This window comes from Lepidochelys kempii, chromosome 13, assembly GCF_965140285.1.
Source record: "Lepidochelys kempii isolate rLepKem1 chromosome 13, rLepKem1.hap1, whole genome shotgun sequence".
In the NCBI taxonomy this organism is placed as follows: domain Eukaryota; kingdom Metazoa; phylum Chordata; order Testudines; family Cheloniidae; genus Lepidochelys; species Lepidochelys kempii.
Genome location: NC_136392.1, coordinates 26,506,043 through 26,794,400, shown reverse-complemented (window position 1 = coordinate 26,794,400; position 288,358 = coordinate 26,506,043). Strand labels below are relative to the sequence as shown.

Genomic DNA, 288,358 nt, shown 5'->3' with positions numbered 1-288,358 from the left:
CAGTTTTCACCAAGAAGGTTGGTGGTGATTGGACGTCTAACATAATGAATGCCAGTGAAAATGAGGTAGGATTAGAGTCTAAAATAGGGAAAGAACAGGTCAAAAATTACTTAGACAAGTTAAGGAGTACTTGTGGCACCTTAGAGACTAACAAATTTATTTGAGCATAAGCTTTCATGAGCTACAGCTCACTTCATCGGATGCTCACAAAAGCTTATGCTCAAATAAATTTGTTAGTCTCTAAGGTGCCACAAGTACTCCTTTTCTTTTTGCGGATACAGACTAACATGGCTGCTACTCTGAAACCTATCATTAGACAAGTTTGATGTCTTCAAATCACCAGGGCTTGATTAAATGCATCTTAGAATACTCAAGGAGCTGACTGAGGAGCTCTGAGCCATTAGCAATTATCTTTGAAAAGTCATGGAAGGCGGGAGACGTTCCAGAAGACTGGAAAAGGACAAATATAGTGCCCATCTATAAAAAGGGAAATAGGGACAACCCGGGAAATTACAGACCAGTCAGCTTAACTTCTGTACCCAGAAAGATAATGGAGCAAATAATTAAGCAATCAATTTGCAATCACAAAGATAATAAGGTAATAAATAACAGTCAGCATGGATTTGTCAAGAACAAATCGTGTCAAACCAACCTGATAGTTTTCTTTGACAGGGTAACAAGCCTTGTAGATGGGGGGAAGCAGTAAATGTGGTATATCTTGACTTTAGCAAGGCTTTTGATACTGTCTTGCATGACCTTCTCAAACAAAATAGGGAAATACAACCTAGATGGAGCTACTATAAGGTGGGATTATAACTAGTTGGAAAATAGTTCCCAGAGAGTAGCTATGAGTGGTTCACAGTCATGCTGGAAAGGCATAATAAGTGGGGTCCCGCAGGGACCGGTTCTGTTCAATATCTTCATCAATGATTTAGATAATGGCATAGAGAGTACACTTACAAAGTTTGTGGATGATACCAAGCTGGGAGGGGTTGCAAGTGCTTTGGAGGACAGGATTAAAATTCAAAATGATCTGGACAAACTGGAGAAATGGTCTGAAGTAAACAGGATGAAATTCAATAAGGACAAATGCAAAGTACTCCACTTAGGAAGGAACAATCAGTTGCACACATACAAAATGGGAAATGACTGTCTAGGAAGGAGTACTGCAGAAAGGGATCGGGTGGTCATAGTGGATCACAAGCTAAATATGAGTCAGTGTAGTGCTGTTGCAAAAAAAGCAAACATCATTCTGGGATGTATTAGCAGGAGTATTGTAAGCAAGACATCAGAAGCAATTCTTCCACTCTACTCCATGCTAATTAGGCCTCAACTGAAGTATTGTGTCCAGTTCTGGGCGCCACATTTCAGGAAAGATGTGGACAAATTGGAGAAAGTCCAGAGAAGAGCAACAAAAATGATTAAAGTTCTAGAAAACATGACCTATGAGGGATGATTGAAAAAATTGGGTTTGTTTAGTCTGGAGAAGAGAAGGCTGAGAGGGGACGTGATAACAGTTTTCAAGTACATAAAAGGTTGTTACAAGGAGGAGAGAGAAAACTTGTTCTTCTTAACTTCTGAGGATAGGACAAGAAGCAATGGGCTTAAATTGCAGCAAGGGTGGTTTAGGTTGGACATTAGGAAAAACTTCCTAACTGTCAGAGTGGTTAAGCACTGGAATAAATTGCCTAGGGAGGTTGTAGAATCTCCATCATTGGGTATTTTTAAGAGCAGGTTGGACAAACACTTGTCAGGGATGGTCTAGATCAGTGGTTCCCAAACTCGTTCTGCTGCTTGTGCAAGGAAAGCCCCTGGTGGGCCAGGCCAGTTTGTTTACCTGCCAAGTCCGCAGGTTCGGCCGATTGCGGCTCCCAGTGGCCGCGGTTCGCTGCTCCAGGCCAATGGGAGCTGCTGGAAGCGGCGTGGGCCGAGGGACATACTGGATTGGCCAAACCTGCGAACGCAGCAGGTAAACAAACCGGCCTGGCCCACCAGGGGCTTTCCTTGCACAAGCGGTGGAACAAGTTTGGGAACCACTGGTCTAGATAATACTTAGTCCTGCCTTGAGTGCAGGGGACTGGACTAGATGACCTCTCGAGTTCCCTTCCAGTTTTATGATTCTGTGATATGGGTACACCATGGATTTATATCATGTCATTATGACATTTTCTGTTTTATTATCTATCCATTTCCTAATGGTCCCTAACATTCTGTTAGCTTTTTTTGACCGTTGCTGCACATTGAGCAGATGTTTTCACAGAACTATCCACAATGACTCCAAGATCTCTTTCTTGATTGGTAACAGCTAATTTAGACTCCATCATTTTGTATGTGGGGATTGAATTATGTTTTCCATTCTGCATTACCTTGCATTGAATTTAATTTGCCATTTTGTTGCATAGACACCCAATTCTGTGAGATCTTTCTGAAACTCTTTGAAGTCAGTTTTGGACTTAGCTGTCTTGAGTAATTGCCATCTCACCGTTCACCCCTTTTTCCATATCATTTTTGAATATGTTGAACAGCATTGGTCCCAGTACAGATCCTTGGGGGACCCTGCGGATTTCAAAATACAGCCACCATTATGAGTAAATGATGGTCAAAATACTGCATAGCTTTCTGTGGTAAATCTTCATTAGTACTTACTCCTTTTCCATGATAGAAGAAGTTCCAGAAGTGATTGTGTGGATTTCTGGGGATTCTTGGACCAGGTGGGTATATGAGTATTATCTAAAATTCCAATGCAATTCAAATTTAGAACTAAAGAAATGTCATTATCTGGGAGGTACATCAGGAAAAGGTGGCAATAGTTAATTCCAACAATGAAGACCTCTTATCCTTTCCGAAACTTAAAAAGGATTTATTGCAGAGGAAGTCATATTGGCATATTAAATGTGGTATAGTTAATTCCAGCAATAAAGGCCTTTTATCCTTCCCCAAACCTTGTAGTGATCCTTTACAAAGGAAATTTTGTCATATCAAAAGCACTACACTTACTACACTTAATTCACTGTCTCAAAGAGGCTATATCAGGGGTCGGCAATCTTTCAGAAGTGGTGTGCTGAGGCTTCATTTATTCACTCTAATTTAAGGTTTCACGTGCCAGTAATACATTTTAACATTTTTAGAAGGTCTCTTTCTATAAGTCTTTAATGTATAACTAAATTATTGTTGTATGTAAAGTAAATAAGGTTTTTAAAATGTTTAAGAAGCTTCATTTAAACCTTCCCTGTTACCTTACCCAGGGAAAAGGGACCTACTTAACCTGGGGCTAATATATCTGCCTTCTATTACTCTCCTTTAGCCAACTGGCCTGACCCTGTCACACTTAGACACATTAATAATTTTCAAAGTCACTACAACTGACTTTGCCAGAAGGATGGTGCATTTCTCAGAGATATGCTGTAAGAATCTCTATTTTTCACTAGCCTTTTTGAAATAACTAGGGATCTTTTAAGAACCCCCCTTCCCACTTAAAATTTAACACATTCAAAATACAACATCATAAAACACTTAAATGTATCTACTTTCCTAGATTTTATTAGAGGTTGCTAATTGCAATGCAAGAATTTCATTAAAACATATTACTATCTGGGTATCATTTGAAATATCCTTAAAATTCACTTATTAAAAAGTATATGATTACAAGCTAAGGTTACATAGCCGGTTTTGACATGACACTTAACATTCAGTTCACCCACAGAGAACATTAAATAGAAATGTTCTCAATGAGCCACAGTCAACCTTAATTCTGTCCCTGCATCAAAACACACACAATAACTACATACTCAAAATTACTATGTTGATAAATGCAATTTAATGTCGATAACAATTCAAGAGTACCTGGAATGTCTGTCTGTTTCTCTCTTTGTTATATTTCTCCATAACACCCATCATAGACATATATAGGCACATCTAATTAGCAATATTTTCCTACTGAGTTAAATAATTCCCCCAACTGGAAAAACATAATTAGAGACAAAGCTACTGTATAAACAGAGTAATTATAACTGTTAACCTGGATCATAACATTGTGACCATTAAATTAAACCAGAAACTATTCATGTCATAACAAACTATCAAATTTGCTAGCACAGAATAAATAGTAGACATACATACACCATCATCCAGATTTATGTTATAAAGATAAATAAGGGACCAGCCCAAACTCCCATTAAAATCAAAGGAAATGCTACCATTTATTTCAATGGCATTTGGATTGGGTCACAAAATGCTAAAGCAAATCCAAGGGCAGATTTAACGTTGTTTGGGTGCTGATCATTTAAAGTTTTTCTGTTTAATGGTCTATGTATGTGACCTGAATGAGTATTAGGTTGGTGACAAACTTATATATGTAATCATTTCCTGTGATTTCCATATTTTTTTATGCATGGGATTTTTAAGGATGTATTTGAGGATACCTCTTATCTTCAATTAAACTTAGCAACTTTTGGCCTGATTTTGAACTCACCCCAGTTTTAAATTCAGTCTGGTTAAACCCTAAATATAGATGCACTTAAACTGGTTTAGCCACAATGTTGCCAACTCTTGCCATTTTATCGTGAGTCTTGCAATAATTTGGTTTTCCTTAAATCCCCAAGTCTTGGACATGTGTGAATACCTGAGCATCTCAGCTTTCATTTACAAAAAAAATTAAATCCCTAGTCTTCATGATCAGAGAGTGCTTAAAAATGTGATCCCAATGTGGCGTAAACACTCAAAAACCTGAAGGCAAATAAAAATAAACCAAAATGTATTACTATTTTTAATCTAATGATTTCTAAGCCATTCTGATGATTCTGGATGCCTGACTCCATATCTTTGAATATTTGGGGCTGACAATATTGAAATCCATTTCACTAGTATCCAAATTAAACTAAACTGGTTTTAGCAAGGATTAAGTGTGTCTACATTAGGGTTTTGATCCGATTTAACTAGAGCAATTTAAAATTTAAATTTAAAATTGCTTTAGTTGAACTAGTGCAACTTTTCTTGTATCTTTTCTCTTTGCTCAATATTGAGGACAAAAGGACTAGTATGAATTGAGGTTGGTGTGCAGTTTTCTGCTAGAAGGAGATGGTGTCCCCAGGCTAGAGTGCAAGGATAGGTTTACAAAGTGAAAGAGAACCTGCTGGTAAAAGGAACACAGGTGCTTAGCTCTATCTCTGAAGGTGGAATGTTCCCTATGAAATTTTCCCAGCAAGTCACAAAAGTAGAGTTAAATTCTGGTAGCACCAAATATTACAATATACATGTTCCTTAAAAACACATAGGCAGATGGGAAGCATTAAGACAGTACAGCACATTAAGATAGTCCAGCATCTCTGCATAAGGTTTCTCTTTTGAGGCAGGTTATTGCACTTCTAGTGGTATTTTACATCATCATAGCAACCATAAATATGACAAACGGAGTATCTCTCATGAAAAGCATCGTGTGTCTAATAACTGAAAACTCTTCCCAGTTTTTTTCTACAGACATTTTCTTGAAGCAAAAAGCCATCAGCCCAGACACTGGTTCCAGTATAAACTCAAATGACAAAATGAAATGTAAAGTAGTAAGATACTATAACAATTATACAACAAAAACTATATAAGTGTCCCACTCTAAAGTCCAAACAATATGCATTTTTTCCAGGTCTGAGACTGTTCTGTGAATTTATTGAGTTTCAGTAGAAAATCTTTTTGCAACCCCAAAACTTTCACCATAGTTAGAGCAAGAAATTGTGTGTGTGTTCTGACATGTGCCTCATTCTGCAGCAATTTGATTGCCAACTTACTGCAGAATATTCTGTTATGATTTAACTTAACACTTCCAAACATTTTACTCTATGAAAGCATTGAACACAGTAATATTGTCACAAATTTTCCTTAAATGCATAGTAGCACAAGGCAACCAATTAGCATTTATGAACTACACAGAAACTACTGTTGTTTACTCCTTTACTGGAATAGCAGGTGATCATCCCTGGCAACTTTTTGCAACTCACAGCCTGTCAGCAAAAGCAGAGGGAAACATGAATTGTAAGGGAGTGCCTGAACTGGCAGAGTGAAGGGAGTATTGATGGTAATCATGGCTAGAGCTGATTGGAATATTTTATTATTTGGTCAATTTTATTTTGATTGGTTATTTTCTGTCTTGGGGGGAAGGAGCAGCTGCTGCTTTGCTTTTGATTTGGTTTGTTGTTTTAATTTTTGACAAAGCTCAGTGGGCAAGTGTTTAGGGGTTTTCTGTTCAGTTGGTTGGTTGGTTGCCCTATATTTATTATCAGTTGTTCAAATAAACTGGGTTTGAGGAAACTAATTCTCCTTGGTGGTGCCCACAAACTCCTGCTGCTGACCATTCCTTTGGTTAACCCAACATTCTTCATACAAATGAAGTAATCTTCGATAGTATTGACTTCCTTGAAGACTGTTGCATGGTCCCTTTCCCTTTCTTTGGGGAAACACCACCGTTTCTTCCTTTGACAGCTGTTCACTTGCAGTCCACTCCATCGCTACAACAAGCAGTCAGTGAGGGCCTGTCTACACTTAAAATGCTACAGAGGGGCTGCACCTACATGGACAGCAGGGAGGAAATCCAGTTCCCCAAGAGGCAATAGCTACGTAGACAGAAGAATTCTTCCATTGTCCTAACGCTATCTACACAGCGACGTCGGTCGGCTTAACTACACTGCTCAGAGCTGTGGACTTTTCATACCCCTGACCAATGTAGTTAAACTAACCTAATTTTCTAGTGTAGACCAGGCCTGAGTCTGACCTTCTCCAGTCTCCCATGCAAATGCTCCAAAGAAGTCATTTTCCTTTTTTATTCTTATTCCATTGCCAGGAGCCAAGAGTGGAGCCTCAATAATGCTGCACAGTTAGGGTTAATAGTTCTTGCTGACAGAGTAGAGGGAAATTAAGGTACAAAAATATGTTAAAAACTTCAGGAGCCAGATCATCAATCCCTTGTATTCAGCTCTAAGTTTAACAGTCTTTATCTTTTCACTCTCTCCTCAGCTGGAAGCCTTTTGAGGCTTCTAGTAATTTTTGCCGCCTTTAGCGGAACCCCCTCCATTTCTGCTCTATCCCTTTTGAGATAGGGTGCCCAGAAATGGACACAGTGCTCCAGGTGAGGACATGGCATGCCATTTATTTATAACATTTTCAGCATTATTCTCTATCTCTTTCTTCGTAAAGCGTAACATTTTGTTTGTCTTTTTTATTTCATTCTTCTTAGTGTATGCACAATGTGCCTCAGGTGGCACGTGACCAGGATTCATCACCGACTTTGGTCCGCTGGTTGGATCATTAGCTTCCTTGGCCCAGGCCAGGTATTGGCCGGGAATGCGTTGATCAATGCCCCCCACTGCACATTGAGATGTTTTCATTGAGCTATGCGTGGTGATACACATTTTCCCTAAGTGAGTTAATTTTGTCCTTGTCAATCTGTTTGAAGAGTTCAAATGGAGAATTGTTCCTTCCAATTTCCATTACCAAGATAAACCATGAGCGTGCCAATTTGTTTCACAGTGTTGCTCTACGCACGTGACAATTCTAGTTAGAGTAAATTGGTCTTCGGAGAAAATAACCTCCTTCGAAGAATGTTTCATCATCAAATCCTTTTCAGAGGAAATCAAAACTTTCAGTTTTTTACTAGATATTAAATACCATGAAAATCAGCCGAGTTTCTCATTTTTAAAGTAGTATTTTATACTACTTGTCACGTATTCCAAATTTTGACATATGAAACATTGAACAGGAAATTGATATGTAATAAATTGAATTAAAGGGAATGGCGTACACAGGCTATTTCTTTAGGGCAAAATCTTTCAAGGCACTGAGCACTCCAGTACCCATCTACAAAGCACTTACGTACCTGCTTATTTTTTAGTTGCCCCTTTGACGTCAACAGTTGGATTGTGGTTAGAGTGCTTAGCACCTTGCAGGCTGAGCCTATACAAACAAAAACAAAAGTTGAAGCGAAAGTACACCTATTTTTACTAGGAATCAAAGCTTCCTGGTTTAGAGGCATATATTAACCTCAGTAAAAACAATGAATGGTCACTAAGATAGAAAAATAATAAGGATGTTTCCCTTCTTTAGGGCAATAAATTTCTCCATCGTTAGAACATCCCCTGCTTTATTGAGCTAGCTGCTTATATAGGCCCCGATGTAAAGCCCATTAAAGCCAATGGGAATCCTTCTAACAGGCTTTGGATCAGATCTAAAAAGAACATGAGGACTGCACCATTAAGCAACAATAGAAAGTCTTGCAGTTTTACAAAGGAGGTGAGAATCTGAGCAAGGACTTCAGGCTAGGACACAATTGTAGTGGTGTGGGTGCTCAGAACCTCTCAGGATCACATCCTTCTTTCATCTCACCTTCTACCTCTGATCAACTATAACGGCCTCCTGCCTCCGCCATGCCTCCTCCTCTCATTGTTTATACTGTACACATCCCATTTACATTGTAAGCGCCGTAAGCAGCATTCTGTTTACACAGTGGGTACATTTTTCAATTAGGCCCCCCCATCCCACTTGGGTGCATGCACAAATACTTGCAACCAGCATTTTGGCAGTGGAAATAGTTGCATGCATACTGCAAAATTTCTAACACCTTGTGTGTACATTTTACAGAGTCTAAAATCTGTGCAACACACAAGTGCTAGTATTTACATCTGCAAATCCATTGGAAGTACTGGGTTTTCCTGATATAAAATTCTAAACACTTGAGTATGCTCAGGTGTCACATGTTTAAAGTGCACCCATGCAAGGTTTAGACATTTTAAAATGTGCACACGTGTGTTTGCACTTGCAAAATGCAGGCACGAGTATCCATATGCAATTCTGCAGATATAAAAGTGAGGCGCTCCTCTGCAAATGTAAGCTAGTTTGTTTTGGACAGTGCTATGCACACCTTTTCTACTCTATTACTCAGACCCTGCTAGCACATGTGCTTAATTTTAAGCACACACATAGTCTCACTAACTTCAATGGGATTACTCGTACTCAAAGTTAATCATATATATAAAAATTTTAAGGATTGGCCTAATTAATTCATTATTAATTATTATTATATTATATTTGTGTAATATTACTATTTATACTATGGCAGAAGCCAGAAACACCAATCAGGTTCAAGGACCTTTTGTGCTTGCTGATAAACAAACACATAATAAGACAAGGTCTCTTAACTCCAAAGAGTTTACCATCTAATTTCAGAGTTCAACATCTAACTTTGAACTGCTTGATTTTACACATGTCCATGTCAATTGCATAAAGTTACATATGTGTGTGTTTGCTAGATCAGGGCCTGTGCAATAAATAATGAGGCAGAATATACCATTTTCAACCTGTACTAAATAAATAGCATCATAATAATAATAATAATAAAGCAATGCCAGGAGATCAAGTACCACAAAGCCCTCTATACACATGTGTTTATAATTTGTGTTTTTTGATGGACAAAATGTATTCTGATTTATAATGAATGATTTGCGGTGAAATTAAGGGCTCTACAAAGGCACCTGTTGCATGAACCTTTTTCAGATCTTTTAATGCTGTTGCTAAATGACTTGGCACTGCACAACAGAATGTTTTAAAGACAGGCCACGGTAGATTATGTCAGCTGAGTCGATAAATGACAGTGCAGTGCACGCTTGGTACTTTTATCTACAATTGACATACTGAGCAAACCTTTTTTTCTCCTTTCGTCCACAGCTTCTGCCTCCTTTGTCCCCCCATTGATGTGATCGACTGTGCTTACTGCAACCAACTCAAGAGAAAAGATTGGCCTCACTGGTTTTGTTCCTTTGAATTTTGTGCTGGCACACACAGCCATCAAGGAATTCACAGGTTGGCAGTGCCTCCAACGTGGGACTCCAATTACTCTGATTACAGCTCAAAGCTAATACACAGTAAAAGTAAAACCTCACTCGGGCCAGCTGCCCAAACAAACGAATGTCAGAACTGCTGGAGGAACTACTGGGATGTGGGATGTCAAAACATGAATCCGGTCTATTGTGAAATTAGGGAGGGTGGTGTATGCCTTTCAGATAAGACATGAAGCTGAAGTCTTGAATACTTGTAGTTGATTAATATCATAATGAGCTTTTTGCAATAGTATGAGGTGCTAAACTAGACTTAGTTCTGGCCAAATTCCAGTGGGTTATAACCATTCATGGCATGAAGTTCCCCTTGCATTTCCAATTGGCTAAACTATTCTTCATTTCCTGTCCACAACGGTTCAGCAGCTACATCACTTCACCCCAGAGGTGGCAGCATTTCAGGAATGGATTAAGTGATTCCTATTTGGCTGTTGGAGCGGTTGGAGATGAAAGTGCTATGTAGAACCATAGAAATGGAGGACTAGAAGGGACTTGGGTAGGTCATCTAGTCCAGTCCCCTGCAGGAAGGCAGGACTAATCCCCAACAGGTGTTAGATATTATCTCATTTCCAGATGTACTGTCAACAGACCACAGTCATTGGTGGCCGGGATCAAACCCGGGACCTCTGGAGCTTAATGCATAAGCCTCTACTCCCTTTTTAAGAAAGGAAAAAAGTGATCCAGGAAACTACAGGCCTGTTACTTTAACCTCAGTTGTATGCAAGGTCTTGGAACCAATTTTGAAAGAGGAAGCAGTTAAGAACAGAGATTAACAATAATTGGAATAAAATACAACTTGGTTTTACAAAAAGGTAGACCATGCCAGACCAATCTGATCTCCTTCTTCGAGAAGATAAGTGATTTTTTAAACAAAGGAAATGCAGTAAATCTAATCTACCTGGATTTCAGTCAGGCATTTATAACACTATTTGGGAAATTATTAAATTGGAGATGATGGGGATTAATATGAGAATTGAAAGGTTGGTAAAGAATTGGTTAAAAGGGAGACTACAATGGATCATACTGAAAGGTGAACTGTCAGGCTGGAGGGAAGTTATTAATGGAATTCCTCAGGGATCCATCTTAGGACCAATCTTATTTAACATTATTATTACTGATCTTGGCACAAAAAGTTGGAGTGTGCTAATAAAATTTGTGGATTACACAAAGTTGGGAGGTATTGCCAATACCGAGGAGGGCCGGAATATCATACAAGACGACCTGGATGACCTTGTAAACTGGAGTAACAGAAATGGGATGAAATGTAATAGTGCAAAGTCTACGGTCATGCATTTAGGGACTAAAAATAAGAATTGTTGCTGTAAACTGGGGACGTATCAGTTGGAAGTGACAGAGGGGGAGAAAGACCTGGGTGTATGGGTTGATCACAGGGCAACTATGAGCCACCAATGTGATGCGGCCATTAAAAAGATTAATGCAGTCCTCGGATGCATCAAGCAAGGTATTTCCAGCAGACACACGGAAGTGTTAGTACCATTATACCAGGCACAGGTTAGACCTCATATGGAACAGTCTGATAATAGGAAATGTTCAAAAACAAGGTGGGGGGGGCAATTAATTTTGAATGAATCCCACCATGTGACTAATGTCAACCAGCCAAAATCATCAACAAAACCCTCCCCTGCCCAAAAAAACCCAAATTCATACACAAACCAACAGCCTAACCTACTTCTTTGCAAGTTTCTGCTGCAATGTTTTGAAAAAGTGAACATTTGGGGGGAAAATGATTTTTAGAAAATGGTGGTTTTCAGCCACATTTTTTTTTATATGAACACTTCCCACCAGCTCTAACAACAACCCCTTCTGGAGCGGATGTACAGCAGAACTTCAGAATTTCAAACACCTCAGGAATGGAGGTTGTTTGTCACTCTGAAATGTTTGTAACTGAACAAAACGTTATGGTGGTTCTTTCAAAAGTTTGCAACTGAACACTGACTTACTACCGCTTTGAAACTTTACTAGGCAGAAGAAAAATGCTGCTTTCCCTTTATTTTTTTTTAGTACTTTACATTTAACTTTGCTTGTTTATTGTTGTTGTTGGTCTCTGCTGCTGCCTGACTGCGTACTTCTGATTCCAAATGAGGGGTGTGGTTGACTGGTCAGTTCATAACTCTGGTGTTCATAACTTTGAGGTTCTTTTGTAACTTGCATCCTATCCTAGGTGTTCCTCTACTAGCAGCAAAATGCTACAAATATATGAAGCAATCCATTCTAAAGACCAAACAATAAGCATGTTTTCCAAGTCTGAGATTCTTCTATTGCATTTCCCTAGAAAATCTTTTGCAATCCCAAAACTTTCACCACAGTTAGAGCAAGAAATTTCATTTGTGTTCTGACATGTGCCTAATTCAGCAACAGTTATGTGATTGCAAACTCATTGCAGAACATACGGTATGATTTAACTTAACACTTCCAAACATTTTATTCTATGAAGGTATTAAACACAGCAATAGTGTGAAATTGAAGGCTATTTTGTCTGTGAACCTGTATCACTTCATAGTAAACCATTTCTAAGCTCTTTTCCCCACTCTTCCCTTGCACCCTCCATAATTTGTGACCGATTTTGGTGTTCATAAAAGCACAATTTCTTTTCTTCCCAGGATGGAAGATAAGAACCTCTTCCTTGCTTTATTTCTCTGCTCCGTTTTGCTTTCAACTGCCTATTCACACATGATCTTTGAGGAGAACAGAGACACCAATCTGGCAACCAACATCAGAATGAAACTCCCAGATCTCCCACCCATCTCTATAGCAGGTTAGTAAAATGCCATTTGGTGGCAAACTGAAGTGCTTTGCAGAAAACAAAGTGTGGTTATAAATTAAGAGGGTGCATGTTGACATCTGACTGCAATGTAGTGTTCTCATCTTGTTGCGACGTACTGCTCCATGCACAGGGTTTCTGGGAATAAGGAAATGCTATAAAGTGCTACAGCACATACCAGCCATGATGTCACAGCACAGGCAGGTCTCTCAGCTTACAAAAGGAATGGGATAAATCAGACATCCCCATCATCCCACAGGCACTTCTACTGCAGCTTCCTATCACAGGGGAATTTTATTTTGATTATTTTAATTTTTTAAACCAAACTTCCTTTCTACTGATATGGAAATTTTTTTCTCTTTATTTTTATTAGCCTTTTTGAAATAAAGATGCACAAGAATGCATGCTTTTAGGGCCTGATCCTGCCCCATGGAAGGCAATGGGAGTTTGGCTATTCTACATACTGTGACAAAGCTCTGTCCTTGCCTCCATGGGTCCCATGTTTCCTGGCAGATTTCCCTAGCCTCAGAGGCTCACTGTGACCCTCCATGTAACCCTTCTCTCTCTAGAGACAAGGGTCACAGTCTACCGAGCCATTCTCATCATAAGCCAGCAAGGGAGGTGAGGAGAAGTTATCCTTCCTTGCACAGTCTCTGTTGTCTCCCAGTCTCAGTGATTAATCAGGGGGCAAAGGGCAGGGTGGAGCCCAGGCCCACCCTCTACGCTGGGCTCCAGCCCAGGGACCCTAATAGTATCAGCTATGGTAGCTGACCTTTTAGAAACATGACATGTACAATTCCCTGGGCTACTTCCCCCACAGCAGCCCTCACTTCCTCAAGCTCCACTTCAGCCTTACCTCAGGGCCGCCTTCCTTGTACCCAATATGGTCTGTACTACTCAGTCTCTCCAACAGCACAAGTTCCTCCCATGGCTCCTGACATGCACACCCACCTGACTGACTGGGAGGCTTTTAACTAGTTTCAGCCAGCCCCTGATTGGCTTCAGGTGTCCCAATCAACCTAGCCTTCTCCCTGCCTTCTGGAAAGTTCTTAATTGGCCTCAGGTGTCTTAATTGACCTGGAGCAGCTGCCATTTCACTTATCCTGGTACCAGGGATTTGTTTAGCCTGGTGCTAATATATCTATCTCCCACTACTTTTCTATAGCCATCTGGCCTTGCCCCGTCACAGCAGGTACTAATATGATGCTCATTACCATAGTAACGGACAGCCCCACAATCCTGCATGGATGTATATCCTCACAACACTCGTGAGAGGTTGGAAGGTACCACTATCCTATTTTCCACATGGGAAACTGGCACAGAGAGGCTAAGTGATTAGCCTAAGGTGGCTGTCTGACAGAACCCAGATCTCCTTATTCTAGCACCATAACCACTGGATCATCCTTCTGCTCTTCCCTGATCCTTCCTCAGGTGATTGCAATGGGGACAGAAGTGGGGCTTTTAATGAGAAAATAGAAGAAGCAGAAAACAAATCACTCAGGAGAAAACAAAGATTTTTTTAAAAGTACATTAAGTCTTGCCAGAAAAAGGGCTTGTCTACACTTAAAACAGTTCTGTGGCACAGCTGCACCGTTGTAGTGCTTCAGTGTAGATGCTACCTGCGCCGATCGGAAGGGTTCTACAATCAGCATAGGTAATACACCTTGCAAGAGGTGGTAGCCACGTCAACTGAAGAACTCTTCTGTCAACCTAGAGCTATCTACTCAGGGACTTAGGTCAGCTTAACGACACTGCTCAGGGGGGTGGAGTTTCATACCCCTCACTGATGTAGTTAAACCAACTTAATTTTCTAGCGTAGACCAGACCAAAGTCCACAAAAATGAGCACTGTGGAGACAGCTAAGTGGGTATCTTTCTGCTAGCATTTTCCGCACAAAGAAAATGTGGATGTGTAATCTACTTTAAATGTCTCCATTAACCAGCATTTCTACTAACAACAGACCCTTAAAGAGCTATTCTCAGGTGGCTATGCCTCTCAAAAGGTCTTCTGTGGCCACATGGATATCTGCCCCTTCTCTATAACCATAGCCATTCAAAGACAAGGGGTCATATTCTCTATTGCCCTGCACCTGGAACAATTTACCAAGGGTTATAGTGGATTCTCCATCACTGACCATTTTTAAATCCAGATGGGATGTTTTGCTAAAAGACCTGCTCTGGGAAATATTTGGGGGGAGTTCTCTGGCCTGTGGGATCCAGGGGGTCAGGCTAGATGGTCACAATGGCCCTTCGGGCATTGCAATCTATGAATTATTATTCTGTTGTAGCCATAAAACCAAAATGAGTGCAAAAGGGGTGTGACTCATGCTCATTATTGTTTAATAGCACTTGTCACTCACTTTGCACCGGTGTAAATTACTACAGAGGGTGCTGGGCAGTGGGGTCCTCTCAAGTCAGGATTGAGGCATATTGGCAGGGAAGGATCTGGGGGGCTCATCCTGTTGCTGCTGTGCTATACAGAGGAGCAAGCATGTGCTGATTGACATAGCAAAGGGCTGGGAGTCTGGAGCTCAGAATTCTCTTCTGGCTCTGCCACTGACTCCCTCTGTGGCCATTAGCAAGTTACCTCACCACTTCCCTGTCTGGAAAATGGGTCTAATAATGCCTGCCTCATGAGGTATGTTGTGAACCCTAAAGATGATACTTAGAGGGCTGCACATTTCATTGCTCATGTGTTCTGAGCTCTGTGTTATCCCAACTTTTTAAGCACAAATGGAGGCCTGGCTGAGCAGGGAGGCTGGCTGGAACTGGAATCGAAAGATCCAGTTCGGGGATCCTAAAGTGGGAGCAAGGAGGAGAATGGCTGGAGTCGGGGAGACAAGGGTGCCAGCTGTAGGGGCTGGCTAGAGAGCAAAGGAAAGGGGCCTGTCTTGGAGGATCAGGCTAGAGTGGGGACAAGGGGCCCACCTGAGTTACCTCCTAGCCTATTTAAGCAAAGAAGTGTGTGATCAAGCCATTGCCTGTGATATGCGTAAGCAATGGCAGAGGATGCCAGAGTTTCATCTGCCTGCAGCACCTATAAAATGAGCTGCCCAATGAAAGGTACTAAAATGTATAAGCTGATATTAATCATTAGTATTATTTATACAAAGTCACTAGTCAAATAGAATGCAGTGTTCCCAGGGTTCTCAAACTGGCCCCTTTCCATATCACAGCATTTACATACAAAATATCAATTGTAAAGAAATCTGAAGGGAAGGTAATCAAGTGATCATGAATAGTTGCTCCCCCTGCTTCTCTCACTTTGCAGGATAGTCAGCTACACAGCTGTATTAGCTTGTGAGATGTGATGAGATGCCAGTGCAAGGTGGCTACATGTATGTATTGTTCCTGTATTTGGGGTACTAGTCACCCTCCCAATTGGAATACCCACATCATCAGTCCGACTGAGAAATACACTGTTGCATGTTTTTCTCTGGGGAGAGCTTGGGTCATTGTCTGTTATTTGGGGAATTTCTCTCAATCATCAGCTGGTCCTAATACCCAATTTCAATGTTTATGATGAAGCTTCTGCCTTCATTAACTCAGTCCCACTTTCCTGATACAAGCCATGTAACTTCTGGTTGGATACACACTAAGCAGAATGGTACAAATTTGTTACCTATTATTTATGCTCTCCCCTCTATACAGCACAACTCTTCAGTCCTTAGCTCTGTGCTTGTATCACCTTACATTTAAAGACACACAGAAAATATGGAACAACATTCCCCAGGCACTTAAATTCAGTGGATAGCAGATGACATCACAATAGGAGGTTGTTGAAACATCAAGGCAAATTGTTTAAAAGTATTCCATGGCTATATTGTATTAAGAAAAATATTTTAACTGGCCTACTGTTCCCAAATCCAAATTCAATTACAGTAGGAAAATTACAAAATAGATTTGATTATGGATGGTCCCCATCAACAAGCAATATCGGGTTTTCATAATTGGCTTGCAATGATTCTACTTTCGGGATCAAATCACGTCTCTCAAGCTAAGCAGGGTTGGACTTGGTTAGTGCTTATAAGATGAATGTGCAATTACTCATCTTATTTGCATGTGCAATTACTGGGACTGCACACAAATTGAAACAATGTGCTCACAAGTGATCACCATTTGCATGCAGATTTTGGAATATGTGGATGGCATTCTTGATCCCCTATATTTTCAATGGAAGGGTTACCTCTCATACACATTATACATCCTGACTTTACTAGGACCGTCATGTTTTTTCATATGATTTATTTTTCAGGGTGCCTGACATGTCCCAGATTTTCATTTCATCAGCCAAAACATTCATTATTATTTTCTTATAATTGCAAGATGTAAGTTCCAGACACCCTACAAAACTGAATAGAATTTGCTCTGATCTTACGAGGAGTAGACATTCCAGCTGAACACTGATTCGAATGTAGAGAAAAGTCAAACAGGCATATACGGAATCAGAACTGTTCATTTTCTCAGAATAAATGTTAATGACACTTGTTCGGTGTTTCATGATAACCTTATTCAGACACTGGAAAAAATCCTCCACTCGGATAAATATGTCCACATTTGTCATATTTGCTGTTAAATCAGAAAGGGCAGTAGCAACACCAGCACATATTGAAAGCAAAACCATGCACTTTTGCCTGTTGTAGAACCCTTTCATAACCCTTAAATATGTTGTTAAATATGTTGTAAAAGTAACCAGTATTTTATTTTGAAAATTTAGCCACTTTAATTAATCTTTGTATCTGTACAAAGCCACAATCTTGATTGGGGTCTTTGGGCACTACAGTGATAGATGTAATAATTAATAATAATTCATTGTAATGCCAAAACAGTTTCACTTTCCTCCCTGTGCAATGGTAGCTTATAGTATGACTTCTGGAGCATGGGGTGACTTTAGACGTTAGCTTTTTCTGTTATTCAGGCTTGTATCCCCTAGGTGGCTCTCATTTTCAAAAGGAGCTCAGAAAGCCTGTTAAATCATGCATGAATTGTGAATGTCAACTCCCAAACAAGCTTCCCATGCTATGGGAACATGAATTACAGAAGAGATAACCAGAGCAGAAGTTAGTATCAGCAAGAGCTCCAGCTTAAGAGGTTGGAATGGTTGAAGGCAGCAAGTGTGTATTAGGCAACATTTGTATATTACATCTAAGAAAACTACATTATAAGAACATTGAGGTTGCAAAGCCAGGCACTCATAAGTTAGAAAATGCCAGACATAAGATTGCCCATCCAACCTTAATTTCCCACACACACACCCCCACCCACCCCCTTGGGCACATTACAGTGTTTGCTTACATGATCACATGCTATTTTTTCCACAGGCCCCTGGCCTCATTCAGTGAATGACGATTTAGTCAATATATTTTTTTATCATCCCCATTCAATGTGTGGGCTCACAGCTTATTTAATGCACACAATCCAATCCACGACCTGAATATAAAATGATTAATTTCCTCCTGGGTGTCTCTGCAGTTCTTATCATAGTATCTGAGTGCTTCATGGACATCGATGAAATTCTCTTCACAGCACCCCTGTGAGGTAAGATGGTATTATTATGCCTCTGATAGGAAATTGAGGCACAGAGCGATTGAAGACAAAATTGTCAGAAGTGCCCACTAATTTAGGTGCCCAGCTTGAGGCCCTTAGCTTGAATTTCAGATTGCCAAGCATTTTGATAGTACTTTTTTATGTTCAAAGCACAACTCCAGTCAACATCAGTTGCAGTTGGGAGTGCTCAGCCCTGGTGCAAATCTGGCCCTCGCTGTCTCAAGATGGGCATGTAGAAAATGAGGAACTCACAATGAGTGCCCATCTGGCAAAAGGTTGGGTTAAAAGACTTGCCACATCACACAGAGGCAGGGATAGAATCCAGTTCTCAAGGGCAGCATTTGACAGCCTGAACCACAAGACCATCCTTTCTGTCTGCAGCTGTCTGCCTCACTCACTACATGCCTTCCAACTTCCGAAAAACAAAAGGATACAGGAGTCCTGCACACAACAGTCTCCTTCACTACAGAGCTCTCATTCATTCCTAGGGCAGGTCAGTTCTGGGTACTGAATAAGGAACACAGCCAGGGGGAAATTAGTGTATGAGCACATAATTAACAACTATCACAATGCATATGCAGAGGGGGACAAGTTAATGTTGCATGGGCAAGTCTGGCAATTCCTAACTTCTGAGTGTTTGACTTTGCTACTTTAACATACTTTGGGGGGTGTAATTGCCTAATAAATCAATTAATTATTTCTTTAAAAATTGAAAAAAAAATGCTATCATGTGGAACCATATTGACCATTGACTTTGGTCATCAGAAGGGTTTGGATCTTTAGCTCCACAGCATAAACATCTACCACTTGAGCTAATGGAGTAGCTGTTAACAGTAGTAAGCTGTTTTCCTCTATGTGGACCATGCCATTAGTGGGAGATGAGACACACACTTTGCCAGTGAGTTCCACAGCTATGCGCTGGCGGTAGAGGACAGTAGAGAGTCAGGACTCCTGGATTCAATTCCAGGTTCTGGAGGCGAGTGTGCTGTAATGGTTATAGACTATTTTGCCCCTGTGCACTCTCCCTGTCTCTGTCTCCCTCGGCTCCTGTTTATCTCCCATCCCCGGCTCCTGCCCCTTGCTGGCTGATCCTATACATCCCCAAACTCCAGCTCCTCCTCCACTCCCCTTCTTCTATCCACTCCCCACCCTTCAGGTCCTACCCTATTTCCACACCCCTGCTCCTGCCCCACTTTCCCCATTCTCCTGTGCACCCTCCCTCTCAACACCTGCAAAATTAGGTTGATGTAAGTCACCTTGTGCCCACCTCGCCATGCATGTCTACACTCAAATTTTTGTCCCACCAATGCAAGCACTCTGGTATGGCGATGCAGTAACACCACCTCCCAGGTGGTGTTGAACCAGGGTCAATATACTGTGGTGGATGCAGTGTGAGTGTAGACACTGCATGATCTGTGTTGACCTAACAGTCCTCCAGCAGCTTTCCCATAATGCCTGACACTGACTGCTTTGGTCACAATTGTGAACTGCCCAAGGGTCACAGAGACCAGGAGCCCCATCCCCATGGGTGGCGGGAGGAGCCCCTTACCCCCCCCCCAGTTCCATCCCTTCCATCTGAGGCCCACTTGTGACCAGAGTCCCCTCCTCCCAGAGAAGCCCTAAACCTCCCCTCCCCGCCATGACTGGAGCTCCGAGCCCCCAGTGACCGGAGGACCCCCAGGCCAGGTGGAGCTCTGAGCCCCACCCGTGGCCAGAGGAGCCCTGGGCTGGCTGGAGCCACACCACACTTTCCGTCCTGAGTCCCCAAGCCACCCCGCGGGAAAAGGTCGTCTCTTCCTGAAGAACCGGAGCTTTTGATATGTGCCATGCAGGTTCCAGGGTGGCTGAGAAGGCAGTATGTGCTACTCAGCTTCCTGGTTTTATCAGCAATTGCCCTGGAGTCCAGGGAAATGGCTGATGAACCCAGGAAGCTGAGTAGCACATACATCCTCCTCAGCCACCCCAGACACTGCATGGGGCATAATAATAAACAAAAACTTCTGTGAAAACCCCACAACCAGCGTCCAGCGACCGACACAACGCTAGGGGAGGCTTAGCTGTCCCTGACCTATTATACCCCCAGCCTATGCTCATCCACCCTTTGAAAACCTCACGCATTTTTGAAATGCCTTTTCCTGATGTCCTAGCCTGGTGAGCACAACTAGCAGAGCAGTTCTGCTTTGTAGGATGCAACTGCCCCGTTGATCATGTTAGTCACAAGCTCCAGCCATGCTCCTGCCTGGAGCAGACAGGAGGTATCGGGTCTCCTGGGCCCGTGGGGAGAAGAGGCTATGCAGGCAAAGCTGTAGAAATGTGGACACCTACGCGCAGAAATGCATGGAGGATGCAGGCAAAGGTGTATGACAGGAATCAGCAGCAGTGCTGTAGGAAAGGGAAGGAACGGTGGTAGGCATACCAGAAGGTCAGGGAGGCCAACAGCTGATGTGGTGCCAAACCACAGATCTGCTGCTTTTACAACGAGCTGAATGTCACACCTGACGGAGACACCACAACCCCCCACAGAGCACCGCCAAGAAGCCCAAGACACAGACCCCTGCTGTGGATAGTGAGGAGGAAAAGGAGGGTGGTGGACATGTGATGGGGGATCCAGCTATGCCATGAGCCAGGACCTGTTCGAGGCTCCACCACAGACTAGCCAGTCCTGGCAGCCAAGCATGGGCATGTCCAATGAAGGGGCAGGAACCTCGGGGAAATGTGCAAATGCATTTCCTGCTACAATGTTTAAATGTACAGATGGCACCCAACTCCAGCTTACCAGGACACAGGTATCAACTTTTCATTAATTTACTTGTACTAGAAGAGGTAGCGGTAAAACAAGCAGAAGTAGAGTTGATATCTGCTTTTCATTCCCCTGTAGGAGTAGACGGGGGGTAGGAGGGGGACGCGGAGCAATTTGTTTGTGAACACAGGGATGTCCCTTGAATCCTCCTAAGAGACCTCAATGAAACTTTCAAGGAGATATTCTGCAATCCTCTCCTAAAGGCTTCTAGTAGGGAAGCCTTATTTCTTCCTTGGCAGTAGGACACTTTCCCATGCCAGCCCATGGTTATTTCAGCAGGCACCACTGCAGAACACAGGCTAGTGGTGTATGGGCCCCGGAGGGAGATACCCGCTAAAATCATCGCTGCCTGTGGGAAATGGTGCCAGTGCTCAGTGCCAGTGCCATGCACTTGTACCTACAGAAACTGGGGTTTCATGCAGGCAAACAATTCCTTCCTCATTCCCCGCATGGCCCTCCTGGGCCATACTTACCATGGCTGGGCTTTGCAGAGGTGCTCCAAGGCTGAAGGGTCAATAAGCAAGCCTTGTTTAAAACTTTAGGGGAGCAAGGGATGGGAGTTCTGAAACTTAACTTTCATTTTCCGTTGTGACTATAAACACAATGGTACCTCTATGTGTTTTATTGGCAGCTGCTGCCATTGCGGCCTCAGGGAGTTCCCCCCTCCCCGCCAATGGAATGCCTGACCATGATACAGAGGAGTAAGAAGAGGACCCAGGCAAGATATGTTCTCAGAGATCCTGCAAGCCAATGCTGCATCAGACCATGAACAAAGGGCCTGGAGGATGAATATTTCAGACACTATGGAGAAGGAAAGAGCAGAGAGGAGAAAGGCCCAGGAGTCCCAGCAGGAAAAGGAGAAGGAGATGCACCAGGACATAATGGGGCTTCTCCAGCAGCAAACACAGATATTACAAACTTCTGTTGACCTGCAAGTTCTGTAAGCACAGGCTCTCCTCCCTTTGCAGTCAATCAATAACTCTGCCATCGCATCTCCCTACACCCCCCAATATTCTTCATGGCTGCATCCTTACCCCTACTACTGCACTCCGGGCAACAGTAAGGACAATCACAATTTCACATACATGGCCTGTGAGAGCCACGGTTGCTGTGCCTGTAGCATAAATGGACTGAAATTGACATGAATGTTCTTTATCTTGTTAAGTTCTGTTCTTATTTATTAATAAATAAATAATTTATTTGAGAAGTTTTTATTACATTTTCTTTTAAATTGCACATATTTTTGCACTGGTTTTGGTACTCAATAAAATTCTATTTTTTGGAAATTAATTCATCATCATTACTACACCACATATGCTGCACAATGCCTAACGGTACTGAAAGCATCTACTATTAGTTATTGTACAGGGCAACAGAACTCATAGGGCCAGTGACAGTGTAATAATTATAAATGTGCAGCAAGCGTCACAACACAAATAGCTGCATTAACAGGCAGTGTTATATTCATCAATGTACACCAAGCACCACACAATATAGCTATACCCATTGGGATATTTTTCTCACTGAGATCCAATCTTGTCAGTAAACACCACCAGCGGCCCTTCAAGCTACTGAAAGCACATTCAACTTTCATTGAATGTTTCCTTGGTGCTGCCAAGCTGGCCCCTGTATGACTTCATGAGTTTGGGGAGCAAGAGATAGGCTAGATCCCCCCAGAATCATTTCAACATCACCAATGGTACTCCACCAGTCTGGAAGAAATGTCCTGGCTTGCATCTTTCTAAACAGTCCTGTGTTCTTAAAAATGCAAGTGACGTGCTTCCATGACCAGCTCATGCTGATATCAGGGAAGCATCCCAGTGACCCAACAATGGTCACATAACCATAAAAAAGTAGCACTTTCTGTTGACAGGCAAGGTGAACTGGGGCCAAAATAGGGATGTGTATCTATCACCCTGCTGCTGTTTGGGAACCCCATTGCTGCAAATCCATGCTCTGTCCCCTGCACATTACTAGGAGTCACAATCCTGCATAGGAGGAGATGATTAATGGCCCTGCACACATGCATGACAACGGCCCCCACTGTGGATTTTCTAACTCCAAAATGATTTCCCTTTGACCAATAGCAATCCAGTGTTGCCATTCCATTCTTTGCAGTCAGAGTAGCTCTCATCTTCGTGTCCTTGTGCTGAAGGGCTGAGGTGAGCTTGACACACAGATCCAAGAATGTGATCCTTCTCATCCAAAAATTCTTGCAGCCACTGCTCATCATCAAAAACTTGCACTACAATGCGATCCCACCAGGCAGTTCTCATTTCTCAGGCCCAGGCATGGCACTCTACCATCTGCAGCTGCTCCATGACCACCACTGACAACCTTGAATTGGTTTGCGCTATGTCCCACAGCAATCTGTCCTCCATAATGGTCATGTTCCCCATCGCTGTGGTTCTCTTCTTGCGGCTCTGCACATACTGGAGGTTCATTCATCCTGTGTTTGCAATGCTTATGACAATAGCGCAGAGCTGTGTGGGATCCAAGTTTCAGTCAGAAATGGTTGCCAGCAAAAATGTCATGCAGGTTTGTGGGGCTTTTTAAAAAGGTGCAAAAATTATGGGCTATGGATGGCATTATGGGATGGAGAAAGTGCATGATGGGAACTTGACCCCTAGCTCTTAATCACCCTTGTATGCCTAATTTCTGTCCCACCATGCACTGCAAAAATTTCCCAAAAGACAGTGCACTAAACGATGGCGAGTTGCATACTGGGATATATAGCTATGGTGCACCGCACTATTAATTGACAAACACTCCTGGTGAGTACATGCTGCGCTGACATAAGCGGCCAGATATGCATGCACACATGCGATATACTAATTGACACCGTATGCTGATATAACTTGCATCGATCAAAGTTTGTTGTATAGACATGACCTCCGACCCACTATGTTTATATAAGAACGGCTCCTTCAGAAGGACTTCCTGAATTTACAAAACCTGTGCTCCAAGAAGATAAGTTAGTGAAGCTACTTTATTTCTTATCAGTAAAGACATCGGCACAAAAACAGTGTTGTATATCTAAATTAAACAATCACATATGCCTCACAGTAAATACACACTTAACTCCATGCTATGTTTTATTTTCTCTTTGAAGAATTAACCAAAACATCCCGGAAAGTAAGCAGGAAAGAGGCAGAGAAGAAGAAAGAATCCAAGGTGCGTGACTATTCTCTTAACACTGTAAGGTTATTATGAAAGAAGTAATAACTCTATACCTTTCCTCATTGTATGTTTTTGACAGATTTCCAGGGCTTCTGCCAGTACTAAATAAAGTCAATTCAATAATTGTACAAAACCACTAGTACAATTCTAAGTAAAATTAAATAAATGCAAAAAGACTTAACACAGAATAAAGGAGAGGTGTTAATATATTAATTCATAACTTTTCAGTGTTTTTAGAGGAAAATATTGTGCAGTTAGCACAAGTCTAGAGAAATTAGATCATGGCATAAAAGCTACAAAATATTAACAGAGAGAGAAAATGTAAACTTATAGTTAGTTACATGTATGTGGCGCATGGTTGTTCTGCAGCTCCCTTTCCGAGATGTCCAAGAAAGCTTAAAAAGATATATATATAGATATATAGATATATCTATATATAAAAGAAAAAAGGCAGAGAAAAGAAAAAAGCAGCTTACCAGACCAATCATCACAAGCCAAAAGGCAGAAAGCCTGTTCGTGGGAGCTTTTAAACAGAACTCATAGGGCCAGTGCTGGTTGAGCCAACCATATGGCCTTTTGTGGAGTCATATGAATCTTAAACTAGATTATGTTTTCCTGAGCCAGTCTGAAGGGTTTTCTAACCCCATTTTATGGAATTATACATTGCAGCATATTACTGTATAATACTGGTATTGTTAAAGCACCAATCTGAAGAAGCATGCATGTAGATTTTTTTAATCAAAATTTTTACAAAACCTATGTAAATTTAGCAGTTAGCCTTATTTATTTATTTTATTTCTGGACCAGGAGTCAAACTTCTTTTTTCTACACAATTCCTTGAGCATTTATCTTTAAAAACTGGCAGACACACCCAGGCCTGACAACAAGGGCAAGGGGGGCAATTGCCCAGGGGTCCGGATGATTTAAAAGGGCCCAGGGGTCCCTGGCCCCCTTAGCATGCTCCACACCTCATCTCTCTCACATTTTGGAAGGTACTTCAGATTCTTAAACTTTGGGCGGAGTACTGTAGCTATCTTGAGAAATCTCACATTGGTACCTTCTTTGCGTTTTGTCAGATCAGCTGTGAACGTGTTCTTAAAACAAACATGTGCTGGGTCATCCGAGACTGCTATAACATGAAATATGTGGCAGAATGCAGGTAAAACTGAACAGGGGACATACAATTCTCCCCCAAGGAGTTCAGTCACAAATTTAATTAATTCATTATTTTTTTAACAAGCATCATCATGGAAGCATGTCCTCTGGAATGGTGGCCAAAGCATGAATGGGCACACGAATGTTTGGCATATCTGACACGTAAATACCTTCCAATGCTGGCTACAAATGTTCCATGCAAACGCCTCTTTCACTTTCAGGTGACATTGTAAATAAGAAGCAAGCAGCAGTATCTCCCGTAAATGTAAACAAACTTGTTTGTCTTAGCAATTGGCTGAACAAGAAGTAGGACTAAGTGGACTTGTAGGCTCTGAAGTTTTACATTGCTTTGTTTTTGAGTGCAGTTATGTAACCAAAAAAAATCTACATTTGTAAGTTACACCTTCACAATAAAGAGATTGCACTACAGTACTTGTATGAGTGAATTGAAAAATACTATTTCTTTTGTTTATCATTTTTACAGTGCAAATATTTGAAATAAAAAATCATGTAAAGTGAGCACTGTATACTTTGTATTCTGTGTTGTAATAGAAATCAGTATATTTGAAAATGTAGAAATACATCCAAAAATATGTAATACATTTCAATTGGTATTCTATTGTCTAACAGTGTGATTAATCGCGATTAATTTTTTAAATCGCGATTCATTTTTTTGAGTCAATCACATGAGTTAACTGTGATTAATTGACAGCCCTACCTCAGATCCTAAACTAAACCCTAACTCTGATAAACTCACCAACTGTGAACCATAACCTAACCCTAATCCAGATCAGAATAGCTCCTCCTTGACCTATCTCTGCCAACAGCCAGTTAGCATGCGTGAACTTAGTTCTGTGCATGCACTGACGTGCCCAAAGGTTTTCAGCGAGGTAAAAAATTCACATTCAAAATTAGAGCCATATCCTGAGACAAGCTGAGCCACTGCCACTTAGTCCGGGACATGTGCTCAGCATCTCTCAAGATCAGGCCCTTACAAAGGATTATTTTTCATGAAAAATGAGCACTTTTATAAACTTTGAGGCATGGGAGAAGATGTTAGCTCTTAGGATATTAACAATAAGCAGGCTAGTGAACCATTGGCTCTCCTCTGGAAGGAATCAGAAATGCTCAGCTGTGTATGATAGCCCCTATACTGCTAACCGTTCAAGGGAATTTATCTTTCACTTAGGGCTCAAGGAATTTTTTTACTTTCATAACTGATGTGGCAAGCCCATTAAGCACGGGCTCAAACCACTCACAGGTTAAAGCTAATATTGAGACTACAGCTCTGTTGCCAATTAAGGCAGCCTGCCCAAATGACAGGTGATTAGAAATTAAGCTCTGCCCCACAACATAAGGTTTCACAAAGCATTCAGTAAAATTTAGGACATCAAAACTTGTTCATTTCAACTAGCAAACAAGAATGTAGATAAAAATAGCCTGGTTTCAATATACAACTCCTAATCCATAAAATACATAGGGATGTATTCTTTCAGACAGCGAGGTTGTTTAACCAAGGGCTGGTTTAGATATTTATGGAACTATTCTAGAGGTGTCGTTCTCAGATAAATTCTGTTTATTCATTGCACACATGCTCTCGCACATGCACGTGTACATACACTCACCACCTGGAGTGAAAAAAGCAAGTGCGAGAATGCCAAGGGAGCGGTGCCTCAGGCAGCTCATAGGTGGTTGAAAAGATTAGCCTGTGGTTTTCTCATCGCAGCTGATTAACGCTGATTGACTTGCTGCTTGGCTAGAGGTTCCTTGCTTGTAAATGTCAAGGCTTAAATGTTGGAAATTGCTGGATTAACGCTGATTGACTTGCTGCTTGGCTAGAGGTTCCTTGCTTGTAAATGTCAAGGCTTAAATGTTGGAAATTGCTGGATACCTACATCTCAGTGGAAGCCAGGAGGAGGGTAGAGAAAGGACAGGCGTCTTTAACAAGCATGATTGCTTTTCATGGCATAGGGGCCCTCAGCCAGAATGAAACTAGGGTATTTGCTTTTCCTTCTCTTTTTGTGGGTAGTGGCCTGCCTGGTCCCTCCCCATTGAAACTTCTCCTCAGGAGCTTGTTGGTGAATTCTTGTGATTTAACTCTGTCAGTTAAGTCTTTTTCCTCCTAAAAATCACAATTTTGGGGGTTCCATTTTCGTATGCAGCTCCATTTGCCTCCCAAAGTCAGAGCCATCCCTTGGGTACAGTGAATTGGGGAGACCGCCCCAGGCCCCATGCTTCAGGGGCCCTGTGCTTCAATAAAATCGTGAGGAAGTGGGCGGGGAGGTGAGGTGGGTGGGTGAGCAGGGTGAGGACGCGAACAGGGAGGTGAGCGGTAGGCAGGCTGGCAGGGGAAGGCGAAGAGGAGCCCCCCTACCAGTCCTCCCCCTCCATCCCCCCAGCACCTCCTGCCCACCGGCGGGCCCTGCCAATCAGCACCTCCCCGTCTCTCTCAGCACCTACCGCCTGCTGCGGATAAGATGTTTTGTGGCGTCAGGAGGCGCTGGGGGGGAGGGGAGAGGAGCGAGGGCGCAGCACGCTTGGGGGAGGGGGCGGAACTGGGTGGAGAAGAGGCGGGGCAGGGGCGGGGTGGGGGCAGGTGTGGAGCAGGGGTGGGAAGAAGCAGGGTGGGGGTTGGACCTTGAGGGAAGGGGTGGAGTGAGGTGGGGCCTAGGTGGAGCCAGGGGGGAGCACCCTCCTGGCAGTATAGAAACTCGGTGCTTATGTCCTGGGCCCCGCATCCCCCTAGGGACAGCCTTGCCCAGAGTCAATAGGATTTAAGCTCCTAAATAACTTAGGCACTTTTGAAAATTTTACCCTCAGTCTTAGCCCTCTGAAAAAAATTGAGGTTAATAATGGAAATCCCACTTGTTATGTACCTGGAGCTTTGGGGTCCCAGGTACCACCCCCTTTTGCATGCTGGGACAGAAAGATTCTGCTTGTAATGACTCATAGACAAAAGGAGCTGCATTTGCAAAATATCTCCACAAGTGGGCCAGAACAGTGGTTCTCAAACTAGGGGCGCCACTTGTTCAGGGAAAGCCCCTGGCAGGCCGGGCCGGGCCGGTTTGTTTACCTGCCACATCCACAGATTCGGCTGATCGCGGCTCCCACTGGCCGCAGTTCACCGCTCCAGGTCAATGGGGGCTGCAGGAAGCGGCGCGGGCTGAGGGATGTGCTGGCCACCCTTCCTGCAGCCCCCATTGGCCTGGAGCGGTGAACCGCGGCCAGTGGGAGCTATGATCAGCCAAACCTACAGATGTGGCAGGTAAACAAATCGGCCCGACCCACCAGGGGCTTTCCCTGAACAAGCGGTACCCCTAGTTTGAGAACCACTGGGCTAGAAGATTTGCAAGAGATTTTGTTTGCTCACCTAAAAACTTGCATTTGTTCTTGCAAATAGGGGTTTCCATGCAGGAATTGGGTGCATACTTGACTAGCAGTTTGCACATGCCTACATGCAGGGTGGTGGCTGTTTTTTTACCCTGCTATTATGGAATAATTTTAAAAGGCTCTAAAAATATGGCCCTAAAAATTGACAAACTCTCTTAAGGGGGCTGTTAGACTTGTGTTTAAAGCACCGGTGTGTGGGCCAGGAAACCTGAGTTCCATTCCCAGGTTTCACTTCACCTCTCTGTGACTCAGTTTCCTTGTTTATAAAACAGGGCTGATATCAACTCTGCAGAGGTGTTGTGAGCTTTGAAACATGTTCTGAGATCTTCACATAAAAAGACATAGATGGGCAAAGTATTATGAGCGACCCTCAGATCATCTGGTCCATCACTTTGCTAATGCAGGATAGCAGTGTATTCTCCAGGGCCCTGTCCAGTGCTGTTTTAAATAACTCAGGCTATTGGGCTTGGGGCTTCCACTAATTCTTCTGAGAGGCTATTCTAATGTCCAATATTGGCCACATTATTAGGTATTTGCTCCTGATCTCAAACCAACATTTCTCTTGGTCAAGTCATGTATTGATGCTTTATTCATGATCTGGGATTGCTGTAGAGTTAATAAAAGTTTTCATTTCTGTCTTGCAGAGAAAAACCGAGACAAGAAAATCCCGCAGGCCCAGGCCCACACACCCACCTAATTGTGTGGCTACTTGGAAAAACTGCAAGCCACCCTCTCCCCCATGCTGTGACTTCTGCACCTTCTGCCACTGCCGGCTTTTTCAGACTGTCTGCTACTGCCGAGTAGGAAACCGAAACTGCTAAACCCACACCAGGAAGGAAGGTAGTGCTGGAACTCTGTCATTAACTGCTCCAGAGTTTGTTTCAACCTGTTTTTCTCGTGTGTATTGCAAGCAAAGTATAGAGTCTTTGAAGCTTTCTGGCTGGCTTTGTGTTCCCCAGACCTGCATGAATGCTTACCTTATGGAGCAAACACTATGATCCACAAGTCAATCATTACAGAGAGTGTGAGGGAGGGGGGATGGAAGCTGATGGGCTGACAGAGTAGTTAAAACAGAACTGAAGGGGTAGGGGCAGTGAGTTGTATGGGCCCGAGGTGCCCATGCTCCACCAATATGAGGGCCCGGGGGCCCGGCTCCACCAAAGTTCGGGGCTGAGTCTCTCCCCTGGCCCCGCCTGCCACCCCCACACACCTCCCATGGAGTGTCCCCCCCAGCCCCACATGCTGCCCTCAGGCAATTTAAAAGGGCCCGAGGCCCCTGCCACCACCACCAGCAGCGCAATGAGGCTAAGGCAGCTTCCTGCTCACCTGCTCCACTTCCGAAAGTGGCCGACATGTCCATGCAACCCCAGGACGGGGGGTGGTGTCTCCGCATGCTGCCCCCCCCACATGCACCGACTCTGTTAACTGTGGCCAATGGGAGCTGTGGGGGTGGTGTCTGCAGGCAGCGGTGCATGGAGACCCCTCTGGCCCCTGCCTAGGAGTCGCTGCCAGAGGGGTGTGTGGGTCACTTTCGGAAGCCACCCAAGGTAAGCGCTGCACCCCTCACCCTCTCCCATACCCCAACCCCCTACCCCAGTCCAGACCCTGCACCCAAACTCCCCCTCAGAGCCCAACCCCTCACCCCTCCTGCACCCAAGTTAAAAGAGAGAAAAACCTAGGTTAAACAGAGACAGACCAACCCCCAATGTGCATTCCTTTTCCTACTGGCTGCCATAAATCTTGCAAGGTTGGAGTCTATTAAAATGTTCATAGTTGTTTCCTTTAATCAGATGTACAGATTCAGGCGTCTATACATAATTTGGGCATGGAAAAAAAGGAGTCCAGAAAAAAACTAGATGCAGGCACATAGGGCCAAATCCTGACACCCTTACTCAGGTTGAGGAGTACCTTACTCTGCCATAGATCCACTCAGCATAAGATTGGCAGAATCTGACCTATAATGTCCCTAAATGGTATTCCCACAGACCAGAAGAAAATGTCCTACGTGGCCATTTACAACCAAAGTAATGGTCAGATGACATTTTGGAATGTGGAGTGCAAAGAAAATGCTTTTCTTGAGTGCAGTGCTCAGATACAATGAGAACCTGACAGAGCCTTCACCCAGAACCTTTACTAAAGCCATATCTACACAGTGCAGCACGCCAGGATGTGAATGTACAGCACACCACCTTGCCACACAGTAACATCTTGTGTGGACACTGCTCGAGTGCAGTGGAAGTCCTGCAGTGCAGCTTGGCTTACCATGCTTTCAAGGAGTAGTTAGCCAAGCCACACTCCAGGACTTCCATTGCACTGCAGCAGGGTGCAAATGGGATGTCACGGCGTACCAGCTTGTATCTTCATAGCACAGCATAGATACCAGTTTGATAAAGAAATGCACATGCATGCACCCTTTGATAGGTATTATAGCTTTAATTTACACTTGAATGCTCTTCAATGTAGATTTCCACAAAGGCCAGTGTTAGAAACTAACTGGAAAATAATGCATATTTTCCTCTAAAAATGAGGAATGGCATGAAATTTATTCACTTATTTTTAATGATTCCCAAAAGGTACATTAAATAAAATGGTTTAAAGAAAAACAGTTGAAAAATTTTACCGCCTCTAGCAAAACCCAAACATGGAATTCTAACTTTGTAATCTATAGCTGCTTATCTGTGATTAGTGGGAAGGTAAAGGCTCATCTCATGCATAGTTGTTTGTGTGTGTGTCTATGCATACTTTATAACAGTATTTACAGTCATTAAGACAAAATAAATAGTGGCTTGTTTGTTTTTATTAATGGCACAAATGAACTTACAATCAATACTATGAAATTGTCATCAACCTTAATTACGTTACTCTTTCAGCAACTGCTCACATTGAATGAACATTTATAGAGTATGGAAAACAATAAAACACATACCTAGCAATTACTTCCCATGTTCCATCTGAAGAGTTTTTTTTTTTAACAGGGAGGAGGGAAATTAATGCCACTTTCTCTGGGGTGGAGGAGCCTCACTCGTAAAATGAAGAGACTGGAATGGGATGTTTTGAAAAGACACGTCAATTATAATGTTTGTGGACTGACAGAGAGTTAGAGCTGTAAATCAGCCTATCTCCTTTGATTTACACCTGCTGAGAATCTTTTCTCCACCGCAGGGGTCAGGCAGAGAAGTTGTGCTTGAACATTCTTCTGGAGGTCTTTCAAGATCTCTGCCATGCCAAGTAGAAGAAGTGAAGTATGGATTTTCAAAGGGTTTTTGGCCAGTATTGGGGAAGAGTTCAATGAGGGGGCTTAATGGAAAACTAGTGGGGAACCACATATGGAATATTTTCAAGGTGCGGGGGCAGTTACTCCAGGACACCATTTTAGGTGGATTGTGAAGACATGCAATTTGGAAGAGGGTATTGAGCACAAAGTAGCCAAGTTTGAAGCTGATACAGAAGCTAAGCAAAATATGAGGAACAATGCTTGTATACTCCAGAGAAATGGTTCTCAATCTTTCCAGACTATTGTACCCCTTTCTGGAGTCTGATTTGTCTTGCATACCCCAAATTTCACATCACTTAAAAGCTACTTGCTTACAAAATCAGACATAAAAATACAAACGTGTCACAGCACACTGTTACTGAAAAATTGCTGACTGTCTCATTTTGTCTGTATGAAATTTTAGTTTCTACTGACTTCGAGAGTGATTTTTATGTAACCTTCTGTAAAACTAGACACATATCTAGATGAGTTGATGTGCCCCCTTGAAGACCTCTGTGTACCCTCAGGGATATGCATACCCCTGGTTGAGAACCACTGCTCCAGAGAATATGAATTTGGGAGATGACTGAGCTTTTCTTTCCAGCATTTTCCTCTTCCCTTTGGTATGCTCTCCCATGCTGCACCCAGCTGCATGGCTTTGAAAAAGTCTCCACTTTTCTGTTCTATGTTGCTGCTAATTCTTTGGCTGGGGAAACTGGGAGGCGACAAATTTGTGTCACCTCTCATCAATCTAGGCAGATATATTGCCAGATTGGTTTATACAGAACCAGTTAGACACCAGGGTGCCCGATGCACCACCGCCGACCACTGTGTGTTATCATTTAAACCAGTGCAAAGTGTGCGCAAAGTGCCACCCTTCTGACTTCGTAGCATTTGACATCCACTTTACATTCTATAATATTGCCAACCTCAGGAGACAAGTTTTCATGAGGCAGGTAGAATAGGACCCCAAAATCACTAGTCAGCCATACTGCATTCACTTTGCACTGGTGTAAACAACCGCTTAAGGTGCATGGCAGTGGAAGATGTTCATTCCCTGTCTGGGCTGGTCCCCATTATGTCTACTTTGCAATCAGGCGTGTGAGTGCAGCAGGTGTAGGGAAACCTGAGCTAGCTTTGCTATAGCTGATCAAACCTAGCTCAAATAATAATACCAGTGGAGATGTAGCAGCAAGCTGGTGGCCACACAAGTATGTACCCAAAGCTCTGAGGAGGCAGGGCTAGCCCATGCTGCTGCATTACTGGAGTTAACTTGGATCTAGCTAAATCAAAGCAATCTTGGTTATGTCTACATGTGCTGCAATCACACCTCCCGACTGTGGTGTAGCCATTCCCACAGTTACTAGGGCTTTCTGGGCAGTACCGGGTTTACAATGGCACCACTGGCACCAGGCCCACGCTCAAAAGGGGCCCGGCCCAGCCCGGTCCACTTAGAATCATGTCATAGAATCTCAGGGTTGGAAGGGACCTCAGGAGGTCATCTAGTCCAATCCCGACCAACCCCCAATTTTTGCCCCAGATCCCTAAATGGCCCCCTCAAGGATTGAGCTCACAACCCTACGTTTAGCAGGCCAATGCTCAAACCACTGCTACCCCTCCCACACTTGCGCTGTGCCCGGAGCAGCTGGCTCCTCTCTACCCCCCGGCTCCTCCCTAGGGTGACCAGATGTCCTGATTATATAGGGACAGTCCCGATTTTTGGGTGTTTTTCTTATATAGGCTCCTATTACCCCCCACCCCCATCCGGTTTTTTCACTTTTGCTGTCTGGTCACCCTACTCCTCCCTCACCCCCTGCTTGCTCCTCTCGGCCAGCCAGCAGGGCTTCTCTCTCTGCCCTGATCCCGCCAACTGGCTCCTCCCCACTCCCTGACCTCTTCTCCCCCCCCCGACCTCTTCTCCCACCCCCACACCCCCGCCCACTGCTTGCTCCTTTTGGCTGGTGGCTGGCTGAGGGCTCCTCTCTGCCCTCGTCACTGGCAGGCAGCCGCCAGGAGAGCTGGGGCAGAGAGGAGCCCTCAGCTGCTGCCGCTCCAGGCCGGTGACCGTCTGATTCGGACTACCCAGGGGTGGGGCCCACCTCTCCCTGCTGCTCTGTGGAAGTGGCGGGCTGGTGAAGTTGGAGGCTGCACCTCCCCCTCCCCCCCGGCAAGGAAACTCCTCCTCCACCATGAGTCCCATCAGCACCAGGTGGGTAGGGCTGGGTGGGGCCCTGGGGCCACTCTCTGCTCCTGAGCTTCAGCTGTCCTGCCCCCTAGCACTGTGCTGGGAGGGGGCATCCCTGCTTTGCGCTAGCTCAGCAGAGCCTGGGAGCAGGGCATGGGGGAGTGGGTCTGTGGGGGGAATGCTGGGATGTGAGAGGGTGGGAGGCGCTGGGCAGTGGGGGAGATTTGTGTATTTTGGGGTGCTAGGCAGTGGGGGGTCTCTTGGGGGGCACTGTGTAGTAGTGGTGAGGCTGTGGGGAAGGGTACTGGGCAGTGGGATGGGGAGATGCATGTTGGGGTGCTGGGCAGTGGGGTGTCTGTGTGGGGTACTGGGCAACTGTGGTGTGGGAGAGTAGTGGTGTTGGGCAGGGGTGGTAATGTTCAGGGCACTGTGCATTTGTGGAGGGGGGGCGTGCTGGGCATAGTGGGTCCAGGAGGTGCTGGGTGGGGGGCCTGTGCAGCAGGGCTTGGACCCACCCCACAGGGAAGGGGCATGCTGGCAGCACAGGGCTGGGTGAGCCAGTGTGCATCTGGCAACTGCCGGCTTGTAAACTGTGCCCTCACCGCGGGAGGAGCAGGGCCATGCCATTGCCCCTGGCTGGCCCCTCGGTCCAAGGACCGACCTCCCCACACCATGTTCCATTGCCCTCATAGGGGCACACAACTATGTTTGGAACCGAGCCCACAAAAAGTTAATCCAGGCCTGTTGCTGGGTGAGAGGCAATAGCTGTGGTACATTTCCTATCTCACAGTAGTAGTCGGAAATCCATTGGGTGCACTACGTTCATCAGAGCATTGACAAGGACATGATCTAATAAGTTATTTGAGAGAGCACAGAAATGGTATGACACAAATAAAGTGGAGATAAAAGAGGTCTAGAGCAAGGCAAGGACAAAGATTAGAGAGCTGGAAAGACTTCCTTATGAGGAAAGAAAGAGTGAAGAGATGTTTGCTTTCAGGAGGAAACGAATAAGAGAGAATATGACAGAGAAGTACAAAATAACCAATGGGATGAAGGGAGAGTGCACTCCTGATCACACCTTCGTTTGTTGCAAGAACAAGGATACAATCAATCAGTGAAATCAAAAGGCACCTATAAAAACACATTGCCTGTGGAACTCATTGACACAAGACACCAACGAGGTCAGTAAATTAGTAGGATTTGAAAAAAGGTTCGATAGATAGATAGATAGATAGATAGATAGATAGATAGATAGATAGATAGATAGATAGATAGATAGATAGATAGATAGATAAGCACACCTGTACTTACACTGGACAGGATAAACATGTAGATAGGTTATAAACTCTCAGCTTGCAGGGCACAAGCCAACCACTACCTGCCTAGAGGTAGAAGAAAAATCCCCTATTGTTTGGTTATTCCATAACGGTCCATTTATGCGGGTTTTCACCTTCCTCTAAAGTACCTGGTCCTGGTCCCTGTCACAGACAGGATACTGACTAAATGGACCATTGGTCTCATCCAGTCTGGCAGTTCCTATGTTTCTACGGCAAATTATGTCTCCATGAGATGAGTAGAGAGGTGAAATATAATATTCCTAAGCAGTTGCTGACTATTGCCCACAGCTGTTGCATTTGCTCTGTTGAGTAAAAATATACTACTTCCCTTCTTATTTTTAAAGACACTTTGGGCTTCCTTTCATACACTGTCTCAACAATTTACAAAAAATTAAGTTCTTTTCTTGCTTGAGGCCATGATTCTGGAAAGCATCCCTGTTCAGGGCAGTAGGTAAGTGCACGGTAAATCCCACTGAAGTTAATCAGACTTCAGCATGAGTCTTGCGCATATTTACTGCCCTGAATAAGGATGGATCTAAACACATGCTTAAGTGCTTTTTCCTAGCCTCTGTGTGTGTGTGTGAGAGAGAGAGAGACAGAGTCATCTGCCACTGGATAAAGGAATCTGCCAGGAGAGCTAGTCAAAGGTCAGTGAAAGGCATTCTAAGTACAATAAATACCTGTCCTTGAAATTGTGTTGCCCCTTTTTGACCCAAGCAGCTAGCCAAAGTTCAGGGCCCTAAGGATCATAGAATCATAGAATATCAGGATTGGAAGGGACCTCAGGAGGTCATCTAGTCCAACCCCCTGCTCAAAGCAGGACCAATCTCCAACTAAATCATCCCAGCCAGGGCTTTGTCAAGCCTGACCTTAAAAATATCTAAGGAAGGAGATTCCACCACCTCCCTAGGTAATGCATTCCAGTGTTTCACCACCCTCTTAGTGAAAAAGTTTTTCCTAATATCCAATCTAAACCTCCCCCACTGCAACTTGAGACCATTACTCCTTGTTCTGTCATCAGCTACCACTGAGAACAGTCTAGATCCATCCTCTTTGGAACCCCCTTTCAGGTAGTTGAAAGCAGCTATCAAATCCCCCTTCATTCTTCTCTTCCGCATACTAAACAATCCCAGTTCCCTCAGCCTCTCCTCATAAGTCATGTGTTCCAGTCCCCTAATCATTTTTGTTGCCCTCCGCTGGACGTTTTCCAATTTTTCCACATCCTTCTTGTAGCGTGGGGCCCAAAACTGGACACAGTACTCCAGATGAGGCCACACCAATGTTGAATAGAGGGGAATGATCACATCCCTCGATCTGCTGGCAATGCCCCTATGTATACATCCCAAAATGCCATTGGCCTTCTTGGCAACAAGGGCACACTGTTGACTCATATCCAGCTTCTCGTCCACTGTTACCCCTAGGTCCTTTTATGCAGAACTGCTGCCGAGCCATTCGGTCCCTAGTCTGTAGCGGTGCATGGGGTTCTTCCGTCCTAAGTGCAGGACTCTGCACTTGTCCTTGTTGAACCTCATCAGATTTCTTTTGGCCCAATCCTCTAATTTGTCTAGGTCCCTCTGTATCCTATCCCTACTCTCCAGCGTATCTACCTCTCCTCCCAGTTTAGTGTCATCTGCAAACTTGCTGAGGGTGCAATCCACACCATCCTCCAGATCATTTATGAAGATATTGAACAAAACCGGCCCCAGGACCGACCCTTGGGGCACTCCACTTGATACCGGCTGCCAACTAGACATGGAGCCATTGATCACTACCCGTTGAGCCCGACAATCTAGCCAACTTTCTAACCACCTTATAGTCCATTCATCCAGCCCATACTTCTTTAACTTGCTGGCAAGAATACTGTGGGAGACCGTGTCAAAAGCTTTGCTAAAGTCAAGGAACAAAACATCCACCGTTTTCCCCTCATCCACAGAGCCAGTTATCTCATCATAGAAGGCAATTAGATTAGTCAGGCATGACTTGCCCTTGGTGAATCCATGCTGACTGTTCTTGATCACTTTCCTCTCCTCTAAGTGTTCCAGCTGGAAGTAGAAATTGATGGAGGCTGGTATTTTCTTTGATGCAGTCTTGATTATTAACAAAGGAATGTACAAGGTCCGGCTCCTCCAAATGCAGGAGGAATCAAGAATAAAAAGGAGCAGTTTCTTAGCTTACAGACCCAAGCTTCTTTATCCAATGCCAGACCCAAAAGCTCACTGACTTTTTCCAGGGTAACGCTGAGTTCACAAGTTGCTGCTTGGCTTTTTGCCTCTTGGTCCCCCTGTGTGTTCTGCCGCTCACAAACACATGTATAACACAAACAGTACTCAGCCAAACAACCTCTCCCCCAAATTCCTGGGGGGTTCACAACCCCCCTTTTGTCTTGGGGGGAGGGGACTTCTGATTAACTCATCCTGACAGTTGAGTGCAAATACTTCCAGTGTCAAAGAGATTTGTGATCCAAGCAGTCACCAGCATTTCTCAGCATAACAATATCAAAAGTAAAGCTAGAAGGAGACTATCTGCAGGCTGCACATTGCAGAGATGATTTCTTCATTCCTTTTACCTTCGTTTGTATTTGTGTCTGCAGCGAGAGGGGACTGTTATGCAATTGTGTGTTGGAGGGTATGGGTAGTTTATCAGTAGAAAGGGAGATTGGCAATGGTAGTTGGAGCTGTGGTGGTGGATCAGAGCACCTAGAGATAGTGTGCACAGGGGACAAGGAAGACCCCACTCAAAAGCAGGCATGGCCACATTTGGCACTAGGTGCAGCTTCTGCCAAAGGTGACTCTAAGCAGGGCAAAAGCACCTTCCTGGAGGTGACAAAGGCATGGATAATTCTGGCAAAGTCTGTATCATAGAGCAAAGGTAACAATCTCAGGGCAGTAAAGCACACTTCAGGCCTTCAGTCGTCTCTGGGAATCCAGACACAGAGATGAACCCAGTAAAACACCAAGACAAAGCCTTATTCTGCTCCCATTGAAGTGAGTGAGTTTTGCCATTGATTGACTACAGGTGGAGCTGGGTAAGGCCCAAAAAGTGGGAATGCCCTTTCAGTGGAGGGAATGCTTATACCTATGAGCTATTAGTCTCCATCTCTACCAGATGTGCTCGTCTGAATTTAAACCAGATGCTGTAGCATCTAATTTAGCTTGGCACTGGGAAATCACGAGACCAGGAAATCTAGACTCAGGGCTTGGCTACACTTGCGAGTTAGAGCGCATTAAAGGAGCCCCGGGTGCACTAGCTCACTACCCATCCACACTGGCAAGGCACGTACAGCACTCTGACTCGGGGGCTAGAGCGCTCCTGGTACTCCATCTTGGCAAGTGGAATAACGTTTTGTGTGCCCCCGCTGGAGCACCACGGTGCCAGTGTGGATGCCCTGGTCTGTTAGTGCGCTCTGAATGGCCTCCGGAAATGTCCCACAATGCCTGTACTAACCATTCTGGTCATCACTTTGAACTCTACTGCCCGGCCCTCAGGTGACCAACCGTCCGACCTGTCCTTTAAATTCTTTGAGAATTTTGTCAATCCCCTTCCTGTTTGCTCAGCCAGGCATGGAGTGTTCTCAGTGAATCTTTCCAGGTGACCATGCCTGTACACGCCAGGCAATCCCCAGTATGGAGCAATGGTGAGTTGCTGGACCTCATCAGTGTTTGGGGGGAGGAAGCTGTCCAGTCCCAGCTGCGCTCCAGCCGTAGGAATTATGATACCTTCAGGCAGATATCAAGGGACAGGATGGAAAGGGGCCATGACCGGGACGCACTGCAGTGCAGGGTTAAAGTGAAGGAGCTGCGGAATGCCTACCGCAAAGCCCGCAAGGCAAACAGCCACTCTGGTGCTGCTCCTGCAACCTGCTGTTTCTACAAAGAGCTGGACGTGATACTTGGGGCCGACCCCACCTCCACTCTGAGTACCACAATGGACACTTCAGAGCCCAGTTCAACAAGGCAGGAGGAGGAGGAGGAGCAGCAAAGCGGGAGCAAGGGTGCTGAGGCGGAGGAAGACATCCCAGAATCCCTAGATGCATGCAGTCAGGAGCTGTTCTCAAGCCAGGAGGAAGGTGGCCAGTCGCAGCAGCCGGTGCTTGGGGAAGGAGAAACACCAGAGGAGGTTCCTGGTAAGCGGCTTTTATTTTGGGAAGGAAGTTATTCAGTGTGGGCTCTTGGGGCAAGGAGGGTTAGGGCTGCATGCATGCCTGAATGCGGAATAGGGCGTTGATGCGCTCTCTCACATTGTGGTAATCAGCCTCAGTGATCTCTTCAAAGGTCTCATCCAGAACTTGGGCAATGCGTTTGCACAGGTTTCTTGGGATAGCCACTCTGGTCCTTGTCACAGTAAGGCTAACTTGTCCACACCACTGTGCCGTGAGGGGCCGGGGGGACCATTGCTGCATACAGGCAAGCTGCATATGGGCCATGGTGGAAGCCGCATTGCAGTAGAATACCCTCCCTTGCTTCCCAGGTCACCCTCAGCAGTGAAATATCTTCCAGGACTAACTCCTGTGGAAAATGTGGGGACAGTGTTCAGTATAGGGGCCCCCTGCCTCTGTTGGCTCTCCCCAAGGCACAGAAATCCAGAGGACAGTACAGCCGTGAAACAATCAGTCACGCTTGACTCTGTGCTTACTCACCATTTTGGGGCTCCCATGGGTTATGTGTGCTTGCTTTGGCACGGGCAAATTGTGCTATTGTGTAGACTGTGCTTGCCCTTAAGTACAGGGGAATCATTGCGCTGTCTGGTGTGAACAGTGCTGCCTCTGTTAAGTGTTGCATTTTGCCTTTACAGATGCAACCTTGAGATCTCAGTCATCCATGTTATCACTGGCCAAAAGACTCCAAAGAATCAGAAAGAGGCAACGTAGTATCCAAGGTCTTGGAAAAAAATGTTGAAGGAGAAAGTAGCTAAGGACATTGAGGTCAGTGGTAATTGGGACAAAATACAACATGGTTTTACAAAAGGTAGATCGTGTCAAACCAACCTGATCTCCTTCTTTGAGAAGGTAACAGATTTTTTAGGCAAAGGAAATGCAGTGGATCTAATTTACCTCAATTTCAGTAAGGTATTTGATACTGTTCCACATGGATCTGCTTTGAGACCTTTAACAACGCAAAACAGCACAAGAGTGCAGATGAAGCATCAGGCCAGTCCAAACCTCATATACGTCAAACCCAAGGACAAAACAAAACACTCTGGTAAAAAACATCCATGCAAACACAACTCCAGTTCTTTGGTGGTTCTCGGGGAGGTATACTTGTAGCTCCCACTGCAGCCTTGTCAGAAGGGCTGCACATGCCTGATTGGGGCAGGGGGGAAAAAAAGCATTTTACAAAAATGTAACTTTGCCAGCTTTCTCACCCACACCTAAGTATTTACTAAAATAAAAAACCTCATAAATTAACCAGACTAATAAGCAAAATATATTTACCCAGCTTCATCCATCCATCCGTCACTGATACTGGTGAATTTTTCTTTTCAGTTGTCTCTTTCCTTTTCTTTTGAGCATTTTTACCCCCTCATGTTTTGACCGTACTGTAAAGCAAACAACATTCTAATAAAACACATGAAACTGTCTAGTAAATTTTAAAATAAAAAAATATATATTCATTAGGGTGTTTTTTCTATTTAAAAAAGTCATAGCTTTAAAACAAAATAATCCATTTCAGGCTGTACAACAAACACAGGTTTTGAGTTTATTTCTACCACTTTAAAAACAACCCCCACAAATATTTTTTTAAAAAATACATCTCATTTTGCAAAGTAAAACCAAAAGAAACAAACCATTACCATCAGTTTGTAGACATATACTTTTTAAAAACCACCTATGTTTTACACACACACACACACCCCCCAGCAGTTTAAAACACTGTTTGCACCAAAATACTTTTCAATAAACCCACATGCTTTTAAAAAGACCCCCGGTTGTTCTGTCCCCCGCCCCGCCCCAGCCATTTGTGCTTGGGGCCTTTGGGTTAAAAAAACAAGCCAAAATGTTAGTTAGTATTACCCCCTAAATCCTATTCAACCTATGTAATACCTGAAGTTATTAAGCACAACTACAGTTAAAAATGTTTTTTTCCTTGGCCTGGTGATGAACTGCAACTTAAAGTTACTGGTTCCATGCTAAACAGATCACACTGCAATAAAGATAGGCACCATTATTTACTAAGACAGCATGGCCAAAGAATGGCATTATATAATATATACATTTTTTTTCTTTCAGAGTTAACCCCTCCCCCCCCCCCCCCCGTAGTGCCTTCTTACAGTAACTATTTCAAGTGAAGGGCTCTTTGCAGATATCAATGAATGTCTAGGGGCTTGGGGTTTTTTTGTTTGTTTTTTTGTTTGTTTGTTTTTAAAAACATGCTTCTTTCATGCTTAAAGTTTGGTGGGGTGGGGGTGCTTTCTAGAAAAAGTGCCCCATGGCCTTCAACCAACTCCTGGGTCATATTTAAACTGGCCTATAGTGTTCCACCAACTCCTGGCATCATATTTAAACTGTCCAATAGAGTTCTGCCAACTCCAGGGGTTATATTTAAACTGTCCAATAGCATCTGCAAACTCCTGAGGTTTTATTTCATTTCATATTAATCAGAACTCACCATCCTCAGCCACCCACCTCCCTTACTATGGGTGCACTCCCATCAAAATTAACCCTGTGGCAACAAGGGTGAGTAATCACAGTCACCCTGGCTATTCAGTGAGGGGGGTGGTTAAACCCATTCAGTTCAACAGAGTAAGTCAGCTCTATTGTACTCAACCACATGTCTGAACCATCCCTGTTTGTTTTATTGTAAACACATTTTTAGGATATTTTTTCCCCTCCCACAACATACATTTCAGCTTTTTTTTGCTGTAAATGGGTCTCTCTTACACAAAAGACACAAGAACTAGGTTCTCACAAACAAATTTTTTTATTTAAAAGACATACAGCTCCTTGAAAACAAACCAAGATGCTCCATTAAAAAAAAAAAGAAAAAAAAACAAACTTTAAGCTCCCTTAAGGACCTTTTAACAGAAATACAGACAATCACAAAACCCTTTTCAATAGATTTTTTTTTTAATTTACAGCTACCAAGTTTTATATCGCATGTTCGGCCCCTCACCATTTTATAACTTAATCCTTTTAGATTTCTTACAAATAGGCTTTTTCTTAAGCAGGGTTCTGTAACTTTTCGTGCGGACCAGGTGGTCAATATAACGCTCTAAGCGGGCATCTTCCGGTTTGGTCATTTTCTTTAAAACATGGTCAGGGTCTCCACTGAATTGCACAGCATTTATCAAGGTCACCCCTTGCGCTAAATGTTCTTGGGTTAGACACAGACATTGCATAGCATAACCTATGGCAATAATAGTGTTTAATAAGCTTTCCAAACACAGCTCAGCACACAGGCCCCAGAGCTTGCAGTTTATATCCACTGAAGTCCAAGTCACACAGTCATGGTGCAGCTGGCCTGGTGCATCTATGACACAGCCCTCACAATCTTCAAAAAACTTTTCCCTAAGACAGTGATTAAGAACAGCATAAACAGCAACGCATACAATAGTCCGCCTGACTTTTTTACGCTCACGACGTGGCACTGGCTCAGTCAGTTCCATGCCAGCCTCCTCCTAAACTCCTCATTGCCGTCATCCTCGGAGTCCTCTTCAACATTTTGTATCGGCGTTGAGCAAAAACAAGGTGGGCCCGGTTCATCTTCGCTGCTTGATGCAACGCTGTCCAGGGTCTCCGGGTCCTCTAGAAAGGCATCGTCGAGCTGTCGAGAGGTTTTTTTTTTTCAGAAAAGAAACAGTGTAATCACCCCACTGCTTGGTTTTTGATTTACACAATCCCTGGTTCCTAGCCCCATTACACCTCCAACCCTCGACCGTCACTTCTTAAACATTCATTTACCTGAGTGTTGTCTTTTCCGTTCAGCTTGTCCACTAGTGACTCCCCTGAGCTGCGATTGCCTTCTTCCTCCAGGGGGATGGACAAGAGGCCATCATGCTCATCGCGGTGCCTCACAAGCAGCTGGGTTTCGGGTTCCAGTGTATCCATCAATGGCTGAGCCAAAGGCTCCCCTCAGTCGCCCGCTCCTCCTCCTCGGAACTCTCGCTGATGTAGCGCTTTCTCTGCGGTTTGTCAAAGACCCTTGGGGCTAAAACAAAGTCCGAAGTTCTCACGGGGGTGGTGAAGAAGTCCATGTTTCCGCGATTTCTAAAACACACGCTCTTGGTAAAAGATGGCCTCTTCTGCCCGATGCTGGGACTCATGGGGTGATGGTGCTCTGATTGGCAGAGGGATCACACGTCCCTCTTCTGGACGGTTCACCCCATCCCAGAACCTGCCCGATTTTGGTCAGATCTGCTCTCAGTGTGGCTTGATTGGTAGAGGTTGGTGAAAGGAGTTGTTAGAGGGGTCACACGAATCACTTCCGGACGGGTCACCCCGCCCCAGAACTCATCCTGATTGGTCAAATCTCCTCTCTGGGCGGTCCTACAGGGGCGAAACCCATCCTGATTGGTAGAGGGTGGGGGAGGAGTTGTTAGAGGGGTCACATGACCCACTTCTGGAGAGGACACCCCGCCCCAGAACTTGCCCTGATTGGTCAAATCTCCTCTCGGGGCAGTCCTAGAGGGGTGAAACCCCTCCTGATTGGTAGAGGGAAGTGGGAGGAGTTGTTAGAGGGGTCACATGACACACCTTGCTTCCGGTTATGTGGCAGCCTTGACCCCAGAAGTAATACCCCATGGGGTGGGACTTCCGGTGAAGGGGCAGGGGTCAAGGGGTGGGGTTAGGGTTTGATTGACAGTCGGGCCCTTATACTACCTAGCAAAGAAGCAAAGCTAGTATAAGTTAGGCTCTGCCTGCTTGCAAGCTCACAGAATCTGGTAAGAACAGGGCTGATATTGCAAAAACACATATTCCTAGGAAGTACTAGGCAGAGGACACTCATGCAAACACATTCCTGAAAGATGGTACTGGAACACCCCAATAGCAAGTGGGTACAAACACATTCCTTGGAGATAACAGGACCATGTTGACCCTTATTAAAGATAAAGTCAGGATGACAGTGTGATGGATAGAGATGTTTAATGGAACCAACACGTACAAGGTAGAGGGTGGTAAATGACCATGTCAGAGAGGCAATACGTAACTTGTTTGTACTGCTATATAAAATGGAGTCTCATAGGAAGTGTCCTTGGCCAGCCTAGGGAGCAGAGGAATGTCCTGCCACTGACTGAGCTGGTCCATTGTGACGAGCATACATGTGTTAATGGTCCTGTAGAGTCTATGGGATACTAGGACCATGCTTCGTTAACAATAAACCTGACAAAGTTCCTTCACTACAACTGAGTCTGTGGTTATTGGGCAGTTCGAGCAAGATCTGCGCAGAGCTGGGACAGCACAAAGAGAGAACACACACACGCAGACCATCTGATGGCACATGGCACTTTGGAGGTCGCATGGCCGGTCTCATTGGGAGGTGGCAGTCAGATGCCAGTGAGGCTATATACGTTCACAGCACAATAACTCCATAGTTAAATTAGTGGAGTCTCTGCAGAAGCATAAGATTCTTTGGCTGCTCTAACTGTGCATTTCGTTACATGTACTTCTAATAAATTCAGCCTTAACTCTGAATTCCCTGAGTTTGTACCATTTGTCTTGGGCATAATTACAACACCCTTGTAATATATTCTACCCTAAATTACTGATATGGCTCTCAGCCTTAAATCCATTTTAATTTAGCAGTCAGACTGGAAATAGAAACAAAAATAAAGTGTCAACCAAGAAATGTGTCATTGTGGCCTTATTTCTTGCAGCAGTGGTGGCAGAAGCAGCTCTTCCAGAGAGATATGAAATGAGATGAGTTCAGTGGCCCTGGGACCCTGAGCCTACAAAAGGCATCCCACCCAGAGACGGCGGTGTGGCAATCTCTGCATCCACCATTGCATGGACCAATGAGCTCCACAAAGCAAAGGAGAGATTCCAGGAAACCACAGGTGCCACCAGGGTAATCTACTGCACAGGAAGGGATGTGAAAGAGAACAGAGGCAGGAACTGATTCAGGGAATTCCTATGGCTTGTGTTATGCAGGAGGCTAGACTATATTATCACAAGGTGGGTCCCTTCTGGCTTTAATATCTAGGAATCTCTCTGTTAGAGTCTGAGCCACATGATTATGCTAGAGCGACAGGAGGATGGATCCAGCAAAGGGAGAATGTGGGGGGTTACAATTTATTTCCTGCTAGATAACGTGTTACCTCAAAGCAGAATGAAGAGGTTCAAGGTGATTTAGGAATTACTGAAAACTCAGATGACACTTAAGAGCATTAAGGGACAATGCCAGATCTGTTAGCTCTGATGATTCTCTCTCTGGCCAATCTGCAAAGGCTGGTTGTGACTAGGAACAACCAAGGACTCACCAATCACAGAAGAATAAAATGAAGCCAGATTCTTCCCTTGTCATCCAAGGCCAGCTATATTAAGTAGATGGCAGTTATTTTTGGCACGACGCACCACCTCTTCATTGGCATGGGTATGAGAAAACACAACTGTTTGATCATAACATTATTTGCAGCCCAATCCTCTAAACTAAGATGAAGGCTTTATTCAAAAAGCACAGAGGCTGCCTTCTACTCCCTAAAGCCCCTGGCCAGTGCTGCTTCCCATCAGCACCACTGGCTGATAGCTTTTTTTCCTTCCGTTTCATTTCAGTTTGACTCTTTATTCTGGAGCCGTCACTTCAATGCAACTATTTTAGTGCCATGGGTAGATGAGAAGTCGCCTCATTGCAGATCTAGATATACGGGTAAATTAACATTCCTCTGTCTGGGAAAAACTTGTTTATCAACCGTGCTTAGTTACATGGTTTAAACATATTTTTAATACATACTTACAACTTCTTGCCTGACGCGCATGTATACATCTCACAAGGCTTATGATGAGGAGTGTGATATCTTTTATTTGATACCTTACATGACATTCTTTGTAGATAATGTGTTAGGTGTAGTGAGTTTGTCTGGCCTCATAGGAGTTGCCATGTGGCACAAGGCCCAGAGCACCTTAAAGTAGATGGGTTTTGCGGCATTCCCTGTGGGTGAATGGATTTGGCTATTCTGAACCAAGGGGAGATTGGGGGCAGGGGTTGGAATTACAGAGACCAGGGTCCCCCCCAGGAAACATTCTGCAAGCAGACCCCTTCCGTTCTGAACTGAGGGATCTCCAGCTAAAGTGTTTCCACTGATCACAAACTGTGGCAGAGGTCCTGCCCCAAGAATGGCTCTCCCTCCCCCGCCCTGCCCCAATCACCCCCCACCCACGAAGTGCAGCTCTCCCTCCCCCATCTTGCCCCAGTTACTCACCCTTGGAGCATGGCTCTCTCTCCAACATCCTGCTCCAGTCACCGCTCCACCCCTAGAGCCCTGCTTGGCTGGCAGGGTGAGGGTGGTGGAGAGAGCAGCAAGTGACAGTGGGGGGAAAAGAGGAGCAGGGACAGGGACCCAAGGGAAAGTGGTGGAGCAAGGGGCAGGGCCTTGGAGGGAAGAGGTGGAGCAGGGGGTGGGGGAGGTTCCGGCACTCAGTGTCCGGTTTTCACAAATTAGAAAGTTGCCACCCTAGGTAGCGCCCTAGCTATAATGTGCTGAGAATGTGGTCAGTGCTTTACAGCACATGCAACAAAGTCACTCCCTGCCCCAAAGAGCTTCCAACCTAAGATCCTGAGGTCTTCAGAACCTCTCTGTTGAGCACCCCGTGACACACCGAGGACCCCCAATGCCCATTGATTTCAAGGGGAGTTTAGGGTACTGCGCACCCTGAAGTTAGTAGGAATGAAAATTGCTCAGCCTGTTGGCTCCTAACCAGTATTTCCAGTACAATAAAGGGGCAGGACAGGTAACTTTCAGTCATGCACTGGGGCGGGTTTAAGTTCTCCCTGCAGAAAGCATACAGGGAGTGGAAGATGGGAGGGATCAGCAAGGAAAGCTACCTTATTGAGGTCAGAACTGTAGGGATAAAGTGAGACAGGCTAAAGGTCAAGTAGAGTTGGACCTTACAAAGGGAATTAAAACCAATAGTAAAAGGTTCTATAGCCATATAAATAAGAAGAAAACAAACAAAGAAGAAGTGGGACCACTAAACACTGAGGATGGAGTGGAGGTCAAGGATAATCTAGGCATGGCACAATATCTAAACAAATACTTTGCCTCAGTCTTTAATGAGGCTAATGAGGATCTTAGGGATAACGGTAGCATGACAAATGGGAATGAGGATATGGAGGTAGATATTACCATATCTGAGGTAGAAGCAAAACTCAAACAGCTTAATGGGACTAAATCAGGGGCCCAGATAACCTTCATCCAAGAATATTAAAGGAATTGGCACATGAAATTGCAAGCCCATTAGCAAGAATTTTTAATGAATCTGTAAATTCAGGGGTTGTACCGTATGACTGGAGAATTGCTAACATAGTTCCTATCTTTAAGAAAGGGGGGAAAAAGTGATCCGGGTAACTACAGGCCTGTTAGTTTGACATCTGTAGTAGGCAAGGTCTTGGAAAAAATTTTGAAGGAGAAAGTAGTTAAGGCCATTGAGGTCAATGGTAAATGGGACAAAATACAACATAGTTTTACAAAAAGTAGATCATGCCAAACCAACCTGATCTCCTTCTTTGAGAAAGTAACAGATTTTTTAGACAAAGGACACACAGTAAATCTAATTTACCTAGATTTCAGTAAGGCGTTTGATACTGTGCCACATGGGGAATTATTAGTTAAATTGGAAAAGATGGGGATCAATATGAAAATTGAAAGGTGGATAAGGAATTGGTTAACAGGCAGACTACAGCAGGTCATACAGAAAGGTGAACTGTCAGGCTGGAGGGAGGTTACCAGTGGAGTTCCTCAGGGATCAGTTTTGGAACCAATCTTATTTAATCTTTTTATTACTAACCTCGGCACAAAAAGTCAGAGTGGGCAAATAAAGTTTGCAGATGATACAAAGCTGGGAGGTATTGCCAATTTAGAGAGAGATGGGGATATCATACAGGAAGATCTGGATGACCTTGTAAACTGGAGTAATAATAATAGGATAAAATTTAATAGTGAGAAGTGTAAGGTCATGCATTTAGGGATTAATAACAAGAATTTTAGTTATAAGCTGGGGACGCATCAATTAGAAGTAAAGGAGGAGGAGAAGGACCTTGGAGTATTGATTGATCACAGGATGACTGTGAGCCACCAATGTGATATGGCCATGGAAAAAGCTAATGCGGTCTTGGAAATACCTTGCCTAATGCATCCCAGTAGAGATAAGGAGGTGTTAGTACCGTTATACAAGGCACTGGTGAGACCTCACCTGGAATACTGTGTGCAGTTCTGGTCTCCCATGTTTAAGAAGGATGAATTCAAACAGGAACAGGTACAGAGAAGGGCTACTAGGATGATCCGAGGAACGGAAAACCTGTCTTATGAAAGGAGACTCAAGGAGCTTGGCTTGTTTAGCCTAACCAAAAGAAAGTTGAGGGGAGATATGATTGCTCTCTATAAATATATCAGAGGGATAAATACCGGAGAGGGAGAGGAATTATTTAAGCTCAGTACCAATGTGGACACAAGAACAAATGGATATAAATGGGTCATCAGGAAGTTTAGACTTGAAATTAGACGAAGGTTTCTAACCATCAGAGGAGTGAAGTTTTGGAATAGCCTTCCAAGGGAAGCAGTGGGGGCAAAAGACCTATCTGGCTTTAAGATTAAACTCAATAAGTTTATGGAGGAGATGGTATGATGGGATATCATGATTTTGGTAATTAATTGATCTTTAAATATTCATGGTAAATAGGCCCAATGGCCTGTGATGGGATGTTAGATGGGGTGGGATCTGAGTTACTACAGAGAATTCTTTCCTGGGTATCTGGCTGGTGAATCTTGCCCATATGCTCAGGGTTCAGCTGATCGCTATATTTGGGGTCAGGAAGGAATTTTCCTCCAGGGCAGATTGGAAGAGGCCCTGGAGGTTTTTTGCCTTCCTCTGTAGCATGGGGCACGGGTCACTTGCTGGAGGATCTTCTGCTCCTTGAAGTCTTTAAACCATGATTTGAGGACTTCAATAGCTCAGACATCAGTGAGAGGCTTTTCGCAGGAGTAGGTGGGTGAGATTCTGTGGCCTGCATTGTGCAGGAGGTCAGACTAGATGATCATAATGGTCCCTTCTGACTTTAGTATCTATGAATCTATGACTCCCCAGAGCCAGAAATGGGATCTTTCTGCCTCTTCTGCTAAGGCTTGTGCAGCTGCATTCCAGGTGCTGACCAAACCTGGCTTTCTAAGATCAGGGATATGAAAACCAATCATATATTTTGTAACTAAAATGTTCACAAAAAGATGTCATATACAGATTACACAACATGGTGGTATAAAGGCCTTTTTGGCATTCTGCATAATGGGGCCACACCACCATGAATTATTCATTTAATGTACATAAAGACAGAGAAAAACAAATATGTGTTCACTAATGGCTCAATTCAACTCCCCCTGAAGACAATGGAAAAACTTCCATTGATTTAATGAGCATTGGATCAGAGCCTAACGGACAGCTGTATTGGATGGACTTAGCCAACAACGTTGGCTCCTGGACAGCACTCGCTTATCTTTAACAATGTTCATGGTAAAATCTGATCAAAAGCATTGGTGATCTCAGACCTTAATTTCTCCAAACTGACAGTGCAGTTTGCCATCCTCTGGGAATTTCACAAGTAAACAATCAGTTGTGGGAATCCGGATTTGAGGGTGCTAGGGATCTTGCACACATGAATTCTCCATCTCCTCCTACATCCAACTTAAGGCAGCTCCACAATTCTCAACCACAGAGGAGGAAATACACTGTTTGCTTTAACCGCAAAACATTCCAATGGTGACAACGCAAGATACTTACAGGCTATTTTAAAACCAAGAGAGAAAGACAATAAAATCAACTCATTTTGGTCTATTAAAAAAAAAAAAAGCGTGGCACAGAAAACAATGGTGCCTGTAATGTAGCGTATGACATTCACATTTGACAAAACTTCATGCAGTCACAGAATTTGCACTGACTCACACATGGCTTGTAAGGGTTTACTATTTAGTCCACTATACATAATAGTAACTATGGGCTAAATTTTGCCTTGACTTGCACTCAGAGACTAAGTCTACACTGCAATATGGCTACACTGTGGCTGGCCCAGGTCAGCTGACTCAGACTTGTAGGACTTTGGCTGCAGGGCTAAAAATTGCGATGTAGATATTTGGGCTCGGGCTGGAACCTGGGCTCTGAAACCCCACAAGGGGGCTAGGTCTCAGAGCCTGGGCTCCAGCCTGACCCCCAGCCCAAGCATCTACACTGATATTTTTAGCCCTGCAGCCTGAGTTCCACAAGCCTGAGTTGATTGACCTGAGCTTGGAGAGATTGTTTTGTATTGCAATGTAGACGTACCTTCAGCAGCCACACTGATGTCAGCGCACTGTGTGTACGTCCTTTGACACCCAACATGAGCCGTATATAAATCTGGTCATGATACAGACATGTTTAGTCATTGTTTCAGCAGCAAAACGACATTGCCTTCAGAATGCGAGCCCCAAATTTATTAAGACTCACTCTGTGCTGTATGCTTTGGCAGAGGTTTTGGGGGTCTGGGAACAAAATCGGAAATGGACCCCTCACCCCCCAAACTCTTCCAAACAAAAATACAGGGCAGACAGGGCATGGAGAGCAAACTCCCACAGCACTCACCACCTGGTGGTGACTCCTGTCCCATGGTTCTGGGCCCAGGTCCCCACTTCAGGTATTGCATGAGGTCACAGCGTCACTCAGGTTTGGCCTGGTTGCCTCTCTGTCGTGATGGAGGGCTGCCAGCCAAATTTCAGAGAGTGACATTGTGACCCAGCACACAACAGGTTGCAGGGCTCCTCAGGTGTGTGGGCCGTCTCCCCTGGGCAGCCACGGCAAACTGCTTGTCACCAGCTGACTAGCTCTTGGAGGCAAGCTGGGTTCAGCCCTGCTCAGATGTTAGCAGCTGTCCCTCCGCCTCACTGATGAGCTGACAATAGAAGGGCTAATTAGTTACTCCAGCTGGGCATAATGGATTTTAATTAGAAAGACTGACCCAGCTGTGGTGGTGAAGCAAGGTAAGCACTGCTTAAATAGAGCTGGGAACTCAGAGATGGGGAAGGACCTGGAGGGAGGAACAAGGGGAGTTCCCCTCTGGGGACAGAACTGCAGGGTTGCCAACTCCACATTGTGGGCAGTTACCAGACAAACCTTGAGAAGTTGCTAAATGTAGCTGTTCAAGCAGCCAAAAGGAGTCAAAAAATATCACTAAACAAAATGTCCAGAGAATTCAACAGGGAATTCTGGGGAGTTGCTTAATTTCAGCTGAGCCTCCCTTCCTTGACAGCCTGGATTTGAGCCAACAGGTTAGTGAAAGGGAGAGCCCAGAGCCAGGGGGAAGAGGGCATTCACCTGACCTGAGCTTGGTGCTGCAGGGAACCAAGAAAGTAGATTTAAAAACAATAATCCGTCAGCTGGACCCCTTTCCGATCTCCCCGCAGCTGGGCAGTTAACCCCAGGCCAGCCAGGGGAAGGAGTAAAGGGGAGCCAAAACCAAGCTAGCTCCACCTTTGATCCTGTAGTAAGGGCTTCATCCCAGGAGATACGGTGCCCACTGCCCCATTGAGGCACATGGCCCTGTCTTATCCCACCTCACTTTCCATCCGTGCGGCTTGCCTCACCAACTAACCTACCGCCCCTGCCCTGCCCACTTCATTAGCTATCTTTCCCTGCATGACAGGGTGTGCTACCTACTACTACATTTAGCTAAAAACAAGCTCTGGCTAATGCGCTGCTCTCTCCAAAGTGCGCCTGGCTTTAGCAAAGTTTTTAATTAGCCTCCACAGACTTCTTTTCCTTGATAGGAGATTATAGTGAGCGCAGCCCAAGACGCAATAGAATGCGGTTCCTTCCAAGTATATGCTCAATTGGGACATAACTTGGCATTCAACTAAGGGTATGTCTACACTACGAAATTAGGTCGAATTTATAGAAGTCGTTTTTTTAGAAATTGGTTTTATATATTCGAGTGTTTGTGTGTCCCCACAGAAAATGCTCTAAGTGCATTAAGTGCATTAACTTGGCAGAGTGCTTCCACAGTACTGAGTCAAGCGTCAACTTCCGGAGTGTTGCACTGTGGGTAGCTACCCCACAGTTCCCACAGTCTCCGCTGCCCATTGGAATTCTGGGTTGAGATCCCAATGCCTGATGGGGCTAAAACATTGTCGTGGGTGGTTCTGGGTACATATCGTCAGGCCCCCTTCCCTCCCTTCCCTCCCTCTGTGAAAGAAAGGGCAGACAATTGTTTTGTGCCTTTTTTCCTGAGTTACCCGTGCAGACGCCATACCACGGCAAACATGGAGCCCGCTCAGCTCACTGTCACCGTATGTCTCCTGGGTGCTGGCAGACGTGGTACTGCATTGCTACACAGTAGCAGCAATCCATTGCCTTCTGGCAGCAGATGGTGCAATACGACTGGTAGCCGTCATCATCGTGTCCGAGGTGCTCCTGGCCACGTCGGCCAGGAGCGCCTGGGCAGACATGGGCACAGGGACTAAATTTGGAGTGACTTGACCAGGTCATTCTCTTTAGTCCTGCAGTCAGTCCTATTGAACCGTCTTATGGTGAGCAAGCAGGCGATACGGATTGCTAGCAGTCATACTGTACCATCTTCTGCCGAGCAGCCATGAGATGTGGATGGCATGCAGACCTTCTGCACCGTCTGCTGCCAGCCAAAGATGTAAAAGATAGATGGAGTGGATCAAAACAAGAAATCGACCAGATTTGTTTTGTACTCATTTGCAACCTCCCCGCCCCTGCCCAGGGGCTCATTCCTCTAGGTCACACTGCAGTCACTCACAGAGAAGGTGCAGCGAGGTAAATCTAGCCATGTATCAATCACAGGCCAGACCAACCTGCTTGTTCCAATAAGAACAATAACTTAGGTGCACCATTTCTTATTGGAACCCTCCGTGAAGTCCTGCTTGAAATACTCCTTGATGTAAAGCCACCCCCTTTGTTGATTTTAACTCCCTGTAAGCCAACCCTGTAAGCCATGTCGTCAGTCGCCCCTCCCTGCGTCAGAGCAATGGCAGACGATCATGCATCTGAGTTGAGAGTGCTGTCCAGAGCGGTCACAGTGGAGCACTCTGGGATAGCTCCCGGAGGCCAATACCGTCAAATTGTGTCTACAGTACCCCAAATTCGACCCGGCAAGGCCAATTTAAGCGGTAATCCACTTGTCAGGGGTGGAGTAAGGAAATTGATTTTAAGAGCCCTTTAAGTCAAAATAAAGGGCTTCATTGTGTGGACGGGTGCAGGTTTACATTGATTTAACGCTGCTAAATTCGACCTAAAGTCCTAGTGTAGACCAGGGCTAAATGTAGTAAGAAGAGAACGGAATGGATTTTATTAACACTATTGGTGACTTCTTTTTCTGAATATCACTGTAAGTGGCAGTGAAAGTCACTAGATTTGTCACTGGTCACTTTGACACTTATTTTCTCGCTAGGGAAACCAAAAAGTCCCTAAATCGAGTGACAAAGTAGCTAAGTTGAAATGGGCCACATTTCAGAAAGCATTACACATAGTTCAACCTCAGGGCTATTGTATATAGAACCTTGATAAGTAGGTGTTAGTAGTTCCCAGGGAACTTCAAAGAGAGAGTACCTACAGGTTTCTTTAGTAAAGCAAATGTTTCCTGCCTACAGAAAACATTTTAAATAGTATTCAGAATACTGTGAACAACTTTTAAACAAAAAGTATTAGATAGTAAATCTTCTGGTGTTCCTCATACATCCTCCCCCGCCCCTCTTTGTTGCTGTCACACACTTCAATTTTCATTGGAAGGGTTCCATGTAACATTGACACTTCTGTGCTTTAGCATACACAAACACATTCCCCTCAGATCTTCCCTGCCAGATGAGTTCTCAGGCTTCAGAGTGACCATAAGGCTTAGTAAAAAGAAAAGGAGTACTTGTGGCACCTTAGAGACTAACCAATTTATTTGAGCATGAGCTTTCGTGAGCTACAGCTCACTTCATCAGATGCATCCAATGAAGTGAGCTGTAGCTCACGAAAGCTTATGCTCAAATAAATTGGTTAGTCTCTAAGGTGCCACAAGTACTCCTTTTCTTTTTGCAAACACAGACTAACACGGCTGCTACTCTGAAACCTGTCATAAGACTTAGTGTGTGTCACCTGGACGCTTCAGAGCTTGAGGAAAAAAAACGGCATCTCAGGGCAGCCTTTCAGAACCCTGTCAGCAAACAAATGCTACAGTGAGTAGCATTCCAGCCTCTGGGTGAATAGCTGACTGGTCACTCAGTTGCTCGTGAAACAGGAACCTGTAGCCTGTATCCAAAGTGGTACAGGGATTGGGCTCAGCATATAAAATACTTGTTCCCTGGATCTCTATAAGACTCTTGCTCTATAGGATGTTATCTTCATCCCATAAGGGTATTTTTATCCAGCATGGGTAGATAACACAAGCCAGCTGGGCTCAAGCTAGTGTGCTAAAGATAGCAGTGTGGCTATGGAGGCCTGATACCCTGGGTAGGCATTCAGGCCTTCGCCATGCTGCTATTTTAAGCATGCTAGCTCAAGCAGAGGTAGCACATGTACATCTACCTGAGCTGGGAATCACTCAGGTAGATGTACATAGACATCTACTTCTGAGTAGACATATCCTGAGACCAGGTAAGGATGTACCAGCCCTTCCTTGTTCAGCTCTGCCTGGTCGCTTTAAGACCGAATCCTAGTTTAAAGCTGTTGGCAAAGAGCTAAATGTATGTTCCACAAACTCTGTAGCTCCCAGAGCTACATTTACACCACAGCTGGGAGGTGTCATTCCCAGCGTGGGGAGACATACACTCACTAGCTCTGCATTAGTTAGCACCTCATAACTGCCCTGTGCCCATGGTAGCACAGGCTAGCTTGCCCGAGTACATATCCAGGGAGTGAGGCAGGATTATGCTTGTGCGGCAAGCCCGGGGCTGCTGCTTGAGTTGCTGTGGCCATGCGGTTATTGTAGCATACTCGCTTGAGGAGAACTAGTGTGTTTGTCTTCCCCACTGGGAATTATACCTCCCCTCACTGCTGTGTAGACGTAACCTAGGGTTGACATACGCTCCCCTCCCAACTCTCCCTCTAGGTCCACAAAATAAAAGTGGACCAAACATTATCCTAAAGGAGTGCTTCCCTAAGGAAAGCTGGAATGACACTCACCTGTACTCAGAGAAGTACGGGCACTGGGAGCCACCCCTCACAGCAGACTCATTTCTTGGTCCTGGGTGGACCAGTCACTGAACCCACAGAATGGTCTGTAATGCCTATATTTATAACCTTTCCCTCATCCACCACTAGCCCTGTGCTCTCTGACTGGCTCAGCTCTGGGAGAGTGGTTGGGTGTGACCTGCCACATGGATTGTCCACAATGCAAACTTTCTATAGTGCTTCAGAAACCACTACTGAACACATCCAGTAACTGTCATGCCCGACTTCTAGATGTTTCTGGGACCTTCTAGCTTTGTTGTTCTGTCCTCTGCACATGTGCCGAGATGCAAGGATTTTAGCTTGGAAAACTCTGTCTCCTCCCCACTGCTTCTTTCCCTTTCCTTGAGGGGGAAAAGAATGAATCAAATGCTGCAGTACAAGACATGTGGGTTACATGTGGAACTTCAAGCACTGAGGGCGTTTACTGCACTTTTAAGATCTCAAACATCCTGGATGCTGAGCTCAAAAGAACCCTTGTCAGTTGGAAGCAGTAACAGCTGAAGCTGGTTGAAGACTGAACCCATAAATTAAGTGAGACTGGATGTAGTGTGTAAATGACCGAGTCTCTCAGACGATAACCATCTATTTTTGTAGCGTGGCTTTATTTTATTATTGTTGTTATCCTGATCCAATTAAAGTCACTGTAGTTCAATTAAAAGGCACAATTCGATTTTTTGGAGCAACCCTTGACTATAATTTTCAGGATTTATGCACTTCCCCACTCTCAGCCCGAGGTGGCTTCCTAAAGATATATTTCCTGTGGCTCCTTGTATACCTGGCTCATCCCCAGGTCATAAACCAATATCAGTGTGTCTTCAGCATCTGGGTTTAAAATGAAGCCATATTCCTTATGCTTCCCCTCTGAACTACCTTTCTGTTTCTGACTTGGTCCTCATTTCTCTGGTTCCATGGGGAGTCATGTTCCTCATTTCCTCCTTTTGAAATGAACCTACATGGTCTCAGCACTTGCATGAAAGAACATTTTCACAAGCCTGTCTCCAGTGGCTGGTTTTACTATATGTACTCGCAGTTGGCTGCTCTGTTTCTCCACAGCATAAATCTGGCACTCTCAGGGACTGTTTCCTTCCCCCGGCTATATTTTGAATCAGTGCTGCCCGCTCTTCCCAGTGAGGTGCAATCACTTTTGCATCCCTGTAAATTTTGGTAGTCAACTGCTGTGTCTCTGCTTCTTAGTGACTTTAGTTTCCATCTCATTTTCATCCTGGCCATAGAGGGTGTAACAAAGTTCCTGCTCTACCTTGGTGGGTCTTGCGCTTATTGGCGGATTTGCTCGCCTTGGAGCTTCACGGCAGCCCTCAGCTTGGCCGTTTTTCTGAACCCACAGTCCAGGTCGACTCCTCCTGTGTCTGACCAGGAGTTGGGGGGAGAATTTGGGGGGAACCTGGGCCCGCCCTCTACTCCAGGTTCCAGCCCCGGACCCTGTGGAATGCAGCTGTCTAGAGTGCCTCCTGGAACAGCTGTGTGACAGCTACAACTCCCTGGGCTACTTCCCCATGGCCTCCTCCCAACACCTTCTTTATCCTCACCATAGGACCTTCCTCCTGGTGTCTGATAACGTTTGTACTCCTCAGTCCTCCAACAGTCCGCGTTCTCACTCTCAGCTCCTAGTGCCTCTTGCTCCCAGCTCCTCACACGCACGCTACAAACTGAAGTGAGCTCCTTTTTAAAACCCAGGTGCCCTGATTAGCCTGCCTTAACTAATTCTAGCAGCTTCTTGATTGGCTTCAGGTGTTCTAATTAGCCTGTCTTAATTGTCTCCAGAAGGTTCCCGATTGTTCTGGAACCTTCCCTGTTAGGAAACGGAACGTCTTTTGCTTGCTCCTCAGCTATCTGCTTTCTGTTCTTTCCTAAAGCCCCCTGGCCCGGATTTTTCTTACTTTTTGCACCTGCCTTAGTCCCCCCCGACCGGGTCAGACGCTTTTTTGTTTTTCTTTTCATTTTTTGTGTTTTTTTTTTTTGTCTACGTCCTTCGCCGGCCATCCCCCCCACGCCTGCTTTCAGGCGCAGCTATTTGCCTCAGCTGAGCCCCCGGAGGAGGGGGGGGAAGATTGCCGATTTTGCTGTCCGGAGGGGGGAGTGGAAACCCCCAGACCCAGCCGTTTCGCCAGTAGCTCGGACCTTATAGCATTCTTAACATACCGGAGGACTTGGAACACAGCCAACACAGCCGGAGACGGAGATTCCATCGGACAGAAGAAATAATATAAATCATCGTGACGGAGGCCGTGAGATTGAGTAACTTTCTGAATTATGCTCTCGTGGGGGGGAGTTTGACTGTGATTACTTGCGTTTGTGGCGGCACAGGGGGTGTGGCGTGGAGACCCCCACCCCCGATCCATCGGTGCCCCTACCCCCCCATCGTTATTACAACTGTCACGGCCCCCCCGCAGTCTGTCCCTGCTGGCAATCTGCCATCTCCCTTCGGATCCAGCTGTTTGCTTTGAACTTTGCCTTCCGGACCGGACCTAACAACCGACCAACCGAGACTCTTTGGACAAACGTGTGTGGGTCTGCACCCCCCCCCGGACTGCTTATCCTACAACTTGCCCCTTTTACTGGACCCCGATTTTGTTCCCCCCTTCCTCCCAGCCCCCCTCCCTCAGCATTTTTTCCCTTCCCGTCCGCAGCCAGCGGAGGGAGGGGCTATTCTGCCTTCTCCCCTCCCCCCTCCTCCTTCCGGTGTCTCCCTGTCTCTCCCTGCTCACAATGGCGGGGAACGAGAGGGGCGAGACTGCTTTAATAAAATTAGTTGTCCCTTCCCCACCACCACCCCTGCCCAACCCCCAAGGTCCCCCCCCTACTACTATTGTTAAGGTACTTGCCACCCCCCCTGCTGGGGCACCGGTAGCAGGAGGCACCAGGGTGATTGCTGCTGCTGCTGCACCCACCACCCCCCCAGATACTAGGAAACCCCCCCCGGTTCGCAAGAAGGGCCAGGGCGGGTGGAAGGGAAAGGGCCCCGCTAAAACCACTGAGCCCTCCATGGCGGGAGCTGCCCCCACCGCTGCAGCCTCGTCATCAACCGTGGCGCCCCTCCCAGCGTTTCCCTCCACCAGCTCTGCGATTGTCCCTCCCCCGGCCCCCAGGACGTATGCCCGGGCGGCAGCGGGCTCCCCGCTGCCTGCCGCCTCGTCATCTCGCCCCCCCCCTGCCTCTGCCACCATCACCAGCGGCCGAGGCCCTTTCCCCGCCTTGACCAGGAAGCACGGCGTCCGTTGCCTCCTGGTGCCCGCCTCGCCCCACGTGGAGACATACGTGCAGGCGTTGGCGAAGGTGGTGGGACCCACGGCTATTGTGGCGGCCTCCAAGATGTATGGGAAGGTCGTTTTCTTCTTAGCCTCGGAGGATGCCGCCCAGGAGGCGGTGGAGAGGGGCCTGACGGTAGGGGGGGTGTTTGTCCCCCTAGAACCGTTGGAAGACCTGGGCGTTCGCCTCGTCCTTACCTCCGTTCCTCCCTTCTTACCCAATGCTGCCCTGTTACCCGCTCTTTCCACCCTGGGGAAATTTGTTTCTGTCATCAGCCCTCTCCCGTTGGGCTGCAAGGACCCCACCCTCCGTCACATTTTTTCGTTCCGCCGGCAAGTGCAGCTCCTACCACCGGCAGGGGCGCGTGACGGAGAGGCGCTTGAGGGGTCCTTTCTAGTCCCCTACGAGGGAGCCCGCTATTGGGTCTTTTATTCTACCGGAGAGGCCCGGTGCTACCTCTGCCGCTCAGCGGGGCATGTCCGCAGAGACTGCCCTTTGGCTCGAGGGGGAGGGGCACCCGAAACCCCCGAGACCCGGCAGGACATCGGCCCCATCGCTGCCGACGCCCCTGGCTGCCCAGTACCAGAAACCAACCCTCCTCCTACTCGACCCATCGCTGCTCCCGTCCGGGCCCAAGAGATACCTTCCCTACAATGCCCGGGCGAGCAAGGGGTTTCCACCCTTGCTAGTACCACCCCAATAGAGCCCATGGAGGAGGGTGTGGCAAGGATATTATCGGGTATAAGAGAGGGCCCTCCCCAAGGAGAAGCCCCCGCCCCTCATGTTGCCCCACCGCTACCTCCCCGAACCCCTAAACCATCGCCTCCGCCCCCCGACACGACCCCTGCTAACCAGCCCCCAGATGATGCTATGGAGGGATGGACCCTAGTCCAGGGGAAGCGAGGCAAGCGGAAGGCTCGAGCTCCGCTGCATCCACCCGACGCGGAAGCCCCCCGGAAGACCAGGAAAGGAGGCACTGCTATCGAGCCTCCCGCCACGGCCGCAAGCGAGATCCATCCGCCGGTGTCGGGAGGGGAAGACGGACTGGCATTGGAGGGCAGAATCCCCCCTCCACGGGAAACCCTCCCCTCCGAGACTCCTGAGGACACCCCTTCTGCCTGGATGCTACCCGAACCCCACGCGGACCCCGAGGCGGCCGTTGAGGCTGGCCCTAGAGGAGAGGCCCCCGGGGTGGCAGGAGTTGGCCTCTCCTCCGTGTATGCGGAGATTGAGGCCCTAGATTTGACCCCGGTCACCCAGGGAGGGGATGATTTGCTGCCGGCCGGCCTCGAGCTGGGCAGCCTTACCCCAGCCTCCCTTTCCCCATGCTCCCTCCCCGTTTTTGCCTTCCCGGGTGAGCACCCTGCAGAAGGCGGTCCACCACCTGATGCCGTGACCGCTAAAACCACCATGGAGCCAGCACCTAGCATTATTGGGAGCCCCTCCCCTTCCCTCTTAACCCTTGATTCTGCTCAGGAGGCACTTTCCTTTAGCTGCTCGCCTCCTGCACCCCAGAGCCTTACCCCTGCCCCTGCCCCCACCCCTGCCCCTGCCCAAGGTCCCTCCTTCTGCAATGTTAATGCCGCCCCTGGGGTTATTTCCTTTCCGCCTTTTGCAGACTCCCCGCAGGGAGCAGTCTTTGCACTTTCTAGTCGCGACCCGTTAGGAGTGGCAATTTTTCCCCTGCCATCCCCCTCCACCCCAAGGCGTGAAATGAATTTAATAACCCCAGCCTGTCAGACGCCCCGTCGGTGGTCCGCACCCTGTCTACCTGCCTTAGCGGACCACGAGGCTGTATTAAGAGGCTCATCAGGGAATACCTCGGGAATTGTAACCCCACCCCCCCATGAGCTGCGGCATGCGCTACGGAAGTTCCTAGAGCACTCCCGTGGCGCCCGCAATAGGGCACAGCTGGCTCTTCGGCTATGGGGGGACTTTGATCAACTCCTCCAGGCCACAAAGGCCCTTATAAAGGAGGGCAGGGGGCAAGGAAAGCGCGCCCGCAAGCTTCCGAAGCGATCTACTCACCCACGGGATGGGTCATGGGTTGCTGCGCAACCCGCCGGGGGCCCTGAACCCCCCCGCCAATACAAGACCCCCACCCTCCCAGCCCTCCGTATGATGCCTCTTATTATTGCGACCCTGAATACCAGGGGCTGTAGGATGGCTCTCCGCAGGTCCCAGGTGCTCTCTTACCTTCGGGAGGGGAGGTACTCTGTAGTTTTCCTGCAGGAGACCCATACGGACCCAGCCGCCGAGGACAGGTGGCGGCTGGAGTGGGGGGACGGGGTATACTTTAGCCACTTTGCGACCTGGCAGGCTGGAGTAGCAACCCTATTCTCCCCCAACCTACGGCCTGAGGTGCTAGGGGTCAACGAGGCCGTGCCGGGCCACGTGCTGCACCTTCGAGTCCGTATGGAGGGGCTCGTGGTTAATTTTGTTAATATCTATGCCCCGCAAATGAGCTCCAGGCGGCCACAATTTTATCAGCAGGTGTCCGACTTTCTCGGCACCCTGGATTCGCATGAGTGCCTGGTCCTGGGAGGGGACTTTAACACCACCCTCGAGGAACGGGACCGCTCAGGGGCCGAACCGAGTCCGGCCGCCGTGAATATTCTCCAAGGGATAGTTGACCATCACTCCCTAGTGGACGTCTGGCGCGACCATCACCCAGATGACACCTCCACGTTTACCTTTGTCCGGGTGGAGGCCCATCGGTCACACCACTCTCGGTTGGACCGTATTTATTTATCCCGTTTCCATCTTTCACAGGCCCACTCCTCCGCCATTCGGCCGGCCCCATTCTCCGACCATCATTTAGTCGCTGTAACGGTTTCCCTCCGTGCAGAGAGACCGGGGCCGGCCTATTGGCACTTTAATAACAGCCTGTTGGAGGACGAGAGCTTTGTGATGTCCTTCCGGGAGTTCTGGTTGGCCTGGCGAGAGCAGTGGCGTGCCTTTCCCTCGGTGCGGCGATGGTGGGATCTCGGGAAGGTGCGCGCCAAGCTCTTCTGCCGTGACTACACTCGGGGCACCAGCCGACGGCGAAATGCGGCGATAGAGCAGCTGGAACGGGAGGTCTTAGAGATGGAGAGGCGCCTGGCCGCCGATCCCGAGGACCCGTCCCTCTGCGGAGCGTGCCGGGAGAAGCGGGAGGAGCTCCGGGCCCTTGAGGACCACAGGGCCCGAGGTGCCTTCGTTCGATCCCGCATCCGCGTCCTTCGGGAGATGGACCGCGGCTCCCGCTTCTTCTATGCCCTGGAGAAAACGAGGGGGGCCAAGAAACACGTCACCTGCCTTCTTGCGGAAGATGGCACCCCCCTCACGGGTCCGGAGGAGATGTGTGGGAGGGCCCGTGACTTCTACACAAGCCTTTTCTCCCCGGACCCGACCGATCCTGACGCTTGCGAGGTGCTCTGGGAGGAACTCCCCACGGTCAGCGTGGGCGACCGAGACCGACTAGAGCTGCCTCTCACCCTGGCCGAGTTCCCGGAAGCCCTCCGTCGCATGCCCACCAATAAATCTCCGGGCATGGACGGGCTGACCGTGGAGTTTTACCGCGCGTTCTGGGACATTCTCGGCCCAGACCTAGTCACCGTCTGGGCTGAGTCCTTGCAGAGCGGGGTCCTCCCTCTGTCATGCAGGCGAGCGGTGCTCGCTTTGCTGCCGAAGAAGGGGGACCTCCGCGATTTACGAAACTGGCGTCCCGTCTCACTCCTTAGCACGGATTACAAAATCGTAGCGAAAGCAATCTCGCTGCGGCTAGGGTCCGTGATGGCGGACGTGGTCCACCCAGACCAGACCTATACTGTCCCGGGTCGCAGCATTTTTGACAACCTCTTTCTCGTCCGAGACCTTTTGGAACTCGGGCGGAGAGATGGTCTATCGTTCGCCCTCCTGTCTCTTGATCAGGAGAAGGCGTTTGATAGAGTAGACCATGGGTACCTCCTGAGCACTCTGCAGGCGTTTGGATTTGGACCTCAGTTTGTGAGTTTTCTCCGGGTGCTGTATGCCTCCGCGGAGTGTTTGGTTAGGCTCAACTGGACCCTGACTGAACCGGTCAGCTTCGGGCGAGGAGTGCGGCAGGGGTGCCCCCTCTCGGGCCAGTTGTATGCTCTGGCGATCGAGCCTTTCCTCTGTCTTCTCCGCAGGAGGATGACAGGGTTGGTGCTGCGGGAGCCGGAGCTGCGGCTGGTCCTGTCGGCGTACGCCGATGACGTACTTCTCGTGGTCCAGGACCCGGGCGACTTGGCGCGAGTGGAGGCATGCCAAGCCATCTATTCGGCAGCCTCCTCCGCCCGAGTCAACTGGGTCAAGAGCTCTGGCTTGGCGGTGGGGGACTGGCGGCAGGTGAGCTCCCTCCCACCCGCACTTCAGACCATCCGGTGGAGTGCGGGTCCACTGCTCTATCTCGGCGTTTACCTTTCCGCCACGCATCCTTCCCTGCCGGAGAACTGGCAAAATTTAGAGGGCGGGGTGATAGAGCGGATCCGGAGATGGACGAGGCTTCTTCGATGTCTCTCCCTCCGAGGGAGAGCACTGGTGCTTAACCAACTAGTCCTGTCCACGCTCTGGTACCGGCTCAACACCCTGGCCCCGGCCCCGGGTTTCCTGACCCATCTCCGGAGATTGATTCTAGAGTTCTTTTGGTCAGGAATGCACTGGGCCCCTGTTGGAGTTCTTCATCTACCCCTGAAGGAAGGAGGGCAGGGCCTGAAGTGTCTGTACACTCAGGTCCGCGTCTTCCGCCTCCAGGCCCTGCAGAGGCTCTTTTATAGTGCAAGTAGTTCGGCGTGGAGCATACTGGCGCACGCCTTCCTGCGCCGTTTCCAAGGGTTTCGATATGACCGGCAGCTCTTTTATCTTTCTCCGAGGGGTTTTCCGCGAGACCTCTCCGGGCTGCCGGTCTTCTACCAGGACCTCCTCCGGACCTGGAAATTGTTTCTAACAACCAGGTCCGTGGCGGCCACCGTGGGGGCAGATCTCCTCACGGAGCCCCTGCTACACAACCCCCAGCTCCGTGTGCAGGTGGCGGAGTCCCGCTCGGTGCGCCAGAGGTTGGTTCTGGTGGAAGTCACGAGGGTCGGAGACCTCCTGAACTACGGCCGGAGAGACTGGCTGGATCCCCTGATGCTCGCTCGGCGCATGGGGCTCTCCAGCCTTCGTACCCCCGGCGCGTGCTTCAGGAGGTGAAGGCCGCCTTGACCCCCGCTGCTCGGGCTTATGTTAGCCGAGCCTTGTGCGAGGGCGCACCCCGCCCATCCCTTACCCCGGGCCCGCCGGACCTTTCCATCGGGCCCCCACCCCGTAGATCCCAACAAACCCCTCACCCTTTCACTGCAAGCCGGCTGCACAAACTGCAGCCGGTTAGCTTTCAAATTGCTCCACGGAAATACTTATATACACTTACGCTTCACACCCTTCACGCCCACACCCTGGTGTCCCGCCCCGATACAAAGTGGCGGGATCTCCTGCCACCTTTGGAGGGTGAGCAACCTCGGTGGGCCAGCCTGTATTCCACCCTGGTCCCAAGGCCCGTCGGGGACATCAGTTGGCGGCTCCTTCACGGAGCTGTGAGCACGGGCGTGTTTTTGACACGGTTTACCCCCATTCCGGACACTTGTCCTTTTTGTAATGTGAGGGAAACCCTGCCGCACGTGTATTTAGAGTGTGCCAGATTGCAGCCCCTTTTTCGGCTCCTCACAAATATTTTATTACGCTTCTGGCTTCATTTTTCCCCCCACCTTTTTATCTATACACTTCCCATTCGTGGCCCCACAAAGTCGCGGGATCTTCTGGTCAACCTCCTCCTAGCTTTGGCTAAAACAGCCATTTATAAAACCAGAGAGAGGAGGTTGGCCCATGAAGCGTCCTGCGATTGTGGGGCCGTTTTTCGATCCTCAGTACACTCACGTATCCGGGCGGAGTTCCTCTGGGCGGCGTCCACCGACTCCCTTGAAGCCTTCGAGGAGCGGTGGGCGCTGTCTGGGGTTCTCTGCTCGGTGACCCCGTCCGGTTCCCTCCGCCTGACCCTTTGACTGAGGGGCAGAGCGAGAGACGCCAGCCCCAGCCATTGCCGCTGTGGATACCATCATCCCTGTCGTCTAGGAGGGGTCCTATGATACATGGGTGTCTACCCCCCCCTCCCTAAACCGCCCACCCCGCAGCCGTGCCCATCTTACCGGGCACTCTCAGGAGAGGGAGGATCGGTGACACTGGGCGCGGCACTGGGTAACTCGAGGGGGTGGAAGACCACGAGTGTCGAGGAAGCCCCCCCGCTCTAGGCCACCAGGTAACTCAGGAGGGTGGAAGACCACGAGTGTCGAGGAAGCCCCCCCGCTCTGGGCCCAGGCTAGCCTGAATACTTCTCCCTCCTGAAAGCTGCTGTGTTATACCTTCTGATTGCGTTGTTTTGTTGCATAGTTGTTTTGTTTTCTTTGGTAATTCTGTAAGCGTTACCAATAAATTTTCCTTCTGTTTTCAAAAAAAAACCTTCCCTGCTCCCTTACGCAGGGAAAAGGGACCTCCTTCGCTTGCTGCTCAGCTATCTGCTTTCTATTCTCTCCTAAAGCCCCCTGGCCTGGATTTTTCTTACTTTTTGACCCTGCTTCAGTTCCTCCCCAGACGCTTTTTCTTCGTTTTGTTGGGGGTTTTTTGCTGGTTTTTTTGCTGCCATTCGAGTGCTGGTCGGTTGCCAGCTTGCTGCCAGCTCCCCGCCCGCCCCCCGCCCGCTCTCGGACGCCGCTTTTGCTCCAGCTGAAACCCCCGGAGGAGGGGGGGAGGACTGCCGACCCGCTACCCGGAGGAGGGGAGTGGAAGCCCCCAGACCCAGCTGTTTTGCTGTTATCTCTAAACCCGTACCGAGCTAGGAAGATTCTTCTTATCTCTGCAACATTCTTGGCCTGCTGAAAGCCTCATTACAAAGCCGGAAGAGAAGATAGCCGACAGAAAAAATCACCCAGGGAAGCTACGAACCATCATCGTGGAGGGGGCCGTAAGACTGAGTAACTTTTGAATTGTACTCTCATGTGGGGGGAGTTTGACTGTGTTTTAATTGCGTTTGTGGGGGCACAGGGGGTGTGGCACGGAGCTGCCCCCCGATCCATCGGTTCCCCCCCCCCAACACTATTACAACCGTCACAGCCCCCCCGCCATCCGTCCCTGCTGGTAACTTTCCATCTGTCTTTGGATTCAGCTGTTTGCTTTGAATTTTGCCGTTTTGGACCAGACATAACAGCCGACCAAACGAGACTCTTTGGACAAACGTGCATGGGTCCACTACCCCCCCGGACTGTTTACCCCACAGTTTGCCCCTATTACCGGACCCCAACTCCTGTTTTCCTCCCCCGTCCAGTCTGACCCATTTGGCACCCCCCCCCCGCCTGCAGCCCAGCAGGGAGGAGTGGTTAATCTGCTTCCCCCATCCCCCTCCTACCTCTGGTGTCTCCCCGTCTCTCCCTGCTCACAATGGCGGGGAATGAGAGGGGTGAGGCCCCTCTAACAATATCAGTTGCCCCTCCCCCAACTACCCCCCTGCCCAACCCCCCAGCCCTCCCCCCCACCACTGCTGTCAAAACATCTGCCACCACCCCCGCTGGGGCATCGGCAGCAGGAGGCACCCGGGCGATTACTGCCGCTGCAACGCCCACCGCCCCCCCAGATTCTAGGAACCCCCCCCCGCCAGTTGGCCAGAAAGGCCAGGGTGTGAAGAAAGGAAAGGGCCCCGCTAAAACCACCAGGCCCTCCATGGCAGGGGCTGCCCCCACCACTGTGGCCTCATCATCGACCATGGCGTCCCTCCCCGCTGTTCCCTCCACCAGCTCTGCGAGCATCCCTCCCCCGGCCCCCAGGACGTATGCCCGGGCAGTGGCACCCCCCCCCGCCTGCCGCCTCGTCATCTCGCCCATCCACCGCCTCCGCTACCATCAATAGCGACCGGGGCCCCTTTCCCACCATGACCAGGAAGCACGGCGTCCGTTGCCTCCTGGTCCCCGCCTCGCCCCACGTGGAGACATACATGCAGGTGTTGGCGAGGGTGGTAGGACCCACGGCTATCATGGTAGCCTCCAAAATGTACAGGAAGGTCGTCTTTTTCTTAGCATCGGAGGCTGCCACCCAGGAGGCGGTGGAGAAGGGCCTGGGGGGGGGTGTTTGTCCCCCTGGAGCCGCTAGAGGACCTGGGCATTCGCCTAGTCCTCACCTCCGTCCCTCCCTTTCTACCCAATGCCGCCCTGTTACTCGTTCTCACCACCCTGGGGAAACTTGTTTCTGTCATCAGCCCTCTCCCGTTGGGCTGCAAGGACCCCACCCTCCATCACATCCTCTCGTTCCGCCGGCAAGTGCAGCTTCTACTGCCACGGCCGGCGTGTGACGGAGAGGCGCTCGAGGGGTCCTTCCTAGTCCCCTACCAGGGAGCCCGCTATTGGGTCTTTTACTCCACGGGAGAAGCCTGGTGCTACCTCTGCTGCTCAGCGGGGCATGTCCGAAGAGACTGCCCTTTGACCCAGCAGGGAAGGGCACCCAAGACCCCCGAGACCCGGCAGGACGTCGGCTCAGTCGTTGCCGATGCCCCTGGCCGCCCGGCCCCTGAAACCACCTCTCTTCCTGCTTGATCCACCACTGCTCCCGTCCGGGCCCAAGAGACACCTCCCCGACAACGCCCAGACAAGCAAGGAAGTCCCACCCTTGCTATCAACAATCCAGCAGAGCCTATGCAGGAGGGTGCAGCAAAGATATTACCAGGTATAGGAGAAGGCCCGCCCCAAGGAGAACCCCCCGCCCCTCATGCTGCCTCACCGTTACCCCCCCCCCGAACTCCTGAACCATCGCCTCTGCCCCCTGACACGACCCCTGCTAACCAACCCCCAGACCCTAGTCCAGGGGAAGCGAGGCAAGCGGAAGGCTCGAGCTCCGCTGCACCCATCCGATGCGGAGGCCCCCCGGAAGACCAGGAAGGGAGGCACTGATACTGAGCCTTCCGCTATGCCCACGAGTCAGATCCAGCCGCCAGGGTCGGGAGGGGAAGATAGAATGGCATTGGAAGGTAGAATCTCCCCTCCACAGGAGGCCCTCCCCTCCGAGACCCCTGAGAAAGCCCTTTCTACCCAGATACCACCCGAACCCCCCCGCGAATCCTGAAGAGACCGTTGAGGCGGGCTCCAGAGGAGGAGGCCCCGGGGTAGCAGAAGATGACCTCTCCTCCATGTATGAGGAGACTGAGGCCCTAGGCTTGACCCCGATCACCCAGGGAGAGGATGATCTACTGCCAGCTGGCCTCGATCTGGGCAACCTCACCCCAGTCCCCCTTTCCCCATGCTCCCTCCCCCTAACCACCTTCCCAGGCGGGCACCCTACAGAAGGTGGTCTACCACCTGATGCCATGGCCGCCAAATCCACCACAGAGCCTGCGCCTAGCATCACTGAGAGCCCCCTCTCCCACCCCTCCACCCTCGAATCTGCTCAGGAGGCACCACTTTTCACCTGCTTGCCTCCCGAAGCCCAGAGCCTTGCCTCTGCCTCTGCCCCTGCCCCCACCCCTGTCCCTGCCCAATCCACCTCCTCCTGCAATGCTATTGCCACCCCTGGGGTTATTTCTTTCCCGTTTTTTGCGGATTCCCCCCAGGGAGCAGCCTTTGCATTTTCCTGCTGCGACCCATTAGGAGCTGCAATTTTCCCTCCACCATCCTCTTCTACCCCAAGGCTTGAGACAGACCTAATCACTTTAGCCTGTCAGATGCCCTGTCGGTAGTCCGCACCCTGCCTGCCCGCCTCAGCGGACCACGAGGCTGCACCAAGAGCCCCACCAGGGAATAACCCGGAAATCGCAACCCCACCCCCCCAATGAGCTGCGAAACACATTGCGGGAGTTTTTAGAAAACATCCGTGGCTCTCGCAACAGGGTACAGCTGCGGGGGACTTTGATCAACTCCTCCAGGCCACAAGGGCCCTTATAAAGGAGGGTAGAGCGGAAAGGAAGGCACAGTGCTGCAGCCTACAGGTGGGCCCATGGCTTCCATGATGATTTACTCACTTACGGGATGGGTCACGGATTGCTGTGCGACCCGCTGGGGGCCATGAACACCCCCGCCAATAAGGAACCCCCATCCCCCCAGCCTTCCGCATGACACCTCTCATTATCGCAACTTTGAACACCAGGGGCTGTAGGCTGGCTCTCCGCAGGTCCCAGGTGCTCTCTTACCTTCGGGAAGGGGGGTACTCTGTGGTTTTCCTGCAGGAGACCCATACGGATCCGACTGCCGAGGACAGCTGGCGGGTGGAGTGGGGAGACGGGGTCTACTTTAGCCACTTCACGATCCGACAAGCTGGAGTGGCAACCCTGTTCTTCCCCAACCTACGGCCCAAGGTGCTAGGGGTCACTGAGGCCATGCTGGGCCACCTACTGCATCTCCGAGTCCGTATGGAGGGGCTCGTGGTCAACCTTGTTAATATCTATGCCCCGATAACGAGCCCGAAGCCGCCGCAATTCTATCAGCGGGTGTCCGACTTCCTCGGCACCCTTGATTCTCACGAGTGCCTAGTCTTGGGAGGGGACTTTAACACCACCCTCGAGGAACAGGACCGCTCAGGGGCCGAGCTGAGCCCGGCCGCCACGAACATTCTCCGAGGAATAGTCGAACATCACTCCCTCGTAGACGTCTGGAGTGACCACCACCCCGATGACATTTCCACGTTCACCTTTGTCCGGGTGGAGGCCCATCGGTCACACCGCTCTCAGTTGGACCGTATTTATTTATCCCGTTTCCATCTTTCACAAGCCCACTCCAACATTCGGCCGGCCCCATTCGCCGACCATCATCTAGCCACCATAACAGCCTCCCTCCATGCAGAGAGGCCGGGGCCGGCCTATTGGCATTTTAACAACAGCCTGTTGGAGGATGAGGGCTTTGAGACGTCCTTCCGGGAGTTTTGGCTGGCCTGGCGAGAGCAGCGGCGTGCCTTTCCCTCGGCACGACGATGGTGGGATCTCGGGAAGGTGCGCGCCAAGCTCTTCTGCCGTGACTACACTCGGGACACCAGCCGACGGAGAAATGCAGCGATAGAGCAGTTGGAATGGGAGATCTTAGAGATGGAGAGGCGTCTGGCCGCCAGCCCCGAGGACCCGTTCCTCTGCGGAGCGTGCCGGGAGAAGCGGGAGGAGCTCCGGGCCCTCGAGGACCATCGGGCCCGAGGTGCCTTTGTTTGATTCCGCATCCGCCTCCTTCGGGAGATGGACCGTGGCTCCCATTTCTTCTATGCCCTGGAGAAAACGAGGGGGGCCAAGAAACACGTCACCTGCCTTCTAACAGAAGACGGCACCCCCCTCACGGATCCGGTGGAGATGTGTGGGAGGGCCCGTGACTTCTACACAAGCCTTTTCTCCCCGGATCCAACTGATCCTGGTGCTTGCGGGGTGCTCTGGGAGGAACTCCCCACGGTCAGCGTGAGCAACTGAAACCGACTAGAGCTGCCTCTCACCCTGGCAGAGTTCTCGGAAGCCCTCCATCGCATGGCCACCAATAAATCTCCGGGCATGGACGGGCTGACCGTGGAGTTCTATCGTGCGTTCTGGGACATCCTTGGCCCAGACCTAGCCCCTGTCTGGGCCGAGTCTTTGCAGGGCGTGGTCCTCCCTCTTTCGTGCAGGCGAGCGGTGCTCGCCTTTTTGCCGAAAAAGGGGGACCTCCGCAATTTACGAAACTGGCGTCCCGTCTCGCTCCTTAGCACGGACTATAAAATCGTAGCGAAAGCAATCTCGCTGCGGCTAGGGTTCGTGATGGCAGACATGATCCACCCAGACCAGACCTATACTGTCCCAGGTCACAGCATTTTTGACAACCTATTTCTAGTCCGAGACCCTTTGGAACTCGGGCATAGACACGGTCCGTCGTTCGCCCTCCTGTCTCTTGATCAGGGGAAGGCGTTCAATAGAGTAGACCATGGGTACCTCCTGAGCACTCTGCAGGCATTTGGATTCGGACTTCAGTTTGTGAGTTTTCTCCAGGTGCTGTACGCCTCCGCGGAGTGTCTGGTTAGGCTCAACTGGACCCTGACCAAACCGGTCAGCTTCGGGCGAGAAGTGCAGCAGGGGTGCCCCCTCTGGCGATCGAGCCTTTCCTCTGTCTCCTCTGCAGGAGGTTGACAGGGTTGGTGCTGCAGGAGCCGGAGCTGCAGCTGGTCCTGTCAGTGTACGCCGATGATGTGCTCCTCGTGGTCCAGGACCTGGGCGACTTGGCGCGGGTGGAGGCTTGCCAGGCCATCTATTCGGCAGCCTCCTCCGCCCGAGTCAACTGGGTCAAGAGCTCTGGCTTGGCGGTGGGGGACTGGCGGCAGATGAGCTCCCTCCCACCCGCGCTTCAGACCATCCGGTGGAGTGCGAGTCCACTGCTCTACCTAGGCGTTTACCTTTCTGCCATGCACCCTTCTCCGCCAGAGAACTGGCAAAATTTAGAAGGCGGGGTGATAGAGCGGCTCCGGAAATGGACGAGGCTACTCCGATGTCTCTCCCTCCGAGGGAGAGCACTGGTGCTTAACCAATTAGTCCTGTCCACGCTCTGGTACCGGCCGCGGGTTTCCTGACCAACCTCCGGACATCGATTCTAGAGTTCTTTTGGTCAGGAATGCACTGGGCCCCTGTTGCGGTTCTTCATCTACCCCTGAAGGAAGGAGGGCAGGGCCTGAAGTGTCTGCACACTCAGGTCCATGTCTTCTGCCTCCAGGCCCTGCAGAGGCTCCTTTATAGTGCAGGTAGTTCGACATGGAGCATACTGGCGCATGCCTTCCTGCGCCGCTTCCAAGGGCTCCGATACGACCAGCAGCTCTTTTATCTCTGTCCTAGAGGCTTTCCGCGAGACCTCTCCGGGCTGCTGGTCTTCTACCAGGACCTCCTCCGGACCTGGAAACTGTTTTCAACAACCAGGTCCGTGGCGGCCACCTTGGGAGCAGATCTCCTCGTGGAGCCCCCGCTACACAACCCCCAGCTTCGTCTGCAGGTGGCGGAGTTCCGCTCCGAAACTGGCGAAAGTCACAAGAGTTGGAGACCTCCTGGATTACGACCGGGGAGACTGGCTGGATCCCCTGACGCTCGCTTGGTGCATGGGGCTCTCCAGACCTCGTACCCCCCGGTGCGTACTTCAGGAGGTGAAGTCTCCCTTGACGCCCACTGCTCGGGCTTATCTCAACCGAGCCCTGCGCGAGGGCGCACCCCGCCTACCCTCTACCCCAGGCCCGCCAGACCTTTCAGTTGGGCCCCTACCCCGTAGATACCAACAAACCCCTCACCCTTTCACTGCGAGCCGGCTGCTTCCAAATCGTGCCACGGAAACATCTATACACACTCACGCTTCACCCCCTTCATGCACACACCCTGGTGTCCCGCCCCGATACAGAGGACCTCCTGCCACCTTTGGAGGGTGAGCAGCCCCGGTGGGCCAGCCTGTATTCCACCTTGGTCCCGAGGCCCGTCGGGGACATCAGTTGGCGGCTCCTTCACGGAGCTGTGAGCACGGGCATGTTTTTGACGCGGTTCACCCCCATCGCGGATACTTGCCCTTTTTGCAATGTGAGGGAAACCCTGGCACACATATATTTAGAGTGTGCCAGGCTGCAGCCCCTTTTCCGGCTCCTCGCAAATATTTTATTACGCTTTTGGCTACATTTTTCCCCTCCCCCTTTTTATCTATACACTCCCCATCTGTGGCCCCACAAAGTCGTGGGATCTCCTGGTTAACCTCCTCCTAGCCCTAGCTAAAACAGCCATCTATAAAACCAGAGAGGGAAGGTTGGCCAATGAAGCATCCTGCGACTGTAGGGCCGTTTTCCGTTCCTTGGTACATTCACGTATACGGGCGGAGTTCCTCTGGGCGGCATCCACCGACTTCCTTGACACCTTCGAGGAGCGGTGGGCGCTGTCCGAGGTTCTCTGCTCGGTGACCCCATCCAGTTCCCTCCATCTGACCCTTTGATTGAGGGGAAGAGCGAGAGACCCCAGCTCCAGCCGTTGCTGCTGTGGATACCATCATCACTGTCACCTAGGAGGGGTCCTATCACACGTGGGTGTATGTCCCCCCACCTCCAAACTACCCACCCCGCAACCTTGCCCATCTTGTCAGGCACTCTCAGGAGAGGAATAATCGGTGACACTGGGCATGGCACTAGGTAACTCGAGGGGGTGGAAGACCACGAGTATCGAGGAAGCCCCCCGGCTCTAGGCCCAGGCTAGCCTGAACACTTCTCCCTCCTGAAGGCTGCTGTGTTATACCTTGCATTTGCTTTTGTTTTGTTGCATAGTTTTGCTTTATCATCCTTTTTGGTGATTCCTTGTAAGTGTTATGCAATAAAATTCTTCCTGCTTAAAAAAAAAAAAAATTACTCTCCTATAGCCATCTGGCACGACCCTGTCACAAGGGTTATTGCTGAAGTACAGGATTGTAATTTTTCGTCCTTCATGTGGGCTCTTCAGTGCTCTGGCACATCTTCCTTTGACACAGTCCCTGGTGGCAGGCCAGCTGCACCACAACTGAGGCAAATGCTGTAAATCCCAACATTCATCCCACCAACTGCCTTCCACACCACACTCCTCCTAGGGTCCCAGACACTCTGCCTCACCCCACATGACCCCCTAACTGGTGCAGAACATTCCCCTGCTGATGACCATCATCTTCCTGAGCAGGAGGGAAAGAGCAGCGGATTCACCACACTGGCCTCTGCTGGCCCCTCACCATTTAATGGCTTCATCATAGGATGATAAGGAGTCAGCTCTGATCCAAGCTTCATTTTCATCTGGCTTCTAGCCCTGGGATTTCCAACTTTAAGGCAGTCTGTCTAGTGGGCTACTGAGGAGCCAGGCAGGCATGCTGGCAGGAAACCAGGCAGGTTTCCCATGGAATCCTAGCAGGCAGGGCTTTGTCAGAACTTTGGCAAAATCAAACCCTTCTAAAAAATGACAGGTTTCAGAGTAACAGCCGTGTTAGTCTGTATTTGCAAAAAGAAAAGGAGTACTTGTGGCACCTTAGAGACTAACCAATTTATTTGAGCATAAGCTTTCGTGAGCGACAGCTCACTTCATCGGATGCATACTGTGGAAAGTAAAGACGATGTTTTTATACACACAAACCATGAAAAAATGGGTGTTTATCACTACAAAAGGTTCTCTCTCCCCCACCCCACTCTCCTGCTGGTAATAGCTATGTAAAGTGATCACTCGCCTTACAATGTGTATGATAATCAAGGTGGGCCATTTCCAGCACAAATCCAGGGTTTAACAAGAATGTCGGGGGGGGGGGGGGTAGGAAAAAACAAGGGGAAATAGGCTTGAATAGAGACTGGGAGTGGCTAAGTCATTATGCAAGGTAATCTAAGTTAATTGTATCCAATTTGCAAATGAATTCCAATTCAGCAGTCTCTCGCTGGAGTCTGGATTTGAAGTTTTTCTGTTGTAATATCGCAACTTTCATGGCTATAATCGCGTGACCAGAGAGATTGAAGTGTTCTCCGACTGGTTTATGAATGTTATAATTCTTGACATCTGATTTGTGTCCATTTATTCTTTTACGTAGAGACTGTCCAGTTTGACCAATGTACATGGCAGAGGGGCATTGCTGGCACATGATGGCATAGATCACATTGGTAGATGTGCAGGTGAACGAGCCTCTGATAGTGTGGCTGATGTTATTAGGCCCTGTGATGGTGTCCCCTGAATAGATATGTAGGCACAGTTGGCAACGGGCTTTGTTGCAAGGATAGGTTCCTGGGTTAGTGGTTCTGTTGTGTGGTATGTGGTTGCTGGTGAGTATTCGCTTCAGGTTGAGGGGCTGTCTGTAGGCAAGGACTGGCCTGTCTCCCAAGATTTGTGAGAGTGTTGGGTTATCCTTCAGGATAGGTTGTAGATAATGCGTTGGAGGGGTTTTAGTTGGGGGCTGAAGGTGACGGCTAGTGGCATTCTGTTATTTTCTTTGTTAGGCCTGTCCTGTAGTAGGTGACTTCTGGGAACTCTTCTGGCTCTATCAATCTGTTTCTTCACTTCCGCAGGTGGGTATTGTAGTTGTAAGAATGCTTGATAGAGATCTTGTAGGTGTTTGTCTCTGTCTGAGGGGTTGGAGCAAATGCGGTTGTATCGTAGAGCTTGGCTGTAGACAATGGATCGTGTGGTGTGGTCAGGGTGAAAGCTGGAGGCATGTAGGTAGGAATAGCGGTCAGTAGGTTTCTGGTATAGGGTGGTGTTTATGTGACTATCGTTTATTAGCACTGTAATGTCCAGGAAGTGGATCTCTTGTGTGGACTGGACCAGGCTGAGGTTGATGGTGGGATGGAAATTGTTGAAATCATGGTGGAATTCCTCAAGGGCTTCTTTTCCATGGGTCCAGATGAGGAAGATGTCATCAATATAGCGCAAGTAGAGTAGGGGCGTTAGAACAACGCTTCCTCAGCTCTCATCCCCTAAGTCAGTCATAAAAATGTTGGCATACTGTGGGGCCATGCGGGTACCCAGAGCAGTGCCGCTGATCTGAAGGTATACATTGTCCCCAAATGTAAAATAGTTATGGATAAGGACAAAGTCACAAAGTTCAGCCACCACGTTAGCCGTGACATTATCGGGGATAGTGTTCTTGATGGCTTGTAGTCCATCTTTGGGTGGAATGTTGGTGTAGAGGGCTTCTACATCCATAGTGGCCCAAGATGGTGTTATCAGGAAGATCACCGATGGATTGTAGTTTCCTCAGGAAGTCAGTGGTGTCTCGAAGTTAGCTGGGAGTGCTTGTAGCGTAGGGCCTGAGGAGGGAGTCTACATAGCCAGACAATCCTGCTGTCAGGGTGCCAATGCCTGAGATGATGGGGTGTCCAGGATTTCCAGGTTTATGGATCTTGGGTAGTAGATAGAATACCCCAGGTCGGGGTTCCAGGGGTGTGTCTGTGCGGATTTGATCTTGTGCTTTTTCAGGGAGTTTCTTGAGCAAATGCTGTAGTTTCTTTTGGTAGCTCTCAGTGGGATCAGAGGGTAATGGCTTGTAGAAAGTGGTGTTGGAGAGCTGCTGAACAGCCTCTTGTTCATATTCCGACCTATTCATGATGACAACAGCACCTCCTTTGTCAGCCTTTTTGATTATGATGTCAGAGTTGTTTCTGAGGCTGTGGATGGCATTGTGTTCTGCAAGGCTGAGAATATGGGGCAAGTGATGCTGTTTTTCCACAATTTCAGCCCATGCACATCAGCGAAAGCACTCTATGTAGAAGTCCAGTCTGTTGTTTTGACCTTCAGGAGGAGTCCACCTAGAATCCTTCTTTTTGTCGTGTTGGTATGGAGGTCTCTGTGGATTAGTATGTTGTTCAGAGGTGTGTTGGAAATATTCCTTGAGTCGGAGATGTCGAAAATAGGATTCTAGGTCACCACAGAACTGTATCATGTTCGTGGGGGTGGAGGGGCAGAAGGAGAGGCCCTGAGATAGGACAGCTGCTTCTGCTGGGCTAAGAGTATAGTCGGATAGGTTAATAATATTGCTGGGTGGGTTGAGGGAACCATTGCTGTGGCCCCTTGTGGCATGTAGTAGTTTAGAAAGTTTAGTGTCCTTTTTCTTTTGTAGAGAAGCAAAGTAAATATATTGTAAACCATTGTGAAAACCATTGTAAATGGCTTGTCTAGTTTTAGTAAAGTCCAGCCACGAGGAAGTTTGTGTGGAAGGTTGGTTTTTTATGAGAGTATCCAGTTTTGAGAGCTCATTCTTTATCTTTCCCTGTTTGCTGTAGAGGATGTTGATCAGGTGGTTCCGCAGTTTCTTTGAGAGTGTGTGGCACAAGCTGTCAGCATAGTCTGTGTGGTATGTAGATTGTAATGGATTTTTTACCTTCAGTCCTTTTGGTACGATGTCCATCTGTTTGCAAACCTGGATTTGTGCTGGAAATGGCCCACCTTGATCATCATACACATTGTAAGGAGAGTGACCACTTTACATAAGCTATTACCAGCAGGAGAGTGGGGTGGGGGGAGAGAAAACCTTTTGTAGTGATAATCACCCATTTTTTCATGGTTTGTGTGTATAAAAATGTCTTCTGTACTTTCCACAGTATGCATCCGATGAAGTGAGCTGTAGCTCACAAAAGCTTATGCTCAAATAAATTGGTTAGTCTCTAAGGTGCCACAAGTCCTCCTTTTCTTTTTTCTAAAAAATGGTTTCAATTTCAATGAATCTGAAAAATCTGATGAAAAAAACTTGTTGGAAGTTTTCTGACCAGCTTTGGTTTACTGCCTAATTGTTTTGATTAAGAAGTCATTTGAAAGTATTCCAAATAGTGTTTGTCAAGGTTTGTGTATGTATTAAATGTTTGTTCACTAAGGAATTGTATGGAACTCTCTCCTTGAGGCTGACTGGCCATTGTTATTAACACGTACATTCAGGGTTTGGCATCCCATGGCTTTCAGATTTAACTCCATGTAATACTGTTCTCAAAAGACAGAACTCTAAGCTGGGCTTCAGCAGAGAGAGGTGAGCTGAAGGGGAAGAAAAAGGGGAGTGACAGAGGTATCGGAATCCCTCTTGTCTGTTACATCCTTGCAAGCTCGGTTGCCATCCCATTGGAAGGGCAGGCCAAATGGTTCCCGTTAGATCTGAGAAGGGATGACAAATGCACAGAGCAGAAGCAGAAAGGTTTTGGTTGGAGCAATGGGTATAAGTTTGACCAAACTTCAATATAAGCCTGTAATCAATTTGCTAGTGAAAAACATGTTCAAGGAAAACAGAGAATGGGTGTTAGTCTCCAGATATCTACAAGAATTTTTAGCAGGTCTTTAAACCAGCAGATTCTCTTTAGTGGCCTTGGAGTGCACAAGTTTCCTGCAGATTTTCCTACCCATCTGGACTGAGATAAAACATTGTCAAGCTGGTTAGCCACACCCCAAAATCTGACTCCCTGAAATGCAACCAACAAAACCTCCCCCAAAAATTGAGAGAATTTTGCAGAGTTATTGCCTGTGGTATATAGCAACAAAATCAGAACTAGCCTGGGCCGTAGACAACTGGGCATTTGCCTGGTCCCTAGAATGGCCAGTGCTGATCCCTGCTGAATAAATGTGATTCTGGGCCTTCCACACCAAAAGCACAGACCTGTGCCATTTTTGCTAAAGACAAACTCCTTTATCTCTACAAAGGATAGCAAGCTGCACAGCTGCTGGGGTCAGCCCCTAGACTAGGAAGCCAGCCTCACACACACACTAGGCCAATGCATTATTACTACAAATATGACTTTACTACCAGTAAGTCCCTATATATTAGTTGCTCTAGTTAGTATAGTTAAAAATACAAACTTACGTCTATGTATACTTACACAACACAGTTATACCCAACACCAAACACACCAATTCAATTCATAAAAATATTCTTCTCCACCACGAGAAACCCTACAGAACTCAGGTGTAACCTAATACACGCTGCAGCTCCCCTGCTTGTAAAATCTACATACTGAATAAACAAAATATAAACTCAACGGTATCTGGCTTCCTGTATTTATTACTGATGGAAAAATCGACTCAGGGAAAAGAATGCTCCTCCACACAAACACACATTTGCCAAAAGCTTAAAACAAACCAGAAACTGTTTTTCTTTGTCAAACCACTGAGTTACACAACCATTGAGTTAATTCTTTTCTAACTCCCCTTATTTTTAAATTCTTGTGCCTCTGTGCTTCTAGATTCCAGGTGGGAGAGGAAGCAGAAGTGTTAGAAGATGAAGATTTCTATCTAATCCACTGGTTTTAAACCCCAGGGGTCCACAGACTATGTCTAAGATTTCCAAAGGGGTCCACACCTCCCTTTGAAATGTTTTAGGGGTCCGCAAATGAAAAAAGGTTGAAAACTATTGATCTAATCAATTTCTACCACACCCTCACTATAGCAACCAAGCACTGAACAGATACATTACATCGGCATAGTGAAAACCCCTGTTCTCGTAGACACTCCAACTCAGTATTGATGACCCCACAAAGGCTCAGATAGGTAGTCATAATTTTTTGTTTTGGCCCATCCTGTTCTTTTGATGTTCCCTAATCGCTAATATTTAATTGCTAAAATGATTTAAGGCTCAGTTTTCAACCAATAATCAAAAGTCTTTAAAACCTCTAATTTCCAGATGTTATTCATAGGGGTCAGGTATTTTTTCTTGCCATGTAAATATGCACTCACCATGAGCAATGATTTTTTCTGCCTGTATTGTTCAGCTGGCCCTGGCTACATTGTATTCGCCTCACAATAGTGCTCACTTCTCAGTGTGAAACTAGCTGGGAGCAGCATAAACCTGACAGAAAAGCTGTGGGGATCATTGGATTGTGACATTTTCTGTGAACTGCACCTTTAAAATGTGGAAAAATCTGCGAGAGGCAATTGCCATTTTGAGGTCAGTTCAAATACAGCTTCTTACAGAGGAGATACACATACTGTGCTCTCTCCTGGAGACTTTGCTTTTGTTCTTTTACCTTAAGCTATTTTAAAAGTCACAAATACTGACTGGTTTCTCTTTGTGTATGGGAACACACTACAGTTCACACCATTTGTTTGCAGGATGGGGAAGGGAAGTATTTGACTTAAATTAGGACTGAACAGTGAATCTATGGGGGAAGGATGGTGAAAGCTGGTAAGGATTTGCCATTGAATGTTGGTTACAAATTAATAATGGAACTCTTAATGAGGACAGGTACACTTGACTTGCATTTATTGTCACAAGTGCCAATTAAGATGTTAGCTGGGATTCAGGACATGGTGAGAGAGAACAATTGTCTTTTCAACAGGATAAACAGCTGCTGTTCCAAAGACTGTATTTCAAAGTTCTCTCTGCTCTGTAAAGCTTCTGGAACTCAACTGGGGTCAGCGAGGTGGTGTCAGTGTGAAAATAATTCAAAATAACCCAGGAAGAGATAGCAAGCAGCACGTAACAGTCGAGTTAAGAAACTGAACCGTGCTGCTTCTGATTTATGGTGGCATGATACTGGCCAGAGCGCAGAGCATGCCTGCATTAATTCATACAGGCAACAATGAGTGGGAGGGAGGGAATCAGCTCTCAGGGGGAGAGGTGACTGGACCTGAAACACAGCAGGAAGCTGGCGTGTGTGAGAGGACAATTTAGCCTAAAGACTTTGTTAGGCAACACAGGCTTTAGCTCAAGGGACTTCAGTGATGGCAACTGCTGTAGTATGACCTGAGGAGAGAGGCATCTCCTAAATAAGCAAGTCCCCTAAGCCATTTAGGGTTTTATGGGTCAAACCCAACCATTTACATGAACAAAATTTGAAGATGTAGGATAAAATTACGAAAAAGGCAAATTTAGGCTAAATAAATCCCGAGTCAGATCCAGTGGCTAGATACTGTAATTAGGGCCCTAGACTAGACTGTTAAACTCTGAGATGGTTTGCCAAGAGAAGAGGTAGAAATTTCATCCTCAAGACATTTGTAACTAGACAAAGCACTAGAAAAAAAACCTAGATAAACCACTGAATATTCTACAGGCTGATCAAATATACACCATACTAGGTTACTACAATAGTTACTCCAGAGACAGTACATTAGCTGGTCTTTCCCTCTTTAACTAGTATGATTCTTAAATTCTGTGATACTTTAAATAATTGTTTCTATGCAGGCTAAGGAGCAGGGTTTGACAGAAGTGAGGGATGAGGAGTTCCCTCACTATATTTCCAGACTCTGCCAAGGACTTGGTAGAAAGAGGTTTAGACTGATGAAAGGAGACTTCTCCTGTGGTAAGAAGGACAGTGATTTTTCCTGCGCAGCTCTGGTGGGAGGAATTAAACAGACTGGGATAATGCAAAGAAATATCTTGATGCTAATTAATTACTTATGAAAAGAAGCTGTTTATGTTTGGCTCCATACTTGACCCTCCTGGCCTTTAGTGTTTAGCCATTGGCTGTTTGGGAGCACTATCCCGAAAGCCCTCAAGGTATGAAAGAGACCATCTTGTTCAAGAGCATATGTTCAGAAATCAGGGCAATGTGGAGAGGAAACATGGATTCTTTCACCCCATGAGAACTGCAAGATTAGTTTTAGCGCTAATGGTGCATGGGCACCTGCAAAGGAAGAACAACCTTGGCAACAATTCTGAGGTGGAGAAGTGGGAGGTCAAGGGGAGTCCTCTGGTCCAGCTGCTACTGGAGACTCCAGATCCTGATCTGGAGACACAAGCAATCGTGAGGCTATCTGGCAAATGTGATGCCCACCCTTTATCTGATCCCATAAAGCGGGAGACCTCATATGAGGTTGGGGGCTCTCCATGGAATAATTTGAACTGTGGAGCCAAGCTTTGGGTAAATAGGGTATAAAATACCAAGAGGACGAAAATGTTGGCATTAGAAACCTGGATGTTTTCTAAAACTGTGCTTACTGGTGTTTCTTTTCTGAAAATCTCTCAATAGCTGGATGATGCCTTTCTGGACACCCCAGAGAACCAGGACGGCATTAGATCAATAGACACTAATGAAAAAGGACCAAGTTGTTTTTGCCCATTGCCTAGATAGGGTGTTACAGAGGTCACTGAGAGCAAAGGGGAGGCGGGGAAATCTCTCTCTCTCTAAGGAGGGCGCTAGCCATAGAGCTATCTGAATCTGAATCATGCAATAAGCATAAGAGTTAGGCAGTCTATCATGTGTGTTTCTTACCCTTTGTAAGGATATCCATGGTATTCTTAAGCATTCGGTCTTACAGAGAAGCTTTTTGACGACTGTGAGGGGTGTATTAGACATGGCAGGACAGCAGCATCATGACTGCAGTTTATATTCTCTGAAGTGCAGTTCACACAAACGCCAGTGTCTTTGTGCTGAACTGTGCCTGAAAAGCTTATTAAATGCTTGTGCCCCTCAGAGCCCCTCCCCCCATACTATAGCTCACTACCCCAACAGGCTGTCATAGTCCATATCAAATGGTAAAGGTCATGTAAGGTACACTGGTGTCATGCAGGTCCTGAAAATCATTGTATGATGCATGTACGGGTGGTTTACAAAGAGTTACATATGTGGGCTGGAAATATGTTCTTAAAATGCGTTTGGGAGGCAGTGCATAAACCCAACCTGCCCGAGACAAAGGAATGTGGGTTCACCTGTGTGACTGGCTTGATTACAGGTGGAGGACAACGAAAGTACAGTTACATAGAAGGTAAACAAAGCAGTTACCACAAATGTAGGTCTTGATGCTGAGCTCACTAGTAGAATTGGCAAAGCAGCCAGGAACTATGGTCCTTTGCAAGACAGAGTACGGAACAATAACAAATTGCCAACTAAATTGAAAATCCGTATTTATGAGATGTGTTATCCACTTTTCTACATGGCTCAGAAACATAGGCAGCTTACATCAAACATATCAAAAGACTAAACAGCTTTCACATTACAGATATAGGCATCAATATATATTGGCACATGAAGAGAAGGGAGTTACCTTACAAGTAGAGAACCAGGTGTTGAAGGTCAGTTCAGTCAGGGTAGATGTGGTCCACTCCCAATAAATCCAATAAGTGTGTCTACAGGTGTGGACCTGTGCAAGGAATGCAGCGGATGATGCCTGCACTCTTGTGGAGTGTGCCATTAACAGCGGGGCTGGAATTTTAGCTAGGTTGTAGCAGGTTCTGATGCAGGATGTGATCCATGTCGAAATACACTGGGTCAAGATGGGGAGCCCTTTAATCCTCTTGGCGATTACAAAAAAGAGCTGTGGTGACATACAAAACGGCCTAGTGCATTCAATATAGAAGGCTAGGGCATGCCTGATGTCAAGGGAATGGAGTGCTCGCTCTTTGTTGCTGGCATGAGGCTTAGGAAAGAATACCGGTAGAAATATGTCCTGATTCACATGAAAATGCAAGATTAGTTTAGGTAGGAACATTGGCTGTGGGCGTAGCTGTACCTTGTCTTTGTAAAAGACCATGTAGGGGGGCTCGGAAGTAAGTGCTCTGAGCTCGGAGACCCTTCTGGCCAAGCTTATGGCCTGCAGAAAAGCCATTTTCCAGGAGAGGTAGGATAAGGGGCAGGTCACCGGTAGCTCGAAAGGGGGGCCCATAAATCTGTAAAGAACCGGGTTAAGGTCCCACTGGGGAACAGGCTGCCTCACCTGGAGATAAAGCCTATCTAAACCCTTAAGGAACCGGTCCACCATGGGATTGCCAAAGACTGACCTGCCCCCCATGCCCAGGTGGAAGGTAAAGATGGCCGCCAGGTGCACCTTATTAGAAGATATAGCCAGCCCCGGTAGCTTCGGGTACAAGAGGTCGTCTAGCACAAGGGGAATAGAGACTTGTTGCTGTAGAAGCGGGGTGTTACCTTTCTGTCGGGACCAAATACAGAAACGCTTCCACTTTGCCAGGTACGGGGTGTGAGTTGAGGGTTTCCTGCTTCCCAACAGAACTTCCCTAACAGAGTCTGAACACTGGAGTTCAGTTGGGGCCGAAGAGCAGACTCCATTAAGAGGAGCTTGAGACAATAGTGTCTCTCTCTCTCTCAATTCTGGGCTTGAATCCTCTGCAAATGGTGCACTTAGGGTGACCAGATAGAAAGAGTGAAAAGGACAGGATGGGCTGGTAATAGGTGTCAATATAAGAAAAAGCCCCGAATATCAGGACTCTCCCTATAAAATCAGGACATCTGGTCACCCTAGATGCACTTGTCTTGCAAATGGCCCTCTCCTAAGCACTTCAGACAAGCAGCATGCGGATCCCCTTTGAGTATAGGTTTACTGCACCTCTCGCACGGCTTGAATCCCTGGGGGGGTGGCATGCCCCGGTGCCTGGGGAAAATATTGAGGGGGAACCCCCCCAACTTAAACATACTAACTAATAAAACTGACTAACAATCTAGTGAAAAGTAACTATATACACGGAAAAATGCTAGAAAACACTTGCAAAGCAAGAGACCAGTTGCTCCGATGACCGTCACTGGTGGTAAGGAGGAAATGGGCAGGCAGCGGGTTGGCAGGGACCTATATACACCGCCATAAAGGTGCCAGTCCCGGGGGCTCCACAGCCGACGTGAGGGGTACTGCTAGGGTAAAACCTTCTGATGATCATGCACGCAATGCACGCATACACCTATCATGAAGGTTTAGGGCCACTTTGTATTATTTAGAAGTTTTGCTTTGTTAACTTGGACCAGACTGAGTCGTTTATGCAGGCTCTGAAGGCTATTCATAGGAGGTACAACCAGTGCTTGGCGGTGTAAAAGCCTGGGTAGAACCAGATGATTTTATACAGCTGTGTTTGAACAGGGGCAGATCAAGCAGTCTTTTATTTTCAGTGGTTGTCTATACAGCATGCGACAGTGAGCCTCTCTACCCCGGTCAACAGACTTGGGCTTCTGCTAGGACTCTAAAAATAAGGGTGTAGCTTGAATCCTGGTTTCTTACTCCAGTTTCTGGCCCTGACTCTGGCTCCAACATCTAGGCCTGGCTGTCCACATCCCAGACATGACATTTTCACCATGGCCTACATGTGTCTACAGCTGCATGACCTGTGAGACAAGTTGCAGAAGCTCTGCCTGTAGCATGCCACAGGCTCTGTGATAGCGGAGAGGCATGAGCGGGAGCAGAACCTGCCTCCAGGTTATTAGTTAGGGGAGCTCACAAAGGAGGTTCCACCAGATCGGCGCACCGTGGTGTTTGTGTCAGCAGGGCTAAAGACCTCTAGGTAAAAGTTGCCAGGGAGAAAAGCCTCTATGAAAATTAAAGGGGATGAACTGAACGTGTGGACCCATGAAAAGATTAACTTTGTATGTTTGAAAGATCTAGTCCAGGGGCAGGCAAACTTTTTGGCCCAAGGGCCACATCTGGGTATGGAAATTGTATGGTGGGCCATGAATGTTTACAAAATTCGGGTTGGGGGGCAGGAGGGGATGAGGGCTCTGGCTGGGGGTGCGGGCTCTGGGGTGGGACTAGAATGAGGAGTTCAGGGTGTGGGGTGCAGGGGTTGGGGTAGGGGGGCGGGAGAGGGATCAGGACTGGAGGTCAGGGGTGCAGGCTCCGGGTGGTGCTTACCTCAAGCAACTCCTGGAACATCCCCCCTCTGGCTCCTATGTGGAGGTTCGGCTAGGCGGCTCTGCGTGCTGCCCCATCCTCAGTCGCCACTCCTGCAGCTCCCATTAGACGCAGTTCCCAACCAATGGGAGCTCTGGGGGTGGTGCTTGGGGCGGGGGCAGTGCACGGAGCCCCCTCTCTGCCCCTAAACATAGGAGCCAGAGGAGGGACATGCTGCTGCTGCTGCTTCTTCTGGGAGCCTCAGCATACGCGTGTAGAGCAGCCTCCGACCCCGGTCCCCAGCTGGAGCAGGGCAAGCCCCAGACCCTGCTCCCCAGCAGGAGCTCAAGGGCTGGGTTAAACCAGCGGGAGGGCTGTAGTTTGCCCACCCCTGATCTAGTCCCTCTTGCTTGGACCCCACACAGGCCACTCCTAGAGAGATAGTAATGCAACAACAATCTATTGTCTAGAACAAAAGGCAGTGGTTGATACAAATAAAAACACTTTAAAAAAATCCCAGAAAAAGTCAATTACGACAAGAGAGTCACCACTGAGGGTTGTACTCTACAGGATTTTAAAAGGGACAGCTGTTGGAAACACCCTTTTCCAGTTATTCTTATGGGGCCCAGTAACCATGGGAGGAAAGTTTTTTTTATAAAGACTTACTGAAAAATTCCAGTTGAATGTATTCAGTTGGGCCTGAGAAGGACAGCTATCAGCTGCCTTTGTATAAAGAATTTCTTTGTAAGTATTCTTTTACCAACTGTGTGGAGGGTTTACCTGGTACTTTAATGATGATCAGCTGTTTCACTGTGAGCTGGGAAGTTAACAGGTGAGCCAGCCTTCTGATCACTTAGGCACCAATTATATTCCCTGGAGAAGACTGACTAGGGACTGTGTAGCTAATTAGCTGATCATTCTGGGGGTGGATGAACGAATTAGCCATCAGCTAATGGCTATAAAAGAAGAAACTAGGTGATCGTGGCTTAGACTAGATCAGCAGTTCTCCAACTGTGGGTCGGGACCTCAGAGTAGGTCATGACCCCATTTTAATGGGGTTGCCAGGGCTGGCCTTAGTCTTGCTGGGGCTCAGGGCTGAAACCTGAGTCCCACTGCCCAGGGCCAAAGCCCTAGGGCATCAGCTCTGAGTGGCAGGGCTCAGGTTACAGGCCCTCTGTTTGGCACTGAACCCCTTGGGCTTCAGCTTCCCCGCCCAGGCTGGTATGGCTTTGGCTTTGCTGCCCTGCCTGCCCAGTGTGGCAGGACTCAAGCTTTGGACCTCCCCTCCTGGGGTCATGTAGTAATTTTTGTTGTCAGAAGGGGGACATGGTGCAATGTAGTTTGAGAACCCCTGTACTAGATGATCGTGATAGACTTCAAAGTCAGAAGAGGCCATGAGGTGCAGGTGGAGAGGAGTGGGTTAGCTGAGCCCAGTATACTTTGAGATCCCAAGGGAGAAAGAGCTCTGTTCCTCTGTGGCCCTGTGGGAAAGGGCAAGAAACCACTGAAATACTTTGCTGTACAGGACTGTACTGGGGTTCATGAAAATAATGTAAATAAATGATGTGGAGGTAATGTGGCCTCCCTAGGGATATTTCTTGGCCCCAGAGCATGGGGACAGTCCATTACACTGACCAGCAAAGTCAAGAAGATTATTGTGGTTGATCTGATGGACTTTGCTTGTGACAGTAATGAAGTTGAGGAAAGCCTCCACTAAGTATGTGTCACAGTTTACGGCTCCTGCACCTCTACTTCCCTTCTATACTTACCTATACTTTCTAAGCAAGCAGAATTTATTCTTAAGGTGAAAGCATTACAGAGAAAACAGCAAAAAAAAGTACAAGAACTGGAACACAATAAACTTGCTAGAGAACACCCCCTCTAACAGGCAGGAGCAGTCCCTCACAGGGTTTTCCTTGGGTTTCGAGTTCATCATACCCTTTGCTCAGAATGAGAAAACAGTCTTATAGGGCTTCCGCAGGCTGAAGTCCTTCCAACCCTTCTCTAAGCTTGGGGCCCGCTGTGAACTGGAGGTCTGATCCATTTGCTGGACCAGAAAAAAAGCCAGGAGTCAGTTTAAACTCAGGTTATTTATCCCAGCATCCTCTCTTTGCTCGTCTGCTCATCTCTGGAAACGCCAGTTTCAACTTTTGAAGGGAGCATGAGTAGGTAATCAGCCAGACGGAGGGTTTCCTCCCCAGGGCTGAGCATCAAACAGCTGATAACCAGAGGAGAGACATTAGCATACCCTCTCCGCCTAGCAAATTTACATACAATCACACAGTAACACAAACAATTGCATTTTTAATACAATGGACCCTAAAAGTATTAAAGTGAATTCAATATGGTTTAACTTAATTCAGTAAGGTTTATTCTGGATATTGCATACCTGTCAAAATCTGCACCACCAGAGCTGGAGTTGAATGTATATCGTTCAGACTGTATTCTGTCAGGGAAAAACAAGCCACACAATTGACCTAAAAACAAAAGTACACGGTTCTTTTAAAAAACCCTAGAGGTAAGTTACAGATCACAACCCTGGCACAGTAAATGTATCCTGGTAAGGCCCAAGTCCTTCTAAAAGCTCAGGGTGCCAGCAAAAAATACAGATACCTTGTGGTAGATTTAAATGCTTCTATGCAAGAGGTTTACAGATGACGAACAGGGCTTTTCCCTCCAGCATTCTACAGTTGGGGGAGAGGGGGAAACAACAGGGTATAAAAAAAAAAAGAGAGAGAGATGATTTAATCGGCAAGCCTCCTTTTAATAGCCAACCAAAAATATGTCTAGCTGTGTGAAAAGAAACCTGAGCCTTCTAATTCTACTTATGAAATCATCCTCACAGCAGAAGAAGGCTATCCTGTATTCAGCCTTTGAAGATTTACTACCAGTCATCTCAGAAACAGTACCGACTACTTTAAAAGGAAACATCCCTTTGACACAGAACTACGGGCAAATACTGAAAAAAAAGAAAGAAATTTATAAAAACCCTCTGTAATAAAATGGTCTCTCAAAAGAAAGAGACATCTGGTGAAACAGTCTGGGGCGGGGAGGGTTATCAGTCAGTCCTCTTAAGTTTTGTTATCCAATAATGGGGCTTTTAGACTAATTGATAATGGAGTATGCAGGAAAAAAAAAGTGTACCAGATGTCTGACCACCAGCTGGAGCAGTAAATGGCTCCCCCTCCAATGGAGAAAAATATCAGAACTATAGCAACTTACTTACTGGATGCTGAAAAGAAGAATATTCTCCAAAGGACTGATTTAATCAACAGTGAAAAGGCTAAATTTTACACTGCTGTGCTTGAAAGGTATTTAACGTATGTAATCCAGTGTGATGTGAATAAAGGGAAAATAAGTCTGTTTCTTCCAGAACAGGAACAGAGTACGACTACCAAACCCCAAGAAACACTCAAATTCTGACACTGTTGCTCAGGAGGTGTTGAACCCTGTAAATGGATGTTATAAGAAAAATGCTGAAGTATGGTTAAATATACTGGGCCATTATAAAAGCATTACTCAGAATGAGAAAGGAACTTTTGTGTACAAAGGATCCGTTGTTCTTAATGGTTCTAACATGCTAGATTTAATCAGGGGTGTCACACAGGCTCATTCCCTTCCTAACAAGAGCATACCTAAAAGGCTGGGATATTTTTATGAAAGCCATGGCTGAACTGAACACATTATCTTCTCTCATGGGCAGCACTACTAACAGAGATCCTTTGGGACGCCTGCAATCTTCTACCGCAGGGCTGGATCAAGAAACACCACTGTCATCGCCTCTTTTACCTCCTAAAAAGGGGAAATTAGCTAAAAACAGCCGAGGGTGTAATCTTCTTCATGTTTGAAGAACATAATTTTAACAGATGTTACTGGTTTTGCTTTAAACATTTTTGAAAAGTACAGAAAACAATGTTCCAGTGTTTGGTTTCTTTGAGCTGCTCCATGTAAAAACCAAAAACCACCAGTCACTTGTCTGTAAACTCAGTAGGAGCTACTTTATTGAGAAAAGCGGTCATGAAAATCATTGCAAGAAACACTTGTCTGGGCTTGCTGAAACATTTTGAGGGGATTTAGACATGCCTGAGATTTTATGGGTTTTTATTTTATTATTTGCATTGTATTTATTTTTACAAGACTCACCACCCCTTCTGGTCATTTCGTACTAAATCTCTGGAATACATTTTTTTCAATCTGTTCAAAAGCTAAACCCTTGCTATGATGGGGTAAGAACCACACAGTGATTGCTGCCATCAACAGAGAGAGGGGCTTGAAATTGTCCGGTGTGAACTCCTGCTGAGATAGCGCTTTCTTTGTCAGCATCCAAACAACATCTGAGCTAAATTATTGTGTAGTTCTTACCGGGGTGGTGAAGGAATCTGTGTTTCCCTTCCATGTTTGCCTGATTTCTAAAGATGTGCTCTTTAACAAGATGGTCTCTTTCTTACCTCAAGGGCTTGAGGGCTTCCGGGGTGATGCTATCAAACAGCCAATGACTAAGCACTGGAAGCCAGATTTCTGGCCCAGATACATTCTCTGGGGTTTGAAGGTCCTAGTCACACAAGGCCACCTTGATTGGCTCATGCTTTTGATCGGGCCTATGAGGAGACCTAGACTGAGAACAGCTGGTGTAGGGAAGCATAAGCAGGTCTCCGAAGGGACCCAGGGGTTGTCTAACCCCCACAAGTAAAAAAAAACACACCTGTGTTGCATACCCTCTGTGGCAGGGTCTCAGGATACAGCCCTGGGTGTGATCTCCAGTCCAGCATTTTCTTTCCTGGGAGAATTGTGAAAACTGGCTGACAGCTTTACAGCAAGCAGTAAATAAAGCAGCAACAAACTGAATCCACTTTAGGCCAGTGTAAAGATTCTGGTTATCAACCCCAACCCATAAATCCACACAAGAAACCTCCAGCCCTTTCACTAGGGATGGGGCAAACCTCAACCCTTTGGAATGCTTCTCTGAATCAGTCTGGACTGGGCGCTGCCTACGAACTGACTCCCTGTGGGATTTCCCACACTGGCTTGAAACCCCAGCAACAGTAAAGCGAATGATTATGTTGGCACTCTCTCTAGGTTATTTTGGGGCTAGAAGGTTTCATTTGGAGGGTGGTCCAAACATTTTAGTTTTTGAAAGCTAAAATGACTGGTAGAAGTCAAAGAAAAAAAGCTTTGAAAACACCCTACAAAAAAAACCACCCGGCAGTAAACAAAACTCTTATGGGACTTTGTTTGCCGTGTTGGTCCCAGGACGCTAGAGACAAAGTGGATGAAGTGGTATCTTTTATTGGACCACCTTTTGTGGAGCTCAAAAGCGTGTTTATTTCACGAACAGAAGCTGGTCCAATAAAAGAGATTCCCTCACCCACCTTGTCTCGATATTTTGAAACAGGCAATTAACACCCTAACACTAAGTAAACCACAAAACCGCGGCATTTTGTTCCCAAATGGCTGCCTCATTAATCCAGGGCGGCCTGTTTGAATAGTAGTGGTATTGCTTTTTATGCGGACGTTGGGGGTTCCCAGAAGGAGCACAGGATTGCAGAAGGGATCCTTCAAACTTTCCTGTTCCTGGAAGTTTGAGAGGCTGCTCCATGGGAAAGTGCTGTGGAGGGCCACTTATCAGAAAGCGCGGACATCCATTTCCTGGGGGTTGCTTAGTGGTTCTCCATCCTCATATTCAAACACGGGCAAGGAAGCCAGGCCAAAGCATCGGTTAATGATTTAACAACAACAAAAAGACCACCTGCTTCTTCCATGATTCAGTTACATTTGAGAGGCTTTCCCCAATGGGCTCAAACTATCCCAGCTGCCAAACCCCATGACTCTCCGAGTCCTCTGTGGTTGATGTAATGAAGTAGTTCTAGCATGAAAGGTCTTTCCTCACCCTGCACTGCTGATGCTCCAGCTCTCCTGCAAAGGAGAAGTCAGGCTGCAGTGCAAGGGCTCTGTGTTGTGAGCCTCTTGGAGGCAGCCTGCAGGAAGGGAGGATGGCCACCTTTGCATCTTCCCCATTCTGGGATGTGCCAGGGGCTGAAACAGTGCTCTGCTAGCATAACTCAGAGCAGCTTCCTAAGTTACAGCAGCCCACCAGGAGTATGGCAGCACTATAGTGCCTTCCCTGGGCCCAGCCCCTGCACTAGTGACCGTGAGGGGGCTTGCATAGGGCCCCTGATACGGACGTGTGTGTGTTTGTAGAGCCATTGAAACCGCTTCAAGCCAGCTTCCCTCGTTCTAGCACCTATGCCTACTTCAGAAGCATACAGGGCTGTGCCAATCTGTTCTGGATTCAAACCAGAGGTTCCTTTGCCATGTCCAGATATTTCCCACCTGATGCTTGCTTTACTACTTCAAAAGATTCCAGTTATTAGCCCTAGAGGTGGAAGGGAGAGTGGGAAGAGGGGATCAGATTGCTCTCCCCACCTGCAGAGGCCCAGACTCTGCCTTCTGCTCAGTAAGCCTGAAATGAACCACCACAGAACGGTCAGGAATGCCAAGTGCAGCCCCAGGCAGAGACAGCCGTGGTGCAGAAGAGGATAGCGGCCACCTTGTTGCAGGGCAGGTATACCCTGTCACCCCTATGGGCATTATGGCCCTGTGGCCAAGTCCAGCAAACTGCTCTTCCTTTCAGGCCAGTATAGCCTAATGGTCCGAGTCAGACAGACTGTCCTTAGATTCAGGGCAGCGCAGCCTAGCAGCCTAAATCTATAAGGTGGCCCATGGCAGCATGGCACGACTAGAGGCTGGGGGGCTGTCCTAAGAATCAGGGCGGGTAGGACCACCCTTGCATGCTGGACAGTATGGCCTAGTGACCAAAGGAGGGTGGGCTGCCACCCAGGGGTGGGTTGGCAGCTGGGATAGGGGACCCAGGCCCTCCCTACACCACTGGGTCCCAACCCAGGACCCTATCAGCAGCAATCGTATCTGCCGCTGAGTCAGTGGAGATATCTCGGAAACACACTGAGACTGTTTCTGGTACCACAACCAGATCAATATCTGGTCTCCCTGGGCTATTTCCTACCTGGTTTTCCTCCCCCATAGCCCACAGGTTCTCCAAGGTAGTTGGAAGGCAAAGCTCCCAACAACTCTTTCCCCTCGTGGGCTTCTGTGGACAGCTGGATATTTACCTGGGTCTCGGTGTGCCTGGCCTCTGAGGTCTGGGATTCCAACAGCTTCCAGACAGGAGCCTACACCACACATCTTCTCTCCGCCCCAATCAGGGCAGGGCGAGCTGCTCCCTTTTATACTGTGGTTTCATTTGGAGCATGCCCAGGATGGGAGAGAGGGCATGGCTTCCTCCCCTCATAGTATGGGGTTAACCCCTTCCAGCCCAGTGCAGGGCGGGTGTACCCCATCGCACACCTCTATCAGGACTTTGCCACCTTATGAGGCAACATCAGTGCCAAAAGTATCAGCACCAGCCCTGAGGTACCTACATCCAGGCATTCATGCTTTGATCAGTTTCAGGTGATATGTTAATTAATTTAAGATGGATCCAGCCTGCCTCCCTCCCTGGATCAATGTGCTTTTGCCTTCTCTCAGACATTTCAAGCAGCGCATTTCTTAGAATAGGGGCCCTGGGCACTGTCCTTGTATGTAACAATGCATGAATACCAGAGAATTTCCTATTTCATCACCTTTCCAGTGCAATTTCCTCTCTGCAGGTTTTCAGCCTGGCTATCAGCAGGGGCCAACACAGCATTTTTTATTGAGAGGCCTGAAAACCATTGTACTACCCTCATCTTCCAAAAAAATATCACTGACCTGCAGGAAAAAGGGCTAGAAACAATGTAAAAAATAAAGGACAGTTGATTTCTCCTTCACCCTTCTATGTTCCTTGAATACGCAGAGGCAAAGGCAAGTTCCAAGTAGCAGGGATAGCTCAGTGGTTTGAGCATTGGCGCGCTAAACCCAGGGTTGCAAGTTCAATCCTTGAGGGGGCCATTTAGGGATCTGGGGCAAAAATTGGGGATTGGTCCTGCTTTGAGCAGGGGGTTGGACTAGATGACCTCCTGAGGTCCCTTCCAACTCGGATATTCTATGTGCACATCAGCCTGTGATCTCATTAGCTCTCCTAACCGAAGGGACAGGCCTGGCCAGTGCTTGGGACAGAGCCTGCAGAGTGAAGTGGTATTGACAGCTCAGTGTTCAGTATTTCACACTGTACTGACACAGCTGGAGTTGCCTTCTTCTAGCAGAGAGAAGACTTGGACCACTTCTGCTACAATCAGCGCCAGCTGGACTCAGCCCTTTATGGCTGCAAGCAGTAGGAATTCAGAAAAAAGGAGCGCTGATTTGTTTAGGCATGGTGATGATCAGGACTTGTTTCTCGCCCATTACACATACACAATGACCCCTTTAGAAGCCATGAGTTAGTAGCTATCATGCTGGGAAATTAAACCCAGACAATCGAGACATGAACAACAGGGAACACCTCTATCAGGTTTTTTGTTATTGCCTTCTGAAGCCCTAATACACCAGAACAATAAGTTTGAGTCTCTACCGGTGAGTTTCCAGCTGCAAAATAGGGGTACATGATGTAACCAAGGTCACAGAGAAACCTCCAAGCTAAGAGTAAAACTCAGCAGGCCCTGGATGCTGCAACAGACAGTCCAGACCGCTAAATCATACCACTCATCTGGAAGTTAAGGCCCTGGACCAGCAAAGCACTTGAGCAAGGTAGTACTCCTGCGCTTTAAGTTAAGCCTCTACTTAAGGGCTTTGTTGAACAAAGGTCTATGTTTTTAAGTGGGAGTAATTAAGACCCTACTCATTTGACATTTGTCAAACTCGCACAGGCACAGGCTTCCTCCAGGCCCTGGGGATGCTCAACCCACTGTTCTACCCCCACACAACCCTTCCCACCCAGTTCTGCCCCCTCCCCCAAGCATGCACCAACCCTGTTCCTCCCCCTCCTGCCCAGTACCTCCTGTATGCTGTGGATCAGCTGACTGTGGTGGGCGGGAGGCAGTGGGAGGGGTAGGAGTTGATTGGCAGGGCTGGCAGCAGGTGGAAGGTGCAAGGAGGGAGGGAGCTAGCTGCCAGTGGATGCTAAGCACCCGCAAATTTTTTTCTGTGGGTGCTCCAGCCCTATTCTATTCCATACAAGCCTTCTGGTCTTGTTTCCTACTACTGTAACTTGCAGATTCACAAAGTTGCAGAACTTCATGCAAGAAATGAATCCTGCCCATGGCGATCTTGGTTTTGAGGCTCTGTTCCACATTTAGCCCCGAAATGGAGGAGTTGAGATTACACATAGGAATCCAACCTTACCACGTTTGTTTGGTGGATATTCCTTCCCCAGGAAGGCACTGTGCTCTAGGGCTGATGTAGGTTTCTCTCTCCAGCACCTTCGTGAGCTAGGAGTTAGTGATTTTAAGAGTAGATAACCCTAGCATTTTGAGCTTGGTTTGTTAGTTTATTTAGGCTCTACCTTCCTTTCCTTGGATTTAGGGAAGGAATGTGTTATATATACACTGTATAGGAATATAAATGTGGAACAATCACAATGAAGCACTCGTAATGAGAAGATTAAAAGTTATTTGTTATCCTCTCAGCTCCAGCTGCCCTTCTAGCAAGCAGCTTTGCCCCTGTGAATCAGCAGAGCCAGCTGCAGGAGCAGACAGCCTTTCCTACAACAGGACGAGGCGTCAGCTCCTGGAGCCAAACCGCGAGTGTTCTACAGAAAGAGTGCTTTGTGAGGGCTGTGAGAGGCAGTGCAAACAGACGCAGCCATGGCCCAGAAACAGAGACCTCTCCCTCCCGCGACACATGGACCAGAACGATATCAGACCACAGTTGTGGGTTTTTAATAAAAGCGCTTTAAGACATCATGAGCGGCACAAGATGCAGCAGACCTCACCACTTAACAAAACCAAATCAGGGCAGGAGCACACTGCTGGGGGTTTCAGAGAACCAAATATCCTTCCCTCCACCCACCCCTTCAACAGCCAATCACATCAGAAATGAACAGGCTGCTGAGTTACCCATGCCCCTCTAGAATTATGAGGAAGGCTGAATGTAGAGGGATGGAGGCAGCTGGACTAGACCCAGGAAATCAACTGCCAGACTAACATCTTTGATTAAGTAGGTAGGCTGCTCCTAGGGTAAGCGAACCAAGAAGCGTCATGCTAACCTCAGTGGACACAGTGTGCTGTGGAATGCCCCAGGACCCACAGGATATTCGTCTCCTCCATCCAACTTTCATGAACTACTGCACAGAACCAGTGGACTGTCTCTGGTATAAGTCACCGCTTAACCCTCACTATTATTGGTTAAGCCTGTTCCCATATCCAGACTGCAGGCTACTAGCAGGGCACATTTGAAGGACCAGGAGCCTTGTTTTAGAACTCCCGACCCAGCCCCCCTCACATTACAAGGCAATAAGGGTGTGTATGGGATCTGCTAGACAAATGCATTAGCTAAACAGCTGGTTCAAAGAGAGAGAGGATGATGCCTGTACTAGAGAGTCTCCATGTCTGTTTAAGAGCATGGGTGTGTGGTGAGAGGGGGAAGGGGAACGGCTTGTTCTCAGAATCCCAGCACACAGGCGAGAGCTTTGGAAGATTTTTATCCCTGCACATTGTTCTTTGGGTAGCGCCGGCGGCTCAGTATCTGTAGTGGTCTGGCTTGAAGGGCCCTTCTTTCGGCAATCCCAGGTACTTGGCCTGCTTGTCACTCAGTTTTGTCAGCTTCACGCACAGTTTATCCAGATGAGCGGCCGCCACGGCTTCATCCAGCTGAAAGACAACAAGAAAACGTTAAGCTCGGAGGTTCAGTCCAGTGCTGAAGGCTGGTGGAGTCCATGAAGTGGTGCCCACTGGTGGCCATCACACCAGGGAGGCCCAACCGCCAACCCCAAGTGTTAAATGTAACAGGATCTACAGGAGTGAGAATGAGATAGTCCTGCTCTTCCCAGGTCCCCCCCTTTGTCCTGAGTACAGTGATCTCTTTACACCTGAGCAGTCAGTAACGAAATCATTCAGCTGCAGCTTCCCCACATCACCTGGCTCAGTCAATCTAAAGTCCAATCACAAGGCAAGAGATTAACTTGTGGCAGCCTTTCCTGGACTGTACATTTTTGTACCCAATGTAATCTCCATGCATTAGCTCAAGAGCAGGGAGCAAGCTAGTCAGCTAAAAGCAAAAACAAAAAAAGTATCCGGCCTCGTTGTGGTGGACAGAAGAAAAGTTAGGCTGGTAAAGTCAACCATGCTGCCAGCCTCTCTTCCCCAGGCCCTAACAGTATCTCAACAGGGTACTATATTGTCCAACGGGGAGATTTTAGATAAGCCATAAGACTTACAGAAGAGTTCCCCAAAGAAAAGACTATTACCTACCTTTCGTAACAGTTGTTCTTAGAGATGCGTTGCTCATGTCCAATCCAATAGGTGCGTGCGTGCCGCATGCATGATCGTGGGAAGGTTTTACCCTAGCAGTACCCGTTGGATCAGCTGTGGAGCCCCCTGGAGTGGCGCCTTTATGGTGGTGTATATAGGTCCCTTCTGACCTGCAGCCTGCTCAGTTCCTTCTTACCCGAATACTCCAACAGAGGGGAGGTGGGTGGGATTTGGACTAGATATGTGCAGCACATCTCGAAGAACAGCAGTTACGAAAGGTAGGTAACTGTTTTTTCTTCGAGTGATTGCTCATGTCCATTCCAATAGGTGACTCCCAAGCAATTTCAACGGAGAAGGGGTCGGAGTTCACAGAGTTGCTGATTGCAATACTGCCCTGCCAAAGGCCGCATTGTCCCTCGCCTGTTGGGTGATGGCGTAGTGCAACGTAAAGGTATGGATGGAAGACCACGTTGCTGCCTTGCATATGTCTTGGATAGGGACCTGTGCAAGGAATGCAGCAGATGACGTCTGGGCTCTTGTGGAGTGCGCTGTTAACGGCGGGGCTGGAATTTTAGCTCGGTTGTAGCAGGTTCTGATGCAGGACATGATCCATGACGAAATACACTGGGTCAAGATGGGAAGCCCTTTAATCCTCTCGGCAATTACAAAAAAGAGCTGTGGTGACATACAAAACAGCTTAGTGCATTCAATATAGAAGGCTAGGGCATGCCTGACGTCAAGGGAATGGAGTGTTTGCTCTTTGTTGCTGGCATGAGGCTTAGGAAAGAATACCGGTAGAAATATGTCCTGATTCACATGAAAATGCGAAACTAGCGTAGGTAGGAATCCTGGGTGTGGGCGTAGCTGCACCATGTCTTTATAAAAGACCACGTAGGGGGGCTCGGAAGTAAGTGCTCTGAGCTAGGAGACCCTTTTGGCCAAGGTTATGGCCACCAGAAAAGCCATCTTCCAGGAGAGGTAGGATAAGGGGCAGGTCACCAGTGACTCAAAAGGAGGGGCCCATAAATCTGTAAAGAACCAGGTTAAGATCCCACTGGGGAACAGACTGTCTTACCTGGGGATAAAGCCTATCTAAACCCTTAAGGAACCAGCCCACCATGGGATTGCCAAAGACTGACCTGCCCCCACACCCGGGTTGAAGGCCAAGATTGCCGCCAGGTGCACCTTAATAGAAGATATAGCCGGCCCTGGTTGCTTCAGGTAAAAGAGGTTGTCTAGCACAAGGGAAAAAGAAACTTGCTGCTGGGGGTGGGGGGTGTACCTTTCTGTGGGGACCAAAAGGAGAAGCACTTCCACTTCGCCGGGTACGTTGTGCAAGTGGAGGGTTTCCTGCTTCCCAAGAGAACTTTCCTAACAGAGTCCGAACACTGCAGTTCAAGCAGGTTTAGCCATGGAGTTTCCATGCCATGAGGTGGAGACACTCCAGGTTGGGGTGCTGTAGTCTGCCGTGATCCTACGTGATGAGGTCCGGGAGCGTGGGGAGGGCCACGTGGGATGCACCACGCTGGAGTCCTGCCTACTATTCTTGGCAGGGAAGCAGCCCTGCTCTGCCTTCTTCTTTTTGTGCCACACTGGGGATTGTGAACAGTACTGCACCGATGAGCCGGCCTTCCGCGCAGGGGAGCCGTGTCGATGCTCCTTATGCAAGTCCTTCCTTGGTGCCAAAGCGTCCCGCACCGAGGCCGGTGCGTTATGCACTGAGGCTGCCGGTGCAGACTCTTGAGCCGGTTGGGGTCGAAGCACAGACTCCATTAAAAGGAGCTTGAGGCGATAGTTCTGGGCTTGAATCCTCAGCAAGTGATGCACTTGTCTTGCAAATGGCCTCTCCTAAGCACTCCAGACAAGCAACATGCGGCTCCCATTTGGGCATAGGCTTACCGCACCTCTCGCATGGCTTAAATCCCTGGGGCTGCGGCATGCCCCAGTGACGGGGAAAAATATTGCAGGGGGAACCCCCCAACTTAAACGTACTAACTAATAAAACTGTCTAACGATCTAGTGAAAAGTAGTAACTATATACACAGAAAAATGCTAGAAAACACTTGCAAAGCAAGAGACCAGTTGCTCCGATGACCGTCACTGGCAGGAAGAAGGAAACGAACAGGCAGCGGGTCGGCAAGGACCTATACACACCGCCATAAAGGTGCCAGTCCCGGGGGCTCCACAGCTGACCCAACAGGTACTGCTAGAGTAAAACCGTCTGACGACTGCGCACGCGGTGCATGTGCACACCTATTGGAGTGGACATCACTTGAAGATGAACGGAGACTTAACAGGCATTCCAGTTTGGGTACGTGTAGACTAGGAATATACATGAAGGTGAGCTAACTTGATGTAGACCCTGGAAGGTATAAAACTGTGCCGTCACTAGGGAAAAGAGAGCTAAGCTACAGCAAGGAAGCTAAGCTCAATATGCGTTCCTAGTGAAGTAAGCCCTTGGTGCGTTTTATTCCAGAGGTGGTTCCAATGCAGGGTGTCAAACACACCCAAGTGGTTCAGTATTAATCCCCAAATCTCCAGCACAAAAAGGGCTACAGTAATGAGCCGCCCTTTTAGAACAATGCTATTTTCATAAAGCATTTGAAAAAAAAAAAAAAGAAAATGAAGAAGCCCACTCCACAAAAAAAAAAGTCTTTTGCAATCTATTTGGGCTATATATTTGTGCTTTGGGGTTCCTTCGACTGGTTAGGCCATATATCGTCTCCTGTAATGAATGCTACTAACAATATCTGTTCAAGGAAGATTTAAAATACCTGCATTCCTGTTAGAAAAATGGAGGAGAAAAATATATAGGAAGTGGAAGAGGGCTTGAAAAGTAGAGATGAGCAAATCACCAAAGAATGTAAGGGAGCCAAGGGCGTGAAGTGACAATGCTGTGTAAGAGGGTCGCAGGAAAGAAAGATCTAAAAACCTGCAAAAGGGAAGTTAGTGAAGAAGACAGGAATGCTAAAAGATTTAGAAAGTGAGGAGGTAATGGCACCAGTGCTCCAGATGGCTTCAGAATTTGCACTGAAGAAAAAACGTTCTGTAGAGATGCTTGTGGCTGTAATCGGGGAGATGAGGAACAAATGGCAATACCAAAGATGAAAGAAAAAAAAAAAATCTATAGCAAGTTACAGTCTGGATAAAATGCACCTGAATATCAGAGGAACACACAGACTGAAAATAAATCATGGGCGACGAGAGCTATTCGATCAATGTAAAAAGAAGCCCTGTTTTGAAGGAAGAACAAGGAATCATCGTGCTAATCAGCCAGATGTATAACCTGTGCAAAGCACCAAGCCATAAAGTAAGGGGTTTATCAGAACATTTGGAAGAAATGCATCTGAGCACCAACTGTTAGTTTTGAAAAACAGATTTGCTTGGCATGTTCCTGGAAGCAATTACCCTATTTTAGTCTAAAAAGGAACAGAGTGATACAGACTAACACACTTCCTGAACTCAGCCACAGTGAAACTGGATGTGACATCAACATTGTTTCATGCACTGCCATGTGCAAACTGCAATACCAACCACTGGGAGCCCCAGCTGATGAAGAAAGTGTCCATTGTAAGATAACCATGTTTCCATTTCCATGAGACGGTTAATATCACATAACAAAGGAATTCTGAATTCAGGAATAATAGAGGAAAACTATGTGGCGACTATCGAAGTAGTGAACAAACAAGGAACAGAGTGATCAATAAAAGCAGGGATAGGCAATGGAGAAAAAGATCAAGCGGTACATTTTATGGATCTACATTCAGATCTAGATTTTCCCCAGAGAAAGGAGTCCGTAAACACACCCACCCCTTCCACCCACAGAACCAAGATGAAGCACGATCTTTGAGTGAGGAGCACAGTAGGCTATAGGTAATCAAATAAAAATCAATACCAATTAAAGGAGAAGTAAGCAGCCCAGACACAAAACAGAGACCTCTGCTTGATAAGCAGCAGATTTAGAAGAAACTAGTTTGCAGCATGAATCTATTACAAAAAGCAAATGCTGCTATCAGTGTTCACATGCATAGCTGGAGAGGTAGCGATGCCATTGTGCATAGCTCTGGTGCGATTACTCATGGAACCGTGTTCTGGTCCCTGCAGTTAGGAAGAATTCAGCAAAGCTGGAGCAAACCCAAATAATGATAAGAACTGGCAGATAAAGCATCCGGAGAGACTGAAGTAGATAACTTCGTAGCTAGGGCAGCATTAAATCATAAGCACAGGCCCACGCCTCGGGCCCCAGCTCCTGGAAGAGTCCTGCAATGAGGCCTGACTCTAAGCTTCCACTATAAAAAGGAAGTTTCTATCTTACAGGCTGCGGAGAACAGCATGAAAACATGACCTGCCTGGGCCTGCAAAGAGCCTGAAACAATAGCTCTGAAAGGGGTGAAACGTCCTGTGCCTCTCAGTGGGGTGTTAGCTCCATGACCCACTGTTCTAAGGACCTCACCCACCCTATCACAGCAAAGGGCTGTGTGTATGGCAGAAGGTAAAACAGTGCAGAGGACCCAGCCTGCCCTACACACCAAATACACCCCCCTAGAGACTCTCTCTTTCCCTCTTGCTGCCACCACCCCAGCTTGTCCACAGAGGGAAAGGGAAATCCTTCTGCCACCCTTGCTATTCACCAGGGGAGGGTGCCCCTTCTGCTGCTCCTGTGGGGCATCAAAAGGCCCCACGTCACCACCCCTGCCTCTCTGGGAGGGAAAGGAGACCTGGACAGAAGGGGTCCTTTCTGCTGCGGCTATTCCAGGTAGGTGCAAAGCCAAGGCATGAGGGTGGGGCCACAGAGTGGAGTCCTAGGGGACCCCCTGTTGTGGCACGCCTGGGGCCCTGAATTGCCTGGATCCTGCCATGCATATAATGTAGAAGAGTAAGGCAGCAGTTTGTAAGTCCCTACGTTCCCATCTGAAGATGAGAGAACCAGAAGCAAATCACTTGGATTATACTTAGCTCTTCTTTCAGAGACCAGTATCCTCTCCCCATTTTACAAATGGGGAAATGGGGAGGTGAAGTGACTTGCCCTCAGCTGTCACCCCACAGGTCAGTTGCAGAGCCAGGAATAGGACCCCAGTCTCTGGCGCCCTACCCACCAGACCATGCTGCCCTCCTCCTCTAATCAAGAGTTCAGCTAGGGTATTCAGGAAGCATTTTTCCACAGTAAGAGCACCTGGGCAGTAGAAGGAGACAGTCACTGCAGAGACACAGGAACAGGTTCGATAAGCAGTGAACAGGCTTGGAAGTGACAGCAGGCGAGGGGGCCGTTGCATCAGCTGAGTGGCTTTCCCTGGCCCACTTGAAAACAATTTTCAGTTTATTTATTAGAAGCATTTGCTGAAACAGAAAAACTGGCCAAATCTATGCAGAAGAACGCTTCAGTTTACATTTTCAAAAATGCTAAAAAAGAATAAAAAATGTAAACCCCCCCCCCCACTTTCTCTCCAGTGGTGAATAAACAACACGCCCTGTGCACCAAGGGGGTCAGGAGTCACAGGTTTCTCAGGGTAAAAGACGAATCACTGCCACAAAACCCAGAGAGAAGGTGATCCACTTGCAGAGGAGGCGGAACAGAGCCAAGTTTGCTTCCCATGTCCCCAGTGCTATAAACAAAACTCAACAGAAAAGGCCGCTTTCCTCAGGGCTCGGGAAGATGCCCAGAGGAGGCAGCATTCGTGCTGGGGAGGGAGAACTGCTCAGTGCCGCAGACTCCAGCTTCCTGGCCAAGAGGTTCGGCTGGCGGCCCTGTCGGGGAGAGACAGCCCTGTTCAATTTGCACCCCAGCCAGAAAGATGCGAATTGCTGACCGGAAGAGCCACCCCTGACAGGAGCTGCCTTTAGGCTAGTTCACAGCTGCTCCGGTTGCTGGTGCAACAGGCTGTAAAAACAGAAAAGCAATTTATCCACTGAGTTCTCACTTTAAACACAAACCGCCTTTGGCTGAGTGAAGGCTGCTGTCAGAGCCATTCCAGTCGCTCCTCTGGCTGGACCCTCTCTCAATGGTCTTGTCACAGCACCAACAGACGTGCCAAAACTTCAGGTGACAACAGGGGAACGAAGAGTGTTCACACGGGCAGAGTGAGAACGCACGGGGTTTCCTTTACTATATACAGTATCCCAACTGGCTGCTTGACCTAGGCACTCTCCCTCCTCTCCTGGCACCTGGGAGAAAGGAGGTGGTTACTCACCGTGTGCAGTAATGGAGGTTCTTTGAGATGGTTGTCCCTGTGGGTGCTCCACTGTAGGTGTTTTGCACCCCTGCACTTCTAGTCAGAGATCTGCATTAGCAGTGCCCCGGTTGGCTGCTCCAGGCAGCTACCCAGCACATGCAGCCCCCCCCAGTTTCTCTTCAATCCTCTGGGGTAGAGAAGGAACTCTGAAGCAGAGGGGAGGTAGTGGAGCACCCACAGGGACAACCATCTCAAAGAACCTCAGTTACTGCACAAGGTGAGTAACCTTCTCTTCTTCTTCGAGGAGTATCCCTGTGGGTGCTCCACTTTAGGTGACTGTGGAGCAGTGCTCTTTGGAGGGGAGGGGCTTCTGAGTTACTGAATGCATGGTGGATAGCACCGAACATCCAAACTCTCCTTACAATGTGTATGGATAATCAAGGTGGGCCATTTCCAGCACAAATCCAGGTTCTCAACCCCTGCCCTCCCTGCACAAACCCAGTGTGTGTGGGGGGGGGGGGGGAGGGGGGAGTTGAGAAAACCTGGATTTGTGCTGGAAATGGCCCACCTTGATTATCCATACACATTGTAAGGAGAGTGATCACTTTAGATAAGCTATTACCAGCAGGAGAGTGGGGTGGGGGGAGGTATTTTTTCATGCTTTGTGTGTATAAAAAGATCTTCTGCACTTTCCACAGTATGCATCCGATGAAGTGAGCTGTAGCTCACGAAAGCTTATATTCAGGCCCTAGTTTTGTAAACAGGGTTGTAGTGATGTAAAGGGCATCGACTGCAGCCTGGTACGTGGAAGCTTTTAGGAGGCAGTCGTCTAGGTAGGGAAATATTATCACACCCTGTCTGCGAAGGCATGCTGAGATGACGGCAAGGACCTTTGAGAATACCCATGGGGCTGTGGATAATCTGAATGGGAGCACTCAGTACTAGTAGTGGAGGTTCCAGAGTGTGAAACAGAGGATCCTTCTGTGCACCAGATGAATAGTGATATGGAAATCGGTGTCTTGTATGTTGAGGGCCGAGAGCCAATCTCCTTTCTCCAATGCTGGGATTATGGTTGCTAGGGTTATCATCTTGAAGCGCTGTGTTCTGACGAACTTGTTTAGCTTGCGCAAGTCCAAGACGGGCCTCCATCCGCCTGTTTTCTTCTGGGTGAGAAAGTGTGAATAAAATCTGCTCCCCCTGTGCTTGGCAGGTACAGGTTCTACAGCACCTAGTTGCAGGAGGTGGTTTACTTCCTGTTGTAACAGACGGTTGTGAGATGGGTCCTTGAAGAGGGATGGGGAAGGGGGGTGGGTAGGCAGGATAGAGGTAAAAGGGATAGAATAGCCCTTGCCTATAAATTTCCAGAACCCACTTGTCTGATGTAATCATTGCCCAGAATGGATAGAAGGGTGTTGGGTGGTCCCTAAATGGGCAGGAGGTTATGAGGGACTGTAGCAGTGGTGGGGCTCTCGTGCCCTCGACCAGCACTTCAAAATGCTTGTCTGGAAGTGGATGGTTGAGACGTCGCTGACTGCTCTGGGGCTTGTCGGCATCTTGTCTGATGATGTTTGTGGCGCTGGTTATAATGGCTCTGAGGTTGGGTATACAGAGTAGTGCGGAAGCATTGGGTATAAAATCTGCCCTGTTTCTCTTTGTTCCCAGGGGCATATATTCCGAGGGTTTTCAATGTGGCACGGGAATCCTTGAGAGTGTGTAAGGTTGCATTTCTGCCTTTCGCGAACAGGTTTTGACCTTCAAAAGGTAAGTCCCCCGACTGTCGCCTGAAGTTCCTTGGGGAAGCCTGAAAGGTGGAGCCAGGACACCCTTCGCATGACTACACATGTGGCAATGGAGCAGGCTGCCATGTCAGCGGAGTCCAGGGAAGGAGGGAGCCCTTCTGTTAGGTTAGCTTTATACTGTTCTTTATTTGTTGGAAGATGTTCAGTAAAAGTGGTCATTTGTGCAAAAATGTTGTGTGTTCTTGGACAGTAATGCAAAATAGTTTGCTATGTGAAACTGGAGGGTTGCCAAGGAACAGGCCTTCCTGCCAAAGAGGGCTAGGTGCTTCCAATCTTTATCATTAGGGGTGGTCTTAGCCAGCTGTTGCTTTCCCCTTTGATTAACTGCCTCCACCACCAATGAATTAGGGGTGGGGTGAGTGAACAAAACTTGGCTCCCTTAGCTAGGACATAGCCAGTGGTGAGCTGGAGCCAGTTCGCACGAACCAGTTAAATGTTGAAGCTGGTTTAGAACCGCTTGTTAAAGGGGTGGGCAAACTTCGGCCTGCCTGAGCTCTCAGCTGGGGAGGCTCCCCTGAGAATCCCTTTTTAATTTTTACTCACCCGGCAGTGCCCTGGGTCTTCGGTGGCACTGAAAGGCCCACCGCCAAAGTGCCACCGAAGACCCGGAGCAAGTGAAGGAACCGGTTCTTCAGCTTTTGGCAGCTCATCACTGGACATAGTACTTCTTGTCTAATCTTTTAGAAGAAGCTGCAGCTGGCATCTGCCAGACAGTTTTTGCTGGGTCCATGATGGCTGCATCGATGGACAGTGCAATCTTGGCAGCAGATGCATGGAGAATATCCATCAGCATATGTAAGTCTCCAGCAGCTCTGCCAAGGAAACGTCGAGGGAGTCAGCCACTCGTTTAAATAATTCCTGGAAGGATTTGAAGTCATCGCCTGATGTGGGAGGAGGCATTGTTTCATCAGGAGACAAAGAGGAGATGTGGGTTGGTGGGGAATGGTGCCACCGTGGTGGCTCTTCAATTGCTTCTGCTTCCTCTACGAGAGCTTCTGGGGAGGTTACGGCAGAAGGGGAAGAAGACTGTTGTGATCTGGGTGTTCTGGACCTGGATGGGTTGGAGGGTTGTTGCATGTTCTGGGTTCTGTATAATGCCCATGAGTCCCAATATGGCCAGTTTGGTGGGAGGACTATAGGAGGGGGCATCCATTGCAGAGGTTGCCACGCTATTGGCTGCTGTCGTGAGGGTCTAGGTTTGGGCGAGGAATGGCAAGGGGTGCACATTCCTGCTCCCACTTCCTCCTCGTAGTTGAAGAGTGGAGGGGCTGAGGCAGCAGACGTATCAGTCATGCTTGGCCCTGATCTGGCTGGGGTACTGTCAATACCAAAGAGAAGCATTCCTGGAGTGGACGTGAGGAAGAGGTCTGCTTGGCTAACAAACTGCTGCGGCACAGGGAAGCTCAGTGCCGACGGAGGAGGCAGGCTCTGATTAGAAATCGTTGTGATTGCTGCCGGTGCCATAGACCTGCTGCAATGTATTGGTCCAGCAGATGACGCCACTGCACTGCTCGGTGCCGAGGTAGCCTGCCTTCGAGCTAGACCACAGGGGGTCTTTTCCTCCTCGGGCGATCCCGGTGCGGGACGGTCCCCATGCCTCTCGGTCCATGGCTCGAAGTGCCGATGGTACCCGGGCAGATTTGGCAGTCGTACATTGCCTTTTCTGAGGCTATTCTCGCTGAGGCAAGGAGTGAGACCACTTTTTTGTGGTTTTCTATGGGACTGGGTCCTTTGCAGTGGTTTTTGAAGAGGATCCCATGTCTGATGCAGCTGCGGCTCAGCTGCGGGGAGAGGTCCTGCGATCAGGATCAGAAGCAGGTCAAAGGGATTTCTCCAGCATCGTAAAAGTTTCAATTGCAGATCCCTAGCTTTTCTAGTCCTTGCTGTCGGCTCTTTGCAGTGGTGGCACTTTTGTGCCATGTGTCTCTCTCCCCCAAACAATGGACACACTGCAAGTGACCATCTGAGACTGGGATTCACGGTCTACAGGTCAGACAGTGTTTAAAACCTGGAGAATCAGGAATGCCAGAGAGGCTGTTCACAAAGAAGGAATGAGAACAGTCCCTTCCGAGTGCCTCTGGGCTGTGAGGTGGATAGCCACCTCAGGAGGGAAAAAAGAAAAAAGGTTGTGGTTTTTTTTGGTTGGTTTCAATAGAGCAAAAACAAAGGACAAAGTAAATGAAGGATAAAACTAGGAGGGTTGAACTAAAAGAATAGCAAGGTTTTGATGGCACTGCTGTTGTTCTGACCAAAGCCAATGGCAGTAGAGAAGGAACTGGGGGGCGGTTGGCTGTGTGCACTGGTTGGCCATTCGGAGCGGCATGAGATGGCTGCCATGCGTGCGTGGCCAACCAGGGCACTGCTACTGCAAATCTCCAACTAGAAGCGCAGAGCTGCACAATCAGTTAAAGTGGAGCACCCACAGGGACACTCCTCGAAGAACAACAATTGGTACACAGCCCTTGTTAGAGCAGGCTCCTTGCCCAATTGCAAGCAGACAGTTTAAGGTTCACATTCAAGGTTAGCTTTGAAAGTGTTGATTTCAAGTTATTCTAGGGGAACTGATGCACCCCCACTAGATAAGTACACACACTTGCAAAAAATCATCACGCTACCAACCAAGATCTAAAAAGTCTGTCTTCTCTTGCCATGATCACAAAAGGGATTTTTTAAATGCCTGAACAAGCTAACAGAAAAGTTCTTTCTGGATGGGAGAGTAGTTTTCTTGATTACACACAGAAATTCAAAACCATGCACTAGATCATCTGTACAAATCTATCCAATGTTTCTATTGGTAATACTTTAATTTTACCTACATCTTTCTTTTGTTCCGGCACATTAATGCCAACTCCCATTAACCTCCTTGAAAACCTTCCCCTACCGAGTGCCACATTTTTTAACTGGGGTTTCTGGTACTAGGCACTTCCCTAAATCAAACATTGATGCAAATTAGTCCTATCTGAGATACTAAGCCCCACACACTTCATTTTATGTAAGTGGTTAGATCGCAGATCCTCTCCCTTATTCAGTTGGTTTTACTGGGTTTTGTTACTAGGAACAGCATTACAGGGGGCTTGAAGCTGTGTGTTGAGGGGCGGCATTAAAGTAGCATAGCCACTGAATGACTTCATATAAAGGTTTTTTCCTCCCAGGAGAAAGGCAGAGGTGCATTCCCCCACTCTTTGTGGGGGTCAATCACGCCCAATCTCCTCCGAGAACACCTTTCTGGCTCATTATTTTAAATAGGTGGCAGTGGGAGCTTAGAAGTCCTTCAGCAAACCCTTCGTAAGCCATTCCACATCTGTCTAATCTATTGACCAAAGGAAAACCCTTTTTGCATTATCACTTCTGGATCTGGCCATATTTCAAAGGTCCGGGGACTTAACAGCAGAACCTTTCTCAAACAACGACCATCTCGTCCAATTTGCAGGCTTGTTTTCGAAAATTGCAACCAGATGACAGTTTCTTTTGTAAACTTATGACAATTGTGAAACGATCCAGATTCCTCCCCCCATCAAGAACAAAGAATCCACTGATCATTTTAAGCTGAAAAGAGAAAACCCAGGAGAATTTGTAGCAAATCCAAGTCAGACAGAGATTTTGCAGAGACGTGGTGGACATTTAGGCAATTAAGACCAGATTGTGGCTAGCTCTGCTCAGGTGCGCAAGGGGGATGGGAGGGTTGGAAGCTTTCCCTCTCCCTTCTCCATCCTGCTCCTCACAGGAGCCAGCTGCAATTAGAGACTCGCACCACTAGCCATCAAAGGGATAGGGGAGAGCTGGGATGAAGCCAGAGACCTACCCCTGATCCACTAGCCACCAAAGCTGGGCAGGCACAGAAAGAACATGCTACAAACACCTTGACGTGTACAGCATGAACAATTCTACATGAGCCAAAATACAGGTCATGGATTTAAACCACAGTGTGACCCGCAGCGTTCCTGTCACAAGTTCCAGTCCAACTCTGTTGTGAGCAACATTCTGGCTACAAGAGCAGCCCTACTTCAAAGACTGTCAGTGGTGTATGTTTAGCACCCTTAAAACCAACCACACCCTCATGCAATGAAGCTCCTTTAAGCAAATACCTGATAAAAGAATTAGCTTGTTCACAGGTAAGATGCCATATGTAAATGAGATGTCTGCCTCCTGATGGATCCATTTTATCAGATTGTTCACTGCTTCAGGTAATAGAAACACTGACCTCACAAGGCAACTTGTTTCTAAGGATCCCAATCAACATTAACCTAGCCTCAATACCTGTGAGAGAGGGTTGCATTGCTCCCATTTAACTGCTGGGGAAATGGAGGCAGAGGATACCCAAGGACACATGGCAAAGCTAGGTCAGAGCAGAGAGTTCAAATTTTTTCTTTTCTTTGCAAAAATGTCACAATATATATAAAAAAATGTTTTCAAGTTTCCAAAACTGTACAAATCAGAAGGACACAGCTAGAGTGAGCATATCCTACCCAACAGTCAGAATACCACATGACAACGTCACAGCCTGCTCCCAATCAAAAGTTAAATTGAAAAATTATTTGCCGCTGTGTTTTCAAAAAAATCCAAAACCCACCATTGTGAAAGCGTTTGCAAAAAGCAAAGCACCAGAAATGTAGAAACACTGCAACTAAAGTTTCATACAACTGAAAAATTTGTGAAAATTTTCGTTTTCAAATGTGTGTTTTTGGTGCCAAAAGGTTTGAAAAATGTCAACTAGCTCTAGTTGTAGTTAGGGCTAACTGGATAATATTAGAGAGAGAAAAAGGAGGCAAACTTTAGGGAGGGGAAATTTCCCTAACAGTGAGCTGGTAGATTGTGCAATGGCCTCTCAAGGAAAGTGTGCAAATCCTACAGGTTTGGTGATTTCACTGAAAATTACCCAAGACTGGAAGATGTACTATGGAACAACCTTGCACTAGCCAGCCCTGGGGTAGGTCTCATCCACCTTCTGCTTTGTACGGCCATTTTGTCAGCTTCTGAATGAACGCATGCCGAAGTTGGACTTTAGCTCTCTAAACTTAGGTTACTTACAAGTCTATTTGAAGGATTGGGTTGGGTTCACCTGTGCAAGTATATGGAAATAATATTAAAACACTGCACCCTAACCCACCTTCTTTGGCAGGATATGGACTCCCACGGGATACTTGTCAGGATTGGTCCACAGCTCAATCTGCGCCAACACCTGATTGGTGAAGGAGTTGCTCATCACAAAGCTGGGGTGACCCATGGCACAGCCCAAGTTGACAAGTCGGCCTTCTGCTAGAAGTATGATGTGGTGGCCATTCTTCAGTGTATACCGGTCCACCTCCACAGGAAACAAAACAAACACCAATGAGACAAGAGCACGGAGGCAGTGTATTCCACCCAAAGTCTGGCAGTCCCCATCCATCCTGCACAGATGACCAGCAGTTAATATACAACTTAGACTTTGACTGTAATTGAGCTTGATACCACACACCGTCCAAGTCAAAAACATTTGTCTACCCTCTGTAGTCTGGTCTCACCCAGCATGGAACTTAGCAGCTGCTGCTTATTAAGATGGACTTTGAGTCGATCGTTTATCCAGGCCTAGGGTTTCTGCATGTCTACTGCCATTGGAGGGCTACCTAACTCTGGGCTACCTAACAGCACACATCTGACATATGCAGAGCCAGAGTGGTTCTCTGCATACAGCCGAACAGGTGCATCTATGCAGTGTGTCAAGACCACCTGCATACACCTACAGTCTGCCCTCCCTCCCCATCACAATCGTCTCACTACATAGACAAGAAGGCAGTTCCACTTTAGATTGCAAACGCAACTAGTTTTGCTTTCTGGCCCCCCCACACCCCACCCAGGGACAGCTTTCAACTAGATGATGTGCTCTGCCACAAGTCTCTCTCCAGAAACAAGTGATCTTGCAAGTTCATCTGCCGAGAGGAGTGGACAGCAATATAAGATTGACTGAGATGACGAACAGGGTCTCTTTGCCTGTCCCCAAAAGAATGGGCAAAATCCAGGACTTGTGGTATATTTGTCACATGCTTCTCAATGCAAGAGGTTTACTGGGTGCCGCATGACCGTTTATTCAGGCATCGAGGGCACAGGCTAGTCCTGCTATTCATTTCTGCGTTAACACTTTGGCTCCCTCTTTCCTATTGCTTTACCACCTCTGGGAACTTACTTCATTAAAGCCAACAGTGCAATCCTGACCAATTCTGGATCTCAAAGTTATATTGGTGTCATCTCTGGTCACTGCTCAGGCCTTCTGCTGAGTTAGTATGGAATAGATTGGATCTTTGGTATTTATTTGTGTCATTGTTTGGAGGGACGCTGTCACGTTATAGGTCTTTGCCTATGCTATTGATATCTTAAGTTTTTGAAAAGTGAAAGACAAAAACAGTTTCTTGATATTTACACTTTTTAAAATCTTAGCATTTCACTCAGTTTGCACATAAAACACTTTCCGTTTTGATCCGAGTGCTACCATATTTAAGTTTCAAGTCTTCTAAGGCGAAGAGTTAATTTAAATACCACTGTTCTCAGGGGGATTTTTAAAGTTTGAAGAAATATTTCTATTGAGATTTTAAAAAAGCTTGTTCGTACAAAATATAAACTTTTGCACCAAATTTAAACTAACGTGGTCTCTCCCTTTTCATACAAAGGAATTCCATAGGTCGCACTAAAAACCTTACTGGAGAATAGTGATGTAGCTAGGGCATTCTCTCCCTGTGCTTAAATACTAGAGATAGTCTCACTTCAATGCTTTTGTGTAATTTATTTTTAGCACAGTTTGTGTGCAAAGTAAATGTAACTCCCTCAAACAGAAGCCCTAAACAGACTGGCCATAAATCTACCTTCCTACTCCAGTTAGGCTGGGTGGAATTAGCAAGACAGTTCTTTAATGCAGAGGTTCTCAAACTCCGGGTCAGAACCCCGAAGTGGGTCACGCCCCATTTTAATGGGGTCACCAGGGCTGTCATTAAATTTGCTGGGGCCCAGGGCTGAAGCCCTCAAGCTTGGGCACCTCCCAGGGGAGGGTAGAGAGAGTGGGGCTCAGGCTTCGGCCCCCCTTCCTGGAGTCTTGTAGTAATTTTTATTGTTGGAAGGGGGTCATGGTGCAATGTTTGAGAAACCCTGATATAATGCGTAGTTGCAATGTTCCTTCTGGGACAGTAGTTCTCCAGGTGTAATTTGTGGACCATCACTGGTCTGCAGAGCCCTCCCTGGAGCGAAATATTGAAGTGAGAAGGGAGAAGAGGTCATCTATGAAGCACTCATTTGGAGTGGCCAACAGAAGGGAACCGTTTACAAACTGCTATAATGCAGGGAAAAGGATCTCTCTTGGCACTTCCCATCCTGGTGCCAGGCAGAAGCTACAGGAAACTGGTAAGTACAAAGATGGATGTAGCCCCGTGGCTGTACATTCCTCTGGCTTTAACAGGGCCAGCATGTCAGAGGAACCTGGCAAAGAGGCAAAGTGATTGATCTCAGGCACTAAAGGTCACGTTTTCAGAGGAGCTGAGCATTTGTAAAGATCTTGCCCTAAAGCATTCCAAGTTAGCTAATTGAAAACAGATTTGTCACACTCTTAACCACCCTCTCCTAGCGGCCAGTCTACTCTCCAATGGCACTGCGGCAAGAATGGTCAGCCAAGCAATCAGTCACTGGCCTGCAGGCTCCTATAGTGCCTAGCACAGGGTTCAGACCACAGCCTTGGGGAACTGCAGCAACAATAGGGTGGAGCCTGCAACAGTTACTGCCATATTGCTACTGGGGTCCGTTCATGAGTCTTCAGCGCTGGCTGTTTGAGCCCCTTTCCTTAGAGGCCTAGCCAAGCTCTCCTAAACAAAACATTCCGTGAAGGAGCTTCACTCTGGATTTTCTGGATTTTAAATTGCTTTTCTCCATCTGAAAATAGATTGGACACATGACAACTTCTCTCCTCTGTATGTCCCTCCCAATCCCTCTGGATTTTCTTTCTCAACACTGAAAAGGTTTCAGTTACTTTTGTGGAACAGGCTTTCACTCCTAGTTGCTCTGCTCAATCTCCAGGATATCAGCCAGAGTCTGCCCACACCTGAGTGCTCTGCCAGGGCGCTCAGCCACGGCAGGGATGGAACATGGGCAGCATATGACTCGGAGGTTTCGACACAGGAAGGGGATATGGAAGTGGCAAAGACAGCTCAATCGGCTAGGGAGCCAGAGCTCTGGGACCAATAGGGGGCTTCTAGAATCACTGGCACTCTCCAGCTGAATTTTCCTCACTGGTCTGGATGGAAAAGGAAAGACACTGAGGAGACCGGTTGGCTGTGACTGACAGGAAGCTCAAGCCTCCCTCTTCTTGATCCCAGTGCCTTGGGAAAGAGGCAACTCTGTATTTGGCTTGTTGGCAAAGAGGCCCCCTGCTGGTTCCAGTCTATCTGGAGAATCCACCCGGGTGCACTGACACCATGTTCCTTTTAGCCTTCCATTTTGCCAATTCACTCTCTATTCGGGGGTTACTGGGGACCCTGATAGATGCTGAATCACGTTTTCCTTTTTCCTCCATTCTCCTGCCTCCTCTTAGCACCGAGCTCAGTCATTACCGAGTCCAACCACAAAGGGCTGGTCCCTGCCAGGTGCTGCTGACCCCTGGCTGCTTACTCTGGAGACGGCCCTCCGAAGAATCAGAACGGATGCTCCCAGTATGTCTCAGGCTCTGTATATCAGCTGGGCAGGCAATGACCTGGCTGGATCTTCCCAAGCAAACCGTTATATTAGCCTCAAGACAACCTCAGAGGCCTCATCCACAGGAGCCCAGAGGAAGGTTAAATGCCATTTGTCCTAGCCTCTGAACAGCCAGCTCTATTGGAGGACCCCTTCCTGCTTCTCCACGTGGGCACCAATGATACTGCCAAGAATGACCTTGAGCGGATCACTGCGGACTATGTGGCTCTAGGAAGAAGAATAAAGGAGTTGGAGGCGCAAGTGGTGTTCTCGTCCATCCTCCCCGTGGAAGGAAAAGGCCTAGGTAGGGAGCATCGAATCGTGGAAGTCAACGAATGGCTACGCAGATGGTGTCGGAGAGAAGGCTTTGGTTTCTTTGACCATGGGATGGTGTTCCATGAAGGAGGAGTGCTGGGTAGAGACGGGCTCCATCTTACGAAGAGAGGGAAGAGCATCTTTGCCAGCAGGCTGGCTAACCTAGTGAGGAGGGCTTTAAACTAGGTTCACCGGGGGAAGGAGACCAAAGCCCTGAGGTAAGTGGGAAAGCGGGATACCGGGAGGAAGCACAGGCAGGAATGTCTGTGAGGGGAGGGCTCCTGCCTCATACTGGCAATGAGGGGCGATCAACAGGTTATCTCAAGTGCTTATATACAAATGCACAAAGCCTTGGAAACAAGCAGGGAGAACTGGAGGTCCTGGTGATGTCAAGGAACTATGACGTGATCGGAATAACAGAGACTTGGTGGGATAACTCATATGACTGGAGTACTGTCATGGATGGTTATAAACTGTTCAGGAAGGACAGGCAGGGCAGAAAAGGTGGGGGAGTAGCACTGTATGTAAGGGAGCAGTATGACTGCTCAGAGCTCCGGTACGAAACTGCAGAAAAACCTGAGTGTCTCTGGATTAAGTTTAGAAGTGTGTGCAACAAGAGTGATGTAGTGGTGGGAGTCTGCTATAGACCACCGGACCAGGGGGATGAGGTGGATGAGGCTTTCTTCCGGCAGCTCACGGAAGCTACTAGATCGCATGCCCTGATTCTCATGGGTGACTTTAATTTTCCTGATATCTGCTGGGAGAGCAATACAGCGGTGCATAGACAATCCAGGAAGTTTTTGGAAAGCGTAGGGGACAATTTCCTGGCGCAAGTGCTAGAGGAGCCAACTAGGGGGGGTGCTTTTCTTGACCTGCTGCTCACAAACCGGGTAGAATTAGTGGGGGAAGCAAAAGTGGATGGGAATCTGGGAGGCAGTGACCATGAGTTGGTTGAGTTCAGGATCCTGACGCAGGGAACAAAGGTAAGCAGCAGGATACGGACCCTGGACTTCAGGAAAGCAGACTTCGACTCCCTCAGGGAACGGATGGCCAGGATCCCCTGGGGGACTAACTTGAAGGGGAAAGGAGTCCAGGAGAGCTGGCTGTATTTCAAGGAATCCCTGTTGAGGTTACAGGGACAAACCATCCCGATGAGTCGAAAGAATAGTAAATATGGCAGGCGACCAACTTGGCTTAATGGTGAAATCCTAGCGGATCTTAAACATAAAAAAGAAGCTTACAAGAAGTGGAAGGTTGGACATATGACCAGGGAAGAGTATAAAAATATTGCTCGGGCATGTAGGAATGTTATCAGGAGGGCCAAATCGCACCTGGAGCTGCAGCTAGCCAGAGATGTCAAGAGTAACAAGAAGGGTTTCTTCAGGTATGTTGGCAACAAGAAGAAAGCCAAGGAATGTGTGGGCCCCTTACTGAATGAGGGAGGCAACCTAGTGACAGAGGATGTGGAAAAAGCTAATGTACTCAATGCTTTTTTTGCCTCTGTTTTCACTAACAAGGTCAGCTCCCAGACTGCTGCGCTGGGCATCACAAAATGCGGAAGAGATGGCCAGCCCTCTGTGGAGATAGAGGCGGTTAGGGACTATTTAGAAAAGCTGGACGTGCACAAGTCCCTGGGGCCGGACGAGTTGCATCCGAGAGTGCTGAAGGAATTGGCGGCTGTGATTGCAGAGCCACTGGCCATTATCTTTGAAAACTCGTGGCGAACCGGGGAAGTCCCGGATGACTGGAAAAAGGCTAATGTAGTGCCAATCTTTAAAAAAGGGAAGAAGGAAGATCCTGGGAACTACAGGCCAGTCAGCCTCACCTCAGTCCCTGGAAAAATCATGGAGCAGGTCCTCAAAGAATCAATCCTGAAGCACTTGCATGAGAGGAAAGTGATCAGGAACAGCCAGCATGGATTCACCAAGGGAAGGTCATGCCTGACTAATCTAATCGCCTTTTATGATGAGATTACTGGTTCTGTGGATGAAGGGAAAGCAGTGGATGTATTGTTTCTTGACTTTAGCAAAGCTTTTGACACGGTCTCCCATAGTATTCTTGTCAGCAAGTTAAGGAAGTATGGGCTGGATGAATGCACTATAAGGTGGGTAGAAAGCTGGCTAAATTGTCGGGCTCAACGGGTAGTGATCAATGGCTCCATGTCTAGTTGGCAGCCGGTATCAAGTGGAGTGCCCCAAGGGTCGGTCCTGGGGCCGGTTTTATTCAATATCTTCATAAATGATCTGGAGGATGGTGTGGATTGCACTCTCAGCAAATTTGCGGATGATACTAAACTGGGAGGAGTGGTAGATACGCTGGAGGGGAGGGATAGGATACAGAAGGACCTAGACCAATTGGAAGATTGGGCCAAAAGGAATCTGATGAGGTTCAATAAGGATAAGTGCAGGGTCCTGCACTTAGGACGGAAGAACCCAATGCACAGCTACAGACTAGGGACCGAATGGCTAGGCAGCAGTTCTGCAGAAAAGGACCTAGGGGTGACAGTGGACGAGAAGCTGGATATGAGTCAGCAGTGTGCCCTTGTTGCCAAGAAGGCCAATGGCATTTTGGGATGTATAAGTAGGGGCATAGCGAGCAGATCGAGGGACGTGATCGTTCCCCTCTATTCGACATTGGTGAGGCCTCATCTGGAGTACTGTGTGCAGTTTTGGGCCCCACACTTCAAGAAGGATGTGGATAAATTGGAGAGAGTCCAGCGAAGGGCAACAAAAATGATTAGGGGTCTGGAACACATGAGTTATGAGGAGAGGCTGAGGGAGCTGGGATTGTTTAGCCTGCAGAAGAGAAGAATGAGGGGGGATTTGATAGCTGCTTTCAACTACCTGAAAGGGGGTTCCAAAGAGGATGGCTCTAGACTGTTCTCAATGGTAGCAGATGACAGAACGAGGAGTAATGGTCTCAAGTTGCAGTGGGGGAGGTTTAGATTGGATATTAGGAAAAACTTTTTCACTAAGAGGGTGGTGAAACACTGGAATGCGTTACCTAGGGAGGTGGTAGAATCTCCTTCCTTAGAGGTTTTTAAGGTCAGGCTTGACAAAGCCCTGGCTGGGATGATTTAACTGGGAATTGGTCCTGCTTCGAGCAGGGGGTTGGACTAGATGACCTTCTGGGGTCCCTTCCAACCCTGATATTCTATGATTCTATGATTCTAAGTGAGCCAGGCCAGAAGCCAGAGACCATGCTCCATGATGGCACTGCAAACAAACACCCTTCCAAGCTCATCTCCTCCAGACATTATTGAAACTGTCTCCTGTAACGAATGGTCTTTATCCAGTTCACAGCCTAAACTAGCACCATTGTAAGTTCTGGGTCTCTCTTTCCCAAAGTGGTCACAATACAAAGAACAAGCCAAACCATGGCTTCCTAGCCAAAGATCATAGAATCATAGAATATCAGGGTTGGAAGGGACCCCAGAAGGTCATCTAGTCCAACCCCCTGCTCAAAGCAGGACCAATTCCCAGTTAAATCATCCCAGCCAGGGCTTTGTCAAGCCTGACCTTAAAAACCTCTAAGGAAGGAGATTCTACCACCTCCCTAGGTAACGCATTCCAGTGTTTCACCACCCTCTTAGTGAAAAAGTTTTTCCTAATATCCAATCTAAACCTCCCCCACTGCAACTTGAGACCATTACTCCTCGTTCTGTCATCTGCTACCATTGAGAACAGTCTAGAGCCATCCTCTTTGGAACCCCCTTTCAGGTAGTTGAAAGCAGCTATCAAATCCCCCCTCATTCTTCTCTTCTGCAGGCTAAACAATCCCAGCTCCCTCAGCCTCTCCTCATAACTCATGTGTTCCAGACCCCTAATCATTTTTGTTGCCCTTCGCTGGACTCTCTCCAATTTATCCACATCCTTCTTGAAGTGTGGGGCCCAAAACTGCACACAGTACTCCAGATGAGGCCTCACCAATGTCGAATAGAGGGGAACGATCACGTCCCTCGATCTGCTCGCTATGCCCCTACTTATACATCCCAAAATGCCATTGGCCTTCTTGGCAACAAGGGCACACTGCTGACTCATATCCAGCTTCTCGTCCACTGTCACCCCTAGGTCCTTTTCTGCAGAACTGCTGCCTAGCCATTCGGTCCCTAGTCTGTAGCTGTGCATTGGGTTCTTCCGTCCTAAGTGCAGGACCCTGCACTTATCCTTATTGAACCTCATCAGATTCCTTTTGGCCCAATCTTATAATTGGTCTAGGTCCTTCTGTATCCTATCCCTCCCCTCCAGCGTATCTACCACTCCTCCCAGTTTAGTATCATCCGCAAATTTGCTGAGAGTGCAATCCACACCATCTTCCAGATCATTTATGAAGATATTGAATAAAACCGGCCCCAGGACCGACCCTTGGGGCACTCCACTTGATACCGGCTGCCAACTAGACATGGAGCCATTGATCACTACCCGTTGAGCCCGACAATTTAGCCAGCTTTCTACCCACCTTATAGTGCATTCATCCAGCCCATACTTCCTTAACTTGCTGACAAGAATACTATGGGAGACCGTGTCAAAAGCTTTGCTAAAGTCAAGAAACAATACATCCACTGCTTTCCCTTCATCCACAGAACCAGTAATCTCATCATAAAAGGCGATTAGATTAGTCAGGCATGACCTTCCCTTGGTGAATCCATGCTGGCTGTTCCTGATCACTTTCCTCTCATGCAAGTGCTTCAGGATTGATTCTTTGAGGACCTGCTCCATGATTTTTCCAGGGACTGAGGTGAGGCTGACTGGCCTGTAGTTCCCAGGATCTTCCTTCTTCCCTTTTTTAAAGATTGGCACTACATTAGCCTTTTTCCAGTCATCCGGGACTTCCCCGGTTCGCCACGAGTTTTCAAAGATAATGGCCAGTGGCTCTGCAATCACAGCCGCCAATTCCTTCAGCACTCTCGGATGCAACTCGTCCGGCCCCAGGGACTTGTGCACGTCCAGCTTTTCTAAATAGTCCCTAACCGCCTCTATCTCCACAGAGGGCTGGCCATCTCTTCCGCATTTTGTGATGCCCAGCGCAGCAGTCTGGGAGCTGACCTTGTTAGTGAAAACAGAGGCAAAAAAAGCATTGAGTACATTAGCTTTTTCCACATCCTCTGTCACTAGGTTGCCTCCCTCATTCAGTAAGGGGCCCACACATTCCTTGGCTTTCTTCTTGTTGCCAACATACCTGAAGAAACCCTTCTTGTTACTCTTGACATCTCTGGCTAGCTGCAGCTCCAGGTGCGATTTGGCCCTCCTGATAACATTCCTACATGCCCGAGCAATATTTTTATACTCTTCCCTGGTCATATGTCCAACCTTCCACTTCTTGTAAGCTTCTTTTTTATGTTTAAGATCCGCTAGGATTTCACCATTAAGCCAAGTTGGTCGCCTGCCATATTTACTATTCTTTCGACTCATCGGGATGGTTTGTCCCTGTAACCTCAACAGGGATTCCTTGAAATACAGCCAGCTCTCCTGGACTCCTTTCCCCTTCAAGTTAGTCCCCCAGGGGATCCTGGCCATCCGTTCCCTGAGGGAGTCGAAGTCTGCTTTCCTGAAGTCCAGGGTCCGTATCCTGCTGCTTACCTTTGTTCCCTGCGTCAGGATCCTGAACTCAACCAACTCATGGTCACTGCCTCCCAGATTCCCATCCACTTTTGCTTCCCCCACTAATTCTACCCGGTTTGTGAGCAGCAGGTCAAGAAAAGCACCCCCCCTAGTTGGCTCCTCTAGCACTTGCGCCAGGAAATTGTCCCCTACGCTTTCCAAAAACTTCCTGGATTGTCTATGCACCGCTGTATTGCTCTCCCAGCAGATATCAGGAAAATTAAAGTCACCCATGAGAATCAGGGCATGCGATCTAGTAGCTTCCGTGAGCTGCCGGAAGAAAGCCTCATCCACCTCATCCCCCTGGTCCGGTGGTCTATAGCAGACTCCCACCACTACATCACTCTTGTTGCACACACTTCTAAACTTAATCCAGAGACACTCAGGTTTTTCTGCAGTTTCGTACCGGAGCTCTGAGCAGTCATACTGCTCCCTTACATACAGTGCTACTCCCCCACCTTTTCTGCCCTGCCTGTCCTTCCTGAACAGTTTATAACCATCCATGACAGTACTCCAGTCATATGAGTTATCCCACCAAGTCTCTGTTATTCCGATCACGTCATAGTTCCTTGACATCACCAGGACCTCCAGTTCTCCCTGCTTGTTTCCAAGGCTTTGTGCATTTGTATATAAGCACTTGAGATAACCTGTTGATCGCCCCTCATTGCCAGTATGAGGCAGGAGCCCTCCCCTCACAGACATTCCTGCCTGTGCTTCCTCCCGGTATCCCGCTTTCCCACTTACCTCAGGGCTTTGGTCTCCTTCCCCCGGTGAACCTAGTTTAAAGCCCTCCTCACTAGGTTAGCCAGCCTGCTGGCAAAGATGCTCTTCCCTGGATGGCCCTGGTCTAACTCGTAGCCATGGTTCCAAATGCCAGGCAATACAACTGTGCATCATTTCTTCTGCCCATTGATCCGATACAGAAGAAAGGAGAACCTGTTCATGTTTTCAACAGCCAGGAGGAAGGCTGGGGGTCTCCAGTTATGGAAAAGATAGTGTCTGAGGGAGAATCAGCCCTCCTATGCATGGGGAAGACACTGATTCTGATTAGTTGCCTCTTCCTCATGCTAGATCCTACTGAGGGCCGACTCACCTGGGGCTTAACATTCACCGTCTCCACTGCGTTATCATTTAGCCACTTCGCATCAACTTCCACGTCAAAGTGGCCGATGTTACATACAATGGAATCGTCCTTCATCTGCTCGAAGTGTCTGCAACGAGAAACCAGGCGCTGTCACAGAGCAGGGCATCGGAGGGTGATGTTCCACTCCACCCGTGCTGGCTGGCAGCACAGCATCATGCAGGGAGAAAGAGGGAACACAAGGTGAATCCTGAGAAAATGGGCTGGCGGCATCCTGTGGGGACCCAGAGTGTAACCTTGAAAGAGGTTTGGGTGGGGGAGTCACCTCATCAACCACCCCTCGTTAATTTCACCTTACGATGTCAATATTCACAGGCACAAGAGCAGCAAGAGGGCAGTGGGACTGCTCCGGATGGAGAGACTTCAAGCTGGGCCTTGTGGGAGGGGCCAACAGGGTATTTGTCAGGCACGACAGGGGCGATGAGCTTGTTTCATTCCTGCCCCATTAGCTCACAAATGGAATCTCTCTCCCGAGAGCCATGGCAAGATCCTGCAACAGGCAGAACGTTCCCCATGGCCATCACTATAGCAACATCTTCGAATCGCAAACCTTCAACAGAATCAGTCATGTCTCTCCTAATGTTGGGGGCAAGAGTAGCAGCAAGAGTAAGACGCAAGCCAGAGATTCTGGCCCAGCTTCCTCCCGCAGCTCTGCCTGTGTGCCTCAGTCTTGACGTACATACCCCCCCACATTACTCTGGTCCTGGATTCCCCCTCCGCCCAACATCTCTGCCAGTGTCCCTCACCACCAACCCCAGCACGCCCTGCTATTCCATTCCAGTGTTCCCTACGGCTCCACCAATGCCCCTCACCCCAGATCACAGCACCCCTCTACTCCTCTTGCCTTGCGCCCCCAAACAAACCATGACTGGGATGTACAAAAATCTCCACTGGAGACTGAAATCCTGACCACCTGTGAACAACACCCAACCCCGCAGAGCTGAACAGCCAGCCACTGTGCTGCCGAGCAGAGTCATGTCCATATCTGAACACCAGTCAGTTTCCATTCAGCCAGGGAATGGACAGTACCTGCCCTGCACGATATCACTGCATCCAGTGGTGGTGACAAAAATGTTCCCTTCTTTGCAAGCCTCTTCCATGGTCGTAACCTCATAACCTGAAGGTCAAAAGAAAATGGTCACTCTCTGTCCTGGCAAGAGCCTCCTCTCCCAGCCAACGCCGGCACATGAAGGTAAGAAGCCCAGTTCTGATACTAAACAGGAACTCCAGCACAAGAGGTTATCATCCCCCACCTGTTACTTCTTCATCCTGAGTGTCCATGCAATGCAATTATTGACATAATACCACATTCTCAAAGGAAGATGCATCTGCAATATTTGCAGGCTCCACGTCTGAGGGAGCACAAAGCCCTACGTGTGTGTGCGTGGACTCATGCACAGAAGTGGGGTGAATGTGGAACAGCCAGGGGGTCCAGGGATCATTGAGTCTGATTTGCTTCCTTGTCACTCTATGAAGCAGGGGCTTCACCTTCCTTAAACAGCCTAGAGCATAATGGAGGTGAATGCTTGGTATTCTCAAGCAGAGAGAGTCCCTTAAAGTCTTAACCCAGGATGGAGGTTAGAGCTGTCTGAGCAGAAGGAGCCCACTCAACACCTGTTCAGAAACTGGGCTACAGCACCATGAAACACAGAGGGCCTAACCCAAATGTTTCAACTATGGTGCAACCTCAAATCCAGGTAGCTATTTGGAGAGGAGAACATCAAGCATCCCAACAGGAGCATGTAGTTTAACTCATTAATGACTCCTCTCCCAACAATCAGAAGGGAACAGACCATTATGGACACCATCACACTAGAGGAGTTGCCTCTGTCAGAGGACTAGGGCTATTCATCCTCCTAGTGACTATTGGCCAAACATCACTTAGTACTCTACAACAGACTACAGAACCCAGAAATGGGTGCACCAAGTTCCGAATCCCCTACCCCAACAATCCGCAGTTGCTCACCTTCCATGGCTGCCTGCAGCGCGTTGATTGGATCAATTTCCGTGATGATGACTCTGGCTCCAAAGTTTCTCAAGGCTTGAGCACAACCTTTGCCAACATCACCGTAGCCTGCCACAACGGCCACTTTCCCAGCAATCATGACATCCGTGGCACGTTTAATGCCATCTATAAGGGACTCTCGGCAACCATAAAGATTATCAAATTTACTCTGGGGAGGAAAGCAGCTGTTTCAGAAGAGCTGAAGCAAACGCTAGGAGACACACATGCTTCCTATTTACAGAGAAGCTAGACAAACTTAGCAAATACCATGAGGCTGATAGTCAGCTAACTGCCTTTAACCACATCAGTGCAACTGAATATGGGTTTGCTTGAATTCCTTTCGCTGGCTTTTGAACCCGGCCCAGATGGCTATAGCAGACATCTGCTGTCAGAACCCTCCTCATCCAGGAGTACTCTAATAAGAGGCATTTCATGTGTGTATTGCGCCTGTTGGCTAGTTCTTGGGCTCCTGAGAACAGCCTCCCTGGGATTACTAAAAGTGACGACAACAGAATAAAGCATGGGAGCTTGTCGCATACAGGGGCATGGATAGCAAGAGGCGTCTCTCATATGTATACAGCAGGGAGCTGTTGTTCACTCAGATTCCATGTTAAACATTTGCTACAGAAGCCTACAGGCTGTTCCAAATGTCAAGGTGGGACACTGAACAGGTAGCTGTAACAAGACAGTTAGCATCAGGGGTGCTGGAACAATTTTTATAGTGGAGGTGCTGAGAGCCCTTGAACCAAACTGTAAAGCCTGTACTATAATGGAAACCACTTCAAGCCAGGGGGTGCTGCAGCCCGCCACCTGTAGTTCCAGCACCTATGGTTAACATGCATGCAGATACTTATAACTCTGCTATCTTTGCAGCAGCATCTTTAAGGAACGCGCGTGTTTGCTCTAGAAGTGACAAGCAGCCAACTGCCTGCGTGCATAACTCCAGGATTCCAAGCCACCAGGTCCCAAAGCACATTCCAGACGCTGCTCCCACACCATCTGCAATGAGCTGAAGTTCCACAGAGTCACCTCAGAGGATACTCAGCCAAGGACAATCAGAGTAAAACTGCTACAAGGTACCATGCAGTCAAAGCAAGGAACCCTGGATTTCATTTATCTCACTCCTGCCTTACAAATCAGTGACACGGGTATCTTGGCTGTGAGCAGCCCAACCCTTAATTTAAAACTCAGCTTAGAAACAGAAGCCAAACATAGTGTCATTTCATGTTTTTATCCTCCTGAGCCTAGTGGGCATTTCTTGCTGAAGTGTCTTTCCCTCTTTATGCTCTTTACCTTTTCCTCCCCACTCTGTGGTTCTGTTTTGACAGGGAAGATGTGAAACTCAATCTGGGCCCTAGATCTCAGTTTGAGAAATTACAGGATGCCAGGAAAGACTCTGGCTGCCCAAGTTTTGCTTTTCTTTACAGGACATGAATAACAAGATCACAGACGAGAAGACAGAGCCAATGAAAACAAGATGACTCCAGTCTCCAAGCCTGTCCTCAAAATGCAGTGGTAAGGTTGAATGGCTAGAACCACCCAAAAGAGGAGATGCATTTTTTTACAACTGAATACACACCTCTAGCCTGGCCCCTTCACGTGTGCACATCACTTGAGGGATCACGAACTGTGTACCAAATACTGCACTATTATAGTGCCTTCTGTCACCTTAGATCTCAACTTACCTTCAACATACAAACTCTGATCTCAATTTAACGTATAGGGATTATAAACCACAGGGAACAGACCTGACATTGTACATTTGGGAGCACAGAACAGATGGCTGTTAGTGGAATAAAATCAAGAGATAAATCTAAAGAAGCGTAGCATTTTAGGATGGGAACTATCTTGCTGCCCTAGATATGGCCGACACTACCAGCTACTCACTACATAAGAGGAACATTATGCTGAAAGGCAAATGCCACGTTTCAGTCCTATTCCAGACAAAAATAAAACTAAGTGAAAGTTAAGGACTGTCTGCAACTTACTGCTGCAAGATGTTCCTACTCAGAATGTTACAGTTAATAGCTGTGAACAAAAGGCGTGGAACTGAGCAATTCAGATGACTAACCCACTATGGCAGAGTGTGGCTCTCTGTCTCCCTCTCGTAGCTTCTCACAGCGAGCTAGGGATGTAAATATTGTTTAAAAATGTTAACCGGTTAAAAGATTAACGTTATATCGTTTATCCGGTTAACCGCTGGGGCTGGAGTCGCTCCGGCCAATCCTTCGTGGTCACCAAGCTGATGGAGGCTGTTCTTCAGTTGGGAGAGTGAAGAGAAAGTGGGCCAAGTAATAGTTAAGGGAAGAGGGAACTAATGCCCCATAAGACAGCAAGTTAAGGTCCCAGTTCAGCCACCTTAGAGGGCAGCAATACAGTCTGGACAATGGGACAATAAACTCCCTAGGGGAACCAAATCTATGTAGCTAGTACAAAAGCCTGTTCTTCAAACTCTCCTGTGCCCAATGAGAAGCTTCTCCCTTCCCAAGGGCAGAGGCACAGATGGGGACCCAGCGACACAACCCAACGGGTAGAGCAGTGCTGACATGCAGCGTGGCACTGGGCAGCGCCATTTCTCATGGACAAGCTACAAGTCAAAGATTCTCTGCCCTGCAAACACCCACATTGGGACAGAAAATCAGTAAGGGCAAGATTTTCAAAGGTATTCAGGTGCCTAATCCACATCACTCCTGATTTCAGTGGGAGTTCGACACCTAGGCGTTTTTGAAAGATGCCTACCTGCATCTTTAGGCACTTAAATACCTTTTGAAAAACTGGTCCCAAGTTCCCCGCCTCCCTCTAGAGCAGGGGCAGGCAAACTTTTTGGCCTGAGAGCCACATCAGGTTTCCAAAATTGTAGGGAGGGCGAGTTAGGGGAGGCTGTCCTCCCCATACAGCCAGGTGTGGCCCAGCCCCCACGGCTTCTTGCCCCCTGACGGCCCCCGCAAGACTCCTGCCCCATCCAGCACCCCCTGTCCCCTGACTGCCCCTGGACCCCCCACCGCCCCATCCCACCCCTCCTCTCATTCCTGACTGCCCCCCCGGGAACCCCTGCCCCATCCAACCACCCCTTCTCCCTGTCCCCTGACTGCCCCCAGAACCCCTGCCCCTGACTGCCCCCTGCCGCCCCATCCAACTCCCACTCCTTCCTGACTGCCCCCGGGACCCCTGCCCCCACTCAACCCCCGTTTCCCGCCCTCTGACCGCCCCGACCCCTATCCACAACCCCCGCCCCCTGACCACCCCCTCGAACTCTCCTACCCTCTCTCCAGCCCTCCCTGCCCCGTTACCGCACTGCCTGGAGCACCGGTGGCTGGCAACGCTACAACCACACCCCGCGTGGCACAGGGCACCGGGTCAGGCCGAGCTCTGCAGCTGCGCTGCCGCCCAGGGCATCGCGCCGGCGGTGCAGTGAGCTGAGGCTGCGGGGGAGAGGAGACAGCAGGGGAGGGCCCGGGGGCTAGCCTCCCGGGCCAGGAGCTCAGGGGCCGGGCAGGAGGGTCCCGCGGGCCATAGTTTAGAGCGGAGGCGGGCAGAGTCACCGCCACAATTCAGCAAGAAGCAAAGCAACACGCACTCACCCCCTGCCCCCCAACCCAACGTCACTTCCAGGAATGGCAGGACAGCTCAACTCCCTTGCCCAACCCTGAGCTTGGGCAAGGGACTCTCCTTTGAGAGGCCTGTGGCAGTAGGCAGGAGAGAGACAGCAAGGTGGTCTAGTGGAGCTGGCACTGGACTGGGAGTAGGAAGACCTGGGTTTTAACCTGAGCTCCTCCACTGTCCTACGGTGACACCTTAGGTAAGTCTCTTGACTTCCACGTCTCTGTTTTCCCTCCCGCCCTTTATCCGTCCTGTCTGTTTAGACCAGTGGTTCTCAACCTGTTTACGACTGTGGGCCGCATATGTAGCTCTGTGTTACGTGAGCCACATCCACAATATATATATATACACACACTACCTGTATGGCCCTAAGGATGTCACATGGGCCGCAAGCAGCCCGCGGGCTAAGAACCACTGGTTTAGACTGTAAGCTCTTCAGGGCAAGGATGGTCTCTCACTGTGGGTTGGCACAAGGACTAGCATAATGGAGCCCTGATCGCCACTGACAACTTTGCGTGCTGCTGTAACACAAATAAATAAGGGGGAATGTGAATGCTTGGACACAGGCAAGACACTGGTGATTTATTCTACATCGCAATTCTTTTGAAGTTGCAAAAAAACACAGAAAAGTTCATTAAGATGCCACACTGCATTAACTCCTTCCACAGCCTCAGCCCACCCACTCCGTGTCAAGATTAATGAGCCACCAGGCCTGAGAACAATCAGCCCCATTCCGCAAGCAGTCTAGCGTAGCACACACACGCCCGGATGCAGTGCAAAGCAGCAGCCTGCGTGGCACTAGCAGATTGCATATCAATGGAACAGGGGGGGGGGAGAAGAGCAGCAGAGCGCTGGCTGCGTTACCTTGGTGACAGAATCATTGACGTTGATGGCTGGCACTTTCAGGCTCCCACTGGCTTTCATCTTATACAGGTTGTGAACCCCGGTAGTCGTCTCCTCCGAGATGCCTTTAATTCCTGCAGGTGAGACCAGAAAAGACATGTTGCAAACGGAAATGTCCAGACTCTGTGGTGGGGCCCAGAGTAGCCTCTGGAAGAATTGTGCTAGTGGGGAGGGGTAAGAGACAAGAACCCCTCTCATATGGGACTGTTTGGGTCTTTAAAGTACAGATTTACATCCCTGTGTTTACCAGATCCTCTCCCAGTGTAAACAGACTAAGTACGGTCTTCAGGGGGCAGCAGTACTTTCAGCACATAAAGAAGTTACCAAGAAAATAGCTTGAGAAAGTCACAGCTCCCCCAAAATAACTTTGCAGATGGCAGCCAGGGATCTTAAGCAGCTGCAGAAGCATTAATGACTTCAGTCTCAACCCCCCTCTGAAGGCATTATCCCCTGTTTACAGATACAGAAACGGAGACGCAGCAATTACATGACTTACCCAAGGCATCAGAGAGGTTGCGGCAGAGCAAAGAATAGAACCCAGTTTTCCAGCCTCCCAGTCCTGTGCTTCAACCACCAGACCAGGCTCCCCATTGCCAATATCATACATTTCATATAATTCATCCCACAGTATATTACAAACTCTGCACGCACAAATCCCTTTACCCACCACTGAAACGGAACCACCTCTGGGTTGGAACATGGCAGCTGTTTAACTTATCACAGCAACACTGGACCCTTTAAGACAGAAAGCGAAGAAGAGTACCATACCCAACTAAAACAGCAGACAGGAGTTTAGGGGAAAAGAAAAGGATTTCACATATTGGAGAGCCCTACGTTGTGAAAAAGGACTAACACATACATGAAGTATCAGGAGGAGCAAGTTAACTAGAAGCTGGTGGAAAATTTTCTATGGAAACTTTTTTCCAGCCAACAGATAAGTTTACAAGAAAAGAAACCAACCAACGACACCACCTTGCATTTAGCTATCTGAAACATTTTGAAACCTTTTTGCAAAGTTTCATTTATAAGGTGTCATAAAAACAGTTTCACAAAAACATTTCAAGTGAAAACTTTTTTGTTTCTTTAAAAGTTGCTTTGCAAAATAGTCTTTCCTGTTTTGGCCAGATCTACATTAACCTGACTGTCAGTATCCCAGGTGAGCTCCTAAGTACCTGGAATAATCGATAGCCTGCACTAAGAAAGCTGCTCAAGACACCTCCCCCTTTACAGTTGCCCCTGCCATCTCTCCAAACACAATTACCTCCATGTCTCTGGAGCCTCATCTTCCTGCAGTGGAGTTGGGGCAGATCAGTGGTGTAACGGAGACAGGCACTATGTACTGAAGGTACTTCTACACCATCACCATGGTATCTGAGCACCCTACAGGCTTCGTGTATTTATCCTCACAACACCCACGTGAGGTAGGGAAGTGCTATGATCCCCATTTGACAGACTGGGAACTGAGGACCAGAAAGACTAAGACTATGTCCACACTATGCAGCTTTTAGTGACATCGCTGTGCCACTAAAGGTGCGCAGGGTAGCCGTTGTCCGTCAGCAGGAGAGAGCTCTCCTGCCAGCAAAGTGCCATTCACACCGGCACTTCTCGTTGGCAAAACATGTGTCTTTCGGGGGGGTGGTGGTGGTGTTTTTTTTTTAAAAAACACTTCTGAATGACAAAAGTTTTGTCTTTCACTTGCCAGTGTAGACAAAGCCTAAGTGACTTGGCCAAGGTCACACAAGAAGTCTGGGGCAGAAAAGGGAACTGAACCCAGGTCTCGGGAGTCCCAGACTAGCTCCCAAACCACCCTTCCTTTTGGCCACCGAGTGGCCAATAATCTGATTCAGGACATGAGTGGCACTGTCAGCAGGCCCAGGTGATGAAAATGTAATATGGGTAGGTCTCCATGTTTGTCATGCAGGTCACAGAAGTCACGGATTCCGCAACTTGCCACGACCTCCGTGATTTCTGTGGAGGCCAGTGTGGCTGAGCCCAGGGCTACCCAAACAGCTGGTTCCGGGACAACTGCTCAGGTGGCCCTGGGGCCAGCCCCACCGGCCACTGTTGGAACAGCCCCGCAGCCAGCCGCTGCTGGAGTGACCCCAGGGCCAGTCACACTGTCCGCTGCTCAGGCAGCCCTGGGCACAGCTAGCCCCTTGGACCGTCAGAGCAGCAGTTCCTGGGCAGCCAGTGCAGCCACTTCCCCAGGCAGCCCCCAGCTGGTGCTACGGCTGCCCCCCCCACAGCAGCCCCTCCAGATGCCCTCCATCCCCAGCAGCAGCCCCCTTAAGATTTAGTCATGGGTATTTTTAGTATAAGTCATGGACAGGTCATGGGCCCGTGAATTTATTGTATCGCCCATGACCTGTCCATGACTTATACTAAAAATACCCATGACTATATCGTAGCCTTAACTGTGGGACAATAAGCAACAGCTTTATTTTGCTCCTTTACGTTTTCCATATGGGAGGGGACCAAAAACTGAAGTCTACAGGGCAACTGACACCTCATGCCCCCAAAAGACAGATTCTCCAGGTAACCTGTAACAGAGAAATACAGCAGTCAGGCCTTATGATTCCATCAGGATGGGCCTTGCATTGCTAGGTGGTAGCTCTCCATTCAGAGACCAGAGCAAAACTAGGCGGATTTCAGACTGGTGCTCTCTGAAGCTCAGGAAGCCATGCAGAGATGCTAATCCCACAAGCTCACCAGCCACCTGCACCTCCAGCCAAGAGAACGTTCACATGTAGCATTCACAGAAACGGCTTTAAAGAGCACAATTCTTGAGGGAATGAAGCCTGGAGTCAGATTGAGTTATTTTGAAAGGCTGAAGGATGGGACCTGTTTTCCTAGCTGAAGGTCACTCTGGGACAGAAATCTGGATTCACTTAACTCACTGGGATTAAATTTCAACACCTTGATCTCAAATTGCTCCCCGGGGCAGCAAACACCACATGTTTGCCTGCTGTGGGACCATGCTCAGGCTTTAGCAGTAAGAGGGTCATGCTGGCAAGGGCAGTCCAGAAAACATCTCAATTATATAGGAAAATAACCTGGCCCCTCTTAAGCAATTAAACAAACCATTGGCTGGCTGGCAAGAGGGATAGTCTCACGGTGCAACGCTCCTTTCCCAGGCAGCATTCTGACGGAGGTCGTATGGTCTTTGAGGTTTTTGTTGTCCCTCCTCCCCCATTTAGTGATTCATGGCCTATGTGCATCCCCGTTCCATGTGAATGTGACAAAGTCCTTCTGGGGGTGGGGAGGGTAACAATTGAACAGCAAGTCCACCCAAGCCTGCTGAGGAGAGGTCCTGGAGGGTAGTGGGAGCTGGAGAATGACCCCACCCTGTACTCACTCTCAGACAACAGCTCCCGTGTCCTAGGGGCTGGCCTTGGCTTCCCACTCCAGTCATACAGGGGCACAGCACAGCTCAGATTTGGCCTGGCTACCCCACCATCATGACGACGGAGGGGCAGCCAGTCCAAACCCAAGAAGCACCGTGACCCGGCAGATCAGGGATTTGTTGTTTTATTTTGGTGGGTTTTTTTAGCACAGGGATCTACCCAGCACCAGTCAGGTCCTTGTGCCCCTCAGATACCCTCCTCATAGACCACTGTTTGAAAACTCTGCTCAACTTGACTGAGCAGGGGCCTGGGAATCAGGAACACCCAGGTTCAAACTTGTTTCGTCACCAATTCAGTGGCCATGCTCTAAACACCTAACCTCAGTTTTCACCTGTGCAAAGAAGAAGACATGCCTCATAGTGATGTTTCTAAGGACTGGTGCAAAGTCTTGGATGGTGATTTGAAGGGATAAAGTGCTATGCAAATGCTAAATATTCCAACACATCCTTAACACATGATTCAAATCAATGAATAGGTCACTACTCAGGTTTCCTCAGTAGAAATAACAGTTCACATGTGCCAGAACCAGAGTGGCCTTTTCTTTCCCTACAGACTTTAGCTATTTCACTAAACATCAGATCCATGGGAATTATACCCAAAGGCACAAGGCCAGATGAAAGATCAACATCAGCAGGCTCTATGAGCCACACAGGGGAACATTTTCAAATGCACCGAAGTCACTTAGGAGCCTAAATTTCATTGAAAGTCAATAAGACTTGGGCTCTTAAGACACAGAGGCACTTTTGAAAGTTTTACCCACAAGGCTTAGGTTTTAATTCGAAATTTCAAGACCGTGGAATTTTTATTTTTATTTTTTTAATTGTGATGTTCTAAAACCCTGGGGAAAAGGAATTGTGAAGTGAGACTGACAAGCCACTAGTGCCTGGGAAAAGGACAGTGACTTGGTTAGGTTTGGCACATTTATTCCATCTAAATGACTGCACTGCTCAAGCAGAGCATGGAGCTGGAGACAGTCAATAGGACTGCTGCTGACCCAGGAAAGAAGCTGTGCTTTGACCATTGCTTAATCCTGAGGCCCAGGGACCAGCCGTGGCAGATTTCAAAGGTAAGTGTCTGTGCTGCTCTGTCAAAGACAGCTTCTTCCATCCCCTCGGATGGCAAGTAGAGCAAGGTCCTGGCAATCAGGAGCAGTGGTGTAAATGCAACACCAGGAGTGGGGATAAAGCTAATGAGCTGCCAGGCCGCCCAGGATGGAGCAATGGGCTTTGCTCACTCTCAGCTGCCCACAGAAGCTGTGAGTGTGGGAGGTTCACGGGGTTAGTGACAGCACAGAGTATTCCAGGCAGAGATCACACTGTGAGGGAGGAACTGGTAGGAGGAGCAGAAGTGGTGAGATAGGCCAGGGACACTTCTCCGGCTCCTGGAAAAAACAGCCTGGAGTGGCTCTAACAGCATCAGCTTCAGCCAGCCTGCCAGGCTCCTGGAAGGAAGGTCGTAGCCTGGGGTCAGACTTGGGGGAAAAGAGGAAGTGGTACTCTTCCCAGTTTCGCCCACATGGAACTCCATAGACGCTCACAATACGGCCACATATGTTCTCAGGGCTCCCCCTCACTGGGGTCCAAATACATCCATGGGCTTTGCTGGGCTCCTCAGGCGAAGCCCTGTTGGGCTTTCAGGGCATGGCTCCCCTGTGAAGGGGCTCAGATATCCCACCGGCATGAGCGGCGGGTGAATGCGCTCTTGGGGGAGGCTAGCCCTTGACCCCACCCTCTCTGCCCAAGGCCCCACCCCTTCTGTTCCCCCACTGGAGCTCGGAGCACACCGCTCTCCCCTGTGGCTGCTGGCCCCCCTGCACGCCCCCAGTGGCCGGAGCACTCCCAGCCCCGGGGCAGGTGGGTGGCACGGCCGGAGCATCCCCGGCCCTAGCATGGTCTTGCATACCATGGCCCCCAGCCTGCCTGCCCCAGCCTCTCAGCCACAGAAAGGAGCAGCAGGCAGAAGGGGGCCTGGTGGAGCATGGGCGGGGCTATGCTAGGCTGTTTGGGGAGGCATGGCCTCCCCCTGCCTATGATACCCAGTGCCCATGCCCACTGGGCTCTGCTAGGATCCTTGAGCTTGGCTGTTTCTTCACTCAGGCTGAAAACAACTGTCCCACCAAGTCCACTCCCTGGCAGTGCCACAGTGAGCATTCACTCTCAGAAGATCATGCAGATCTGCACAAGAGCATCTTCCTTTGCCACTCAGACATGCTCTGATGAAAAGAGGGGCCAGTCACTCATGACCAGCTGAACCAGAGAGGGGATGAGAGAGCAGGGATGTGGCAGGAAAAGGAAGTAAAGAAGAATCCTAGAGAATTCCCAACAGAATTGAGTTAAATGAGGCACCCTTCATGTAGAAGAACCCAGTGTTCATATGCAAGATCTCCCTGAGGTTCTCTTTAAGGGGGAGATGAAGTCAATGATACATAGACCAATTGCCAGCACTGTAGTTTAGACCAGAAGCAATAGGTCTTCTCCTTGCCCCAACATCTGTGGAACACCTGTTACAAAAACAGAGGTCAGCTATTGCCTGGAGTATTCCCTCACTTCAAAAGAAGGAAAGCCAGCAGCTTAATATGCATGTATCTTATGAAGTGGAAAATTCTGCCAACAAATCAAATTTTTCACAGCCCTTGTTTCTGCCTCACATGGAAGTGAAATTGCATAAAATCAAAATGCACTGCAGATTTCCCTCTCACTGCAATCACAAGGGATTCATAAATCAAGACTTGGAGCAGCCCTACCTGAACCTTAGTCTGAGCCATAGCTCGGCAGACACAGCAATGGGCAGTGCAATGCTGCCTTCTAGGGATCCTTTGCAGAGGGACTTTTCTCTTTTTTTTTCCTTTTCTTTTCTTTTTTTCCTTTGGGCGGGGGGTGGGTTCCACTCCCAAAAACACACAAAAGTTTGTGCAAAAAAGTTCAAGACTTTGCCAAACGGCTTCAGGACTTGCACATATGATGGAACAAGAGCTCTAACACCCAAGTGCCTCCAGGGATGCAACCTTGCATTTATGATTTTGGAGACGCTAATGCAAAGACACATCTGTCATAACTTCACTGGAAGATCATGGAAAGAAAACATGCAAATATGGGGAACTCTTGCTTAAACTCAGATTTGGGTAAGAAAGAACGAGCAGGAAAGAAGGAAGTGAGAAAAAAGAATTCATGATGCAGAGATGGGTTTCAATGCTTTCCCCAGTGAGAAAGGGCCAAACTCGGAGGAGTCCAAACAAGTCTAAATCAAGGAAGAACCTAAAACAGTATCCACTAAACACTGATGGGACCAGAAGAAAGTAAATTTATACCACTGTGGGGCTCATTTACGTCAGCAAGTTTCAACAGTTTAACTTCAGGTGTTCTTTCCAACCCATTTAGTTGAACCGGAGCAAAGGGCTGCATGGACACTTGTTTTGGTTTAAACTAGACTTATTTCTAGTAAGTTGAAACAGATCAGGAATCACGATAAGCTAAACCAAAATAAACCACTCTAACCACAATCAGAGCATCTGCACAGCAATTCGCACCAATTTCACTAAACCAGTTTGGAAAACGACACAAGTTAAACTGGTGTATGCAGAGGATGCCTTGGATTCTCCCAGAGTCAAATTCAGAGATGATGAGCAAGTTAGATCCCCTGGCATTAAACCAGACCCAACTAAAGCTGAAGAGGAATGAGTAACTCCCACTCTTTCTATGGACTTCTAGGCTCCCCCTCAGATGTACACCTCATCTGAAAGAGGCCATCTCACTTCATATCTACACCTGCACCAACGCCAGTTATGATGTCCTTACACCTTAATCCTAGCATTTCTGTTCCCGCACTAGCAAGGCGATCAGAATCCTGGCTTCTTTCTGTGCTACCCTTATCCTTTCATGTTCCCAGAGGGCACTTTGATTTAATTGTGGTGTCAGGGAGTTGAAGCATCTGGTGCAGCCTGGAGAGGAAATGGATGGGGAGCCACCTCGTGGCTGAGCTTCTGTAGAAGCACTCTACATCAGTGTTTTTCAAAGTACAGGTCGCAGCCCAGTACTGGGTCACAGAATGTCAGGCACTGGGTCGCCTTGCTGATTCAAATTACTGTATAATGATCGTTGCCACGGAACAGGCCTAAAGGGCCACGCAGCAGGGACCTGGAGAGGAGAGAGGTAGGTAGGGGGTGGGCGGGAACTGGGGAGGGGAGCAAGTTAGGGCTTGCAGGGCTGCTGCGGGCCTCTCCCCTGGCCCCGGGCTTGTTGCTGCCAACAGGGAGAGAGGGACCCTTCCCCCAGAGCTAGCTGCTTCTGGCGGGGAGAGGGTTGGGTGGAGTCCTCTGGCCCCAGCCCTGAGGCAGCCTGCCTGCACCCCTAACTCCTCATCCCTGGCCCCACCCCAGAGCCCACACCCAAACCTGCCCCGCATCCCAACCCTCTGCCCCAGCCCTGAGTACCCTCCTGCACCCTGAACCCCTCATCCCCAGCTCCACCCTAGAGCCCTCACCCGTGCACCCCATGCTCTGCCCTACCTTAACTACACTGCCTTTTTAAGTAGATCAGCAAGGTGAGACAGCAGCTGCTGCCAGCAAGCTCCCTCTGTCCTGAACCCTGTCGTGTCCCCCCAGCTCTATGGAGATGGGGTAAGCGGGGGGCAGGGGCAGGGAGGATGGGGACATCCGGACATTAGCACCCCTCTTCCCGCCACCTACACACACAGCAAGCAGGAGGCTCCCAGGAGCAGCTCCAAGGCAGAGGGCAGGAGCAGCACACAGCAGTGGGGGGAGGGACAGCTGAAGTGCCCAGCAATTGGTAGCCTGCTGGACAGCACAAGGAACTTAGGGGAGCTGATGGGGGGGCTGCTGGCCCTCCCTGGTTCCAAGCCCCCCCAGCTCGCTCCAACGGGCTGCTCTTTCCGCAAACAGTGGACAAAGCAGGCGCCTGCCAAACAATGTTATAAGGAAGCATTGCGCAACTTGAAACGAGCATGTGCCCTAATAGATCAGCGATGTAACAATGAACCAACGTTAACCGGGACGACTTTAAGTGAGGAGTTACTGTACCAATGCATGACCTGTACAGGCAGTGCCTTGCTCTTTCTTGTGGTGACCTCAGAACCGCAGCCTAAGCCTCTGTTTTCACGATGGGGGGAAAAAAATAAAAGGAACGTTTCACGCAGCTCCCACTGAATGTCCTACAGCAGTAAAGCGGTTAAGTGCAGGGTTCTGTTACAGAAAGCGAATTCAAGGCACCTCACACTGATTCAATGTACGCCTTCCAGGAAAGCTCTCCTACTGTTTAGTCCAATGCTCCCTGGAAGCACAACGGCCACAGACCAACCCCATTAGAGTTTCCACAGAGACCAATCTTTGATTAGTGAGCACTGACGCGCTACAAGGAGCGGAGCTGGTGCAGCGGGTTACTGCAGAAGTCTCACCTCTGAGGCCCATGACAAAGGGCAACGAGTTGAATGGTCTCAGTTTAGCCCCCAAGGAACTCTTCTCCACAACCCAATGACATCCGAGCATTTGGCACAATGGGCAGGTTTCTAAGAGGCAGAGGATGGAATGGCAGGGGTGCTTCAGCTCAGGATGTGGTGCATTAGCAGAACTGTCTGAGGGGCTCTCTGGATGGAGCTAGCACTGGGTGTTGCAGGTAAAGAGGAGGTGTGTTTGCATAACTGCAGAGAAGCAGCTGACATTCTTCTTCCCTGGTGCAGTGCTGCCAGTCTGTCACTTCGATGAGCGCTAAATTCACTTGTGAGATAAGCCTCGTTCGGTGGTTGTGTGTCATTAGCTACCCCCCACATTAACGCCACCCATGCTAATCTATCGTTTCTATGGTATAAACACAATGACCTGCTCTGTCAGTTTCACTCTTCACTACATGATCCCGATCACTACTGATTTCACCAGTCCTTTCTACTGCTGACATTAATAGAGTAAGAGCGTGTCCCCTGTATGTTACATCCTGCAGAAAACTGATCTCAGCTCCTTTCTCTGAAGGAAAGCTGCAGGTGGTCACGGCTTCATCCAGTGACCCCAAACAGAGGCAGCAAAGACAATGTATTAAGGTGAAAAAAGCCCGCAACTGCTAGATTGGGGGGGGGGGGGTAGAAAAACCTGAACAGCGACCTATGCGATGGGGGGTACTGCCCACACTGGTTCGAAGAGGGCAGAATTGGGCCAGGTGGGCCAAGTCAGCTGATTAAGCAGCAAACAAGGGCAATATAAGCTGTGTGGAGGGAGTTTATTGGGAGGTAGCTCACCTGTGAAGGAAGAGGAGGGGCCTGTATAAAGCCCAGGAGCTCAGAACAGAAAGGGGCTGGAAAAGTCTGCAGTCACTCCCTGGGAGAAGAGAGGAGTGTCTAGAGGCTGTAGAGACAGCCACTCCCAAGAAGGAGGGAGTTGAGAGGCTGGCAACCCTGGGCAGGGAGTGCTAGATGGTAAGGAAAGGTCTCAGGGAAAAGCAGTAAGGTCTAGAAGGGAACAGACCTCAGCTGCCAACTAGAGGGTCCCTGAGCCGGAACCTGTAGTAGAGGGTGGGCCCAGGCTCCCCTGCCAGTCACTGAGGACATGGCACCATGGGGCAGTGTGTGGGAAGACTGCCTAGGACAGAGGAAGTGGCAATGAGGCAGTGAACGGGAACACTGCTCAAGATTGCTGAAGAATGACTGATAACCCAGAAGGGGAAAACACATAGTGACCTGGCCAGAGGGCCAAGTCACAAAGAAGCAGCAGCAGCTCATGGAGCGAGAGAGGGGCTGGAGCCAGAGTGAGAAGGACTCAGAGATGGTGTGCAACCATGAGAAGGGGCGTCAACCTCACAAAGCTAATCCCCAGAACAGCTAGAAGGGGGCACCATCCTACCAGTGAGTTGAGCAACCTGTCACAAGCTAGATGTCAGCACCACCAAAAGCTCCTATGACAGGTACCCAGGTCATTTCCCACTCCCAGTGTAGGGGCACAGGGAAGGGGGGACAATACAGAGCTGAGCTGAAAACAGAAGTTTGTGTCAATAAGAGGCTAAGTCCTGAATAACCTTTAACAATGTAACAGGCTCGATCAGAGCCTATTGGCACATATCTGTCCTGCCCAACTTGGAGGGAAAGATTCCCACTAAAATGGAAACAGTCTTATTGTCTGGGTGGGGCAGAGTCAAATGTGAACGTCTTTCTCCTTTACAACATCTAATCATAACACAGAGCAGAGTTACCTTTCAGGAGCTGTGGGTGTTTGGTATGAACCAGGTTGGTGAGGTCCCCACCGTCATCTAAAATCATGTTCAATGGCTGCCCATCCTTGAAATAGAGGGTCTGCTCAATGCACCACAAGTACTCCTCGTCCGTCTCCCCTTTCCAGGCAAACACTACACCACAATAAACAGAAGGCATAATTAGTTGGGTCGCTTTCACAAGCATGTGTGTCCATACAAGAGTATAAATCAGAGCTCCATCAGTAGCACTCAGTACCAGAACCAAATGGTACGGGCTGCCCTAGTAGTCAGGAGTAATCCAGCCTGGAGGCAGTGATAAGAAATTACTCTGCCTTTGCAGCTGAAAATTGAAGGATCTCTTAGAGCGAGCAGGATAGAACTAGCTTTGCCTCAGGTTCCAGGCCACAAAATTATGCAACCTTGGTCAGAGCTTGCCAGACACTACTTCCCTCAAAAGCAAATAAGATGACAGAAAAACAAACCTGTACAGACACACTACCATTCCCCACTTTCTCCCAATTTCAGAGCCACTAACAGCTCTCTCTCCTCCCCAGGCATTTGTGCATTTGGCCTCATGCCTTACGAGGCACCCCAGGCATTCAGCTACTGCAGAGGCGCATTCAGTAATGTTTACGTCTCCTGCCACAGGACACATAATACATTGCAAACTCATGCACTCTTCTTTGTTCAGTACAGGCAAGCAGTCCATCTTGCTACTGCTCCTTCCGCAGATGCACTCAGCGAAGCCACAAGTGAGTTGCCATGTATCTATACACCTTGGGGTCTAGTAGGTTCAATACGCAAAGCAAAAGCTAGAAAACCAAAAGAAGGACTTGAACCCAAAAAGAAAGGAAATTCAAGGCAGAGACTGAGCAGCAAGGCCAACACCCCATCTTTAACGTGCTCTCTGGCAATAGGATTCAACTTCCTGAGCTGGAACCGGAGGAGGAGGGGCCATTCCAACCTTGGAGACTCTGACCACAGCATGAGTGACATCATATGCCAGAAAACCAGACCTTGCCTCCCGATTGGTGCACCACCTGTCCGAGTTCCTTGGCATACAAGGACAGGACAAATTAATGAGAAGGACTAGACAGTTTTAAATTACCACAAACAAAAAAAAAATCCTATCTGGGGAGCCTGACCCCTAATGGCCCATGGGAGTTTAATGGTAACAAGCATTACAGCAGGAATGAAAGAGAATCCCTTCACAAAGGGAGGTAGAAAATGAATTTGGCCATTAATACAGCCTGGTCTCATGCCATGGAATTACTGGCATGCACAGCCATGAGTTTGTACAATTTTTGGCTAACAACGAACTCCAGATTTCTGTAACTTCCCTGTCACACACGAGAATGCCAGCATTATGAAAAACACAGACGTTTGAGATGGACAGTCAAACTGCTTTCGTTTAGTTCATTTCTCAGGTCCAGTCTCTACTACAGACCTGTATTGGCATAACTATGTCACTCGGGGGTGTGAAAAATCCACATTCCTGAGCAGCGACGTTATACCAACCTAACCCGCCGTGTAGACAGCGCTGTGTCAGCGGGAGAGCGTCTCAGGGAGGTGGATTAACTACACCAATGGAAGAGCTCTCTACTGTCAGCTTAGAGAGTCTTCATTAAAAGCAGTTCAGTGGCGGTGCAGCTGTGCCGACGCAATGTTTTAAGCGTAGATGCCCTCATTCTCAGTTTGGGGATTTAAATCTGGCCCTTAAACATCATTTCCCCTGGGGACAAAGCAACCATAAAGGCAGATGATCAAACGTCCTCTGCACGTTTTCAGCAAGCCTTTGCGGCAAGGTGCCAACATATTCAGAGGATCCAAAAGACTTTACAAAGGTGAATATCACCCCTGCTTTAGAGGTAGGGAACAGGCACAGGGCACTTACATGACTTGTCTTACATGCTAGAGCAAGTCATTGGTGGAGCTGGGACGAGAGCCCAGTAACCCTGCTTCTCACTGCTCTGCTCTAGCCACTAGAAAATGCTGCTCTGTTTGATCAACAGCATTGGCTGCATTGCCCTTTTCATCACCATCACAGTCTGTGTGAAGAGCTGCTGATAAATCACATTTCTGAAAAACACTGAACTGAAACTATTCTGCTTATATGGCATTTTCTCTTCTCAAATTTTACTACTAGAGGCAGGTGCCTGAGCATAGGAGCCATGTTCCTCAAGAGCTCACGACCTGTTGCTTCTCCTCCTTAGCAAAGCCTTAATCAGATGTCTGTGAGCCACAGTCACTTCAGCAAGAACCTACTGTGATCTCAATGGATTAGGTTCACAGGCAGGAAATAAGCATCAGGAGTGGATGAATGTTTAATGAGCAGCTTTCTTGTGCCATTGTCTCTGGTAGTACAAGAGAAGGAGAAGAAACGGAGGCAGCCACTCCCAACAGATCACTCAGTTTCCCACTGGACATCTGCACTAGGGTGGAGGACAATCCAAGAGGCCAGGGGTGGGCAATAATTTTTGCAGGGGAGCCACTCCACGAATTTTGGTAAGTCGTTATGGGCTGCACATTTCTAATATATTAATGGAGGGGGTGTGGGGTCTGGGAGAGAGTTTGGGTGCAGGAGGGGGTTCTGACCTGGAGCAGGGGTGCAAGGGAGGGTGAGAGGTCTGGGAGGGCGTTTGCACCAGCCCAGAGCTCCCTCCAGCACCCAGCGTTGGGGTGCGGGCTTTCGGACGGAGTTTGGTGCAGGAGGGGGCTCTGGGCTGGGGTAGGGGTGTGGGAGGTCCAGGTTTTGGCCGGGAGGTACTTACCACAGGCAGTTCCTGGCCAGCAGCGCAGCAGGGCTCAGGCAGGCTGCTTGCATGCCATGGCCCCACGCTGCTCCAGAAGCGGCTGTGGCCAGCTGGTGCTGGCACATTTCTGTGTGCCCCTTGGGGAAGGGGGGCAGCAGATCTCTGTGCGCTGCCCGCACCCACAAGCACTGCCCCTGCTGCTCCCATTGGCTGGTTTCTGGCCAATGGGAGCTGGGAGGACAGTGCTGGGGGCGGGGGCAGAGCGCAGACACATCCCAGCAGCAGCCAGCTGCTTCCAGGAGCGGCATCAGGCCACAGCAGGCAGGCAGCCTGCGAGTGCCACGGGACTTTTAGCAGCCCATAGATTGTGAGGGGGCAGCCAAAGAGCCTGGCAGGCGGGACAGAAATGTTAGATGGGCCGGATCCAGCCCGCGTTTTGCCCACCCCGGCAACAGGCCCTACAAATCTGCAAATATCTGCGGACCATATTTACAGACCGTCAATTGGAAAAGGATACACATTTTGCATCCCTGCAGGGCTCTAAGTATCACTCTACATGGTTCTTCACCAGCCATTATTTGGTTCTTACCCTTAGAGGGGACTGGGACCCTCAAGTGTCACTCAGTTCTGAGTTGAAAGGAACCCGGATACTTTGAGGGAAATATGGCTGAAACGGTCAACTTTGGGGGTTGATACCCCAAAGAAATTGCCCAGTTTCACATGACTTCCAAATTAAACCATAACGTGGCCACAGGCCCTGCCTGAAACAGAGCCTCAGACTTGCTCTCACCTGGGTCAGGTTTCAAATTTGTAACAAAACTCACCTGAAGTGGGTTGCATTGAGCGATTTGCCAACAGGGCTTTAAACATAGAACTGCATGATCCCCGAAACCTACATTTCAATGCAAAGTGCCAACTGTGCTAGCTGGAAAATGCAACACTGGGAAACCCCTAACTACTCAGAGCAAATGGCAGCCACACCAAAAGGGACAGAAATATACAACAGAAAACCCCAATCTTCACATCAGTCAGCAGCAAGACCAGGCAAAAATGTAGAAAGTACAAAAAGCAACCAGGAAACTGGGACTGGCCTTCCTTGCCTCCTCTTTTTGTTATGCAAATGATCCCTCACAAGGTTAGTGAGGTTCTGATGGAGCTTTAGTGCAGTGGATTCAAGCATTTGGAGTTACTGCATGCAAAATGCCTGGGATCGTCAACTGCTGCTCTTCCACTAAAGAAGAAAAGTTACTTAAAGCAGGGACTACTCCCAAGCCTGATAAGCCTTGGTCACACTAAGGTATCTTCAGAGCACGTGTTTACATTAAGAAAAGGAGTACTTGTGGCACCTTAGAGACTAACCAATTTATTTGAGCATGAGCTTTCGTGAGCTTGAAGTGAGCTGTAGCTCACGAAAGCTCATGCTCAAATAAATTGGTTAGTCTCTAAGGTGCCACAAGTCCTCCTTTTCTTTTTGCAAAATACAGACTAACACGGCTGTTACTCTGAAACCCGTGTTTACATTGATACCATGGCTTTCAGCTTCTATCACCTTCCAACCTACAGCAGCAGCAAAAGAGCAGAGTTTAGCTGCTAAAGAGTTTCAGGGATGGTAGTCTACACAGCAGGCATAGCTTTGGCCTCAACACATCTCAAATGCTTCCATTGTAGCCAACCAGAAAGGCCACTTCATTGAATATTTTGGGGCCAGCATGTTCTCTTTAGCCAGTTAGCCCTGAGTCTGCTGAAAAGCCCCAGGCACCCCACTCCATAAACACCATATGCAGCTGTCATTTTTATCATCTCTGCCAGTTTAATCACCTTAGGGTTTGTCTACACTGCAGATGGGAATGAGCCTCCAGCCCGGACAGACAGGCTCACCCGAGCTCCGCTTCAGCTAGCACTAGCGGTATGGATGTTGCAGCTCTGGGTGGGCTTCAGAGCCCAACCTGCTGTCTGAGCCACAACGTCCGTGGCTACTATTTTTAGTGCACCAGTTTCAGCTGAGCTACCGGAGGTTGTCTACCCAAGCTGGCTCTCAGCTGTGGTACAGACAACCTCAGTGAACAGAATTAAGAAAGCGGCTAACCTAGCTCCCTTAGCTTGTATTGCAGCACCAGTCATTCTCAAGGTAGCTGGATTGCTGTTGGACACAACCCAGCTTGGATTAAACTCCCTGTGGTGTAACAGACACTACTTCAGAAGGTAATTTCTATCCTGGAGTTTATTCTCAGAGCTTGAGTTGCACATACTTTGATTAGCTAAAACAGGCAGCCTAAACCACTTAGGGCATGGCTACGCTTGCAGATGTAGAGTGCTTTGAGTTAAACCAACGAAGTGGGCTGTAGCTCCCGAAAGCTTATGCTCAAATAAATTTGTTAGTCTCTAAGGTGCCACAAGTCCTCCTTTTCTTTTTGAGTTAAACCAACCTTCGTAGAGCACAGTAGGGAAAGTGCTGCAGTCTGTCCACACTGACAGCTTCAAGCACACTGGCATGGCCACATTTGCGGCCCTTGCAGCAGCATTGGGAGCGGTGCATTATGGGCAGCTATCCCAGCATGCAAGTGGCTGCAACGTGCTTTTCAAATCCGGGGGGGGGGGGAGGGAGGGGGGAGTGTGACAGGGAGTGTGTTGTGTATATGTCGTGGGAGAGAGAGGGTGTTTTTGGGGGGCTGAGAGCATGTCAGCGTGCTGTCTTGTAAGTTCAGACAGCAGCAGACCCTCCCCCCTGCCCCCTCACCTCTCTCTCTCTCACACACACACACAGCATTCCACACTAATGGCTTGCTTTGTCTCGGACAGATAAGCTGCCAGCTGTCAGAAATGGAGCTTTCAAGGGGCATTTCCGCATTCCTGCAGCCGATTCCAAACAATGAGAAGAGTGGCCACTTGACTTAAGGGGATTACGGGGTGTTTCCGGAGGCTGATCAGAGCACAGTAAAGCAACACCTCGTTCGCACTGGCGCTGTGGTGCTCCAGCAAGGGCACAGGAAACGTTATTCCACTCGCCGAGGTGCAGTACCAGCAGCCCTGTAGCTGCAGAGTCAGAGCGCTCTACGTGCCTTGCCAGTGTGGATGGGCAGTGAGCTAGTGTGCCCAGGGCTCCTTTATTGCACTGAAGCTTGCAAGTGTAGCCAAGCCCTTAGTCAGAGTCAAATGAGACCACAGAGGACTTACCAGGAACGCCGGCTTTAGCAACGGCAGCAGCAGCATGGTCCTGAGTGGAGAAAATGTTGCAGCTTGACCATTGTACCTGGAACATAACCCAAGAGTAGTTTTACTTGTTGAGCAAACTCCCTAAACAACAGGCAAAATAAAAGTGGTCTTTGTTCTAGTTTTAGCAGCTAAATGAAGAGGAGCTGGGAGCAGGGAGGAGAGTAAGTCAGCCCAAATTCCTGCCTCATTCACAACGTCTGCAGAGGTTACTGGAGAGACTAGGCACTGAACTAGGACCACTAGAAAAATCACTCAGGGTAGGAGAGCCAGGCTGTTTTAACATAGGTTCCTTTTCTCAGTGATCAAAACCCACAGTGCATCACATGATCAAACCTCCCAACATGTGAGAGATTCCGCTGTACACACATTCCACTGCAGATACTAAGTTTAGATAGGGCCCTACCAAATTCACAGAGGTGAAAAATGCGTCACGGACAGTGAAATCTGGCCTCCCCCGTGAAATCTGAACTTTTGTTTACTTTTACCCTATACTATGCTCTAGGGTAAAAGTATACAGAAGTACACTGTTTCTCAAACTGGGGGTCCTGACCCAAAAGGGACTGCAAGGCTATTATGAGGGGGGTCATGGTATTGCCACCCTTACTTCTGCACTGCCTTCAGAGCTGGGCGGCTGGGGAGTGGCAGCTGCTGGCTAGACGCCCAGCTCTCTGAAGGCTGTGCCACCATCAACAGCAATGCAGAAGTAAGGGTGGCCTGGTATGGTGTATTGCTACCCTTACTTCTGTGTTGCGGCTGGTGCTGGCACTGCCTTCAGAGAGCTGGGCGTCCGGACAGCTGCTCTCCAGCCACCCAGCTCTGAAGGCAGCGCAGAAGGAAAGGTGACAATACCGTGACACCCTCTTTGGGCGGGACTCCCAGTTTGAGAAATGCTGATGTAAGGGCTTTACATGTTTATATTTTGCTGTTTTTAAATACATATTCACGCTTTGTTACAACACCGTGAAATTTAAGATTTAAATACCTGAAACCATGAAATTCAACATTTTTAAAAAATTCTATAACCATGAAATTTCCAAAAATGGACCGTGAGTTTGGTAGGGACCTAGTTATAGATGTTCACAGAATGCAGAATATGGCAGGGTATTAAAAGTTTAGGTAAAGTATGAAGTGGATACATCTGGAATAGATTTTCAAGGAGCGCCTGTTGTGTTGAGCACAAAACAAGGCACATGCAGAAACTTGGAAAAGCCAGAAATACAGCTGAAATGCCACGTGCAGTTGAAGAGTTTAAGATTTTGCTCACCCAGCTCTTCTCTGCTTTTCCTGCTGGCCTAATTGCTTTCCACAAACAAATCTCATTATAACTAGGTTCAGGCACCTAGAAGAGTACCATAACGTAGCTGGGCTGCACTGAACAGAGTGTTTGTGTGCTTATGTTCATGCACCAACCTATTCTAGAATCTCCTATGCATAATGGAGACACACAAGTCATTGCTGAACAGACTGTTTGCTTTTATTCTTACTGCCCTCTCTAAGGAGCACAGTGGTGAGTTTCTGCATGCTTACTCAAACTAATTAGCTCACTAAGGGAGGCAATCCTTCAATTCTTATACAGGTAGTCCCATTAAAGTCACTGGAATGACCCACGCAAGTATAGGCTGCAGTATCAACCCTTAAGTGTCTCCGTATTTGTGCCTACACAGCAGCTATCTGCCCTTGAAAACAAGCACTCAGATGCACATGTATAGGTGGTATGTATGCACCACTTTTATGTGCATAATTGGAAGCATCTTGGAAAATCTGACTCGTTTTCTTTCATCAAAGAGTCAGTTCACTCAGCCTCCTCCTCAATGCTTTTCTCTGAACTCATTCCAATTTGTCACCACGTTCCTGATAATGAGGGACCCACAACCCAAGAATGATATTCCAGGTGTCTCCAACGGGTATGTTAACACTTGGAGGAAAACTCTTACAAACAGTCTACAGGTCACTTTCCAATTATGCACCCTTTGCGACCTGAAAAAAAAAAAAAAAAAAAATCACAACACACTTCTCTGTTGGAGGTTCTTGTATGGTCCCTGTTACCATGGCATCAGCTGCTCAGAATCAAGAATGTATCTTCAGCACCGCATTGATGGAAGGGGAAGTGCTCTTATCTCCATTGTACAGATGGGAAACGGAGGCATACAGAAACCAAGTGACCTGCTCAAGGTCAAACACAGAATTCAACCTAGGCTTCCAGAATCCCAGCCTAGCACTGTATTCACTGGACTCTCCTTTCCTCCCTAACACTGTCATGCCCAGTTTGAAAGCCAGATGCTACACTCAGATGGATTCAGAAACTTGTTTGCTGATCTTCAGGTTCCATGGATTAGTTTTAATGCAGATTCATCTGCTTTGGAGGCAGCCACTTGAGGTTCGGCAGCCTGATAATAGTGCTGGATGTCATGGCTCAGAACCCTGATCTGACAGCGGCCTTTAGCCATGGTGAGGACATGATGGCTCTCATGCTAGAACAGGTTACGGAGATCACGAGCACCCCTTCCTGGCTGAAATGGGCACTGGCATTAGGATTCTAGAGGAGAAAGGCAATGCTTCTGAAGGGAAACAGAAGATGCACCTCATCTGTTTGCAAACAGTCTCTTCAGAAGGGACTGCAGCTGTTTGCTAAGATTTCCTGGTGTAATGACATAAAACAAAACCCATATTCATGCCACCGTGAAGAGGAAACCCGAGATAATACTTTACCTCAGCACCCAGAGCCACCAGAGTATCTATCAGAACTGCGGTCTGCACAGTCATGTGAAGGCAGCCTGCGATACGCGCTCCCTTCAGTGGCTTCGATGCTGCGTACATCTCCCGCATCTTCATCAGCCCTGGCATCTCATTCTCCGCGATCTCGATGGCCTTGCGACCCCATTCTGCTAGGCTGATGTCAGCTGCAACAGAGGGATGACATGTGGTTGGATTGGGGCTCAAATGCATAAAACCACAGTATCCACTCACGTGCAGGTTGGCATTGGCTGCAACTGCTATGGATCCATGAAGAGACATCCTAGCGGGACATGAAGAAGCAGCTGAGAAAGAGGAGGCCCAGCCCCCCCTTCAGCTCCTAAAGTCTTTGCATAGCGTTGTGTAGGTCTTTAGGCAAGGAAGCCTCTTCAGCAAAGTTTTAGAACCCGTGCTTTCAAATGTACCTAAAGCCAAGCATTTAAGGCCCTTCTCTATGTATGTAAATTAGAAGTGACACAATTTTCAATATTACCAACACTTTTCACTTACAAGCTTTTCTGTAAGCATTTGCATTCACAAATTTTTGCCCAAGGGTCTAAAACTGAGTGCGCGGATTTATTTTCAGAGTATACAGATGTGTGTGTGTAAGAATACCTCATGCAAGAGGCCTAATGAGTTGAAAAGGGCCCAGTTCCGCATCCCTTGTGGCTGTTATGACCAACTTAACCACCCAAGAAAAAAAATAACAAGATCAAGCCTAGGTAGGATTACTAGACCCTGTGATTCAAAAGGGTCATTTTCCAAGTCCTACAACTAAAAAAAATTAGTAATTTACTCAACTGTGCAAATAAATTTTACACTAGAGAGAGAACTCATAGAAGTTGTCAGGAGTTCTTCTACCCTAAATCCATGGGGTAGAGAACAGGGCTCAAAAAATCAGAGCTCTGGTGCCAATCTTGCCTATGGAGGCAATTCTCTCCATAACAAATCACGTCAACAGGTTATTCCTAAGTACCTCGCACTGTTGGCCTATGCCGAGCGTCGCCTGCCGCCTTGTTATCCAGTTACCTGGCTTAGTCAGGCTCTTAAGGAACCCTTCACAACACTCTTTAGGTCTGGTCTACACCAGGGTGGAGGGGGGATCGATCTAAGTTACACAACTTCAGCTACGTGAAAATAACGTAGCTGAAGTCAACGTACTTAGATCTACTTACTGCGGTGAGTCAACTGCTGACACTCCCCCGTCGACTCCGCCTCTCGCTCTGGTGGAGTACCGGAGATGATGGGAGAGCGCTCGGCGGTCGATTTATTGTTTCTAGACTAGACACGATAAATGGACCCCTGCTGGATCGATCGCTGCCCGTAGATCTAGCGGGTAACGTAGACAAGCCCTTAGTCTCAAATCTTGATTAACTTAAAGAATTTTGTGTCCTCAGCAACTTGTCACTTCTCTTCCTCCTTCGGTTAGTAAAATATACACAGATTCCTAGATTAAGGTCAGAAGGTACCGTTGTGATCATTAATCCAGAGGTTCTCTCAACAGGTTTTTTGATGGCCTCAGAATTCAGCCACCAACTCTTGCTGGTGGCCGCACTGTCACTTTTTCCTAAAATACTTAACTTTAGGAAAAACAAACAAATATGCACATATACACATCCAAATATCTGTAATTTATTTATGTAGGGTGGGTTTTTTGTGTGTGCAGATTCAATAATAAAAATAATGCTGTGAAAACTTATATTTGTATGTTTGTTAATGACACTTTTCACAGCACACTTAGTAGGGAGCGGAGAGGCTGCGATACATGATACAGTACTTGTATGTTTGTTAATATCACTTATCACAGCCTCCCAGCTAGCTAAGTGTACTGTGAAAAGGGATACTTTCACGTTCGTTAATATCACTTTTCTTAGCAAGCTCCAAGACAAATTAAGCCCTGGATGGGGGGAGGGTTTGAAGGGGAAGGCTGCAGGGGCCAAGGGTGATGGGGGGATGGAGGTGGGGCCAGCATGCTCAGAGCCCAGGGCCGGAGCCGGGCTGCTGAGGCCAGGGGTCAGCACCAGAGGCCAGCTCCTGCCGCTGTGCTGCTGGAGCCCGGTACTGGAGCTGGGGGCCAGCGCCTGCTGCCACACAGCTGGAGCCAGGAGTCTGCACCCAAACCCCCTCAACCAGGCTCCTGAATTCCTGTCGCTGGAACCTGCCGCCCAACTACCCCAGGGCTGAAGCCCGAGCCGCACTGCCCACTTCACCCAAGGTGGGTCACGAACGAACCTTTCTCCAGAGGCGGTACAGGGCGGCACACCGAGGAGCAACAGGGAGGGAGGGGGAGAGGTCGATGTTCTCCCCCCGTTCCCCAATCTCAGCCCAGGAAGTTGTCATGGCCACATCTGAGAAATGCTAACTACTCTGAGTTCTTGTATTAACACAGGCCAGAGAGAATTTTACCCAATAATTCCTGAATTAAGTCCGTAACTTCTGTTTGTGCTAAAGCCTATATTGTATGTTGTGGACCTCTGACCGTGGCCATTACTGACTGCTTGGGAGTGGGGAAACGCCAGGGGAACTGAGCCCAGGCGATTAATGCCAGTTGAGGTCCTGTTTCATGAAAAGAAAAGGAGTACTTGTGGCACCTTAGAGACTAACCAATTTATTTGAGCATGAGCTTTCGTGAGCCCCCCTGTTTCATGGGGACTCTGACCAGACAGTAAGAGCTCAAGAGAGATTTCTGAACAAGCGTGGCAGATAATGAGAGATTGGCAGCTTGGCGGTCAGTCACCATCTTTTGGTTCTGTTTGTACAGGGTCTAGCACAATGGGGTCCTTGTCCATGATTAGGGCTTGCAGGTGCTATGATAACACAAGTAACAGTGGATTTCAATCGGGCTGAGATGCAAAACTGCTGACAGAAACAGCACTTCGGTTGGCTTCCACTAAACCACCACAGCAGGTTGGAAGGGCTCTTTTTGTAATCGTAGATCCCAAAGCTAGAAGCAACCATTGTGATCATCTGACATCCTATATCACACAGGCCAGAGAATTTACCCACATCATTCCTAGAGACTATCTTTGAGAAAAACATCCAAACCTGATTTTAAAATTGCGAGTGATGGAAAATTTGCCACATCCCTTGGTAAATTGTTCCAATGGTTAATTACTCTTACTGTTAAAAATTTACACCTTATTTCCAGTCTCAATCTAACTAGCTTGAAATTCCACCCATTGGATTGTGTTATACCAGTGGCTTTCAACCTGTGGTCCATTGACCCCTGGGGGTCCACAAAAGGTTGTCATTACCACAGAACTGTGGTTTTCAACCTGTGCTCCGTGGACCCTGAGGACTATTTATAAGATTTACAAAAGGGTCCGCACCTCCATTCGAAATTTTTTAGGGGTCTGCAAATGAAAAATTTTAAAACTACTGTGTTATACCTTTCTTGTCTACGATGAAGAGCCCATTATTAAATATTTGCTCCCCGTGTAGCTACTTACAGACTGTAATCAAGTCACTCATTAATCTTCTATTTGTTAAGCTAAATAGAATCCTCGTACAAGAAGGGATCTCGCAAGGTCATCTAGTCCAGTCCCCTGCACTTAAGAGAGGACTAAATATTATCTAGATCAGTGGTCTCCCACCTTTTTATGCCCAAGATCACTTTTTGAACCTAAGGGCAACCCAGGATCTACCCTGCCCCTTCCCCAAGGCCCCGCCGCTTCCCCGAAGTCCCACCCCACTCACTCCATCCCCCCATCTCTCCATCACTCGCTCTCCCCCACCCTCACTCACTTTCGCCAGGCTGAAGTAGGGCGTTGGGGTTCAGGAGGGGGTGCAGGCTCTGGGCTAGGGCTGAGGGGTTCGCAGTGTGGGAGGGGGCTCTGGGCTGAGCATGGGGAAGAGGGTTGGGATGCAGGAGGGGGTGAGGGGTGCAAGCTGTAGGAGGGAGTTTGGGTGCAGGAGGGGGCTCCGGGCTGGGGCAGTGTTGGAGTGCAGAGTGCAGACTCTGGAAGGGAGTTTGGGTGCAGGAGGGGGTACAGGGTGCTGGCTCTGGGAGGTGGGTCAGGGCTGGGGCTTCGGGTGCGGATTCACGGTGCAGAAGGGGGCATGTGGCTCCGCGCGCTGCTCCTGCCTGCAAGCACCAGCCCCACCAATGGGAGCTGCGGGGGCGATGCTTGCAGGCAGGAGCAGCACACAGAGGGAAACCCCTGCCCTCCTGCCCTTGGGGCCACGCTGGCTGCTTCTGAGAGTGGCATGGGGCTGGGATTCTCCATTAGCGTCAGCCACACAGCACCACCGGAGATTGCAATCAACTGGGAGATCCTCTAGGATCGACCAGTCGATCACTATCAACTGGTTGGTGACCACTGATCTAGATCATCCGTGACAGGTGTTTGTCTAACCCACTCTTAAAAATCTCCAATGATGGAGATTCCACAACCTCCCTGGGGCACTTTATTGCAGTGCTTAACCACCCTGACAGTTACAAAGTTTTTCCTAACTTCCAACGTAAACCTCCCTTGCTGCAATTTAAGCCCATTGCTTCTTGTCCTGTCCTCAGAGGTTAAGGAAAACAATTTTTCTCCCTCTTCGTTGTAACTATCTTTTATGTACCTGAAAACAGTTATGTCCCCTCTCTGTCTTCTCTTTTCCAGACAAAACAAACCCAATTTTTTCGATCTTCCCTCACAGGTCATGTTTTCTAGATCTTTAATCATTTTTGTTGCTCTTCTCTGGACTTTCTCCAAGTTGTCCACAGAACTGGACACAATATTCCAGTTGAGGCCCTATCAGCCTGGATTAGGGTAGAAGAATTACTTCTTGTGTTTTGACAGGTTTCAGAGTGGTAGCCGTGTTAGTCTGTATCAGCAAAAACAAGGAGGAGTCCTTGTGAATTTCATCCTATTTACTTCAGACCATTTCTCCAGTTTGTCCAGATCATTTTGGGTTTTAATTGTATCCTCTAGAGCACGGGTGGGCAAACTTTTTGGCCTGAGGGCCACATCGGAGTATAGAAACTGTATGGTGGGCCATGAATGCTCCCGAAATTGGGGTTTGGGTGTGGGAGGGGGTGAGGGCTCTGGCTGGGGGTGAGGGCTCTGTGGTGGGGCCAGAAGTGAGGTGTTCAGGGTGCAGGAGCGGGCTCCAGGCTGGGGTAAGAGGGTTGGGGTGAGGGCTTTGGCTGGGAGTGCAGGCTCTGGGGTGGGGCTGGGGATGAGAGGTTGGAGGTGCAGCAGGGTACTCCGGGCTGGGACCGAGGGGTTCGGAGGGCGGGAGAAGGATCAGGGCTGGGGCAAGGGGTTGGGGTACAGGGGGAGACTCAGGGATGCAGTCTCTGGGTGGCGTTTACCTCAAGCGGCTCCCAGAAGCAGCAGCACGTCCCCCCTCTGGCTCCTACACGGATGCATGGCCAGGCGGCTCTGCTGCGTGCTGCCCCATCCGCAGGCACCACCATTGCAGCTCCCACTGGCCTTGGTTCCTGGCCAATAGGAATTGCAAGGGGCAGCGCTTGGGGTGGGGGCAGTGTGCAGAGCAGAGCCACTTGACTGTCCCTACACATAGGAGCCAGAGAGGGGCCATGCTGTTGCTTCCGGGAGCCGTGTGGAGCGACCCCCAACGCTGCTTCCCGGCTGGAGCAGGGCAAGCCCCAGACCACACTCCCCAACAGGCGCTTGAGGGCCGGATTAAGACTGCAGGAGGGCCATAGTTTGCCCACCCCTGCTCTAGAGCATTTGTAATCTCTCCCAAATAGATTGAGCTCCTTGAGTCTATCATAGTAAGGTATGTGTTCGAGTCCTTTAATCACTCTTGTGGCTCTTCTCCGATTCCTCTGATTTATCAACATCCTTCTTGAATTGTGGACACCCGAATTGGTCACAGTATTTCAGCAGCGGTCGCACCAGTGCCAAATAATTTACCTCAAGGTACTTAATTATTTTCTCACTCTTCCTGGTATTTATATCATTTCTACCCCTTTGCCCATTTCTAAAAGATGCAAAAGTTAGCACACGTCTCTCCTGTGGCGTAGCAACAATTTAAAAACAAAAAAAACAAAAAAAACCTTCAATTCCAGTTCAGAACATTACGTTCTGTCTTGTTAAAACTGCCCCTTCACTTTCAACTGTGGATGCTTTACTTCAGGTCCCATCCTAAACTGCTGCTGTCTTCCACCCCAGAGTGACTGCTGTGCAAAGCCGATACAACAGTATGCTGGGTTTATAAAGCCATCTGGCCTCCTTCAGGATGAAAGGCACTTGGGACTTGCAGAGAATCTCATTCTTCACAGAGGAATCCCAAAGCCATATCATTTACCTAACGTTTGGATCCAAGGCTGGGAGGTCAGGCATAGCTCTAACTGTACATGTTGGGAGCACAGCTGCTGCCATTCTTCAGTTCCTTCTGAGCTACCACACAACCCCCTTCCTCTCCTGCTGATTTCATGCAATCCGCAGCGCCGGAACAATTTGTGTAGTGGGGCGCTGAGCGCCACTGAACCGACGTGTAAACCCTGTATATGACGGAAACCACTTTCAGGCAGGGGGTGCACCCCTAGTTCCAGCACCTATGCATGCAACTCAGCAAGTTATGGGCCAATCTCCTATCCCCGATTTTTTTTTTTTTTTACCCTCCCTAGCTGTCCTGTCCCAGCCTCTCCAGGAAGCGAGCAAGACACTCACGCAAAAAGAAACCCGCCAACGCGCCGAGCAAGTCAGTCGCCCGTGTGTCCCGCGCGCGCGGCCAGGGGCACGCCGGGAAGTGTAGTCTTTTCGGGGCCAGCCGGACACCAGGCAGCGCGGGGTAGAACTGCAAATCCCAGGAGCCGCCCGGCCCGACAGGAGGCACGTGGAGCCTGCTCAGCAGCTCCACGCGGATCGCTCTGAAGTCCAGCCACTGCCAGCCCAGGCAGCGCGCGCTCCGAGACGGCAGGCGGGCCGGGGGCTGGCCGGGGAGCGCTGTGATGTACGCGAAACGGCCCCACCCCACAGCTACAGGGGGTCCGGTGGCGTGTGTGTGCAAAGCGAGGGGCCTCCCCTTGCTGCAGGGGGCCAATGGGGGGGTGCAAAGCGGGAGCCAGTGGAGGGAAGGGTGCAAAGCGAGGGGCCTCCGCTGCAGGGGGCTAATGGGGGGGGGGTTACAAAGCGAGGGGCCTCCCCTATCTGCAAGGGGCCAATGCGGGATGCAAAGCGGGAGCCAGGGAAGGGGAGGGTGCAAAGGGAGGGGCCTCCCCTATCTGCAAGGGGCGAAGGGTGCAAAGCGAGGGGCTTCTCCAAGCTGCAAGGGCGGTCGGTGCAAAGCGCGGCGCCCTTTGCAGAGTGAGCGCCACGTTTCCCCCGGGTGCAAGGAACCGACACGGGAGAAGTTGCTCTGTCCTGTCCCTTGCCACTGAACCGCCCCTATGCAGCGCGGGGCTCTGCCCACAGCGGCACCGGTTTTCACGGCCCCGCGGGGCGCGGATCGGGCCTAGCACAGGCTCACGGAAACCCCCACTTACCGACTTTGTAAGGAAGCTTGTCGGACATGCTGGGGCTCCGGCTTTGCAGACAGCGAGTGCAGGGCAAGGCCTGGGGGAAGGAGCAGGACAGGAGGAGGCGGTGGCGCCGGCGCCGCCAACACTGGCTTTAAATAGACTCGCCTCCTGCTGCATATGCATGAGGCTGCCGATGCCCATGTAGGGAAGGGGGTGCCCGCCCCGCGCCCTGCCCGCTCAGGTTGTGTAACGGAGGGGAAGACGTACAGGCGCCAGGTGTCTCGTGTAGCGGGGGGCTGAAAGTCCCTGACCCCGCAACTGAGCGCCGTGTGGCCGGACCGTGAAATCACTGGGTCTCCGCCCAGCTGTACGGGCCGTGCTCCAATTATCGGGGGCCCTTACTACGTGTAGGGGCCGCCTCTCTTGCCTCTGGTGGCCCCCTTACTTCTCACGACTGTTTATATTAAAGCAACCCACTTGATATTCAGGACATCGCCCCTCTGCTCCCCCCCACACACACACACACAATTTTCCCCCATAAGTTGAGCATTGTTGCCAAATTTGGCTCCCCTTGCAGGAGCGGGGCCCTATGGGAGATAGGAATAAATTAAGCACCTGCGAGCAGGGCCCTACAGCCAGATTTTTAGTTCTAGCTAGACATCTAGGGATGCAAAGAGGGGCCAGGGAGTTAGGTTAGGTGCCTAACTCCTATTGAAATTTTAAAAAAACAAAAACAAAAAAACCTGCAAAAACTTAGGCACTGAATGAATGTAGGTAGTTACAGGGTTAGGCAGCAACCAAGCAGGAGTTATGCATCCAATGAAGTGAGCTGTAGCTCACGAAAGCTTATGCTCAAATAAATTGGTTAGTCTCTAAGGTGCCACAAGTCCTCCTTTTCTTTTTGTCTCACAATGATGCCTAAAAACAGGATTTAGGTGCCTAAAATCCTTTGTGGATTAACACTCAAGGTACCTATCCTGAATAGGTGCTTTTGAAAACCCCTAGGTGCCTATCTGCATCTTTGTGCACCAAAATACCTTTGCAAATCTGGCCCTTAGACTGTAAGTTTTTCAGGGCAGGGAACATGTCTGCTTCTATGTGCAGCACCTCGCAAAACAGAGCCAGGATCCTGATAGGGGCCAATGTAATACAAATAATAATATTTAAAACAATTACAGATGATTAAGGCCGCAAAGTCAACCACCCAAAAGTTGTGAAATGATAGACTATGAAAACAACCTGGACAACTTTTGGTCTTTCATTGTAGGATCACATGCTGTTTTTTTCCCAACAAGATCCTGTCTCCTTAACCACAAGATCACCTACTTTTAAGGGCAAGGAATGATTATAAATTAAAAAACAGAGGGGTAAAAGGAAACACAAAATAACCATAAAACAAAGAGAAAAAGCCCATGCATCATACACACAAAACCAGAAATATTATTAATAATAGAGTAGGCAAAGGTTAAAGGCTTAAAGTACAAAATGCCTCCTCCAGATGAAACAGAGTTTAAGTTAAAATATTTTAAACAAAACAAACAGTCCAGAAGAGGCCATTTGATTAGTTCCCGGTTCTGCAAAGTTTAGGTAACAAACTTTATGCACTGTGAGCCATCCCATTTAACAGCACTATTACACATATGCTGAACTTTACGCACTGTGAAGGCTTTACAGTCCGAGGGCCTTCATTTACATTCCAATGTCCACTCAATATTTAAAAATAGTAAAAAAACAAACAAACAAACAAAAACCACAAATAAAACATTCAATCAAAATTGTGGGGCCAACAAGATGTATGCCAGACTGTGTCACTTTTAGGTTTTGCGTTTATATTGCATCTGTTCCCCCACCATTCAGCTGTTTATATTGTCTAATTTTGGGTATGGTTACACAGCAAAAGCTGTGCACAGGTTAGTCTACCTGAGCTAGCTTCAATCCAGCAAACACGGGTAACAGCACAACATGGACTCAGAGCAGCCTAGGGAGCCAAACACATACCTAGGGCCTGTTCCAGGCTTGGGCTACTGAAACCCCTGCTGTGCTGTCTTCACTGCTATTGTTACCCAACCTAGCTAAATCAAAGCTTGCTCGTACATAGCTTTTGCTCTGCAGACATTTAGGGACTGATCCTGCAGCTTTTACCAGAGTGGTCCCAATGAAGTCAGTTGAACCACTGCCATGAGCAGAGGCTATACGATTGAGTCTTTGAGCTCTGATCTTCAGAGAGATTCATAGATTTTTAAGGCAGCGGGGGCCATTATAATCATCTAGTCTGACCTCCTGCAGAACACAGGCAAAATCTTGCAAAGACCTTTGCAATGCTTCACGTTTTTTACATTCTGAGCAGTCCCACTGAAATCAACAGGAATACTCACATACGTAAAGCAGCACTGTAGCCAGCATGGGATATTTGGGTGGGCCCCCGACTCAGGGTGGGTGGGCAATTATGGGGGTGGCAATTATGGGGTAGGGCTGGGAGTACAGGAGGGATTGGGGGGGCCGCCTCCTACCACGCCCTGCAGCTGGCCTTGCGGGGGGCGATGGATGGACCCTCTGGCCATGGGCTCCCTGGAGCCCCAGGTGTGCACCCAGCTCTTGGAGGAGATGCTGCTCTCTAGTGCTCATGGCTCCCTTCCAGGTCCCACTGCCCCATGCTGGGCCTGGCTCCCCCCGGCGGTGGGCCTGACTTTTTTGAAGATCTCCTCTGCCGCCACCGGCCGCCCACTCACCCTCCTCCCAGTAGCGGATTAGCCACTGGGCCAACCCAGGGCCCCAGGAAAATGGGCGCTCCCGTGTCCCCACCCGCTCCACCCACCTGGCGGGGAGTGGGTTTTGAGCGAGGAGGTTTGCTCCACTCCACTCGCCCCACCAGCTTACATAAAGTTAAACAAATGCAAAAATATTTGCAGGATCAGGACATTAGATTGTAAGCTCTTGAGAACAGAGGCTTTGCATGTCTACAAAGTACCTAGCATGCTATCAGTACTATATAAGGTCTTGTCTGCACCAGGAGGTGTTTTGCTGGTATAATTATACCAGTATAGTTAACTGGCAAACCCTGCCTAGTGTGACACAGTTACACCAGTAAAACTGTGCTTATACCGATATACCTTACAGTGGTTCCCCGAGCAGGCATAAGATATGTTAATATAATAAGCACAGTTATGCTAGTATAACTATATCCACAGTAGGGCTTCTATCCCTATATCTATGTCAGTTAAAAAACTAACACACCTAACAAACATAACTATACCAGATGAAGTGAGCTGTAGCTCACGAAAGCTTATGCTCAAATAAATTTGTTAGTCTCTAAGGTGCCACAAGTCCTCCTTTTCTTTTTGCGAATACAGACTAACACGGCTGCTACTCTTATACCAGTATAATATTTAAGTGTATGCTAGGCCTAAGTAATACATAATATTATTATATAATTCCTACAGATCCAATGGGGTCAAGTGGTTCAAACAAAACAAATCTGATTTGCTTTTTTCAGCAACTCCTGCCCCTGAGGAGAAAGAACAGCTACCTTCCCCATCTCTTGATTTTATTAGTCTGTCTAACTAGCTCATCTATCATACATTTATACCATACTGGTCACCGTGACGGATCACCCATGAATCAAAGTGGTCAATAATTAAAAAGCCAGAGACCCTAAGAATGCCATTCCGGCAAGTGGTGAAATTGCAGATTCAACAATTGCTAATGGCTGATCTGAAGGCATGCAGATTAAGTCAGTGGTCTGTTTTGAACTTTAGACTTGGTCGTTATGTATTTTAATTGGCTAACCTGTTATGAGTGAGTGTGTTTGCAGCAGAGGTTCAGGAGACAGTCAGACCAGATCAGATCATTGGTCCTCCTAGCCTAGGTTCCTACATTCATTAACAGCCAATGCCTGCAGCTCTACGGGGGACAAAATGCCCTGTAATGAACCAGGCCAATTAGGCAATACTGTGCACGTTTACATTGGCTTTGCTTTTGTTCCCCTTACCTTGCTCTGTGAAATGCGCTTTTCACAAACATCAGAGGTAAAGCTAAGAGAATAGATTGCAACTAATATTTTATCTGATAGATTTAGCCTCTTTTTCTGTTTGTGAAATAGCTGCAAGCAGAAGATATTTCCTCAGATGTGTTCATTTTTCAAAAGCTTTTGCTACATTATGTTGCTATTTTTTTTAATTCTGTTAATGGATCACAGTCAGATCCCTATGAGAATTTTGGATTCAGTATTTGCTCTCAGAGCTGCAGAGGATACTCCATGACTGGTCGTTTAAGTCACAGGGTTCAGTTTCAGTTCCCTGATTGGGTGAGCATGCCAGTATCTCTAGCACAAATCCTCTGAGACACAAATCCCAGCCCTTGCTCCCTGCTGCCTCAATGGAGAATAAACTGGTCTGTATCTGTAGCAAATTAGAACATCCCTATGCTGGTTCAGCTATACACAGGGGTGCTGGAACAATTTTTATAGTGGGGGTGCTGAGAGCCATTAAACCACACTGTAAACCCCATATATAATGGAAACCACTTCAAGCCAGGGGGTGCTGCGGCACCCCCCACATCCCAAGTTCCAGCACCTATGGCTATATAGGCTAGCACAAAGGGAGCAGAGCCAAGGCTGTGACAATTCCCCATCCACTCCCTGCCTACCTACTCTGGGAGTGGGACAAATAGCAGCATACAGCATCTACTTCTGTATGCCTGGATGCAAGGTCTGGTAGTCTGTGCAGGGGCATAAGAAACTCCCTTATGTGTGGGCACATAATCTGTAAACTTCATAGTCCACATAGGTCTAGGATTTGCCTTGCAAGTCTTCTAGCCCACAGCCTCCCCAGCAAATATGCAGTCAGTCAATTATTGTTTAACAAGTGTCTTTGTGAATTCTCCCACGGTGACCCTTATGCATGGAATGCTCTCCATGAACTAATTAGCAAGGCCAGCAAACTGACCTGATTTAATACATCTTTGTTCCTTCAAATTCCAGCACAAGACTCATTTCTTCCATGAGGACTATGAGAGATTACCCAACTGATTAAGGGTAGGCTGAGGAGCAGACAGGTACATCTGATGAAGCTACCAGCTCCATCTATTAGAAAGGTTATCTAACACATTCCATTACAAGACCCTGTTTTCAGTAGCTTAAAGTTGCTTATAAGGGGCAGAAGTTGGGGGTGGGAATTGGAACAGAGGGGGACAAGAACAGGTTCCAGGTGGGTTTGATAAGGGTGGGGGGGAGGGATAACCATCATGGAGAGATTGACAGAAGCAGAGAAGGTCTGGGGCAGGAGCCATTGTACTGTAAATAGGAGCAGATAGGGATTCGGACAAGAGTCCAAGGGACAGGAGCAGAAAGGTCTATAACCACTCTAGAGCATACTCCTCTCCAGAACCTGAAACCAAACTCAGGATTTCTATGCCTCAATATTCTTGTGCTCTGTGGCAAATAGTTGTGACACTCATTGGCAGAGTGTGTCTCATTCTGCTCTAGTGGCTGAGCCACATATAGGATAACAGCCTGCTACTCTTATCAGTTACTCCATTGGCTCAAATGGCAGAGGCCTGTACTGTGAATCTAAAAATCCCAACCCTACTAATGACTGTGAAGATCAATAGAGTTCCACATGATGAACTTTCTGGGTTTTTTAGTTTGCTTTTTTAACAATTTAGGAAATTATGTTTTTTAAAAACCTATGTTAAAAGAACATGATGGTTGCAAAGTCAAGCACTCAACACTTAGAAAATGCTAAAATTAAATCAACCCTAATTTGGCTTCCTTGTAATTCATTCATACCTAACTAGATTTTAAAGCCAGAAGGGACCATTAGATCATATAGCCTGACCTCCTGTATACCACAGGCCAGAGAATTTCACCCAGTTACCCCTGTGCTGAGTGCAACGACTTATTTGACAAAAGCATATGGTGCATGATGTGCATTATAAGAAACATATTGTGCATTATGATAGTCTTTAATTCCATAACCATATACTATTTTTTTCACAGAGCCCCTGCCACATTCAGTGCACAGGATTGGACTGTGCTCTGGGAGCAAATCAGGGTTGTGCGGTGAATGAAGCAGGGGCTACTGCAGTAATATAGACAGGATGTTCTCATGACTAAGGCAATTAAATGCCCCCCATGAGAGCTACCATAGAGTTCCTGTGTGATGCTGGGGAAGTCACTTAAACCAGAATCTGCACTAGGGGTCACTAATTGGGTGTTCCTCGTTTTCTGGGTGCTTGTGTTGAGACATCTGAGGCACCCAATGTTAGTGGACACATTTGACCTTACACTCTGTGCCTCAGTTCCCCCTCAATAAAATGGTGATATTAATACCCCCTCATCTCATGAAGATAAATTCATTTATTTGTGTGGTACTCAGATATTACAGTGAGAGCAGTACAGAAACACACATGAGAAAATTAACAGTTCTGTACCCAGTGCAGGGTTTGGATGAGATGCAGTAAACAAGGTACCTATGTGTAAGCAGTGTCAGGATGAGCTCCACCCTGACATCTGGTGGTGAGGTGTGGCAAGTTGTGGAAAAGAACTTCAGGGGCCGATCTCATTTGCATAGGCACACCCACCCCGCCTAGAATGAGGCCATAGCTGCCCAAATGGTCACTTTGGCTGCTGTGGGATCCCCAGTGTCTCTGTTATTGGGGCAGGAAGAATAAATTGTTATTACCCTGATTACGGGAACTGTGCTTGGAACTGTACGTGGCCTTTTGTTATGATGGAGGGACTCACCATCAACTAAGTAGCACTCGCTAGGCAAGGGTCATGGGTTCCAAAACTGTGTGAATAGAGAGAGGCTGGGGACAAGTAGTAATACTTGGTGGTATGGGCCCCTTGGTGAGGGCCTTACATGCTAATTGTGCTTCCTCCTCTCTCCACTGTAGAGTATCAGAGCTAATTTTGATTTCATTAGAAGTCTAGTTATAGGCTGCTGAGCTCACTTTGGGCTGATAGTACACCAGCACTGGGGCTTGCCCTACTACAAGCTGAATTCACCTAAGAGCTGAAATCATTGAGTGTTGTGTTAAGTAGTGGGGGAGCCTGAAGATATATTGTGGAGCAGTTGGCGGGTTGGCTGGTGGAGCAGTTTGTGGATGGCAGGAGCTGCTTGTGGTCCGTGGAGCTGAGCGAAGGAGTTCGTGAGGCGGCTGGCGGAGCGGAGCGCAGCTGAGCGAAGGAGTTCGTGGGGTGGCTGGCGGAGCGGAGCGCTGCTATGGAGCTATGGGGCGGTCAGCTTCAGATCATGTAAGGTGCCTCTTACCCCCGTCCCATTTCCACCCAGGTTGGGAAGTAAAGCTCCGCAGATAAACTTTCGAACTCTGGGGCTGCCCTGACCAGGGACAGAGACTTTTGGGGCATTGGACTTTTGGGACTTTGGGTGATTTGGGGTTGCTGGACTCAAGAACCAAAGGGAAAGGGGCATGCCCCAATTTGCTTGGGGTGGGTTTTTTGCTCATGAGTTGTCTCATAAATATAAAGGGAAGGGTAAACCCCTTTGAAATCCCTCCTGGCCAGGGGAAAGCTCCTCTCACCTGTAAAGGGTTAAGAAGCTAAAGGTAACCTCGCTGGCACCTGACCAAAATGACCAATGAGGAGACAAGATACTTTCAAAAGCTGGGAGGAGGGAGAGAAACAAAGGGTCTGTGTCTGTCTATATGCTGGTCTTTACCGGGGATAGACCAGGAATGGAGTCTTAGAACTTTTAGTAAGTAATCTAGCTAGGTATGTGTTAGATTATGATTTCTTTAAATGGCTGAGAAAAGAATTGTGCTGAATAGAATAACTATTTCTGTCTGTGTATCTTTTTTGTAACTTAAGGTTTTGCCTAGAGGGGTTCTCTATGTTTTTGAATCTAATTACCCTGTAAGATATCTACCATCCTGATTTTACAGGGGGGATTTCTTTATTTCTATTTACTTCTATTTTTTATTAAAAGTCTTCTTGTAAAAAACTGAATGCTTTTTCATTGTTCTCAGATCCAAGGGTTTGGGTCTGTGGTCACCTATGCAAATTGGTGAGGCTTTTTATCCAACATTTCCCAGGAAAGGGGGGGGGGTGCAAGTGTTGGGAGGATTGTTCATTGTTCTTAAGATCCAAGGGTCTGGGTCTGTAGTCACCTAGGCAAATTGGTGAGGCTTTTTACCAAACCTTGTCCAGGAAGTGGGGTGCAAGGTTTTGGGAAGTATTTTGGGGGGGAAGGACGCGTCCAAACAGCTCTTCCCCAGTAACCAGTATTAATTTGGTGGTGGTAGCGGCCAGTCCAAGGACAATGGGTGGAATATTTTGTACCTTGGGGAAGTTTTGACCTAAGCTGGTAAAGATAAGCTTAGGAGGTTTTTCATGCAGGTCCCCACATCTGTACCCTAGAGTTCAGAGTGGAGGAGGAACCTTGACAGGTTGTGTTATGAATCCTGTTGGTGGTGTTTCCCAAACATAATGCCACATTGTTTCTCTCTGTTATTAAAAGGCTTTTGCTACACTCAGACTATGTGCTTGCGAGAGGGGAAGTATTGCCTCTTGGAGGCGCCCAGCGGGGGTGGTATATATTTGTCCCAGGTCACTGGGTGGGGGCTCGAGCCGGTTTGCATTGTGTTATTGGAATGGATCCCCTAGATATTGAACCCGGCCCTTGTTGCTGCCAACTCTGACGGGCAGAAGGGTTACATATGCAACATTTCCTTTTATCCAGTGGACACACACTAAATAATGAGGATAAAAGGAAATATTGAATAGCTACCCATTCAGTGACAACTGTCCATCCTTTGCACTGAATGAGGCAGGGGTTCTCTGGGAATACTAGTGTCTGATCAGCTGATTAAAGACTATTATAATGCATACACACAAAGGAGCCGAATTTGTGTTGCACAAGCACCTTAGTTCTGGCATTTCCTAACTTATAAGTACTTGACTTTGCAATCTTAATGTTCTTTTAACACAGTGCTTTGGTATGTAATGTATTATGTGCACATGATACTGTATTCACAAAAGTATTTAATGTAACAGTTCATATTTTGAATATAACCATCTCCAATATCCTTCATATGTTGCTTATCTTCCAGGAACTGGAGCTTGTATGAGTTTGCACAGCATCCTCACAATGGGGCTCCAGTCCTGACTGGGTCTTTTAGGTTTTTCAATATAAATAACATAAGTAACCAAACTCTGCTCCCAGTTACACTGACGCTAATCTGCAGCACTTTCATCAGTTTCATTGGTGTTAGTCTACATTTACAATGGTGTAACTAAAAGTAACAGTTGTCCCTCGATGTTAAATTAGGTACAAACCTGTTGCCAAACGTAATTGAAGCTGGATTTCACCACAGCCCATCTAATCAGGACTTCTCTATACCACAGATCCCCATTCCACCGGATTCTGATTGTGTGTGTGTGTGTTTCTGAGTAGCTGCTGCTTCCTATTAGTAACTCCCCAACAGAGGGCAGAGGTAACCTTTGTTTCAAAGACCTTGTAAGAGAGGAACTGTCTCCAATTTAGATAAGAGCCTCTATGCTCAAAACACTTGTCACTTTCTCTTTTATGCCACTGCCTGATACAAGTAGCAGAGGTGATCCAAGGATTAAAAAATGGCTGGCTTTTTGTTGCATATCCTCAAGTGATTCATTCTCATGTCTAGGGACTTCCAGCTAGTGAAACAAGCATCCGATGAAGTGAGCTGTAGCTCACGAAAGCTTATGCTCAAATAAATTGGTTAGTCTCTAAGGTGCCACAAGTCCTCCTTTTCTTTTTGCGGATACAGACTTACACGGCTGCTACTCTGAAAAAAGAACCAGAAGAGAATTCTCTGCTGGAGTCAATGGAACTAGTATAAGGGCTCATTCAAACCAATGTGGGATCCTCAGCAAAGGCATTCAACTAGGCTCTGGTCTAACCTCTGTAAATTAGAGCAGCCCTCTTGCACCAGGGGTTGGTTTGGTTCCTAGCCAGCCCCAGGTTCTGTGGAGGTTTAAAGGTTGCTTAGAACCATCTCTGCTCACAGCTGTGCCAAGCATGAGCTCAATGAAGATGAGGATTGAACCTGGGGTCGCAAGTTTAGCTCAATATGGGTTTTTCCCTAATCCAATCTGGTAAACTGTGAGCACCGCATCTGGTATGTTAAGGGCAGGTGCTGGGACAAATATAACAGCTCACTGTTTCCTGGCATCAGTACTGTCTTAACTCTGTGATTCGGTATCCAACGTATTTGCTGTAGAACCAATTGCTGCCCCAGAATGAAGTTAAGGTTGGATACGGAGAGCAAATTGTGCAGGGTTTTAAGGCTTTCGGAATGGTTGGATCCCTGAAGTGTTCATTTCCAGACAGTCTAATACTTCAGGTTTTTAAAAGGTGAAGAATATTTGTTCAGAATTTGAAATTATTATTTATTAATTGTGTTACCGTAGCTCATGGGTGGGCAAACTACGGCCCGAAGGATTGCCAGGGAACTGCAGCCAATGGGAGCTTCAGGGGAGGTATCCACAGGCAAGGGCAGCGCGCGGAGCCCTCTGCCGCCTCCCCCCAACCCCCAAGGGCCGCAGGGATGTGGTGCCGGCCACTTCCAGGAGCGGCACGGGGCCAGGGCAGGCAGGCAGGGAGCCTGGCCTGGTCCCGGTGCACACCACTGCGCACCCCGGAGCCACTGCAGGTAAGCGGCACCAGGCCGGAGCCCGCACCCCAACTCCCTGCCCTGAGCCCCCTGCCTGCACCCCAACCCCCTACCACACCCCACAACCTTGCTGGACCCCAGCCCCCTGCCCCGAGCTCCCTGCCACACCCCAACCCCTTGCCCTGAGCCCCCTCATACACCCTGCACCCCTCCTCTGCCCCAACCCCATGCCCTGAGCCCCTTCCTGCATTCCACACCCCAGCCCCCTGCCCCAGCCCTACAGTCATGGCCCTGCATGCAATTTCCCCACCCAGATGTAGCCCTCGGACCAAAAAGTTTGCCCACCTCTGCCGTAGCTCATAGGAGCCTGATCTATATTGAGAGTTTAGGTGTTAACTGGACTCCAGTGAAACACACTTTCAATCTTAATTTTTTTTTTTTTAAATCAAAGTTGATATATTTTGCATCGTTTCCCGGAACTTAACTGGATGATTTAGCCTTTTGGATGTAGATCATTTACAGCAAAACAAACCAGGGAACTGCAGGCTTGCCTAGGGCAGAAATCAATAGAGGTCTAAAATGAGAGAGGTTTCAGAGTAGCAGCTGTGTTAGTCTGTATTCGCAAAAAGAAAAGGAGGACTTGTGCCACCTTAGAGATTAACAAATTTATTTGAACATAAGCTTTTGTGAGCTACAGCTGCATCCAATGAAGTGAGCTGTAGCTCACGAAAGCTTATACTCAAATAAATTGGTTAGTCTCTAAGGTGCCAGAAGTACTCCTTTTCTTTTTTTAAAATGAGATAAAGTCTCCCTCCTTCCACACCATCTGCATTTCTAAAGCACGTCTCACTGTCTGCTGAAATTTTCAAAGGGGCCTAATGGAGATAGGCAAATGATCCTGAATTGAAGTTCAAGGGGATTTGGGTGCTCCAGTCCCTTAGGCTTCTTTGACAGTCCCAACTCGTCTGTCTATGTCCTTTTAAGCAATATAAAGAGTAAATGTATTGGTGGATAAAGGTGCTGGATTCACAGCCTTGTAGTGTGAAGCCCTCTGACCACACAGACAGACTGGAAGCTCCTTCACACCAACTTGCCTCCAGTTTGACCAGAAAGAAGCATCTCCAAAGTGGGAACGAGTTGTTTCATCTCCTTTGCTCATTCAGCCCTCAATTTCTTTGCTCAGGATACCAGCAACCTTATCAATTAGCCAGAGATGCTGATGGTTTCCATGCTATGACCATGTCTTCTGGCCTGAGACTCATCTCCCGTAAGCCTCCACAGTTATCAGGCAGCAAAGCTTTCACAGATTTAGTTTGTGTAACATTTGTGATCGCTGTGCTGTGAGGTTCAATAACTTACCATTCTTCAGCAATGCCCCATCACCCTGGCTTTCCATTTGCCTTGCAAGTCAGTGATTCTCAAACTTCTTGAGCCTAGAGCTCATTTGTCATCTGCTCCCTCCTCCTTACCAAATTCAGGCAGAGCAGGTTGAAAATAAAAAAAAAAATTATTTTTTAAATCAGTTATTTTCATTCGACAAATTTAGAAAAGGAAAAGTTTTCCATTTTGCAAAGTTTTTATAAACATTTTTATCAAACATGTTGAGTTTTTTCTCCTGCCCTTCCCTTATTTCTCCCCTGAAAAGGGGGTCAGAAGAGGGGACAGAGGGAGAAAGTGAGAGGGAAAGAAACCAAAAAACTGACAATTTTTTATTTGCCACTTTTGTCAACAAAATTGAAAAAATTTGGAAATTTTTTTTTGGCAAAAATTTCTAATTCCAGAAAAGGTCATTTTTCTGCCAAAAAAACCCAACAATAACAACAACAACAAAAACCCTGAAAAATGTGAACTAGCTCTATGCACAGCCTGATGCTTTCATAAATGTCAGTAAAGGTACCCTCTTCCCCTTCTAGCTAGCTGGTGCTGCTGCAGTTGCTCAGGCTCTGGCTTGACATCTCTCCATGCTCCTGACCCTACAATTACTACCTCCCTAAGGTTAAAATGCATATATTTAGACATGCAGGTTTGAGAATTCTGGCCATGCTGTACTGCTAAGGTTCCTAAGAGAATCTACTGTACAAATGCTCAGCTACAGAACAGAGAACATGTCTCAGCAGATCACTGTAACTGCATGCACTCTCTTTCTGACCTAATTTGTCTCTAAAGAGGCCTCAGCAGAGCAGTGATGATGTTTTTAGGTCCCATTTCATATGGAGAAAAATAATGCTCAACTTCCTGTGCAGGGAGGTGAGAAACAATATTCCCAAAATACACAGTGTCTTTCTGTTTAAAATACATACCTTTCTTGGTGGTGTCATTTCCTTCCCCACATTCTGATTATGCATTGGGGAGCAGTTCAACAACACAGTAGTGCTCAATTGCCATACAAAATAACAACTCGTGTTAGGTTTCAGAGTAGCAGCCGTGTTAGTCTGTATTTTTTAGTCTCTAAGGTGCCACAAGTACTCCTTTTCTTTTTACTCATGTGTTAGTTTCGCCCCCATTGATTCTCCTGGAAATGATAGTCTCTTATGTCCCTTGAAGTCTTTGTTAGTACTTTCCAACCATTCGGAAGCCAAGTATCTGTGCCTACTGATATCTAGATCCTGAGTAGCCAAACAGGATTTCAAATGATAATTAACAATTAGCATTCACCCACTTCCTTGTGGGATAGCATTATTCCATCTTCAGGGACAAATTGAGTGTGTTCGGACACAGAAAGAATGGCACATAAGAAATTCTGTTATTACAAATACAAAATTCAAAATCACAAGGGCAATAGTAAAATGTTAATCAGTTGCCATAATAATTATCTACCTAACAGAGAAGCTGTAAGACTTACTTAATAAATGTTAATAAAGTGCTTTGAAATCCTCAGATGAAAAATGTAGTGGAAATACAAATATTACTATTCCTATTCATCAGCAACTTTCCAAAGTCTGAAAGCACGTGAAAGTGCTAAGTTGCTATTTCATATTTAGACTAAATCAGCAGTAACTGAAAATAGGTAAGATCTGATGACTACTCAGGAGCTTATGTGATATTTGGTTGGGGTTCCTAGTCCAATGCCCAAGTAGACAACTGTCCCTATTAGGAAAACTGCTTCCATAACCAGACGTCTGCAGTGGTCTCTTTGGAGCAGGGACCATCTTTTTGTTCTATGTTTGTACAGCAGCTAGCACAATAGGGTCTTGGTTCATGATTGGCCCTCTCAGGGCTGGTCTACACTACCATGGTAAATCAATCTAATTTATGCAACTTCAGTTATGTGAATAACATAACTGAAGTTGACATAGTTAGATCCACTTACTGCAGTGGCTACGCTCTCCCATCTACTTCCCTTATGCTTCTCGGGGAGGTGGAGTACACAAATCGATGAGAGAGTACTCTCCCATCGATTTAGCATGTCTTCACCAGACCTACTAAATCGACACTCTCTGCATTGATTGCAGCAGTGCCAATCTGCCCGTAAGCGTAGACAAGCCCTTACGACCTACGCTAGTACACATAACAAACAACAAAAATACCTTAACAAAGGTCAAGGAGTCAGGAGACCAGGATGCTGTTTCCAACTCTGCCAATGACTTGCTGTGTGATCTTGAATATGTTATTCAACCTCTCCATGCATCGGTTAAAATGGGGATGATCCTTACCCACTTTTGTGAAGTGCTTGGAGATCAGTGGATGAACATGCAATATATTACAGCAGAACCTCAATTTTAAAAAACACCGATATTATGAATGACCAGTTATACAAACCATTTTTCCTTATGGGGGGGTAGGAAGGGGGAGGAAATCACATAATGAAAGTGATGTTGATGAAGAAAAAGTCAACATCCCTTCATGTTCTGATACCGTCAGTGCATTGGAAATTGCTTTGTAGTGGTCTGAAGGACAAGAAAAAAGCAATGTCGTCACCATACTGCAACTTATGCACAGTACTTACTGTAATTTTGAGATGTTCAGTTTTATGAACTGTTTGATTTTATGAATTCCTCACTCTCCAATTAGTTCATAAAAAAGGATTCTACTGTACTTTTAATTGACAGTCTTGTTGGTGCTCTTAGCAGAAGTCCAGGATTGATCATACCATTTTGGAGACTGAACTATTCTCTCACTCTTCTGCCTTGTTTACACTCTCAGCTGTCTTAAAATTTTCCATGATTGCACTACCAATGGTGCACCTCCATGGGCAGCAGTAATGCAGTCAGTCCATCAGTGTTTTAACTACTGTGCTCCAAACAGAATTAGACAACACAGTCTAAACGTCAGCAATGCTCCCGCTGGATCTAACACAGTGCGGGGAATGTGAGTGTAGGCATAGCCATAGAGACAACTCACTTCTCCAGGGGAAGGTTGTGGTACAGTAGGCAGTGTTTGGGAAGGCTGCCCTGCTTCCCTCCTTCTGTAACAGATCTGTGGATGAAAAGGACTTCAGTCTTCAGGGCTCTAAATGCATTTTATTAATTCTTTCTAATGAGGTACACAGATCTATGCAGAACAGAAATCTCTTTTTGAAACTGTATCATTATGTTTCTAGCTCCAATCTAAGGTCCCCAGTTCTGCTATATTTTTATACTGGAGCTGGCTGGAGCAGCACACTTGAAATCTCTAATGCAATCTTACTATTTTTATTATTGTTTACAGCAGCATCTAGAAGCCCCAATTCAAGCTAGATTCTGCACATATATTGTTATAGAGACCACCTTAAGCACCTTGCCAAAAATCGAACCAGATGGCACTTGATTTGCAAGAAGGCCACGTTCCTTTGAGATTTGCCATTATGAAGACGGATTGCGCCTTCAGAGATAAAAAATGGAATCCTTCAATTCCACTTTTCACAGAATAACCATACTCTAGCTTCTCCGTATGAAAAGTGTTCAAAGCACTTCTAAACATGCCCATAGCCCCCTCCCACCAGATTCCTATCTCTGAAGACCCCACTGCCCACACAGAGCCCCCCCAGGATCGCTGTCCGGGAGTCCCCACAGCCCACACAGAGCCCCCCCCCCACAATCGCTGCCCGGGGGTCCCCACTGCCCACACAGAGCCCCCACACAATCGCTGCCCGGGGGTCCCCACTGCCCACACAGAGCCCCCCATAATCGCTGCCCGGGGGTCCCCACTGCCCACACAGAGCCCCCCCCAGGATCGCTGTCCGGGAGTCCCCACAGCCCACACAGAGCCCCCCCCCACAATCGCTGTCCGGGGGTCCCCACTGCCCACACAGAGCCCCCCCACAATCGCTGCCCGGGGGTCCCCACTGCCCACACAGAGCCCCCCCACAATCGCTGCCCGGGGGTCCCCACTGCCCACACAGAGCCCCCCACAATCGCTGCCCGGGGGTCCCCACTGCCCACACAGAGCCCCCCATAATCGCTGCCCGGGGGTCCCCACTGCCCACACAGAGCCCCCCCCAGGATCGCTGTCCGGGAGTCCCCACAGCCCACACAGAGCCCCCCCCCCACAATCGCTGTCCGGGGGTCCCCACTGCCCACACAGAGCCCCCCCACAATCGCTGCCCGGGGGTCCCCACTACCCACACAGAGCCCCCCACAATCGCTGCCCGGGGGTCCCCACTGCCCACACAGAGCCCCTCCTCCAGGATCCCTCACTGCCCAAATAGAGGCCCCCAGGATCTCTGTCTGGGGGTGCCCACGGCTCAGCCCCTTCCCGCCCCCTGAGGGAGCCAAGTCAACGCCCAAATCCCCATAGAGGCGAAACACCCCCGCCCCTACAACGGGCCTGGGCCCAGGCCCAGGCCGCGGCCTAGGAGCCGCCCCGTCCCCTCCACGCGCATGCGTAGGGCCCGCGGGGCACGCTGGGAGTTATAGTTTTCGCCCGCCTCCACCTCCCCCCGCCGTCGCTGACTCTGCGCATGCGGATTGTCCGCCCGACTTTGCGAAGTCGCTGCCTGAGGTTGGGCTCGGACGGGCTGCCATCTTGGCGGAAGGCTTGGGGAGCTGGCACCGCCGCCCTGACCGGTAAGGAGCCCACCGCGGCGGGAGGTGGCAGCGGAGAAGAGACTGTATCCCTCCCGGTCTCCCCTCGAAGTGGCGCGTCGGCTCCGCCGTCGGAGAGGGGCTCGGGGGTGGGGCAGGCCTGGCCCGGCGCGGGGGAGCCGCCGCCCCCTCTCCGGGGGTCACAACATGTGCAGTCGGGGAGGGGGGAGGCATTTCGCTCCTTGCCCCCGTGGGGGCAGCCCCCAGACCGGCTTCCCGCAGGACGTCTGGTCACAACCCCTCCCCCGTCCTGACCAGTCCCCTCTGGCTGCTAGAGCCCTGATCGCTGGCCACAGGCCCGCCCCCAACCAGCCCCCTCTGGCTACCAGAGAGCCCTGATCGCTGGCCACAGCCCCCTCTGGCTACCAGAGAGCCCTGATCGCTGGCCACAGCCCCCTCTGGCTACCAGAGCCAGTGCTCTGACCACCGTCCTCTCCCTGTCCACCCACCAGCCCCCTCTGGCTGCCAGAGCCCTGATCGCTGGCCACAACGCCCTCTGGCTACCAGATCCAGTGCTCTGACCACCGCCCTCTCCCTGTCCACCCACCAGCCCCCTCTGGCTGCCAGAGAGCCCTGATCGCTGGCCACAGCCCCCTCTGGCTACCAGAGCCAGCGCTCTGACCGCCGCCCTCTCCCTGTCCACCCACCAGCCCCCTCTGGCTACCAGAGCCCTGATCGCTGGCCACAACGCCCTCTGGCTACCAGAGCCAGTGCTCTGACCACCGTCCTCTCCCTGTCCACCCACCAGCCCCCTCTGGCTGCCAGAGAGCCCTGATCGCTGGCCACAGCCCCCTCTGGCTACCAGAGCCAGCGCTCTGACCGCCGCCCTCTCCCTGTCCACCCACCAGCCCCCTCTGGCTACCAGAGCCCTGATCGCTGGCCACAACGCCCTCTGGCTACCAGAGCCAGTGCTCTGACCACCGTCCTCTCCCTGTCCACCCACCAGCCCCCTCTGGCTGCCAGAGAGCCCTGATCGCTGGCCACAGCCCCCTCTGGCTACCAGAGCCAGCGCTCTGACCGCCGCCCTCTCCCTGTCCACCCACCAGCCCCCTCTGGCTGCCAGAGAGCCCTGATCGCTGGCCACAGCCCCCTCTGGCTACCAGAGCCAGCGCTCTGACCACCGTCCTCTCCCTGTCCACCCACCAGCCCCCTCTGGCTGCCAGACCCCAGAGCCCTGATCGCTGGCCACAGGCCCACCCCCAACCAGCCCCCTCTGGCTGCCAGACCCCAGAGCCCTGATCGCTGGCCACAGGCCCGCCCCCAACCAGCCCCCTCTGGTTGCCAGATCCAGTGCTTTGACTACAGCCCTCTCCCTGTCTTGCCACCCCTGTGACCAGCCCCCTCTGGGTGCTAGACCGCAGTGCTCTGATCTCTGGCCACAGCCCCGTCTCCAACCAGCCACTCCAGCTGCTAAACCCTAGTGCCCTGACCTCTGGCGACAGCCCCAACCACAACCAGCCTCCTCTGGCTCTGACCAGTGCTCTGACCACAGACCTCTCCCTGTTCACCCACCAGCCCCCTCTGGCTGCTAGACGCCAGTGCCCTGACCTGTGGCCACATAGCACAGTCCTGTCCTGGGGGTGTTCGTAGACTGCTGAGTGGTTCTTCATGATTTGCCAGCCCTGGGGGGTTTCCCTCCTCTTCTAGGTTCCTCTCTCCCACAGGATGCCCATTTTATTGAGACCCTCCAGGTGTTTGGCTTGCGTGAACTGATAATTTATTCCCTCCAACTCATTCCTCTCAATTCAGTAATCCTCTAGCTCAGCCCCTTCCCCAGATCTTTGACTACTAGTGCCTCCACTCTATCCTGGTAAGTCTTGCTAGAGCCTCTTTTGCTGCAGCAATCTAACCCGCGTTTACTTGCTTTGTCCTATAAAAAAAATGTAGTGTTGTAAAGTAATGGTCCAAAACATTAAAGCATAAGTGAGTGTAACTGCAATGTGTGTGGTTATTACTATACAGTAATGTAGTATCTTTAATAAGTAAAGTCATTCTAGAATGGCGGCATCGGTGCCTTCACTTTTAGTCTGGAAACATGGATGGGTCTTTGTTACTTAACCCTCCAGTATCTAAATGTGCACCACTGATCTTGTGTGACAACAAAACATAGGGAGAGGAAGGTTGAAATGATGTGGGAGTCATTATTTAACTGGGTCTGAAATTTTCTGCCACCTGCTTTTCAGGATTTAGCTTGTTTTGATAGCTATAATTTAAAATAGGAAAGACAACACCAGATTGTGAGAGGCAGAAGTAGCATAGGTGTAGAATAAGGGGCCTACCTTGTAATTTGGTATAGTTAGAGACATCCGTTACTCTTTGAATTGGCAAAAGCCTCTCAGCAGAAACAAACTTTTATTGAATCCAAGAAATTAGAGATGGGAAAGGTCTTTTAGGTCATCTTTTCCATTCCTTTGGCTAATACTGGATTGTTTCTTAGAGTGTTTCCCATTATTTTGTCCAGTCTTTATTACTCCGTATCTTCCTCCATTTCCCTTTTACTGGGGGTAATCTTGCCTAATAAATGTAAAGGGCAGACTAGAAGTAATGAAGGAATTAAGGCAGATTGAACCACTGCTGGTTTGCACTACTTGAAAAACAGGCTTAGAAATTTAGGAATAAAGTCCCACCTTGGCTCCGTCTTCCTGTTCAGATCTCATGAGGGTGAGACTAAAAAATTGCTTGAAGGCAGTCAATCAAGTTATGCTCTCTCTTCCAGCTGTGAAAGTTGAGAGCTGTTCTACTGACTTAATTGTGGTTACATTGGTTTGTGCTGCTGTAAAAGAGCCAAACACATTCTAGTTTGTGTTCTTAGTTGCAGTTTGACAGTTTTAACCGTCTCTGTGAATAAGTTCACTTCCAAGTTATCATCAGAATAATATCTGCATTATGATTCAAAGTGAATTTTTTCTTACATCTTTTAAACAAAGATATGGTATAGTAGGTATGAAAGAAGTTGAACTGATGGAGTGGAAAATAACTGAGGCTTCTGAATACTAAGTTTGAAAGCTCCTTACAGATTAAACAGTTATCACAGTGTTTAAAGGTGGAGGGAGAGTGGGGGGAGATTATTTATATGAATAAAACTGTTAAGCAATATAGTTTCTGTTTTCTTCTCTCCTGTTTAGGTATTTATATTCTAATTGTTCATGGTTAAGCAGCCATGGGAATTGAGATTTATTTCCTTGTTTTAGAGATTAGACATCTTTCCCAACGTTTTAAAAGAAGAGATGGGATAACAGGCATTACTGAATGTAGTTTAAGAATTACATGCTTTAAAATATGTCAGGAGTCTGCTTTCGGTTTTAAATCTACCATTCCATTTTCTAGGAAAGTTTAAACTAAAATAATTCCAAAAATAAATGATCCATTTCTCATGAGGCCTACAAAATCCATTTGTTTTTTTTTCCATCTTCTGACTCATCCAATGGTTAATCGACAAACGCTTCACAGAGATGTGTTGATATCAATTAGCAATGTTAGTGCCCAGACAAATATATTTTATATGAATGGATTATAATGCAGTTAATTTGTTAAATAACACTATTCATGTTAACTTAAACCATCTGTTAAAATGTCTCACATGCTGGTAGTATACAAACAATAAATAATTCCACTTTCATTCAAAACAAATGAGGAAAACAATGTGTATAAAAGAAACTGAAAACGATAATCTAGCGTATATATGTGCTATAAACTACACTATGGACATTGTGCTTCTAAGTTTGCTTCTCCAGTTCTGTGCTTTTTTCATGCTAGATTTGTCAGTCTGCTGGTCTGATTATCTTTGTGATAGATGATTGTAGTTTGTGTGCCCTCAAACTTCAAAAGGGAGTGACATTTAGCACAGCACATGTACGTGTAGCTGGGAGAAGAACATTTACAGCTGCTTACTGTAAATGAGCGTTGCCCACATACAGAAGGATTATGATGTGCATGCTTGCTCCAGAAGGCAAAATAGGATGTAATCACAGTTTGCTTATCTATCTTGGAAGTGTTTTTTCTGTTTTTCCAATGTCTGCCACAGAATCAAGCAAATGTGTTGGGGTTGTTTTGTTTTTTTAAAGGTTCCAGACAGTCCATCTGTTTGGCATCATTCATTTGGCTGTGTTTCAGGCATCTGAACTAATTTGGTGCCCACTTTTGGGAAAAGAAAGGGTAGTCTGCATCCTACTTTTCTTCCTTCTAGAGAAGAAAGTAAATAATCTTGCTTCTTTGTGTAGTGTTTAGAACTTGGGTTGCAGAGGAGAGTTCTTGCCATGTCAAAGGCCTCCAAAGGGATTGTTTTATTTCCTTTAAATCTATATTGAACAATCCGTGATTTTTTTCAGAAAGACTCACTGTAAACTGGAAAAGAAACCTTTGAAAACCTGCAAATGAGGTTCCCATTCTTGGAAAATTTCTTATTACCAAGCTCTATACAAACTTTTAAAAACCTCTGACATTTTTCCATTAAACTCTTAAATTATAAATGGAATTTCTACACTAACAGTAGTTAGTTCACAGAACACACTAATAAAAATATTGAGGACATAGATTTTCTCTGAGGAAACATGATATGGGGACATTGACATTGGTTATTCTAACTGTTTAAACAAGCATACAATGCTAATATGGAATTTTGGAATGTTCACAAGTAGGGTATTTTCTTCCAGTTCTTTTGTCTAGAAACACTACTAGCTTCTTCCTCACACCTATTTGAGCTGTTCCAAAATGTATAACTAGGATGTGTCTGTTGCCTTGTACATGAATAGAGTTGCTAATGTTTGCATTTAAATAGTTGGTCCTGAAACAAGCATCTTTAATACATGTGCTCCAGTCAAGCAGAGGTAGGGCTTGAAAAATTCACCCACCATTTACCATCGTGAAATGGGGGAAAAGAGTAAATGTGCCTTTTCTTTTCCATTGGTTGAGCAGAACTAGGAAGTGAGGCATCAAATTTGAAGCCTGACCCATTAGCCAGAACATTATATGAAAGCAGACACTTCTGAGCAGGATCCATTGACACCATCCTGTTAAATTTTTTTTACTGCTTTCCTCTTTGTCAGCGGTTAGAAGTTGAAGGGAAGTCTGAGCATCTCACCAAGAGGTTCCACTTGCATCTCACTGTTTTTCATTTCTCATTTGTATTGGTTTCTGGCTAATGGATGTCTAGTAAATTTTTAAGCCCTGGACTAAGGAAAGATAGCCTGCCCTGTGTTTCAAAAGGCCTTGAATGTGGAGGGCATGGGAAAAAGGAGCACTCCCACTCAAATTCCTTAATCTGGTTATCATCTATTCTATGAATTTGATTAAATTGATAGCCATACAAAATGAACCTTTATCATCAAGAATATTTAGAATTTGTGAATATCTCAGAGAATTAGCAATTTATTTTAAATAAACTGAAGTATTGAGATAGGAGCAATCACAAGCAGCCTGGGTCAAAAGTCTGTCACAGGACTTGTATCCTGGCTATTATGATTACTGAGTGATTTTGGGGCAAGTCACTTATAGCTTCTGCATGGTTGTATCTCAGAACTGAGAATCTGGCTTTGAGCTGCTAACGGAGCAACTAAGGTTTGAGCTTTCTTCCTTCAGCTTCTTTCACTTTATTAGATAGAAAGTGAGCTGCAGACTGGTAAATCGGCATAAACAGCACACATGAGATGTTGGTGAACTTCCTTTGAGAGAGTTCATTTCATTAAAACCCTTGGACATATTTGTGTCTGTGTCCAGCCCTTGTGGCAGTTCTTGTTCTCAGTTTTTTCAAAGAAAAACTTCTTAAGTATGTTCTGGTAACCATTTCTCCTGGTTGGCAGTTGGGGTAACTGAGAATCCAAAAATTGGGCATGCTGGTTTGGTCATTTTTAAACATGTAAAGCTTTAAACCAGCTAGACCATGGTGCCTCAGACTCTGCTTCTCTGCCTTGGTAATATTACTGCAACAGTTGAGATCTGAGGAACATGAGCTAGCAATCCCCTGGTTTATTTACAAGGGGCCTTGACAGATTTTTCTTGGTGAGGAGTCCTCAACTGTGAAATCTGTTTCTCACCTTGGTTAGTCAGGGCCTTAATCTGTTGACCTCAGGTCCCATTGGAAGTTTCTCTCTTTCTCACAGGGCTTTTCTGTACAGTCTGTACTGCTATAACTATATTGGTTTGGAAACTGACATAGTTGAAGTGGTATAACCCCCTCATGTGGACACAGTTATTCTGGTATAAAGGTGCTTATATTGATCTAGTTTAGTTATACCAATATAGCTTTGCCCACAAAAGGGGAGTGTACTGCTTTAATGTTTTAGAAACCAGCATAGTTAAAGTGGTACAAAAACTATGTGTAAACAAGTCTTCAGGTTTATCTTTGGGCTGGATAGTATGAATAAGTGGCTGGCTTGGGGGTGTGAGCCTTGTGAGGGGAATCAGATCGGATTGGAAGAGATGTTTTTTTCCATAGGTCCAAATTGTTTGTTTTGTGTATGCATACAGGTTACTGGATGACACATTTTTAAACAACCAAAATAAAATAACATTATTTATTTGTATTCATTGGAATGTACATAGGGTATGCCTTGTATATATATCCTGTAACCATTATCTCTCTGATCATTGTCCACTTCCTCCTACTTAGTACTCAGGCACTGTGCATGTTGCTGAGCATTTTTCACACACACTTCTCCGTGGTATACAGAACCCTTTCTGAACAGGTGCTTAGTAAACCCTGTGTGCTGAGCATTTTGGCCCTCTGCACTTTCCCTGAACCCTCTCTGTCTATTTCCACACCTAAGAGTGTTGCAAATTTCTTAGTTAATCTGTGCTTTGAAGATAGAAAATGCTAAATAGTATTAATATGTACAATTGGCTGTTAGCTGACTTTTAAATGTAATAAAACTTTGACTTACTATTTTAAAGTTGTACTTATTGCATTTTATTTTTTAAAAGTTCCATTGGTGTATCTTGCCTTTGAATTTAAAAAAAAAGTGTAAAAGGGGTTAACCAGACCCTTTTTATATCCCCCAAAAGCATATTCCATAAATGTGTCACTCAAAACACAAGCTTTTTATCTAGATAATCTTCCCTCAATATGTTTTCAAGTCTACCTTCTGTTTAGGGAAGGAGGAAGCAAATATTCTTATCTATAGATATGTGTATTCCAGATATTAAGAGCATAGTGTTTAGTGTAACCTGTATGTGGTTAGCTAATCCATACTATGTGCTAACCTCACTTTTTAAGCCAGTAAGATGGAGTGTTTATTTTTCTGTTTTTATATATCATACCACACAGCATCAAATTCATATATAAGTGAATTCCTTAGAGAGAAATCATTCTAAATAGTTAAGGAAGTGTAAGCATTTAAAACTGTTGCTTCATACACTATTTAGAATGATTTCTCTCGAAGATATTTTTATTTGTACCTCTGTCTGTATTCTGAGATGCAGTAACACAAGGAACGCAATCTGAAAATACTCATCTTAACGTCTTAATTTTAAAAATTGTCCCATTTTTACTTGATGTTTATTATGATTAAATGGAGTTTTTTGAATATTTGACCAAATGTAATGACCGCTATTTATGAAGTTTTTCTTCGTAAGTCTATGAAAGGCCGAGCAGAACAGCTTCACAAAATTAGTTTAAAAACAAGTTTTTTCTCTTTATATGTCGAGATTTATGTTTAGATTTACTAGCACTTGTTAGCTGGGAATCCATGTAGATCATTTAATCAAGTATAATGTTAAATTCTTATATAGGTATTTTTGTTTTAAGGTAGTTTCAAAAGAAGTCTTCAGTGCAAAAACACTACTTTATTTTTTTTTTTAGAAGCATTTTTTGATTTAGAGGATTTTTACAAATTCTCACAGAACGAAATGAGTATCTTATAAACTGGAAAACCCAGAGGAATGGACAAACTTACTCTTGTCTCATGAAAATAATAGAGTGGCGTCTCCAAATAAGTCTTTAAGAAGTGATAAGTCTAATCTTTTTCTAATTTTGACTTTTCCCTATTTTATGAGTGTGGGGCTTAGATTTATTTGCTGTCAGTAAGTGTTCATATTAAAAATCTTGATTGTAAATTTTAGTGCTCTTGAAATGTGTTGGATTTGTAACAATGAAGACTGAAGGCGACTATTCATAGAGCAGGTCCAGCTTGGCAGGAGTGGCACAAGTTTTCACACAGTACCCTGCCAGTATTCTTCAACTCTGGTTTGGAGGGAACACCCTTAGAGATTAGGGGCTTTGTCTCCATGTTTGCTCAATCCTTTCTCCTCTTCTGAGACTACAAAAGGATGCCAGTTGCGGTGAAGGGATTTGTAAACACGTGTCCACTGGGTGCTTAACTGAGATTGTCAAATCATAGCTAAGGCTGTATTATTATGGTTGTTGAATTGAACAGAAAGTATGCATCTTACTTTGATTTCTATCTACAAAATGTACCTGTCCATAACAGCAATAGGTGCCTACATTTGCTGTGGAAAAATATGCAATTTAAAAAATGAGATTCAACTTTCTGCCACATTTTCACTTACTGTACGCAAAGAGTACCTTTAGGTGCATATGTGATTAGATGACCAATTTCACTGAAGCAGGAGTGCAGGTGTCTGTAGCTGGAGACAGCTGACTTGCTCTTGGACTCTTTGGCTCTGTCTTCATTAGGAAAAAAGATGTGGTAGCTAACTCAAGGTAAAAGTTCTTATGCAGACAAGGCAGTTCATAGTTTTTCTCCGAGTTAGCAGATTGATTTAGACTTTAACTGGCCCTGCAAACTTGTGTGAAAACTGCAAGCTATTTTCACTAGGATTTTAGCTTGTATTCAGAACACACTTTTTCCACCCTAGTGAAGGTGTGTCTTAGGCTATATCTACACTAGCACTTTTGTCAATAAAAATTTTGTTGGTCAGGGGGTGTGAAAAAACACACACCTGACCGACATAAGCTTCACCAACAAGTGCTGGTGTGGACAGTGCTATGTCTGTGGGAAACATTCACCTGTCGTCATAGCTACCGCTGCTTGGTGGTGGTGGTTTAATTATGCTGATAGAAAAGCTCTCCCCCATTGGAATAGAGTGGCTATATGGGAGACCTTACAGTGGTACAGCAGCAGCCCTACACTACAGATCTTGTGCCACTGTAAGATCTGTAGTGTAGCCATAGCCTTAGGCTGCTCTTGCAGACCAGATCATTCAGAGCAGTAGGGAGAGAAGGCACAAGAAAATAAAGGAGTTTGGGAGATAGAAGGCCAACAAAACTGGGCTGTGTTTTGGGAGGAGGGCCAGTCTGCGTTCCTCTTGTGTACATCTCCCTTCCCCATGTATTACTCTTAGTAGTTTAGTCTTTAGTGCAGGTTCCTTATTTCAGCTGTCTGAATGGGGCTAAAGCACTCACTAATAGGAAAAAGGGGAGAAAACATCAAATTGAGGAAGATGATCTGGCCCTCCAATTCACTAGTGAAAACAGTGCCATTAAGACAAAAAACTCCCAATATGCTAAAAAGTGAATGGAAACTCTCTGGGTTTTCGTCTACTAATTTACAATGCATGGTTTAGTCAATATGGACCATTTATCATCTTTCTCCTCTACTCAAAAATGGATGAAGTTTTCATAATCTAAATATGTAGAAAAACTTATCCTGGTAGACAGACAGTTGGTGCATTCTTTTAATTAATTGCCAAATAGAATTGTTAGCAAGAAGTTAATATTCATTTTTTCTGAACCTGTTATGGATCTTTATTTCTGCAGTAATTAAAATTTGAACAGTTAATATCCCATTTTCTAATTTCCTGCTAGTACAAAAAATGGAGTATATACAAATTAAAACATATTTGGAATTAAACAAATCTGTTAATTAATGAAAAACTTCAAATGCTTCCTACCTTCATGAAATAAGTGAGACTGTTTTCTTTGGCAATAAGTGCCATTTTTATGGATCAGAATGGCAAACTTCCAGAGCAACATTACATCTAACATTTTAAAGTATCGGTTCTCAACCCTAGGATGCTTGTGGCCCAATCAGCACACAGCTAAGGTGGCCACAAACTGTCTACGTATCATTGTATAGGCAAAAAATATTTATAAATATATCCCCAAGTTGGTGGGTTTTGCATAGGTGGAGAGAGATGCTCCAATTTAACGGAATTTCTTTGCTTTTTTGACATTTCACATCCTATCCTTAACATAATTTATTCTGTACTTCCTCTTCTATAACTCTAATCCTCCTGCCCTGCAATCAGAGCAAATTCCTGGTTATTTACAAGTTAAATTAAAAACAGCAGAAGCAAATAAAGTTTACAGCTAACATTTTCAAAAGTCCCCAAGTGATTTAGCAGACTCAAGGTTTGTCTACACAGGAAAGTTTTACAAATTGTAGTGATATGGTTATGGCCATATAACCTCCTGGGTAGCCATGTATTATGGTATGAACACCATTTTTCAGTTTAGTGTATGTAAAAAGACACTCATACTGGAATAAGACTGTCAACAAAGGGAGTTACACCGGTATAACTGGTAAAACTTTCCCATGTAGACAAGGCTCAAGACAGGTGCTTTTGTAAACTTTACCCTAGGACTTGTTTTGAAATGGTCAAGGATCTGTGAGTGCCTAATATACCATAGAAAGAACTTTGCAAAGTTGTCAAAATAAATCATCACTACATTTTGGAAAGTTCCTCCAATAGGACCCAGTCCTGAAGATAGCTTTGTCCTATGTTGGTACTGGCTTTGTAGACCAATAGTGCAAATCCTGTGGCAATTAGTGGACTTAAGCAAAAATGAGCTGATGATTTAATCTTTTAAAGCTAATTTAATATATTTAATTTGTCTCATTTTAGCCAAGTGATGCAATTATTTTATTAAATAAAAAATAGATGGAATAGCAAAAATGCAAAGGGAAGATTGGTCATTCTTCAAAGCAATTAAAGATACTGTACTTAGTGATGAGTGACTGAAAATCATGGCTGACTGGTGGGCAGGATGTAGCTATGGCCTTGTGTGGGTGAGGCTGGGTTTCTTTTGAGAGCTCTGTGTAGAGCTGGGTGAACAGAGGTGTGTATGAACAATTAGTGATGATGAAAGGGTAGAGCAGAGGCAAGTATAAAGGCATGTGTCTAACCAAAGTTTGAGCAGTAAATAGGAAGAGAAGATAATAGTGCTTTGGAGGGATAACAGAATCAAACACGCATACCGTACTACACTTACCATAATTAATGAAGGAATATGTTTCTTGTTTCAAGGCTTTTTGTTTGAAAGCTGTGTCTGAAGGGTGTGTGAAAGCAGAGGTGGTTGACCTGTGTATTTTTCTGGGTGTGTGTGTGTGTGTGTGTGTATTAACATTCTCTAAATTGGTAAATATTTTTGCAGTAAATTAAACGGTCACACAAAATACAAACCCAGCAGCTTTTCCTCACCCAAATACACAAATTAACAAGTCAGATTTATTCAAACTCAAGCAGTACCCCCCATCTCATGTGCAAGTGCCAACCTTTATTATGCTCCTCCCTCACCAAAAGGCTGGGTAAACAAAGAGGCCTTACAGTGTCATGCAAGTTAATGGACTCAAGCTGTTTGAAGTAGAAAACTCAATGCAACCTTAATTATGGAGCCATTCGTGCACCTCCATAATAACTGATTGGTTGAGCTGAAGCATGCATCAAGACCTGTGAATGAGTGCACTCTGAGTATGTTTTCAGTGTAGAGTTAACATGGGTGATCAGCACCTGGGTCTGAGCATCCAGGTTAACCTAGCCTGGGTGTGAGTAGCTATACTGAAAAAGCCATGTTTGAATTACTGCGTCCTCACTGGTGCTGCATTCACCTGTGTGGACTGCTAGGATTTTTGGGGGCATATCTCTTGCTTCTTCATGCTGCAGTAAATTGAGCTACTCTGCTTATTTCTCAGTGACTTGTAGGAGAGCTTGTCTGTCCTTATGAGCACATGGGAGAAATTTTGTGAAGCCATTGGATGATGGTTATCGGCACTCAAATGGTCTAGCCTGTGCCCTCACTGCAAAGTGGGCGGGGATTTACAAGCCTGAACCCCAGAATGGGCCAACTAGCTCAGACTGAAAGCACCACTAAACTCTCAATGGAGGCTTTTGGGGGTAGGAGAGAGCTGGATTAGGGGCAACACGCAAGTAAGAGATTGGGTTGACTATACAGTGGAGACCTACCCTGTGTGTGAGAAACAATTGGAGCAGTTCCACAAGGTAGAAGCACCTAGACACTGACAAGTAATAAAAAGTGAAGACATCTTTTTGAGTAAAAAAACGTCAACCATGACACCAAAGGACTCTTCAGAGAACAGATTGTGCAGCTTGTCTGTAATCTTAAGGAGTATTATATAAAAGTTGTATATGGTTCCTTTTTAAGGACAGGCGTGCTACATGTGCATGGTGACTTTTTTTAGAGGGACTTGCAGCTGTTGAAGTCACTGGGCTTGTCCAGTGGGGACAGTATGTATAATGATACTGATCTCCTATGTTAAAGCACTTTGAGATCTGTGGATGAAAACCACTATATAAGAACTAGATGCTATTAGTGTGTTCTAGAGATTTTTACTTCAGGTTAATTGATAGTTAACTTGAGATTGTAAACACTTCTGGGAAGGCTAGTTTGGACACTACACATTTGATTGAAGCTACAAATGTTTGCTGATCCTTATGGTAAAAAAACAATCCATTAACTTGGGATAAAAAAGCATAGTGTAGATGTGCCCATTGGAATTGAATGCAAGCCCTGGGACAAACCGAAGAAGCAGAAGAGAAGACACCATCTGGGACCTATTGAGATAACACCTGACATAATTAAGGAGCAGGAAGAAATATAGTGGAAGAATAAATAAAATGAGCAGAGAGATCTCTGGAACCTTTTAACCTTTATCTTGTTGTATTCTGCTGCTGTGAAGGAGCAGACTGAAGCAACCAAACTCTAATAGTAGCTCAGTTGTGAAAATTAAATTGGAGTCGCTACTTTCCTCCTCCTGTTATTTTGATTAGTAACTTCATAGAAGAAATGTGACACAAGATATAGTGACCCAGATAGACAGCAGGATGCCTGAATAATTGTGACAAGAAGGGTAGATTGTTTCTTAAGAAGTCTCACTAACTGTAGTGGACATGGAAGCAAACGACACTACAGGGGATTCAGTGATCTCAAGGATGACTTCAAGAATCTGTTGAGAAATAGATATTAGTGTGACACAATCTTAGCCAGTGTTGTTCTAGTGTCTAGTATGAGCAAAGAAAGAAGCCTGATCTCAATGGATGCACCAGGCTGCTGCTGAGAGGATTGGTTTATTAATGAAGCAACTGTTTGGATTAAGTGATATCCCAGCCAGTTAAGAGATAAGTGGTACTTGGGCTACTGTGCTTCTTTTCTTCCTACTCTTTCCATACAGAACCAATGGTTCTCTGGTCCCATTCAGCCCACTTGCTCAGTTTAGATGTGTATAAAATGGGAACATGTTAAGGGGTGGCACAGTATGTCAGGTTGGGGGCGGGGGGAATACAATCTGAAAATTCGCAAGTGTGGAACGGGGCTCGGGGAAGGATTCCAAAACACACATAATGAAGGCACAACAGATTCACGCAAGTAGTAAGACGTGCTCATTGTGGTTTGTGTGGTTTCTAAGAGATCTGAATGTAAAAAGAATCCTGTTCTGGAAATGAAAAATGGTGAGGTAGCTAAACAAGAATATCCAGTTAGGCAAGGCTTCCCATGAAAGAGGAGGGCAGCAAGAAAACAAAATGAGTTAATGCAAGCTGAAGGGCTTTCACAAGTATATTTTTGGGAAAATTTCTAATAGTAGAAACTAAGCTTGTTAGTTCCTGTTTAAAAATCTGCCCAACATGAAAAATGGGGGCAATTTGAAAATAATGGACAAAGTCTTTGTAACAATAGCTATTGTAAAGCAGGTAAAGAAATACTTGAACAATCTGAATATATACAGATAAAAGGTCTGGAGGACAGTATATCCTGCTGTGCCAAAAGAATTGGCCAATACATTTACTAAACCTCAAGTTAATTTTGAAAAAGCATAATGAGCTGGAGAAGTGCCAGAAAGAGTAATCTTGGCAATTACACTCTAATTTTAACTTCAAAACCTGATATAAATATTCATACCATATTAAAAAAATCACTAAACATATAAAGAATAATGGAACAGTGAGTAACAAGGAGCAGGGGATTGCAAATTTTGTCAAAGTGCTTTCTTAGATAGAACTATAGAATTAGTGGAAGGAGACTTGGTAGATGATATTTGGAATTTCAGTAAAGCTTTTGTTTGTGTTGCATGAAATCGTATTCACAGAATTCATTCTGATTGGCTTGGATATATGAGCACTGTCCTGTAGATTAAAAAATGACCAAGTCTCTACAAAAAAGGTGGTAATAAACCGCAGTGGAGCTAGTTTTGGATGAGGGCTTGTCTACACTTAAAATGTTACACTTCAGCATAGACACTGTCTACGCCAATCGGAGGGATTTTCCCCATGGCATAGGCAATCCATCTCCCCAAGAGGCAGTAGCTAGGTATCTACCTAGCGCTGTCTACATGAGGACTTAGGTTGACTTAATTATGCCACTCTGAGATATGGATTTTTCACACCTCTGAGCGGTGTAGTTATCCTTCAAGTGCAGAACAGGCCTAAATGTATGAGGTGTCACAAGGGAGAATCTTATCTATGTGGGAAAAGTGACCGGAATAGCTGTCATTGACCTAATGCTGTAGTGTAGACCATGCCTCAGAGCTATTGTTTTAGGCTGTATTAATCTCCATTGGGTATTCTCTTTGAGCTGAGAACACCTCATTGAGATGAATGGAGACCGCTTAATACCTCTCTGAATCTGCAACTTTGATGTTTGAAGCCCGCCTTGGGCAGCAATCTGAGAATGAATTGTAAGCCTTCGGGGAAAATGTCTATCAAAGTTGTGTTTGTTCTGCTGTACTCTGATTACATTTCTCCAAACTAAGAACAGTCAGAAGGTCTTAAAAACTATTTTTGAAAAGAGAATAAATTACCCCAGGAATTCCCAGTGAGAGGGGAGGGATGATTGGGGCGCAAGAGTAGGTGGTAATAGGGGAAGAGGGGCTTGGGCCTGCAGAAAGGGATGAAGATGTTATGGGGAGGGGATAAATGGGAATGGATAGTAGGGGCTCAGGTAAGGTGGGAGAGGGTGCAGAGGAGAGGAAGGGTTGGAGAATACGAGGGGCAGCCGAGGAAGTGTGATGTCCTGTCAGCCCTGAATTCTGCCTTCTGTGTGTGTGCTAGGATCTAGAAGTGCTTTATCTCTCTCTGCAGGAGTATGAGCCCCTTTCCTCGTCTGCTCCATGTTCTGGGATTTGAATGACCCCGCTCTTCTTGAGATTCTGAGTCCCCCTTCCTGCCCCTCCATGTACACAGGAATCTGTGGTGGGAGGGACTGAAGGTAATGCAAACTTAAACATCTGAAACCCAGAAAACAAGTAGTATTCACGTAACTCCTCTTTGAGGTGGGGGGCCTGGCCAGAGTGCCTGGGGGAGGGGTCTGGTTAGCCGCAGAAGGAGGAGCAGACTTAGTGAACCAGTGGCATAGTCGGGGAAGCTTGGCTCAATTCCCTATCAGTAAAATAGGGATAATAGCAATTCCCTGCCTTACAGGGAGAGGATAAATATCTTAAAGATTGTGTGGTGGTCAGATTCTGTGGTAGTTGGGGCCATATAAGTGCTTAAGATAGATACATAGGTGTGGAATGAATTCTAGGGAAAGAGAGAAGGGACCATGCAGGGAAAGTTGGCTGCACAGGATGTATTGACCACCAACCCGTTGCTGCTTTCATTTGTATCTGAACAAAACTCAATGTGGAAGATAGAATATTTGGATAAAAAGGGCTGGGAGGGAGAGCCACACCTCATTTCTTACAGTATGTGCTGAGGAGCATATTACAAATGGCCAGGTTTATATATTTTTTGTCCATTACCACAATAGAGATCATTAACAAGGGTCCAGAGCTGTCTGTCTTCCATGTCCAGGTCTTAATACCAAATTGTGTGAGGAGAAGGAAATCTGAGGATTCCTGGAGGTGCCAGAGTTGCTTTAACATCTTCCCAGAAAAGGCAAGTGGAGGGGCATTGATGACTGCATAAATTGTTAACGTCAAGGGTGATTTCTTGAGTGTACATTGAACAGTCTCCATTGAGAGACTTTGGCATTTTGACCTCTTGAAAGGAAAAATGACAACATCTCATTATTAATCCCAGTGTCCTCTCCAGCTAGACTTAACTAATCATAAGGGTCATGAGTTTAATTTATAGGTTGCAGCCCCAGTCCTGCCTAGAGCATTTAAGAGTAAATTTGCTGAAACTCAACAAGAGAAGACTTCACAGTTGTCTCTCTGTCCCCAAAATGGATCCGCTTTCATGGAGCCAGGTTTTGTGTAAATCCATTGAGTATTGTCTGAAAAAGTAGGTAGAAAACTTCTTGTACTAAGAAATGCTTAACTTGCTTCTGCATGAAGACAGGCCAAATTCCCTCTATTAGCAACTGACCTTGATTAATAGAATGAACTGTATGTAGGCTCCCTGTCATTGTTCCTTGGAAAATGGTCTCCTCCTTTGCCCTTCACAGACCACCCCGCATACTTACCTGCATATTGCCAGACTATGGCAGCAACAACAGCACTTTCAGCCATCATACAGCAACCACCTGAGAGTACGTCTAGACTGCAAAACAACCCCCCAAATCCAGAAAACCCCCAGCAGCAAGTCTGAGCCCAGGTCTACAGACATGGGCTTGCACGGCAGCACTAAAAGTAGCAGCGTAGGCTTTACCATTCAGGCTGGAGCTCAGGTCTGAGTCCTAGCCCCCTCACTGAGTTTCATAGCCTGAGCTCCAGCCATACCAGCAGTCCTGCGAGCCCGAGTCTATGCAAAGATAGTTTGTGACCTGTTGTGGGAGGAGTGAGGTGCCAACTTTCAAGTGTTCTTTCCACCCCAGAATTGATGTTAGTACTGTCACTGCAGTTGTGCTGAAAATGTAAGTACCTTCATGGAAGCTTTGAATTTAAGTGCTTTAAAATTGGTCTCCACTTTGATTGAATACAATCATTGTGTTGCAGTCTTATTAAAATCATATATTTTTAAGGCTGGAAGGGACCAATATGATCTAGTCTAACCTCCTGAAAAGCAAAAGCCATAGAATTTTGTCCCAATAATTTCTTCATGACTGCAAACATTTTTAATTGGTTGTAGCTGCACAGGGTGCAGTTTAGTTATTCCTCCACCCATTCCCCACAATGAATTTGACCCTGTGCGGCACTTCAGCATTTGGGCCTGGATTGACAAAATTTGTTTTTCAGTTGTCCTTTCAGAGCTTGTCATTTTGAGTATTGTCCTGGTGAATCAGTTATAACTAGGCTATTCGTGTATGCAGTATTATGTTTTTCTAAATGACTTGCATCATGACGAGGAAACAACTGAAATAAAAATATACATGCAGTAGTCTGTATGTACCCATATGTTCATCCTTTTTACAAAGCTATGATAAATTTTGTATAAAGTATGCCTTGTGAGGCATCATTTGAAAACTCATCATACGCTGTACATTATTGTCCTGGTAAAAGATATGTGGCAACATTGTGTGTGATGTTATAAAATTCTATTCTATAAGACATGTTCCAGATTTAGAAAAGCAGGCACAAACCAGTTCCTCAGAGGCAGAAGGCAAACTGATGTCTTAGTTAGGGGTCAACATAAGCAAATGGACTATCACCTGGGTAAGTGGCCATTCTTTGGCAGAAAGAAGGGCGTGAGCAATACATTTACATCTTGGCAATAGAACAGCTGGAGGTTCCTGTGCAAACAGACTGTGCTGCCTGAACCCCAGCTGAAGATGATTCTCAAAGAAGAGGGAGAGAGAGGAAAAATGAGGAACAGAGGCCCCAGATTACCCCCTCCCCTCATCTGTACTCATCTGTACTACACTGGAAAGACAAAGGAAGCATCATTGAAGTGGGGGAGGAAGGGTACTGACTGAAATCCAGCCAGGCTGCTGTAAATATATGATGAGAGAAACCTTTTTGCTTTAAATTCAGTTAGCTTGTTAAGTTAGGTATTAGTTTGCATTTTAACTTTTATTTCTTTGTAAACATTTCTGACTTTTATGCCTGATTACTTGTAATCACTTAATCTATCTTTCCGTAGTTAATAAACTTGTTGTTTTATCTGAATCCATTTTGCGATGAGGTTTGTGCATATAATTTTCTATTAATAAAATGATGGATTATGTATGAGCTTGTATTGTCCAGAAGAAAAGAGCTGGGCAGTACAAGGCGCACATTTCTGGGGACAAGTCTGGGACAGGGAATTTGCTGGTGTCACTCTGCAATATAATTCAGGAGCAGCTGGTTAGACCACTCATATCTCAGCTGGAAGTAATGTACATGCTAGAGGCTGTGTGAGAGTAGTGGTTCTCATGGCAAAGTAGTGCAAAAAGCACCCCAGGAGAAATTGAGGGTACACAGCTGTTCAGCAGTCCAGATTGTACTCTAGGGAATGTCACAATACAATTTTTGTTTTCAGAAATGGCTTTAATTATTTTGTGCAGTGCTTTTTGGGGGGCTCTACTTCGCTAGGCTTCAAGAAGCCAACTGTCTTAATGCTATACATGAAAATTGTACCTTTTTTCTGAACGTATATATGTAAAAATCTAATCAGAACTGGTTTTGGAGTAGCAGCTGTGTTAGTCTAATCAGAACGATCACCCTTTTAACTCTTTCATTCGTTTGCTGTTATTTTCAAGGTACAGAAAATAAATTATAGGCTCCAAATTAGTTTCTTATCTCAGAGTGTGTGTGTAATAAGTGATGCGCTGCCCCTTCCTTCCTCCCCTAATTTATCCACTTTCTGTCTCCCCATGAGCAGTTCACTGCTGGGTGATAGTATTATGCTACCAAGAGGATATCGTCTAGTCATCATTTTCCCCTTATTTCTCTTCTGTTCCTTTCTTTCCTCTTTTTTCCTCTTTTAATTTTATATGCTGCAGTTCTAATGGTTAAAATGCCTTACTTTTAAATTTTTACTCAGACCAAATCATGCATATCTATAGAAGATGTAATTCATGTCATGTGACCTTGTACTAATTGCATGCAAGCTACAGAATTAGTTTTCTGTGCATAGAAATGTAAATTAATGAATATTACATAAGCTGTTGAATTCAGGAAACTTGTAGTCATCATAATGCAGTTTGGAGTTCAACAAGGCTCTTATTAGGGTATCTTTCTCCAGGCATATAGAGTTGGTTGACCAGTTTTACTAATCTGTATAATCTGTAGAGAGAACATGTCTGATCTCTAGGAATTTAGATCAAAAGTTGCAAGTTGGGCCAATTCTGAGTATCTGGTTACAATGTCACTGAAGTATTTTCTCTGTATGTTTCATAAAGAAGGGCATTCTTTTCCCCCTTTTGGTAATCAGGACATGCATTTCCCCCCCACCACCCCTTTTCCTTATCTAACCCGTCAGCTTGTGCTGCGTTCAGAAAGGTTTTCCTGTTCTCACATCCTTCTCTTCAGGTGGGTGTGAGTGTGGAAATTCAGAAAAGCAAAGAAACTCTTGATGACAATCTTGCCAGGAATTGACACTTTTTAGGAAAAGTTGTGGAGAAGGTGAGTATGGACCCGCAGTCTTCACTGGAGTCCATAAACTTCCTTGATCTTTATCAGTGTAGTTTTACATCTGGGTATTACACAGACAATACTGCTGCTTTTGGATGATCTATTGCTAGTGAAGGATGCCAGAAAGGTGTCAGGCTGATGATTTGATTTGTTGCATGTATTGCTTGATTACTTGCTGGTGGAAGAAATGGGAACAGAGATTCAGCAGGTGTATAAAGAACCAGACTGTCATCAGTCTCATCCACCACATACAGTTACAGGGCAACTGGCTTAAAGGAAAAGTTGCTGTGGTGTGTAACGTGACATTACACATTGGAAAGGTGGGCGGGGGGGAAGCCAGGCCTGTAGGTAGGTTGATCAAGGTGAAAGGACTGCCACCTGTCTCAAAACAATAGGGTGGTTTTGTGTGTGTGTCTCAAAATCTCTATCTCTATATATCTGTATATGTGAGAGAGAGGTAGAAACGTTGCTACTCTTGAAGTAGGAACCTCTTTTCAATACACATTCTTAAGAGTTTTTAAGATCTATTTTAAAACATCAGATGTTTCTTCCATAGGCAGTAAACAGTTCGAGAAAATATGGGAGGAGTTGGGCAGGTTTTCACCATTTTCTTCTGCTTTATACTCTTTCCTTTTCTCCATGTTACAGCCACTGTCATCCTGAATGTCAGTGCCTTTTTATTCGATCACAGGAGAGCATCTCAAAACTTTCCTCTTTTTCTCACTGGTACTTTATTATGGCTCTGAAATTACCAGTGTTGTCTTTGAAGCTGCACCTGACTGATTATACCAGAAGAGTAACTTACACGTTGACTCAGTAAGCAGAGTTAAACTATGATACTGCTTTTCTGTATTGGTTTAAAAAAATTCAAGTATTTGAGACATGTTTTGGTTTCTTTAATAATCATATTATTTAATAATTTAACAATTTAATAATAAGCTGAGTTGTACCTGAATCTAGACACTGTAATAGCTGGTTTTATTTGTGCCTATTTCTTCTAAATTACCTGATATAAATAAGTCTTAATTTTAAATTCAGGGGCCAACTGTTGTGTAATAAAACACCAATTATCTTACTTCTGATGCCTCTAATAATGTTTTAAAATTCCTTTTGGCTTGAAAGTGTTCTGGCTTCATCTCAGATGAGCATTGTTTTTGAAAAGTTTGAAAAATTTAGAACACTGTTGTTGAATTACAGGGCTGTCTCCTTTCTTTCTTGCACTCAAATCACACTAAGCTCTTTTTAACCACTTACACTGACCTCTTTTTGGGTATTCGTAACTTAAGCATCTGGATTTTAGGTTTTAACTTGTAGTCCTTGAGTACTAGGGCACAGGCTACTTTGAACAAAATAAATCTGTTTAGAAATTAAAACTGATTAACTGGCTGACTGTTGTGGCAGTGTATTGGTTAAGTGAAGTACATATAAAGGCGTGGGTGGGGAAACTGGACAGGCTGCATTTTGCTGTAAAAGACCTCCTTGATCCTTTCACTGACCCCAGTTACAACCTGATGCAGAAACTCTCCTGAATCCTATTTCTTTCCAAGCATTTTTTTAACTCTTTTTTTTACACTAAAAGATTGTAAAAGGCACTCAACTACTATGGGAATTGATAGGTAGAAGACGTAATGTCAAATCTGTTTTGTTTTTCTTAGTATTCTGGTAGTGCCAATAATGTGCTAGATCAGGGATGTAAATTTTATTTACAGTCCCTTATGGACTTCCCCTTCTGTTCTTTATGATGTAGGCTACCTCCTGTTTTTGTTATTGTATTGTGTTTTAACATCTGGAAACACAGAACAGAACCAGAATCATATGGCTTACCAGCTCTCCCTGGACTTCAGTTTGGTAACCTCTGTGCTAAACACTTTCTATACACAAGGTAGACAAACTCTGTTGGATAGCTTTTATCTTTTCAGAAATACTTCAAATCAATGGTGTCATACAAATCTCAAGGAGACGGGGAAAGACATAAATGAGACTTTTTAAGGCAGTCCAACCTATCAACCTAAAGTTGGGGTTACATACAATATTGAAACTATTGATACATGGGGCTTGAAAAATTTCCACGATACCTCAGCCTACTCGGCAAGGTGTAATGAACATGTGCCACCACTCTCCGAAGATGAGCATACTTGATTTCCATTGGCACGTTTTCACTCCCACTCAACAAATCAGTTCGTTCACTCCCCCCAAAATATTAATTTTTTCTTTCTCTCCAAAATAAATCCATTCTGTCCCCAGTCAGTCTTTCCCCCTTCCAAATTAATTCTGCCCCTAGATAAAATGAGTTAATGCTATGCCCAGAGTGAATCCACACTGCTCTCTCCACCACTCCAAAATAGCCTTTTGCAGGGCCTTTCAGCTGCTTGTGCCCTTGTTCCTGCATATGTAAGAGGCCCTTGGCTTTCCAGCTCCACTTTCCACCTGGACTCTCTGCTTCTCACTTCCCACTTTTTCCTCTTAAATGAGAAGTGGCTCAGAAGCTGCTCTTCTCATTTCCTGCCAACTATGTGAAAAGAGGAGTAGCTAAGAAGTCACTCTTCTCCCTGCCTCCTTCCCCTCCTGAAAAAGAGCTAGTGGTGGCTGCTCTGCTGTGTTCCCTCTTGGCCCTCTCTCTTCCTGTCAAATTAGAATCAGTACTTGAGATGATCTGGTCCCTGCCTCCTTGCTCCTCTCCAGAGAAGGAGCCAGTGGTTCAAGGCCAAAAGTTCAACTCACCCTGCCTGAGTTGGTTTTTCAAGCCCCGATAGCAGTTCTGTTATGGAACTTTCATCTTCAAGCACTTCAAACATCAATCCTCCCAATTCCTATTGCTCAAGTAAGTATTGGCTCCATTTTACAGATGGGGGAAAAGTTAAGCAATAAGGTTAAATGACTTGCCCAAGGCCACCGAAGGAGCCAAGTTCAGAGCTGGAATTAAAACAACTCTTGATTGTGTGTGTGTGTGTGGACCAAGTTCCTTACCCCTTTGAAGTTATGGCATTTTGCACACCAGATTGAAGAGGGGTGATATGATAGATTGTATTTGATATGCACAGGATCACATGGAATTTATGGAGCATAATTAGCCACAATTTGCCTTTTTGTCCAGATATTGCATACATCTGTTATGATGCTGCTGCTTTGTGCACCTGAGTTTCATTGACCACCGTTTTGCTTGTCCTGCCCTCTTCTGTTCTTCTGTCTTTTCCCTATGCTAGAGAGTTTAATGAATTCCCTGTGTCTGCTCCAGCATTCTGCCCTCAAAAGGCAGCAATTTGATAAGAGAAGGGGGAGTCTTTTCAGACTGAACAGCAGCAAGGACAGGAGAGTAGCAATATCAAGCAATCACTCGCCTGCCTAAAATTTCTGTAGTAGGAGTTCTTCCTTGCATTTTATCGTTTGGTTTGGTTTAGAGGAGGCATGAGGTCCCACTTTACACTGCTCTACACAAGTGAGGCTAAGGAGTTCTGCAGATGGGGAGACTGGCCATTTAAAGGAGTGAAGCAGCAGGGCCAGCTAGCAACAGAGATGCTCCAATACTTGTGCCAAAGACAGGCGTACAGGAGTTGTATAGAGTTTTTGAGTCTCACTGGATCTGCTAGCCTCTTGTTCTGTTGCTCCCCAGCTTTGCATGACAGAACTGTGTCTTCAAATAACCACCCTGCTTCAAATAACTCCCATCCTACGTACTTGAATAAGTGCGAACTTCTGAAGGTGAACTGTTCACTTAATGTAGTTTTATCTTCTAAAGTTAATCTTGAATAATGCATCTACTGCCATTACTTTCTTTTCACAAACCTCTTACCTAGAGTCTAACTATTCCTGATTCATTATGTGTGTGAATTTGAAGGATAAAATTCACAAAGGATAAAAAATGAAAGCTGTCTGTGAATTCCGGAAGTTCCAGAAAATGTTAGGCTGCATAACATTAAAGATTGTCAAATGGTTTAAAATCATTTAGCATTCCTTCAGAATTCAGTGCATCCTATCTGCCTCTAAATTAGGGAGCACTGCAGAATAGTTTATCTAAATTCCACATACTACAAGGGGCGTGGGTCATGAAGGTGAACTTCCTGGAGAAAATCCTTAACTGTGAGAGGTCAAAAGCAACCATTGATATTACCCAGTCAAGCACTGAATTATTAATTCTGCTGGATGTCTAAAAGCACTGATTCCCTGGTTGTCCTAATGTATCCTTCTCTATGCCAAACAAGACTTCGTGCAATATTCTTCATTTTCAGTTTTTAAGAAATATATTTGATTACTCAGCTGACTTACAATGAAAAGTTTCCTAAATGGTTACCTTTTATATCATGGAGTCATATAACAGTGTTTCAAAGCAAACTGGTTTCTGCTTCTAGCTATCACAGACCCTGGAAAATGTTAATATTTTTATAAAAAATAAATACAAAAATGGAGTCATTATTAGTTGCATTATAATAGCAAACATGAGGGCCTAGTCACATTCAGTTTACTGGGAATTGTTAGTTATAGCTTTAAGATTTTTTCTCTTTTATTACAATATTAACAATTAGCATATTTTAAATATTCTAAGCTTTGGTAATTAAGCATGGGAGACAGCAAGAAGACACCCCAGATACTCTGGAATGCCTAATTGTGATAGTAAAATAGCTCTATGCAATCATTACAAAATAAATATATATTTTAAAGGAAATTCAGTTCTTCTTGAAACATTAATCTAAATATAATTCTTCCCTACTTAAGTCGTCTTCCTTGTGTATATTTAGTCATTAGTGGTTCACAGTCATGCTGGAAGGGCATAATGAGTGGGGTCCCGCAGGGATCAGTTTTGGATCCGGTTCTGTTCAGTATCTTCTTCAATGATTTAGATAATATCATACAGGGTACACTTATAAAGTTTGCAGACAATACCAACCTGGGAAGGGGTTGCAAGTGCTTTGGAGAATAGGATTAAATTTCAAAATGATCTGGACAAACTGGAGAAATGGTCTGAAGTAAATAGGATGAAATTCAATAAGGACAAATGGAGTACTTTGCATTTAGGAAGGAACAATCAGTTGCACACACAAAAAATGGGAAATGACTGCCTAGGAAGGAGTACTGTGGAAAGGGATCTGGGGGTCATAGTGGACCACAAGCTAAATATGAGTCAACAGTGTAATGCTGTTGCAAAAAAAAGCAAACATCATTCTGGGATGTATTATCAGGAGTGTTGTAAGTAAGACATGAGAAGTAATTTTTCCTCTCTGATTAGGCCTCAGCTGGAGTATTATGTCCAGTTCTGTGTGCCATATTTCAGAAAGGGTGTGGACAAACTGGAGAGAGTCCAGAGAAGAGCAACAAAAATTATTAAAGGTCTAGAAAACATGACCTAACTGGTCATGATGATTTAACTGGGAATGATGATTTAACTGGGAATTGGTCCTGCTTTGAGCAGGGGGTTGGACTAGATGACCTTCTGGGGTCCCTTCCAACCCTGATATTCTATGATTCTATGACCTATGAGGGAAGATTGAAAAAATTGGGTTTGTTTAGTCTGGAAAATGAAAACTGTTATGTCCCCTCTCAGTCTTCTAAGTATGTAAAAGGTTGTTACAAGAAGGAGGAAGAAAAATTGTTCTTAACCTCTGAGGATAGTACAAGAAGCAATGGGCTTAAATTGCAGCAAGGGAGGTTTATGTTGGACGTTAGGAAAAACTTTGTGACTGTCAGGTGGTTAAGCACTGGAATAAAGTGCCCCAGGGAGGTTGTGAAATCTTCTCCATTGGAGATTTTGAAGAGCAGGTTAGACAAACACCTGTCAGGAATAGTCTATATAATTAGTCCTGCCATGAGTGCAGTGGACTGGACTAGATGATCTCTCGAGGTCCCTTCCAGTTCTATGATTATCTGCTGACGTTAGTGGTAGGAAGTTCTTGCTACTGTTAACCCATAAAAGAGCCATGACCTCTAGGGATGAGTAATCTGGATTCTGTCCATTGTGCGTCAACAGGATTGTTTATGGAGTTAATTCAGTTACACCTGTGCAACCCAATCTTCACTATTGATGATGATGATGCCCAAGATGGAAAAGTCCGGAAACGATGGAAAGACTTGCAGGGTGGTTTTTATTTTGAAAGCCTGTTTTTGTAAAATTGAGAATGTATGTTTGCTTGTTTGTTTTGATACAGAAAACATTGATACAATAACATAGAGTTCTATGATGCCAGCTAGGAAGTGATCTACATTCTCTTATTCCTTTAGCATCCATCAACAAAATAGTAAGGACTTGTCTACATGAGGAAATTGTACTAATTTTAACTTAAGATGTGATTTTTAAAGCCCATAGCTCAACCAGTGCAAAAGCTTGTATGGAAACTCTTACTGCAGATGAGACCATGGTTATTTCAATTTAGGTTAAGTCAGGTGAGAACTGAGTTAAGCTGTTCCAAAAAAGTGCTATACAACCTTTTGTACCTGTTCAACTATACATTGATTTAAAAACAGTTTCAGTTAAACTATTGCAACTTGTGTGTAGACTAGGCCTAATTTCTAGTCAGTTCCACTTGGGCATACCCCCCGCAGACTGTGGGGCTGCATGGTTCTCGGTGTGGTTGTGTAGTCTTTATTACTGGTGGTGACATGTGAGATGGAAAAGAACTGAAGTTGAGTTTGCAAGGCTGACAGTCATCTGATTATTCTTTAATGTATTGGTACGGTAATCATTCAGACAATAAACATATAACCTTCCTATGCTGCTGTTAGTCATTTTCCAGAATAGCTCATGCTTTAATTGGTAAGTGTTCTTATACCAGTTAAAATAGTTAAAAAATTAAAATGTCGTTTAAAAAAATTAAAATACTTCCCTCTATGACTAATTAATTCTTAATATAGAGGCTTCACACATTGATTGAGGCCACTCAACTGGCACATTAAGTTGATAAGGACATTTTTCATGGGTTCAAGGATCTACCTTAACAGAACGGCTTGCAGAATCCTGCCAAGAGATGCAGGTACAGACCCTTATCTCTGTGCAGGTGTCAGGATCTGTAGTGCACCTGTTTGTAGGACCAGGGCTGACATTTTTTATCTATTTTTGGCAAGCAATTGAAGCTTTTGCAAAAGTTTCTGTTACCTGTTCATCACTGAAAACATGGTTACAGTAGAAATGAAAATATTACAAGGCATAATTCACCTACCTGTCTCAAATCTAATTTTTTAAATGATGTTATGTTGGATTTTTTTTTTCCTTTAGGTTAGGGAAATGATCCAAAGACTTAAATTATACAGCTAAGTTGTTGTTTAGCACAAAATGGGTGGGAATTTTTAATGAATATATTTAATTTGTATTAAACCAGAGGTGTTATGTGCTTAAAAATAAGTCTAACTATTGCCACCAGCTGGGATATTCTTTCTTCCTCAAAGGTTGTTCATTAACAGTTTTGGATTTTTATTTAAGCATTTCATTAGGTTGATTATTATAATTTTTCTAATTCAGTAATGATACTTGATTTGTGTCATGTTACCCACATGCAACAACAGACCAATGGCTTTTATGAAATTTTAGAAAACATCCAACAAAAGTATCTCAGGTTTCAGATTTGATTGACAGAGCCACCGAAAACTGAGATTTCACTGAAGTTTGGAGAACTACCCAATATACAACAGACTCTGGTCTATCATTTTTAATAATGATTAATGGAATTATAGTCACCTGAAACTCATCAGTAAGCAAGTTGCTTGTAAAAGTTTTAGGTCTTGATCCTGAAAATACTTACACATGTGAATAAATCCCATTTAATTAAATAGGACTGCTCACTACAGTACTTATTCAACCATGCACTGTATTCTCGGTGAAAATGAGGTCACATATTTTCAGGTCTTTTAATACTGAGTATTTTGCAAGCATCTAAATTAAAATTTGCCATGAGAGAGATTTTAGGATTAAATTTTTATGCTTTATGTACTTACTGTCTGTGAATTCAAACATCAGGTAATTATCACATTTAGTAGAGATGCATTATGTGCATGGAAAATAGCAGCTTCACTCTTTAGTGCAAATACCTCCAAGCTGTCTGGTATGTCTGCTTTGGTCTAGACTTTTTGGTCTGCTGCTTTCTTAAAGTATAAAAGATCCTTAAGTTTTTAATTTTGCTAGACTTAAATCGTTGTTCTGATATGAATGGAGCTGCTCTATAAATGTCGATTAAATGTCTTATCCGTTTTAATTAATTTAATTTCTTTTAAAATATTTACATTGAAAGAACACTCACACTGTACAAGATTATTAGAAAGGTTTGCTTCATAACTAGTAAAAACAAATATTAATTGCATTAATGGCAGGATATAGTACTGTGACATATAGCGTTGTTGTAGCCGTGTCAGTGCCAGGATATTAGAAAATATGGACCAACAGAAGTTAGTCCAATAAAAGATATTACCTCACCCACCTTGCCTCTCTGATACTGTAACAGTCAATAGTACATTAATATTTCTGCTTTGCCATACTTTTCACTTCACACTGTAACCTGCAAGCAAGGAAGTTCATGTCGTTTTTATATATTTAGTCTCCTTATCCATATTCTACACTGCACAATACATAATCTAAAATGTTTATTGAATAGACATGTTCATGTGTAATTGAGCCTGCTTGGAGTGTCCTGAAAGTGAACAAACCTGGAACCTTTTGCACTAAGTGCATAAGCATCCACTGCTAAAGGTTTACATCTCTTCGCTGGAAGCTGTGGTAGACTCATTAACATTGTGTATGGCCTAGCCAGTAGAGAAGGGACAGATACCTACTTACCTCCTTGTCCCTTCAGATTGAACAGTGCGCTTTAAAATCTGTGGGAGACTAGCATAACCGGACATTTCCTTCACATCTTCCACTGTTTATTAAATAAGCACCACACATTTATCACTTAGATCTCTTGGCATATCAGAGCCACTGATCTGATGCATTGTTTTTTTCAGGACAGGTACTTTGCCTTTGAATCAGTGGTGTAAGGAGACTCTCTCTCCACTCCAGTGTGCCCTGGGAGTAGACAGAGGAGAGCCCAAAGGTTGAAAGAGCAAGGGAAAACTGTGTTGGAGTTGTGATCTAAATAAAGGGCATCTCCACAGCATGAGAGGAAACTGCTTTGTTTGCTCTTTGAATAGTGCTTTGTAGAGCCAGGAGCCACAGCTGTAGATTGGACCCGATTTAGTACAAACAAAATATTTGTCTTCCACTGAATTTTTATTTGTAAGTTACATTACATTTACAAGATAAATAGCAAGAATAATCTTCTTTTGGGAGTGCAGAGGAAGGGGAGGAGCAGCCATTCTGCCTCTTAATGCTCTTAAAGTGTTTGCCACTGAACTTGACTGTTCTTGATTTCTGGCATCAAGAGGGTGGAGATATCCATACATTAGATGGGTGGCAACCCTTCTGAGGATTAGGAGAACCTTCTTTTTGGGAGTGGGGAAGTAGAGAGGGATGACCACACGAAACAGGAATGATGACAGCCAGGTGTGATGGTGTAGCCCTGGGTACTATGTGACGAGCTAATAAATAGAGTTGATCTTATACCCAGGCAAAATGGAAACATAGTTTCCATCGCAAGGAAAGCAAATGTCTTGTGTTTATCCTCAATATATTGTATATGTATGCCAAAAAATAGATAATTTGATTTCAGACTCTACTATTGAGTTTTTAATGTCTTCTTTGCTTCCTCATTCAGAGTCAAGGCCCAGCTCATATTATGGCTGGCAGTGGGCCAAGATCAGGAACTGTCAGTGGATTTGCCATGAAATCACAGCTTCAGATTACTGGTAAGTCTTTTAAAAGATTAAATGTTTTCTCCCAATTCCTGGGGGGGGGGGAGGTGGATAACAAACAAAAAGGTTGTGTACATAGTTAAGTAATAAGATGCTACTGGCGGTATGTTGTGCTTTGGATGTGAAGAGGACAAGACATTCAACTTTGTTCTGCAATGAAACCAGCAGTGTTGCTGTAATTCCCTGACAGAAATGCCATCTTATTATTTACATCTTTTTGTTAGATGTATCTTTTTCTTCCTAAAGTCTAGTTGATAACATGATAAAAACTAGATGGGAAACTTCTTTATTTTTCTCATATTCCTCCATACACTTATATTTAAAGGGAAATTGTGAGGTTAAGAATTGTATGCATAAAACATTTTCCTTACTGATAACACTTTAAAAATTGAAAAATGATTAAATCTTAATATTTTTATTGCCTTTTATAATATACTCTGAACATTTCAGGTTGAGTAAATTTAAACTGCTCTCTTTCTAATCATGTTCTCTTGTTGATTCTCATGCAGTAGTATGTTATAGCTGTTGGGCTGCAAGTACTATAGGGGAATATTTAAATACAAGGTTTCACATTTAAATTTGGGAATAATACTCTGTTTAAGTACTTGTGAGGCAGGTTGGTTAAAGAGCTCACACAGTGGATTTGTATGTCTCGCTCTCATACACAATGCCTCCCCAGCAGTGCGGCAATTGATAACTTGCCAATTCAGCTTCATTGCTCTAGTGCGTCTGACAATATTAGTGAAATGTCATAAGATCTTTTGCATACTCATGGATGCAGAAGACCTTGCCAGTGGAATTGGTGTGGATTCTCTGCAGAGTAGAGTGAGATGTAGAACCTTTTCTTTGAGTGTGCACCTCTGTGTGTGCCTGCGAGGGGCTCTGTACATGTTCAATGGGGATTTGGAACAGAGACTGTGGTGAATCGACCACTGCACACATTCACTGGCAGTCCTCCCATAGAGATGCTACAGGCCCAGAGGTTACTCCAGCCATGAAACTGGAGGAGTATCCATGGAGCAGCAGCTGCACCTCTGTAACCTATGGAGGAGGATTCCTCTCCACCACCACCCACCTTTTCCCAGAGAGATACAATCCAACTGCTTCATTTGGGGTTATGTGCAGAAACTACACAGACTTGAGTTTGGGGAGGATGGAAGGAATAGATTGAAAAAGGCGCACAGAAATAACAAGAAGAGTGACAAAAGAAGGGATAACAGCAGCCAGAGGCAATGCATGTTAGATTGGGACTAATTTTGCCCCCTTACTGAGTGAACCAACAGGAACTGGAAGGAGCACTTCGCCCTCTGCAAGCTGACTTGAAAAAGCAATGATGACAAACTTCAGAGAGCGCTACATTCCCTCTTCCATCTGGCGAAGGAGATCACTGTAAGACCATGGCAAACGTTTTTTGGAAGGGAGTAAAATGTTATGGCAAAAAAATTGAGCATCCACTCTCCACCCAGAAAGGGCGGCAGGTTAATTTAAAAAAAAAAAAAAAAGATGAAGACTGTAGTGAGGGATGAGACAAACTGGGATATTTTACATACAAAAAAAGTTATCAGAACGTTAAGGTTTTGAAGTCAAATACTCAAAAGTTAGGAAATGCCAGAAATAATTTTTTTCCAATGCAACCTTAATTCAGACCTCTTCTGAATATGCTTTGTGATAAACTTAAATTGCATGATTGCATGCTATTTTTCCCCAACATTCCACATCCTCTGCTCATTCTCGGATCACACTCCTTCCTGAGACTGTTATATGAAGACCCCTGCTTCATTTGTTGCAGAAGTTGGAAGATGTGTTCTGAATGAGGCAGGGGACTGCAGGAAGAGGGACGGATGGTCTCATGGTTAAGGCAGTTGAACGCCAACCAGAAGAACTGTAATTTATCCTTTCCTCTTCTGCAAAGCTCCTATTTGGTATTGGCAAGTCACGTAAACCAATTTTTTTGTAGGTGGCCACTGTGTTCCTCATTGTCTGGATACCCAATTTGGTTTACAAAAGTATTTGGTTTACCAGATGTGGTCACCCCATATCTTGGTTTACCAGAAATGGTTGCCACATCTCAAAAAAGATATATTGGAATTGGAAAAGGTTCAGAAAAGGGCAACAAAAATCGTTAGGGGTATGAAAGGGCTTCTGTATGAGGAGAGATTAGTAAGACTGGCACTTTTTAGCTTGGAAAAGAGACCACTATGGGGAGATATGATTTGAAGTCTATAAAATCATGACTGGTGTAGAGGAAGTGTTTACTACTTCTCATAACACAAGAACTAGGGGCCACCAAGTGAAATTAATAGGCAGCAGGTTTAAAACAAATAAAAGGAAGTATTTTTTCACATAACGTACAGTCAACCTGTGGAACTCCTTGCCAGAGGAAGTTGTGAAGGCCAAGACCATAACAGGGTTGAAAAAAGAACTAGATAAATTCATGGAGGAAATCAATAGCTATTAGGTAGGGTGAGTAGGAACGGTGTCCCTAGCCTGTTTGCCAGAAGCTAGGAATGAGCAAGAGGGGATGGATCACTTGATGATTACCTGTTCTGTTCATTCCCTCTGGGGCACCTGGCACTGGCCACTGTTGGAAGATAGGATACTAGGCTAGATGGACCTTTTGGTCTGACCCAGTAGAGACATTCTTATGTTCTTCTTACGTCTATGGCTATAGAAGCCCTCTACACCAACATTCCACACAAAGATGGACTACAAGCCGTCAGGAACAGTATCCCCGATAATGTCACGGCAGACCTGGTGGCTGAACTTTGTGACTTTGTTCTCACCCATAACTATTTTACATTTGGGGACAACGTATACCTTCAAATCAGCAGCACTGCTATGGGTACCCGCATGGCCCCACAGTATGCCAACATTTTTATGGCTGACTTAGAACAACGCTTCCTCAGCTCTCATCCCCTAATGCCCCTACTCGACTTGCACTACATTGACGACATCTTCATCATCTGGATCCATGGAAAAGAAGCCCTTGAGGAATTCTACCATGATTTCAACAATTTCCATCCCACCATCAACCTCAGCCTGGACCAGTCCACACAAGAGATCCACTTCCTGGACACTAAGGTGCTAATAAGCGATGGTCACATAACCACCACCCTATACCGGAAACCTACTGACTGCTGTATTTACCTACATGCCTCCAGCTTTCATCTAGACCATACCACACAATCCATTGTCTACAGCCAAGTTCCACCATACAACCGCATTTGCTCCAACCCCTCAGACAGAGACAAACACCTACAAGATCTCTATCAAGAATTCTTACAACTACAATACCCACCTGCTGAAGTGAAGAAACAGATTGACAGAGCCAAAGAGTACCCAGAAGTCACCTACTACAGGACAGGCCCAACAAAGAAAATAACAGAACGCCACTAGCCATCACCTTCAGCCCCCAACTAAAACCTCTCCAGCGCATCATCAAGGATCTACAACCTATCCTGAAGGACGACCCATCACTCTCTCAGATCTTGGGAGACAGGCCAGTCCTTGCTTACAGACAGCCCCCCAACCTGAAGCAAATACTCACCAGCAACCACACAACAGAACCACTAACCCAAGAACCTATCCTTGCAACAAAGCCCGTTGCCACACTGTGTCCCACATTCAGGGGACACCATCATAGGGCCTAATCACATCAGCCACACTATCAGAGGCTCGTTCACCTGCACATCTATCAATGTGATATATACCATCATGTGCCAGCAATGCCCCTCTGCCATGTACATTGGTCAAACTGGACAGTCTCTACGTAAAAGAATAAATGGACACAAATCAGACGTCAAGAACTATAACATTCAAAAACCAGTCGGAGAACACTTCAGTCTCTCTGGTCACTCGATTACAGACGTAAAAGTCACAATATTACAACAAAAAAACTTCAAAAATAAACTCCAACAAGAGACTGCTGAATTGGAATTAATTTGCAAACTGGACACCATTAAATTAGGCTTGAGTAAAGACTGGGAGTGGATGTGTCATTACACAAAGTAAAACTATTTCCCCATGTTTATTTTTCCCCCCTTACTATTCCTCACACGTTCTTGTCAACTGCTGGAAATGGCCCATCTTGATTATCACTACAAAAGGTTTTTTTTCTCTCCTGCTAGTAATAGCTCACCTTAAGTGATCACTCTTGTTACAGTGTGTATGGTAACACCCATTGTTTCATGTTCTCTGTGTATATAAAATCGTCCTACTGTATTTTCCACCGCATGCATCCGATGAAGTGGGCTGTAGCCCACGAAAGCTTATGCTCAAATAAATTTGTTAGTCTCTAAGGTGCCACAAGTACTTCTGTTCTTTTTGCGGATACAGACTAACACAGCTGCTACTCTGAAACCTGTCGTCATGTTCTTATGTATTCAGCACTCACAAAAGAGGCTGAGGTCAGTGGGCACTGTGCTCTGAACTTAAAGCGCTATAAGATGCTAATTACTCTGAAAAATCAGGCACCAGGCATCTACAATTGCGCATACAAAATTCATGGACACTTTTGATAATTTTAGCTGTAAGGAACTGAGACACAGCTATCAGTTGAGGATAATACCATCATCCTCTACCACATGGGGGTGTTGTAAAGATAAGTTTATTAATTCTTGTGAAATACTAAGATGTTACTGTGATGTGTGCCATGAAAACCCATGATGAAATTCATAATTCTGTTTTCAGTGCAACGTTTGAATGTAATGTTGTAAATAAGGCTGCGGAAAAAATAGCATGTGATCGTGTCATTAAAGACTGTATGCATACAATCCAATTAAGAGCTGAATTAAGTGGGAGGGAAGTGTGTGCAGTGGAGTGCTTTTTTATGGATTTTTTTTATAGTAAACATTTTGCGATGTGTAACTAGATATCTTTTAGAGAAGGCAAGGTCAAAGAAATGCACCTGGCACTTAGAGCAGAATGTGGTGAGGTTTGTTATGGCCCTTAGTTCCTGTGCGGGAGTTCACTCCATGTTCTTGGACCAGCCCCAGAAAGCTCTGTCTTCTGAACAGGCGAGCCTTACCCTCATCCTCATTGTAGAATGTCTTGTGCTGGAGGAGTGAAATTGTTGACCACTGTCTTCATGCAGGGAACTTCTATGATCTTTTGGATACCCTGGGCTATTGAGAGAAGATAAGGACTGAGACCTCGAACTCGATTTGATATCCTGAGGGAAACTAGTGTAGAGAGCAGAGGACAGGTTTGCTAGGTTTGTGGTCGCTTGTGTTGCTGAGATGTGTTGCAGTGTTCTGTATTAGGAGTTTAAGTGCTGAAGATCAGGCTCAGCCTTATTGTATTGCTGTATTCCAGCCAAGAAGTGACAATGATCTGAGATCAGGCTGAGGTCAAACTATCATTTGCCAGGATGGGATGCCTCTCGCTAATCAGATATGATAGAAAGCATTACTCATGAATGCTGCTATATGAAAGTTTTGTATCAGGGAGGAATCCAAGAGCATTCCTAACGGGTAGATTGAATTGACTAATTGTGGGCGTGTACTTTCAACCAAAGGAGACTGCACTGTAGCTGCAAACTCTTCAAAATGCTTTCCTCTGCCACCCAGTACCACTTCTCCAATTGCTAGGTTCAGCGTTAATCAGCTGTTCTTCATCAACAAGCTGACCTCATCCAAGAATTCGGCCATCTTGTAGTATAGTCGTATGTAGTTCAGGATAGGTAGAGCTGTGTGTCATTGCATATTGATGACTGCCTGTAGCTGTTGAATGGGACCAGAGAGAGAATTGATCCTTGTGTAGGACTCCATAGTAGAGGGGTCTGCTAGTGAAGAGGCAGTTTCCCATTATTACTCATTGGGTGTATCCCTCCATGAGGGATTTGACCCATTTTAGCATATTACCTTGTATGGTTGAGAATGTCAAATGCTGCTGAGAGGCTCAGGAGAATGAGAACAAATATCTGCCTTCTAGCCACTGACATCAGGAGATCATCCATCAAGTGCCACTAAAGCAGTTTCAGTTCCTTGTCCAGGCCTGAATCCAGATTGTTAGGTCGAGGATATTGGCTTCAATTAGATGATCTTGAAGTTGGCCTTTGATTACCTTCTCAATGAGCTTGCTCAGGAATGGAATATTTGACACTGGGCAATAGTTGGCTATAATTGATGTATCCAGGTAGGTTTCCTTCTTCCTTGAGGCATGGAAGCAAAATGAAGAAAGATTTCTTCTCTGAATCAGTCCTCTAGTTGTGCCAGAATGCCTCAGAACACTATTCCAGCACCTTTTTAGGAGCTGGAATTGTGTTCCAATTAGGGCTGTTGATTAATTGCAGAAAACGCACGCGATAACTCAAAAAAATTAATCATTATTTAAAAAATTAATCACGATTAATCAGTTTTAATTGTACTGTTAAACAATAGAATACCAATTTAAAATTTATTAAGTATTTTGGATGGTTTTCTACATTTTCAAATATATTGATTTCAATTACAACCCAGTATACAAAGTAGACAATGCTCACTTTATTTTTTATTACAAATATTTGCACTGTAAAAATGATAAACAAAAGAAATAGTATTTTTCAATTCACCTCATACAAGTACTGTAGTGTAATCTCTTCATCGTGAAAGTGCAACTTACAAATGTAGTTGTTGTTGTTACATAACTGCACTCAAAACCAAAACAATGTAAAACTTTAGAGCCTACAAGTCCACTCAGTCCTACTTCTTGTTCAGGCAATCGCTAAGACAAACAAGTTTGTTTACATTTGCAGGACATAATGCTGCCCGCTTCTTGTTTACAATATCGCCTGAAAGTGAGAACAGGCGTTCGCATGGCACTGTTGTAGCTAGCATTACAAGGTCTTTACATGCCAGGTATGCTAAACATTCATATGCCCCTTCATGCTTTAGCCACCATTCCAGAGGACATGCTGATGATGCTCATTAAAAAAAAAATTACATTAATTTAATTTGTGACTAAACTCCTTGGGGGAGAATTGTATGTCTCCTAGTCTGTTTTACCCGCATTCTGCATATATTTCATGTTATAGCAATCTCAAATGATGAGCTAGCACATGTTGTTCGTTTTAAGAACACTTTCACTGCAGATTTGACAAAACGCAAAGAAGGTACCAATGTGAGATTTCTAAAGATAGCTACATCAGTTTACCCAAGGTTTAAGAATCCGAAGTGCCTTCCAAAATCTGAGCGGGACGAGGTGTAGAGCATTCTTTCACAAGTCTTAAAGGAGCAACACTCTGATGCAGAAACTATAGAACCCAACCACCAAAAAAGAGAATCAACCTTCTGCTGGTGGCATCTGATTGACTCAGATAATGAAAATGAACATGCGTCAGTCCACAATGCTTTGGATGGTTATCGAGCAGAACCAGTTATCAGCATGTACGCCTGTCCTCTGGAATGGTGGTTGAAGCATGAAGGGACATATGAATCTTTAATGCATTTGGCGCATAAATGTCTAGCGAAGCCAGCTATGGCAGTACCATGCAAATGCCTGTTCTTGCTTTCAGATGGTGTTGTAAACAAGAAGCGGGCAGCATTATGTCCTGCAGATGTAAACAGACTTGTTCGTCTGAGTAATTGGCTGAACAAAAAGGAGGACTGAGTGGACTTGTAGGCTCTAAAGTTTTACATTGTTTTATTTTTGAATGCAGTTAGTTTTTGTATGTAATTCTACGTTTGTAAGTTCAGCTTTAATGATAGAGATTGCACTACTGTACTAGTATTAGGTGAATTGAAAAATACTATTTCTTTTGTTTTTTACAGTGAAAACATTTGTAATAAAAATAAATAAAAGTGAGCACTGCACACTTTGTGTATTCTGTGTTGTAATTAAAATCAATATATTTGAAAATGTAGAAAACTATTTAAATAAATGGAATCCTATTATTGTTTAACAGTGCTATTTAATTTTTTTAATCGCTTGACAGCCCTAGGTCCAATATTTCTGCAGGTCTTAGGCCAGGTATTTCCTTTCTCTCCCCAGCTGCAGAGCATCATCAGAGCTGGCAGGTGTCTGTGCCAGGCTCATGTGGCAGTGGGTCAGCATGGAGGGAGCCAGGAATGCTACAGCTGGGACCAAGTTATGGGGGCTGGAAGCCCAGGGCAGAGCTAGAGCCAGGCTATGTCAGGAGCAGGGTAGTGGGGCTGCCTGGACAGCGGAGCCATCCATGGGAAGCAGGAGCCAGGGACAGGATGGGTTCTGTGCGGAGTCACCTCCTTTTCCCCTGGGCCTCTCCCAGCTCATCTGCTGCCCCTGCCTTTCTCCCAGCTCCCCTGTGCTCCTTCCCGGGTCCTCCCACTGCCCTGTGTTCCAGCACTTCTTTTTTAGGATGCCAGCACTGTCCTGAATGAGGTATTGGCTATTTTGCTTATGAGTGACACTAGTTGCTCATGACTCTTTCACAAGCCATAAAGAGCATGCATCAGATTCAGAGGTCTTGGGTTCAGACTCTTTTTAGGGTATACAGAACTTCTTCATGAGTGAATATATTGAACTCTGAGAATGTAGGCTTGGTGGAAGCAGGTGGGGCAAATCCAGGTTGTATTGAAAGCATTCCTGAATGTGCATAGTCTTTTCAGCAAAACAGGATGATAGTTCTTCCCAGCACTTGGTGCTCAGACTGTACAGACTGTAGACAGTAGTACAGACTGTACTGTAGACAGTCAGGGTTGATGAAGTAATTTACTTTGGGGCAGGATTACCAGTGGAGGCTGAAAGAAAGATTCTCTTGGCCTGTAGTACAACCTCTGGATAGGCTTAGAGGAATTAATTGTTTCATCCAGTTGTATCAGCTTTTATTTTCTGCCACTGTTGAGTTTCCATCCCTCTCTCTCCATGTGGCACAGGGTGTTGGAAAACTGAGATCACCTGTGGGGCCAAAAGGCAGGAAGGGGCCATCTAGGGACCACGTATTGATGGTCGAGGTTAACATACAATGATGATGATTCACCAGATCCTTGACTCCTTGTCCTGTGAGTGAAGTGCTGTTGTCTTTTAGCATGCTTTTAGAATTTGGTGGAGAGCATGTGTCTTTGTGGTTGAATCAGGATCCTGGGTCTGTCTTGTTAACTGGGAGTTGGAAGAACTCTGACTACTGTGTTAATGAGGTGAAGGCCTGTCCAAGACTGACTGGTTTATGGTGTCCTTGATATTGATTTATTTTAACTCATTTTTGAATGCTTGACTTTGCAACCTTTAATGTACATCTGACAGTTCTTGTATGTAATTTCCTAACTTTAAAAAACAAACGCGCACGCACACACGCCCCATGAGTCATCAGTGGGACTGGAATCTTTTAGAGCAACAGAATAGACCTCTGTCACTTGAGCTAACTATCTTGTAGCTGTTATAGAAAGCTGTTATCTTCTCGTGGCTGATCCACTTAGAGGAGGATGAAATGCACACTTTGTCCGTGGATTTCATAACTATTTGATAGAAGGCAAAGGAACGTTGAGACTCAAAAATCCTGAGTTAAGTTTCAGGCTCTAAAGGGAAATGTGCTCTCGAAACCCTCCTACCTCTTTGTTCTCCTCTCCCCTAAGCCTGCCCTCACTTCCAGCCCCTGGCCTCTGCTCCTGTCCCTGTCCCCCTGCCTTTGGATCCTCACATATGTGCATTAGTCAGGCAGCTTTCTCATTCTCCTCATTTCTGGGCACCAGCAGGGGGAGCTTTGAGAGCAAAGGAGAGATAATCTACCTGCCCTTAGTTCTGATGGCCAGTGCCATCTAGACCCCTGGTAGCTTGGAGGGGCAAGTGCATGGAAGTCCTGCTCAGCCTCTGCAGCCCTAGGATGGCACATGCTCAGTGACTCTGGAGTGCACACATGCTCATCCCCACAGTCAGTAGGTAGGAGCTATGTTGGTTTGAGATACGATCACTGCATATGGAATCTTTGGATAATTTAGCTACCAAACAAGCTTCTACTGAGCATGTGGGAACTGCTCTTTTCAGGACTTACAACTTGGCCAATTTGGGTGGATTTTCACAGGGACAAGGAAAGCATATCCCTGACAACAGTGTGACCCTTCTGTCAAATTCCAAGTCCATGCTCCAAAGCGTGGTAGAGCAGTGGTAGAGCTCAATCAACAGTTGTCAGATATTTAACATGAACAAAACACATTTTCTCTTATCTTTGTGCTTAGAAACAGCAGAACCATGGTTCAGCCTAACAACTATTGTCCCCACATGAAATCAGATGACTGGTTTGCTGACTTTGACCTTCAGGATGCTTATTTCCACATAATAATTTTCCCGAGCCACAGGATGTCTCTCCAGTTTGTTGTAGTGGATCGGCACTATCAGTAAAATGTGCATCCTTTTTTTGTCTGTTTTCCACTCCCAGGGTTTTTACCAAATACATGATTGTGGTGACAGCTTACTCAGGAAGAGGGGAATTCATCTTCCCATATCTGGATGACTGGTTACTGAGGGACAAGTCCAGAGAAGAAGTCCTCTCTCATGTTCAGTTCATGTTACACTTACTGAGTCACCTAGGTCTTATCCCAAATAGTGGGAAGTCAGCACTGGTTCCAACTCAAAAAATCAAGTTCATTGGTACCCTGCTAGATGCTACAAGTTCAAAAGTGTTTTTGCTGACAGACCAGTTCCACATGATTTGCCAACTATGCCTAACTGTAGTCTCAACCCTCAACTACAGCCCAAGTATGCCTGAGGTTGTTAGGCCATATGGTTGCATGCACACACATACTCCAATGTGCCAGATTGCACCTTCGTCCTCTTCAACTGTGGCTGAAGTGGGTGTGTCATCCTAGCTATCATCCATTGGACAAACTGATCCAACTTCATGCGTCAATTCTGGGCTCCTTTTGGTGGACAGCTCAGGGCAATGTGTCCCAGGGTATTCCCTTAGCTCAGTTCCCACTGACCAGGACTGTTGTCACTGATGTCTCTTTAATAGGTTGGGGAGCACATATGGGGTTGCTGAAAGTTCAAGGCCTGTGATCATAACAGGAAGCTTCTCTGCATATCAGTGTCCTGGAGATTCATGCCATCTACAGTGCCTTTCAGGGCTTTTGAGGTCACATCAGGGACTCGGTGGTGCACAAACTTACCGACAATACCACTATGATGTATTATATGACAAATAGGGGAGCACACTCCAACATGCTGTGTCAGAGGTGATAGGGCTCTGGGATTTTTGCATCGGGGAAAATGCCCTGTGGCAGATTATTTACCTGGGTTCCAGAATCACCTCGTATGTCACCTCAGTAAAAACTTGTCCCTGAATCACAAGTGGTCTCTGAAGTCCCACGTCTTGCAGTCCATCTTTACAGTTTGGCGCATCCTAAAGATTGATCTCTTCATCTCAAGAGACATCAAAAAATGCATCTGTTTTGCTCTTGAGGGGATCTCAGTCTGGGCTCCCTGATGGATGCTTTTCACCGGAGCTGGGAAATGGCACTCCGTATGCTCTTCCTCCAGTTCCAATCATCCCGCAATCATTCTCAAAATGAAATTGGATTGTCCCAAGTTAATTCCCATTGCTCCAGTGTGGCTGAGACAGTGTTAACAAGGAGTCCAGTGGCACCTTAAAGACTGACAGTTTTATTTGGTCAAAGTCTTTAAGGTGCCACCAGACTCCTCATTGTTTTTGTGGATACAGACTAACACGGCTACTCCTCTGATACTTGAGACAATGTTGGTTCTTTGACCTCTTCACATTATCAGTTCAGCCTCCCATATCTCTTCCTCTTCACCCCAACCTCCTGACTCCACATCAGTCAGATTTTGCATCCAGCGTTCAGCTCCCTGCATCTCACAGCATAGATGCTGCATGGTTAGATGAGATGGAGGAATGATATTTGGAGGTGGTCCGGCAAATCTTGCTTAGTAGTAGGAAGCCCTGCGCTAAAGTGGTCTATTTGGCCAAGTGGAAGTGGTTGTCAGTGTGATTTGTTAGCTTGGTGAGTTCAACCAAAGATGGCTTGTATCCAGGATGTCTTGGATTACCTGTGACACCTCCAGTCTTCTGGTCTTGCATTTAGTTCGACAGTGCACCTGGAAGTGACTTTGGAATTTGATTCACCTGTCCATGGGAAGTCAGTGTGTTCGAATTGCAGGGTGGTGACGGTCTTGAAAGGGAAATGCTTGTCTCCACCTGTTGATTAAATAACTGGTTCCTTTGTGGGACCTTAATACTGCTTTAGCAGTTTTTATGGGACCTCTGTTCGAGTCTCTGGCAACTTCTTTCTCCCTTGTAGCAATAGCATCTGCAAGGAGAGAGAGAGAATTGCTGGCAGAGCCTCTTTTACGCGCAGTTTTCCAGAGACAAAGTAACCCTGCAGCCGCACCCTACGTTTTTATCTAAAGTGGTTTCTCGGTTTCACTTGAATAGAGTTATTTATCTACCAGGGTTCTTTCCTAAGATGCATTCAACCCCAGATGAGTAGCGTTGTCACACATTGGCTGTCAGATGATGCTTGGCTTTCTACCTGAATAGAATCTTTCTGTTCTTCTTCTCGTCCATATGCTTCATATGTGGACCGAATGAAGGGGCAAGTAGCCTCTTCACAGACAACCTCCAGGTGCATAACTTCCTATATCATGACAGCTTACGAAGTATCTCAGACTGTGCCTCCTCAAGGGTGTGAGCTCATTCCACAAAGGCCCAGGCAACATCGATGCCATTTCTAAGGGCTAGTAGTCTACACTGGAAGTGCTAGAGTTGTGCTGCTGTAGCGCATCTGGTGAGGCTGATGGGAGAGAGCTCCACCTCTGCGAGAGGTGGTAGCTCTGGAGGCGAGAAAAGCTCTCCTGCTGACGTAGCGCTGTCCAAGCTAGCACTTAAGGCAGTGTAACTTATGTCATTTAGGGGCATTGATTATTCACACCCCTGAGCAACGTAAGTTATAACAAAGTAAGAGCTAGTGTATACCAAGCCTTAGCGACGTTCCTATACTGGACATTTGTAGGGCTGCCACTTGGTCCTGCGCACCTAGGTTTACAAACCATTTTGCCACTACTGCTGCATCTAGATCAGATGCAAACTTTGGGAAGGCAATCCTGTAGTCCTTTTTTAAATAGACTCCAAGCCCCACTTCCTGTGAGTACTGATTGAGTCACCTGCATGGAATACATGGCTGCATCTACTCAGAGGTGAAAAACAGTTCCATACTTGTTTTGCAATGGTTATTCTTCAAGATGTGACATAGACATGTTATTTCACAACCCATCCTCCATCCTGTCTGCATCAGAGACTGTACTCTTGAAATTCAGTGTGAAAGAACTGATGGGGTTGTAGTAGGAAGAGAGCCTAGGGTAGCACACAGAGGGAACACATGCAGCCAAACATCCGACTACAAGGGGTTGGGGTGGCGCGATCCTTACAAAACCAGGGTAGGAGCTAGGGCCACAGGGTGTAATGCGCACCCCTACTGGTGCTGCCAGGCAAAGTTCTCCAGCTTTGGTGTGCTGGGTGCGCTCACTCCTACTTGGAATACACATCTGCATTTGTTACAACCGGAACATGGACAGTCTGACTTAGTGGTCAGAGTGGGAGTCTGGCTGGGTCAGATACCAGGAGATCAGAGTCCGAAACAGGCCAGAGGGCAAACCAAGAGTCAGTTGTCAGGAGGCAGGCAGGGTCAGGTTACCAGGAGATCAGAAGCAGAAAACAAACTTGAGAGCAGAACCACAGATTGATAACCAGAGTTAGGCCAAGTCAGGATATCAGGAAGTCAAGCCAGGGGACCAGGAGCAGGAAGTAGAAGGATCACAGTCCAGAGCAAGGTGGATTCCAGTTGCATGGACAGCTTCCTGTTCCGGGTTTGAATAGGAACTGTGGACCAGTCAGCTTCCAGGATTGAGATCCTCAATCTGAGTTCAGCTCCTATTTTGCCAGCAGTTAGCACATTTCTGTGTGGCAGGTTGGAAGCTACTGGCTCCGAAGAGCCCTGTGGGCCAGGGTTCAAGACCCACGGTCCCTGATAGCATCACATCTTGAACAACAGTTACAGTACAAGTAAGTAACTGTTTTTTATCTGAATGCCATGGGGTGACATTAATTTCCTTTGAATAATCAAGGGTAAATATGGGTTGCTGCTGCCAGGATGCTACACAGCTACTAAATGTTGCAGAGTTTAAACACTTAAGGATTCTGATTATAAAGCTTCCTATATAGAAGATTTCACATGCCTTATGTCAAACTTTAAGGGACCCCTCTGATCTTTCGCTAACCAAGAGCTTCAGTCAATGAGCTTCATGTTCAAATAATGGAGGTCCCGTTGTCGTAGTAATAGACTAGAGGAAATTTAGATTTTCAGGTAATGAACTTGCAAATAACATGAATTCATCTGTTCCTGAGCACATACAGGTCTTCGAGTCAAATTGCCTCTAAAGAGATTGGCATTGTACACATATGCATATCTAATAATGTTATAAGGAAACTGACAAGCCAAATAAAGTGTCTAATAATGTGTAAACACACTGGTAAAAGTTAGTGCAAATCTTGTTCTTTGTTCAAATCACCAAAAAACCTAACTCTCTTTGGATGTGCATTTTAAATGCACTGGTGAAATTTTCTACTGGAGTCATCCTAAGCAATTTCATGTGCGATCTTATCCAGGCAGGGAAGGATGAACCAAGGCAGGCAGCTGCAGTATGAGGCAGGGTCTGAACATTGTAGCCTCTTTGAAGAGGGCAACATGCACCTCCCTAACTAGTATGACCTGGAGACACCAAACACGTTAGCTTCCTGGAGGTCATCTGCAGCTGTTATTTTCTAGCCATGTTGGTGTGAGAATACTTTCATGTACTCAGCTAGTGTTTGCAGAAAGAAAAGGAGGACTTGTGGCACCTTAGAGACTAACCAATTTATTTATCTCTAAGGTGCCACAGGTACTTCTTTTTTGTTTGTGGATACAGACTAACACGGCTGCTGCTCTGAAACCTGTCATTATATCAGCTGGTGTTGGAGCAGTGATCTTTCTGCTCTCAGAGCAGCTGAATTCTTCAAATCCAGTGTCTGCGTAAAATTCTTCTTTGATTTGAAATCACAGTATGCAAAAGTGTGATTTGTCATACCAGTGAATCTAGTTCAAGGTAAAGATAATTCTTGTGCAGTAGTCTTGTGGGGTTTATTTTATTTGAGCTGTATTACATATCAGTGTATTTTAGGTTATAACAGCCATAGCTACTTCCAATAGTAAGGAGAACAATGTTGTATGCATTTTTAAAAAATTAGTTTCTTACAGGAATGCAGCTAGTTTTCAAAGTGCATTTTTAACAGTTAGCTTATTGAATAGAATAAAATATTCATTGTTTTCCCCTTTTTTAACAGTTATCTCAGCAAAATTAAAAGAAAATAAAAATAAATGGTTTGGACCTAGCCCTTATGTGGAAGTCTCAGTGGATGGACAGTCAAAGAAGACAGAAAAATGCAACAATACAAATAGTCCGAAGTGGAAGCAACATCTTACAGTGTAGGTTTGGAGCTGTTTTTGCTTTACAGATCAATATATGAAATGTAATCATTATTATGTTATAGGCAATTAATGTAAAGAATCATTTCTAAACAGTGTGCTCTGTGTTGTAACAACACAATATGACAAAACCAGTATTTTTCATATTAAAGAAAAAGGTGGTACACTTCTACCCCGCTAGAGCGTGGTCCTCAGGAGCCAAAAAATCTTACTGCGTTATAGGTGAAACCACGTTACATCGAACTTGCTTTGGCCTTTAGCATTTCCGTTACTAACAGTCACTTCCCATCCACATTCCCGCCCCCTGATAGGCCCGCTGGGACTCCCACGCCCTATCCAATGCCCCCATCCCCTGACCGTCCCACCCCCAGAACCTCCGAACCATCCAACCCCCCATTCTCCCTGTCCCCTGACTGCCCCCCAAGACCCTCTGCCCCTTATCCAATCCCTCGGCCGCAGGCCAGCACCCTTAACACACCGCTCAGAGCAGCGTGTCAGAGCCAGAAGCACTGATCCGCCGGAGCACGCAGCGCCGCCGACACCCCCCCCCCCCCCCCGGCGCTGCTTTACCACATTATATCCGAATTCATGTTTTATTGGGTCGCGTTATATCAGGGTAAAGGTGTACTGTAATACGGCTGCTATAGTATGGACTGCTGAGGACCTGGGAGTTGGTGCTTCCAGGAAGTTGGGCCCCCACAAGGCAGGCTGCCAAGGAACCAGGCAGGTTTCTTTCATAATTCTACTGGGTCCTGTCAGAATTTTGTCAAAATCAAACCGTCTTTGTGAAATGTTTAGATTTCAATGAATCGACAAATACTAATGAAAACCTTTTCATGTTCTCTGTGTGTGTGTGTGTGTATATGTGTGTGTGTGTGTGTATATCTCCTATGTTCCATTCTATGCATCCGATGAAGTGGGCTGTAGCCCACGAAAGCTTATGCTCAAATAAATTTTAGTCTCTAAGGTGCCACAAGTCCTCCTGTTCTTTTTGCAGATACAGACTAACACGGCTGCTGCTCTGAAACCTGATGAAAAGGTGTTTTTTCTGGTCCGTTTTAGCTCCTACTTTGCTGTGGTAGCCACAAATTACTTTTTTTCTCCTTGGACGTTCTAAAACTAGTAGAAATGTATGCAGTTTAATTGTTCGTGTTGGTTTCTTCCATGACACCTTAGAGGAGAAAAGAGGCCAAAATAAGCTGATCGTCTTTTAATGTCACTTAACCCTTTGTCTAAAGATCTTCTGTCCTACCCGCTGTGCTGCTGCCATTTCAACAGAATGTGGTCGGACTCAGTAAAACGTTAAGGCGTGGCCACATGAGCTGGAATGTATAGTAAGGTATTCATAATGTTGTAAAGACCTATTAAAAAAAGCATGTCCCTTCCTCTAAGAAATTAGTCTACGTCAGGTCAATAGCGCAGCAAAAATGACCTCAAGTGGTAGTGGGCAGAAAGGACCACAAAAGACAATGTTAGACTGCAGGGAGTCTAAGGAAGTGCTTTGCCGGGATAGTGTACCTATTTTTTTTCCCCCTCACTCCCCAGAGAGAGTAGTGAATGAAAAATTAACTTGAAAGGAGACATTTGGAGGAGAGCAGAGATGCTTGGGAATAAATATCACCTCTTTTGTAAAGCACTTGGAGAATTACTTATGAAAAGTGCTATATAACCGCTAGGTATTAGTCTTACATAATGGAACAGAAACTGTTCCAGATCTAGGTGACAATGTGAAGAAAAAACTGTTGTAAATGGGAGGAGGAGACAGAGAACAGAGGCTTAGGCAGAGTGTAAGACCTAATCAGATGTTGTTGTGGAAATAGCATTTGAGATTCAGAAGCCACATGAGCACTGTGATATTAGTGGTGTTATGGGTGTTATCTATACCAGCAAATATAGGACCCCTAATTCAGCAAGGTAGGAGGTTGCAGAGCAGGTTAGAGGATATGATGATATTTTATTTAGACTGGAAACACTTGATACAATGCCTAACGATATCAGTTGGGGCTTCTGTGCTACCATACTGCAAATACATAAAAATAGCCAAGTTTTCTCTACACTGCAGCCTCCACCATTGCCGATGCTGGTAGAGGAGCATTGGTGGAGAATTCTAGGTCTTAATTTTCTTATGGTAGACAATGCCTGAAAAAGACAGCCAGCACAGTAGAGTCTTGCTGGAGAAGAGACAACTGAATGTGAAGTGGAACAAAGTATAAACAGTTGATGGAATTAAGGGGAAAGGGTGATGAGTAGCAGAATAGGTAGACGTTATTTATTTTATGTCAGCGATGTTTTTAGAATGGACTGGACGGGATAGGTGAATACCAGGAAGATGAGTAGCAGTCAGGATTCACATGTGGGTTTTAACAGTAGAAACAATGTCACAGTATTTTACAAAGGTTAGGAGGAAAAAGCCATGATCCTCAGCTCACCCTTACAGTGTGCAGTGTGACAAATTAATGCCGAAAAGTTCAGGCCTCTAATGCACACACCCTCACAAAGGGAATTCTCCTTCCTTACTGGAGGAAGGCCAGCAGTCCAAATCAAAGTTAGAGAATCAAGTATTTAAAATATATATTTAGCCAAAACCCCCAAACAGACCCCTTTCAGGTAAGGGTATACAGAGTTTAGTAAACTAAACTTAAAGGTCTACAGATGCCCTAGTTGAGCTATAGCCTCCACATATCCCTCTGAGAAAGTAATAGTGGGATAGGGATTTCCTCCCACTCGTAAAAGACTGGGAAAGTATCAGTTTGTCATTCTCAGTTACTGTGGGTTACCATGCCCTAATGTCCAGGTTATTGTTCCTAGATTCTGTAGTAGGTTACAGTGCCTCTCCACTTCCTCCCCTCTAGCAAGTGGCTTTGGAGCGTAGAGAGGGATAGCAACACAAATGGGAAAGAACCAGCAGGCAGTAAAGGGTCTCTTGGCCCACTCTTTATTTATCTCTGTCCTCTCCCCCACCCCACCTCCATTCATAAGTTCCAGAAGGTTCCTTAGCGTGCACCAGTCAAAATTTATCCTGGTATCAATACTTGAGATAAATGTGCCTATTTTTCTCGTTGTCAGGGACTCGTAGTTTCTAACTGGGAGAGAGTTTTATCTGAAAGAGTGGCCACCTAAGTATACTGGCCTTCGCAGGTAGCCAGGTACAGGCAGGCATAGGTTTTATGATTGAAAGAGGGGACTGAGACAATCAGGGGATATTAGGTCAACAATATTAAAGTCAAAAATATGAAATGTCATCTGACCCTTCAAGTGCCCCGCATGCTTTCACAAGAAGTGCTAATGCTGGTGGACAGTATTTCAAGTGTGGCCCCTCTCAACCTAAAAAGAGAGAGAGAGAAAAATCACATGGCCTAAGGGCTTCTCCCTGAGTTAGAGGGAGGAGTAAGGGCATGCAGATAGCCTTTCTTATTATCCTATGAATGGAATTAATAGAATCAGGCCTTTATTCCAAACTGTGCCTAGTTCTCTGCCCCCCAACCCCCATCTCCCCAAAACTAAAAAATTTCAGAAGGCCACAACAGTTTTTGACCCTAAATATCTCAGTAGATCAAGGAAGAAATCAAAATTCAATATGGAGGCCTTGAAATCTGTATTGGCCACTATCAGCAAAAGAAACTTCATGAAGAATGCCTATCTCATAGTTTCACAGATGCTCCTATATTTTGTTTTTGAACCACAACACTACCAGTACAGGTCCTTGTCCTTTGATTTAGCAACAGCCCAGAAGTATGTTTACCTCACATGTTTACAGAAGTGCTGGTAGTGTTAATAGGAGCTCTCAGCCAGGAGAGGATCCATGTCATCCTCTTCCTGGACAATTTTTTTATCTGAGCCTTATTCAGAACTAGGGTTACGGATAGCACCATCCTGACAATAAGGGTGCTGCAGACTGAGTCAATTAACATAGTCTCAGCAGATTCCCCATCATAGAGTGGAGACAGATAATGTCCTCCACAAAGTTTGTGTGTTGCAGGAAAGATGGGAGAAGCTGAGGAGTCTTATCAAAATCATCAACCACTCAAGGGATGTATTCATTCATACACTTCAATGGCTTCTTGAAAAGACATTCTTAGTGGGCCAGTGCTCACAGGAGGCCACTACAGAGCTTCCTCTTATCCCTCCCTGAACTATCTCTTACCTTCACTGAGGGATGGGTCTCTCTCCCCAGTGGGATTTGCAGGTTATTGAATGAGTGAATAAGGTGAATGAGTTCAAGCAGATTCAAGTTGGGGTTCCCAATAGGACAGTTATCACCACAGATGCAGGCCTGGAGAGATGGGGTGTTCATGTGAGATCAAGATATGTGGTCCAAGTAAAAGAACGAGCACAGTATAAACTGGTGAGAGCTCATGGCAATCCAGTATGGTGTCAAGTCTCTGCTCCCATATCTGGACTCCCTCCTGTGCTCATCATAACAGGCAACACCTCAGCCATGTTATACATCAACAGATATAGCAGAACAAGGATGACTGCCAGTCAAAGAGAAGCTTATCTCCTGATGACTTGGAGAGGAGAGAAGCAGCCAATTCACTCCCTTCCTTCTCATCCAAGGGAAAAAGAATCATATGGCCAACTGGCTCAGCATGCAAAAATTAGATAATTTAGAATTGGACGTATACCCAGAGGCATTTCATTTCCTGGTGAAAGAATTTGGTCTTCTAGCAACAGATCTGTTTGCCTCCCACTTAAATCACAAGGTTTCAGTGTCTTCTCTTTTTGGCCTTCCCTCCACTCTCCTGATCGTCTGTAGCATTTTTGTGAGACACAGCACTGGTACTTCTGATAGCCCTGTACGGGGCAAGAAGGCCTTGGTTCTCTGAGCTCCTCGACATGGCATAAAAACTTCCCATACTCTTTCCATCAAGATGGGACCTAATATTACAAGGGCCAATCATGTATCTGAATCCAGACAGTCTGCGCCTAGCTGCCTGGCTCTTGAATGGAGATTCTTAAGTCAGAAAGGTTGTTCATGACAGGTAAAATACACACTTTTATTTTCCAGAAAGAAAACTAACTCAGTAAATTCAAGAGCCTGTTTGAGCTCTACCCCTTGCTGCCAAGACTAGGGTCTCACCCCTACATGATGTGTGTCCATCAATTCTCTTCAGGATGGACTTAGGTTAGGCCTTGCAGTTCCAAAATTCAAACCTCAAGGTGCTGCATTGTCTCGCATCCTGACTGCAGTAGGCAGGTGGTAGATTGCATCTTACCCAGGTGCCTGAACTTTTTTTCTTTTTTCTCTTTTCTCTTTTCTTTTCTTTTCTTTTTCTTTTCTTGAGAGCAGCATCTCTTCTACATCCTCTTGAGGAGGAGCACAGAGTTATTTCAAGGGATTTTAACCTGGTTCTCAGTGCCAATTGAGGTCCTCCATTTGAGCCACTCATGAAGGTGTGTCATTACTTTCTAGCCATTAAGGTAGCCTTTTGGTAGCAACCATGTCAGTTCACGGGGTACCTGAGTTGAGAGTTCTTTTCCTGGAGTCTCAGTACTACACCTTCCATAAAGATAAAGTGGTACTCAGAACTTACCCTGCCCTTTATTCCCAAAGAGTGATTCCAGGGTCCCAAACACAAGAAATTGTCCTTCCATCCTTCTGCCCAGCTCCATCTCACCCCAAAGAGAGAACGTGGTATACTTTGAGAGCTCTGGAGATGTCTCAGGTAACATCTCCACTGCACAGCTCAGTTCAGAAAGGCAAATGCTTTTGTTTGTTGCTTTATCATCTGGGGTCAAAAGGGAAAGAAGGCTTCAAAATCTTCCATTTCCAGGTGGCTAAACTATTGTATATCAGAAGCATGCAGAGCAAAAATCATAACTCCATCTTCAAAATCACTCCCTCATGGCTATGGTGGTTGAAAAGATCATATGCCTCATACGAGGAAATCTGTAAAGCAGCCAGCTGCTCGTCTGTTCATACCTTCTCCAAATTCTACAAACTAGATATGCAGTCATCATCTGATGCTGCCTTTGGTAGACAGGTGCTCCTTGCTGTAATATCCCAGTGACTGTTGGGAAAGGGATACACTCTTTGACATCACAAAACTGATGTGTTTATATGTAGGTGTTAAATACATACATATAACACGTGTATATCGTTCCTCCCCCCTCAGCCTGAGTGAATGCTACTATGAAAATCCCAGTGTCTTAGATCTTTAGATTTCACTACAAATGAGAATAGACAAATATTTTTCTCTAATATTTTGGTTATAGCAATTTTAGGTATTAATTGTAACAGTTAATATCAATTTTCAAGTATGATTAAGTTGATTATTTCTGAGTTTAAGAGGCACACCATCTCCACTTTCTGACCCAAGCATGGACAGTTTTAGCAACAATTTTGATTTCTCTTTATCTTTGACTGGTATCTTGCTTTCCTGTCATCCACATAACAAGAAAATTAATACATTTTAAGCTGTTATTTAAAAAAAATCTTTGACGTTTGGTGTGGCAATATTACCATTTTTATTTTCAATAAGCTTTGTTTTTTAAATGAAGGCTGATGTGTATCACAGTTTGTTTGTGACACTTTGCCTAGTGTTCACCATTGTCCTGTTCTCTGTACGTTTCCAACAGAATTGTCACTCCTGTCAGTACATTAAACTTTCGAGTCTGGAGCCATCAGACATTAAAGTCTGATATTCTACTGGGTAGTGCTACTCTGGAGGTTCATGAGACATTGAAATCAAACAATATGAAACGTAAGTATGTAACTAAAAAAATTTACCTTATTTGTGTGAAATTTTCCAGACTTGCATTATATGGTAGTTCAAGGTGCTGTGTTTAACCCTTTCAGGAGTTCCAAACAATAATATGACAATTTATCTAAAGTATATCTTCTCTTTTTTGTTTACTGATTCTATTTAAGGGCTTTCTCTCGCAATTTATTTCATTCTGGCTGATCATGCAGTGTAGTCTTACTTATAATACACTGTTTTTATAGTGATATTACAAACATGGTATTTTACACCTCACTGGTGTGGAGTAAGAGATGGAATGTGGGAGTGAAAAATCAAACTGAAGATTGGAAAAGAATTATTTTAACGTTAAACATTGTCTGAGTCGTGTTCCTGGCACCAGACACACAAATATGCACGTGAAGGTTGTTTTTGTTTGCTTGTTTGTTTAAATTGATTAGATGCTATATCATTTCAGAATATTCAAATATCTTATGTAGCTGAATATGTGCACCTCCCACGTTGTTTGAAAGGGAAGCACATTGAATACTGTATTACAAAAACCCTCCTCAGAGAATCCACATTACTATTGCACATACCTTTGCATTGGCTCCATTTTGTTTTGGCTTTCCAAAGAGTTATTTGTTTGGGGTTTTTCAAATGTCTGTACTGTAATTGCAGGACTTATAGGTATCCGTGTAACAGTGCAGAACAGGCCAGTGCCCTGACAGGTGTGTGATTCCACTGCTAAAGTTGGAAGAAAGTTAACTTGGGGACTCTTGCTCTATGTAGCATCAGATATTCTGTTGTGATATTGCAAAGATATTTATCCTAAACTGTGTTCCATTGTGACCTGATGCAGAGGCTTAGCCTGTAAAAGTAAATACCCTTCCTTCTGTAGATACAGGATAAAAGCTTCATGTTTTTAAATGTACATTTTTTCAATGACTGGATAAATATTCTTGTCTGTATATGAAACTTGTATATGCACTTAATGAGGAATATTATGAATTCTGGTTCTTAAAGGTGTTCTGGAGGTCAGCTCTAGGAGTTGTTTGAGAGATGTGGTCCAGTGGTCTAAACACAAGACAGCCAGAAACTCCAGAATTCTGACTTCTGCTCTAATTCTGGTTCTTTCTGTGTTCAAGCCACTTCACAGTTCTACCTCAGTCTCCCCATCTTTAAGGGAATAATGCCTACTTACAGGAGGTTTGGGAGGATTGTTTGCAAAAAGCATAAATATTATTAACATTAGTCCTATGGGGATTCAGAACTGTTCTATTTTATAATACTTTCCTTTGGATTTATGATAATTTCTTTAATAAAATGTAACAATATGTTAACATAAAGGGAAGCTTCTAATTTTTCTGTACTTTTTCTTTTCTAGTTGAGCAAGTGGTAGTGACGTTGCAGCTTGTCGGTTACCGAGAACCAGCAGAGGTGATAGGAGACTTGTCTGTTTGTCTGGATGGGATGCAGGTAGATCCTGAGCTCTTGATTAATGGTGATGCCACGACTATAAGAAGTGAGTGTTTAAGTATTATAGGGTGTGTAGTCTCTGCTTATCTAAAGCTGTTTACTGGAAGATAGTACAACATTTTATTTATAATAATTTACAACATTTTATTGATAATAAATACTTATATTGCACTCTTGTAAAGACTAAACTCTTCCATTAACCTTTGTTTCTTTTGAAGTTTGAATTTGTGATCCATAAAATAACTCAATAAAAGGAGTGATGGGACTTCAAAATATTTTATTTCAAGATTCATTCCAATGTTCAGTCTGACTTTCCTTTCTTTGTGTCATCTGTTTCATTCACAGTTTTCTGAATTCTTTGTTCTTTCTGTTTCATTTTTTTAAAGCTGAACAGATTATTACAGACTCATAGCCAAGTGTGCTAGTTACTTTATTATGCAGCTCGTGTCTGCATGTTTGTAGAATATCAGTAAATGAAATGGTTTTTTTCCTAGGAGCCTACCATTTAGGCACTTTGGGTTTCTTATTTCCTCGCAAAGCTTTTTATTTATCTGTAGATTATAAAGTCAGCTGTTTGGGTGTCTGGAGTTGCGCTCTCCTTGTCATTTAACTGTATTTTATCCATGTCTGTCTTTCCCTGTGGTTCTTTTTTTTTTTTAATGGATCTTAAAGTATGAGCAGCTGACACAGTACTTTGAGTTGGAGCTGCTGTGTACTGCATAGAGATGTCAGATGGACTCTGCCTTCAGCATCTGATAATCTGCAGATTAACTGCATTAATCATTAATTTTTTTACACTCTGCACTTTGAACTAACAGCATATTCCAGTATTCAGATGAGCACTTTCAAGAATGCTCTTTCTACCAGAAAATAATCTAGAAGCTTGAATAGTGAATCAGTGTAGCAATAGTCATACTATGACCTAAACTGCCTTAATGTAATTCTGAGGAGACACCATTGTGGGCAGTAGTCTCACATCCTGAATTTTCAGAGTCCCAGTTTTGAAAATGCTTTTACATAGTTCACCCAGCTCTTCAAGAAGGAGCCACAAATATATTATAATGGAGGTTTTGCAAATCTTTTGGTCCCTACCTCTAACACAAGGGCCCTCCCATGTGTTTTACTTTCATCCTAAGTTCTGTGTGTGTGTTCAGTGCATAGTGCCCTGGAGTCCTAGTCCATGACTGGGGCTCGTAGATATTAGTGCAGTACCAATAATATTGGGCACCTATTCTCTGGACCATGCTACTTTATCTCTCAATCCCAAACTATCTTCCATGCCTTCCTTGATGTCAAAATACGTCTATCCAGCTGTCAAAACCACCAGCTTTCCTAACTGACATAGTCTTCAACGTAGTTGAACATCATCAGTACGTAAATCTGTGGCATTTGAAAACATAGGAGTAATGCAAAATAATCTGAATTTAATAACAAAATAAAAGGAATACTGTAATTACTGCATTACTCACTTTCATATTTCATTTCTAATTATACCTTTTCTTAATTTATCTAAAGTTGCCACGATGTACAGTGCTGCAGAACACAGGGTGTGGCCTTTTGGATTCGTCAGGGAGAGACAGCTTTTAAATAGTACCTCAGGGTTATGGTAGTCTTGTTTAAAAGTCTTTCAGTTTCGAAAGGCTTGTGTACACCATGGGGTAATGCTGACTACAGGGGTATGATTTCTAAAGCATACTAACATACTCTGTATTAATTGGTCTGTGTAGACCTTGCTGGTTTCAAACAGGACGATGTTAAAGAGCACTAGGGAACCATTAGTGCACGCCAGTAGGGTCTACATGGATCAATTAATGCACAGTACATTTCACTTTAGAAATCAGAACCCCATAGTCTGCATTACCCCACTGTGTAGACAAGCCCTAAATCAAACAGAGTACTTTAAAGTCCACCACTTTTGTCACTGATTATTCGAAACAAGAGCTGCTGTTCATGAAGAATCTATAATTGCTGCTTGCTAAAAAGCCAGAAGAGGGAGCACAAATTGCATTCCCAATGTTTTGCTGACCTCTTCAGTGGCAAATAGCTTAATACAATATTTTTAAGATTAAAAACCTTGAAGAATAAGAGCAGCATTTGCAGTTACGCTACAATAAAAATAGGGGTTCTCAGCACTGATGGTTGAGAGCAATAAGATAAAAATTTCTCCTGTAGAGCAGGACAAGGGGCATTGTGAAAGGTTTATCCTTTCTTCAGAGAAGTCCAATATTGGCTGCTGTCGGAGATTATGTACCAGATTAGGTGGATCATTGGCAATTGCAAGCTTGGCAATTCATATGATGCTGTTACTGCAAAACCAAAAGGAGGTGAACAATAAATGTCATGTTAATTTCAAGTGTCATTTAAATATCATAAGAAATCAGAGAGAGAATTAGCATATTAGCCTTTTACGTTTACTTACTACTTCTGAAGACGTCTGTGCTCAAACCTGACTCCCTGGTCACAAGTGAAAATAAGTTGTTTTTTGTTGGTATCATCCCTCCCCCTATTTACCATGTTATCACGTTGTGACGGGTTAGATCACAGAAACCCCCTGGGGGCTGCCAATTGATGTGCCAAGACTACTTCTGCCCCTGCTTTCCCTGCCCTCCAAGCTTGGCACTTCAGTGCCCTGCCTGGTTTGAGCCAGGCCCGCTAGCCTGCTGCAAACCCAGACCCAGGTCTGAACCATGTCCCCTAATAGCTGTAGGCTTAAACTGAAAGAAGCTTTAGAAGTGTTCCTGTCTTTAACACTCAGATGCTCAACTCCCAGTGGGTCCAAACCCCAAATAAATCTGCTTTAAAGCTTATACAGGGTAAACTCATAAATTGTTCACCGTCTATAACACACACAGAGAGAGAGAGAGAGAGATGTACAGCTGTTTGCCCCTCCAGGTTTTAATGCATACTCTGGGTTAATTAATAAGTAAAAAGTGATTTTTATTAAATACAGAAAGTAGGATTTAAGTGGTTCCAAGTAGTAACAGATAGAACAAAGTGAATTACCAAGCAAAATAAAATAGAACATGCAAATCTATGTCTAATACAGTAAGAAAACTGAATACAGATAAAAAGAAAAGGAGTACTTGTGGCACCTTAGAGACGAACAAATTTATTTGAGTATTAATAAATTTGTTAGTCTCTAAGGTGCCACAAGTACTCCTTTTTTCTTTTTGCGGATACAGACTAACGCGGCTGCTACTCTGAAACCTGAATACAGATAAAACCTCACACTCAGAGGTGTTCCAGTAAACTTCCTTTTACAGACTAGTCTCCTTCTAGTCTGGGTCTAGCAATCACTCACACCCCCTGTAGTTCCTGACCTTTGTTCCAGTTTCTTTCAGGTAGCCTCTCCACCACAAAGGATCTCTCTTGAGCCAGCTGAAGACAAAATGGAGGGGCCTCTGTCACAGGCTTAAATAGATTTTCTCTTGTGGATGGAGACTCCCTCCTATGCAAAGTCCAGCTCCAAGATGGAGTTTTGGAGTCACCTAGGCAAGTCACATGTCCATGCATTACTCGGTTTTTATAGGCAGCAGCCATTGTTTGCATGCTACCTTGAATGTCCTCATGTAGACTTCTTTTGTGGATTGGAATCTTACAAGATCCATTGTGCGTTAAGTGCTTCTTGATTGGGCACTTAATTTGCACATTCCTTTCTCAAGAAGCTGACCAAATGCTTTACAAAGGCTACTTAAAAATCAAGCAAGTACACAGCCAATATTCATAACTTCAAATACAAAGATGATACATGCATACAAATAGGATGAATAGATTCAGTAGATCATAACCTTTAGAGACATGTTACATGGCATATGTAGCATAAAATATATTCCAGTTATGTCATATATACATTCATAAGCATATTTCCCTAAAGCCTTATGGGCTGCACCGTCACACACACGTTATCACATAGCTTGCCCAGATGGGAATTTCTTCTAAAGAAAGGACAAGGACTGGAATTGCATGGGATTTGCAGTGCGTGGTCTAGGTATGTTGATAGAATTAGGCAGGAAAACTTGCACGCCTCTTTCTGTACTGCATTTGGTTTGAGCTTGTGCTTCTAGTTTCTCCCTTTCCTGAGCACTGAATTCACTCACTAAATTAAAAAATGTATACTTGTAAATGGAAAGAGGAAAAATTAGATAGGGAAATTAATTTTTATTTTCAAACGCCTAGGAACAATATCAGAAATCGCACAGAGCCTGAAGTACCAGCATAAATGACTAAACGTGATATTGGGCAACTATGAAGTAAAATGTTCAAAAATTTTACCTGTGCTGCCGACTCTGTGTTTAATATGTTTAAGAGTTGGAGGTTAGCAGAATTTTTGATGCTTTTTAAAAATGTGGTTCTGCCCTAAGACACTGTAAAATGACACCACCTTACTCTGCAGATCTACTTCCTGTGTGTATTTAGATTCAGATCTTCTCACTTTTGTGATGAAATAAATTCTTTTTTTTTTTCTTACGCTTCATCATTCATAAGTTCCAAACAGTTACACCAATGTCAGTAGTACAATGGACTGCACAGATGTTAAATTTTATTGCTGTATAAGCTGGATAGCCCAGGCTCAGTTTGCAGGGCTAGAGGTCAACAACAACAAAAAATCATTATACTTTTAAGTGGAGCATGTTTGTTACAGTAATCAGTAAACATGAAGCCCATGATGCCACTTGTGAGTCCTTTATCAGAGTTAGGTCTTCACTGTGCAAACATTATCTGTATCATAGCATCCGAGTAGATCAGCCAAAACAGTCTTCTAATGTCAAGTCCACCTTGACTAACTTGGTGACTCTAAATTTTTTATGTAGGGCTGTATAAAACTGACTTAGCTGGCTCATTCTACCAAAGTATTGAGACTAATGCTGAATTCGTAATTCTGAAAGAGATTTCTGCTTTCCTAAGAAAACTTAGAGCCAGATTTAGAACAGTGAAGACAAGAGGAAACAGTGGGTCTCAACGCTTCTTGAGATTTCATGCCTTTTCATGACTCAGCAAAAAATACATTTAAAAATAGGTGCCATTGACATTAATTTTCCTCCTTGTTTTTGGCAGCTATTCCTTCCGGTTATTGCTCCTTACTACTTTGTGTTCTTCTTCACAGCTGTGCCTTGGTAATGTGTGAAATGGATTAATTGAAATGAATTCCTTGATAGAGAATCTTCATTATAGTTTTCATTTAGGTTCCTTTTTTCTTCAAATTAGAGTAAACAAACTTTTGCTTTCATTGAGACAGTGCATTAACTATTCATTCTTTTTAGACGAGTCAAGTATAAAATCAAGGATTCTTTCCAATGTTTTAGAAAGTCACCTCATGTTATTGGCAGACGTCAGCTATCCTATTCTTAAAGGCTTGCTGGGGGGAGAAAGAAGGAAACAAATATCTAACGTGCTTTACTTTGTTGATTAATGAGATTCTTTAAGGACCTCTAACTTTAAAAAAAAAAAATTTTAAAAATGAAAATGCATAGTATCTTTGTCTTCTCCTTACTGTTGTAACCCAGGTTTACAGACTGTGGTGCTCTGTCCCCCTCTAGTAGCTGGACCATGCGTATAGATTTTTTGAGTGCACTAAGGGCCTTGAGCTAACAGACCCAGGTCTTTTATCTCAGGCAGTGGAGGCTCAGGTCCCTGGTTTGACTTCCCACCTGCTCCCCACAGGCATCAAGTTACACTATTATTTTGGATCTTCCTTGAATAAAAGCTCTCCCCCCTACTGATCCTTCAAGAAAAATAGTCCTCCTCTGCTTAGCTCCCAATCCATAGACCTACAGGTGACTTAAGAAGTTACACATTCAGTGTTATAACTTCACTGCAGGATCAACGAGGAAGAGCAAGGCTGTAGAGGAACAAACTCTTGTTTAAATACAGATGTTATTGGAAACTAACAAGATAAAAACATAAATATGAAGGGCCACTATTTGAGAGGAGGAAAAGTAACCAATACATTCTTATTATGCACTCTAAGGGAATAGTTATATATGTAGTTGTGGGAAGTACTTGCAATATTCTATATATACGTCATGTGTTTTTTCTGTTCTTGGAATTACAATTGCTTGCTTTCTCGATCTGATTAAATTAATATATTATATTACATATGTGCTTATTTCTGCCTAGATTTCTTTTTTTATATTGTCCCCATCATAGTGATATCTGAGCATTTGGTTAACTTTATATTTCTCTGTGGAAGCCAGACATAGGCTAATGTGCAGTCAGTACTACCAACTCACAGTATCACAAGTGCTGTGCTTTGGGGCCAGATTTGTACAAGGCAGTTGCATGAAGAGCTACAAGAAACTCTGGAGTTTAGACTGATCTGCTACAGTTCTGTTTGAGGCCACCAGGAACTGCTGTTCTGCTTGGAGAGTAGCCAACTGCTAAAGCTCTCAATGGTTCCTCTGTTATTCTCTCTGAGTAACCTACAGAGCAATGGGGAAAGTGCCCAGGTTAAGAGAGCACCAGAGAGGTGGCCCAGCAAAGCAGCAGGAACCAACCCCACACCTGTTGTCACCAAGGGAGGAATCCATGAAGCAGAGAAAGGAAAAATTCCAGAAGTACAGCTTGCTTTCTGCTGTCTTCTCCTGCCACCTGGAGAGCAGGGAGAGAAGGACATTAAAAATAGCTCTGCAAGGTGGAGTTTGGCGGTGGAAGGTTGCTTGAATCTGTCATGGGGATAGGAAACAAAAGTGATTTCTCATGATTGATGAACTTATGCAATTGGCAATATCACGCAGTAGCTGAATAATATTCAGAGTCTGTGTTACACCTTTGAGGGGAAAGAATATATTGCTCTTTTCTTGTGCTCCTCAGTACTAATAGCTTAAAATGTGACTGGTACATAGATTTGTGTGAAAGAAGCTTTCACAAATGGGAAGGTGCTCTTCATTTAACCTCAACGTTAGAAATGAATTTGAGTGTTGAATATTTTCTACCTTGAAATCTACACTAAATAAGTTCATTGCTTTTCTTTTTCCGGTGTTTAAGGTCCCACGCAGAACGATGGTTCCAGAGCAAGAAGCGACACAAGGTAGGAGTTCGTTTCTTGCCTGAGTTGTTAATGTGCTTCTTTTAGATTATTATAGCTGTGCAGCAGCATCATTATACTTAAGCTTGCATTATGACTTTTGTTTAAAGGTCAACCTTTCTAAGTACTCTAAAATCAATATGCTCAATTGGATTCCTTTGAAGTTAGGTGCACCGTGGGAGAGTGCAGGGTAAGGTTAGTAGTCCAAATTTGAGGTCATTCGAGCTAGGGGTTGCAGAGACAAATCCCGAAAAAAATAGCCACTATTTCTAAAATTTACAGCTAAAGAAAGCTTATTCTCAAATAAATTTGTTAGTCTCTAAGGTGCCACAAGTACTCCTTTTCTTTTTATGTTCTTATTAGTGATACAAATTTGGCTTCATTTGACCAAGAGGTTCCTTGAGTTACAAGCCCCCTCCAAAAAAAAAAAAAAAAAAGAGGTTTCCTTCTGCTGCCTTGTATTGTTAAACTGATAAGTACTTAATGATTGAATGAATCCCAGACCTTGCTGAGATTAATGGCTGTGAGTTCACAAGGCTGTGCCTGTGTAACTGATTTGGCCAGTTCTTCCTTCTCCCAGGTCTTGGGCCTTATCCATACACAGACCTGCTCTGGTTAAATAAAGTGGTTTAGTTAAATCAGTGCAAACTCATGTGTTGATATTCTTAATATGGTTTAAAAATGTTTATTTTGGTTTCGTTTAATCCTGCTCCTAATTGATTTAGATTAAATTGAAACAAGTATGTTCATTGCTCCAATACAATTCAGTTCTTATAGGAGGTCTTGATCTTATTGAAACCATCTCTTTCAACATCTGGGGCCAGTTCTGTGAGGGCTCTGAAGACAAAGAACTGAAACTTTGAAATTGACTGTGTGTTCAGTAGACAAGCTACTGCATTTTGAACCAGTTGGATATGTAAAGGGGGATGTTTTCCTTCTTAGGTACCAAGGCTATGTTTCATCCTATCACATGTTGAAAGCCATCTCTGCTGCTGAGGCAATATGTTCTGTATGCCTCCAAACAGAAGGACCTCTCTGCCCTCTGAGAGCTGCTTTTATCAAATATATGAGCATCTGAATTACTTAAACAATCTCCATACCAGCTACAATTATATGATGCTCAGTGAGGGTTTAACTTGGGACAGCCTATGTGTTGCTTATATAATGAACTGATTCAGAATGTGTGGGTAGCGTAGGTGTTCTTATATATCACATAACATCTTTTTATACATTGTACCCCCCATCCCAGGCTGATTTTGATAATGTATGCAAGAGTATAAAATATAATGCTCTTGACCTTAATGTTCAAAACCAGAGTAATGTGTTCTGGGACTGAGCGAAAACTAGGCTTTAGCGCTAGTAAATTTCAAATCACTGTTGATTAGCACATGATCAAATAGTCACTTATTTTTAAATTCTTTGGGGGCAATAAGGCATAGTAACTTAAATTATCACGAGCACTGTCCCTGATACAGAGCAGAAGTAGTGCTGTATATTTAGGTCAAACATGTATGTAATTAGGCTTGATTCCACATATCTTATGAAATACAACTTGGGTTCCTAGCCTCTTTCTTTTTTTGAATAAAAAATTCCAAGTTGCAAATAATATGTTTGTTATAGAGATACTTGGTTATGATTCCCTAGATGAGATTGCAAGTAGTGGTCCACTGTAAAACTTATTCTGAGCCATCCATACTGGTCAATGAACAATCTACATTTACAGAATTTTATTTTCAGAAGTGTTGAGTCTGATTAGTTTATATAGCAGCAATTCTAATATCTGGTACAAAAAAGGTCTTCAGTTATTGAGTCATTTATATCTGAATTATGACTTATGTAAAAGTTTTTGAAAATCCATGATAGGCAGAGGCAGTGAAGCCTGCAGTTAAAGTTGTCAAACATTTTCCATAAGTCCCTGTTTTCAGTTGCTTGTAATTTTGTCAGATTTGAATAATTCAGGCTGAAATTTTCTATGCTTGGTTTCTGCCTCAGGCTGAATTTTTTTAGAAAGTTTCAGAAAAACAGTTCAACCATTTCCAAAATTAAGATTAAGAAAAAATAGGTAATTTAGCCCCGTTATGCTTTTCTACCCATTTTTCTGAAGAGCACAAGTGCCTCAGTGCTTTAGAGCAAGCACTTGAAATTTGGCACAGGGACTGTGCCAGGGAGAAGTGCCTTTGCTGTCCCTGTGAAAAACCACCCAGCTACATCCGAATTATAAGCCTCCGATTTGAAATGTGTACATGCTAAGTATAGACTTTAAAGAGGTTGCTGCTAAAATCTTCGAACACTGTATGTGCATTGAGAATGGTCCAGTTAGGGTGACTGGTCCCGATTTTAGATGTCCCGATTTTATAGGGACAGTCCCAATTTTTGGGTCTTTTTCTTATATAGGCTCCTATTACACCCCCCCTCCCGTCCCGATTTTTCACACTTGCTGTCTGGTCACCCTAGGTCCAATCCCATGGAGGTCTTAAATGCAATATGTTCTTGAGCGTGTTGCCAAGGTCCATTCAGTCTCCTACATGATAGGCACAGAGCTACAGTTCAAGATAGAAGGTGTGGTCTCTTGTGTTCAGAGCACTGTCCTGGAAACCAGGAGGACTGAGTTCTCCCCAGCATATACATAAGGGGCCAAATTAAAGTTGTACAGATGGCATTAATTTTTCTGGCATTTACTAACTTTCAGTGCTTGACTTGCAACCTTAACATACTTTCAACGTAGTTTTTGTATTTATATATGTGTATTTTAACTCGCTGTTGTGATCGTTATAAACCAGTTCTCCTTAATTTCTGTTTTTGTAAATAGTCTCATTTGTTGGAGGTTATGCAGGGATGCCATCACATAATAATTGTCAAATCAGCGTGACGACCAGTTGGTATGATGGCCAATATATCTTAAAAATTTGTGTTGTCTTAAGGTTTAACAGAACTTTACAATTCAAACGTAAAAAAGCAATGCCATATTGTTACCCATAACAAAGAAAGCTTTCAAATTAAAGCAGCCAGTAGGAGCACATTACAAACTCTTTTGAGTACTTTGTGGCTTTCTCTAATGCTTCCTCTTTAATGTTTTTTCCATTTCTGATGGAAGGAGCTTCACAAATTGTTAGTACCTTGGGAAGATCCTTGTATCAGAAGGGGGCACAAACACTATCTAAAAATCTATGGCAATTCAGTTGTTGGATTATAGAATTGTCATGTGATCCCTTTGGAAATGAAGTTCTTGTTTCCTTTTCCAAACCCCTCAGCAATCCATTGTCAAGGAAATTACATTGGTTTTTTAAAAGGAGTGCAGTTAGTTTGGTTTATTACAGAGGCTATATTTACAAGTAAATTTCTCTGATATAGCAAAAATGTGACACTTAGTGTCAGGATTGTTTTACATAATCTTAGCTTGTGATTTCTCTACTATTTAATATTGTTAAACAAGTGTTTCCAGTGTATCTTCTCTTGAATTGCACTTAGCAACCTTAACTCTAAGTTAACAGAAGTTTTTTGTTTGTTTTGATAAATTTAGGCACGGTGTATTAAACAGTCTGAAAAATGGGGATAATGCCTGCTTTTCAGGAATGATGTTAGCTTAATTCCTTAATTTTTATTAAGATCTTTTAGATCTATAAAACGGCACTAGAGAAATACAAATATTGTATAAGTGTAACCTGCAAATACTGAAAATAACTCTAAATTGTGCTTTCCATTTATTAATTTCCCTTTACATAAACTCATGTGTTTAATTCATAAGTATTTCCTCTGATGATGGATTACTTTATTTATTAAGGTTATGCTGAAAAATTTCATCAGTATCCTAGTACAAAACTGATTTTTATAAGATGTGTTCACACTGGTGTGAAAATCGTTTAATTAAAAAAAAAGTTTTGAAAGCAAACTGAGAATTTTATACAGATTTCCAATCCCCATCTGTTCTGCTGTTTCCAATATTCCTAGTCCATCCTTCCAAACATGGCCTCTTGCTTTTCTTTACCTCTGTTTAAACTCCTCTGCAAGTGCTTCCTGTTAAATATATTGCAACCAACTTAAATTCTGTATAGTTGTATGTCTGGATTGTGAAGAGGTTTATTGCTATAACAAATATGTAAACATATTGTACAAAAACTGTTTGTTTTGTATAATATGTTTATAATCTATAAGATTTTCAGAATTTCCTCTATTTAAAGCCATAATAGTTTAACTTTTCAGTTCTAATATCTTCTACAAATTCCTAAGAATTCTTGTTTCTGTTTTTCCCCCACAAAGGGCTAATGCAAATGGCCTTGAAAGCTATGAGGATGCAGGATCCAGTGAAAGCAAGTCTGTTAATGGCAGTGATTCTCCGTTACTCACAAATGGGGTCTTTAAACCTGCTAGGCCTCCCAGGCCCTCCCGACCACCTCCACCCACTCCTCGTAGACCCTCTTCTGCAGCTGGTATGTATTGCAGTGCCAAACATCCATTTAAAAGCTATTTGTAAGTTACATTCTATTTGAACAGTCATGACCATTTCTAATATCTTTTCCTCAGATGTACTGATCACATTTTTTTAACAAGTCCCCTTAAGAAATGCTCTGCCACCGAGAATTGATCTTGCTTCCTGTCTTTGTACATTCTTGCTTAATTGCTATTTTTATCATTAGAAATCTCTCATTTCATGTCTGTGAAAGAACGGCTATATTGCAACCACTAACAAGTGCAGAAAGCCCCCAAAGGGCCTGATCATGCAAATACTACCAAGGATAATGCTTACTACTGTAACATGTCCAATTGACTTTGATGTAACTACACTAGGTAGTAAGTGTTGGAAAGACTGGTGTCTAAAACAGCCTTCCTGAGTAGGTAGCAGCATTGGGTCTGGTAGATTACAGTGGGTGTTTGTTACAAATCTGATCATCTATAGTGTCAAAAACTGTCATATAATAGCAAAAGACTGCCAAATTCTTAATATTTTTTTTTGCCTTAAAATAGAGTAGACGTTTTGTTACTTTTTATCATATGCCAGTTGCTTACAAAAGGCCATGACATTCAGGCTTCTCTGATTAAGTTTAAGTGACATCCTAGAGTTTCTTAGGAGACATTATCTTGAGCTGTGGACAAGTGTAGGTAGTATCTATGAAATGTATGTATGATGTGTTATATAATCTGTATTCAGAGATAGAGTGCTTAGAAAACCATATTTGTAGAAGAAAACGCAATTTTTCTTAAAGGGACGTTTGTGGGAGTCGGTTTCCTCATTGGAGCAAAGACCAGGCCATCCCAGCAGCCCACTGAGAAGTGGGAATAGTATTTGATTGAATAGCCAGTTGCAGGTGCAGCATGGAATCTTCTCAGGAAAGCATCTATAGTGAATGCTGTCCCCTACGGAGCTCAGGAAGTAGATTGAATCAAGACTTGGCTTCTTCTTTTTCATCCACTAAACTACACTGCATCCCTCATTTATAATATTTTAATATAGCTACATGGGCAGTGCGGCTCTTTTATCTCTTACAATGCTGAGATCATTGTTAAGATTATTGCAGTGTTTGTTTAAAAAAAAAAAATACGGCGAATGTGCATCTCAACTTTTCAAACCTACTTATCTTGACCAAATCAAACACAATTTTTGTTTTCTGTTTTTTCCTAAATAACAATATGCTGCTGACCAAGTTGAAACTCTAAATGCTTCCCTTTAAAGTTTTCCACCCATTGTTGTTGGGTTTTTTTTCTTCTTTCTCTCGAGTGAAGTTTCTTTCCAGATAGATGTCGTCTAATTTCCTTTTTTGGAAATTTGCATTGTTCATTTGTAAAATAATAAAAACTAAGTTTTTAAAAAAAAGTTTGTTTAATAAGAAGGGATTTATTTACATACCTTCAATATTTATTGAAAGTAGATAACTTGCTATTATAAAGATAATGAAGTGTTCCATCATAGAAATATAAAAGCTGTCTGCTGGTTCATGATACTACTAGGAATGTAGCATTCCTGCAAGGTAGGAAAGAACTGCCTCTGAGTTCCAGTAAGGTAAAATATGTGGTTTTACACCTTCACTTTTTTGACAGTCCTATTTTACTAGCCTTTGTTTTTGTGGATTAACAATTTTCTAAAACAGATTTCTTGGGTTTTAAACAATAATGAGAGAAAACCAACTAAGAACCTTTCTTCCATTTTTGTTTTCTCTGATTTCATAGGATGTGTCAATGGTCCTTCATCTATGTCCATAGAAAATGATGAGTCCAGTGCAGGATCCTCACCAAGTACAACTCCAAATGCACCTTCAGAACAGAGCCTTGAGGGGGCAACAGCTGGAACAACAGTTCCTGCAGCTTCCGCTTTGACCACGCCTCCAGTATCCAGACAAGTTCAGCCAGTAAATCCTCCGTCTCAGACACACAGTACTGTCAGTCAGGGTCCTCTTCCACCTGGGTAGGAGTTCAGTACTATTGTACAGTTTAGTTCTGTTTTATCTCACGTAATGCAAACAACCACAGCTTCTGTATTTTGCCTGGTAAGACTATCTGTGTGGTTTGATTGGTTTTCAGGCATAGGTTATGCAAGTAAGAAATTAAATTTGTTGGTATTTCTGTTGTCTTTGATAACATGCCCTCAAACTTTTGAGCTTTTATTCATCTGGCAACCTTTGTCTTCAAATCGGGATGTGATCACTTAGTAGGATATAGGTCTTAGTGAGCTAACATTGTTATTTTGAGGAAAGCAGTTATTGCTTAGGGTAATCAGGATCTAGAAGCCATTCTAAAGTTCTTAATTCCAAATAGCCCAAGTCCTGTGAACACTGTAGCCGTGATCCTACGTAGTCTTCAGTTGTAGAATTTGCCAGAGAATCAACCCCTTGCCACAGAATTGTGCTTCAGAATGTAAGCATTTTTTTCTTCAAAACTGCGTATCTAAACTTCATGATTGTGAAGAAAACCTTTCCAAGGTGACCAGTGTAATTTATTAAGTGTTGCCTGCCTTAATTTGTAGGCAGCCTGAAACAATAGCTCTGAGAGTGTGAATTGCCCCATTCACCATACTTGTATGTAAACTCTGAAATCAAATGATAGTACTGGAAATGTCAACCTCGAATATTTCACTGCTGATCATTTCAGCAGAAATGTAAAGCTATTATAGTTATTCCCGAATACCAAGTTGTCTCATTCTTCAGATGTTAAAAGTCCCAAATGCTGTATAACCAGTTACCCACTGACAACTTCTGTGATGCAGATATGTGCTGTCTGCAAAAATCTGTGGCAAAATGAACATTTAGGGACTTAATAAAATTGAATTTAATGACAAAAACTATAACACATGGGGTACAGCTGTTCTAATTGTATTATTAATTTTTAAATTTAATTAAATAAAAAGCTCAGTGTTTTAATTTACCTGTTGTTGCCACAAAATTTACATGCAGTTGGCCGCACAGTAAACAGGGTCTTGTGTATATCTTTTATTGCACCAAGATCACAGGTGTGTTGATCCTGGAATACTGCTCAGACCAGCTCCAGTTTAAGGACTTGGGACTCCTAAGATGCTTTCTTTTCAGGACTCATTGCCTGCAGTGCTTTTCCCATTCATCAGGCAGCTCCCAAGATGCTGGCTAAGAAGTGCAATTTTACTAGATTCCCAATCTCTGAAATTTCTAGCATTTCATAGGTGAGGATTTTATTGAATTTCACTCTGTTGCCAGTACACCAAAACACTTAGTAGTAGCCTGGTACAAGAGTCCCCATAGAATGGTTGGGGGAAAGGGGAACAAACAAGTAGGAGAGGATTTGAAAAAATATTTTAATCTGTGGGCACTTTAGTCTTTTCAAGAGTTAACTCCTTTTTGGATCTCCAAACGGAGGGAAAGTTACCAAGAAAACTTAGGACCCTGTCTCTTTGTTCCTGTTCCTGTCCCTGCCCCATCACTGACCACTCTTTCAGTTTCTCTTCCTCTCACTTCCCTAGTCATCCTTTGACCTCTGCCAAACAGCAGACAATGCCATATGCTCTCACTCACATTCAGTCACACATCTGGCAGCTTCCTCTTCATCATAGAGATGCTTCCTGGCTCCATGCCACCAAGTTTTCATCTTTGGTTCGTTCTGCTGTGAGCTATTCACCCATTGCCGCTCTTCAAGTCAAAAGAAGATGGTGTGCAGGGTTGGACTGTCTTCATAGAGGGTTTCCTGAAGCGTCCTTCCTTAGCCATAGAGGCACCCTCTTTCCAGACTTTGCCACAACCCGAAGAAACTAGCCTGAAGGCATAAAGCACCTCAAGACTAGATGGTATCCATAGGGTCAAAGAAACATTTTTAGTGTCTTACAGAATTAAAAAGCAGTATTTGTGCTATATGTCTTAAATAGCAAGTTGTATAATTGCATTGAAGTTTGCTGCACTGCAGTAAATAACTAGATGTTTACATTATGCTGATCTTAGAGCCTCAGCATCTGGGCTAGAATAGTTTCCCTACAGTTCTGAACCATTCTGTTAGTTTACTGTGGATAAACTGAGCTGTATGCAGTTTGTCATTCTTTTCCATTTCGTGCCATTTTGTCACCCTCCTATTCTTTCAGATATTTACATTATCTTGCTGTGCATCTAGAGAATTAGTGATAAAGTTTAAAATTTTAAAATAGTTCAGCTCCTAATTTCAGTGTCTGCAAAGTTTTATTCGGGTTTATGTGCCAGCTTGCTCTTTTCATATTATGGATCCAGTGCCACTGACATGACATGGATAAAAATTGGATTCAGACTAATTGCTCCTAATTGACTTCTGTCATCTTTGTGGCGCACGCTTCAGATATGGGGTGTTAGTTCTCTTAGTACTTAGTGGGTAGAATTCCATCCCTAGCCTATTTGGAATTTGATTGTTCATTCTGCTTTTGAAGTGTTTGAAAATGTTTCCTTTTAAATTCCCCTTTTAAGTATTATGTTGTACCACTGCCTCCTGTACACAGTTTTAATAGATCCAGTGAACAAGGTACTAGTTATAAAAGTGCTTTGCAAATAATAAATACTTTATACAAAGTAATTATAGTATTTCCGTTAGCTTTAAACTGCAAATGCATGATTTGAATAATTTTCTACCTGAAACTAGAAACACACTGTTGTTGTTCTTCGAGTAGTGTCCATCTGGGTGCTCCACTTCAGGTGTGCATGCGCCCCATGAGCCTTTGATCAGAGATTTTTGATGGTAGTATCTGTTCATCCTGCACATGTGCCCTACATATCCTTATGCCCGGTACCAAAGACCTGGGGCTGCATGGACGAACCACCCTCAGTTCCTTCTCAGCCACCTCAGCCTATGACAGCATCTACCACTCAAAGTTTAGCTTTAGAATGTGCTAGTTTTTAGTTTAGTTTAATGTAGTTATTTACTTCTTTTTTAATTTATGCTTGCACTTTATTTTTTGTGTGACGCTTGTTTTATGCTTATTTTAATCCTTGGGGTTCATCGCCAGGATATGTCAGGATCTCCAGGATTTAGGTGCTGCTTTACCTGCTGGGAGTCTGTTGGACATTCCTGGTGTATTCACTGTTTAGGGGATACTACACTTTTGAGGGAAGTGTGTATCTGCTCAGCCTTTAAAAGCAGAGCTAATAAAACCTGGGAGATTAGAGTCGGGCTCCTAGTGATGGCCTCAAATCCAGGCCAAGAGAACTACCTTGTACATTGGCCTCCAGGTGAGATTAGTGCTTTGTCAATCTTTGCACCGCATTCACCCAGGCCTTTGCAGGACAGACAGTCAGAGATTACTGGAAGGACTCATAAAAGGAAGAGTACTAGTTCTCCTCATAAAGCGCCTATATCAAAAAAGCCTGTCTCCTCAGAAGAAGACTGTTGGAGATCTCAGGTCCCGGTCTGGGTACCGCTGAGTCTCCAGACTCCTTTGGTGTACTGTATCTAGGGCTCTGAAGTCTTCCAAAGGTCACGGTATCGAACATGGTTTAATACTAAAGGCATCCTCTGTACTGCCCGAGAATGACCATACTACAAAAGAGTCTAAACCTCTACCTCCAGAAAGGCAGTACCTACAGACTCCATGCTACACTCAGTACCTAAACAAGTCACCCAGGCTCCCTTGCTACCGATGAAGAAACAAGCATCTCACGCTATTTTGGCACCCCCAAAGCAGTCATTGTCTTTGGTACCAGCAACATCCACTAGATGGAATCCACCAAAACAGTTTCAGCCCCTGGTACTGACACTGGAAACTTGCTCCTTTTCAGTACTAATCTACATCAGTCATCATGGGGGAGTGAGGTTCCTCATTCTCTGTTCCAAAGCAAATAAGTTATGGAACTCTGAAGTATAGCCAACCACATCCTCATTTCAACCTCTTACCTTCCAGGCATACAAAACACCATGGCAGACTCTCCCAGCCGACATTTCTCCTGTGGTTATGAATTGGAACTGGAATTGTGGGGTTCTCAATCACATTTTTCTGGCTTGAGCCCTTCAAGACCTGTATGCTGCCACCGCCAATGGGAAATACAAAAAGCTCTGTTTGAGAGGAAGCTTTGGCCTTCACTTCCTCGGGGATGCCTTCCTTGTTCCTTGGTGGAGAGGTCTCTACTATGTATTTTCTCCAATGCCACTGATCGTTGAACAATATCAAATGAGATTGAGCCAAAATCATATTGATTGTTCCAACATGGGTAAGACCAGTCTAGTACCCTTACCTAATTTGTCTAGGTTTTTGTCCAGCATGGAGTCTTCTGCCCATTCCCCATTTGCTATCTCCGGACTTCGTTCAGACTCTTCATTCCAACCTGGAGATTCCTCATCTCAGAGTTTGATGGTTCTTGGATATAGAGACTTTCTGTTCTGCAGAGGTGTGAAAGGTACTATTAAATACTAGAAAAACATCCACACAAAAGTGTTATCTTCAGAAATGAAGGAGATTTCATCACAACGTTCCACTGTTCACTCTCCCATCTCAGCTGTCCTTGATTTACTTGTTGGAATTAAAAAACTCAGGACTCTTTCTGTTCTGTCAAGGTTCATTTAGTGGCTATAATAATCTTTTATTCCTCAACTGAGGGATTCTCAGTGTTTGCTCATCCCACAAAAGTAAGATTCCTTAAAGAATTGATGCACCTTTTCCCTCCAGTTAGGAACGGTGCTCTCGTATGGGATCTAAACTTGCTCCTTAATTGTCTCATGAAAACCCCCTTTGAGCCAATGGCCACCTGTTCTCTTCTTCCCCTGACATTGAAAGTGCCGTTCTTGTTGGCCATTGTTTCTGCCTGAAGAGTCAGGGAAATGGGCGGTTGAATGGTGGACCCTTCGTTTACAGTTTTTTCAAGGACGCAGTTTCATTGCGACCCTATCTTAAATTTCTACGTAAGGTGTCCTCTGTATTTCACATCAACCAAGTCAATCCATCTCCCAGTTTTTGTCCCAAAGCGAAATCGGACTGATCAGGATGCTACTCTCCATGCCTTGGATCTCAGAAGGGCATTAGCTTTCTATTTGGGCAGAACCATTTAGAAAGTCTCCCAAACTGTTTCGATCAGTCAGCAATTGAAGGAAACAGAGGATCCACAATCTCCACCCAAAGATTCTCAAGGATCTCTGGATGTATTATCTCCTGCTGTAAATTTGTCAGTGTATCCACTCTCCTTCTAGAGTTCTAGCCCATTCTCCATCTACCTCTGTGGCATTAGTCATACACGCTGGAAATCTGCAAGGTTTCAATCTGGACCTTGATATATACTCTTTCCAAAAATTATGTGACAGTTTATTCCTTTAGAACTTATGCTGCAGTTGATAATGTAGTCATATATCTTCGGTATTAGATTCGTCTCCAAAGCTCCTTCCTCCTGATGGGGATACTGCTTGGAAGTCATCTGATGTGGAGCACCCAGTGGGACACTACTCAAAGGAGGAGGAGAGGGTACTCATCTTGTGCAATAATTGGAGTTCAAGATGTGTGTCCCTATGGGTGCTCCACTACCCAGTCTCCTTACTCTTTTTTTTTAGTGTTTCCTCCACGGGGCTTTGCCGCGGAGAAGGAGCTGAGATGGTTCACCCATGCAGCCCTGTATGCTCTTGACAAAGAGCATGAGAATGTGTAGGGCGCATGCACGGACTGAACAGGTACTACTACCGAAAATCTCTGATCAAAGGCACGTGGGATGTACACGCCTGAAGTGAAGCACCTATAGGGGGACACATCTCAAAGAACTCCACTTACTACACAAGCTGAGTAACATTTCCTTTTTTAATTCTAGATGGGAGCAAAGGGTGGACCAGCATGGTCGAGTATACTACGTAGATCATGTTGAAAAAAGGACAACATGGGATCGGCCGGAACCTCTTCCCCAAGGGTGAGTCTGTGGAAGACATCTAGCCTCTGGTGATATGTCTAGGCTATAGTTTAGCTCAAGTTAATTGATTATTAATTAACTTGAGCTAGCGGACACTTTGGATATTACACACTTATTCCAAGGCACACACATTTGTGGTTTGTACTAAGCTGAGCCCTAACGTAAATACCAAACACTAGTGGAATGTCCAGACTAGCAGGTATAAACATGTTGGCTAGCTCCAGTTAAATTTCTAGTGTAGATAAACCCCAGGAGACTTTGTGACCCGCTTAAGAGCTTGCATGTGCTTTTTTGGACCATCTCTATCCCTATATGAGTGGCACATGCTGGTGCCTTGGACATGAGGCTCAGATTTTTATTTTTATTTTTTAAATCTTTGGAGAATAAGAGAGAAGAAATGGCTATCTGCATTGTATCTGTTGTGTAGGGTTGGTGGAGAGGGAGAAGGTATAGGAAAAAGAGGAGTAGGGAAGTTTTACTAACAATCAGACACCAAGCAGCTGTGTCTGCTTAATAAAGAAAAAAGGTGCTCAAGATCAGTCATGGGAAAAGAAAATAGATTGTTTGTCTTCCCCGCTCTGGGGAAAGGAACCAAAACCGAAAAACCACAGCAAAGGCTACCACAAATAACAGCACATGGGTCTTAGCCCCCAAAAATACTATGTTCACTAGTCAGCTCTGAATAAGTGCTTCCCTGATTAGCTCTTTCTCCTGAGGTCTCTGGTTTCTATCCTGTTACCAAAGCTCAGGTTCCCATCTGCTAACCTTGCTGCACACCTGCACCTTAAGCAGAGCTTTGCTAATCATACTCTTCCAGTCATTAATAGACCAGCAGCCAACAGCATTAGCTTTTACACAGGAGCACACATTTGTATATTTGTCCTTTTTCCTGGTTTTCTGGGGACACTGCATCTTTTAACCAAAAAACTATTTTTTTCCTTCACACTTTATTCGTATCACATTCACACTCACTCATGTCACGCACACAACAAGAAAATGTAGAACTGCCGAGAGAACTGATCTCAAAGGGGAAAATACACTCCCCCACCCCCAACAGACACCAACCTGTTGCACTATACTTTATGGCTTTTACATTGATATAGTGGAGAGAGTTTATCAGGTATTGATCAATACAGGTATTGCACCAGACCTTGCTCAATACTTGACCACTGCTCATTTGAGTTTTTTGATGAATGTCACTTATTTCAAATTGATATGAAGTGGAAACCAAGTAAAATGTGGGCACTCTTTTGGTTTTCTGAGGTTAGACTAGAAGTGTGCCAGAAAGTGCATGAGAGTATCTCACGTTTTGCAGCCAGAGCTAGCAATGTTACTTTAATTTTTTTTAAAAGAGACCAGTAGACTGCAATTACTTCACGCGTCCATCCTATCCCTCAAATATATAATGTATAACAACAGTAATGACTTATCCAGAGCCAGCCAGATGTATAAAGCAGCTCCTGAGCACCACTTAAAAGCATTGCAAGTAGGTGACTGACTAGATGGTGGTATTGTGGAACAAAGTGAGGCTATGTCTACACTACTGCAGTAAGTCAACCTATGCTACACAACTCCAGCTATGTGAATAATATAGCTGGACTCGAGTTACCGCGGGGTCTACACCGCGGGAGGTCGATGGGAGAAACTCTCCCGTCGACTTACCTTACTCTTCTCGTCGGGGGTAGATAACGGGTCAACTGGAGAGCGATCTGTTGTCGATTTGGTAGGTCTTCACTAGACCCGCTAAATTGGCTGCCGGTGGATCGATCTCAGAGACTCAGTCCCAGCTGTAGTGTAGACCTGCCCTGAGAATAATTCTCTCATTTTAGATAGCACTTTTCTCTAGCTCTTTAGATTGTTTCAGCAGGAGCTGTAAGGGGGAGATAGGCACTGACCACATTGAACTTTTCATTTAACAAAGCTCCACGTCCAATTCCATATTTATCTCCTGCTTGCCTTGCTCCTTGTCTGACTCTAAAATCGTTCTGAGGCTTTGAGTGCTGCATGCTGTTGAGACTCCTTGTTTGCATTGTTTAGCTGGGAGCGACGAGTTGACAACATGGGGAGAATTTATTATGTCGACCACTTCACTAGAACGACAACATGGCAACGACCAACATTGGAATCTGTCCGGAATTATGAGCAATGGCAACTTCAACGCAGTCAGCTTCAAGGAGCTATGCAACAGTTTAACCAGAGGTTCATATACGGGGTGAGAAGTCTATTCTGATATAGAGGAAAAAACGTGTTCTGGAGGAGAACCCCCACTCCCAAATTCCACCCATCCACCTCCACTACAAACAGATCAAACTTCCTTCCCCTTCTTCTGCATCCCTTCTGCACAGCTTTGTGAAGGTGCACACACTTGGGCTTGGCAAGGGGCTGCCAGAAGATTGTGCCCTGAAGGATACCAGAGTTAAAGTTGTGCATTCTTTGAGGTGTATGGTGGCTGTGTGTTTGTTTCTCTTGATGTGGGAGTAGAGGGTGGTATGTACAATTGGTAACCTTAATTTATTTCCTTGCTTTTTGTTGTTAGGTATGGCACAACTATAACTGACAAACGGTAGTGTTTGCTGTATTGTATATATCTTGTGAAATATTCCTCATGTAGCAAAGTCCATTGATTTACTGAGAAAGGTCAAAGTGGTGAGAAAATGGTTCAAAACCAGCTGTGGTTTAGATGTTGTGGCCAGCTAGCAGATGTAGTGGCTGTTTATGCTGGTAATGTTTGGAGACTTGTTCAGGTTAATTCTATTTGTATTCAGTCTTAAATGAATTCTAAATCTTAGTCACTTCACTGTGTTCTGTCTTCTATTGGTTGGCCAAAGATTAGTATGGGAAGTTCACCCAGAGGAAGCAATTGAGGGATTTTATGCAGGTAAAATGCAATTATAGCATGTGATTGGGAGGAAAACAAGGGGAGTTAAGCAATCCAAAATCCACCAAATACTAAGGAATGGTAGACTTTGACTGGACATCTCCAAATACTGCTTGCAGTTAGTTTAGCAAGACAGGTGATGTAGGTTTTTAGTAGCTACTTAAATACTCATGTTAAGCCTCAAAAACAGAGCAGTGTGTTTCCCTGATTGTGTTAGGCTTTCATGTATTGGATTCTGAGGCTGTGTTTACACAAGCACTTCTGTCTGTATAATTAAGTTGCTCGAGGGTGTGATGCCCTGTGTAGCACTAGCAAGAATGCATTTGCTTGACTGATGTTATGGTTAAATTAGAGGTCTGGAAAGAAAATTGGTGGTGGGTGGTCATGATTGATGCACCATTTTTGTGTGTGATCTGCAGAACCAAGACGCTACCCCCACACAGAAGACAGAGTTTGATCCTCTTGGCACCCTGCCACATGGATGGGGTAAGTCTTGTTCAAATGGTGTTTTATAACATAACTTAAACATTAATACATACATCTGGCATTTTTTTTACCAAATGTTTTTGATCGTACTTTGCTTTTTTTTCTTTTATGAAATCTGAATTTAAATTCCCTTTTTATTAAAAATAATCAAAAGTACTGTTTAAGAACCAGCTTCTGATACGGTGTATATGCAGTTCCATAAATAGATTAAAAAAGTACACCGTATTATTCTGTTACACTTCTAAGTTGCAACTGACTTTCTTTTAGTGTCCTTATCATACAATGTGGACTTTTCCCTGCTGCTGTTACTGTCTTAACCATTTTAGTCATACAGATTGTTTTGTTTTGTTTCTGCTAGAGAGCCAGTGCTTGGAAAGTTTTTGTTGGTCTTGAAAGCGTTTGTACAGGTCTGCCAGCCCCTTATTAAAAATATTTCCAGCATAATTTCAGCAGTCAATATCATTGCATTAATTTGTTTGAAAGATAATATAAAAGTTGTCAGGATTTGTCTACACTACAAACTTTGTCGTCATAGCTATAGTGGATTAGCTATACCAGCAGAGTGCCCAAGTGGAGATGCTGATAAGGTGACAGAAGTTCTCCTGCCAGTATAGCTAAACCACCTCCCCAAATGACAGGAACTATGCTGACAGAAGCACTCTTCTGTCGGCATAGTTGTGTCTACACTTGGGGTTTTGCTGGCATAGCTTTGTCAGATGGGGTGTGATGATTTTTTTTTCCCCACGCTCCTAAATAATAGACCTATGCTGGCAAAACTTTGTAATGTAGACTAAGCCTTGTATTCAGGTGGTGGGGTGGGGAAAACAAGATGATAATCAGAATGATGTCATTTTAAGGTTGAATACCTTTTACTTGGCAGATCTAGACATGGATTTTTTTTATAACATTTCAAAAGTTTGATTTGCAATTTTTTAAAGGTTCAAACATTATTTGGATTTCTAGTCTTGGATGTATGCAAAATATCAGTGCATTAAACTGGCAGGCCCACATGGCACCTTATTCTACATGTGTGGTATTTCAAAGAACATTGCTAATTAGTTGGTTTGCTCCGCTCCCCCTGGCAAAATCAAATCTCCGTGTACAGTAGAGTTCTGCTACTTTTATAACCTACTTACAAACATGCCTCTGCACGTAGGCGTTTCCTATAAAGCTGGACAGAAATGCTTATTACCTGCCATGGCTTGATTTCAAGGCTCTGTTTTTCTCCTGCAACATCTAAAACATAGTGAGGCGCTTATATGCTGTGCTTATCTAACGTTGTCAAATTGCAGAAGACTGAATCTTGGTGTTAAGTAAAGGAGAAATGGATTTTCAACAGAATGTGTGTATAAGTGTTTGCATATGTGCCTAAACATATTTTAACTGTGTGAGACAATAAACATCCATATTTATTTACTTGGGGTGTAAACATTATTTTTCTCTTGCTGCAGTTTTGGCTCATACTTTAACAGTGGAACGGCTTTCACATTCATACTCTGCCGTACTTGTATACATGTCTGGTGTACCCGGGCACGTTTCTTCATTCTTCCATTAATCAGTTAAACTATATTTGAGGTCCCATGGCAATAATCCAGGGAGTTGGGATTTATAATGGCTCATGATGGAAAATGGTTTTCCTGTGGAGAAAACCACTTCCTTTTTTTCATCTCCAACTAAAAGTAGGTTTTTTTTCCCACCTTTCTCAATGGAAAAATAAATAGTATAATAAATAACTGTACATATGTGGATGTTTTTAAGTATAGTTTTTGTTGAAGATGGAAGGCTCAGATTGATTTAAAAATAAAAAGATCAATATTGGTATTTTAATTTTTAAACAAGGGGGAAATATCTACATGAGCATTCCAGAACAACCAAAAAAAGTAAGAGAAATTAAGGTAAAATGCAAATCTGGTTCTTCCATAAGTTATCTTTCTTTGGGCATCTGCTAAAGAAACCTATTTTTAAAATAATGGGAGGGGGGGAAAAGGCTTTTCTACTTTTATTATTATTATTGTTTGTTGTTGTTATAATTAGTCATAGTAAATATATTATGCTGTTGCCCAAAAGCCCCACTTGTGTTTGGGGCCCCATTGTGTTAGGTGCTGTAGAAACACACAAGTGAGACAAGTCCCTAAAGAATATCAGATGAACACCCTGAATGTTGTTTTTTGCTGAGGGTAAGTTATGGTACACTTCAAAACATTACACTAGTACTTGAATTAAAATAGATTTCTGGTGCTGAGAAACTGGTAAGAAATGATGAGTTTGGAGAGATGATGAAGAATCAGATACGTTAAATTTGAGATTGAGGTGCCAAGAGCACCTAAAGAAAACACACTGCCACAAGATGTCCAGCTAATTGGTTATTTTAAGCACAGTTAGTGTGAGGAGTAAATTTGCTGGAACTAAAATTTCTTCACTTTTTATTTCTCCTTAGAAAAGAGAACTGACAGCAATGGCAGAGTGTATTTTGTCAATCACAACACACGTATCACACAATGGGAAGACCCCAGAAATCAGGGGTAAGAATTTTTAAATCAGTTAAATAATTTCAAATGGATTTTTAATATAAGTGTTATAATTATTATTATTTTAGTTGAGAGCTTAAGTTCCCTCTAAGCGCGGCCGTGCAGCAGGCTATCAAGGACCGTGCACACACGCAGCCACAGGGCCTGGAGAGCATAGAGGTAGGGGGTGGGTGGGGGAGCAAGTTGGGTCGTGCAGGGCTGCGGCGGGGAGAGGCGCCTCTCCCCCAGCCCAGGTGCTGCTGCACAGAGAGGGCTATGGGGAGTTCTCTCTACCCACCACAACTCCGGGGCAGCCTGCACCCCAAACCCCTCATCCCTGGCTCCACCCAGAGTCCTCACCCCCAGCTGGAGCCTTCAGGCCCCACACCCTAAGCCCAACCCTCAGCCCCAAGCCCCCTCGCGCACCCCATACCCTTTGTCCCTGGGCCCATGCCAGGGCCCTCGTCTCCTCCCCCCCCGCACCCCAAGCCCAACCCTCTGCCCTAGCCCTGAGCCGCCTCCTGTACCCCAAACCCTTCATCCCCAGCCACAGTCCTCAGTCCCCGGCACCCTAACCCTCTGCCCCAGCATTGAGCCCCCTACCTCACTTCAAACCCCTCAGCCCCATCCCCACCATGCATCACCTCCATATTGGTGCACATAACAAAATTCATTCTGCACATGGATGTAAAAAATTAGAGGGAACATTGGTTGAAAGTGAGAATTAGGAGGCATTTCTGAAAACTGAAGCCTTGGATTGAACCTTGCTGCCTTCTATCGGCTTTTCAGACAAGACTCACTTACAATGTAGAAAATGATACAGAACTAAAGCAAAAAGAAAAGGAGTACTTGTGGCACCTTAGAGACTAACAAATTTATTTGAGCGTAAGCTTTCATGAGCTACAGCTCACTTCGTTCGGCTGCTACTCTGAAACCAGAACTAAAGCAGGAATTACTAAAAGGAACATTGCTTGCATAACAGGAAAACCATTAGGAAAGTCCCAGTTAACAGCAACACCTCTTTGCAAAAAAAACCCCAAACACACAAACAACTATTACAAAGTCAAAGACCAACCGGAAACATTTCCAGTAATAGAGAAAATTAAATAGAAATAAGCAACCCTGCCCTTAGTGCTTGTAATTCTCACTTTACAGCAGCGGTTCTCAAACTTTAACAGCCCACAAACCCCTTTCACTAAATTGTGAAATCTCGTGAACCCCCTCCTAAAAATGAATATTTCCAGGGATTTAAGTTTAAATTTCCTCAGTGTGATGGATGCACTTGCTTTACTCTGCATAGCTCTTGGAGGTCTGGAACCACTGGACAAAGATAAAGTCTCGGGTCTGTTTCTGTATCAAGTCTGTTTTTGTATTTGGTTTTCAGATGTGCAAACGAGAAAAACGCTTTCTCGCATAAGTATGTTGTCGAAAATGGTAACAAAACTGCAGCAGCTTTTTCTGCCAGAAGGGGGTCCTCATTTCTTAAACTCAACCAAAAGTTGATCAGTGACAGATTTCTGAAACTCCTTTTCAGTTCATAATCACAGGAGGTCTCAATCAATTTCTCTTTTTCCTCCGTGTTCAATATCTGTGTTGAGAAAGTGGTATCATCAAAAGGGTTGCGAATCCAGTCATCGCCTGACATAGCTGGAAAGTATTCCCTGAAAGTTGTGCAAGGTCCTTTTAGGTGTGTAGTTATATTTGTTTTAGTGCACTGATCCAACTGAAATTTATGTTCTGCCAGGAAGTCATGAAGATTACTGAAACACTCAGTTTGATCGTTTTCCAAACAACTTTCCCAGAACTGAAACTTCTTTATCATGGATTCAGCTCCTTCTTGCACGTTGAAAACTGTTATATTGTGGCCTTGAAGAGATAAATTTAGGTCATTAATTCTTGAGAAAATATCTACTAAATAAGCTAGGCTCTGGAGCCAGACATTATTTTCCATACAGCTGGCAAGGTGCAAAGAGTGGCTGTTGGGGGGGGGGGGGGACCTAGGATTTCTGTTCTAAGCTCAGACAAGCGCACAAGGATTTTGCCCCGTGAGAGCCATCTAACTTCAGTATGTGTCAACAGACAGTTGTGTATACTACCCATTTCTTCACAAAGTATGTGAAATATTCTGGAATTTGTTGACCGTGATTTTATGAAGTTCACCATTTTCACTGCATTGTCCAGCACTTCCTTCAGTCCATCAGGCATGCAATTTGTTGCGAGGGCTTGTCTGTGGATGCTGCAATGAGTCCAAGAGACTTTTGATGCAACCTTTTTTGTTCGAGCTACAAATCCAGTATACTTCCCCGTCATTGATGTGGCCCCATCAATGCAAATGCCTAAGCAACTAGACCAATCTGTTTCCTTTTCTTGAAAATATGCATTAGTCAATGTGGCAAAGTACCTTGTTCTCCTCAACAGACTCAGTCCTTTTTAGCCTTGGAGACATCGGCTTGGGCAAGGTAAATCCTTACAGGTAACATAGGGTCCGGTTATTCCTTTTCCTGATCCGTCCTTTGTGTTTGTTTTTCTTCCCTTCTGGGGCGGGGGGAGTGTAGTCTCTCTTCCTTGACGGGTTCGGTGGCTTGCTGCCCTTAGCCTACTGGCAGCTTCCCTCCTTCTCTCACTCTCTCCTCCCTCTCCTTCCACGCTGGGGAGGGTTTAAAAAGGTCTCCACCAGTTGGAGTCAGCTGAACCTAATTAGCTCCCTAGCAACCCCTTCTCCACCTAAACCTTATTTCCCTGTGGTTATTTCCTCAGTGGACAGGGAGGGGCCTTTTAATCCCCTGGGTCTAATTACTACCCCTCCCTTTTTTGTAGCTGTTTGTCATGGGTTGACCACATATCCCATTTCCCCCCCGCTCAACACTACAGGGTTGGGCTACTTGGGTCGGAAAGCAGTGCACTCTTGATAGGCCATCCGCATCGCCATGTTGGATTCCAGACCTATGTTGTATTGTGAAGTGGAAGGGTTGAAGCGACAGGAACTATCTCTTTACTCTCACATTTTTGTCTTTCTTTTGGTGCATCCACTGCAGAGGGGCATGGTCAAGGGTAAACCTCCATCCCAGTAGATAGTAGCGTAGGCTTTCTACGGCCTCTTTTACCACCAGACATTCCTTTTCCACTCCGGCATACTTCCGTTCCCTAGGCAGGAGCTTCCTACTGAGGAAGAGGACGGGGTGTTCGTCGTCTCCGACCATTTGTGAAAGTACAGCTCCCAACCCTACTTCAGAGGCTTTGGTTTGCAGGATAAACTCCTTCCCCCAGTCTGGTGCTGCTACAAGTCTGGGATCTGTGCACAGGGCCGTCTTCAGATCCCCAAGAGCGCCTTCGTCTGCAGCAGACCAATTTATTATGTCTGGGCCCCTAGCTTTGGTTAGGTCCGTTAATGGGCATGCCCTGGTGGCGAAGTGGGGAATGAACCATCTATAGTACCCCACTAGTCTCAAGAAGGCTCTGACCTGTTTTTTCCAGAGGGGTCAGGGCCACTTCTGTATAGCTTCTAACTTGTTGAGTTGGGGCTTCACCATGCCCCTCCCCACTATATACCCGAGGTACTTGGCCTCAGCTAACCTGATCGAACATTTGGAGGGATTCGCCATCAGCCCCACCTTCCTCAGGGTGTCCAGGACTGCTTCCACCTTCTCCAAGTGCGTCTCCCAGTCGGGTCTATATACAGTGATGATGTCGAGAGAGGCCACCGCGTACTTGCCATGGGGTCGCAACAGCTTGTCCATGAGTCGTTGAAATGTAGCAGGAGTGCCGTGCAACCCAAAGGGGAAGACAGTGTATGGATACAGACCTTCTGGAGTTGCAAAGGCCGTATTTTCTTTGTCGGCCTTGGCCAGTGGGATCTTGCCAATAGCCCTTGGTCAGGTCAAGGGTAGACATAAACCATGCTTTTCCCAGTCTGTCAGTTAGCTCATCTATCCGGGGTATAGGGTATGCATCAAATTGGGATACCTCATTCAACTTGCTGAAGTTGTTACAGAACATCCTACTGCCGTCAGGCTTAGACACTAATACCACGGGACTTGACCATTGGCTATGAGACTCTTCAGTGACTCCTAAGGTCAGCATTTTCTGGACCTCTGTCCTGATCTCTTCTCTTTTTTGGCCTCTGGGATCCGGTATGGCTTGATGTTCACTTTCACTCCAGGCTCTGTGAGGATGTGGTGGTGAACCTCAGTATTCCTGCCTGGCTTTTCCAAGAACACATCCTAGTTGCGTTTGATCAGGCTGATCACTTCCAATCGTTGTTCCGGAGTCAACTTCGGAGATATCCCCACCTGGTCGGGCTGGTTGCTTTTAGGGGATGGCGCCCCCAGCGCAACCACCAGATTTCTCTATCCTACCGAGGTTTCAGCAGATTTATATGTTAGATCTGCTTCTGGCGGCCCGGTTGTCGACTTACAGTCGACTTCTCCTATAGCGTCTATTATTTCATATGGCCCCTGCCACCTGACCAGGAGCTTGCTCTCTGCCGTGGGTATGAGCACCATTATTCAGTCTCCCACCTGGAACTTCTGGGTCGCCTCTTAGCGATTGTAGTATGTCTGTTTCGCCTCTTGTGCCTTCTCCATGTGTTCGTGTACAAGGGGGGGCAACTTGGGCTATCCTGTCTTTCATCTGTAACACATGTTCAATGATGTTTCTCCCTGGGTTCAGCTGTTCTTCCCAGCCCTCTTTAGCCAGGTCCAGTATGCCTCTGGGGTGGCAACCATATAACAGCTCAAAGGGGGAGAATCCCATGGAAGCCTGGGGTACTTCCTGTACGGCAAACAGCAAGTAGGGCAGCAGAGTGTCCCAGTCTTTTCCACCACGACTAACCACTTTCCGCAACATGTTCTTCTATGTCCTATTGAAGCATTCGACAAGACTATCGGTCTGGGGATGGTAGACCGATGTCCTGAGGGTCCGTATGTGGAGCATTGTACATAGGTCCTTCATCAGCTTAGACACAAAGGGTGTCCCTTGGTCCGTCAGGATCTCCTTGGGTATCCCTACTCTGGAAATCTGGACTAATTCTTTGGCTATGGTCTTGGTCAGGGCGTTCCGCAGGGGTATGGCCTCGAAGTATCTCGTGGCATAATTTAGTATTACCGGAATATTCTGGTGGTTCCTGGCTGACTTCTCCAATGGCCCTACTAGGTCCATAGCTATTCGCTCAAATGGGATCTCAAGGGCCCCTTTGGTACCTCTACCAATTATTAAGTGTGGACGGGGCCCATGTATCTGGCATTCGGGACAGGACGTACAATATTGTAGGACCGCCGCGTAAATGCCAGGCCAAAAAAACCTCTGCAGGATCTGATCAAGGGTGACCTAGGTGGCCCCGGAACAAATGGCTGTGGGCCAGATCCATCCCACCCCTCTGATGCTTCTGTGGGACCAAGAGTTGTTCTACAACTTGCTCTTGGACCCGGAGTACTCTGTATAGTAGATCGTTCTTAATCACATAACATGGCCCTGGGCCCTTAACTCTCCTCTCCACAGAGACCCCATTTACCTCGACTGCTTCTTTACGAATATTGTTGTGTATTGGATCATTGGCCTGATCCTGACGAAAATTCCTGAGTGTGATCCCCATTTGTCCAAACTCAGGGGGGTCTACCTCAGTCTCCCCTTTGGGGAAAGCCCCTGGGGAACCCGGTTCGACGATATGGTTGTTGATTGCCGGCCCAGTCCCGCTGTTCGTTGAGCCACCTCTTTCCCCTACAAGTGTAGACTTCTGGTATTGGGTCAGGATCTTCGTCCCCCTCCTTTTACCTTCCTTCCGGGGCTTCCCCCGTGGGGAGAACAAATCCTGATCAAATTCATGGAAGGCCGGGGGTGGGGGGGTAGGGAACTGGGTAGGGGAGTTTCGGAACTACTCCCACCGTCACCTTAGTGGGGTTTTCGCGAACTTCTGTTTTTACGGGGATGGTTGGGTAATAGTTGACATCCCCATGCACACAGGATATTCCTGAGCACTAGGCCCAGGATAGTTGGTCCTGCCCTACCAGCTTCCCCGAGATCAACGTGATTGCACTCCCCGAGTCTTAACAACTCGGTGGTCTCTATACCATTCATCTTAACGGGTTTAGTGTATCTATGAGGGACCATTGCAACCCCGACTAGACTTATTAGATCACATGGTCCCCCTATATCTCCCAGTTCACATTTCATGGGCTCTTCTAGATTTGGGCATTGGGCAGCGAAATGCCCTAATTTGCCACAGGTGTAACATCAGTACCCCACTAGGGGCAGCCGCCTATCTTTCAGGATGCTGGGCTTTATCCCCCGAGTCTTTATCCCCCAGTCCTCAAGTTTCTCTGGGACCGCCGGCTGCTTTTCTGCCTCCTTCCTCCCATCCGTTGTCCGGCCTGGCACTCGGGCAAACCGGGGCCTCGGCACGAAGACTTGTCTCCGATTCTGACGCCTGCCTTCCTTCCCCAGTGATCCGAGAAAGTTCTTGGGCTGCTAAGTGCCTCTCTACGTGGGCAACTAGTTCATCATAGGAGGAGGGATCATTTTGACGGACCCATCCTCGTATGTCCAGCGGCAACCCCCTCATGTACCTGTCCAAGATTAGGATTTCCACTACCTTTTCCGGCCCATGGGTCTCGGGGCGGAGCCACTTCTGGGCAAGGCGGATTAAGTCAAAAAGTTGGGACATTGGTGCTTTGTTGTCCCACTCGTGGAAGCACTGGGCCCTTATGGCTGGCGTCACGCCTGACCTTGCCAAGATTTCCGCCTTCAGCTGGGGGTAATCCATAGCTGCTTCCATGGTCATGTCAAAATAGGCCTTCTGGGCTTCCCCTTACAGAAATGGATCCCTGCCCACTGGTCTTGGGGCCAGTCCTCCTGTAGAGCCGTTCTCTCGAACGCGAGGAGATATGCTTCTATATCGTCGTCTGTTGTCATCTTCTGTGAATAGTTGTTTACCCGCAGCGGCCGGGTCCCTTGGGGTCCGTGCGTCAGGGCTTTCAACTGGTTCACTGCTTCAGTCAGGGTGGCTCAATCTTGGGCCGCTTGGCTCATCAGTAATTGGTTCATCTCCTGTTGGATATCTACTGCCTCTTGCTGGGTCACCATCTTTACCCTGGTAGCTTCTTGTTGGGCCACAGTGCCTGTATCAATGCCTTCACTACATCCTTTTTAAAGCCCTGCCCTTAGATGGCTTGCCTCCAAGCCTTACTCACTCACCACATCCCACTGCTGACACCACGTGTGGCAAAGTACCTTGTTCTCCTCAGCAGACTCCGTCCTTTTTAGCCTTGGAGACATCGGCCTGAGCAAGGCAAATCCTTACAGGTAGCACAGGGTCCGGTTATTCCTTTCTCTGATCCGTCCCTTGTGTTTGTTTTCCTTCCCTTCTGGGGCTGGGGGAGTGTAGTCTCTCTTCCTTGACAGGTTCGGTGTCTTGCTGCCCTTAGCCTACTGGCAGCTTCCCTCCTTCTCTCACTCTCTCCTCCCTCTCCTTCGATGCTGGGGAGGGTTTAAAAAGGTCTCCACCAGTTGGAGCTGGCTGAACCTAATTAGCTCCCTAGCAACCCCTTCTCCACCTGAACCTTATTTCCCTGTGATTATTTCCTCAGTGGACAGGGAGGGGCCTTTTAATCCTCTGGGACTAATTACTACCCCTCCCTTTTTTGTAGCTGTTTGTCCTGGGTTTACCACACTGTTTGTCCTGGGTTTACCACATCAGATTGTAGATATCTTCTCCAGTTGTACGTTCTTGCAATGGTCGGCAAAACAAGAAGTCGTCTTCAACCATACTTTCATTCACATAACGTACACACAGTAGCAGAATATCTAGATTAGCTACATCAGTTGATTCATCCAACTGTATAGCATAATGTGGACTATTTTTCACTCTACGTACAATTGTGGTCTCTACATTATTTGACATGTCATTAATTCTTCGTGACAACGTATTATTGAACAAAGGTACCATGTCAATCCTTTCTGCAGCCTTTTCTCCGAGCATGCAATGAACTACGTCTTTTATACATGGACCAATCAAGCTCTCTGCTATGGTATGGGCTTCTGATGCTTTTGCTACTCAGTAGCTCACGCAGTATGATGCTTCAAGGGCATTTTCATTATCAGTACTTGCTTTGGATATAAAACTGGTAATGTCACTTTTCCTCTCAGCTAATTTTCACCTGAAAAAATCAACGGGCTTGTCGAGTTGTGCAGGATGCCTAGTTTCTAAATGGCACTGAAGTAGAGAAAGTTTGAGGTTTCTGTTTGCTAGAACATCACCACAAATCTCTCTCACTGGTTTTGGACATCTTGATCATAGAATCATAGAATATCAGGGTTGGAAGGGACCCCAGAAGGTCATCTAGTCCAACCCCCTGCTCGAAGCAGGACCAATTCCCAGTTAAATCAAAATCAACTGAGCTCCACAGATCACCAGTGCATGTAAAGCCATATTTTATATAATCATTGTCATATTTTCTTTTCTTTGTAAGTGACTTTCCAGGACCATCATGATCATTAGATTTAGATTTTCCACAGTGTGGACTTGAGGAAACACTAGCGGATTCTTGCGTCTTTACACTTTCCTTTTTCAGCGACTTATCCATTGAACTTGTGTACAAAAGTTCTAATAAAAATAAGACTGCTAACAACCAACAAACTAGAAAATGAGAAGATTCACTCAAGTCTCACTGAAGCAAAACAGCACTCCAGAGAGAATGACCATTACTGAGGCACCTTAAATACTGCTACACTGTCTACAACGTGCTTCCTGCTAGTTTGGCTCGCAAACAGCTTTTCTTCCGCCATAAGCTCCGTCCCTATGAGGGTGCCCTGTGAGGGACAAATTAGCTTGGACCACTCCCCACGTCCAGTGTGGCTCCTGCTCACTCTGCCCTCGATGCCAGCTTCCCCTGTCTGACAAGGACAGGAGTCCAAGCTGCCACCTGTGCGCCTGGGGTCTCAGCTCCTGTCCTGCCCACCATAGGACTCAGGCTACTGGCCCCGCACTGGGGTCTGGGCTGCCAGCTCCGCACTCCGTGGGGCTCCAGCTGTTGGACCCCATTGACTACCCCAGTCAACTGAGCTCCACTGAGCTTGGGCTGCAGGTCCCACTGACCGCTGGGGCTCGGGCTGCCAGCCCCAGCTGCCCAGCTCCACTCTCCCTGGGGCTCGGGCTGCCAGCCCCACAAGGAGCCCTGGGGTTCGGGCTTCCGGCTCCCCCGCTGACAGGGGCAGGGCTCGGGCGCCAGTCCCAACTGCCCTCCCCGCTCTCCCGCTGTCTGCCCTGCAACCAGGTCTCACCTGCTGCCTCCAATGCCCAGGGTTCCCTGGCCGCCATTAGTGAAATTTTTCTGGTAAACCCCCAGGGGTTCACGAACCCCAGTTTGGGAACCACTGCTTTACAGCATAGCACTAGAGCAGGGGTTCTCAAATTCCATTGCAGCGCAGTCCCCTTCTGACAACAACAATTACTACACATCCTCAGGAGGCAAGGACTGAAGTCTGAGCCCGCATGAGCTCGGCTGCACCGGACAGGAGGGGCCAAAGCCAGCTCTGGCGACACCATTAAAACAGAGTTGCAACCCACTTTGTGATCCTGACCCACAGTTTGCAAACTGCTGCTCTAGAGCATGAGAACCCAAAAGTTAAACATACGTGTCTTTTTAAATTATTTATTGTCCAAGCTGAAAGAGCTGCATAAAGTAGACAGGAAGCATAAATAACAAATGTTAATTTAAAAAAAAATCTGTCAGATTATTAAGATGAAGGTAGAGTGGAACTGAAGTTCCCTTAAAGAAGGTGGAGTATTTCTATATATACTTTTTAGTTTATGAAATATAGAACTTGAGGGAAATGTGCAAGCCTCCTGTTAGGAAATAATACAAATAAGTAGTAACTACAAACTACTGCTCAAAATCTCTTGACCTCCTGATGAGACATGCAATACCTTCAGAGTGGCTGTGTGGAAACAATATGTTCTGAGAGCAAGAGTTACTGCAGGGATGTTACCATTCAGATCCTCCAGTTATCATCACCGGGACTTCCAGCAAAGTGTGAAATGAGAACCCCTGATATTTTTGATTGTTAAATTTACCACACAATGTTTGAAGCCATCCTAAATGATAATGGGTCAGTATAAAGGGGACAGTATTATTTTGATTTTGCTTTGAAGTTGTCTTACTATTTCTTGGCAATTTTTTCAAAGATCTGTGCAGATATTAATGGGGTGGTGATATCTCTGACATGCTATATCTTTCCTCTTTGACCGCCGTAATTATATGAATAATAGCAAATGCTGTTTAATAAAATTACTGTGATTTTTAAAAAATCTGGTTACACTGTCAAACAAAATTCTGTATGTTGAGGAGAGAAAACATCCAGAAACTTTACCAGTTTTCTTCAGATTGCTATTAGATATTGGTTTTTCCTTCTTTGTAGTTGAATTTACCAAGCTGATATTGATTATTCTGGTCTCACTGTGGTATCTGACATTAAAATTTAAGAGTAAAGCCAAGTAGAAACAAATCAAACAGAAAATTCCTCAGAGAAATCACCACAAGTTTTCCAGAATTTCAGCTAATTTGTGTTGTCCCTATCCATGATCAGTTGACAGAATATATTAACTTGATCAATTATCTTTGTATTTTCTTGTGTCCCATAGTCAATTAAACGAGAAACCCTTGCCAGAGGGCTGGGAAATGAGATTTACTGTGGATGGCATTCCCTATTTTGTGGATCACAATAGAAGAACTACAACGTATATAGATCCCCGCACTGGAAAATCTGCTCTGTAAGCCTTTATTCAAGAAGACAAACTATATTACACTGAGATTTTTTTACATATGCTTTGTTTAACAGGTATTGCCAAGTATGGTTTTTGTTTTTTTTTGTTTAGTGTTTTTTTGCAGAAGGTTTTTGGCATACCAGTAGAGCTTTTAATTTCCCATTATCTCTTCTACTGAGAATCTTCAACATCCCTGAATATTTTTTTCCCCCTACGTACACCGTATTTTGAATGCTTTACAATTCCTAATTCTTGAGGCCCCTCTGATGGCTTGGATCTTTCCAGCCGAGTACTAGATAAGACTCTTTGGCCTCTAACTAAGCCACTCAGTCAATAAAAACTATTGTGCTAATGCTGTGTCCTCCCTTCTCCTTCTGTGTATTTTAGTGTGCAGGTAGATGCAAATTCAGTCCTTTAATATATTCTAGCATCCAGAGAACCAGGAAGTGGATGTATGCAGAATTGACATGCCAATTTAAGTCAGGTTGGATACAAGTAGATTGGAAATTGGGGTTGGCATTTAGTTAATTTATTGAAAGAATCTTCTTGTTAACTTTGGGTCAACAAGACATCATTTTTTAAAAATTGCATATGAACCCAGAATCTTTCTAATAGATGCATTTTGCAAGTTAAAAATAAATGTAAAGTAAATTACTCTTAAGGATTTTTTTTAAAAAAAGAAAAAAAAACTTTTGTGAATGATGGCCTTTCCGAAGCATTCACACAATTAGAAAACTGGTTTGTTTAACCAGCCAGGTAAACCACATAGCTTCATAATTGTAGTATTTTGAAGCTGTTATCTTGACTTTCAGCAGTGTTTCAGAAATTTATTTTTTCTTCCTGTTTCCAGAGACAATGGGCCCCAGATAGCCTATGTGCGTGACTTCAAAGCGAAGGTCCAGTATTTCCGGTTCTGGTGTCAGGTAAAAAAAAAAAAAATTAACCTTGGGAATGGCTTTGTTGAAATGTGTCCTCTAAAGCTGCATCCAAACAGCTTCAGCTGGGACCATCTAAAAACATTTGAAGCAATTTAGATTAATACAGCTGGCCAGCATGCACTGGCATAAGCTTTAAAACTGAGTAACTATCAGGCTTCAACATGGTTTTAAAACTTTTTAAAACAAAGAAGCGTTCAGTTTTGTCTTCCACAATTATTTTTGTGGTAACATTTCTAAAAGGCTCAATACAACAACTTATTTCTGCTCTTCTTGTACAGAAGTTTGCATGAAGACATTTAATGGAATTCAGTGTAGATAATGTGGAGTTAGTTTCTGCTTTAATTCCATACTTACAAGGCAGGAAGTCTAAGTCTTCCTAAGTATTTTTGTACTTTGATATATCCTTGAAGCGTCAAACAAATGTACTATGTGGCAAATTAGCTCATTCTGGTGATTAGACATACATATTGATATGCAGGTCTTTATACTCAAAACTTCCCACTTATCAAGAGAATAAATCCCTTGGTCTGTAGCATAAGACCAAAAAAGTCTTAGGCTATGTCTATATTAGATACCTTACAGCAGCACAGCTGAACCACTGCAAGGTCTCCCGTGTAGGTGCTCTGAGCCAACGGGAGCGAGCTCTCTTGTCGGCATAATTAAACCACCCCAACGAGCGGCCATAAATATGTCAGCGGGAGAGCGTCTCCCACTGACATAGCACTGTACGCACTGGTGTGTCTGGTGGTGGTGAAACTTATGTTGGTCAGGGTTTGTTCTTTTGTTTTGTTTTTTCTCACACCCCTGACCAACAAAAGTTGTATGGACAAAAGTACTAGTGTGGACATGGCCTTAGGCTCGAAGGATAACATTCTCAAAAGTGTGAAGTGACTTAAACGCCTGAGGAGCTGTCTACAGGAACAGATAGTTTGCAGCAAGCTGTAGTGTGGTCTACCCCGCACTAACCTGCCAAGGACTAGCAGCCTCTATGAGCCCTGGTGATGTACATTAACAGTTAATGTACTTTGATCTAGTCCTCTTTGAAAAGGAACCTAGATCAAAGCGCATTAACAGGCTGTTAGCGTGCGTCAGCAGGGTCTGCAAGAACAGTTCATCCACATTGGGCTAGTGCAGGGTAGATCACATCCCCACTTGCCAGGAACCAGTTGTTCATGTAGGCAGGCCCTCAGCTTCATTGACTTTTATAACTTAAGCCAGGTCTACACTACAGAACTCTATTGGTATAACTGTCGCTCACGGGTGTGAAAAATTTGCACCCTGAGCAATGTAGTTATACCGACCTAACCCCCCCTGTAGATTGAACCTATGTAGACAGGAGAGCTTCTCCCATTGATGTACCTACTGCCTCTCAAGAAGGTGGATTAACTACACTGATGGGAGAAGGTTTCCCATAGGCATAGTAACATCTTCACTAAAGCGCTACAGTGGCGCAGCTGCACCACTGTAGCGCTTTAGTGAAGACAAGCCCTTAAGCCAGTGGTCCCCAAACTGTGGGATGTGCCCCCTGTGAGGGGAACATCTTCGGGGGGGGCCCAGGCCGGCCTCCATGGGGGGCAGAGAGGGAGCACCACCCAGCTCTGCTCCGGCCCCTGCACACAGTACCAGCTCCACTCCTGGCCCAAGCCCTGCTCCCAGCTGTGGCTAGGCTCCCCGTTCTCGGCTGCTAGCTCCTGGCCGCAGCCCCCAGCCTGGCCACGACTCCGCTCCTGACCCAGGGGGGTATGGACACATTCCATTCCTGGGGAGGAGGGGGGCACAAGAGGAAAAGTTCGGGCACCAATGTCTTAGGCTCATAAGTCACTCAGGATCTACTTTGAAAATTAACAGAGACACTGGCATCGATAATTTTGCAGTTTGTATTTTTTGTGAGGAAAATAAATTTAAATATAAATCAGTTTAAAACTGAACAGCTTTCAATTAAATTTGGGTGAGCAGTTTGTCTTGTTGAGAAGGGACTATAGATCTAGGCAAATTATCACATTGTGCTAGGTTATTATATTAGAACCTGTTTAAAACTATATCATGGGATCATACATGTCGTAGTGATATCAAAAGCAAATATTTATATTACCATAGTGCCTTAGGCCCCATTGTGCTAGGTGTTGTACAATGAACAAAAGGACAGTCCTACCGCCCCCAGTTTTGATTTTGTTTTTCTGTTTCACATAGGCCAGACAGATTCACCAGTCCCTTTTCTAATTTCTGTTAATTTTGTCTGAATGCTTATTCAAAACACTTATTTAAAAGCTGTATATATATATTTCACTTTTGAAACATTTTGCATTTCAGCAACTGGCTATGCCACAACACATAAAGATTACAGTGTCCAGAAAGACATTGTTTGAGGACTCATTTCAGCAGGTATTGTATTGTTAACACATGCTTGCTTGCTTTTGTATACAAAGCAGTACTGGGCAAATTTTTTGAACTTTGTAGCTGAAAGAGAACATCACCCTTAATCTTTCGATATCTTAGGACTTGTCTACACTACCCGCCGGATTGGCGGGCAGCAATCAATCGAGCAGGGGTCAATTTATCACGCGATAAATCAAGTGCTCTCCCATTGACTCCGGTACTCCACCAGAATGAGAAGCACAAACGGAGTCGATGGGAGAGCGTCAGCTGTCGACTTACCGCAGTGAAGACACCACGGTCAGTAGATCTAAGTACATCAACTTCAACTTCCCTATTCACATAGCTGAAGTTGTGTATCTTGGATCGACCCCATGCAGTAGTGTAGACAAGCCTCATTAATGATGGTTAAAGTGATGATTTTTTTAAAAAGCACTCATTATGCTATTCCTGGAGTAAATGCATAATTGGATACACAAGGCAATGTTAAAAACTTAGCATACAGCTGATATCTCTGTTTGGTGCTTGTGTGTATCAAAAAGATTACATCATAATTGTTTTGCCTCTCTTCTACTGCTCTGACAAGAATACATGTATCATTAACTGGTGTTTTAATTATTCAGGTTTGCTATACAGAAAACCACAGTCTTTAGCTGGAAGTAAATCCGTTTAAAGAATATTTAAAAGGTTTTTAAGAAAAATAAATCTTCCTTCAAATGATAGTCCACATGGATTCGACTTCTGGTGTGCATGCACGTTCTTTTGGCCAGCAGTGTCTGTGGGGGCCACACCTGCACCTTAGACATCCTTCCTTTCCTCCGTCCTCCCCAGAAAAAAAAACACTAGAGGGCATAAAGAGTGGAGAGGGCCCAGCCATCCCTCCGTTCCTTCTTTCTGCCTGTAGCAATGAGACAGAACTACTGCAATATCTCCTGCTTGGTGCACTATATTTAATTTTTTTCTTGGCTAGTTCATCAGTTCGTACAGTTTTCCTTGTTATAATGTCCACTGCCATTTTAAAAAAAAACTAAAACAAAAGCAAACTTTTTTTCTGTTAGGTTGAGAGACAACACCTCGTACTAGGGTCTAGCTGCTATGAATGAAACAAAGTCTTCAGCATTCAAAATCTGCTGTTCTTGTGACACAGCTATTCTGCTTTAATGGTGATCACTGCCCGTGCCTTTTTTGCCTTGGAGAGGGGTACATCCCCAATAAATGCTCGATCTGTCACTCCTCCAAGAGACCACAGAAAGCAGGAGGTCCATCTCAAACTTTTTCTTCTGGAGTGCTCAGTGAGTGCCTTCTCAAGACTTGGTGGGCCCTTTCTTCTCAGCTTCTAAGAGTCGTCGTCTTCTTCTAGTGCTCCTGTGAGCTGTAGCTCAGCTTCAAGCTCCCTGGCTAACTCTTCATTGAAGAGATCAAACCCTTTAGCTGCTAAGACCTCTTCCATCCAGTCATCAGAAAGGGGTAGGAGTGCAGTGAGTGCAGACCTAGGTCACCATCTCTGGTGCCTACTAAAAGGAGGCAAAAAACTTCACCAAGCCACTGTTTAACCTCATGCTGCAATTCATGGTCCAAATTGAGTCTCTCTGATGCCTCCGCAAGACCAGTCACCAGGTATCTACGGTACTACTTGAAACTACTACTTATTCTGGGACTCCAGACAGGGTATCTCCTCTTTTGGAGGAAAAACTTCCTGTCCTTCTGAACGTAGCAAGGAGTTATTCCCCATCCATTCACCTCACAGTCACTCTTATGGGCCATACTGGTCTGAGAGGGACTTCAGGACTCTCTATTACAAACATAGACCCCAGGGGTCTCCTGGGGAATATTGACCAAGTTATCCAACCTATCGCCCCAGCCCCTTACCTCTGCAATGTGCAGTCTTTCCCTTATTGGGCTCCTCGGGGTATTCAATTTCCTTCCTCTACAGGATGTTGTAGTTCTACTCAAGAGGACCAATTGTACAGTCCCATTCTCTGTACTGGCAAGATCATAATAGCAAGAAAGAACATCTGCAGGATGCAGAAGGGCAATTGATTCCAGTAGCAGTATCCTCTTCCTTACCAGACAAGGCAGTAGTCTCTTCTATTCCTAGCAAGCCTGATGATTTTAAGATTTTTCCAGGTCTTCTATGTGATATGGCAGAGATCTTGGAGATTCCTGTGGAGGTAGTTCAAGCAAATTCCAAAAATTATTGGATATTCTGCACTCCTCCATACCTGGTAGACTTGCTATGCCTATTAATGAAGGGCTTTTGGAACTGGCAAAAGAAAAAAACTATGGCAGACCACAGAATCAGTGGTATCCATGGCTTAAAGAGCAGATAGATTTTGTCAGATCCTTTCCCAAGTGGTTGAATATTTCTACACCCACCCAGTTCCAGGATCCCTGGTATTGATGGTGGTGCACAGGGGGTCCAATAACAACACAAAGAAACTTGCATTTTTTGGAAGGAAGACCTATTCCTCTGCAAGTCTGCAGATGTGTATTTCAAACTATCAGGCACTTTTGTCAATACATGACTACATCAGTTGGGAGAAGGTATCACAATTTTATAGGACAGCTCTCACAAGAATGTAGAGAGGGTTTGAAATCCATTTTGTCTGAAGGTCAGCCCGAACATTCCTCAGGCTGTTGCGTGCTTATGATACAGTAGCATGTTCAATGGCTACTTCCATCACAATGCACAAGGCTTCATGGCTCCATTCTTCTGGAATACTAAACAAGGTCCAAACAATGATTGAGGACCTCCCATTTGAAGGTTTGCGACCTATTTAATGCCCGTACTGATGAAGCCTTGCATCCTTTGAAGGATTCAAGAGCCATTTTCTTCTCCTTGGGACTACATGCCAGTGTCTAGTAGGAAACAGGCCAGATCCAAAGCTTCATGAGACAGAGACCCTCTGCTTATTACTACAATCCAGAGAGGACACTGAAGCCACTAAATAGGGAGCAGACATTCCAATGCAGGAGACCTTCTGTCTTTTCCTTCTCTACTGTGTGTCCCATGTGTACTTGACAGCAGTAAGTTTGACACCATTGTTGAGAACTAGTCCGAACCATTCCAAGATCTCTTTTCCCCCCATTTGGCAACTGCCATTTTATTTTGGGAAGCCTGGACTCTGATTACCTTAGACCAGTAGGTCTTCAAAATTTATAAGCAAAGGGGTATTTTATCCAATTTCAGTCACTTACTATCCCTACTCTCTTTCCCCATCCATCTTCAAGGACCCCTCTCACAAGACATTATTAAAACAAGAAGTGGATTCCCATCTAAATTTCAGAACAGTGGAAGAGGTGCTTCTGGAATTCAGAGGGAAGAGGTTTTACTTCCATTATTTCTTTAACCCCGAAGAACAAGGGAGACTGGTACATGCTTCTAGATTTGAGAGATCCAACAAGTTCAACCATCACTTCAAATTCAGGATGGTAACTCTGGCAACCCTAATTCCCTCCTTAGATCTCCACGGCTGGCTTGTGGCTCTTGGCCTGCAAGATGCCTACTTTCACATTTTGACTCACCTGGCACATAGAAAATAACCCAGATTCCAAATAGGAGCCTCTCACTACCAGTACAGAGTCCTGTCCTGTCATCTTTCAGCAGCACCAAGAATTTTCATTAATAGCGGTTGAATTTCGTGGAAGTATAGAATTTAGCATCGCAACTGCGGATAGCTAGGAAAGCTCTTAAAATATGGCTTTCATTCCAAATTCAAGGTCTCATGGGAGAGCACAAACTGGTTGTCCTTGGACAAAGATTTATATGAAATCACCACATCGACTGGATTGTTGTGAATGTCTGCTGTCTGACCAAATCAGCACAGTCACAAATTTGGTATTATGCCAAAAATAGCACTAAGGAAATTGCTTTGTAGAATCCAACTTTCTTCTTGGAACCAGAAATAAATATGGCCTGTCTGTAAAGATGAGTTTTATCTTGAAAATTATATTGCATCTACTTGTGGGCAGAAACTGTGGAATGGAAAATGTGAATTTGTAAACACATTTTAAAGAATTTATATTGTGGCTTTTTTAGTTGTTTAGCATGTCTGTTAGAGACTTCTCTCGTATTCTTCCTGGCTAGCTTACTATTTAGTGTGACATCTTGGTGGTCCTCAATAGCCCCGTTTTCTTTTTGGATTAGCCACTGATTTGGGGTCCAGATTTTCATCCTTTTTATAGTTGAAAGACTATACTTGTTAGACTAATACATTCCATTTAACAATTCTTATATTCCTTTCTGTCTCACTTTTACACCTTTCATCTTCTGATCCGCTGGATAGAAATGTTTCTGCCAAGCCCTCAAACATTTCCTTAAATATTGCTTTATTCACTGCACCTAGTTCACTTCATGGTCAATGAAAAATGTGATTTACACACTATTGGATAGCAAATAGTAATATTCCAAGACCAGCTGCTTTTATTCTTTATAACCATGTTTTTTCTTTCACTAAGATAATGAGCTTCAGCCCTCAGGATCTGCGAAGACGCCTGTGGGTCATTTTTCCTGGAGAAGAAGGTTTAGATTATGGAGGTGTTGCAAGGTAAACTAAAGAAATGTGTGTTTCACATAACAAATCAATCTGAACACCTCATTCTATGAATATTTGGTGTGAAAGATTCCCACAAGGAGATGTTTTGTTTGCTGTCTTTTTAATATGCCAATGAGAGTTTTCCCCTCTCTCTCTATAATATCACCTCTCCAATTCTAAAATGCATTGTCAAAACTATTGTAGGAGGATGCGTCTTCCTGTGTGAACATATATAAAGTTTAAAGTGCCTCAGTAAAGTTTAGAGCAAGCATTTATGCAACTCTGCACAACTCATAAGACAAAACCATGAACTGCAGATTAGAGATTTATTGAAATACCTACTAAATGCTTGCTTATTCATTATTCTCAAAATTTGCTTCATGTGCAAGTCTTTTTATAGTACTTAAAATGAATATGCACAGACTACTTGCAGATCTGTTTTTGCTATACTTTGTTTTCTTTATATGCAACATTACAAATGTAACCTTATTTAGTATTGTCAATGTGATGTAAAATGCAAGATGACAATATTGTGACGGGAGAGACAGTAGTATATTTCATGCGATTTGCTTTTTAACCTTGGGATTATACTTGAATTTTAATTTGAAAATAAATATCAAACACACATGCTTCCTACCAGGAAATTCTAATTTGTATTTAGTCTTAAGGTTAAAAAGTGAATTCTTGAACTTATGCTGCCAGCAAAGAATTGGAACCAAGTTGTAGTATAATATGGATACCTCTTCCGCAAAAGGTGATAGTGATAATTTTTTTAAAATATGAACCTGTCAGAATTGATCTCTACCAGATTTCCTGCTTCTCTTTGAAAAGCAGCCCTTGTAAATATCTGCCACAGAAAAAAGAAATTAACTTTCTAAACGAGAAATGCTCACTGAACATAAGCACCCAGGCATATGTTAATGGGTACAATAAACTAAAGCTTAATTCAGTGATGTCCTCATTTGAGAACTAGCCAACTCTGGGCATTAGACGTTCTACTTTTTTGAGCTGCATTAGTAAACCATGTAGCGTACTGACACCTACTGTCTGTTAGCAATTGGTAACTTAATAATTTTCTGGACAGGCCAGTTTTACCAGTTGAGCACCAGCCAATCCCTAAAATAATTTTTAGCATATGTAGTAGCAAGGATACTTTCTAATGTCATCCCATTTTCTTTTGAAGTCTTCATGATTTTTTTGTTTTTTGTGTGGTTTCAGGGAATGGTTCTTTCTGTTGTCACATGAAGTGTTGAATCCAATGTATTGCCTGTTTGAATATGCAGGGAAGGATAACTACTGCTTACAGATAAACCCAGCTTCTTACATTAATCCAGACCACCTGAAATACTTCCGTTTTATTGGCAGATTTATTGCCATGGTAAGTTCAGATAATCAGTGCTCATCCACCATAGTGTGTGTTTATTTTTAAATGGTTAGTTTAAAACACAGCAGTTGTTTCAAATCAAGAGATGAACTATTTAGTGCTTTGTTGCCAGATGGCTGGCTGTAACAGCTAATACATTCAGATCACATTTTGAGGTGTGCCATTAGTAGTGATGGTATTACAGAACATCTTACAACACCTTTGGGCTCCAGGGTTTATTTGATACACTATACTGGAATATTAGGTAACCAAGCATCCTTTGGATCATTCCTGGTCTGTTTTCATGTTTTTTAGGCTTTGTTCCATGTGAGATTCATAGATACAGGTTTCTCTTTGCCATTCTATAAGCGTATCCTAAACAAGCCGACAGGACTCAAGGATTTAGAATCTGTTGATCCAGAGTTTTACAACTCTCTCATCTGGGTAAAGTGAGTTTCTAACTTTCTAATTCGTTCTTTAAATAAAAATCCAGATGTTTTTGATGTTTCATTTTATTTGTGTAATTTAGATGTAAATTTGAAATGTTTTGCAGACAGATTTTGAATAACAGAACTGTATAAATTGCAGACCAGCACTGAACTTCTTGCATTTTACTATAATTCCAACCTACATGTTCAGTAGTTCGGTAATGCTAAGGTTAACTGTCCTCCATAATTCACTAAATATTGCATAAACTAGAATTCTGTTTCTGCTTGTTTTCCCATTGAATTAATCTGAGCATAAGCAGTCTTACACATTGTTGGAAATAGAAATGTCTGAATAGATAATCAAATATTGTTTCCCTAACAGTAGATTCAATATTTTAAAAAAAACATCTTCAGTGTAAGTTAATGTAAAAGGTGTTTCAGTGGAATCAGCTAATACCCAAGCCCAGTATTACTTTTCTTTTTATGAAAAAACAAAACCAAAAATAGGCCAAGTATTAGGATGTCTGAAATGAACAGTTAGTGGATCTCAACTTATCCTCACTTCCATCTAATCCTTCATCAGTCACCCCATCCAAATTCTACTTGTCTCATAAAACTTTCAAAAAAATATGCTCCATAGTGTGTAAAAAAAAAAAAAAAAAAAAGTATTTCTAAAGCATTTAAAGCACTTCAAAGTTAAACTTGATTAAAACCCCTCTGCCTCTTCGTATCCTTGACTCCTCTGCTTCCTTGCACCCCCTCCTTTGACCCCATGACCTTTCACCTCTTTTCTCTCCCATCTATGCCCTCTCAATATCCTGTCCATGCTCTATGCACCCGTACCTCATAGTTTTCCCCTACCTTGAAGGGCCCTTCTCCCCTGCAAGGGAGACAAAACAAATTTAGAGTTTGTTGGCCCAAGTCATTTTGGAAAGTTGAGTAAAAACAAGTTATAAAACTTCAGGTGTATTTAGAAAACATCATAACTTTAAGATTTTTTTTAAGCAAACTTCCAGAAAAAACTCTATTCTTGATTGAGGTGTAATATTAAAAATTTCAGTAAGATTAATTACTTTCTGGGGAAAGTGGAGGAAGATTTGAAAATAACGCCAAAAAATGGAAAGCTAGATTCAACCTGATGATTAACAAGGAGCTGATCCATAATAATGTAAATATAAGAGAAAAATGGGCCCTGTGGATGTCATCAGTAGCAAAAACTATAGGATTGTAGTTATTATTTATAAAGCATCTGCATTGCTGGAGCACTCAAGATGCTTTATTTTATAATAAAATAATATGAAGAATGTAGTTTTAAAACGCCTTATAAACTTAACAAATAAAAACAGGGAGGAGTCTCTTTAAAATGAAGGAAATGGAAACTGGGAGTAGGAAACAATAATTACAAGTATTTTAAGGGTCAAACTTAAAAACACTTTTTGGAATAATAAATTTTAATAAAAAGACAATACTTACTTAGTTCTACTTGAGTGCAGGGGACTGGACTGGAAGACCCCTTGAAGTTCCTTCCAGTCCTACATTCCTATGATTCTGTGACACTGAGCTATATTTAAAACTAGGGAGAAATTGATTGAGACAGGTTTCATAAAGAAGTCAGTCCCACACCTGCAGAGTCACCACAGAAAGGCCCAGTGGCTTAGCAGTTTAAGACTGAGTGAAGGGAACTTTAGCTAGTAATTGGGGTTTGAGCAAGGTACCCATGAAACTGAGGCTTAGAAAGGAAGTATAATCACTAGAGCTTATATATTTATCAGCTTTAAAGTCAAAAGTTCCATCATAAAATCAGCTTGGTATATCATCATCAGCTAAAGGGGGGGAATGCAGGGATGCATTTTTTGATACAGTACGATCACGTTAACTCCAGATATCAAGTACTTCACTCTGCATAAGCTGAAAATGGCAGAAAAGCCCTGCTGAAAGACCTACAAGAGGGAAATAACAATAAACGATCCTTGTAATCATGAGAGGGCATGTGTTGCTGATGCAAAGCCATCCAACTAAATTACTGTTTAGCCTGCACACATTGTACAAGTAGAAAAGTGTACATGTAGCATTAGAGACATAGCTTTTATTGGAAAGTAGTCAAAAGTGATTCTTAACTTGAGTCATGAACTCCAAAAAAGTTTATTTAATAAGACTCTTGATTAAAAACCTCATCTAATTGGCACAGGATTTCTTTGCAGTTCTTTACAATACGTGGTGTTTGCTTCTTGCAGAGAAAACAATATTGAAGAATGTGGCTTGGAAATGTATTTCTCAGTGGATAAAGAAATTCTAGGCGAAATAAAGAGCCATGATTTGAAACCTAATGGTAGCAACATTCTGGTCACAGAAGAAAATAAAGACGAATATATTAGGTAAGAACAAATGAAGTTTTTTTTAATCTATTCCTTTACCTCCATCTATTTCTTTCCCTAGTTAAAGCAGGAATTGAATTTGTCTAGCTACATAATTTAAAGCCCACAGAAATACTTTAAATGAACAACTCATAATGTTAGCAGCAAGTGACTGTTCTGGATGTTGTTTCTGAAAAGTGACTTTTAAAAGAAGCTGAAGAGCCACTTTTATACTGAAGATGTTCAAGCTTAATGTCCAATATGCTCTGGTAGTCAAAAATCTGAACGTTAGATTATAAACCATTTCAGAGTCTACTGAGATACTAGCCTACCACTTTTATACTGTCAGATTTAAAACTTTTGTTTACATGTCATGTGTTTTTTAATGTTTCTTTCTTATTGTCTGTTTATCAAAAATATGTTTAGAAGTTCTGTTCTCAGCCAGTTGTCTGTTAGTTGCACCTGTAGTGCAGTCAAAATGCTTATTTTGTGATGTCACAGTCAGAGGTCTGGAAAACATGGTGGTAAATATGAGATTGACTTCACCACAGGAACATTCTGAAGCTGTGTTGGGTGGGAGGGATTCTTTATTTGAAAAAGACACTGTTATGTTGAATACTAGCAAAGGGAATGCAGGAGTGTATGGGCCAAGTGAACTTGTTAATATTGAAGTCAATTCCTCCAAATTTGCTGTAGTACGAAAACCCTCCTTACAGATATGGACTTTCTGAAATAATACCTTACACCAGTGATGTGTATTGGAGGCAGAGAATAAACTCAATCTCATTTTTTCATTTCTAAATGATTTATTCTATTAAGATTACTGTTGGTTGGCAGGTCTTGGTATAATTACATGACTGAGCTGTGATAGTGTCGAACATTTCTAAATAAATAACACCAAGTCACACAAAGGGTAACACATTAGATAGGGAACACTTTTATATTTTGGAAGATATTAATAGAAAAACCCCTGAACAGAATCTGCAAAAAAAAAACCCTTCTCTTCTAGCTTCCAGCAGCCCAGGTAAAGCTTGGATTCCTATTGCACTCCCACTTCTCTGTCTCTTCCTCTGTACCCTGCTTTGTCTCCTGAGTTGCTAGGATTGATATCCGAAATTAGCCTTCTCTCCTCTAGACTCCAATTCTCCAGGTTAGGCTTGAATTCAGCATAATATCTGCTTCTCCCTGGGTTCAGGTTCTCCGGGTCTCCTGCCTGCTTTTCACCCTTTTATTTATGGAGAGTGGAATTTCTGACACAGAGCAAAGTTTCATGATTAACAGACACAAATATGGAACTTTCCAAATGGACATAGTCGTTTCTTGGTAAGCTAGCAGTCCTCATTATCTTCACCAGTACAACTTGACCTAGTTTTTCCCTTTTCATGGTTAATGACTGAGATTTCTGGGGAGAATATTGGACAAAAATACAGTTTTTTGCTTTTTTCTTGAATACCTGGGGACTGCTGTGCACTCATTAGTATAATCGCTGGATAGATACCGCCTTCTCTTTGATCATGTAAGCTTTTTCTTAGCGGAATGGTCAGAAATGAAAGGTTTTAACTTTCACTTCAATGCTGGTTTGCACTGTATTGAGATAAGGTTACAAATTATGTGGTGTTTGGTCCTCAGAACTTTCCATAATACTCTTTAACATAGTTCACAGTTCATCACAAAGTGGGCTAACAAAAGAAATGTGGATCTGGGCAGCTTGGGACAGTTTAAATGACAGATTACCTTATCTTCTTCCTTTTCCAGGTTGGTAGCAGAATGGAGACTTTCCCGAGGTGTTGAAGAACAGACACAAGCTTTCTTTGAAGGCTTCAATGAAATTCTTCCACAGCAGTACTTGCAGTACTTTGATGCCAAGGAACTAGAGGTGAGGGACTTATTTGGGTATGGGTAAGTACGGTTGCAATTAAAGTGAACAAGACTCAATGGGAATCCAGCCCTCAATTTGCAAAACAGAGCTGTGTGATTGTTGAAGAAACTGTTGGTTAGTGGTGAAAATTTTTCCTAAACAGTTTCTTTGGTTAATACATTTCCCCCAGGAAGCATTTTTTATTTAAAAACAAAAATATGGAGAAGTTATATACACAGAAGAGAGCAGTGTTACTGTTCACACTGGGTAGTCATTTTTAATATTTCTTTTAACCGAGCTCTATATTTGAGGTCCAAAAACAGGCAGTTGTTCATCTTTTCATTAGGGAAGATTATCCCATTCTGTCTGGTTTCTTCATAATCAGAGATTACCCTTTCCTATAGTAGGTCTGAATAAAGCTCTGTGTCTGTGAGGTCACCAGCATTACTGCTTATTGATAGGTGGAAGCAAGCAGCTACTTTAAAATAAAAAGTGAATATACAGTCATAGTAGGTGTTTCCAAGTGCAAGCACAGATGTCCTTTGCTGCCACTCTATAGAAGCCATTGAAACAAAATATTAGCTTATACTTCTATATTCTCCCCCGAAAAAGGTGCTTTTATGCGGAATGCAAGAGATTGACTTGAATGACTGGCAGAGACACACCATCTATCGGCACTACACCAGGACCAGCAAACACATTATGTGGTTTTGGCAGGTTTGTGGTTGATTTTTCCTTTATCTTTAAAAGTAAGAATTACAGAAGGAGTGGGACGATGCTACAGCACGATGAGTAAAAACCAAAATCACAAAGCAAGTCTGTGCTACCATAATAGGTCCAGTTCCACTTTATTTGTGCAAAGTAATGCACATTGGAAAACATAATCCCAACTATACATACAAAAAGATGGAGTCTAAATTAGTTGTTACCACTCAAGAAAGAGAGCATGGTTGGCTCTCTGAAAACGTCTGCTCAATGTGCGGTGGCAATCAAATAAACTAACAGAATGATGGAACCACTGGGAAAGGGATGGATAGGACAGTAATTATCTTAATGCCACCATATAAATCCGTGGTACACCCACACCTTAAGTACTGCATGCAGTTCTGGTCACCCCATCAAAAAAAAAGATATTAGAATTGAAAAAAGTATAAAGAAGGGCAACAAATTTGGTTATGGGGATGGAACAGCTTCCATATGACGAGAGAGAGTAAAAAGACTGGCTGTTCAGCTTAGAAAAGAGACGACTAAGGGGGAATATGACAGAGGTCTATGAAATCATAACTGCTGTGGGGAAAGTGAATAAGGAAGTGTTGCTTACCCCGTCATATAACACAAATACTAGGGGTCATCCAATGAAAATTATTAAGCAGCAGGTTTAAAATTAACAGAAGGAAGTACTTCACACAACACAGTCAACCTGTGGAACTCATTGTCAGGGGATATTGCGAAAGCCAAAACTATAATGGCGTTCAAAAAACAAATTAGACAAGTTCATGGTGAATAGTTCCATCGATGGCTATTTGTCAAGATGGTCAGGGATGCAACTCCTAGCCTCTGACTACCAGAAGCTGGGAGTGGACGACAGGGTGGATCACTCAATTGCCTGTTCTGTTCATTCCCTCTGAAGCACCTGGCATTGGCCACGGACAGAAGACAGGAGACTGGGCTAGGTGGATCATTAGTCTGATCCAGTGTGTTCGTTCTTATGTTTTTTATGTTAGGCTATCATGCAGCCAGACAAAATGATCTGGCTGACACCTTCCTCCATTCTCCGGTTGTCAGACAAGCAGAACGAAAATACCAGGTTCCATCCCAGGATTTGAGCAGTTCTATCTACATCCACTCCTGACTTTTTAGATGGATCCATAATGAATGAGAAAATTTGTCAGAGCTGTGCTAGGTCACCCCAAGACAGACACTAAAAAGCTTGGTGTTTTTGGCGGAAAAATTTATTCCAAGGAAATCTATAACTTCAGATTGCCAACTGTCACACCTGATTGTTGCAGTATGACTTCTCCAAGTAGGAAGCCATATCCTGTTTAGTCACCAAGCTGCCTGAAGATTCAAGGGAGCAGTTTCAGTCACTCATGGCTGAGGATTGCCTCATAGCTTATTCAGTGCTGCACACTTCTCAGTCTATGGCAACGGATGTAATGATGCAATTCTTGGGAATCCCAGTAGAGGTGCAACCAACGATTAAGGGGCTTCCCCTTAGAAAGGTGTGCCTTGTTCTTTTCCAGAACAGATAAGACTGCACACTCTAAAGCACTCCATAGAAATAGAGAACACAGCAATGGCTGAAGTGTTAAATGCCTTTTTTGTTTGTTTTCAGCAAAAAGATTAGCAGTGATCAGACGAATAACATAGTAAACATCAGTGTAAATGGGATAGTTTCTAAGGCTAAATCTGGGAAAGAACAAGTTAAGAATTACTGTACTTAGACAAGTTAGATGTCTTCAAGTTGGCAGTGCCAGACAAAATACATCCTGGAATACTTAAGAAACTGACTGAAGAGATCTCTGAGCCATTAGCAATTGTTGAGAACTCATGGAGGACTGCAGAGATCCCAGATGACTGGAAAAGGGCAAATATAGTACCTATCTATAAAGTAGGAATAAGGACAACCCAGGGAAATATAGACCTGTCAGCTTAACTTCAGTACCTGGAAAGATTATGGAGCAAATAAACAATTAATTTGTAAGCACCTAGAAGATAATAAGGTGATAAATAACAGTCAACATGAATTTGTCAAGAACAAATCATGTCACGCCAACCTAATATCTTTCCTTGACAGAGTAACAAACCTTGTAGATGGGGGGCGAAGCAGTTGATGTGATATATCTCAATTTTCTTAAGGTTTTTGCTACTGTCTCTCATGACCTTCTCATAAGCAAACTAGGGAAATTTGCCTAGATGAAACTACTATATGGTGAGTGCACGATTGGTTGGACAGTTGTACTGTTTTAGTTCACTGTCACGTTGAAAGGTCATATCAAGTGGGGTCCCACAGGGATCTGTCCTAGGTCTTGTTCTATTCAGTATCTTCATGAATGATTTGGACAATGGCATAAAGAGTGCACTTATAAAGTTTGCGGTTCTAGGAGGGGTTACAGGCACTTTGGAGAACAGGATTGGAATTCTATATGATGACAAACTGGAGAAATAGTCTGAAATAAATAGGCTAAAATTCAGTTGGGACAAATGCAAAGTAGTACACTTAGGAAGGAAGAATTGATTGCACAAATACAAAATGGAAAATGACTGCCTAGGAAGGAGTACTGCAGAGAAGAATCTGGGGTTATAGTGGATCATAAACAAAATGAGAATCAACACTTGCAAAAAAAGCAAACATCATTCTGGGATGCATTTGTGGGAGTGTTGGAAGCAAGACATGAGAAGTAATTCTTCCACTCTACTCAACACTGTTAAGATCTCAACTGGAGTATTGTGTCCAGTTCTGGGCACCACACTTCAGAAAAGATGTGGACAGATTGGAAAAAGTCCGGAGAAGAACAACAACAATGATTAAAGGTCTAGAAAACATGACCTATGTGGAAAAATTGAAAACACTGGGTTTCTTTAGTCAGAAGAAGAGAAGACTGAGGGGGGAAGTACCTAAAGGGTTGCTCTAAAGAAGAGGGTGATAAATTGTTCTCCTTATTCACTGAGAACAGGAAAGAAGTAATTGCCTTTAATTGCAGCATGGGAGATTTAAATTAGACATTAGGAAACTGTCAGGGCAGTTAAGCACTGGAATGGATTACCTAGGAAGGTTGTTGAATCTCTGTCATTGGATGTTTTTAAGATCAGGTTAGACAAACCCCTGTCAGGGGATGGGCTAGATAATAGGTGGTCCTGCCTCAGTGCAGGGGACTGGACTAGATGACCTCTTGAGGTCCCTTCCAGGCCTGCATTTCTATGATTCTCTGATAAGAATAGTTCTGAAGTGCTTGGGACTCTACACCCCCACAATGAAAAGGACACTATATCATCCTCTATACCAGCCTAGACAGCAATATTACCATCAGGCAGACCAACCTAAGAAGAGGAAAAGATCACAGAGGAGGCAGCAGATGCCTGCCTTTTCCTCAGGTAAAGGCATCCCCAGTCCTCAAAATAGCAGATTTGACTCATTTGAGGACAGCGTGCCAGTTGACCTGGATCCATCTGGCCCTTTCCTGCCTTTCTGGAACAGTTTACCCCATTTCCTGCAGACGTTTGTAGAGCAACAGCATGGTCCTCGGTCTGTACTTTTACCAGACATTCCAGACTGTTGCTTCAAGGAAAGATCCAGACGTAGGCAAGGCAGTCCTACAGTCCCTCTTCTGATGAGACTTGGAGCCCCACCTCCTGAGGTAACAGCTTGGGAGTCACCTACAATGTAATGGACATATGTAAGCACTCAAAGAAGAAAAAGCAGTTAGTGACCTTCTTGTGACTGCTGTTTTTCTAAATGTGTTGCATGTGTCTGTTACACGACCCACCCTTCTACCCCAGTGCATCAGAGTCTACCACTGGATTCTAGAGCAAAGGAACTGGAGGAGGGATGAGGCTTTTCTGCCCTCTGAGGAGCTGAGCAGTGGGCAGGGCTGCCCAGTGGGTATTGCTGGGGAAAATTCTCCAGCACCAGTGCAGATGCCTACAGTGTAATGGACATATGCAACACAACTCAGAACAACAGTTAGGAGAAAGTAAGTAGCCTTTCTTTCTATCTAAGAACTTGCAGCAAAACCCACCCTTCTATCATGCATCTTATTAATAAAGCCCTACACAGATCAGGAAAACATGCTACCTGCTAAAAGAAAGAAATGGCCATAAGGTGTGAAGAAGTAGTTGCCCTAGCAGTGCTGATGGTTTTCAGCTTTATGATAAAGTATTTCACAACTTCTGCTGGGATGGACCTAAGATCAGAGAGACTTGTTAACAGGTTTCCTCAATTTAGGAGTAAAAACCTGCCTTGTAGGGGCAGCTAGTGACTGGCGCTACTGACCATTCTGAACCCCAAAGCACTAAAGGTACTCCAGTATCCTGCCCAGCTGTCCCTCTGCGTCCCCTGGGCTTTATTACAAAGTGTGAATCTGAAATGGAGACAGAGCATTAGTGATGCTACTGTCAGTCCCTGCATACAGCAAGCCTGGAAATACATATTTTCCTGCAGGTTCTGGAGACATTAATTCCCTTATGACTGCCATGACCCTTGGAGAACTAGATGTTTGGCTGTTGGCAATAGGCACTACAGCTTAGTTATTCAACCGGAGTTTAATTTTTCTGTTATCAAAATTACATTCTGCTCTCTTCCCTCCTCCCCCAGTATATTAATACTGCCACCAACATGGGAATATAGTCCCAGGAAGGGTATGTTTCCTGTTACACCAGTAGAAAGCCGATCTTTCAGACGTTAGCATGTCAAATGTTGGATACTGAGTGTCTGATCTTCAAAATGAAGATTAGAACGGTGTAGTATTAAATGATGATCACCTTTTGGACAGTTAGTATTTTAGAATATTTTTCAGAAACCTATTTTCTGTCTTTCCTAAAATAAAAATATTTAGGAGCTATCTTGATGCGCTCCAAAGAAAATTCTGGTAGTCACTTATGCAGACAGAAACCTAACATGTTCTTAATTCTGAATAAAGAAACCAAGTAACTTAAATGTAACATAACATGTAACTTTTTATGTTCCTCTTCACCTAACTCATGTTCTTTCGGGCAAGTAATTTAACCTCTCTATTCAGTGCCTTATTTGTGAAATGGGGATCATAATGCTTCCCTAACTTTGTAAGGTGCTGAGAGAGACTTTATTAATGCATACTATTACTGCTCCAGAGGATTTTCACAGTAATATAACTAATTGGTTAATTTATGGTCATAGATGTTCTTTGTGAAAATAATTGTGTGTAGAAGGCGCACCTACATATCTGTTTTATATTCGTTCCCTTTCAGTTTGTGAAAGAAATAGACAATGAGAAGAGAATGCGACTATTGCAGTTTGTTACAGGAACATGCAGATTACCAGTTGGAGGATTTGCTGACCTCATGGGTATGTAGAATAATCCTTCTAATGTATTAGCTCATTTTTTAAAAGGACAAATTGTATTTTGTGATTGTTTATGAACAGCTTTTTTGTAATGAATCAAATCAAATACATTTCACTAGCTATTCTCATAATTCCCCATTATATTTCAACCATGGCAGGGTGGAGAAAAACATACACTGATCTCGAGTGCTCCCAGACTGCCTTCAAAACCATTTCTTTAAGTTTGTGCACTTCACCATGTAAATGGTTTGATCTGGCTGGAGATGAGTGATTGAAGGCAGACTTCTTTATTCTTCTATTGCCAGTAAAGATAATCTTGTCTTTTTGGGGTGCTTTAGATTTGATGTGTAGAATATTATCTACTGCATTAAGGAAAGCTAGCTATGTCCCACACTTTCTCATGCCAGTTGCAAATATGGGTATCACTTTAAAATACTTGATTTTTATTGCAGGGAGCAATGGACCCCAAAAGTTTTGTATTGAAAAAGTTGGAAAAGAAAACTGGTTACCCAGAAGTCATACTTGGTGAGTACTCGTTAGATTAGAATATTATTGTCCTTCTAATAATCCTTTGTTAGACTACTTTAATATTTTAGCAAGGGTTAATATAGCAACAGTTTATTTTGGGACTCTAAGCATAAGTGATGCTCAAATATATAGGGGTCCAGAGATTACAAAGAAAAATTAACTCTGGCCTGGAATCTGCTTTACAGCCATAATCACCCTGTATTCTGCAAATCCTACATTAGCTTTAGCGAAAGTGGAGAATGCCCAGGACCTTTTGGAGTCGAGCCTTAAGTATGGATAATCATTTTGAACTGAATCGTAGTTTAGTATAGAACCAAAACAATTTTATAGTTCGTACTCTAAACCTTAGTGATCCACATATTTGTTTCCAGTGGGTAATCAACCATTTATTTTTTTAACTTGATTTACATATTTATTGCCCTCCATTTGTTTTTCTGGCCAGCTGTAGCAAACAATACCCTCTGCAAAAGTGGAACTGCCTGTAAAAGGAAACTGACCCCACACTTCAAGAAGGATGTGGGAAAATTGGAAAGAGTCCAGCGGAGGGCAACAAAAATGATTAGGGGGCTGGAGCACATGACTTATGAGGAGAAGGCTGAGGGAACTGGGATTATTTAGTGTGCAGACAAGAAGAATGGGGGGGGGGGGGGGGTTGATAGCTGCTTTCAACTACCTGAAAGGGGGTTCCAAAGAGAATGTATCTAGACTGTTCTCAGTGGTACCAGATGACAGAACAAGGAGTAATGGTCTCAAGTCTAGGTTGGATATTAGGAAAAACTTTTTCACTAGAGGGTGGTGAAGCACTGGAATGGATTATCTAGGGAGGTGGTAGAATCTCCTTCCTAAGAGGTTTTTAAGGTCAGGCTTGACAAAGCCGTGGCTGGGATGATTTAGTTGGGGATTGGTTCTGCTTTGAGCAGGGGGTTGGACTAGATGACCTCCTGAGGTCCCTTCCAACCCTTATATTCTATGATGAGCATCACATAATCCTAGTTATTTTCCTTCTACAGCTAGATCCAGATAGAAAGCATTTCTTCCGGCACTGGTTGTGCCTCAGTTGATAGTTTGGTGCTTGGCATGTTTTGATGGACATGTTAGGAGTCAAGTATTTATATTGCATGAAATGTATAAATGCTTTGGAGTATGGCAGGGAGGGCACAAATGATATTGAGACTGCTTTTTGGGGTGTGGTATGGGGGATACATTGGACTAGTGCTCTACAGCTGAGATAGATGTTTCAGTAAAAATAAAGTATTGACACAAAATGGAGCCAGGATAGTCAGAAATTATGAATAGCTGTAACTCTGACTTCAAGTTTCAGAGTAACAGCCGTGTTAGTCTGTATTCGCAAAAAGAAAAGGAGTACTTGTGGCACCTTAGAGACTAAACAGTTTATTTGAGCATAAGCTTTCGTGAGCTACAGCTCACTTCATGCGATGAAGTGAGCTGTAGCTCACGAAAGCTTATGCTCAAATAAATTGGTTAGTCTCTAAGGTGCCACAAGTACTCCTTTTCTTTTTCTGACTTCAAGTTGTTTCTTATATACCAATTTTTTTCTTTGTAACTGCACTTTCTATAAATAAAGCTTTAATCTTAGCTCATAGCCAGCTGTCTTTTGTAAGAATATCCTTGGGCAAGTCACCTGCAGTCATTGAACCCGGAACCTCCAGATCTAAAAGCATGAGCTTCTACTGCTTGAGCTAAAAGACAAAATCTGTTAGCACAGAGGCAAGGACCCGTAACTCTGTCTATGTGGTGCAGTCACTATCAGGAGACAGTGTCATGCTGTTAGTGTGGTTACATAAACATCTGGCCAAAGGAATGTCTCAATTAGTTGCCAGTTTCGAAAGCTGTAAGGGTCTCTGGAATTGTTTCCTACTGTGGTAAATCTTATATAAAGATGATTGAATGCCAGCACAGTCTGACTGTTGCCATTTTAACATACTAAATTTGTTCCTTCCTGCATCAAGAGAAGCTCAAATTTTTCATGACTTTAAAGTTTAGTTGATTATTATATATTGTTAGAATCCTGCCCTTATTCACTCCAAAATAACTTGAACCTTTCAACAGCCAGAACCTGTCTTTAACGTACAGCATGGTCTCCATATTCTGTGGCATTGTCGTACAGCATACAGAAAATTCTATGGCAGCTTCATTTATTTTTTTTGAAATACTGTGAATAAATCATGAGGATCTGTTTGTTATGATATTTAAATTCTCTGCCTGTAAAGGCATGGGGAGGCAGTTCGGGATTGGGTAAGCATTTTAGCTTTATATTCCTGCTAAAATGTTTAGTGGTGAAATAGTTGAGTGTGGACATTGAAACATATAGATGCCAATTTTAGAATCGACATATCATTGAGATAAAGGTCAATTGAAACCTCACAAAGCTGCTGTCTGCAAATTGAGGGAGAGAATACTGCTTCTCTTTTATACGTGAGTCGCATTTTCAAGGTTATTTTCACAAAAATGTATTTAATTTAAAGTTGAAAGTCAGACAAATATACTGTGGCAAGGGGTAGTTGTCTCTGCAAATTCTACAGCTGCACAACTAGACTACACAGCTATTGTGTAACTTAATTTAAAAATTGCATATAAACTTACTTCCAAAAAAGTCAGCATTAATCTGGTCTCATTCCATCAATCACAATGCATTTATATTAGAAAATTTCCCCTTTGACTTAAAAAAATAAAAACAGAAAAGATGCAACTTACTCTCTTTGGTAGACCCTTTCCTTCAGCCATTTTCATTTTTCTCAGGGGGAAAAAAATAAGCAGTTTTAAGTAGAGTAATATTACCAGTGCATACACTTTTAAAAGTGACTAATGATTTTGGGTGCCCAGCTTAACACTTTAAAGGGATCAGATTTTTAGTCAATGGATAAGTGCACCACACTTCTGGAAATCCAATCTCTTTCAAGTGTGTCAAGATTTGCACCCAAAAATAGGGACATGTGAAATCACTGGTCACCTTTTGAAAATGTGTAGACCCAGGCTATCAGTGGATTTTTTTTCTTTCTCCATCTAAATATAAAATAAATAGCTGTGTAATAAGTGTGATTTCTACTCTGGATAGTGGGGAGTTGAGTACCCTGGATTTATGTTCAAGGTGCATCTGTTAGTAAAATGATTGGTTTTGTTGTGTTTTAATTTTTTTAAATTCTTTTTTAGAAGTTGTTTAATTTTTATTTTCAGTTTCAATCGCTTGGACCTGCCACCCTACAAGAGTTATGAGCAGTTGAAGGAAAAATTATTATTTGCAATTGAAGAAACAGAAGGATTTGGGCAAGAGTAATCACATGTGTGAATTTGCACCCCGAAGAACATGAACTTGTGTGATGTATGTTCTTCTCTTCCTCTGCTTGTTGCACATCTCATTGTAAAGTAAACTTGACTAGGATTTATTTAAACAATTACTAGTGTGTAAGTAAATGGATGTTATCCTGAGACTTTATCCCCACTAACTCTGGATTTCTACAGAGCCCTTCCAGAAATCAAATCAGCAAATTATTCATCTACAAATGAAATGTGACCTAACTAGAGATTTAATACAGCTCTCAGCTCTGCTTTGTTTCACAATTCATTAATTAGAATGTGTCCTCCTTAATGACCGTTTTTTAAAAACTGGGCTCTGTCTTTCCTTTTTAGTAGCATTTCTTTTGCTACTGATGCACTGGGAAGTGCAATGCTGCAGCATCCTCATAAGCCTCTTTACAACAGTGTTATTAGAGCCAGCTTGTAGCCAGCTTCTGGGTACTATGAGCAGATCCATTGCTTGGCTGTTGTGTCTTACTCAAGTGTGGCCTGACTGTTTGTTTGTTTTTTCCCCTCCTGGAGCTTGTTCACATTTCATTTTGATTCAGATCATTGCTAAGGGGGGTGTAGAACTACTGCACATGTCCAGAGTATACCTTGTTTTGTTTTTTAAATCCTGTTAATTCTGGCATGATAACCTGTCTGAGGTTGTTGCCATGTTTGAGCTCCCTCTCCTATCTCAGAAGAATTTTGATCCATTTCCATATAATACACACACTTAATGTCAGATACAATATTAACACTGTGGTACTTCAACACTCATTTTGCAAAAGATGAGACCATCTGGGATTTCAAGTAAATGCACTGAATACATTTGCAGATTGCTGTTTCTTATCAAATGCGTTAATGGAAAGTAGACTTGATGTTGCTGTTAAGTGCCCAATCAAATAGTTTTCTTCTAGGATTTTATCCTGTTGTCAGGAAGAGGTATACCATGTAACTGGATTCTAAAACATGGCTATAAAGCAGCCTCAAAATTGTATTGCTTTATAATTTTAGTGGAGAACTGATGTGCTATAATTGGCTAAGAAATAGTCAGTCCTAGAAAGTTTAGTCAAGGATTGCAGACGTCCAAATGTTGATATATCAGTAAATTCAGTAACTCCGTAGAGGTTAGAACTAATGTGTTCAGACTAACTCGGCCCTGAGTTGCTTCTGAGCAGTAACTTCTGTAGTGTGTGTATTCTTTCTGATTTGGACGGATAACACCTTTCACTTCCTGTTATCTATTAGTATTACAATTTTCTAACAGCATACAATAGTATTTTACATTATACTTCCTCTTTTGGAATTAATGCACTTTCTGTATATGGTCAGCTCTCTCCCTGGCCTTCCTTCCTCCGGTTGATTAAACTTCAATGGGATGAGTTTCTAACTATGGGAAGAGAGATGACGCTTGAAACGGCAGTAGTGCATGTTAATGCATACCTGCTTCTGCCTCCAGAGTGTCACAGTGCCCTTTGGAAGGCTACTAATATTAGAGTTGGAAGAGGACAGATGGGCACTGTCCAATCGAACTTCCATCTGGGAAGAAAATGTTTCTTAACATTTATTGTGAGGGCTTTTCTGTACCAGGTCATGCAAAGGGATCAGTTGTTCCTCAGCATGTGCTTGTAAGAAGGGGGAATGGCTTAGACCTCTAGTGTTTTTACTTTTTTTGCCATGCATAGTCCAAGAAATGCATGTAAACATGTTGCTGGTTTTCGAGAAATTGACCCACTTTTATCTTTTCCCTGGTGGATGAGAAGTGAACTGACTTTATCTTATCTGGAGGAATGTCTGCCAACTCCCAAAACATCTGATGAATATCTTGCAACATATGGCTCATGGAACAAAAGCCTGATAAATATTTTCTGTTGATGATTCTTACAATGAAGCCTAGTTATCTAACATATTTACGAGAAAGATTAGATTAAGTGAGATAATGGGAGATTAAGCTATGGAAAATAGTTTTTGTGTTCTGCATAATGATTCATGTTTCATGTAGGGACCTAGATATATTAATGTATAAATATCACCCAGAAGGCTTTCTGCCCTATATTTTTAAAATAAAGAATAGTTATAGTTGAAATAGCCATAGCCCTAGTTCTATAGGGTGAGGCTGTTTAATATTTTTATGGTTGAAATGTTTAGTTCAGGAAAAAGGTAAATGCTTGTATATATTTTTGCAGTCCGGGGTCTCACTTACTCCATTTCTTCCTTTAATTTAAATGGCATGTTTATATGTCTTTACTGCTGTATTAGGGAAGGGGAAAGGGGGCTGGATATCCCAAGCACCAGAAGTCATGTTATAAAATATTGCAAATAAGAAATATTTCACTGAAAAATTAATCTGTAAAATGAAATATTGAATTTTGGCCAAAATGTTAACATTTAAAAATAGGTTTATAGTAAATGTTTAAATTAGCAATATTTATGAAAACCATACTAAAAATTGCTTTTAAAATACATTCTGCTTTGTAAGCATTGTAAATGCTAACAGATCTGTTAATTTTTTACAGCATGTTTTGTTGAAATAAAAAGGAATTAATACGAGCAACTAATGCTCTCTTCTGCTCTTTACGGGGATCTGGGGAAACCATCATGTGTGCAAGCACACGGTTTGGCACACCATGTGATGGGCAGAGTGACTTTGGACTCCAAGTGATCTTTGGTAGAGATTAATGAACATGTATCTGCCTTCCTTAAGTTGATTTAGCAGCCTGTAAATTGCAGTAAACTGATACTTTGTCTATACTGTATGCACGTGAGAATGTCAGTGGATCCAGTTACGTGAGATTTACAATAACGCTATTTAGGATTTGGCTTTATGAAGATGTTAATTTTGATTAACATAAGTTCAGTGGATCAAAATTGTTACCGCTAACACAGTCTGGTATTTCTGGGTAGTTCAGAAAATGTTAACATATTAATGAAATGTGTCGTAAAAGAGTCATGACTTAAAATTTGCTGCAGTATAAATAGGGCCTACCAAATTTACGGTCCATTTTGGTCAATTTCAGTCACAGGATTTTTAAAATTATAAATTTTATGATTTCAGCTATTTAAATCTGAATTTTCATGGTGTTGTAATTGTAGGGGGCCTGACCCAAAAAGGAGTTGGGGGGGGGTCGCAATGTTATTGTAGAGGGGGTTGCGGTACTGCTACCCTTATATCTGCTCTGCTGCCGGTGGCAGCGCAGCCTTCAGAGCTGGGCATCCAGAGAGCAGCCGCTGCTGGCCAGGAGCCCAGCTCTGTAGACAGAGCCGCTGCCAGCAGCAGCGCAGAAGTAAGGATGGCCTGGTATGGTATTGCTACGCTTACTTCTGCGGTGCTGCCTACTGAGCTGGGACCTCAGTCAGCAGATGCCACTCTCCAGCTGCCCCCCTCTGACGGCAGCAGGACAGAAGTAAAGGTGGTATGATGTGGCATTGCCACCCTTACTTCTGCCCTGCTGCTGGCAGGGCGCTGCCTTCAGAGCTGGGCACCCAGCCAACAGCCACCACTCTCCAGCCACCCAGCTCTGAAGGTAGTGCAGAAGTAAGGGTGGCAATACAGCAACCCCCATAAAATAGCCTTATGACCCCCCCCCCCGCAACTCCCTTTTGGGTCAGGACTCCCAATTTGAGAAACACTGGTCTCACCTGTGAAATCTGTTTAGTGTAAGGTAAAAGCACACACAAGACCAGATTTCACTGTGGGCTGGGGGGAGGTTGGGGAGACAAGATTTCACTGTCTGTGATGGGTTTTTATCATGGCCATGAATTTGGTAGGGCTCTAAGTATAAAATTTTTTATATATTTTTTTTTAATTTATCCAGTTGATTTGTGTAAAAGAAAAAATAATTTGTGACCAAATATATTGCAGTTTTTAATATATGACAAAAAAGCAAACTGTGGTATAACCCACCATTTATTTGTTTCATGTTTTCCTAACATTCTGCACTGGATTTGTAATCTAAACATCTTCCACTCCGTTGGTATCTCCAGCCCCCCTTCCTGTTTTTGTGTGTGTGTGGTGGCTTTTCATTTTCTTTCAGAATCATAGTTTGTAAATATGTGCTCTAGTGAACTAGTATATGAACTAGGATCAGCAGCACTGGATTGTAAAATACTGTACTGAAATTCCATTGTTGAATTTTCCTTGAACTGTAATTTTAAATACTCAGGTAACTGTAAAAGTATCTCAGAAAGTCAAATACTTTTATAAAAGTACTTCAAGAGCTGGTCTTCCTGTCATCATTTCCTTTCCTGATATGAAACTTAAGTTTGTAATTACATGTTCCCTTTACAGTGGAAGCTGTAAGGTTGGTTTGTTGTCAGTTCACTTCTAGGAACGGTTCTGCCATGGTTAATCTCAAAGGAACTCAGCAGTGTGATCACATTATTGTGGGTTTTATGATTGGTTTCATCACAGCCAGATGTCCCATGTCCTGACTTTTAGGAATTATTTTATTTAAAGTTTAGTGCTGTACCTGGATCCTGTGCCTAGAGCATAGTGAGAATGATGGTCCGAAGAAGCAAGATCTAGGTCACTGGGCTGCTTGGAGGAAAGGGGCAAGGCATTGGTGGGGGGGAGATAGGATTAAATGAACTGTCATTCACCTTGGCTCTACACTACAGAAGTGACCAAGGTGAAATATGATTGTGACCCAACTGTTTATAATTTCTTCTTGCCTGAGTGGACAGGAGGGGGAAAAATCTACTAAGGAACAAAGCTTTAGTATAAGAATCTCCCCAGGGTTGAATCTCAGTCTCCCAGTGGGATCACAGCCAGAGTTTATGGTACTAATCTGTACTTAAATATGGTAACTTTTGTAATGTAGAAAGAGCCTTGGATGTAGCCCTCATCTTTATCAACATTTGCCATGACATGAGGTTTTGCTGATGTTTCTGTGATGAAGCCTCTGCTCCTTAGATCTTTATTTATAAAAATGAAGTGAAAAAATGATATTTTAGTGGGTCTAGTTGCCCTTTTTTGTTTTTCTTGTACATCACCACCTGGTTTGGTACAAACTGACGCAACTGAGTCTCCTCAAGAGTGACCCAAGACCAGAATACTAGGGGTGTGGCAGACAAAGTGCATATGGGATGAGAAGTGAAGATGAAGACACGCAAGACTAAAATCGGAGAGGGGTGTTGCAGTCCAGGATTGAGGTGCATTAGTCTATACTAGAGATGGCAACTAATTAATTAGATTCAGTCTAATTAGTGACATTATAATTAGTCTAATTTCAATTAGCTATGTAATTACATTCTTTGCTATGATTTAGCACTTCACGTCTGGGCTGATCACCTAATGAGATTCTTCTTCGAGTGATTGCTCATATTGATTCCAATTAGGTGTGCGCACTGCTTGCACATTCGGAAAGTTTCTCCCCTAGCAGCACCTGCCAGGTCGGCTGTGGAGCCCCCTGGAGTGGTACCTCCATGGCTCTCAATATATGACCCTGCCGACCCGGCACTGCCTCAGTGCCTTTTTACCACCAGTGACGGTCGTTGGAACTGTGCCATCTTGCTTTGCAAGCTCTCCACCTTTCCCTAGCTTCTCTTTTGGACTGTTTGTATTTTACAGTTGTTCAGTTAGTTCTTAGTTATTGTAGTTCTAGTTAGTAGTTAGCTAGCTGTCGGGCTGGGTGGTTTACCTTCCACCCTGAATGCTTTCTCCTTGGGGGACTTGCCTGCCTAAATCCCAGGGGTTCAAGTCCTGCAACAAGCCCATGCCAACAGGCGAACCTGATGACGCTTATTTAAAGTGTCTGGGGAAAGCAC

At 45.1% G+C, this 288,358-nt stretch overlaps 2 protein-coding genes across 10 annotated transcripts; one reads left to right on the top strand and one right to left on the bottom strand.

The window, feature by feature from the left end:
• Nucleotides 1–94,879: 94,879 nt before the first annotated feature.
• AHCY (adenosylhomocysteinase) lies at nt 94,880–153,494 on the bottom strand. Its single transcript, XM_073309886.2, has 10 exons — nt 153,378–153,494; nt 145,910–146,100; nt 143,162–143,237; nt 137,235–137,387; nt 126,605–126,717; nt 122,102–122,309; nt 121,165–121,252; nt 120,088–120,205; nt 109,502–109,696; nt 94,880–95,825 (listed from the first exon to the last, which is right to left on the bottom strand). Exons 1-10 carry the CDS (start codon nt 153,403–153,405, stop codon nt 95,694–95,696), a joined length of 1,302 nt encoding a protein of 433 aa, XP_073165987.1. The 5' UTR covers nt 153,406–153,494; the 3' UTR covers nt 94,880–95,693.
• Nucleotides 153,495–169,842: 16,348 nt separating this feature from the next.
• ITCH (itchy E3 ubiquitin protein ligase) lies at nt 169,843–286,809 on the top strand. 9 transcript variants are annotated; one of them, XM_073309885.2, is made up of 25 exons: nt 169,843–169,948; nt 185,922–186,028; nt 199,254–199,344; nt 214,634–214,775; nt 221,355–221,479; nt 222,843–222,980; nt 229,919–229,961; nt 234,216–234,385; nt 236,121–236,355; nt 242,153–242,248; nt 244,286–244,460; nt 245,546–245,612; nt 248,050–248,134; nt 258,753–258,881; nt 259,726–259,798; nt 262,124–262,195; nt 266,645–266,733; nt 267,940–268,099; nt 268,400–268,533; nt 270,747–270,887; nt 272,622–272,742; nt 273,337–273,441; nt 278,671–278,767; nt 279,217–279,289; nt 282,488–286,809. In XM_073309885.2, exons 1-25 carry the CDS (start codon nt 169,843–169,845, stop codon nt 282,585–282,587), a joined length of 2,874 nt encoding a protein of 957 aa, XP_073165986.1. In that variant the 3' UTR covers nt 282,588–286,809. The 9 variants fall into 9 exon arrangements, with proteins under 9 accessions (XP_073165986.1, XP_073165980.1, XP_073165979.1 ...); XM_073309878.2 differs by lacking the exon at nt 169,843–169,948 and having other exon boundaries at nt 185,249–186,028; nt 282,488–282,632; nt 285,109–286,809; XM_073309877.2 differs by lacking the exon at nt 169,843–169,948 and having other exon boundaries at nt 185,249–186,028; nt 282,488–282,632; nt 284,356–286,809.
• The last annotated feature ends 1,549 nt before the right edge of the window (nt 286,810–288,358 follow it).

Coding starts and splice junctions, on each gene's coding strand:
- AHCY (XM_073309886.2), bottom strand. CDS start 153,405: ATGTCCGACAAGCTTCCTTACAAAGTCG. Junction 143,238..145,909: donor TGGTGGCTCTGGGTGCTGAG/GTAAAGTATTAT, acceptor GTTATGTTCCAG/GTACAATGGTCAAGCTGCAA. Junction 137,388..143,161: donor TGCTAAAGCCGGCGTTCCTG/GTAAGTCCTCTG, acceptor ATTGTGGTGTAG/TGTTTGCCTGGAAAGGGGAG.
- ITCH (XM_073309885.2), top strand. CDS start 169,843: ATGCGGATTGTCCGCCCGACTTTGCGAAGTCGCTGCCTGAGGTTGGGC. Junction 222,981..229,918: donor TGATGCCACGACTATAAGAA/GTGAGTGTTTAA, acceptor CCGGTGTTTAAG/GTCCCACGCAGAACGATGGT. Junction 272,743..273,336: donor TTGATGCCAAGGAACTAGAG/GTGAGGGACTTA, acceptor CCCCCGAAAAAG/GTGCTTTTATGCGGAATGCA.